This window comes from Mus musculus, chromosome 3 (assembly GCF_000001635.26).
Source record: "Mus musculus strain C57BL/6J chromosome 3, GRCm38.p6 C57BL/6J".
NCBI classification, from domain to species: Eukaryota; Metazoa; Chordata; class Mammalia; order Rodentia; family Muridae; genus Mus; species Mus musculus.
The window spans coordinates 31,165,782-31,454,139 of NC_000069.6; the positions used below are offsets into that span (position 1 = coordinate 31,165,782).

General features: G+C 43.7%; 1 protein-coding gene and 2 long non-coding RNA genes across 8 annotated transcripts; 2 read left to right on the forward strand and 1 right to left on the reverse strand.

Moving 5' to 3' along the window:
• Positions 1-37,072: 37,072 nt before the first annotated feature.
• Slc7a14 (solute carrier family 7 (cationic amino acid transporter, y+ system), member 14) lies at positions 37,073-144,786 on the reverse strand. Of its 3 annotated transcripts, none has more exons than NM_172861.3 (8): positions 144,390-144,538; positions 91,785-92,243; positions 72,813-73,049; positions 71,588-71,805; positions 64,499-64,645; positions 61,264-61,472; positions 57,681-58,558; positions 37,073-43,617 (listed from the first exon to the last, which is right to left on the reverse strand). In NM_172861.3, exons 2-8 carry the CDS (start codon positions 92,086-92,088, stop codon positions 43,295-43,297), a joined length of 2,316 nt encoding a protein of 771 aa, NP_766449.1. In that variant the 5' UTR covers positions 92,089-92,243; positions 144,390-144,538; the 3' UTR covers positions 37,073-43,294. The 3 variants fall into 3 exon arrangements, with proteins under 3 accessions (NP_766449.1, XP_006535535.1, XP_030108473.1); XM_006535472.4 differs by lacking the exon at positions 144,390-144,538 and adding an exon at positions 144,719-144,786 and having other exon boundaries at positions 37,113-43,617; XM_030252613.1 differs by having other exon boundaries at positions 37,113-43,617; positions 144,207-144,390.
• On the forward strand, positions 67,163-71,614 carry Gm33834. 2 transcript variants are annotated; one of them, XR_880743.2, is made up of 3 exons: positions 67,163-67,400; positions 69,269-69,428; positions 70,320-71,614. It is a non-coding gene; the product is annotated as a predicted gene, 33834 (long non-coding RNA). The 2 variants fall into 2 exon arrangements; XR_003954457.1 differs by having other exon boundaries at positions 70,390-71,614.
• On the forward strand, positions 135,744-151,119 carry Gm15496. Of its 3 annotated transcripts, none has more exons than XR_001783801.2 (4): positions 135,744-143,517; positions 145,193-145,258; positions 147,960-148,254; positions 149,019-151,119. It is a non-coding gene; the product is annotated as a predicted gene 15496 (long non-coding RNA). The 3 variants fall into 3 exon arrangements; XR_003954456.1 differs by lacking the exon at positions 135,744-143,517 and adding an exon at positions 144,697-144,940; XR_880740.3 differs by having other exon boundaries at positions 147,960-151,119.
• The last annotated feature ends 137,239 nt before the right edge of the window (positions 151,120-288,358 follow it).

Here is a 288,358-nt window from a genome sequence, read left to right on the forward strand (position 1 = left end):
TGTCAGACACTTCCCATCTTTAATCCTCTCCACAGTCCCTGGTTTTGGGATGAGAAAATGAATGGAGTGTATGTGACTTGTGAGGGTCAGGTGGTCACTGTACAGAACTGGAAGGGATTTAAGCCTATTGAAGCTAAAGCCTTCACTCCACACCTATAGAGCTCACCGTGACTCTAGGTGGTCAGGCACTCACCTTCCTGTCCCCTCACTCAGTAGATCTGTGTCGGAGCCAAGTGTGTGGATGCTGTGTGTACTGCAGCCTGTCTGCTGGGGTGGCCTCCAATAACACAGTTGGAGAGACAGTGAATTGAAAACAGTTCTCTCATGTTTTTCTGGAGTGCAGAAATCCTGCCCTTTGTTTCTTCTTTGATACTCATCGGAGGTTGGATGGTTTTGAGAGTGAGCCCATCAGTTCTCTCTCCTCGCTGTTCTGAATAGAGCGTGGAGGGACCTTCGCATTGAAAACAGACCGGTTCCGTTCACGCTTTCCAAGAACTCGATAGGAACCAAATCAAAGCAGAGAATGTTTCCAGGGAAGTGCTGGATTTGGAGATGCTGGGGACAAGACTGGAACAAAAGGAGAAGGGTGTGAGCTTGGAGAGTGCACGTTACACACTTGTGCTGCCTCGGTGGCTTGGGGTAACAATAGAACAAGGTCCGGCTCTGTCCTGGCCTGCCTCTTTTCTTGTTTTAATTAGAACTGATCTGCCCAGCAGTGTTTCTCTATACAATGTACACAATGAGCTGTCGCATCTTAAATGTTTGGCAGGACATTCATGCTCATGACATCACATGCTAGGAGGACAGGGAGGCCACTGTGGGACCGGCCCTGGGGAGAGGCAGCATCAGGACAGCCTTTGAGATGGCCCCACAAAAGAGTGTGTGACAGCCAGATGTGCAGCTTCATGGGGACTGAAGCGGGATTGTGGAAGGAATGTTGGCACATGCTGCTCGTGGCTTGAATAGCAGCTCTTGAGGAATCTCGGTTTCTTTAGCTCGTGTATACCCGGAGCTCAGGCACCGTGGCCGTGTCTGGAAGGGTGAGTGGAGACAGGGGGACTAGTCACTGCTTCATGCCCCTCTGTAGAAATGAAAAAATGTGGGAAGTCGAAGCCATTCCTGGAGGGCCGTGGAGGACACAAATCATGCCTGGGGTAGCTTCAGAGGAGTGGTGACACCCAATCGTCATGGCCAGGGATTTTCTTAATAAAAATGGTTTTGCCTCTCTCTTAAGCTGAGTTATTTGTAGTTCTGCTGTGAGTCTTGATAAAGTGAAGATTCTGATCAATCCACGTGGTCAGGCCTGAGTTATTCATTAATTAAAAAAAATTGGATGGAAATTCTTGTTTTTCATTGATTTACATGTGTGTGGTCACACGCATGCCATACTGTGCACATAAGTACAGTCCAGCCTTATGCGTGCACAGACCGAGTGTGCCTCTTTTGCACAAGTTTCTGGGAATCATTCTGTGTCTTTCTGAATAATTCTGCAGCTTCATTGGCAGTAATTGTGGTGTAGAATCACTCATTTGACTTCAGGCCCTTTGTTCCTCATCAAAACACTAAGGAGCCTGTAGGGCAACTCATGAAAGCTGGCTGTTTTAATTCTAGGAATTTTGTGTGCCTGTTGGTGTTACACAAGTAGCTTGGTAACAGCTGTGGTAACATATTTATACCAAACAGTACAAATGAAGTGTTTCTTCCCGGTGGCCCCCACTTTCTGGGTAGTCATCAGACATTGGCCCACTACAGCCCATCTCTGGGAGAACCATAGATTAAGCCAGTGGCGTGTACCACACCTTCATTGTGAGAAATGCAGTCCTCATTTTCGTTAGTATAAAGGAAGGTAGAGAGAACAAGGACAGTGTGGGGAAACTGAGGAAAAGGAGAGGAGCTGGTTGCCAAATCACAGTTGTGTCCTGGTCCCATGTCCAGTGAAGGCCTCAGCACTTCCTCACCTTTTAACACAAGCCTGCACGTTAGGTTTGGATACAGGTGGAAAAATTCCAACGCCAGGGCTACCAGGCGGGTGCCTGGAGCCACGCTGATGGTCTTTGAACACATTACGGTATTTGCTGGTCTCCTTCACTTGGTTCCCGAGGGTCTGGCTTTCTACCTGATTCTAAGAGGACTAAGTCTGTTAACATCCACTGGAAGTGTGTTCCTTGCCGGGCACAGTGAGTCTCTTACAGATCACTAACACTGTGATCTTCATAACTTACAAATCGGGTCTCAGGACTGCATCTCTCTTTACAGATGGCAGGGTTAGAACAGGGACGATGGCTTCCTGAGTGTCACAGCTACTGAGTAATGCCTGTTCATAGCAGAAAACATGAGCACTGGAAAAGGCAAAAAACCCCCAAACCCCAAAGCCCCCCAAACCCCCCAAAACAACCACCAACAAATGAACTCCAAAAGCCAAAACACCAAAAAAAAAAAAAACCCCAACCCCCCCACCCCAAAAAACAAAACAAAACAAAACAAAAAAAAAAACAAAGCTACCCATTAGAGTCATTCCTTTGCAAATTTTCTTCCCTGTGTTTTAAAATAAAAGTCCATGTTTTCTTTTTTTTTAATTTGTGCTATGTTTTTTTAAATTTTATTTATTTATTTTTATTTATTTTATTTTATTTTATTTTTTTGCAAGCTAATTTTGATATTGACTAGCTCAATCGTTGGGTGTTTCTATTTCTCCCAGCACCTAAAAAAGACCCTCCTTCAGTATCCTGAGTTAATATCTTTTAAAAATCTATATTTCATCTCTGCTACCCCAGATCCAACCAGGGAAGCGGCCTCTAGGGCCACTTTTCTGGATTATTACATGCTAAAGCCCATGTTTTCTACATGCAGCTTTGTGTGTTCCTAAAAAGAGAAAGAATACCAGTGGACGCGTCCTCCTGCCTTACGTAGTTTCCTGTGGTAGTGTTTAAATTCCGGCACTATCTCTCAGTATCTGAGTGTATCCTAGTGAACACACAGGAACAGTTTTGCCAATCTGGTTCCTTTCAGGTTTCTTTTGAGAGGAACACCTTTGCTTATCTACGTGATGAACGCCTTAGGAGTTCTTAGGAAGTAATTCGTGGCCCCAAATTCCTTTTATTTGTAGAGAGAGGATGCCTAGCTTCTCCTGGTGCTTATAGTAGAAGGGAGCATTTCAATTTAGGATGCTACTCTTTTAAAATTGATTGCAATAATTTTTTTTTCAGTTTCAGTGGCATGGGATGATAGGTAAAAATATTTTGAATAATTTAGTTGGTAGGAAAAACTTTTAGAAATGTTCACAACAAGAGGAAAGGTGTGTGAAGGAGAGGTGGGGACCCAGAGACTTCTTGAGGTCATCTCAGTGGGCTCTGCTTCTTAGAGAAGGGAGCCTTGCCTACATTCCTGAGGCTCTGCATGGGGGCACGGTGACTTTTATATCCACAGTTCCAGGTTTGGATGAGGATTCTGTTTTTTTTTTTTTTTTTTTTTTTAAGATTTAATCATTTTATGTATGTGAGTACACTGTAGCTGTCTTCAGACACACCAGAAAAGGACATAGGATCCCTTCATAAGATGGTCATGAGCCACCATGTGGTTGCTGGGAATTGAACTCAGGACCTCTGGAAGAGCAGCCAGTACTCTTAACCACTGAGCCAACTCTCCAGTCCCTGACTCTGGTTAGCTAAACTACTTCCTTATTTTATTGCTAAGCATAACCCATGAGACAATTAAACCTAGGGGAAATAAGTGGCTTGCCCATTTACCAAGCCTTCATTTATCGTGTGTGTGTGTGTGTGTGTGTGTGTGTGTGTGTGTGTGTGTGTGTATGCCATGACCCACATGTGGAGGTCAGAGTACAACTCCTGGGAGTCACTCTTCTGTTATTTTGTGGGGTCTGGGATACAGGTCATCAGGCCTATACGCAAGTATCTCTACCAGCTGAACCATTTTGCTGGCCTGTCTTTTGTGGACAGCTTATCTCTCCTCTTCAGCCTTTTTTTTTCTGAAAAGTCATGGAAAGACACATGGGCACATGGAGACATAGGTGTGCTAAGGCCCTGCCTACTAGGGATCAGACACTTGGGCCGCTGAGGGTCTTTGTGTGTTCCCTTTGCATCTGTCCTGGCCTCTGTGAGTAAAGCCAAGGCCTCCATCATATGATAAGGGACCTCATTCTTACCCCTGGTCCACAGGGCTGACCTGGCTGTGTGACTCTTCCTTTGGTTACCAGGCCAGTTCCTTAGCTCCTTCAATAGACCAGATCTTAGCTTGCTCTGGCCACACAGGTTTAAGCAAAGATCTGTAGTCATTCTCTCTACTATAGAAATTATCAAACACACAACTCACTCAGTAAAATTTGTGACTCCTACCCCATCCCTGGGTGTGTGTCAGACAAGGAATCAGTGACTGGAGGGGGAGCCTGGGAAGCTAGCCAGGCTATTGTTGTCCACCCTAAAGTCCAAGAACCATCAACGAATACAAGTTAAAGTAATTTTGCTTGGCCATGTTAGGGAGTCATTTCCAGTTACCTGGGACTTTGCAAAACAGTGGGGCTGTGGTTTAAGGAAATGCTTCATTTGAACAATCAAAGTGGGGGCTGTTCTTCTTATGTCCAACCTTTCCTCCTGGTTTTGAAGTGAGTACCATATTCAGGTTGGACCAATCATGGCATGTCATTTCCTCAGGCTGGACCAACCATGGCATGTCATTTCTTCAGGCTGGACCAATCACGGCATGTCATTTCCTCCGAGATGAGCTGGGTTGCTTCAGAGGGTTAGTTACTATTTCACCCAGTTCAGATCAGCCATATCCTATCTTTCTTTGGAGCTGTAGGGAAGAACACCTTTTGCATTGACAGCAATCAGGAAAGGTGTGAGCCTAGAGCCTCCCAGTAGCTTCCATAGTAGCTGTGTGGAAGGAAAGGAAAGCAAAACAAAACAAAACATAAAACCCATAGTGAGTGAGGTCAGGATGAAGAGGGAAGCAGAAGCAGTAGCCTAAAAACAAGCAGGTCACGTGTGTGGGAGACTGACTCACACCTCCTGAGGCCCTTTGTTTATACAAACAAGTCTTCCTACCTTCCCGTTCACCTTTCTCCTTGGGCTCTGTCAGCTGTAGCCTAAAGCATCTTGCTTTGCCTAGATGGACTGTGGTATAGTCACTCTGGAAATGCCCATGGATTTTTGCTACTTCTTGGGACATTTTTCATTTACTAGCTGTACAAACATTGACCCCATTCAGTTGTCTTTGGAGGTCCAGAAGGTGTGTGAGTGTGTGACCCAGGTCAGTCCAGTCAAGTTCTCATGAGTACGTTCTTCCTAGTTGCGAGGACTCCCAGGACTTAGGTATCCATTGGCCTGGTGTGGAGGACTGTCTGTAATGATGGAGAGGATGCAGACGTGAGACACAGAAAGCAGAGCACCAACAGTGTCAGCTCCCTAGTACCAGGTAACTGGTGAGTCAGCACATGACATGACTTTTGGCCAAAGTTAGTGTAGTAATTACTTTTCTTAATGATGTGATAAACACAGAACAAAAAGAAACTAACGGGGTGGGGGGAAGAAGGAAGAATTGACTTGTGTTCACAAGTTTGAAGGCCCAGTCAGTCTATCACCAAGGTAAGACGCCGCAGGAGAGTGGGGTACACTGTCTACAGCCAGGAGGCAGAGAGAGAAGTCAAGAGGGAGACGGAGACAGTTATGTTGGTGGTCTTCTCCCTTTCATGTTTTCATTCACCCGTAGGATGTACCACCACAGTCAGGGGAGGTCTTTCTTCCTCTCTGGTCTCGGGTGAGGGGGTGAGGTGCTGGCACTTCCTGATCTTATTTCCATCTCTTCCCGCCCCTCCTCCTCCTCACTGAGTCTCACTGTACAGCCCAGGCTAGCCCGGAACCCACCATATAAATAATTCTGCAGCAGTCAACCTGTCTCAGTCTCGCACATCTGAGACCTTTCACCAGTTACTGAGGTTCTGTGTATGAGCCACAACACTGGCTAATTACTGATATTTTTCAATTAAAAATCTTCTCTGGGGGCCTGGAGAAGTGACTTGTAGGTAAGATCACTGGCTGCTCTTGCAGAGGACCCAGGTTGGATTTCCAGAGCCCACGTAATGGCTTATGACCATCTGTAACTTCAATTCCAGGGGATCAAATTCTCTCTTTTGGCCTCTGTTGGCACCAGGCATACACATGGTACAAACACTCATATGCTTCAAATAAAAATAAATAAATCTTGAGAGAAAACCAAACCAAACCAAACCAAACCAAACCAAACCAAACCAAACCAAACCAAACCAAAAGAGAATTGGTGGTTTTTGTTTGTTTGTTTTGCTTTGTTTTTGTTTTTGTTTTTGTTTTTTTTACCAAAGAAAGGGGATGGTGATATTAAGAGTATCCAATAAAAGGTAAAACCACACTTCCCAATACCCAATGGTTTAATTCAAACTCCTAACTTCTTGTACACTGTCCCCACCCCCAGCTGTTGTAGACCCATGACCTCACCAAGAGCGAATCACACTAAACAAAGGATACTCTGTGGGACTGTATCTTGGAGAATTGTGACAAACCCTTCCTCTAGAGCCATTTGCATTTTCAGTAAATCTACAAAGCTTACATTAATTAAAATCCCCCCCCCATTCTGCCTTCTGCACAGAGAATGAATTCTGAAGAAGCAGGTGTGGTGCCAGCTACCAGTCTGAAGCCGGGTTCTGTTTCTTGACATATTACCTTTCTGAGATAGACCTTTGACATCTGCTTATTTAGTGTTTGAAAATTCATAAACCCTTAAAAGTTTGGTCATTTAGCCATTGCATACACTAGCAAGATTTTGCTGAAAGGACCCAGATATAGCTGTCTCTTGTGAGGCTATGCTAGGGCCTAGCAAACATAGAAGTGGATGCTCACAGTCAGCTATTGGATGGATCACAGGGCCCCCAATGGAGGAGCTAGAGATAGTAACCAAGGATCTAAAGGGGTCTGCAATCCTATATGTGGAACAACAATTTGAACTAACCAGTACCCCCCAGAGCTCTTGTCTCTAGCTGCATAAGTATCAGAAGATGGCCTAGTCGGCCATCAGTGGAAAGAGAGGCCCATTGGTCTTGCAAACTTTATATGCCCCAGTACAGGGGAACGCCAGGGCCAAGAAGTGGGAGTGGGGGGGGGGTTATGGGGGACTTTTGGCATAGCATTGAAAATGTAAATGAAGAAAATACCTAATAAAATTTTTTTAAAAAAGTTTGGTCATTTAAATTGGTTTTGTGAGCATCTGCTAAGATTACATTTTGTGTGTGTGTGTGTGTGTGTGTGTGTGTGTGTGTGTGTGTGTATGCTTGTGTATCTACTTCTGTGAGGAATCACACATGTTGTCCTAGATAGTTTTTCATTAACTTGACCCAAACTAGAGTTATTTGAGAGGAGGGAGCCTCAGTTGAGAAAATGCAGGCATAAGATCTGGCTGTAAGGCATTTTCTTTGTGGCTGTTGGAGAAGATCCCAGCCCACTGCGGGTGGGGCCATCCTTGGACTGAGAAAGGCATGAAGATTGGTGGTTTAGTCTCAGGGAGATCTGGGGATATTGGTTAGTTCATGTTGCTGGGACTCGTGGCTCTAGCTGCATATGTAGCAGAGGATGGCCTAGTTGGTCATCAATGGGAGGAGAGGCCCATGGTCCTATGAAGGTTCTCTGCCCCAGTATAGGGGAATGCTAGGGCCAGGGGAAGCAGGAGTGGGTGGGTTGGGGAGCAGGGGGAAGCAGAGGGTATAGGGGATTTTCAGAGGGGGAAACTAGGAAAGGGGATAACATTTGAAATGTAAATAAAGAAAATATCTAATTTAAAAAAAAAAACCAAAGGCATGAAGAACAAGCCAGTAAGCAGCATCCCTCCATGGCCTCTGTATCAGCTCTTGCCTCCTGGTTCCTGCCTGTAGCCATAAAATGTTTTTTGCAACCTACTTTTAAAAAAGGGTTCAGCCTCTCCTCTAACCCACCACCCAGCAGAGGTGGTGGAAGAGAAAAGTTATTAGGAGATGGGGAAAGCGGACCTGTTCAGCAATAGTTCTTTGGCTGTGTGTGTGTGTGTGTGTGTGTGTGTGTGTGTGTGAGGCTTGACCTTCTTCAGCAGCAGTTCAGTCCCGTAGCAAACACCAAGTATCCAGCAGCTGCAGATCGGTCCTCTTGGCAGGCAGACACCAGGCACGAACCAGCAGCTACAGTCCAGTCCTTGCAGCAAGCAGACACCAGGCAGCTGTAGTTCAACCCTGAAGAAACCAGGAGCCTCACCAACTGGCTTGAGGAGAGAGAGGTTGCAGAAGCACAGAAGCAGCAAGCGGTGGAAGAAACCTCACTAGCAGTTCTTGGGCAAGTTTCTCTCAATAGCAGCATTACCGCAAATTGACCTCAACAATGCTATGTAAGGTGAACCAATACATGTGTGTAGTTAGTGAAGACTAGCGAAGCAGAGCAAACCAAACCAACGCTCCGTGCTCGTCTCCCCTGTCTGTGGGGTCACATTTATGCTCCTTTATCAAGTGCCCTTTCATGTGTCTGCTATAGCCAATCATCCTTCACCCGTGCCTGCTTCAGGAAAACAGCCTTTCACATGTTTGCTCTAGCAAGACATCCTTTCACCTGTGTGCCTCAGCAAAACATCATTTAACAAATTGACTTTCCAAAGAACTAGAAGTTTCCAGTTCATCTGCCCTGTTTGAGTTCCTGGCCTGGCTTCTTCCGTGATGAACTATGTATAACACAGAAGTATATCCTGAATAAATCCTTTCCTTTCCAACTTGCTCTTGGTGATGATGTTTCATCAGAGCTGTAGTAACCCAAACTAAGACATATGTAGAGGTCAAAAGACAATGTGGGGTACCACTTCACAGGCATCTCCCCCCCTTTTTTTTTGAGACTGGGTCTGTCTTTGGTCTGGAACTCATAAGTAGGCTGGGCTGACTGGCCATTGGGCTTGTCTCTGTTTCCTTAGCACTGGAATTACAAGTGAGACTCTTAATTTTCTTTTTCCTTTTTCTTGACAGAGTCTCATTGTGTATGTCTTGCTGGCTTGGAACTTGTTATATAAACCAGGCTTGCTAGGATTATAGGTATGCATCTCCATAATGCCTGGCTGTGCTCCACTTAAAAATAACTTATTATTATTGTTACTATATTGTTATTATCGTATGTGTGTGTATTCATTGTGTGAGCGGGTCACATGTATGTATTCATCTGTATGAGTGGGTCACATGTGTGTATTCATCTGTGTGAGTGGGTCACATGTATGTATTCATGTGTGAGTGGGTCACATGTGTGTATTCATGTGTGAGTGGGTCACATGTGTGTATTCATGTGTGAGTGGGTCACATGTGTGCATTCGTCTGTGTGAGTGGGGGGTAAGTTTTCCCCTTCCACCTTTATGTGGGTTCCAGAGATTGAGCCCAACTTGCCGAGCTTTGGTGGCAGTGAGCACTTTCACTCACTGAACCATTTTTGTTTGCCCCAAATTTAGCTTTTTAACTTTTGTTTTCTTAATTAAATTTATTGATTTATGCATGATGCTTTGCCTGCTTGTATGTCTGTGCACTGTGTGAGCTGTCATGAGGGTGTTGAGACCATGATCCTCTGGAAGAGCAGTGGTATTCTTAACTGCTGAGCCATCCCTCCAGCCTCCATTGCTTAAAGACAATTTGATGTGTGTAAACACATATCTTGGTCATATCCCCCTCCAGCTCCCCACTCCTGCCTGCCCAGGCACACACATAGCATGCCCTGCACTCCCAGCATGCCCCACACTCCCAGCATGCCTCACACACTCAGTATGCCCCACCCTCCCTGCTTCATGTCCACTTAGCGCTGTGTTGGATGCTGACTGGCGGTGCTGGCTTAATCTTGTGCAGGTAACTGCTGGGACAGTGAGTTCAGGGATATAACGGCTGTGTCGTATCCAGAGGACAATATTTGACACAATTCTGCCCCAAGATGTGGCTCTTGCAGTTTTTCTGGCCTCTCTTTTGGGATATTCTCTGAGGTTTGGGGGAAGGGATTGATATCGCTATCTTGTTTAGGGACAGGAGGCAGGGGTTTCAGGAATTAAATTTAGATCCCTGGCAAGGCAAGCATACATCATCTGGCCTATGTCCCCAGCCCTCCTACTGTTCCTTTATCATTCTTTTGTTGACTAGCCATTTAGTGAGCACTTTTCACATGATCATGAGATATAAAACAGAAACACAAAGCATCAGCCCTCAGAATAACTCAGTCCAGGGTTAGACTTACAGTCTAGACTACAGTATAGGCCTTGTAGTGACACTTCAGTGTAGGGTTGTGGTTCCTGCATCTGCCCTGAAACATGGCAAGGCCGCTTGGGGAGGCAGAATGCTGGGAGTTCGACTGTGCCTGTCTCACATCTGAACCCTAGGGAAGCGCTGAGGCACTGCTCAGGGTGGCAAAGTGCAGTATAAGATGTGGGATAGCTAGAACTGGCTTGGGGGGCCATTTGGTAATCAGGCTTTTGGACATCCAGGCGCTGCTGGGAGCCATGGAAGAGCTGAGAGTGGAGTTGGGGCCCTGTCTTAGTCAGGGTTTCTATTCCTGCACAAACATCATGACCAAGAAGCAAGTTGGGGAGGAAAGGGTTTATTCGGCTTACATTTCCATACTGCTGTTGATCACCAAAGGATGCAGGACTGGAACTCAAGCAGGTCAGAAAGCAGGAGCTGATGCAGAGGCCATGGAGGGATGTTCTATACTGGCTTGCTTAGCCTGCTTTCTTATAGAACCCAAGACAACCAGCCCAGAGATGGTCCCACCCACAAGGGGCCTTGCCCCCTTGATCACTAATTGAGAAAATGCCTTACAGTTGGATCTCATGGAGGCATTTCCTCAACTGAAGCTCCTTTCTCTGTGATAACTCCAGCTGTGTCAAGTTGACACAAAACTAGCCAATACAACTGACCCCTTGTCAACTTGACACACAAACACATCACTAGTAAGCCTCAACCCTTACATTCTTATTCATCCCCAAGGTCTAAATAACTTTAAATGTCCCACAGTCTTTACATATTCTTAAAATTTCAATCTCTTTAAAATATCCATCTCTTTTAAAAATCCAAAGTCTTTTTAAATTAAAAGTCTCTTAACTGTGGGCATCACTAAAACAGTTTCTTCCTTCAAGAGGGAAAATATCAGGGCACAGTCACAATCAAAAGCAAAAATCAATCTCCAACCGTCCAATGTCTGGGATCCAACTCACGATCTTCTGGGCTCCTCCAAGGGCTTGGGTCACTTCTCCAGCCATGCCCTTTGTAGCACACGCGTCATCCTCTAGGCTCCAGATGCCTCTACTCCACTGCTGCTGCTGCTCTTGGTGGTCATCTCATGGTACTGGCATCTCCAAAACACTGCATGACCCCTTCAGTCCTGGGCCATCAATTGCAACTGAGGCTGCACTTTCACCAATGGCCTTCCATGGCCTCTCACAGTGCCAAGCCTCAGCTGCTCTGCTCAATTCCTTCATGCCTTCAAAACCAGTACCACCTGGGTGACCCTTACACGTTACCAAGTCCAGCCAGAGCACAAGGTACAACTTTGGCTATATCTGGAACGCAGCAACTGTGCTCTCAGAAAACACTTCCCAGAAGATGTCACCTCAATGATGCTGGTCTCTTCTTAATCACCGCTAATTTCTTAGCTCCAGCTAACCAGCATCAATAGTCCCAGTAATGCAAACTTTTTGCTTTAGTAGTTCTGGTATCTTGTTAATCACAGCTGATTCTTCAGCCCCAGCTAACCAGAACTACAGAATCTTCACAATCAAAACAGCAATGGCCCTGAAAAGAGTCTTTAATTTTCCCTCTGAAATTTCACAAACCAGAGCTCCATCTTCTGTGGTGTTCTCAACATTATCTTCCAAGCTCCTACACGACATCTGACAGAGCTCTTAACAATGGATGGATCTTCAAGCCCAAAGTTCCAAAGTCCTTCCACAGTCCTCCCCAAAACATGGTCAGATTGTCACAGGAATACCCCACTCCTGGTACCAATTTGTCTTAGTCAGGGTTTCTATTCCTGCACAAACATCATGACCAAGAAGCAAGTTGGGGAGGAAAGGGTTTATTCGGCTTACATTTCCATACTGCTGTTGATCACCAAAGGATGCAGGACTGGAACTCAAGCAGGTCAGAAAGCAGGAGCTGATGCAGAGGCCATGGAGGGATGTTCTATACTGGCTTGCTTAGCCTGCTTTCTTATAGAACCCAAGACAACCAGCCCAGAGATGGTCCCACCCACAAGGGGCCTTGCCCCCTTGATCACTAATTGAGAAAATGCCTTACAGTTGGATCTCATGGAGGCATTTCCTCAACTGAAGCTCCTTTCTCTGTGATAACTCCAGCTGTGTCAAGTTGACACAAAACTAGCCAATACAACTGACCCCTTGTCAACTTGACACACAAACACATCACTAGTAAGCCTCAACCCTTACATTCTTATTCATCCCCAAGGTCTAAATAACTTTAAATGTCCCACAGTCTTTACATATTCTTAAAATTTCAATCTCTTTAAAATATCCATCTCTTTTAAAAATCCAAAGTCTTTTTAAATTAAAAGTCTCTTAACTGTGGGCATCACTAAAACAGTTTCTTCCTTCAAGAGGGAAAATATCAGGGCACAGTCACAATCAAAAGCAAAAATCAATCTCCAACCGTCCAATGTCTGGGATCCAACTCACGATCTTCTGGGCTCCTCCAAGGGCTTGGGTCACTTCTCCAGCCATGCCCTTTGTAGCACACGCGTCATCCTCTAGGCTCCAGATGCCTCTACTCCACTGCTGCTGCTGCTCTTGGTGGTCATCTCATGGTACTGGCATCTCCAAAACACTGCATGACCCCTTCAGTCCTGGGCCATCAATTGCAACTGAGGCTGCACTTTCACCAATGGCCTTCCATGGCCTCTCACAGTGCCAAGCCTCAGCTGCTCTGCTCAATTCCTTCATGCCTTCAAAACCAGTACCACCTGGGTGACCCTTATCTGGAGGCTTGGAGATCCTTATCTGGATCTTGGTTTGAAGATCTTGAGCCACAGTGGCTATGAATTCCAGAAGATTGAATCTCCGAGTTTAAGGAACACACATTTAATCTGGGCTACGCCTTTCATCTGGGATTAAAGGTGTGGTGGAACACACCTTTAATCTGGGCTACACCTTCTGCTGGAGACAATATAAGGACATTGGAAGAAGGGAGTCTAGCTTCTTGCTCTTGCTCCTTCGCCTGCTTGCTGCGTGAGACTGAGTAACTGCTAGATCCTTGGACTTCCATTCACAGCTGCGACTGAACAATTGTTGGGAATTGGCTGCCGACTGTAAGTCATCAATAAATTCCTTTACTATCTAGAGACTATCTGTAAGTTCTGTGACTCTAGAGAACCCTGACTAATACAGGCCCACAGGCTGGATCTAGCCTGGGACTGGGGAGAGAAAGGGAAGCTCCAACTGGTACCACGGTGAGAGTTGGCTGCAGCAGGCTTGGTGGTGATCGTGGCTGTGAGCGCAGAGAGGCCTTTCTACAGGAGATTAGACAGCAACTCTGTAGGTAAAAGCCTTCTCCATGGTTCCCCACCGCGGATCCCAATGGAAAAAAAAACAAAACAAAACAGCCTGTAATTCCAATCATTTATTGTCATAGTGGAAAGTGCATGTGTAAAACTGTACCCCACTTCTCAGGGTGGGCCTAAAGGAATGAATGGGAAGGAAAGCTTATTGGTTATGCCTGCCAGGCCTCTATGTATCTCATTAGCGTGGAGATCTCTCTCTTGAGCCTATGTGACCACAGGTCACGTCTCTTTTCCTGTTGTCTTGGTCTGAGATGTTAGAAATGTCTCATCTACATGTGGAGGGGCTTGGGCCATTGCTCTTACATGACTGATGGCCATAAATCTTACATGGCTGTGGCTAGTGACAGGGTCCTGGTGTCCAGGGGCAGGCAAAGCTCCTACTGTCCCTTCAGGGTCTCAGGGGCTTCAAAGCCTTTAGCTCAACTGAGGACCGGGCTACCTCTCTTGGTCCACTGCCCCACACTTCAGTGCCTGCCACTTCCATCTTGGATCTACACTGGGAAGTTACACTGGCTAGAAAGGGAGAACGGAGCATCAGCAAAGGTCCCTCCAGGGGCAGACTACAGACAAGCTATGTGATACAATACGCGTGAACTCACGCTGACTTTAGCTCTCCAATCTCACATTTGTTACAAGTGTGGAGAATCAGGTCCTAAGTTTTCTGAAGTCTGATGGTTTAACCACGAGGAGACAGTGAGGTCTTGGCAGAGAACTGCCTTCTTAAGGCTCCTTCAGGTTTTCCTGCTGAGATCTGTCGAGGAGCATGGGGTTTCTTTTTTAGAGCTGCAAGTTAGCTGAAGGCATTAATCTTTAGTTTATCAAGATGCTTTAAAAATGTACTGTGCCGGGGTCAGCGCTTAGCATCTATTACAGCTGTGCAGTGGAAATACAACTGGCTTAACTGGCACCCTCAGGCACATACAGGGCAGCCAGGCACGGGAGGCAGCATGAAGCGGGGACTTCAAGCTGTGTGAAGCAGAGGCTTGAAGAAACAGTACTCTTGCTGGGGACTGTGGATGGTATACGGACGCTGATCCAAAGGGAGATGTGAAGAAAATTGTAGTCTTGCATAATTGCTTTAAAAGCTGCCCAATAAACAGACATTAACCGAGCTTGAGACGCTCGGTGTGAAACAGAAATGTAGAACACCCTTTACTTCCTCATTAAAGGTATGAACGCATAAAGCTTTAAAAATGGTCTCTCTCTTACTGGGTTTGTACTATTTAGTGTTATTCTCAGTAAGACAAATAAATGCTATGAGGAATTTTGCTATTTGACTTTTATAGAGTATGATACCAAGTTCTAAGAAATATTTATTATTACTTTCATTTGTGGCTATGCCTGTGTTCTGTGTACGTGTATGTAACCTGTGCAGGAACCGAGCATCGGACCCCTGGGACTGGAGTAACTGGTGGCTGTAAGATGCCAATGTGTTTTCTGGGAACCACACTCGGGCCCACTGCAAAAGCATCAAGTCCTCTTAACCACTGTGCCAATCCCCAGATACAATAAAAGTGTTAAATACAAGGAGCATTTGATGTTTGCCCCAAACAGAGAAACACGACAATGTACTTAGCAACTTGTACATGCGTCTATATTTTGCTTTTTTAGTGGAACAATGAAAATATCCCCCCAAACAACTCAAACTCCTTCTGGGAAAAGGTCCCACGTAGTCTGGGCTGGCCTCAAACAGACATTTCTAGGGCTGGAGAGATGGCTCAGTGGTTAAGAATGCTCTTAGAATTTGGTTCCTAGCACCCACATCTGGTAGCTCACAACTGCTATAAATTCCAACCTTAGAGGCTTCCCCCACCCTCATTTGGCTCCCTCAGGCCTGTGTGTGTGCGCGAGCGCACACACCCACACACCCACACACACCCCCCTGAAAAATAAAATAAAACTTAAAAACAATATTACCTCAGTGTACACAGGCTTCACTCCTGCTGAGTCAGGAAGGACTGGCCTGCAAACTGGGGTGCCCCTCTCCCTTGTTCCTTCTGTATCATCACTTTCATTATAAAGTCACTGACTAATGCAGTAAGATAGTAGAAGCAAAGCTACGCTGGGCTCTTTGGGCTTTTGCGTTTCTAAGAACTCTTGTTGTTTCCACTCTTTCTTGAAAGGAGTTCTGGTTTCAGTGGTAAGTGTGGCCCCTCACAGCCACCATACACTGTGTGTGTGTCTACTCAGTCATAGACATAACACACTTAGCATTGAACCTGCTGAGCTCTTACCCAACAGCGATCACCTGCGTTCTGTGCTCATGGGGCATTGGGAATGAGTGGTTCCTGTAAGCAGGGTGGAAAGAAGCTGTATGCACGTCAAGCATGACGTCATCTGCTCCCCAGCACAGGCCACTGGTCCACAGACTTTGATGAATGTTGGGAGCCGCGCCCACATTCGCCGTTACAAGATGGCGCTGACAGCTGTGTTCTAAGTGGTAAACAAATAATCTGCGCATGTGCCGAGGGTGGTTCTCCACTCCATGTGCTCTGCCTTCCCCGTGACGTCAACTCGGCCGATGGGCTGCAGCCAATCAGGGAGTGACACGTCCTAGGCGAAGGATAATTCTCCTTAATAGGGACGGGGTTTCGTTTTCTCTCTCTCTTGCTTCTTACACTCTTGCTCCTGAAGATGTAAGCAATAAAGTTTTGCCGCAGAAGATTCTGGTTTGCTGTGTTCTTCCTGGCCGGGCGTGAGAACACGCTAATAACAATTGGTGCCGAATTCCGGGACGAGAAAAAACTCGGGACTGGCGCAAGGAAGATCCCTCATTCCAGAACCAGAACTGCGGGTCGCGGTAATAAAGGTTCCCGTAAAGCAGACTGTTAAGAAGGATTCAACTGTATAAATTCAGAACTTTTCAGCTGGGGAACGAGAGTACCAGTGAGTACAGCTTTACGAGGTAAGCCTGGTCTTGAACTTTCTAAGGAAATTCAAGACAGTCTATCAGAAGTAAAGTGGAATATGTTTGGCCTTAAATTTTTTCTGGTGTTAGGAGCCCTTTTGTTCCTTTTCACATGTTATCAAGTGATTAAGATAGGGCTGAAAATTCTAGAGGAAATTCAGGACAAGCTATCAGAAGTAAAGTGGGGAGAGAGAGTAGGAACAAAGAGGAAATATGGTACACAAAATAAGTATACAGGCCTTTCCAAGGGTCTTGAACCCGAGGAAAAGTTAAGGTTAGGTAGGAATACCTGGAGAGAGATTAGAAGAAAAAGAGGAAAAAGGGAAAAGAAGAAAGATCAATTAGCGGAGGTCTCTAGGAAAAGGAGCCTGTGCTCATCGCTGGATGGGCTCGGGGAGCCAGCTCTTGGTAGCTCTAAATCAGATGATGAATTCTCCTCTGAAGAAACAGACTGGGAGGAAGAAGCAGCTCATTATGAGAAAAAAGGGTACCAGCCAGGTAAAGTGCTAGCTAATCAGTTAAGGAAGCCAAAAGCGGCTGGCGAAGGCCAGTTTGCTGATTGGCCTCAGGGCAGTCGGCTTCAAGGTCCGCCCTATGCGGAGTCCCCGCCCTGCGTAGTGCGTCAGCCCTGCGGCAGAGAGACAATGCGCAGAGAGGCAGTGCGCAGACTCATTCATTCCCAGAGAGGAACAAAGGAAAATACAACAGGCATTTCCAGTCTTTGAAGGAGCCGAGGGTGGGCGTGTCCACGCTCCGGTAGAATACTTACAAATTAAAGAACTCGCCGAGTCGGTCCGTAAATATGGAACCAATGCTAATTTTACCTTGGTGCAGTTAGACAGGCTTGCCGACATGGCACTAACTCCTGCCGACTGGCAAACGGTTGTAAAAGCCGCTCTCCCTAGTATGGGCAAATATATGGAATGGAGAGCTCTTTGGCATGAAACTGCACAAGTGCAGGCCCGAGCAAACGCAGCTGCTTTGACTCCAGAGCAGAGAGATTGGACTTTTGACTTGTTAACGGGTCAGGGAGCTTATTCTGCTGATCAAACAAACTACCATTGGGGAGCTTATGCCCAAGTTTCCTCCACGGCTATTAGGGCCTGGAAGGCGCTCTCCCGAGCAGGTGAAACCACTGGTCAATTAACAAAAGTTGTCCAGGGACCTCAGGAGTCCTTCTCAGATTTTGTGGCCAGAATGACAGAGGCAGCAGAGCGTATTTTTGGAGATTCAGAGCAAGCCGCGCCTCTGGTAGAACAGCTAATCTATGAGCAAGCCACAAAGGAGTGCCGAGCGGCCATAGCCCCAAGAAAGAACAAAGGCTTACAAGACTGGCTCAGGGTCTGTCGAGAGCTTGGGGGACCTCTCACCAATGCAGGCTTAGCGGCCGCCATCCTCCAATCTCAGAACCGCTCCATGGGCAGAAATAATCAGAGGACATGTTTTAACTGCGGAAAGCCTGGGCATTTTAAGAAAGATTGCAGAGCTCCAGATAAACAGGGGGGGACTCTCACTCTTTGCTCTAAGTGTGGCAAGGGTTATCATAGAGCTGACCAGTGTCGCTCTGTGAGGGATATAAAGGGCAGAATCCTTCCCCCACCTGATAGTCAATCAACTGATGTGCCAAAAAACGGGTCATCGGGCCCTCGGTCCCAGGGCCCTCAAAGATATGGGAACCGGTTTGTCAGGACCCAGGAAGCAGTCAGAGAGGCGACCCAGGAAGACCCACAAGGGTGGACCTGCGTGCCGCCTCCGACTTCCTATTAATGCCTCAAATGAGTATTCAGCCGGTGCCAGTGGAGCCTATACCATCCTTGCCCCCGGGAACCATGGGCCTTATTCTCGGCCGGGGTTCACTCACCTTACAGGGCTTAGTAGTCCACCCTGGAGTTATGGATTGTCAACATTCCCCTGAAATACAGGTCCTGTGCTCAAGCCCTAAAGGCGTTTTTTCTATTAGTAAAGGAGATAGGATAGCTCAGCTGCTGCTCCTCCCTGATAATACCAGGGAGAAATCTGCAGGACCTGAGATAAAGAAAATGGGCTCCTCAGGAAATGATTCTGCCTATTTGGTTGTATCTTTAAATGATAGACCTAAGCTCCGCCTTAAGATCAACGGAAAAGAGTTTGAAGGCATCCTTGATACCGGAGCAGATAAAAGTATAATCTCTACACATTGGTGGCCCAAAGCATGGCCCACCACAGAGTCATCTCATTCATTACAGGGCCTAGGATATCAATCATGTCCCACTATAAGCTCCGTTGCCTTGACGTGGGAATCCTCTGAAGGGCAGCAAGGGAAATTCATACCTTATGTGCTCCCACTCCCGGTTAACCTCTGGGGAAGGGATATTATGCAGCATTTGGGCCTTATTTTGTCCAATGAAAACACCCCATCAGGAGGGTATTCAGCTAAAGCAAAAAATATCATGGCAAAGATGGGTTATAAAGAAGGAAAAGGGTTAGAACATCAAGAACAGGGAAGGATAGAGCCCATCTCACCTAATGAAAACCAAGACAGACAGGGTCTGGGTTTTTCCTTAGTGGCCATTGGGGCAGCACGACCCATACCATGGAAAACAGGGGACCCAGTGTGGGTTCCTCAATGGCACCTATCCTCTGAAAAACTAAAAGCTGTGATTCAACTGGTAGAGGAACAATTAAAACTAGGCCATATTGAACCCTCTACCTCACCTTGGAATACTCCAATTTTTGTAATTAAGAAAAAGTCAGGAAAGTGGAGACTGCTCCATGACCTCAGAGCCATTAATGAGCAAATGAACTTATTTGGCCCAGTACAGAGGGGTCTCCCTGTACTTTCCGCCTTACCACGTGGCTGGAATTTAATTATTATAGATATTAAAGATTGTTTCTTTTCTATACCTTTGTGTCCAAGGGATAGGCCCAGATTTGCCTTTACCATCCCCTCTATTAATCACATGGAACCTGATAAGAGGTATCAATGGAAGGTCTTACCACAGGGAATGTCCAATAGTCCTACTATGTGTCAACTTTATGTACAAGAAGCTCTTTTGCCAGTGAGGGAACAATTCCCCTCTTTAATTTTGCTCCTTTACATGGATGACATCCTCCTGTGCCATAAAGACCTTACCATGCTACAAAAGGCATATCCTTTTCTACTTAAAACTTTAAGTCAGTGGGGTTTACAGATAGCCACAGAAAAGGTCCAAATTTCTGATACAGGACAATTCTTGGGCTCTGTGGTGTCCCCAGATAAGATTGTGCCCCAAAAGGTAGAGATAAGAAGAGATCACCTCCATACCTTAAATGATTTTCAAAAGCTGTTGGGAGATATTAATTGGCTCAGACCTTTTTTAAAGATTCCTTCCGCTGAGTTAAGGCCTTTGTTTGGTATTTTAGAAGGAGATCCTCATATCTCCTCCCCTAGGACTCTTACTCTAGCTGCTAACCAGGCCTTACAAAAAGTGGAAAAAGCCTTACAGAATGCACAATTACAACGTATTGAAGATTCGCAGCCTTTCAGTTTGTGTGTCTTTAAGACAGCACAATTGCCAACTGCAGTTTTGTGGCAGAATGGGCCATTGTTGTGGATCCATCCAAACGTATCCCCAGCTAAAATAATAGATTGGTATCCTGATGCAATTGCACAGCTTGCCCTTAAAGGTCTAAAAGCAGCAATCACCCACTTTGGGCGAAGTCCATATCTTTTAATTGTACCTTATACCGCTGCACAGGTTCAAACCTTGGCAGCCACATCTAATGATTGGGCAGTTTTAGTTACCTCCTTTTCAGGAAAAATAGATAACCATTATCCAAAGCATCCAATCTTACAGTTTGCCCAAAATCAATCTGTTGTTTTTCCACAAATAACAGTAAGAAACCCACTTAAAAATGGGATTGTGGTATATACTGATGGATCAAAAACTGGCATAGGTGCCTATGTGGCTAATGGTAAAGTGGTATCCAAACAATATAATGAAAATTCACCTCAAGTGGTAGAATGTTTAGTGGTCTTAGAAGTTTTAAAAACCTTTTTAGAACCCCTTAATATTGTGTCAGATTCCTGTTATGTGGTTAATGCAGTAAATCTTTTAGAAGTGGCTAGAGTGATTAAGCCTTCCAGTAGAGTTGCCAATATTTTTCAGCAAATACAATTAGTTTTGTTATCTAGAAGATCTCCTGTTTATATTACTCATGTTAGAGCCCATTCAGGCCTACCTGGCCCCATGGCTCTGGGAAATGATTTGGCAGATAAGGCCACTAAAGTGGTGGCTGCTGCCCTATCATCCCCGGTAGAGGCTGCAAAAAATTTTCATAACAATTTTCATGTGACGGCTGAAACATTACGCAGTCGTTTCTCCTTGACAAGAAAAGAAGCCCGTGACATTGTTACTCAATGTCAAAGCTGCTGTGAGTTCTTGCCAGTTCCTCATGTGGGAATTAACCCACGCGGTATTCGACCTCTACAGGTCTGGCAAATGGATGTTACACATGTTTCTTCCTTTGGAAAACTTCAATATCTCCATGTGTCCATTGACACATGTTCTGGCATCATGTTTGCTTCTCCGTTAACCGGAGAAAAAGCCTCACATGTGATTCAACATTGTCTTGAGGCATGGAGTGCTTGGGGGAAACCCAGACTCCTTAAGACTGATAATGGACCAGCTTATACGTCTCAAAAATTCCAGCAGTTCTGCCGTCAGATGGATGTTACCCACCTGACTGGACTTCCATACAACCCTCAAGGACAGGGTATTGTTGAGCGTGCGCATCGCACCCTCAAAGCCTATCTTATAAAACAGAAGAGGGGAACTTTTGAGGAGACTGTACCCCGAGCACCAAGAGTGTCTGTGTCTATGGCACTCTTTACACTCAATTTTTTAAATATTGATGCTCATGGCCATACTGCGGCTGAACGTCATTGTTCAGAGCCAGATAGGCCCAATGAGATGGTTAAATGGAAAAATGTCCTTGATAATAAATGGTATGGCCCGGATCCTATTTTGATAAGATCCAGGGGAGCGGTCTGTGTTTTCCCACAGAATGAAGACAACCCATTTTGGATACCAGAAAGACTCACCCGAAAAATCCAGACTGACCAAGGGAATACTAATGTCCCTCGTCTTGGTGATGTCCAGGGCGTCAATAATAAAAAGAGAGCAGCGTTGGGGGATAATGTCGACATTTCCACTCCCAATGACGGTGATGTATAATGCTCAAGTATTCTCCTGCTTTTTTACCACTAACTGGGAACTGGGTTTGGCCTTGATTCAGACAGCCTTGGCTCTGTCTGGACAGGTCCAGACGACTGACACCATTAACACTTTGTCAGCCTCAGTGACTACAGTCATAGATAAACAGGCCTCAGCTAATGTCAAGATACAGAGAGGTCTCATGCTGGTTAATCAACGCATAGATCTTGTCCAGAAACAACTAGATGTATTATGACAAATAACTCAGCTGGGATGTGAACAAAAGTTTCCGGGATTGTGTGTTATTTCCATTCAGTATGTTAAATTTACTAGGGCAGCTAATTTGTCAAAAAGTCTTTTTCAGTATATGTTACAGAATTGGATGGCTGAATTTGAACAGATCCTTCGGGAATTGAGACTTCAGGTCAACTCCACGCGCTTGGACCTGTCCCTGACCAAAGGATTACCCAATTGGATCTCCTCAGCATTTTCTTTCTTTAAAAAATGGGTGGGATTAATATTATTTGGAGATACACTTTGCTGTGGATTAGTGTTGCTTCTTTGATTGGTCTGTAAGCTTAAGGCCCAAACTAGGAGAGACAAGGTGGTTATTGCCCAGGCGCTTACAGGACTAGAACATGGAGCTTCCCCTGATATATCTATGCTTAGGCAATAGGTCGCTGGCCACTCAGCTCTTATATCCCATGAGGCTAGTCTCATTGCACGGGATAGAGTGAGTGTGCTTCAGCAGCCCGAGAGAGTTGCACGGCTAAGCACTGCAGTAGAAAGGCTCTGCGGCATATATGAGCCTATTCTAGGGAGACATGTCATCTTTCAAGAAGGTTGAGTGTCCAAGTGTCCTTCTCTCCAGGCAAAACGACACGGGAGCAGGTCAGGGTTGCTCTGGGTAAAAGCCTGTGAGCCTAAGAGCTAATCCTGTACATGGCTCCTTTACCTACACACTGGGGATTTGACCTCTATCTCCACTCTCATTAATATGGGTGGCCTATTTGCTCTTATTAAAAGGAAAGGGGGAGATGTTGGGAGCCGCGCCCACATTCGCCGTTACAAGATGGCGCTGACAGCTGTGTTCTAAGTGGTAAACAAATAATCTGCGCATGTGCCGAGGGTGGTTCTCCACTCCATGTGCTCTGCCTTCCCCGTGACGTCAACTCGGCCGATGGGCTGCAGCCAATCAGGGAGTGACACGTCCTAGGCGAAGGATAATTCTCCTTAATAGGGACGGGGTTTCGTTTTCTCTCTCTCTTGCTTCTTACACTCTTGCTCCTGAAGATGTAAGCAATAAAGTTTTGCCGCAGAAGATTCTGGTTTGCTGTGTTCTTCCTGGCCGGGCGTGAGAACACGCTAATAACAGATGAAGTTATCAGTGCTTTGCAGATGCTGAGAGCAGAGCTCAAAGCTAATGGTGGGCTCCTGTTTCTGGGTTGCTGAGATTGGTGTGACAGTTATCTATGAAGCTGGTCCTAGTCTTTTAACTAGCTGGCTGGGTGCCCAGGCATAATTTTGATTAAGTCTATAAAAAAAAGAAGAAAACAGATTTTGAGGGAAGCTTGTCCCCAAGCTACAACTTTAAACAGTTCCTGGAGGAATGTGCCCTCAGAAGAACGAGGAGGGGCTCCGGGAGCTGCAGAAGGGAGCCACTGCTGTTACAGAGCCAGTAAGACCCTGTGTGTCTATGCTTGGGCTGGTTCCCAACCTGCTGTGGTGTATTGCAATGAGACAGAATCACGGTTAGCCAAATAAAAGCAAGAACGAAAGGGAATGAAGATCTTCACCATAGGACAGAAGCAGAAACAATTCTATTTAAAATAATAGCATAGAATAAACTGCCCAGAGATTTGTTCATTTAATTATTTTTCTTAGGATCAGGGATTAAATTTAATCCTGCATGCGAGGTAAACACTCTACACTCCTCCACTGAGCTACAACCCTAGGAAATTCTTATTGCATTTTGTTGTTATAGGGTCTCGGGTATCTCAGGGTGGACTTGAACTCATTACATGGTGACGGGTGACCTGAATCTTCCTCCTTCTGCCTCCTGAGTGCTAGGATTACAGCTGTGGGCCGTTAGGCCTGATATACGTGGTGCTAGGGACGGGACCCTAGGTTTCTTGCATACTAGGCAAGTGCTTACACATTCAGTTCTCACAAGTCCCTTATGTTGGTGTTTAAGAACGTATCTGTTTTCAGACAAGTGAAATACATTTCCTGGGGGCTGGAGAGATGACTCAGTGGTGAAGAGCACTGACTACTCTTCCAGAGGTCCTGAGTTCAAATCCCAGCAACCACATGGTGGCTCACAACCATCTGTAATGGGATGCGATGCCCTCTTCTGGGGTGTCTGAAGATCGCAACAGTGTACACATATGAATAAAATAAAATGGTCTTTAAAAGATTAAAAAAAAAAAAGAAATACATTTCCTAAGGCTTCATAGTAAAGAATGCATGCCATGCAGCCCTCTGTACAGCCTGAGGTGCCAACTAGCGCTAAGTGTGCAGTGATAGTTTTCCCTAAGGTGGTCGGGTGGATCATGTTGGAAAAGCTGTTTGCTGAGAGCACAGGTTCACGTTTAGTGTTAGATCCTTTGACATAGATACAGTCCTCATTAAAAATATTAGTTTTAGTCTGGTGGTGCTGGTGTACACCTTTAATCCCAGCATTGAGAAGAAAGAGATAGGCTGATCTCTGTGAGTTTGAAGCCAGCCTGGTCTACAGAGAGAGTTCCGGGACAGCAGGGCTACACAGAGAAACCCTGCTTTAAAAAAAACAAAAACAAACAAACAAAAAATTAGTTTGAGGCGTAGGGTTGATTTCTGGGTCTCTTTGTCTTCCCAACTGGCATTCTTAGACCAGGACTCTATCTGTCATCAGCTGGAAATAAGGGAAGGCAGCTTTTCTGCAGGCTAAGGGCAGTGAGCTATTGCCCTGGAGAGAGGAAATGTACCCTCCCTACCAGTCCACACACGGGCTCTCAAGGAGTGGATGTTAGCACTCAGCTGTAGACGCCAAGGAGCTAGCTAACTAGGAGAGCATGGCGTCTCCTGTACTAGTGCCTCTGCTGACTCAGCACGTTAGGTGCTGACTCAGCACGTTAGGTGCGATGAACAGTGCTTAGGCTGTAGGCTTGGTTTGTAAGCAAAGTATTAAAGTGAGAGTCCGTTTGAGGTGTGTGTGTGTGTGTGTGTGTGTGTGTGTGTGTGTGTGTGTTGTGGTGCCTGCAGGTAAGTGTGCAGCTCTGGGCATGTGCAGACCAGAACAAGGCATCTGGTGTCTTCTATTGTTACTTTTTTACCATATTTCCTGGAGATAACGCCGCTCACGGCGTGAGACTCTCACCGGGAAGACTAAGCTGTCTCCTGATGAGCTCTCAGAACCACGGTCTCGGCCCCCTCCACAGCACTGCAGCTGTAGGCACGCATAGTCACGCTGGGCTTTTTTGTGTATGCTAGAGGCTGGAAATTAGGTCCTCCCGTTTGCATAGTCATCTGTCTTACCAGTGAACCTCCTCCCCAGCCATGCTCTTTTCTCTCTTTTTAAAAATTAATTTTTCATTTTTTAGTAAAAAAACCTATTTAGCTGGAAAACCTTGAAGATGTTAATCATTCAATAAGGTTCTATGACAACAGGGTTGTTGGTTTTTAGTCTTTGGAGTTAACGAGTTTGGGTTTAGAACTTAAGAGAAGACACTAGGTCAGGAGGCCCTTCTGAGCACTTTCCAGTCCTGCAAGACTCTTAGAAGTGCCCTAGGACCACTTTTTGCTGTTTTAAATCGGCTTTGGGGTGGAAAGAAGAACCAGGGATCTGATGTCTTAGCACTGTACTGTCCATTCTAGGCAAGGAGAGAAACCCAGGAGGTCATCAAAGAGTCCCCCTACCTGTCCCCCCGTTTCTGCTGTGAAAAGAACCAAAGAATCTCTGGCTGTGTCAGACTGAGTGACTGCTGTGCTCAGGGTGGGGCAGATGATGGGCAGAGCACCCTCCTAGAAGACCTCCCGCAACCAAATCTAACACCATCTTCCTAGCTAGCGAGAGGCTATTCTCCACTACTTTCTCCGACTCCCCCTTGAAGCCTGAAATGTTCCAGCTACTCTGTCACTTGGAGTTAACAAGGGCCATATGTTTACCACCCATGGTGAGAGCAGTTTTCCCTGTCATTCGTCCTCAAATTGCGTCATGCAGGCTGTTCGCTTTACCCCATCCATCGCTCATTTGGCTGCCTCCTCTCCTTAGGTCTTCAGTCTTTCACAGGTGAGAGTCTCGCTAAAGAAGCCCAGTTAACCGTTTTGCTGACTTCCTGGGCAGGGTGGTAAGCGAAAGTCAAACACATCTGTCTCTAACCTATTAAGTGGAAACAAAAGCATTGCAGAATCTGCCTGAAGAAAACTAAACACGTTTCAATCTCATTTTCAAAACACTAAACTGCTACAGGATGATAAATGGGAAAATGTCTCTAATTTCTTCCTGTGTTCTCTCCCCATTACCAGCTGGGCATTTTCTGGCACCACCGACTATCATTATATCCACGTGTGTTCTCAGGAAAGACACTAGATGTGCTTTTATTTGGTAAAGTGAATTTGTTTAACAATTAGGGTTTGACGCATTGGATGTGTTTTCAAGATACTTTTACACACACACACACACACACACTTCTGTGTCTTACACACACACACATACACACACACACACACACACACACACTTCCATGTCTTACACACACACTTCCGTGTCTTACACACACACTTCCATGTCTTACACAACACTTCTATGTCTTACACACATACACACACACATCTGTGTCTTACACACATACTTCCGTGTCTTACACACACACTTCTGGGTCTTACACACACACACACACACACACTTCCAAGTTTTACACACACACTTCCGTGTCTTACACACATACACATACTTCCATGTCTTACACAACACTTCCATGTCTTACACACACACACACACACACACACACACACACACACACTTCCATCTCTTACACACATATACACACTTCCATGTCTCCCCCCCCCCACTTCCATGTCTTACCCCCTCCCCCCCCCACAATAGCCCAGTGGCAAGAGCTCATAGCAGCTGGCCACATTGTGTGCTGGTATTCGCCCGACTTCCCTTTCCTCCTTTACTGAGCCTGAGACCCAGCACTCGGAAGGGATATCACCTACATCAAGTGCGGACCTTTTCCCACCCTGTTTCAGCCGGTCTAAAACCCTTTCCAGATATGGTGATTTTAAAACCAGTTGACAACAAATATTAACCATTTTCCCTTTCCCCGGTTTTGTGTCTTTCCTTATAGAACTCATGGTGTCTTAAAAATCTAAGCTAAAAACCTTATCAGACTTTCATTATGTGAACTTTTATTGACTATCTCTTCTATCTAGAGATGTATATGTATGTTTAGTTATTTTTAGATGCATAATTATATGATTATGTTATACGTGTATAAGATGATCACAAAATATTGGAATAATGGGAAAGACACTTAGATTTTGTTTCATGTTATTTATTTATTAATGACACAAACTCTTTATGTATCTTTTAATACTAGTGATGATAGTTTAGTGAGACAATGATTCTGACTGATGTGGTATCTCTGAGGACTAGGTTCCATAGTATCAGAAGATGTTCTGCATCTGTCAATGGGGAGACGTAATTAGTAGCCCTACCCAGCTGTGATGCTGTGGGCCCAGCAATGGCGATCATGGTGAGATAGCCTCAGAGGAGCAATAGTGATACTTATATCTTGGCGACAACCAAGTCTAACTGAACTTAAGGCCCACTTAACAGGGAGGAAATTACACCTACTACTTGAAGCCTAGGTAATTACTCATTGATGGCTAGACCATGGAACTTAGAAGAGAACTTACTACTGCCATTTTCACAAGTATTTTTGAACCCTGTCTATTATTTAATACTTACATTAAAAATTCAGTATCATTAGTATTAGTTTTTTCTTTTCCTATCTCTTATTCTCCTCTTTAAAAATGACTTGTTTTTAATTGTGTGTGTGTGTGTGTGTGTGTGTGTGTGAGTGCAGGAGACCAAGGAGGTCAGAGATGTCAGATTTCCAAGTCAGTTGTGAGCCATCTAATGTGGGTGCTTAGAACAGAATTCCAGTCTTCTGCAAGAACAGTATATGCTCTGAATTATTAAGTATCTCTCTCTCTCCTTCCTTCCCTCCCTCCCTCCTTTCCTATCTTTTCTTCCTTCCTTTCTTTTTTGGTGCTGGGGATTGAGGCAAGAGCTTCATATAGCAGAAGTATGCACTGGGTCACTGAGCTACACCCTTAGTCCCATAATAGCTTCTTTGGCAAAAACAAAACAAAACAAAACAAAAAACAACAAAAAAACCCCCCAAACTTCTATGCATATATAGAATCATAGTTGGAAAAATATATCAGTAGATTATTATGCTCTGTGTCAACATCTACTAATTTTATAAAGTCTTGTGCTAAAATCTGACAGTTCTCATTTTCATGGATGCTTTTTTTCATTCTTGCAAACTAATCAGAATCTATTATACTTTTATAATTCCAAGACATGTTTTGAAAGCCCAAGGACATTCTTCTTGATTTGTAAAATTATTATCCTAAATTTAAAATTCTAAAATTTCTTCAAATATAATTGTCATCTGTTTGCACAGTTGAAATACATTACTTTTAATAGTAAGATTATATACACATCCAAATATCTCTTTGCAAACTGGTCTTTACACAGTATTAATTTTCTTTGAAAATCAGTTGCTATCTCAGTTAAGGTTTTGTTGCTGTGATGAGACACCATGACCAAGGCAACTCTCATAAAGGAAAACATTGAATTGGGGCTGGCTTACAGCTTCAGAGGTGTAGTACACTATCATCAAGGCGGGAAGCATGGCAGCATGCAGGTAGACATGGTGCTGGAGAAGAAACTGAGAGTTCTAGATCTTGATCCGCAGGCAACAGGAGACTGTGTCACTGGATGTAGCTTGAGCATAGGAGACCTCAAAGCCCACCCCCTCAGTGACACACTTCCTCCAACAAGACCACACCTACTCCAACAAGGCCTTATCTCCCAGTAGTGCCATGTCCTATGGTTAAGCATTCAAGCACATGAGTCTATAGGGGCCAAACCTATTCAAACCACCACAGTTACTTTCTCCTGAATTATCACAAGATCATAGCTTAACAATGTTTATGTGTTTTAAAATTCCAACAAGGAAGCAAACTTTTGAACTTTTTGTTATAATGGTGTCTTTGTAAGAATCTTTTAAACTAAAATTTTCTGAGATTAGTCAAGCAAAAAGGATAACGTACTATTAAAAATCCACTTTAATGGGTATTTGTGATCAACAAATACCATATTTTATGGGCTACGTTATTGCGCTATATTCCATAAATCTGTGTAATTACTGTGTAAACTAAAATATTTTTTAAAATTAACATTTGGGGTTCAGGGAGATGGTTCAGTTGGCAAAATGCTGTACAAACATGAAGATCTGAATCTGGACCCCCAGAGTGTAAAGACTGGTTGTGGCCACCGATGTGTAACCCTAGTGCTGGAAGTTGAATGTGGAGACAGGTCGATTGCAAGAACTCATTGTCTACCCAGCCTAGACAAACCAATGAGACCCGGATCAGTCAGTGACTTTGACTCAAAATAAGGTGGAGAGTTGTAGAGGTTTGGTTTTTGCTGTGTATTGCAATGCTAGCTAGCTAGCTACTGGTCCCCTCAGGCCTGGTTGTCCCCAAGGTCATCCCAGTGATGAGAGAATCTGTGTGTACACAAGAGATGCTGTGTAATCTTACCCCTAAGATATCCCTGATTGGTGAATAAAGATGCCTACAGCCTATAGTTGGGCAGAAGAAAGATTGGCAGGGTTTGGGTTCTCAGGTTTGGGGTCTGAGGAGGACCTCGAGGAGGAGAGAGAAGAAGGTGCAGAGAGGACAAGACACCATGGGTAGGTGAGTCATGAAACATGGCCATGAGGGCTAGCCAATTGGAATTAAGAGCTGCCCAGATGGAAAATAGCAAGTTATAACCTGGGGTTTTTGATAGAGAATTAGGCATCATAGCACAGAGCGCAGGTTTCTGCCCAGCTCTAGTGCATATAGCTTATTATAAATGGAAAGGTTGTGTACCTTTTATCGGGTAACTGAATGATCAGAGATGGGGTAGAAACTCCCGATTGAGATGAACTATTTAGTACAACAGAGAGCAACTGAAGAAGATGCCCAGTGTCAACCTCTGAGCTCTGTGTGTACATACACAAACATTCACCGCACACCTGCACTCCCAGGAACATACAGAAACATGTACATAGAGCACACATGTACACATACAAAATCGTATGCTGTGTCCTCTCTTCACTGGTGGAGCTCTGCCTCGTTGACAATGAGGCTCACAGAAAGGCAGACTGATGTCTACATGACCCCATACGGAATCCACAGTTATCTCCACAATATAACACAATGCAATGTGATGCAATGCAAATTGCCTTTTATATCAAGTATAAGAGAACATTTTCTTTTAGATCCGGAATAATCTAGAAAAAAATGTTCTAATGTATGTATATTTCAGATCTTCCTGGATACTTTTGATATATAGGAGCAAAGAGACATATAAGCAAATAACTGCATTGACCATGTAAAATATGTTTGTATCTGATGAAGAGGGTTTCATGTATCATGGCACACGTGGTAGGAGGAGAGGGAGGGTCAGAGAGAAAACCCTAAAAATTTAAAGCCAAATGACCCATTTAAAAGAAACTTGAGGGGTGAAAGATATTTTTGAATTGACAAAGAGATTTGAGAAGCCATAGAGAAAATATGACTGTATTTATACACCAAGGAGTGTGGAGACAGATAATAGGATTCCTGGGGGCAGGTAGGTGAGACTAGAGGGTTATACGGGATGCAGATTCTAAAGGGCTTTGCTTGGTTAGCCTTAGGTGAGTACTAGAGATTAAAATGAAGGAATGACCTCAACGAGAATCATATAACATTTGTAAAGCATGGAGAACATGGGTGTTTTGAAAATAAATTTTGGTAGGTATAGATGAAATTCATTTAAGTATAATTTAATAATTACTTATCTGACATATTCTTTGTTGAACAGGATTACCAGGTCACGATAAAAGTAAATCAGAACACATTTTATATTAGATGGAAGGACTAAGCTGAATATCTGCCATGATGCTGATCTGCCAACATGTTCATTTGTCCTTTAAAATTGTGTGTTGGGTATGAGAGATGGCTCAGTGATTCAGAGCATTGGCTGCTCTTCCGGAGGACCCAGGTTTGATTCTCAGCACCCACACGGTGGCTCACAATCATTTGTAACTCTAGTTCCAGGCTATTTCATGGTCAAGAGGCTTGTATTATTCACTGTTCTGTCATGGTGATAAAACGCCATGTCAAAAGCAACTTAAGGAAGGTTTACTTGGGCTTACAGTTCTAAGGGGGTCAAGCCCAGCAAGTGAGGAGGCCCTCCTATGGGGCTGCCATTATTTGTGAGAAGGACAAAGATAACCCTTTGGTTGTCTGCTAAGGCACATGGAAAATACCCAAACCCCCCCTCCCCCCGAAACCAACCCAAACTTTCAGCAGCCCTGAGTCTAGTAGGGCCAGTGCAGTGGGGTGGCTCAGAGAGAAGGGAGGTGTGCCATGCACGCCTGACAACCTTCGTTCCATCTTGGGCCCTGTGGTGGAAGGAAGTAGGGTGCTGACTCAGGGAAGTTGTCCCTCGCCCTCTGCACAGCCCCACACAGTGGCAGGTGAAAGCTGCCAGAAGTAAATGAGACCAATTACAGTTTGTTTCAAGCTATAAAAGTGAAATTTGCCTTTGAAAGAGAACTGAGAGGAAAGAACAACACAAGGAAGAAAACAAATAACCCGCCCCAGTCGCACATCCCAGGGCTGGTATTGGTCAATTTGCTGTGTATTTCCTATAAATGTCTTTCAAAACGACGTAAGATACACATACTTTCGAATTTTGTGTAGCCACTGTGTTACAGGACGCTGTACTGCGCCTCCTCACTTGAACGGGCTTGTACCTCTCTAGAACCGTAAGCCCGAATAAGCCCGTCCGCAAGTTGCAGAAAGGTGAGTAATGCAGTCCCCTTGAGCAGGGCATCTCCTGGAACTAGAGTAACGGGGTAGTGAATGAAGAAGCCACATGCTCTCACACATGCCTTTACATGCTGTGCAGTACAGCGGGCTCTCTGTTCTCCTCTCTGTGAGTCAGTTAACCACAGTTTGAAAATGCTTGGGAAGAGATGTTTGTACTGTACTTGTAGGGACTTGCATTCCTGTTATTATCCCTAAATGTCACAATACGACAAGTGTTTATACAGCATTTTCACTGTCCTTGTTATTGTAAATAATCTAGAGATAATTTAAAGCCCATGGGAAGGCTTATGTACCTATATACACATACCACATCACTCTGTATAAGGGACTTTAGCATCTGTGCCTGTTGGTACCTTTAAGGGAAACCTAAGAATCATCCCATATGGGGATTATCAAAGGACAGATGTCTTGCATTATTTTTGTTGTTCTTTAATTAATTTGAACCCCCACCCATCATTTTGAGGCATGGTTGATTACATTTTCCTTGGTGACCATAAATATATCCTTTGGTATAAACATTTTGCCAGATCTCTATTTATTTTCCTAGGGCCAGTTTATGGATGTAAAGAGAGGACCTGGAATTTGTCAGACACACGAGCTGCTGACCTCTCATGTGGGATGATGGGAATTAGCTTCACTTTTTCAGAAACACAGCAAGGCCTTCTAGTTTGTTAGGGGAAACAGCTTCCATTTATTCATTTCCTTACCTAATACTTACTGAATGCATTCTGCAGCATGGCATCAGAAGAGAGACATGTACGACCCTCCCAGCAGTGACCTGGGAAGCTAGAAATCATGGCTCAGCTTGTTTGAGGATGAGGAGACAGGGGCCGTGCCTGGCTATAGTTTATGTGGTTAGTGATGAGTGATGCTCAGCTGAGTCCAAGACTCTCATGGTTGCACCACCAGCCACTTCTTCCCTCACGATGGTCTTTGGAGCGTCAGGTCAGGGCTGGTTTGTGGTATCTTTCATCCCTCATCGATCTATCTCTGGATAAGACTGTGAGGTAAAGAAAGCCAAGTCTGCCTTTTGATACCCTGACCTCTCGTTTAAATACCCCCTTCTCCTGGATTCCCCCAAATTCTGCCCATGCACCCAACGGACTCAAACCTGAAGGAGTTCATGATATCAGCCATTCCTATCTTGCTGTGGATGAGTTAAGACATTGTTTTCCTTCTTTGGACTGTGTTGGCGGATGGTGGGCAGGTAGGTGGGTAGGTGGGTAGGAGAAGTTAGTCAGGAGGAGTTTCGAATCAGTTTTTATTTTTTATTTTATTTTTTTACTGATGATCAACAGACATCGTTTCCAGTGGAGGAAGCCCAGTGGCTATCTCCTGATAGAGGAGAAGGACTTTTCTCTACAGGCCCTCCAGTCTCCCAGGCTGGTATGAGAAGCTTCTACGTGCTTGCCCTTTCCTCCAGGCTCAGCGCACACAATCCCAGTCTTCTCATCCAAGGTGGAAGGCGAGTGGCACGAAAATCCACCTAGAATAAATCTAACCCCAGCCCATTCAAGGGACGCCGCTGGAAACAGAGTTCCATAGACTAGGAAAACCCCACTGCCTGGAAGCCCTCCGTGCTTTCTTTGCCCCACCTCATCCCATGAGGAGCATCTCTGTTGGGAAGGAAATGTAATCATCGTCTTTTAGCCACCAGGACTGAGTTTGGACTCTGTTCCAAACCGCATTCCTGTTCAGTGTTTGATGTTAATAAGAGCCACAAATCATTCCTATTTCCCTTCTCTGCAAGAAAGCCAGCCACAGCCCGCATCTCATCCAGATAACAGACGAGCAAAGGGTGCATTCCTTTCTGAAAATATTCCAAATGACTGTAAAGGGTGCACAGCTTTGCTGTCTCTGTAATAGAAGCTTGGAGACCAGGATTTCTGGGTCACAGAACGGGGTCTTCTGGGTATTTTCTGAGACCTGGACAGTTCAGCATTTTGCTGCAGTGGGGGGTGTTTGTTGGGGGTGGTATGAGAACAGAAGACAGTACCCTGGCCAGGAAAGCCAGACCTATGGATAGAAGAGTTAGGAGATTCCGAACCAGATGGACGGTTCTCCAGCCAGTGAACTGTTGACAGCAGGAAGGAAAACACAGGAAAGCCGTCGTCTTAATGTTTGGGATGTGGATTTTCTAATGGAACATGACGTGTGTGTGTGTGTGTGTGTGTGTGTGTATGGTGTATGTAGGTGTATATAAATATATGTGTGTGTGTACAAAGGTTGATATTGTGTGTCTCCCTCAGTTATTCTCCACGTCATCGTAGTCTTCGTCGTCGTCGTCGTCGTCGTCGTCGTCTCCTCCTCCTCCTCCTCCTCCTCCTCCTCCTCCTCCTCCTCCTCCTCCTCCTCCTCCTCCTCCTCCTCCTCCTCCTCCTCCTCCTCCTCCTCCTCCTCCTCCTCCTCCTCCTCCTCCTCCTCCTCCTCCTCCTCCTCCTCCTCCTCCTCCTCCTCCTCCTCCTCCTCCTCGCTACTTGGCCAGAGAAAGAGCTTCAGACCCCTGACTGCCTTTGCCTCCACGGATCTAAGAATTGTCAGTGCTCTGCGCATGCCTGGCTTTTACGTGGGTTCCGGAGATCCGAACGCAGGACCCCATGCTTGTATTACCATCATTTTGCCCATCTCTCAGCCCCTAAAACATTTGATTTAAAAAATAGTTTTAAAGTTATAGTTTAAGGAACCGTTGCCTCTGAAGCAGCTCTGAGACTGCTTTGTGTCTGCCACCAGCACTCCCTCCTGAACTCTGCATCTTGTAAAAGTGAAAATCTGTATCCCCTAAACGTCACCACGCTGCCCTCCAGAGCGCTTGGCCGTCGGAGTGGAATCCTACAGCACTGCTGTTTTATGACTGCCTCATTTCATGGAACATAACATTTCAGAATTCACCCTGTGTCCTGTGTCAGATTTCCTGCCCCCTTGAATGTAGAATATTGTTGCTATTTTCCATTTTTGTTGATCCACTGTGGAGCACCTGGAGTTCACTCGTGGTTTAGCTGTTGTGAGTGAGAAGGTGTGCGCAGGGGTGTTCACATACCTATAAGACTCTGCTTTTAATTCTTTTGCATACATATAGTACATATCATATAAATTGCTGGATCTTGGGTGGAATACTTTGGAGATAATGTCTTATTATTTTCCATAGCAACTACAGCAGCTTCCGTGTCTTTCAATGTATCTGCATTCTAACACATGTTCAATAGCCTTCTACTTGTGAGATCCAGGCCAACAGGGTTGTATTTTAGAATATTAATCTAGTCAATTTTAATATTGGTAATTTTTGGTCCTAGGCTGTCCCTTGACTTCTTTCTGGGGTGATTTGCAGTTTCTTCGACGGGAAAAAAAATGGGTAATCATTCTACCAGTTATGGGCCTAAGAATCCCCAAGGCAAAGGACACTTAGCACTAGGGAAGTTTAGTCAGACTAAAGGATGATTGCAAACCTACCTGCTGTTCTCACTGCATGATGGAAAGGAGAAGAGAAACAGAGGGAGGAGAGGGAAGGGAAAATACTTTTCAAACCCTCCCCACAGTAGCTGCTACAGTAGGAGCGGGGATGTCTCCTAGTAGTGGACAGATTAGTGGTATACTTAGTTGGAAAGGAGGAAAGTAATGATGTACCGTTAAATGTGTGCATAATAAACTCCTCGCCAAAAACAATAGCCAGTGCCATTTTAAAACACCATTTGTCAATTTGCATGGTGTAACCACTACCACCACGGTTAATTTCAAGCCAGTGGTGAAAACTGGCCCTGCTAGAGTTGCAGAGAGAGGGAGCCATTGTCTAGTAGTCCCTTTACATAAATGAAAGGGCTATAAATAATATCAAGGTCACAGATTAGTAAAATGTAGCACAACAAAAAAATTAAAAAACAATAGAACAATTAGCTGTTAGTGTTTATTACTTTTTATCTAGCATCCTAACATTAGTAGCCTATTTGTAAGTTTCAATAATGGCTGTCTGAAAAGCTCTTCACCATCTTTAAGAGGCTCTGTGGCACACACTGCCTCAAAGCTTCCTCGAACAGAGCTCAGAAGTGGCAGTGTGTTATTGGAGGAGAGGACGGCTGCATCCCTGAGCCTGAAGTGGTGCATCTGGCCCCTCGGGTCTCAGGACCACAGGCAATGGCTTCCAAAGTGGACCAGAAAAGGCTTTGATTCTGAATGGAGAGGCACCAGCTTGCAGGAAAGTCACAACTGAGTTGTGTCAGGCTGTGGACTTGGACAACGAGCACCACCCTGAAGGCCAGATGACCAGATGGGCCAATCCTCTTTGGAGGTCAGCTGTCCAGAGAGTAGCCTAGGTAGCCAGTGTGTAGCTACGTCATTCATGAACTAGAATATGGTAGTTTTCATCTCTGTCTTCTTCCTTATGAGATCATGTAAGTTCTTGTGTGCACATGTGTGATGACGCACCTGTAGAGGTTAGAGGACAACCTAGGGTGTCTGTCTGAGACAGGTCTTGGCTTATTTTTCACTGCATGTAACAGGATAGCTGGCCCTTGGGCTTCTGGAGATTCTAGGGACCCTCCTGTTTCTGCTTCTTTGAACTTGCAATGTAGCTCGACACTACCCAAAGTCTGATGTTTCTGCTTCCATCTCACCAGTGCTGGGATTACAGGTAGTGTCACCAGGCCTGGATAGTTATCAGGTATAACTCTGGAATTGAAACAGACAATGTGAAGCCACCATTTATGCCATGGTGACTGAGTTGGGATGGTGGGCAGGCAGTGTTTTCCTACTTGTTTTCAAATGGATAGGAAAAAATGAGTTGAATGTTCCATATTAATCTTGCTGAGGGGATCATACTGAGGGGCAGAGATGCTGTGGCACTGGGGTAAGGGTGGTGCCCACATGTAGGACATAGCCAGAGAAAGTTTCTCCTGGAGAGTCCTCCAGAGCAGATACTCTGTACTGTCCTCCAAGGAGAAGAAAGGTTTTGTGGTTTTGATGTTTTGCAAGTTTACATTTGCTAGTTGATAAGCTGGGATTTTAAGAGTATTTTGATGCTGAAAATGAATGTTCCATAATAATGAGAGTAGTTTTAAATGGGAGCCCTTCTCTGCCTTTTCTACGGAGGATAATTGAAACACAGACGGCAAGCATCACTACCACATCTCCATTTGGGAATGGAGGGAAGCAGCAGGCTTCAGGCATTGTGAGGTGAACTAGCAGGGAAATCTCTCGTTTCTCCCCTCTCTCCTCTGGTACATTCCCGAGTAAACGTTTCACATGACTATGAATATTTAACAGCAAGACAGTTTTGTTTCTGACTTTCTTTTTAATAACCAAAAATTTAAATGTAAAGGCACACAATAAAGCTTTATGCATTTATTAAAATATACACATTTTGGTAAATTTATAACTTTCCCTTAGTATTTTGATAAATCAAAATATTATCAACACCACAGTCATTTGAAAATAAAACACACTTTATAGTACATGTGCATATTATCTCTTTCGTCAAGGAACATTACAATACCCCATTGTATGGTGCACCAATGGGAGTTAGGAACCACAAAACGAACACACAGTAACAATACAGCAATTTCATACAGGAAAAGGGAAGCAGCAGAGAACACACCAGAAATCACCATCTGCAAATGCAAGTTATACTCGTTAAGGACCAAACGCAACGGAACCAAGTTAGTGAAATTTACAGATCGTATTTATAACTTTGGGATAGGAATTGAATGGTTGTGTTACTTTCTCACAGTGAGAAAATCTAGCATGTCGGGTCTGGATGGTGTGACTTCGTGGATTGAGTACATTAGCCGCCCTCTTACAAGCCTGAAGCGCCTTCTCTCAGCCCAGAGAGTTGAGGTATTTAGGTGCGTTTACAACATTAACAGAGTCTCTGCTTTGGAAAGTGGGTGCTCGTGATTTCCAATGTGATGTCTCAACTTTCTGACTGTGAATATGACCAGTCATCAGCCACCACACTCAGTGGATGTCCTTGGACCAGGACGCCATCATCCCAACACCAGAATGAACACAGCCCTTCAGAGTCTGTGCTTCTCACAGAATTCATACCACCCAGTTTCCATTAGCTAGTACCACCAGTGTTAATGTCAGGAAACTGGAAACAGAAACAAGAAAGAGCACAGAGGGGGCTCTTAACAGAAACCCAGGCTGCCCGTGCTTCCTGGTTCTAACAGGACGCCATTCTTCTTCTCTACGTGATCTAACGTGCACTAAATGTTCTTAAGGAGTAAGAGGTTAGCGTCACCTGCGGTCAGGAGCTTCAACCCTGGTGTCTGTGGAAGTCTCCTTTGGGCTGTGTAATTCCATGCATGTAGAGTACTGATGAGCGGTTTTAACACTATTCTAGCTGATATGGCAAAAATACATATGTATTTCTGGTAGACTTTAACTTAAACACTTTGGGGCTTTTAATCCCTAAACATGAAACGAGAATATCCCATGTTTCTTCAAAAAAACCTTTTTATTTAAAAATATATGTGTGTATGTGACTGTGTGTATGTTCACGCGAGTTCAGTACCCGAGGAGGACAGAAGAGGGCACTGTAGCCCCTGGAGCTGGAGTGACAGGTGGGCGGAGGACATTGGTGAGCCCTGGGGATCAAACTCAGGTCCTGCGGAAGAATAGCGAGTGCTTTTCACTGCTGAGCTCGCTCTCCTGCTCCATGTTCTATATTTCTTAGAGAAGTAATTTTGGCAAAAGGCATGTGCCTGAGTGTTTCAGAATGACTCGTGAGCTGCTGAAACGAAGTGAAGTGAGTGAAGAGAGCGGGGCAGCCACGAGGAAAGCGGTCCAGAAAGGAAGTTGCTTTTAAGGATTTAAAAAAAAAAGGCAAATGAGACGGTCCCTGTTCTAACGTATTAGAGAAAGTAAAGCAGGACATAAGGCTGGCAGAGGTGTTTTACTGTCTGTCTGTCAGCAGTCAAACATACACTCCGAGACAGTTCTGGGAGGAGACAGCCTCTGGTCCTGCTGGTGTGGGGACTGTGGGTTGGGGTGCTGTTTCTAGCCTGAAATAATGTTAACTGAAACTGGGAACTTTTACAAGGTCAGGCCACTGCTGATTCACAGCTGGCCTTAGGGTCTCCAAAGGGCCTCTCTGTGGATAAACGAATGATCAGCATTAAAACCGGGGAGCAGGGCTGACAGAGGGAGACTTCCTAAAGATGTGTTGGAAACCCCTGCCTTAACAAGTCTCTTTGAACCAGGCACAAGAGTGCAGAGAAACCCCACCACCCTGCCCTGGCACCTTTTCTTAGCTCTCTTCCCTACCTCTCCATAGGAAATAGAAGCCAGCTCTGGCCCACTCCCTATGTGGAGACTAGAGTCTAAGGATGGACCAGTGCCCCCAGGACTTCCTGAGCGGATCCCGTTCTGGCTTCACCTTATCCTGTCTTTTGACCTTATATCACAGAGCATTAGACAGAAGGTAGGAAGCCTCTGTCTGGATCTCAGGAATTCCCTCAGCCCCTGGGGAAAACCCAGTGGCAGATGAGACAGTGATTTTCCCTAGTCTCTCTCGGGTGGATACTCGGACAGATGGAAATTCTCTTTATGATTCTGTATATTTAGAAGAGGGAGTCTCTGGTAATGTGCTTTCTAATACGAGTGATTTAAAGGGTGTTCAGTGTCTGAAGCCCTTTCAGCAGTGTAGACACTTCTCTTGGTCTTATTTTCCAAAACGGACTGAATTTTAGCAATGACAAGCCCAGAGGTGAGCATGTGTGCATGTGTTCCAGAGCACTCACATCAGAGAATAATGAGGTGGAGTCAGTGCTCTCCTTTCATATCCATGCAGGGTCCAAGGGTCAAAGTGAAGCTAGGTGAGGCACGCCTTTGACCCCATGTCTGTCTGGCCAGCCACAGATCTCATTCTTAGGAGTGAAGCCTTTCACATATTATGGCATCACAATACACTAGAGCACACAGTGGGTGCAGTATGAATAACTGCTGAATAGCTGATTCCTCTCTATTTCATTCATTCACTCAGTTTTCCCATGCAACCTATCACAAGATTATTTCTTTTTTTCTTCCAAGACAGAATTTCTCTGTGTATCCCTGTCTGTCTCGGAACTCCCTCTGTGGATCAGGCTAGCCTCAAACTCAGAGATCTGCCTGCCTCTGCCTTTGAGTGCTGGGGTTAAAGGTGTGTGCCACCACCACCTCGCTGTTATTTCTTGATAGCCACTACCCAGCAGGCGCATGTGGCTGTGCAACTTAGGCTTGACGCTTCTCTGTGGACTTTAGAGGTCTGTGCCCTTATGGGGGAAGGGCTTATTTTAATCATGTAGCAGTACTGGTTGTCATTACTGACAAGTCTATTATTTTCCAAGATGCCAGTAAGGCACATCCCTCCATGGCCTCTGCATCAGCTCCTGCTTCCTGACCTGCTTGAGTTCCAGTCCTGACTTCCTTGGTGATGAACAGCAATGTGGAAGTGTAAGCTGAATAAACCCTTTCCTCCCCAACTTGCTTCTTGGTCATGATGTTTGTGCAGGAATAGAAACCCTGACTAAGACACCCTTCATCGGAAAATGTAGCCAAGCCCTTGAAAGTTCTGCACCTGTGCACTATACACACTTCTGGCTTAGTGTTACCCTCTCTTCTGTTTCAGTTGTGCTCACCCCTTTTGTTTTGGAGCACATGCATTTTTTTTTTAAGATTTATTTACTTATTTATTATACGTAAGTACACTGTAGCTGTCTTCAGACACACCAGAAGAGGGCATCAGATCTCATTATGGGTGGTTGTGAGCCACCATGTGGTTGCTGGGATTTGAACTCCAGACCTTCGGAAGAGCAGTCGGGTGCTCTTACCCACTGAGCCATCTCACCAGCCCGAGCACATGCATTTTAATAGCTGCCTCCAATCTTTCTGAAATGATGCAGAGTATTGATAAATAAATAGAATTCAAAGATATTAAATTATCGGCTTCACACACACTGAAACCCACCAGAAGAGATTTCCTAAGATAAATATTTATAAAGGGACCCTTCTTTTAATGAAACCTCACAAATACAGTATTCAGATATGTTAGCTGATATTGTCATTTCTGTGGTTGATGGTATTTGAAAGTTGCCTTGTGAAACCTGGGACTCTTCCATAAGAGCTGAGAAACACAATGAACCTTGCTATGTACCTGAGAAAACTTTCCAAACAATGTTTAAAAAACCAAGATAGCTAAGAAGATGACCCCAACAATGTTAGAAAAATAAAGAGAGCAAAGACATCCAAAGCTACCAACGGAGACAAATGGCTTATGAAATGAGATCAATTCCTTGGCTCTGCACAGAATCAACACCAATAGCATTAACTAATATAACCCATGCTCACTCTCTTAGGCTACAGAAGATGCACACAGCTGCCACCAGACCATTGCTACTTTTATACCTAAACACCAGCAGTAAAAGGAAACTTTCTACTCACATGAAAATCTGTCACTTTGTATCCATATTTCTTCTAAACACACCTAAGGGAGAGAAGGTTACCCACGACTTCAGCTTAATAGATGCAATTTAACCAGGCAGATTTCTTGCTCCTAAACCAGTTTAAAACTTAGGTTTTAACATCATGAGATCAATTTGACAGTGAATTTTCCAGGGTGATTTGTCGCAGGCCAGACACTGGATCATGGTGGTTAAGTTTAAGAAAGAGGATACACAGTTTTGTCAGACTTTACATAAAAATGATACCATGAATATACTGGGTTCTATGTAATTAATATGAAGTGATCTAAAAACTGTAATTATTTGATTGCAATGGCATAGACTAGCTAGGGGCATGGTATGCAATTTATTATGCATTGTCTTAAAAAATAATTTCAACTGATATTTTTCTGGTATGCCTCTTGCATTGGTCATGGGGCTCCAAAACTGCACCTCCCTGTACTGTAAGCTCCAAGGGAGGAAGTTACAGGTCTCCTCATGCCTGCCACTTAGCCACTGGTGTATTTCAGCGAGTTAGCGCAACAGGAAGCGCACCTTTTCTCTGTAACTCTAGTGCATGCCAAGAAGACATCAGCTTCAGACTTTAAGAAAGGAGAATGTTTGTTGATTCTCAGGAGAATTTTTGGCAGATGATAAAGAGGGGGTTTGGTCTTTGCCCTACTTCCAGAAAATTCTCACAAAAATCTTAGTGTGAGGAAAATTGTCTTCATACACAAGTACACCCGCTGTTGAAGCCATGGGATCCATGGCTGCTGGGGGGATATAACTCACAGGCTTTTCCTGTCACAGATTCATCTGTCCTGTTTTGGGAAAATTCTTTTAAGCATTCCTCCGGTGGCCTACACTTAAATGTCACCAGGTAGCATTTCTCTGGGGCTCTGTGAAAGTACTTTGGGAAGGAACAGGAAAAAATACTCTAAAAGCGAGCTCTTCCGAAGCATGAGGTCCGTGTGGGAGTGTGATCTCTCTGAGCTCATTGACCTAAGTCCCTGGCCTTCTGCACCACCGTTTTCAACAGCAGCAGCCAGCCAAGTGGTTGCCTAGCTTGAAAAATTAAAAAAAAAAAAACCCTCTGCAGAGTTTATAATTTTAGAAATATGAAGTAAGATTTGTAATGTGATCTCAGTGGCAGAGTTACTTCTCCTCGAAAAGACTTTTTATCAGATTGTAAAACAAATAGCCTACTTATTCCAGGCATATCAGAGGCATGGCGTCACAGCCCACCTCTGCCCTTTCACCATCGTGGCAGGAGCTCAAGGTCTGGTATAAGGGAATGCATGACAGACAGTTCATGTCTGCCAATGCTTTTCTGACCTCTGTAAGAGATTGCTATCTAAGCTTTTACCTTTTTTTTTTTCCTCAAGCTCTGATGGTGGGTCTAACTATACTACTGTGTCTGCATGGGTGCTTTGTGGGGGATGCGTTCTCCGAGTCCTTTCTGGATCCTAAAATTATAGTCTGGAAACTGTAAGAACTTTGGTGAGTGAGGAACCGTGGGTCTGCTCCACGGTTAGTGGGAAGTTTAGTGAGAAGGTGAGGTGAGATGTAAGGACACAGTGTTGCTGACAGAGAAAGTCCTGAAACAGCCTGACCTACTGACCTGGGGGAGGAGCTCACAGCGCTGCTCTGGATGGGCTGACAGCTGCCTCACACTGCACTGCCGCCACCTTTGTGGCTCCTTCCCCCGGGGCTGTGTTCTCAGGTGGGATGGAGGAAGCTTCCTCCATCTCTGTAAGAAGCACAAAGATCCATCCTGCAAAGCAAACATTTGCTGCCATCGGCTGGGCATCTCACTAACAGAATTTCATGTAGTCTTTTGAGTTTGATTTTTGTTTGTTTGTTTGTTTAACAAGAGGGCTAGTTAAGGGCCCTGGGTAAAACCCTTCAACAGAATTCCCCTGAAGAGCAAAAGTAGCAAATGACAGGTTATGCCTGGGGATGGACCTTGGGGAAAGGCTGGGTTTGTGAAATGAGAGTTGGAAGAAGTTTCCACCTTCTAGCACATAGGCTGATGTACTAAGAAACCACCCTCTCTAGGCTCCTGCGCGGTTAGTCTTACTCCGGAGAGCAATCTAACTCGTCATTTGCAATCAGGGCCTCCGAGTTCTGTTTGTGTTTGCTTTTGCTTTTCGCTTTGCTACTCGTCCGGCTGTTTGCCTTCGCATCTGACATCTGTTGGTAATAGAAGCCTTTGTCCTCGGCGGGCCCACCCCAGTCCTCCTGGCTCTCGCCCTCGGTGGCGTAGGAGAACCCCTCCTCCACAGAAAAGGGATCATCCACATCGTAGCGCTGGTACGTGCTCTGATGCAGGGCTTGCTCTCGGGCGCTGATTTCCAAGGTGCTGTTCCAGATGCCATACCCAAAATAAATGAGCATACCTGTTGGGAGGGGGAAAGCACAATGAATAAGCAGCTATCTTGGGGCCCGGGGGCCACTGGGGAGATCACACCTGACTAGGGCTGGGGTGATGTACATTCTTAGATCTAGCACATTTTGGAAAGACTTGAATAATGCCCTTTCCAGCCCCAGAGAACACATAAAAAGCCCCTTCTGGTGGTCCTAGCTAAAATAAATGCCCTAGAGAGGTAGGATCAGGCAGATCCCTGGGGCCCATTGGCCAGCCACACCTGCTAAGCTGGTGAGTCTCAAATCTAAGGTGCTCAACTCCTGAGGAAAGGCACCTGAGGTTGGCCTCTGGCTGCCACATACACAGGGTACAAACCCAGGCCTCCCACCAGCAGGCACAGACTCCATGTCCATGCTCAGCCACAAAAAAAAAAAAAAAAAAAACAAAAAAAAAAAAACGGGCAGATCTCCCAAAGTGGTGGGGCACATCTGTAATCCTAGCACTTAGGACCTGAGTTCGAGGCCAGAGTGGTAAGATCCTGTCTCAGAAAAGGAAAACAAGTCAACAAAAGAGCCAGAGTTACGTCGAGGAGAAGATGTGTACAGCAGTCCACATTTACAGTTTCTGCTAAGCATTCCAAGGCAGAATGCTCGTACTCTTGGCGGGGTGGGGGATGGAAGTGGTGGTCAGGTTTTAGCTGAAGGTGAGAGATGGCTGCCCCTTTAGACAGGATCTTTTCAGTCACCTTAGCCCTCATCTTGCTTCCATCATTATCTCTCCAACCCCACCCCCATCATTACTCTCACAGAGCTATAGACCAGGAATCTGCACCTTTTGCTCTGGTTTGTACTTAGAGATCAGTGATACAGCCCTATGGGGGTTAGAACAGCAATGGCCCCCATAGGCTAATACATTTGAATGCTCAGTCACCAGGGAATGGCACTATCTGGAAATATTAGGAGGTGTGGCCTTATTGGTGGAAATGTGTCACTGGGGGTAGGTTTTGAGGTTTTGAAAGCTCAAGTCAGGCCCAGTGACACACTCTTCATGCTGCCTTTGCATCTGGATGTGTAACTGTTCACTGATTCATAGGCTGTAGCTGATGGATTGGCTGGTCAGAGATTCGGAAAGGGCATGATGGGAAAATTGGTGAGAAAGACAATGTGGGGAAGAAGGGTCTGGTTAGAGCTCTACAGACAGGTGAAGGGCATAAAGACCCTTCTGTCCCTTGTAAATGCTCATCAGAACGTGACTTCAGCTGAGGAGGAGTTCAATAATCAAGTAGATAGGATGACTCGCTCTGTGGATGGTCAGCCTCTTTCCCCAGCCATCCCTGTCATTGCTCAATGGGTCCATGAACAAAGTGGCCATGGTGGCAGAGATGGGGGTTATGCACGGGCTCAACAACATGGACTTCGACTTATCAGTGCTGACCTGACCATGGCTGCTGCTGAATGCCAGATCTGCCAACAGCAGAGACCAACACTGAGTACCAGATATGGCACCAATCCCCGGGGTGACCAGCCTGCAGCCTGGTGGCAGGCTAACTACTTTGGACCACCTTTTCTTTGGAAAAGACAACACTGTTCTTATTAGAGTAGATACTTATTTTGATTATGGGTTTGCCTTTCCTGCATGTAATGTTTCTGCCCAAACTACCATAAAGTCCTGGCCTCCAAGTAAGGCCCTGGCACCTGTCCGCCTCTTAATGATAGACACATAGTATTCTGATTTATCTTAGTGTTTTACACTCACCAATGGAATCGCTTGTTTCTGACCCCTAAGCTGCTTCTTTTTTCAATGTGGACTTCCAGACTGCTTAGTGGCACAAGCCACTGTTACGGCACGTACAACATCTGTCCTGTGATTATCTGTGTTGGGTGCTTCTAGTGTACAATCTTGGCCAAAAGCTGGTCCGTAATGTCTGTTAAATGAATGAACCAGAATTCCTGATGAACACAGCCTGGCTCACCGTCTCTGTGTTGACGTCACTCTAGCCAGAGGAAACAGCATCCTTCTGTCAAAGCACACCACTCACATGGCTAATGTCTCTTCTCCATGTTTTTGAAAAGCATGTTAGCCTCCTTTTTCAATTTGAAAATCCCTTGAAATTCAGAGTTTGTAAAGGCAAGGTTTAGGGAACCTATTATAAGAATGTGGGATCTGGGTTTAAATCCAGTCTGTCATTCCAACAGACACATCCTTGGACCTATGGTTTACCCTGTCAGCTTTCTATTCTGGAAACTGTGAGAAGCAGGGCTTGCTTAGTAGGCAAGAGTACCTGCTACACAAGCATGAAGACCCAAGTTTGCATCTCAGCTCTCTCTCTCTCTGCCTCTCTCTCTGTCTCTCTCTCTGTCTCTGTCTCTCTGTCTCTGTCTCTCTGTCTCTGTCTCTGTCTCTCTGTCTCTCTGTCTGTCTCTCTGTCTCTGTCTCTCTGTCTCTGTCTCTGTCTCTCTGTCTCTGTCTCTGTCTCTCTGTCTCTGTCTCTCTCTCTGTCTCTGTCTCTCTGTCTCTCTCTGTCTCTGTCTCTCTGTCTCTCTGTCTCTGCCTCTCTCTCTGTCTCTCTCTGTCTCTCTGTCTCTGTCTCTCTCTGTCTCTCTGTCTCTGTCTCTCTGTCTCTGTCTCTCTGTCTGTCTCTGTCTGTCTCTGTCTCTCTCTGTCTCTCTCTCTGTCTCTGTCTCTGTCTCTCTGTCTCTCTCTCTGTCTCTCTGTCTCTGTCTGTCTGTCTCTGTCTCTGTCTCTCTCTCTCTCTCTCACACACACACACAGCTGGAGTGGGCATGCATGTGCCTGTAATGATGAACATAGTGACGGGCACAGGAACGGGAGGATTGCTGGAGTTTCCTGCTTATGATTCAGAGACCCTGTCTCATGTGAATAAGGTAGAGGGTGATGGAGCAGGACACTAGATGTACTCTGCTGGTCCCTCAATGTTCTTTAAGAGGCTTGAGCACGTGAACACATGTGTTCATGTATCACACACACATTGCACATACTTAACACATGCACAGAATACGCACAAAAGAAACTCAAACAAAACCCACCCTTGTCCCTTAGAGTCACAGTGACTAGTGGATAACCTGGGGTAAAACGAGGCCATGGTGTGGACACTGAGGTCCAGCATCCCTTGTCGGCAGCATCAGCATCTTTATCTCTGCTGACCCTGGCCATGTGCTCAGCTGTTTGCGCAGAAGACAAACCTAGCCAGCTTGCCTTGCTCTGGCCCTTGAGAACTCGTGCTCCATCTTGATTCTGAAGCTTGTCTCTTTAAGTTTGGACTTCTCCCCTCTTGTCTCAAATGACTTTCCTTCCAGCCCCCCACCAGTCAGTGGAATCAACTTTGCAGGAGCCAAAGAAAGCAGAGATTTATGGTCCTAATTGGTAATAAAGCCTGGAGTTAATCATTTGCAGATGTAGATATTTGGGCTCAAATAGCAGCCTGGTCTTTTTGGGTGGGGGTTGGGTGGGGGGAGTCTTTATTGTCTGGGGGCGGGGTGGAGGTAGCTATGCCAGACCGTTATTACTGTGTGGAATCAGACCCCCATTCAAACTTCCCCTAAAAGGGCCAGTGTGTGCATGCTTAGAGAAAGCCTGTTTGGAGCATGCCTGGGAACTGAGGATTGCACGTGACCATGTGGGACCAGCAGCACCTCTTTCTGGCTGAGTTTTTCATCATTGCTCATTTCTCCTGAGCATCTAGGCAGGTGCCCAGCCTTGCCCCTTACTCCTGCTACATTAATCCTCCCCTTACCCTCCCCTCTCTTTCTCTCCCTCTCTCCTTTCTCTGATGCAGCTTATAGGCAGTTCTTTCTCCCACTGAACTGACCACTTTCCTGTTTCCCTTGCTTCCATGTCCCTGCCCCTACACAGGTCAATGTGACTCAGTTACTGGGTGACATTGGTTCTGGCACACTTTCCTTTCTCCCAGAGCAGATATGTGAGTATCAGGGAGACTCCTGTTATGGGTCCTGATGTAACGGCTCTAACATCACAGATAATTGAGCCAGAGATGACTCTACAGGTGAACAACATATCCAATGACTTCATTTTACAGGAAAAGCAGAGGCTGGGGGACATTAGCAGAACCAAAGCCAGCCTTCTCTTGGGTAAGGTCTTTTGCACACCCAATCCTTCACACTTCCCTCCCTAAGCTGACTGATGATATACTTATTGCAATAAATATTCAGTGAGAGTTAGGTCTATGTGTTCTTTGGGAGTGCCAGGCCCAGATGTAGCATGTATATGCATACCTGCCACAGATATGCTAATGGGTCTTCTCTTGTTTGCTGTGACATTCCCCCATAGTTTCAAATGCTTCTTATTCCTTGCCAATATACATTTCAAATACGCACATTGTGATGGGCAGTGAATTCAGGCAGCCTGGGTAGACAGAACCATCTTTTAGCATCTTAAATTCTGACTGCTTTTTTTTCTGGCCCCTGAGTCAATTCAGGAAGAGTGGTATGAAGTCAAGAGAGAAGGTGGGAGAAGAGAAAAAGTGGAGAGGACAGAGCACCAGAGGGAACAAGTGCAGAGGGCAAGGGAGGGAGAGAGAAGCGAGCAGGAACTGCCATCTGTCACATAAACAAGGGCTTTGTGTGGAGGAGTAAACAGCGGGCTGAAGGCCTGCTGTGTGGAAGCAGGGCTTTGTGCTTCAGCTTCTCTTCTCAGCTGGCTTAGGGAAAGATGCATAAGGTAGCTCTGCAACCTCAGGAATTCTGGGAATCCCAAGCCACCTAAACCATCGGTCACATGGCACTGGCACTGTGTGCCCAGGTCCTCTGGTCACAGTCAAAGTGCATGTCTCTCCAGGCACTCAAAAAGCTATATAGGTGCTGAGGGGTGTGTGTGTGTGTGTGTGTGTGTGTGAGAGAGAGAGAGAGAGAGAGACAGAGAGACAGAGAGACAGAGACAGAGAGACAGACAGAGAGAGACAGAGACAGAGAGACAGATAGAGACAGACAGAGAGAAAGAGACAGACAGAGACAGAGAAAGAGGGACTCTGCATCTCATGGGCAGAGAACTGGGATACAGAAAAAACAAGGCACTAGGAACTGGAGAGATGATGCACAAACAGGAAGACCCAATTTGGATCCTTTGAATCCATGTAAGAAGCCAGTGCAGTGGCACATGCCAGAGCTAGAGAGGTGGAGACAGGTAAATCCCTGGGTTTGCTGCCAGCCTGGTTGCCCAAACTGGTGAACTCTAGGTTCACCAGTCTAACAAGATAGTCTTTATCAAATAAAAATAAATAAATAAATAAATAAATAAATAAAGTTAATAAAGAATAATCAAGGAAGACACTGCAGTCAACCTTGGTTCTTCACATATACGCCTCACATGTATACACACAGAGAGAAACACAGATATACAGACATACACATACAAAGGCACATACACAGACATACACATACACACAGACGCAGTCATACACAAACACAGACACACACAAACACACACATACACACAGACAGACACACATAGACACACACACACACACAGACACACACACACAGACACACATAGACACACACACACACAGACACACACACACAGACACACATAGAGTAACCCTTCCACATATCTCCTTGCCTGGCCTCTGCAGGTTTTGACTTCTCCTATTGCTTCCATTTTTCAGGAGAGATTCTAGAGAACACAGATGAAGTCGATACCCATGGGAGGCAGTTTTGTGTTCTTGAACATCATTTTTTTTTGTAGTACTGGGGGGTTGAACTTAGAATTTTGAACTTGCTAGGAATGAGCTCTACCACTGAGCCACATGCCCAGAGATGTTGAGCCTTCTGTTCTGAAGCTCATAAGAATAGTCAGAAGTGCAAAGAGTAACACGATGTTCATTCAGCTGCTGCCTCCACCTCCTGCCTCCCTCCCAGACCACACTGGAACAAATTCCTCCCTGCTCCAGGTGGTGTGAAAATATTTCAATATTCATTGTAGGATAATACTATTTTAACATATTAACTAATATACAGCAGTGTTAAATACTCTTCATTATGCTATGTGCATTCCACAAATGTTCCCCACCGTGTGAGATCATTCTCTTACTCTAATGGTGACACCCTTGTTTTAAGTAGTTTGGAAACATTTTTACTTAGGACTGTCACCAGGCTTGTATCATATCCTTTTGTAAAAATTTGTAGATGGCAAAACTTTTTCCATTGAGGGTGGGTTTGGCTATTAGCATAAGCCAGAGGTAGAACCAAGCTTAAAACCAAAATGGCTGTACAAAATGGAGATGTTTGCTGACTATACATTAGATGGGATTAGTATTGGATACATAAAGAATTACAGAAATATACACTCAAACCACCAAGTAAATCAGTCAATAAATGTACCAATGAACTGATAGACAGTTTTCAAAAGAAGAAACACAAATAGCTAAAAACTACTTGAGAAAGTGTCCAATATCCTTATCCAGCTTGGAAACACAAATTAAAACTGCTTTGAGGTTTTCATTTCATCCCAGTCAGAGTGACCATCAGTAAGAAAATTGATGACAGGGGTTGGGGGAGGGCTGGAGAGATGGCTAAGAGGACCTGGGTTTAAGTCCCAGCACCTACATAGCAGCTCAGAGCGGTCTTTAACTCGAGTTCCAGGGGATCTGGCAGCTCACATACACATACATGCAAGCAAAATGCTAATGCACAGAAAATAAGAACAAATAAAGAAAATAGATGACTATAACTACAGGCAGGGGAAGGAGAGTCCTTCCTAACTGCTAGTGGAAATGTAAATGTGGAAGTCAGTGTGGAGGTTCCTCAAAAACTGAGAACAGAATTACCATATGACCCAGCTACACCAGTCTAAGTACGCAGCTGAAGGATTCCACGTAAATACGCCATAGAGATACACAAGAACCCATGATTGTAGCTGTACTGAATGCAATAGCCAGGGCATGGTCCATCAAGAGAAGTCCACCCAGAAATGAACAGATAAAGAAAATGTAGTACACATACTTTTTTTAAAAAATAATATGAATTCATGACATTTGTAAGAAACTGGATACAACTGGAAATTATTGTAATAAATGAATAAGCCAGCCTAGAAAGACAAAGGTAATGTGTTTTCTGTCGTATGCAGAACCCAGAGTTAAAGTTTTATATGTATGTATATGGAATAAGGTTGCTAGTTAATGAACGTGATATTTTATTTTACTTGACTATTTGATTCTGCTGCTTCTTATGCACTTTATTTATTTTTTTAAAGATTTATTTATTTATTATATGTAAGTACACTGTAGTTGTCTTCAGATACACCAGAAGAGGGCATCAGATCTCATTACGGGTGGTTGTGAGCCACCATATGGTTGCTGGGATTTGAACTTCGGACCTTCGGAAGAGCAGTCGGGTGCTCTTACCCACTGAGCCATCTCACCAGCCCTCTTATGCACTTTAAATTACTGATTTCCTATTGCATGTGTTATATTTATCATCAACTACCTAATGGCAGGTGCGATAGATGCTCAGAAAGAAGAAGGTGCTCATGTTTAACAGGGTCCTGGAGACTCTGCTGCCAAGCTGGAGATGTCTCGGATAATGGGTGTTGGTGGGGAGTCTGGTGTGGCTAGGACAGACAGAGGTCAGTAGTAAGCACTGGAGCCTATTGGCAGTTCAACAATAGGTGCAAGGTGAACATGGCCCCTAGCAAGGTAATGGCCATGCATCCTTTGACAGGACCAGTGGAGAAAAATATTAAAAGGGAAGCTTTGGCTTCTTTTCCAGATGAAATTCCATGGTGGAGAACGTACCTGGGGGAGGTTCAGGCTAGACAAGATGAGGACTCATGCCTCCTGCAAATGAAGGGACTTTCTTTCCACAATAGATACTTTGTGATCTCGAAGCTCTTCACAAATATGTATTGTATCGGATACCAGCCTAGAGAAGTTAACTACACATCAAATGCGCCATCAGAACAGCCCTGGAGCTCACTGCTCTTGCTAGAAGATGAGGGCTGATCCTGTCCCACCTAGGAGTCTCCTGGGAAAAGACTGTTGAATTTGCCTTCAAGATGCCAGGGTGCCCGAGCACCAGCTGACTAAACACTTCTCAGTTTAGGTGGCTCCACCCTGGGCAAGCTAAGCAAATGACTCCAAAGCTTCAAGGGAAAGGAGGCCTGGGTTGGGTATAGGGGAGGTACCCTATGTCCTGCGGAGGCAAAACATGCAAGAAAACTCACCCCTGAAAAGAGTCGGGGTGGGGTGGGGGAAAAAACAGTAAGAGCAGACTGCCAACTCTGCAGGCACAAACTCGCCTCCAACTTTGGGCCTCTGATCTCTAGTGTCCCAAGGGAGCTCCTGGTCCTCTGCCTGTAGCTCTGTGCCTGGACTGAAAGGAGGTGGGTCACCTGACCCCAGGCTGGGTGGAGCAACCTCTTCCTGGGGTGCGCTTTCCAGCAGGAAGCCCTGCCCGCAGCAGATAGCTGAGACACTCTGTTATGCCCAAAGGGCCTTTTATTTTCGCTGCTCTGGGATCAGCTTTCCAAAACAGACATTTGCCAGGGCGGGAGCGGAGACCTGCGGGCAGTGAGGTGTGCGCCCCACCCACTAAATCCCCACTAACTCCTACCCTTCCTGATTATTATTATTATTATTTTTTACATACCACCACGAACCCTGTCGATTGTACTAACAGTGAGGTTTGTTTAATGTGGTGTGACCAGGGAGAGCAGGCTGGATGGGAGGGGCTCTATCCGGCCCTGGACTTGATCTAATGTTAAGTCAGTGTCTCATCTGTAAGGTGCAGTTGGGACCCTGTCTTCATCTGAGCCGTATGATGGCTGATGATTGAAGGAACATCCAATGTTATCTCACAGAGCACAGAGACTCAAGAAAAATGTGTCCGTTGCCCACTGAAGACCTGTAAAAGAATATTCCACGCAGCCTGATTTATCGGGCTCAAATGGCAACAACTTATAAAGGGACCAGAATGGAGCCTGCATTGCGGTGCATCGCCACGATCTCACCAATAGTGTTGGAGAGCACAAGCCAAAGGCTTGGAGTTCGATGCGTACCACACACACTGGCTCCAGGGCCTCCACCTCTTCCACAGTTCCCTTTCCTTACATTCTTTTGCCTGAGTCTGGTGGCAGAGCCCCTTGAATCCCTTGTTCCTTCTTGTCTATGCTTGCCTGTGTCCAGAGCACTGCCCTTGCTCTGTAGGCAGAGGGCCATATAGACCAGCTTCACCTCCATAGTCTCTCCTAAGCATCCGCCATCCCTGTTGCCTTCCTGTGAGGCCTACGTGACTTGCTCTTCACTCTCTTGAGCATGACTGACACTGAAAAGCTGATTGTTTCCTCCTCTTCCACCAGGAAGCATGTCAGTCTGATTGATTGATGATTGATTGATGGACATACATCAAGAATTGGGCTATCCCAGCACTCTTCCTTCCAACTTTCTTCCTCACAATGGTGGCTTCCTATTTCCAATAGTATTTTAAATGGCAGCTCACACAAAGACCAGCAAGGGGGGGTGTTTACATTTTGGGGACTGAGGCCGAGGTTCATTTTGGGTGAATGCATGCCTACCAAGCACAAAACCCCAGGATTGATCACTAGTACTGCATGACCCAACCACGGTGGTACACCATGCTTGTAATCCTAGAACTAAAGAGGTCGGGAGAGGAGGGTCCGGAGTTCAAGGTTATTCTGGTGCCACATAAAGAATTTGAGGCCCGTCTTGGATATTAAAGACACTGCCTCAACGAATGAATGAACAAACAGTAGGAAGAAAAGAATTTTTATATCCTGGCATAAAACACATTGTCCAAATTTCTAGTCCTGTCTTCTAAGTGTAAAGACAGAACTTCATCTTCCTCAGAGGGACTGGATAAATTAGAAATGAAAACATGGCTGCTCTCATGGTAAAGGTACCAGTGAGTTAGGCTACCTGAGAATGAATTCTTTATACTTGCCCTGGGGAAGGAGTTAGGCCTGAAAGAGACCTTGGAGCATCCCACTTTGCCATGTTCCCATCCTAATACATCACAGCTCCTGAGATGGTGTGTGACCCCTGGAGATGCTCTACCAGCCCACATCCACTCAGAGGAGAGTCACTGAACACAGCTTTGGGCTCACTTTGTTGGGATTAATGAACACTTATTGTTTGTATCGTTTCCCTTGTCTAATGGCAAGGATGTGCCGGGAAGTCTTGATGGGGCTCCGTGAGTTATGCTCTTTTGAAGGTCAAAGCTCAGAAAACACTGTTACAGAAATCCTGTGATTAAGATTCACTTAGAGAAGGCAGGATAACAGAGCGTGTCTCAGAACATCACCCCATTATGACTCAGCTTTTAACCACGGAAATTTTGTCAAGAAGCAGTTGATTTCATAAGAAGCTTCATTTAAAAATAATCTCTACCGTTCTTCCTAGGAAAGTTACAGTGTGCATAAAACTGAAGGAACAGCCGGTGTCTGGGAACCTCATGAATTCAGAGGAGGGATATTTATTGTAATTGTGTAAGATCATTAAGTATTTTTATAACCCAATTTGGGGCTATGGGATGGCTATACGTACATAGGAAAAATTTTGTTATTGCAAAACAGATTTTGTAATTAAATTACCTTCCCTGCTTGATAATGTCTTCTCTACATAGCAACAGCTCTCAAATTCGAGTGTGACTTTGACTCACCTAGAAGGCTTGTTAAGTCTTAAATTGCATCCTAGCTAGCCCACCATGATATTAGCACCGCTGGCTTGAGATGACATTTTGGGAAGTATTGATTTAGAAGACTATAGATTTTTGAAAATCTGGCTGCACATTAAAAATTTCTTGGCCAAGCTCTAAAATAAATAATACTCCATGCTTGACCGCGCTCAGGGAGTTTTCCTCTGCCTGATAACAAACAGGGCCCCTGGAGTTGGGGATGGTTCACATTGTGTTCTGCTGTGTGATAGCCAGCCTGCCCAAGTCAGTGGACAATGAGTCACTTCAGAGCTTTTTAAAGAAAAACAGGAGATAAGTATTTCTTATTACTTTCTCCATCATTTTCTCACGGATGAATAAACCAAAGCTCCATGAAGTTATGAGAAATTTCTAAATTTATAAGTCAAGGCTGGAACAGGACTTCAGTTTGAACCTGGTACTGTTCACTGCCATAGGGGCTCCTTTGATACCACGGGAACCAGAGATGTGATACAGAACCTGTTAGAAATTTGTGAGTCTCTGTGCAAAAAGAAAGCATGGGATTCTTGCTCAGAAATTACTCAGAACTTGAAACAGAAATAGCAGCAGACTGTTAACTGAGGCCCAGGACCCTGAACATAAGTGATACGCCCAAAAATTCAGGGCCAATGTCAGGTTTTAGTCCCACCAAACATTCAGAGCAAATAAGAAAGTTTGTGCAGAGGTACATGATGGGGTGATAGGAACCTCAGAACTAAAGTGAGGTATCCTGGACTCAAGAACCCCCTCTTCCACTCACTTTGGTTATCTGACGTTTTGGAGTGTTAGTTTACTCCTCTGTAAACTTGATTGGGACAGAGGTGGTGACAGGCCATAGTGGGCCATAGTTTAACATAGTGGCCATGGTGGGGCGGGGTGTCTAATATAAGAAGCTCACAGTGTGTTTGTGGTGCCAGGGGTCAAATCCAGATTTTTGTTCTTACCAGGCAAGCACTCTACCACCAATCCCTGTCCTGGCCCTGATAAGGGGCCCTGAAGCCCCTCCTCCACCAGAGTGCTAACCTTAGCTCTGTAGAGTTGGGCTGTGTGCCCTTAAACAGAAGCTACTGTTTCTTTATCCGCACAATGGAGATTGCCATGAGATTTTAAACAGTGAGGCCAGTCCCTCACAATAACTTGTAAACAGCGCTGTATTTTTAATTATTCCTATGAGACAAAGGGTTTGTGTATACCAATCAACGATCTTTTCTTTACTGTTTCACTTTTTAAATTAAAGAAAAAAAAATCATCTATAGCAGTGTTTCTCAATCTTCCTAACACTGAGACCCTTTAATAGAGCTCCTCATGTTGTGGAGACCCCCAACCATAAAGTTATTTCATTGTGACTTCATAACTGAAATTTTGCCATGGTATGGATTGTGATGTAAATATCTGATCTGCAGGATATTTGACATATGACACCCCCCCCCCCCCAAGAGTCGTGACTCACAGACTGAGAGCCAGTGACCTCTAGTGTCTTCCCAAGCAGGAGCACTTGTGAAATCACACGGTTCCCGTGTAGGAAGGGTTTTTGTTCTTTTTTTTTTTTTTTTAATGTGAAAGAGTAGAATTATTAAATGTTCTAGAAAGCTCTAAGCTCTAACACTAGCTGCAGTATGGCTCGTGGGATGGGCAGCTGGTTGTGGGCAACCCTGTTCTTGATGCTGAAGCTCCGCCAGCTTTGTCTGTTCAATGAGCCTGTGAACACGCATTGATACCTGTTTTCGTTCACTCGACATAACTAAAATCTTCCTATCCACCTCAGTCACTTCTGTCTAGAGCAGCCCTCCCATTGGCTAGCTACAGTACAGACGTGTGTGTGAAGAGAGATGAGAACGTGTTCATAAAGCATACAAACGGAGAAAATATCAATGAGCCAATGGGGCGTCCTCTAGCGAATTCCCCCTAACCTTAACCCAGAATTAAACTAGAGAAGGAAAGGTTGGGACAAAATGCTCTGGGAAGACACAGTGTGGCCTGGAGAACTGGACTCTCTTGGAGAAACTTGCTGGTTTTTTTTCCGGTTGTTTTTCCTCCTTCCATCTCATTAAATCTTTCCTTCAAGCCCCACCCACATCTTCCCTTCAGGCCCCACCCACATCTTCCCTTCAGGCCCCACCCACATCTTCCCTTCAGGCCCCACCCACATCTTCCCTTCAGGCCCCACCCACATCTTCCCTTCAGGTCCCACCCACACCTTCCCTTCAAGCACCACCCACATCCTATTTTTTTCCAAGTGCTTTCTGGCAATTCTCACTTTTCTCTCCTCTGAGAAGTACTTCGGTATCACTATCATTTAAGAAGTATTTCTTGAGCACGTTCCACAGGTGCTTTGTTCTAGGCTCACACTGGCCTCAGGTAGTGGACAGGCTGCTGATCAATGTGAATGCCTGTCACTTTAACCTGACCAATACATCCATGGCTATTTCTCTTGCTTTATTAGGCCGGGAATGCTTAGTGTGCAACTCTCCTGTTCTGCAAAGCTCCTTGGCTAAGTATTTGGGGACCCTCAGGACTACCAAGGACAAGAACGGTGAAAAATCAACTTTAAAATCTGCTTAGATGCCCCTCTCAAGTTATCACCGATTTACCTCCAGCCACCTCATCAGTGGTCAGACTGAACCAACACGGGACGAAAGTGTAGTACAAATGGACCACAAAGTCAAAATTAGATTTCTTGGGGAAGCATGGGCTCTTGAAGTCAGTGAAGTGAGTTTTGAGAATAGCATGCATTTGCATCAGAAGATGGCAGAGGCTCTACAGAGTCAGGCCACTCATTAACAGCAGACGAAGGTCGGCAAGCATGGAGCATGACAGACACCTTTCATTGGCATTTGACAGGGTGACATAAGGACCTTGGGGGCTATTTACAAAAGCCAGTGTGAACTGACAGATGTAAAATGGTGGCATGATAAGAGCTGTGTCAGAAAAATAATGCCCCAATCCACACTTGGCTCACACTTTCCTTAAAAAGTTACACTGTGATTGACCTTTCAGTTTAATTGGGTCAAATTAAGATCAGTGAACTCTTATAATTTACCAGAAGTTTTAGATTCTAAGAGAAATCTAACCAACCATCCCCCACATCCTATTATATCTCCCTTTAGTAACGTTATGTCTTTAAAAAGTGGGTATTCATTTTGAGAACACCTTTTCTGACACTAATTATTCTCACACAAGAAGAGCTTTCAGTAATTGGATATTTAGTGAAGTAATGGATTGATAGGCATCGTTCTTCCAAGAGCATATCAGGCAGAACAGGGGTAACTGGCTGTATTGACCAATGAGGAAAGCATGGGTCCATAGATCCAGCCCGATGGAGGTATCTTATCCAGTTAGGGCATAATGTTGGGATAAGCCTGTTCAAGACCTTAAAAGGGGAATGCCCAAGGCTCCAGAAGACATTGCTTACCCACAAAGCACCAGACCGCAAACCGGATCCATGTGATGGTGGAGAGCTTTAGCATGAGATAGATATTCACCAACATGGCAAAGGCAGGTACAAAGGGGAGGCAGGGGGCCATGTACGGCAGCTTCTTGGGGTTCTCTGGCTGCTGCAGGATTACAAACACCAGCACACTGATCAGCAGCATCATCAGAACGACCAGAAGGATGGCCCACCAGCTCTGGCCTGAGATGTACTCAGAGCCAAAGATGATGAAGGAGCAGAAGATGAACATGAGGATGAACAGCAGGAGCACGCAGATGGTCACCGTGTGCCCGGTCGCCGCCGTGGGCCGGTCCATTTTGCCTGGAAGGCCCAGCCGGATTCTCATGGTGTAGTAACGGGGTCCGATCAGCTTCTTCAACTTGATGAGATAGATGTTTTCTGATTCATCGGCTTCTATGCCCGTGGTCATATCCACAGTGCCGTAGTTGGGGTGGTTGACGTTGTAGGCGGACTTATCTGATTTCCCTATGAGCATCTCATTGTCTCCCAAGGACGGCAGGTTTTTGGCCCCACAGGTGTTGGTGGCTGGGCTGGAAAATTCCTCCCCTTCACTCACAGGAGAACAAGTTTCCTTCTCACAGTCAGCCAGGATGCCTTCCTTCTTCTTGGTGTGCTCCTCAGACAGGAACTTGACAAAACCATCGATGTCGCTCTCAGGTTGATACCGAAGAAGCAAGACACAGACAGAGACCAGGGTGTAGGCGAGGAGCGTGCCGATGGACATCATCTCTATGAGGTCCCTCAGGCTCACCAGCAGAGAGAGGAGAGCAGCCAGGAAGCCTGACACTATGCAAGCTACCACTGGTGTCTCTGTGTAGGAGCTCACGTGAGCCAGGAACCTGGAGGGAAGGTGCAGGCACAGGGTTAAGGGTTGTAGTACCCATGGTGACCAATTCTAACTTACCAGTGTGTTAGAACTGCAACGACAACAGGGAGCTGTGGTTAACTCCGCCCTTCTGACTAATTTCTGTTTTACCTCTGTCTGCTACACCATTCCCAAAGTCTGGATCTTGGGATATCATTAAAGAATTCACTTTATAGGATTAGGCGCATCCATTCCCACTGAGGCCAGAGAAGGCAGTCCTTTGCTACATATGTGCCGGGGGCCTCGGACCAGCCTGTGTATGCTCTTTGGTTGGGATGTAAATAAATAAAATAATTAATTAATAAAAGAGAATTCAGTTTAATTTCTTGGTTTGAAGCCATTTTTTTTTTGTTTTTTTTTCTTTTTAAAGTGAGAGGTCCTATTCACTATGTGACAGGAAGAGCTGATCGGATCTAGGAGGTATGTCAGAAATCTACATGGACGCCCACAGAAGCTGGGAAGATGGACGCCCACAGAAGCTGGGAAGATGGAAGCCCACAGAAGCTGGGAAGATGGACGCCCACAGAAGCTGGGAAGATGGACGCCCACAGAAGCTGGGAAGATGGAAGCCCACAGAAGCTGGGAAGATGGACGCCCACAGAAGCTGGGAAGATGGACGCCCACAGAAGCTGGGAAGATGGACGCCCACAGAAGCTGGGAAGATGGACGCCCACAGAAGCTGGGAAGATGGACGCCCACAGAAGCTGGGAAGATGGACGCCCACAGAAGCTGGGAAGATGGACGCCCACAGAAGCTGGGAAGATGGACGCCCACAGAAGCTGGGAAGATGGACGCCCACAGAAGCTGGGAAGATGGACGCCCACAGAAGCTTGGAAGATGTTCAGTCTGAAGCATTCTCGATGCTTGTTGGGAGTGAGCATTCTCACAAGCCCTATGACATCACAATCTTTGGAGGTGGTGTTCAGCCAACTGTACTTTTTTAAGACACCCGAGTTTTCAAACCTGAGACATGGCTTTGCAAACGGAGGTGCAGGGATGGAGTTGGTAAAATAGCATGCCAGTTTAGAAGCTCAGAGACACAGGTTCAAGTCCAGCGGAAGATGAGAAGGCCAGCCAGAGTGACTGAAATATGGGTCCTCCTGCAGCAGGCCCCGAGAGCCCTGAGGAAGCTCTCCTGCCCTCCTCTCTCTCTTCCCGGCCCTGCCCCTTCCACCCCCTCTTTTCTTTTCTTTTCTTTTCTTTTCTTTTCTTTTCTTTTCTTTTCTTTTCTTTTCTTTTCTTTTCTTTTCTTTTCTTTTCGCTTTGCTTTCTTTTCTTTTTTTATGGTTTTAGAGCTTTATTGTAGAAAGGCAGAGAGAGCGAGAGCAAGAGAGAGAGAGCAAGAGAGAGAGAGAGAGAGAGAGAGAGAGGGAGAGAAAGAGAAAAGGTAGAGAAGAAGAGGCTGGCCATGCCCACATGGAGAGAGAGGAGAATGGAGGGGAAGAAGGAGAGCGAGAGGTAAGAGACAAGCAGAGCTGAAGAGCCCCCCTCATTTCTCTTATGAATCTCACAGCACCGTGTGCTAGGCCCACATCATCTTTTTTCTTAGGCTTTTTGTTTGTTTTTTTAATGGCAGGAAAATCTTACGGCTGTGTGACCTTGTCTCGCCATCACCACTATCATGATCTACCCCTTTCTTGATCTACCCAGCACCCTAAATGCAACTGCTCTAAGCTGGTGTAGACTCTGGGTGAATGGGGGAAAAGGATCAGGAGGTGACAGCTAGTGGCAGCAATCCAGCCTGGAGCCTGCTCCTTTGACACTGCTAGGAGCTACTTGGCCTCCCGTAGTAAACACTGGGAATCAAGAGTAGGAGCATGTCCTGTCTTCTCAGTGGAAAACGGACCAGTTCATGACTACCAAAAGGGCTGGAACTTCAAAAGTGTTACTGCCGTCAAAAGTCTGAGGATCAGAGCTGGAGGGATAGCTCAGTGGTTGAGAGCAAGGGCTACCCAAACGGCAGCTCACAGCTGTCCTTAACTCCAGTTCCAGGGGATCTAACATCTTCTTCTGGCCTTCAGAAGCACCAGATACATGTGTGGTGTATAGAGACATGCTGTCCAAACACTCACATGATTAAAAGTCTGAGTTTCAGAGCCAGACAGTTCTTGTTTAGGATCCTTGCCCAGTACTCTTCAGCTGTGAGATTTGGGCTTTTCTGCCTCTTTAATTTCTGGTAGACTCATCTGCAAAGCAGAGTGGCTGCGGGAAACAGATGGGTCACGGCAAACAGAGCACCCAGCGACACCAGTGCTCATAACTGCTCCTCAGGTGACAGTTATCACCACAGCTACCATCTTCTCACCAGAGGATCTCCTCATCTACGATGGTTGAGTGTTTTTCAGGAAAGCTTTGCAGAGAGAAGCCAGGTCTCAATATGAGGCAGGCCTAAGATTTCCCTGATACGGGCTCTTCCTTCTGAAAGTTCCCTTATCTTCCATGTAGCATTTTGGACCTATTGCCCACCCAAGGGAAATGCCCCCACAAGAGGAGGGAGAAGGGCACAGATCAGTTGGTTCTGGACTGAGGGACCTAGTGAGAAGTGAGAAGCTATTTTGGTCTGAGCTTTTTAAATCCAGACTTTGGCAAGATTCTGAATCTTTAGGAAAGGCAGTCACCAAGATGGCTATCAGTGGGCGACGGTTCCCCTAGATAGGAACAGCGGAGTAGATCCCTTACCTGAAAAGCAGCCCATCGCCAGCCATGGCGTAAATGACCCTGGGCATGGGGAACAGGGAGCCCAGCAAGCTGACGGTCAGTCCTGCCACCGAGCCAATGGCCACTACAAACTTCGCAGCATAGAAGCCATGGGCCACAAACATCTCCATGAGCGGGGACTCTGTGTCAATGGCGTAATATGGTACCATCAGGGTTAAGATCATGCTCACCTGTGAAAACAGAAGAGACAGACTGGAAGCAGACGAGACTAGTCGCATGGACGGGGACCCTGGCCTGGAAACAGGCTTGCATGGTAGTCTGGATCTACCACTAACTGGCCATGTGGCTTTATTATAAACCATATGGTCTCCATGTTTTCTCCCTTATATGTCTGTCTGTCTGTCTATCTATCTATCTATCTATCTATCTATCTATCTATCTATCTATCTATCTATCATCTGTTTTTTAATGTGTGTGTGTGTATGTGTGTGTTTGTGTGTGTACATGCTTGCACATCGTGGTGCCTGAGTGGAGACTCAAGGACATCTTGGGTAGCTCAACTGTCTTCTTTGGTGTGGATTGTGGAGATTTGTCCCAGACTGTCTGCTTGGCAGCCAGCACCTTTATCTACTGGGCTATCTCACCAGCACGAGGACAAGACTTTTCCTTTTATCTTTTCAGGATCCTCCTGGTCCTTATCTGTGGGCTCCCTCATTCCCAACCTTTGAGCTCAAAACCCTGAAAGTGTTTGAGACTTCCACAGACTGACAGGGCCATATTAGGGACTGACATTTTCGTTTCTTCTCTCTGGCTTAGTGCTGAGGGTCATGCAGGCCAACAGAGAACTGTGGCATCAGGAGGGACTCCAAGCGTACTCTATCTGTGAAGCCACTGTGTCTGTACTTCATCAGGATATACTCATCTGGGGACTCCTGTAGGGGTTCTGCTTTCCATTCTATGTCAAAGATCTGTTATAAAATTGGTTTCTTTGGCATTGGCCCTAAACAATGGACCCAGTAGTCACATGTGGCTCTCCCTGACATATAAAAAACAACCCTGACACCAAGAAAGGGAATTGGAAGCCTGAAATGGGAAGGGCAGGTCACATGTACACCACTTCTTTGCCTGTTTGTCAGAACCCAAGGTGCCCTAGGGAAACCATGGGCCACCAGGGAAGACAGCAGACTATGCCATGACAGCCCAGCAACTTGGTAGCAGGATAGCTGTTTACTGACCAGGACAAGACCAACTGGTCCCTGAGGCCTGGCTGAGGCCTGTGTAGTCGGCAAGACAGTAGTCCTTAGGGCTGGGCCACTTGTCACATTGTCTTTGAGGATGCAGTAGAGTGGTTGGAAGAGTGTGGTGGATCCTTATGGCAACACTCAAGAGTCTCTGGCCACACAGACCAGGATGGGCTAAGCTGCCAGCTTGGTAGATGCAGAAGTACCCTGTAATCTCTGAAGTGCTATTTAACAGAGGGACCATAAGAGCAGGAGTCACTGTGGGTGCGTGCTGCCAAGGTCTACCTCTGTGGGAAAAGGAAGAGGGAGGGGTGGGATGGTGAAAATGTGGAGGGAGACAGCAGGGTAGAGGAGATCTATCGCTCCTGCCCTGACAGCTCTCCCATTATGCAGGGACAATCAGGGTCTGAATAATACACACTTGACTGTGTGTGCATAGAGGGGCATAATAATTAGCCTATTCATAGAATGTCTGGGTGGGCAACTGAATTGCTATCAACAGACATTCCTGAATGTATCTTGCCTCATCATCTGGTCTGGATTTCTTAGGTAATGGGTTAAAGATTTACATATATATGTATACACACACATATATACATACATATATATACACATACATATATATACATGTGTATATTTTTTATCTTTATTTTTGCAGGGCACAGGTAATGAGGGATGACAGGTTTGATAGGCTGTACCCATGTCCTGACTCCTTCTAATTGTAATGACTTTTAGCTTATTAGACATATACGTTTCTAGTATACGTTTTTAGTATACTAGAATCTTTGGGGTGATGTCCAGCATACTATACCTTAAAGCCAACCTATGGTTGCTTCATTTTCCCCATTGTGGTGACCTCAGGACCTGGGAGTGTTTGTATCAGAGTTGGTCAGATGGTTATAGGAACTAAGAAGATGTTAGATGAGACTATCAATTTCTGTGATAGAAGCTCTGCCACAGGGACTGAGAAGCGAAACCTCAGAAGTATGTGTGGGCATGTACTTGTGGCTCCTGAGGAGACCAGGCTAGAGGCTTCTTTCTGAGGGAAATCCCAAGGGTGAGTTTAAGCTGGTGTCAGAAGACTGAGCTGAAAAGAACTGCACTCCTCTCCAGATTTCAGGGCAGGAGTGTTTCCCAAGGACAGTGTGTTCTCTCGCCCCAGTCTGCGGGAGCCTTGCCTCTTCACTGCCGGGAAGCTCCCAGAAGACAGAAGAGCATTGAGGCCTGTGCACAGAGGCCACAGTGCTTCTGCTTGCACACCACCCGTTACTGCCAGCCTATGACCTGAGCCGCTTGGACAAAAGCCCAACCCTTGCAAACTGTCCCTAGGCAAAGGGAAGGGTGAGGATGGAGACTTGAGAGGCACAGGCTGAGGTGAGGGCTTGGGGCTTTTCTTCCCCTCCATTTTGAGGTATTGAGGTTTTTTTTTTTCCCTTGTTGCCAGTAGGTAGAACTAGAGGGGGACAGAAGGAAACACCATGGAAGCACCAACCCACAAGGAGTGAGAAGTCTATGTACTGAGACTGAAGGTGTCAAAACCCTATGACAACACTTGCTACTGTTGTGTGAGTGTGTACGCCTGTCTGTGCAGGTGTGTGTATAGCATTGTGTCGGGTTCGGAAGATAACCTTACATATTTCTCAGGCGCTGTCCACCTTTCTTCTCCTCCTTCCTCCTCCTCCTCCTCCTCCTCCTCCTCCTCCTCCTCCTCCTCCTCCTCCTCCTCCTCCTCCGTCTCCGTCTCCGTCTCTGTCTCCCTCTTACACCAATCCTCTGAGACAAGGTCTCTCAGTGGTGTGGAACTTGCTAAGAAGAGGAAGCTGGCTGGCCCCAGGGAATCTGTCTGTCGGCCTCCCCAGCCCATACAACCATGCCCGACTTTGCTTTTCCTGTGTGTTCTCACAATTGACCTCACATCCTTGTGTTTGCATGAAGATCTCCTGAGCCCCAGAGCCACGTTTTACAATAGAACATAAGGGGTCATGAAGAAGGTCCTACTGGCGTCTGGTACTTACAGACACATACGCTGTCAGGCAGATGACCAGGGATGCCGTGATGGCGTAAGGGATGGATGTGTTGGGGTTCTTGGCTTCCTCACCCGTGGTGGCAATGATGTCAAAGCCAATGAAAGCATAGAAGCACGTGGCTGCTCCTTGCAGCACCTGTAAGGATGATACCGTCTGTTAGGCTCAGAAGATGAGGCCAGAACCATGGCTTAAACGTGGTGCCTACAGCTGCCTGGTGCTCTGCAGACACTCCTGAATAGCACGGGGCGTGGTTAACGGGGCGTGGTTAATGTTCAGCACCCATGCTCGGTTCTACTCTACTTTGCTCTATGACTCTGGGCAGTTTGCTCATGTGTTATACACAGATGAGAATTATATGGCCAAATAAAAATTGGATTAGTCAACATTTTCAATTTATTTGTTGAAAAAAAAAATCTATGTTTTTTGGGGGGTCATTGAACACAGGGCCTCATGCATGCTAGGAGGTTCTCAACCACTGAGCCGCCTCCTGCCGCTGTGATACCCATGCATTTTGTACTTTATGTTTTATTTTCACCTAGCAGTACTCAACCATGGTGTAAATCCTTGTAAGGGATGCTTGGGAATGTGCAATGGTACTTTTGACCACTGTGGATCCGCCATGCAAACACTGGAAGTGAGCTGTGGGCCTTCTGTGTGTGGGCTGCATATACTTCTGCACAAAGTATTATTCTGCCCCATTCAGAGAGATATCACCTCTGTGGTAACGTCTAGATGGTAAGGTTTTGATTTCTAGTGCCTGTGAGGGGAGACTGTTTGGCTTTCTGTTCCTTTTGGGGTGTGAATGACCTCGTCGGGAATGAGGTATGTGGCTGGGTAAAGGTGGGCAGATGCCAATTTCCCAGCAACTTTTGCTGATGTCTGTCTGCAGGATTAAGGTGATCCCCAAGAGTGACTGGACCTTCAACCACAATGTCACTAAAGTCCTTCCATCGGGGACCATTTGACTCCCTTCATTGGGGACCACGTGACACTATTTTGGATGTTATTTCCTAACCTTGATAGTCTCCCTTTCAACTGAAAGTGAAAAAGTGCCTCTTCCAATAGTTGAGATGCCTTTGTAGGGGAGGATAAACTGGTGTGCTCTGGATGAAGACACAAACTCTGATCTCTGACGGGTGCAGGAGGATGGAGTGTGTGTAGAGAGGATTGCTTTCCTCCCTCCCCACACATGGTTTGTTCACCTTTAACCTTCCCCACTGACTTCTTCATAAGCACAGACCAAAATAATAGAGACTGGAGCTAGTAAAATGTGTCACGAAGATGACAGTCTTCTCATGCTGTCTAGAGTAACCGTTGCCCAGCTGTAAGATGGGGCTGTTTCCTACGGAGAATGCCACCTGGGACTGTATGCTACAGGCTCCTAACCTTAGGATTTCTGTTTTTGTTTTTTTCTGGAAAAGAATCACATTTTTATTATCACTAGTCTTTAATTAAATTCTGAGATTTCTTTTGTTTGTAGATGCACTATAATTTTTGTCATCAATAGAACAGATATTTTCACATCATGAGACTTTTGCAGATATAGTGAAAACTTGTTGGGGGAGGGGAGGGGAAACAGAGGAGCAGAATCAGGTATGGGAGGAGATGGAGGAGATGTAAAGAGGGTCAGGAAACTGAACAGAGGTGTGTAGCAATGGGGGATGGGGAACTGGGGTAGCAACCAGAAAGTCCCAGATGCAGGAAAGCAAGAGTCTCCCAGGAACCCACAGGGATGACATTAGCTGAAATACCCCATAAAGGGGAGGGAGAACCTGTCGAGACCATATCCAGAGGTCAGGCATGGCCCCCAGTTGGGGGATGGGGCCACCCACCCATCTCCAAAGTTTAACTCAGAATTTCTCCTGTCTAAAGGAAATACAGGGACAAAGAGTGGAGCAGAGACTGAAGGAAGGACTATCCAGAGACTGCCCCACCTGGGGGTCCATCCCACATGCAGACACCAAACCCAGACACTATTGCTGATGCCAAGAAGTGCTTGCTGACGGGAACCTGATATAGCTGTCTCCTGAGAGGCTCTGCCAGAGCCTGACCAATACAGATGCAGATGCTCATGGCCAACCATCGGTCTGAGCAAAGCTACCCCAATGGAGGAGTTAGGGGAAGGACTGAAGGAGCTGAATGGGCTTTATCTGGCATCAATGGGAGGGGAGGTCCTTGTTCCTGTGAAGGCTCGATGCCCAATGTAGAGGAATGGTAGGGTGGTGAGGGAGTGGGTGGGTGGGTGGGTGGGTGGGGGAGCACCCTCACAGAAGCAGGGTAAGGGGGCATGGGATAAGGGGTTTGCAGAAGGGGAACTGGGAAAGGGGATAACATTTGAAATGTAAATAAAGAAAATATCCAATTAAAAAAAGAGAAAAATTGTTTGTGCTGATCTAAATTATGGTAGTTTTTGATATAGATACTAATAAAGAAGTATACTATTATTATGACACACTTTAAGAGTATGAATTAGTTCATTTCAATAGAATTGCTTTAAAATTTCTGCATAATTAGGTTCTTCATTTGAAATTTCATTCTACTGTGGGAGTCCATTTGATGCACTTCACCATATTTAAAGGGAACTAGAGCCCAGAGAAGTGAAGAACTGCTTACTCAGGCAGCTCATGTGGGCATGCGTTATTCCCTGGGAGAGAAGAGACCTATGTTTCCTCCAGCAAAGCCTTTGTATCAGGATATGGGAAGTGCTGTCAGCTGCCAGATGAAGAAAGGAAACATGTTTCACTGTATCATACAAGCAGGCCCACAGAAATGGACACGTGCTTATTTTTACTTCTCTAGAGAATAGTGCTGATTTCCAAGAATGAACAAATGCTGGGATTGCAGGTTCACGAGGCTGTTTCAATCATAGTGAAGCCATGCCTCCCTTAAGGTAAGTCTTAGTCTCTTCTCCTTCTCCTTTTCCTTTTCCTTCTCCTTCTCCTTCTCCTTCTCCTTCTCCTTCTCCTTCTCCTTCTCCTTCTCCTTCTCCTCCTCCTTCTCCTCCTCCTCCTCCTCCTCCTTCCCCCCCTCCTCCTCCTTCTTCCTCTTCTTCTTCTTCACACACACACACACACACACACACACACACACACACACACACACACCCCTCTTATAAATTTACAGTGACCTGGCACAATAAGATAGAGTGAGGCAAATCTATCTGAGGAGGTGAGAGGGGTGGGAGCCATGCTACACAAGGAGTAACATGAAACCTGAGAGCAGAAGATTTGGTGGGATGGATGGCGGGCTTCCCATGTTGTCTTGAGAAGCTTCAGATGCTAGAAAATAATTAGGCACCTTTGTCTAATTTTCTGCCAAGGTGACAAGACCAAACAACGATGTTAATAGCATTTTCAAGCACTCTCATGCCCCAGATCTATTAGCAGCCTGTCCACAGTGACAGTGGAATGTGCTAATAAGCTCCAACAAATGGATTCAGACAAGGAGACCATGAAAAATAATAGCTTTCCCTTGGAGGCCTTCAGAATTCCTCACAAATTCTTACTATGGACTATTTTCCTGGGAGCTATTTGTGCTGGTAAAATATCTTATTTGGTTTAAGAGAAACCATAAGATAGCATCAAGAACAAATAACATGAAGGGCACACACATCCAACAGTGTTCAGGGGCTGAGAAACTGCAGATGGGAGCAGGGGTTCAACTGAGGGCCAGAGTCACTTGATATAGGGGAAAATGTTTGTTGTTCTTAAGCTCTTCAAGACCAAAGAAGCATTTGACCCAGAACCTTTAAGTGAGTAAACCATTCTTTAAGCTATTTTCTTTGGAAGGAGGTGGCTGGAAGAGGATTGTGGGGGTCCCATTGCCAGAGGACTGGTTGTTCATTAACCCTTTCATGGCATTTGTGAGTTGTGCCTAACCCACTGTAGTGGTGTCCTCAGGCTCCTACCTCGTTTCTTCGCCCCCTTGTCCCTAAAGCACAGTGCACCCCAACATGTCTGGAACTCTTTACTAGTCCCCTAGTTAGCAGTAGGATTCAGTTTCTCTGAACAGCACAGACATTCATCCAGCTGCCAAGTAAGAAAACACAGTTCTACTGATGTTTGTTAGGTGAGAGCGGGAAATGCCTTTACCACAGTGGCAGATAACTGAGTCCTGAGAAGGTGTCGGGCTTTTACAACATGTGACTTAAATTCATAGCGGCCCTGCTGGACAAGAAAAATGATCTGCTAGCAAAGCCGAGGAAGAGCAAGGCTGGGTCACTTCACTAGGGAGGACATGGACAAAGCAGAGATCCAAGGCCAGGCAGGGAACAGGGGGATGAGCCAATATCTTACACGTGTCCGCTGGACTCAGATAAAACCTTTTCATCTTGTCACAGCACGGGGCATACATTTTTTTTCCTCTAGGGAGGATAGATATGCCATAAGAAAAAAATCCAAGTTCTCAGCCCAGCTTTTTGGTGGCCAATGACAAGGTGAGGTCAGTGGCCAGAGGTTTAAACAATATGGTCTCATGGGGTGTGAACCAGAGGGAGGTGTGCGGACCAGCTGGACTTTGGACCACTCAGCACTAGAACGAAATCCCAACTCTCTTGCTTATGAGAACTGTCATCCTGGATAATTTGAACGTCAGTTATTTTATGTAAACGTGGAGATCATTGTTGTTCTCAGGGCTCTCGTGAAGAATAAACAGTCACGTATTAGAGTTTGTCACAAAGAAAATGCCAAATGGTGGAAAAGTCATCTTTCTTTTTCTTCTTTATGCCTAAATTTAGACCTTTTTTTTTTTTAAATCTAGAAAAGCAAGTGAGAATACAGAGTGCATAAATCAGGACCTCTAAAGATGGATCTGATGAGTCCTTGGAGCTGTGACCTCTTGATTAGACAAGGAATAGAATCCCTGAAGCAGGAAGGAGACACCCCGAAGAGAATGAAGGTCCCAGAACACTGCAGCAGAGGTAAGAAAAGGTTAAACGACGCATCTAGGCTCTGCACAGCTGGAAAGAGGGATCATACAGAGCCCCTCAGTCCTTCTGGTCCTCACCATGGGCTGAGCTACCGTGTCTAAAGCCTGTGTGAAGATAGAACCTGTTATCTCTTACTGTTTCTTTCAGTTCCAACATTCCATTTCAGGGCTGGAGAGATGGCGCTGCAGTTAAGAGCAGCTATTGCCCTTCCATAGGATGGGGGTGTGTGGGGTTCATTCCCAGCCCCCACATAGTGGCTAGCAATCATCTGCAAATCAAGTCCCAGGGGCTTTGCTCTCTCTTCTGGCCTCTGCAGGTACTGCGTGCACATGGGTGCACAGACATACACGCAGGCAAAATAACCGTGCACATAGCAAAACTTCCAATACTCTAATTCTTCCTGAAGCTTAAAGGAAGTATGGAAGGTTAGTTGCCAGCCCTGGGCAGGGACTTCAGCCCCTGCCCTGACTAAGTGAAGTAGGTTCATGATACGGGTAGCTCTGAGCCTTGTGTTCTCCAAGTGCACGGTGGAGACAAACATCACCTGTGTAATGTCTGGTTGTAAGACCAGGGTAACATGGATACAGCAGGCATCTAGGACGGCAGCCAGTACTCTCACAATACCACACAAAAGCAGCCAACAGGGTGTCCTTTTCTGCAAGCATTAGGTACAAGTTTGTCTCCTCCCTTGATAATGAGAAGAGCTAAGAGCACAGCCGTGAACTGGTGCCCAGTGTCTTCCAGTAATTCCTCCAGCCAGTCATCTCTTACAGCCTTGAGAAATGTGTGAGACCGCTTTTAGGAGTTACATGTGAATGCAGTTGGGGCCCGGGGAGACACTCCTTTCCTCTCTTATAATTTGCTGTTTCTCTTGTGTGATAGGAAAAGAACAATTTGTATGATAAGAAAATGTAGACTTGGGATCCAACAGTGTGCCTTTGTCTTCCTTTAGAGGAGAGATGTGCATCGTGGTTCTCTGGAAGTCTACAGAAAAGCAGCAGACTCAGTTTTGGCTTAAATGACTTGCTTATTTCTCTGCACCGAGTAGCATGACATGGCTCGGAATAAACAGAAGTTATTTTGAGTATTCTCCAAGAGTGATTTCTGATCCCTGGACATCTTGGAAGAAAACCAGCCTAAGCAAAGCTACAAAAGCAAACTGAGTAGAGCCCTGCCCTTTACCCCAGCACCAGGCCTAGCCACCTCCCTGGGCCTCTGGGTAGTCATTCATGTGTGAAATCAAGGGACAGGACCTGGGGACTTCTAAGATCCCTCCATCTGGAAAATTTCTGATTTATGTTCCACTGTCAAACAAAGTCTGATGATTTTTTTTTTTTTACCAATACATGCACAAAGTAAATATTTTTCAGTTCCACTGTAGGAAGAAGTCAGGAGAGACTTAGAACCACTTTTAGTATAAAGAACTTGCCTCCCGGACTTACGGATTTTACCACCACCAGGTCCTGGGGAGAGAGCCAAGATGTTCTTCTACCCAGTTCACCCTCTTACCTTACCCTGACTACTCTAGCTAGACTATGTGCCTCTCAAGACTCAGAGCTGTGACTGCTGAACTGACCCTGCTGTTCCCAGACCCCAGTGGGACCCTCTTTCCAGGCTTGGATGTTGGAGTCTGACTATAAATAATTTCCCCCAAGAAAAAGGCAGCCCTTTCCTATCTACTCAGTCTTCTCACTTTCTTTGCCGATTTCTTTCTTTTTGTGCATGGCTGCTATCTTAGCAGAAGTGAGCTGTTCCTACACAGTCTTTGGATCCAATACTCCTGGCTTTGGGTTCTGATTCTGCCACATGCTGTTCCTAACAGGGAGTCACCGGATCTCTCTGGGTGTGGATGTTTTCATCCTTAGGCCCCCTTGTGAGTATTTCCCTCCCAAGATTATTGCGATGAGAAAATGCATGCAGCTCTTAGCATGTAGGTAGGCAGCTTGAGAGAGAGAGAGAGAGAGAGAACACCACATCAATGCTGTCATTGCTACCTGTGTGGACTGGGATCTCAGCGAAACAGCCACAAATGAGTTCAGCATCGAAACACGTCTTCAGAACATGCCAATTAGAAGAACATGTTTTCTTGAAAATGTGTCTTAAACTATTCCCGGCATGGAAGACACTCAGGATTCTGAGAATAAACTCACCCCTGACCATCCGTGGGGCAAGAACTGGCCTTCAGCCCAGTATTTGCCATTGATGAAGAAGAGGCCTGCGATCATGATGAACACCCACACTGCCAGGTTCAGCACATTGAGGACGTTGTTGAAGCCCACAGAGTTTTTCACTCCCAGAGCCACAATGATGGTCACGATGACGGCAATCACCAGAGCCAGAAGGTCTGGGTACGACTCTTCCCCTTTCCCTAGGGGAGGAAGATGTGATTAATATTGTCTAAAGAAGGTGGACCCATCCTCCCCCTTCGCACCTGGGCTGTTATGACCCTTAGAGTGGTAGTCAGTCTGTCTTTCTCTGTACACACAACATGTTACTGCTATGGTCCATAAGCAGATATGTGTTTATCTACAAATGAAGAAGTTAGCGACACAGATAAGGTGACCTCATGCCATAGATTGAAATTCAGGACATGTCACAGTGTACCTGTGGTGGCACAGCAAACATGTGTACAGTCAGGAGCATCTTGGGACATTTGGAGCACATAGATAGGTCTAACCTATTCTTTGAAAATTCCTTCATCTTCATTATTGTTAGCTTTGTAATTGGCATGATTTTCCATTCCCACAATCTTTTCTTTATTAGTACGTTTCAAAATGTGCATATTTGAAAGCCATTTTGGTGACTTTTCATTTGCAGTGTGGGGTTGCAGAGAGAAGATGCCTGGGGTATAGTCCTGCTGATGAACAGGTCCTGGTGCCTCGGACCATCCATGGCCCAGTGGACTTCTGCCCTCTACAGAGCAGAGGAGGCATTGCCTCAGCAGCCGGGGAGCCTGGACTCCAGCTGCACTTTTGCAGGCAGCCTCATCTGCAAAGTGAGTGAGATGGATGACTGAGTTTTGGGTCATTTCAGAATTAAAATGGTGTGAAATATGAATGCAGCCATGATTATACTTGTTACTGTGGCACTGGGGTAAGCAGTGATTGAAAGAAAAGATTTATTTTTGTTAATTGTAATTCTGTTTCTGTCGGTCGGTCTGTCTCTCTCTCTCTCTCTCTCTCTCTCTCTCTGTGTGTGTGTGTGTGTGTGTGTGTGTGTGTGTTCTGGGGATATCAAACTTGGGTCTCATGCTTGCCCAGAAAATATTTTACCCATTGAGCAATCCCGCCAGCCTCCAAACTGCATTCTTAAAGGGGAATCTACTCATCTAGCTCATGAATTTGCATGTTAGGGGGAAGGACCGTGTGGTCTCACCCAGGCCGTTGAGGGTTCCCACGGTGTCCACCATCCAGCGGCTGATGCTGTGGTTTGCCAGGGAGTCAAACATACTGCTCAGAGCACTGGCACCAGCTGCCGTGCCAATCAGGTACTCCAGAATCAAGTTCCAGCCGATGAAAAATGCCACGAACTCCCCAACGGTGACATAGCTGTAGGTGTAGGCAGATCCTGTGGTCTTGGGGACTCGGACTCCAAACTCTGCATAGCACACACCTGCAATGGACAAAGAAAACAGGCGGTGGGCTTCTGGAGACAAGCTAACATCTTGGTGCCTGACACTTGTAAGAAGATAGTAGGAATCTCTGCTCTATTAGCACCAATACTTAGAAATTTATGTATAGGCACATATCACTGAGTGATGGGGACATGGTCTGTGAAATGTGTTATTAGGTAACTTCCTTGCAGTGAGAGTGCTATGGTGTGCTTGTACAAACCTAGTTGGAATAGCTTGCTACATACCTAGGCTATAAACCTATATACGCCATGCAGATACACACACCTGAATAAACATGCATCACTCAGGTCACTACTCTGAGGGCCATGATGAATGAATGAAATGCAGGAGAAAACTCTAGCAGGAAGAGACACAATGAATCTTAGCTATATGCACTGCTGGTGCAGTGTGGTATGTTGCTTTACTGTGAACTTTTCCTTTTACAAGTACGAGTAAAGCTTAACATACTGATAAAAAGAATGCATCATGATCCAAAAGCCAGTATCGGAGGCATTACTTATCAAGTATTACGTCCTGTACACAGCTGTATGCGTTATGCATTTATACTGCTGGCAGAGCAGTGGGTCTGTATCTATATCACCACAGGCATGCTGAATGGTAGACATTGCAGGGTTGCAGCAGCTTCATGGTCCAGTCAGTGGCAACTTTTCAGCTCCGTGAAGGTCTTATGGGACTAAAATCATGTAGGTGACTAAAATGCTGTTATGTGGACAGTGCGTATGTGACACCATTCCAAGCCACTCTAACCACTTCCAGTCTCGCCTCCTAAGAAACATAGCTTGGTTGTTTATTTCTTTGGACTCTGTGAGTTTCTGTTGCTGTGATGAAACACTCTGACCAGAAGCAATGTGAGAAGGGAATGCTTGCCTTTCCAGTGCACAGTCTATTTTGAAGAGAAGTCAGGAAAGGACTCCAGGCAGGAACCATGGAGAACACTGCTCACTGGCTTGCTGTCTCTGGCTGATGCTTAGTCAGCTTTCTTGTACACTTGCCCACTTGCCCAGTTAGCACTGCCTGGGGTGAGCTGACCTCTTTTTAAGAACCAAGAAATCCCCGCCGAACACTCTGGACTGGACAATCTCTCAACTTCTTCCCAGATGACTCTCAGTTGGATAGAATGGACAATAAAAACTAACCAGTCTAGTAGCCCTGGCTGGCCTTTGTCTCACTATGTAGCTCCGGCTATCCTCTATTTGATGATAATCCTACTGCCTCTTCCTCCCAAGTGCTGAGATTATAGGTACGCATTACCCTGTCTGGCTTTCAAAACCTTTTTGACCATTGTACTTGGGAAGGCAAGGAGAACAAATTCTCCTGAACTATTGAGAAGTGAACTTTGTTTAGAAAAATCCTCTTTTGTTGCATGTTTCTATTATATTCTTCAGGTGGGAGAAGTCCTGAGTGGCGGCCTAACTCGGGCTGACCCCACCGATGACGGTGGGTTAGACAGCACAGTGACATCTTCCTTTTCGTTTCACACATTACAGAAGATGCTCTTCGGTTGAGAGTGATACTATAAGCTAGCTGTGGAGAGGTTGCACTGTACCTAAGGGGAAGACAAAGGCGCATAAAGACACAGTTATTAATAAAGAAAATTAGCATATAGCCCCAAATTGGACAAGGCTCAGAAAATATCGTGGAAGAGTGTAAGAGACAGAATAAGGAAAAAGTTCCTTCCAGTCAGGACAGGCCACTATATACATGAGCTCAGCAGCTGCTGCTGCTGCTTGTACAAGCTCCTCACAAGATCAAGCCAGTTACCATTCCACCACCAGGGTGGTTATGAGGCCCCAGCCCTAAGTGAGAACTACTAGCAGTTGATGGCTGCCGGAAGAGAGAGGGAGGAGCCATTTTTATGGGTGTGACCTCTAGTAGGTTGCAGATGCTTCAGTAGACAGTCATACACCCATGCACATATGGTCAGTATTAGTTGGACTCAGTGGGCTATAAAGAGTGCTATGAAACAATCTTCTGGATTTCACATGACCTTTGCAGTCCCAAACACACAGCAGCTGTAGTTTCCTGAAAGAGATGGGCGTGTCTACACCATCACTGACAGAGGAGGGACTAATGAGGCCTGGGCATGTCTACACTATCACGCATAGGCAAGGGGCTAGTGAGGCCTCACTCTTCCCTGGGCACTACTGAGAGCTACTGGATTCTGGAGACGCAGAATGCTTTTCTTCAGCGGTGTTGCCACCGATAGGTTATCCATGCTCCACTGAACAGTCCCCTCTCCTCGATCATATGACAACCCTAATTAAACTCAGGGAGTCTCACATGCCCGAACGCACACATGCATGCATCTGAGAGGACCAGGAAGCAGAGAGCTTAGCTGGCAGCACACTCTGCTACACCTTCCCAAGGCCTATTTGTCTCCAGTGGCCCACCAGCTCTGCCCACCAGCCATGCCTTCCTTCTTTCTCAGTGGTTCTACATCCTTTCAAACAGCACCACCAGACCCAGGGTTTAAACACGGAGACCTATAAGAACGTTCAAACTGTAACACTTGTCCATTGCTCATCAGGGTCGTTGAGTTCTAGATGATATAACTGAGTTCCAGAAATGAAGTTACATGTTCACATCATGATAAAGCTGGGGCTGCAACCACATTTTAATAATCAGTCTGGACAGCTTTCCAATTCACTCATTTCATTTACCCAAGTCACTTGGAAAGTAAACTCTCCGCCTCTCCATGCTAGAGTTGAGATAAAAGGTGAACAAGAGAAATGCAACCCCCCCCCCCTTTTTGGTGGACCTTTATAATCTTTTTGCTCAGCTCCTTAAACTGTACCATAGCCCTATATGGGGTTGTATTCTAGTTTCCTTTCTGTTTCTGTGATAAAACATTGTGGCTAAAGCAGCTTAGGAGAGGAATAGGTTTATTTCAGCTTACAGGTTACAGTCCACCATTGAGGGAAATCAGAACAGGAACTTGAAGAAGAAACCATGGAGGAATGCTGCTCTCTGGTTTACTCATGATTAGCTAGCTTTCTTATACAGCCAATGACTATTTGCCTAGGGAATGGTGCTCCCCACAGTGGGCTGGGCCTTCCTACATCAATTGACTGTCAAGACAGCCCCCTATTGACATGCCCATAGACCAATTTGATCTGGGCAATTTCTCAATTGAGATGTCCTTCTCCACTGACTCTAGACTATGCCAGCTTGGCAGTAAAAGCTGACTAGGACAGGTTGCATAATGGAATGAAAAAGTTGACAACTGTGAACATTTTCTTCATGTGCAATGATTGCAAGTTAAGGCAAGATCAAAGGTGCATTGAAACCTAAGTTTTTCTGGCCATGTTCACTTGTGTTACATGACCTGACTTCATTTCAGCCTTGGTTCTGAACACATAACATGTACATTGTACATATAAACATATGCAAGTGACACACATGATCTAAAACACCTGGGCTTACATTAGAGGCCATCATGCTATTGTGTTGGCTAGTTTTATGTTAACTTGACACAACTACAGTCATTTGGAAAGAAGGGACCTCAATTGAGAAAGTGACCCCACCAGATTGGCCTGTAGGCAAGACGATGACTCGTTTTTCCTGACTGATAATGAATGAGGGAGGGCTCAGCCCATAGTGGATGATGTCATCCCTTGGCAGGTGGTCTTGAGTGATATAAGAAATCAGGCTGAGCGAGCCTTGGGAGGAAGTCAGTAAGCGCTCTTCCATGGCCTCTCCACCCAACCTGCCTCCACAGTCCCTGCTCTGCTTTACTTCCTGCCCTGACTTCCTGCAATGATGGATGGATATGAAACCATAAGCTGGAATAAACCCTTTCCTTTCCAAGTTGCTTATGGTCATGGTGTTTTATCACAGCCATAGAAACCTAAGACGGTTATGAATTACAACATGTTTAAATAAAATCTTCTTCTTTTATAGAAACAATGGCTTAATTACAGAGAAAAAAATTTAAAAAATTTCCCTGTTGTCATTACTCAGCATCTAAATATCAAATTAGTATAACTTTGAATTATGATGTGTTAAAATGAATGGTTTAAAAATTGTTTCTGAGTTGATGACCAGTTTATAAACAATTGACAAATGAAATTTCATTTGAAATTAGAATAGAACTTTCAAAATTTCCTTAAACATACTCCTTCTATTTTTGAACTACATATCAGTATAAGACAATGTTCTTAGCATTGACACTTATAAAACCAAAATACATGCTGGGTGGTGGTGGTGGCTCTTGCCTTTAATCGCAGCACTCAGGAGGTAGAGGCAGGCAGATCTCTGAGTTTGAGGCCAGCCTGGTCAACAGAGTGAGTTCAGGACAGACAGGGACAGTCAGGACTACACAGAGAATCCTTGTCTGGAAAAGCCAAAACAAATTTAATATACTAACTCTGAAATTGTTGAAGATGATTTGTATTCTAGAACAACAAAATATTCAAACAAGAATATCCAATTCATACAATGATAGAATATTTAATTTTGCAAGTTGCTTCTGAGTTGGTGACCAGCTTATGTTTTTTTAAAAATGAATTTTTGCTTGAAATTAGGATAGAATTTTGAAATGGCCTTAAATATTTGTGTGTGTGGTGTGTGGTGTGTGTGGTGTGTGTGTGTGTGTGTGTGTGTGTGTGTTGGCTTTCAGAAGTCAGGTCAGTTCTCTTCTTCCTCTATTTGGTTCTGGGGGATTGAACTCAGTTTGTCAGGCTTGGCAGTAAAGGCCTTTACTAAAGAGCCATCTTGCTGGCCCATGAATGGAAATGTTTAATGAAATTTTCTAGCTCTTCAGTCTGAGGTGCTGTTGGGCTGCCCTTGGGTGGTGGAGTGGGCTGACTGACGTATGAGTGAGTGGTTCCTCATCTCTCCATCCAGTTCTGGCTTATTGTTAATTATCTACCAACCCTCAGCCACAGGAGGGACCACACTAATGTGATGTGTCACTGAGCCCCAGGCATGGCTTTGACAGTGTCTTCTGCAAAGAAGGCATTTTGCTGAGACTGATGTAACCTGCTTTCTTACTTTCATAAAACATCTGTCTTCCTTCATAAATCTCCAGTGGGATAAGCTATCGTGCATATATTACCACGTGGCTTGTCCTTTTGAAATGTAATTAGGACTGGGATATGATGAGAAATTACAGGACCTCAGAGAGAAATAGTGTGGCTCCTGTTGGAAACATCTGTTTTCTCTGAGACATTGAATTCCAGACGCCCAAGTGTCCCCATCCCACCTGTTTCCCCTGAGGAGCAGGTTTCTGGACTGAGAAATACTTTTCTAGCCTCAGGTTGCGTGCAGACAATCCAGGTAAACTTTCCCAGATGCCCTCTTCCTGATGCTCTTGGCTAGCCTGGACAATTTCAAGTTTTCTTTTTAGGATGTGATGCATCAGGCTGCATCTCCCTCCCACCTCGACTCTACCGGCTCTAACCTGAGCAACCTTGCTCACCCGTTGCCTGTCACAGAAACCCAGGCAATTTTTACAAATGTGTCTGGAAGAGAAGCAATTTGTCTGGGAGCACTTCTCTTTCTTTGTGTCAAAGAAGAGACTTATGATTTCTCTGCCAAACCAGGGCCCAGATGGACAGCAACTGCCTGTGTTCAGGGACAGCCAGCACCATTGATCAGGGAGAGCCTGACACCATCAGTTATTGAACCTCTCAGGACTCTAATTAAAGCTGGGTAGGGAACGAAGAGCCCCTAAATGCCCAAACCATGCCTCAATACACTGACCTTTAAATGAGAAGGAAATAGCTATCCTAATAGAGAATTGACCCCCAAATCAGGTCAAGTGGAATAATTTGTTCACTAAATGCATTAATAGCCTACATGCTTACTCTTTTTCCTTGAAATTCCTATCTATGAGAATATTTCGGAGGTATAGTTTCTATCTTATGATGAGTTCAAGCTTTTCTCGTGGTTTGCTTGTGCTATGGTTGGTAATCATGGCTGATTGGGACTCAGCTGGTCATGTGTAATGAACTGTGTGGTGTCTAAGAGTGGAATGGCTGTGTCTAACGTGTCAAGGGTTAGCTTTTCCCTGAGCTAGTCATTTGACCCAAGCTGGTCCTTTCTGGGCCTTAGCTCCCCTCCTGGTAATGATACCAATTGTATAAGTTGCTTAGGGTCTTGGATGGACATATATATGGTCCCTGGTATAAGCTAGGGAACCCTTCATGGCTCTATTTACAGAGGGAATGTCTTGGCCAGCAACACCTCTTGGAGTGTTGAGGCAGGAGCATTTGCATCAGAGGAGGGTTGAGAGACATAATCAAGTGTTGCTGGCTGCTGGTTTCAGGGACTCAGCACCGTCAGGACTATTGGGAATCATTCTAGTGTCTAGCCCAGGCTGTCTCTGCTCAATGCACTTCTGAAACAGAACCTGGACACTTTTATTCCTGGGTTTTATATCTTTAATAGAAACCATCTGTTCTGCCCCATGCCTTACATGAGAAATAGTGAGAGAAATCTCCTACTTCTTGCTAATCTCTTATGAGAACTGCCTGTCTTTCTCAAGGTGACCCTGGGAACTGGGCTGCAAAGACCTTTGGCAGAAAGGACAGAGAAAGGGAGTTGAGGTGGTGACAGCTTGCTATTCTCTCTCCAAGTACTTTCAACACTACCTCGTGAGGAGCAGAAGAGGATCCCCCTCCACCCCTCCCTCTCCCCCCACCTCTCTCTCTTCTTTTTAAGACAGGGTCTCACTACAGAGCTCTGGCTGTCCTGGAACTATGTAGACCAGGCTGATCTTGAACTCAGAGGGATCTGCCTACCCTTGCCTCTGGAGAGTTGGTGACATTTAAATGAGATGGAAATGTACTTCAGCGCATCTGAGGAGCAGGTGTGATTGCCGCACAGGGAGAGGAACCTTCTCAACACATGTCTAAGGAGAATAGTGTACAGCCACGTTTCAACTTGGATCTTCCCAAAGTCCTTTGAGTTTTCAACTTCCTTCAAATTGGGACAGCATGCAGGGAGGGGCTGCATGGGTCAGAGACTCTCAGTTTAGGGGTCTTGTGAGAGAATTATGTGGACGTGGGGGCTTCTTACAGACCTTACTTCCACCCACCGTGGCTACTTCCCTTACCCAGTGTTTTCTGCCCCCCCCCCCGTCTATAAAAAGACTCATTTATGTGTACTTTATATGTATGTGTGTGCCTGAATGAGCTGATGTGCACACGTACAGGCACTCATGGAGGCCAGAAGGCCTCAGATTCCCTGGAGCTGGAGATACAGCTTATGAGCCGTCTGATGTAGGTGCTGGGAACCAACCCTAGATCTTCTGCAAGAGCAGTTGCTAAGCAACGTCAGCTGCTGAGCCATCTCCCTAGGCTCCCTTCCTTTCTAGCCTCCTCTGAGCTCTAGGAAGTATAAGTACAAATTTTGTGTTTGCCACATGCTCATCTGTGATATTCCGGGGAGGGAGTCCTTGTGGACAGTGGCCACAGGGTTTTCTGGCACAAGTGACAGACACGGGTCAGGATCTTACCTATAGGAATCTGATAGATTGTTTCTGACTAGACATCCCCTGCTCAGTCCGACAGCAGTGGCACCTTTTTAGCTGAGTTTTGAATGAGGGAATGACAGAGAGTGAAAGAGTCCCTTGAGCATACTGGTGGCTTTTTGAAAAAGGCACTCATTTTAAGTGAGACACTGAGAGCGTTCTTGTCTAGATTTATAGTATTCAGCTGTATTAATGCTGTGTTTAAGACAACTTAGCAATGTTTTCAAAGGAGCAGGTATTTGTGTCCATGTATAAGAGAAGTTTGTTATGCTGTTATTTTTCTTAAGTCTAAGGGCCAGGCTGTGGAGACCCACTCTGTTAGTATAGTACTTGCCCTGCAGGCCTGAGGTCCCAAGTTCAATTTCCATACCCCTCTACCAACATACACAAATGCTGGACATGGTTGTAGTGATAATTTTGATTTCTTAAAAAACCCAGTTATGTTCTATGAATATGCTTTTATTTTAACCCCAGGTGTGTGGTAAGAGGCAGCTTCCCAGCAGGTGATTATGATTTACTTTGTGCACTAGCAGGGGTGTGATTTTTTTGCCAGCTGCAGATAGTTTAATTTGGGGGACTCTGAAGAGGGTGTAAATGAGAGAGTCCCAAGAGGGCCTGTGGCAGCTGCCGCCCCTGCTACCAACCCCCCCCCCCCGCTGCTGGCTCATCAGATGGATTTGCTGCTGCTGGTTTGCTGGGTTGTTGGATGTTCTGACAACAAAGATCGGACTAAGGAACCCAAAGTCCTCAATTGGCAGTAAGTAGCTTATAGAGGTCTATGTCCCCTTTCCCTTTTAACCTTCTTTCTCTCCAACCTAGTGTTGGGGGGCTGGAAGGAAGTAGTATGGAATAAGGGTTAGAAGGGAGGTAGAGGTATAAAGAACCTAGTAAAATAGCTTAAAAAATATGCTAACACAAGGTTCCTTGTACTTGTAATCCCAGTAGTGGGGGATGGGGGACAGGATTCCTGGGACTCACAGTAAGTTCCAGTCCAGGTGGAGACCCTGTCTTTACACACACACACACACACACACACACACACACATATGCTTGAGGAATGCTACTGGAGGTTGTCCTTTGATCTCTATGTGTATACACAGATGTGCACTTGAAACCACACAAATACCTGTACACACATTCACAATATACAGATAAAATATGAAATTATAAGCTGGGTCATTTAAAATCAATATCTTAAGATATACGAATACAGTCAATATTTTCCAGTGAATGTACTCTAAAATAGAAAGAGTAAATAGGACCTAAGGACAGATTTTGCGTATGTGTACACATAAATGTAACATGCCCCTGGACCATCAGTCTTGGAGCCCAGCAGTGGGCAGCAATGCCTGCCAAACAGGAACAAAGACAGATCAAGTCAATAGTCCCAGGATGCAGCTGGGAAAGTCCTTAAATGTACTAACCTTGCTTTTTATGTTGTGTACTTCTGCTTCTTGCTAACTGAAGTGTGCCAACCTAGGATATGTTTTTTTGGGTTAAAAAGCCAAGAACCATTAGCCTCGGGGCTGTGTGATTTAGGTGAATTCTGTATGCAGCCGCTGGTCTCTGTAAAGGCTTTCTATTTCACTTTAATAGTCCGTGTGTCCTCTGAATGAGTACACACACACACACACACACACACACACACACATTTAAGTTATAAATTCATGTTTAGTTACTTTGCAGGGAACTTTTGGGTCAGATCTGTGGAAATGTGTGGCATATAGAGTAATACCAGCAATACAGGGTAGCGATTGCATTCTCCACACAGCACAGCCACACAGCATCAGTGATACATTGTAGACAGTCACATTCTCCATACAGCACAGTCAGCACTAGGTTATAGCATCAGTGATACATTGTAAACAGTCACATTCTCCATACAGCACAGTCAAGCCTATGACCAAGAGGAAGGCAGATGGAGGGCCAGTTGAGTTTCTTGCCGTTTTCTCTTTTCCATGGTAATGCCACCGTTAACTGTGGTATTTACTTTCATTAGTCACCAGAGACTGCTATCTCCATGCTGAAGGTGGCCTTTCATCACTCTCTGTGGCTTCCACGTGCCCATGTCCTGCTTGCTAGTGTGAATCCTGTCCTTCCTTCCCACCCACTGTCCTGCATCCATCCCTTCTTCTATGTTGCTTCCTTAATTCATCTCCACCCATGTGTAGCCATTTAAGAAAGCTCTGCCTGCTGCTCTTTTTTCTTTTCTTTTGATGTTCTCATTTCCTGCATCATGCAAATGGAATTTGCTGGAAGCTCTCTGATTCCCTTGGGTGGCTGTGACCCCTTAGCTCCCATCCCTGGGTAAAAGTGGTGGGCCAAGGTTTGAAGCTGATAGACTGGCCCCATCAAAGCCATTGAGTTGCTGTGGGCACCCAGTTAGACACAAGGTACAAAGTTCAGGCCACCTCGGTGAGGGCTGGGGCTTGCCATTCACTCTTAATCACTAGCTTTTCTGTCTCAGATGTTATCCCACAGTCATTTGGTAGTTCCATGCCTTGCTGATCTATGTGCTTGCCTAACAAGGTCTTGTACAAGGTCTACCTACAGACACATGCACAGGAAACCTGCCTCTTTAATTTATTCACTAGGGGTAGACTTGTGGCTTCAGATACGGAATCCTAGCTAGCTTGTTTGCATTAAGAAGGGTCCTCACTTCATCAGGTTTGAGTGATCATAACAAGAAATGTGAATATTATTGGCCATAGTTCTGTGTATGGGTTCCATTAAGCACTTTGCATGTATTGTATGTAGTCATTATCTTCAAAATGGCCATGTTAACGAAACCATTATTATAGTCACTTAAACATGATGAATCCAAGATTTAGATGGGTTCCTAGGAATTACTCTAGTCTATAAATTACTTTAGTTTGTAAGTTATTTGTGTGGATTAGGAAAGGAAGGAAAAGAATAAGAAAAAAAAAAGAATAAAGCAGTTTATAAATAGAGGTGATTAATCCAGGGTTCCTGCCATACCCAGCCTCCCCAAGGCTGAGGGATTAATGCCCTGGCACAGCTGTTAACTTCCCACCTGTTTGGGATGCTCTAGGTTAAGTACATTTGAAATCACATAAGGAGTAAGGCACAGAGCAGGGCTTGCAGAGATGTCTCAGGTGCGCAGACTAATTGTACTTGGCCTCCAGATGTCTCAGAATAGATGGGGCTGAGAGTCTGCATGTGGGGAAACAAGGGACTCTGTTCTTTAAGGCGTCATCCTTCTTCGGTTCTATTTCATTCTCACTCCCACTACAGGCAATCTAATGCAAGCTCTTCATTTTATAGAGGAAGGAACAGACTTCGAGGTGTGATAGGCTGTGCAGGGACCCTGAGGTGCCGAGGGGCACAACTGAGTGAGGTCTTGGGTGTCCTGACTTCCAGCCCAGGCTTGGTTGGATTTAGCAGTGTTCAGAGTTGCTTCACAGACGATCTCTTGCTTTTCTGCATAGATGGTAAACCCTTGCTCTGTCTCAGAGTTCTTTCCTAGCTATGTTCAGTGGCAGTTCTCATCATGCTGAGTGCAGAGTGAGGGGTCTGTCTGTCTTTCCCATTGCCACTGGACTGTCCACTCTACCGTGGTCTGTGGAAGGTGTAAAAGGAGCCCAAGTTTTCCTGAAGGAAACTGGTTTTCACCATCAGCGATTTGAGAAATGTACAAATTTCTACTGAGATACACATAGCTCCTCTGAACCAGTAACTGACAACCTTCCTTCAAGGCTGTCAATCAAACCTCTACAGGAGAGTGCCGTGAACTTCAAGTCCAACCAAGCCTTTCTTTTTGCTGCTGACAGGTGATAGAAGACACTGAGCTTAGAAGTTATTTTCATGACCCAGCGTAACAGAAGTTTTGACCCACAAAAGTGATCTTCTAATCAGTAGCTCAGGGAGAGCTGTGGGCTGCGTTCAGAGCTCAAGAACAGGGAGGCAGTCCTATAGAAGTCACCTATCATATCTGAGCCTCAACATTGTTATCTGTAAAATGAATATTATAACGTAAATTATTATTTGGTGGAGTTCTTGAAAATTATCTTCCACGTGTGCTCACATGTGTGTGGAGGTCAGAGGTCAATTTGTGGGAACTGACTCTGAACTCTCAGCGGGGATGGGACTCATGTCCTCAGGCTTGAGAGCAAGTGCCTTCACAAATAATCCATCTCAGCAGTGTGAAGTTTTGTTGTTGTTGGCAATGTTTTGTTTGTTTGTTTGTTTGTTTTTTATTGTGTTATCATCACACAGATGATGCCAGGCATATCATATTAAAAATCTGCAAGAGCTTAGTTACTATAATAACCATAAACTGAAGCCACTAATGCACCCAGTGGGAGGTTGCATTGCATCCGCTGCACAACATTTGTCCAATAGACATAACAGCAATAATAAAGGCTGACATTCAGCAAGGGTCTTACCTTGCTTTAGCCTTCAGAGACCCACACATGCTGGGCTGGCTGCTGTCCTTATTAAGATTCCAGCTATGTATTTGGAGAATACATAATTTGGAGAACTAGCCAGCCCTTGCTCTGAGGGTAAGGATGCATCTGCTCTTCCATTTCCTTACCGCTCTCTTAAAAGTATACTTTCCCCATCCGAGTGCGGTAAAGAGAAACAGAGAAGGGGGTCACCGAGCACCAGTCCTCCTGGTTCACCCCCAGTCCGTTTTTCCCTGGAGGGGCAAAATGGTTTGTTGTAGCAAAAAATGAAATTAGAACTCATTTAGAATTTGTATATGTTTATGAAGCCATGTGGCCTGTGGTTACTAGGAGACATGTCAGAACTCTGGGAAAGAATGGCTTCTGGAGCAGGGCAGCAAGGTTGGAAAGACAGACATTCAATTAGGGCTCACTATGCTCCCTCGTGTCCCCTCCCCCCACCACTACAGGTGCACCTGAGGACAGGTCGGAAGAGCTGAAACTCTTCAGGCTGAGAGGAGGCATACACTACACACCGTTATGTAGGTATGTCCAACCTTTGACATTGTATCACAATGCTGTCATGTACGAAGTTTATGCTTAAGAACTGTATCATTGAGTTACAAAAGAATTGCAAAACCAGCTCATGTTTATTGTCTTGTGCTGGAACACATTCATTATTACACTCAGCCACACATGGCTTGTGTGCTACAGGTCAGACATGGATGCCCGGGTCTATTGCTAAGCCATATGCTAACATGCTAAAAAGAATATACTCGGTACCCGTCTGTCTCTCTGTCTGTCTGTCTCTCTTGGCACATGAGTGTGCCATGGTGCTGTACGGATATCAGAGGACAACTCGTTGGAGTTGGTTCTCTCATTCTGCCATGTGGGTCCCAAGAATGAATCTCAGGTCATCAAGCTTAGTGGTGGCAGGTGTCTACCTACTGAGCCATCTTGATGGCCTGAGATTGGTTTTTAATTATCTTTTTTTTTAATGATCAGAGAACTGGCATGAAATAATCAATCCATTTCCAGTGAGAAGGTTTCTGGCTTCCATGGTCCAAAGGTGGCCTCCTGAAAAGACAGAACTTTGGGTCTTACAGTTTCCAGTCTCAGTTCTGGTTCTTACTAAAGAGCCTTGCCACTTGTAGGAGGAAGTTCTTTCTGACTGCGGCTCTGATCGGAGCCAGCCTCCCACAGTGGGTAGGTGAGAATGGAAGGATGCCGTGTCCACATGTGAGCATCCTGTGTATCCACATGGCTCTCACATGGGCTATGTGTGGTCCTCCATGCTGGATTTCTATCTGGATCCTCACTTTCTGCTATCAGAACTATGTTGCCAAATCCATAATTCTCATGCTATTTCAGAACACTCATCCATTACCTGCCTTCTCATGGGCAGATGGAGTGTGTCCTCCTCTTGCTCATGGTCCTTGACCCATCCAAACCCTCTCTATTCTAAGCTTCATTTTGGCTTTCACTGTCAGAGCTCAGAGCGCTGAGCTCCATAGTCTCTCATGTCTCACCTGGCACATCTGGTTTTTTTACCTTCATCGTGTCTCCACTGTGGGACTGAAATATGTATCTGCTTGTGTCATTGAACTTCTCCAGGCCAACAGAGTGACATCTAACCTCAACTTGGCATGTGTTAGGGATTGATCGCCTGAGCTGTCTCCCCAGTCCCACGAGTTCAGTTTTAATTATACTAAAAAGAAACTATACATAAACCCGGGGAAAACCGTGCCACAATGGATGCTTTTCCCCTCCTCGGGCTCATGTGTGTCTCTTGGGACTTTGAATGGCCAGAAGTTGTGGGCACAATCATTTGGCTTTGATTCATCTGCAGCCAAGTAAATTAGAGCAGCTACACAAGCCATCCTGCCTCCACCCACTCTCCACAGAGCTGTAGGTAAAAAACCAGGATGAAAAAAATGATGCTCTTTATCAAAACATACTATTAAAGGGGCTTTGCAGGCCTGGCAGGACACAGGGCCTGTGGAGTTATCAAAGAGCAGATAGGGCCATTGGACAAAAGTGAGAGGTTAGGCACAAGCTGTTTCCTCCGATAAATAGTCCACCACCTGGAACAGGCCAGAGGGCAGTGACCACGTCAGAGTGGAGCTGGGTAAAGGATCTGGGGAAGTCAGTGGACCTGTGGGTCATGTTCAGTTGGAGAGAAAGTAGCTTCAGAGTCCCGTTTTTGTTTCATGTTTCATGAAGGATTATGTAGAATGGGGAACAGAGCTACATGACCAAAAAAATTTCCCTAGAAGAGAGTCTGCCTGCTATATGAGAGACTCCTGTTAGCAAGCTTCCTCTCCATGTGGGTCCTAGCTGTGGCAGATAGCGCCTCCTTCTACATGGAAGTTTCCAAGTCTAGCTGTGTGTTAGATGCTCTTAGGGGATCCCAGGGCTCCCCACCCAGCCCCAGCTGAGTTGGAATTGCAGGACATATACTTTGGACATCAGTACTTTAAAATATAAATAGACAGAAATTAAAGAAGGAGCCACAAACTAGGAGAAAACATTTACAAAGCTACACATGTAAAGTCAGGTGTGAGGACTGCTTGCACTTTGAATCACAACACTTTGGGATGCAAAGGCAGGTAGCTCTATGAGTTCAAGGCCAGCCTAGTCTGCATCATGAGTTCCAGAACTGTCAAGGCTATATAGTAAGACTCTGTCTAAACAAAACCACACATGTAATGAAACATTTCTATCTAGAATATATAGAAAAAAATTGAGACAAGGTTTCATGTAGCCTGTGTTGTGTCCTTGAACCACCCAACCCCAAACTGTAAAATAACCATTTCCTTTTCTTTATACATTAGCTAGATTCTGGCATTTAGTTAAAAAATGAAAATAGAATAATAGAAATACTATATATTACAGCAGGTGCCTACAATAGAGCTTGACACAAAACAATTTATTTAGTGCTGTGTGCTGGGCATTGTATCGGTACTTGGTAGATATCTCTTTTAGATCTCACAGCAACAAAGAAGATATTTTTACTTCCACAATGGGGAAACTAAGACTCAGAGAAGTTACAGTGTTTGCCTTAAGTCTCCCAGCTAGTTAGCAGTTTAACCAGGTTCCACGTCCAAACTCAGTCTTACTGGTTACATACCACTTCAGATTTCACACATAGTGCCTCTTTGACGTCACCTCCTGCCTTTAACTGCACTTTGTTACTATTTTTAATCCAGTATTTCCCCGATTTCATTGAAATCTGCAGTGTCCACTGATCTTACCACTTTTCCGTTTTCACTTATCGTTACTAATTTTTGTTAGCATGCAAAACAGTGGGCGTGGCTGTGACATTTCTCCTAGACAGGTCATCTCGGTTCTCCTGCGCAAGCGCCCTTCATCTCATTGTTCTTTTCTCTCTGCTTGGGACAAGGTGAATTCGGTTGTGCCAACATCCTCTGTACTCCATACTTATCACCCAGCAGTACCTATTGCTGGAGATAAACATACAAGGTAGAGACTGGGCTTCCTGGTGCTGAGTAGGCTTTTAATTATAGCCAAGAGAGGAGGAGAGACAAATGTTAACAAGGGTGGGAATGGAAAGGAACTGGTCTATTGTGGTGTGGAGAAGGGAAAGGTTGGTTAAACTCTAAGTGACATGGGGATGGGGGGGGGGGGATGACCATCAGGGAGGGGACATTTGTGACCAAAGAGAAAGAGCAGATCCATGCCAACTTGGCTGGAGAGACCACTGTAAATATGATAATATCGGCACAAGCTATTTTGGTTTGGGCTCTGGCTGAGGCTCTGAAGGATCGTGGCTGGACCCAGCAGGGGGATGAGTCAGTCACTGAGCGAGGAGAGGTGCTATGGCTGGGACCATCTGGAGAGAGGGGGAGAGGCAGGCGTTTGTCTTCTGGAGCCTGGTGCAGTGGTGAGGACAAGCTGCTGGGTGGCAGTTATAGTGGAGCCGAGCCAGGAGTAGGCTGGGAATGCTTAACAACCAACTCCAAGGCAAACAACAACAGTGGAAACACAAGTCCCGCCTCAGGTCTACAATTTGGTGTCACTGTAAAGTTGGAAAGAGGTGTGGCCTCCCAGTGCGGCAAACACTGGTGCAAACTGCCTCCAACATAATACTGGCTGGGCGAACTCTGAGCTCTTTGAGTCAGCAATGGAGAAGTAGATGTTCTATAGTGTTGTGAGCACCGAGGCCGGGCTCAGTGCTCCCAGGATGCAATGGCTTCCAGTGAAGGATTATTTTGCATACAGCAATCACCTCAGCCTGGGGACTGTAGCCAACTAGAATGGGGTCTGGGAAAACTGTACAGTACTCATTAACTGGGAGGCACCTTAGGTGTCTGTCTGATGCCCCCATATCACCTGGGAAGAGTCTTAATGAGAGATTGTCTACATTGGGTTGGTTTGTGCGCGTGTCCATGGGAGATTGACTTTATTAAATTATTTGATGTGAAAAGACCCAGCCCACAGTGGCTGTACAGCATCTCCTTGAGAGAGGGTCCTGAATTATTGAAGACTAGAGAAGACCAACCCAGCTGAACACTACCAAGCAGGCAAGTGGTCATCAGTGCCTCAGCCTTTCCCTGTTCCTGCCTGTCTGTGGTCAGCTGTTTCACGCTTCTGTCACTGTGACTTAACCCACAGTGCTGGACTGTGAACTGAGATAAACTCACTTCTATCTTGAGTCACTTCTGGTTAAGGTATTCTACTACAGCATCATAAACTAGGATACCCCCCTAGCAAGATGCTGTCTCTTTGACCATCTCTAGTCAGGTCTATAATGATAACCCTTTTAGAACTATAAGTCTGTGATGAGTAATTTCTGTTAATAAAACTTGGGAAGAATTGCAATCACCTTTCTAGTTTCAATTAGTCAGATAATTTGTTCATGTGAAAAATTTATTTCAATTTAAAGGGACAGAAGTCCTTTAGTCTGCATAAACCAGTTTATTAGAGTTTTCATGCAGAAGAAAGGGTGATTCCAGGTCAGGGGAATATGAAGAGCTGATGGCAAGGATGGGTCCCAGTAGATCTTTTCTTACTAAATGAAAACAGTCAGATAAGAGCCAGTATACTTGTGAGTTTGTAGTTTACCTTGTTCCTTCATGGATGAAGAATAAATATTAATATTTAATAGGGAAGAATGGTACTTAGGGCTTTTCTTGTGATGCTGAGCACAAGTCACTAAACGCCTGTCCTATATTAGAACAATCCCTCTCTCTTCCCTCCCTTCCCCTCCTCTCTCTCTTTTCTTTTTTCTTCCCTCCCTCCCTCCCTCCCTCTCTCCCTCCCTCCCCCCTCCCTCCTTCCCTTCTTGTTTTCTGTTGACCTAACTCTGGCACTCTGGGAAGATACTGTGGCCCACAGCTCTAGAGAAAAAGAAGGAAAGGAAGGAAGGAAGGCAATGCCACAAATCATCAACATGTAGGTCTCGGCATCCTGCTTTTGAAAGGGTTGTTTGACCCTGGGTCTGGAGAGCAGTGGCTGCTGAGCTCCCTGTAGGTGATGGGTTCCCTGAGGCTGCTGAGGCAGGCAAGCTTTTATCTCTACAACATCACTCAATCTCTGTGCTTGGCTTCCTTTCCTTGTTTCCCATTGCCATCTTGAGGCTCATCAAATCCCAGTGATGTCAGAGCAGTTGACTTGCTGAACAGCCTTTACTACTATTCTACACTAGTTGTGTGTTCTGTTTCTCCCCATCTTCCAGGGAAAGGGAGAGTTCAAACTGAAACATAGTAACATAGGGGAATTTCCCCTAGTTATTTGATTGGCTGATAAAGACGACAGGAAGCTAATCACTGGGATATGGAGGTGGGATCTTCCAGGCAGAATAGGAAGAGACGGGTCAGACGAGACAGAGGCAGAGAGAGAGAAGATGGAAGGAGAAGGAGATGGAGATGAACCAGAACCACGTGGCTCGAAAGAGCCACAAGTAGCTAGGGATTTCACAGATGGGTGATAGAGCAGTGTAGGGTACGTTTGCCCAATCTAGGTGTGAGGCTTGTATTTATATCAATTGAGTTTTGTGTTCTTTGCACAGGCATTTTGGGGTAGGAGATTTATCCTTCTAAATCTGGCTGGTATATTGTAAGTCTTTAATGTTATCATTTCACGGGGCTAAGGGGATCTGATCTAGCAGTAGCTGGCTTTCTGCAGTCCAGCCACAGGGGTGGATAGCCTGGGAAGTGCTAGCGGTGGCTCCAGGCATTTCAACTGTTTGGTCAGCTTAGCAAGCAGAGATGAGAGAGCTAGCTTGGGAGCAGGGGTTTTTGACTGGAAAGGCTTGGCAGCAGGCTGGCAGAGGGAACCAGGGCAAGACAGCCGCTTGGGACTGGCTACGGGGGTGGGAGAGACCAGCAATGCTGGTGACTAGCCAGATTTAGCATTTTGTTTTTGTTTTTGTTTTTTTTAAACTACATGTTACAGAGTAACTAGAGCACAACAGAGAGTAAGAAGCTGAGAGATCAGAAGGGTGGGTAACTAGGTCAAAACCTAGTCTCCTATCTACCTAGTGCTGGAGATGAAAAAAGCAGACAAGCTATTTCACTTACCTCAGGTACAGCTCAATACTTACTATTCTAAAAAGGGCTGGGGAGATGGTGTAGAGGGAAGGGTGTCTGTCAATCATACTGTCAACATGGGTTCCCTAGAACCATGGTGACAGGACAGAATTGAATTGCACAAATTGTCCTCAGGTACAATAAATAAAAATATAAATAAATATAGATAAATAAATAACATAAAAATATAAATAAAATAGCAATAAATACTCTACAAGAGTGGGGCGAGCACTTAGGGCAGTGAATAACCTTGCTGTGAGACCCCCTTCCCTGGACACATACCTGATAATATAGATGCAACAGCAGCAATGATGAAGGACACGATGACCCCAGGCCCTGCCATCTCCTTGGCCACCAGGCCAGACACCACATACATGCCAGTGCCCACACAGCTGCCGACTCCAAGAGAGATGAGGTCTACAGTGGTGAGAACCTGGGCTAGCTTGGTACCATGCGCCGAGGTGGTCCCAGTTCCCTCCAGCATGGACTCCACTGGTTTGGTGCGCAGGATCCGAGAGTGCATTGCATACCAGGCGGCTCCCCACTGTACCCGCCTCGGGTCCAGTGAGGCCAGAAAGCCACTCATCTTTAACAGTAGGGTTGCAGTGAAGGTTTGCTGATAGATAGAAAGGCCTATGGGAGCCTTAGTGGATGATCCTGGAACTCATGGAGCAATTAGTGCTTGTCCTTTCATGAAAGGCCCAGTGGAAGACACAGCAGCCTGGTCTTGGGCACAAACGTCTGCAAGAGAAACACAAGAAAGAAGATAAGAACTGTGGGAACAAACCGTGACTTGGAGACACATTTGGCATGCCACCACGAACAGGAAAGAGACTGTCCTTTGTGTCTACAACATGTGTTCTCCCTTCCCAGTTCCCTTCCAGTCCTATATGACCGCCGGAAGCTTGCCCTGTGTCTTACAGTCATCTCAGAGCCGGGCTTATTCTAGCACTGAGTGTAAGCTGTCTGCTCTCTCCATGCTCTATTCAGTCTTAAAGTTCAAGAGCAGGTAAAAAGGCCTTCTATGGAAGAGAGGGTTTTCTTTGGCTTTTGGTTCCAGAGGGGAGAATCCATCATGGTGGGGAGGTTTGGCATCGGGCAAAGAAAGCATGGCAGCAGGAAACTGGTTGATTATGCTTTCAGCCACAGACAGGAAGCTGATGGAATCACCTGACAGGAAGCAGGGCGAGGTTATAACATCTCAGAGCCTATTGATGTACTCCCTCCAACAAGGCTCCGCCTCCTACAAGTTCCATGATCTTCCCACATAGCACCACTAGCTGGGAATCAAATGCTCAAATACATGAGCCTCTCTATGAGGGACATTTCTCATTCAATCCACCAGACCTATGGAGGACAGGTGGATGAATCTACTTCATTAGGGCTGCCAGGAGCTAGGCTCTGCCTCTACAAGTCCAGTAGCAAAGTCATCTGCTTAATGTAGGTCAGAGCAGGCATATAAGGAGCTGAGGACAATAACTGGGTCAAAGGAAGCAGTCAGCTGCCTCAACTCCTACCCACTTCTTGCTTGGGGCGGGCAAGATTTGATCTGTGATGCCAGGCTTTTAAAAAACAATAGAATGTAAAATTAGATCTAAGCTTCTTAAGAGGGGCCATGAGCATGCCACACATGGGGCTGCTTTAAATTTGGCTTTCAAATAAAACAGAAAATGTTTTGTGTGCTTTGGAGGGTTATATGGTAAAGACTTCTACTGACATTTGGGGCGGGGGAATGGCTAACAGTGGAAATACCCAGGATGGTGTCACACATCTCTGGAAGAGGTTCCCACACATGTTGCTCATGGCTTCACCACGCTCCCATGCAGCCCCTTTCTAGGAGCTGGCAGTTGAGAATGAGCATAACTTCATCGAGTGTTCACTCAATATGTTAGCTGTTTTGGCCATCTTGACACAAATTGGGCCATCTGGAAAGAGGCCACTTTAATTGAGAAAATGCCCCCATTAGAGTAGCTTGTGGCTGGAGAGATGACTCAGCAGTTAAGAGCACTGACTGCTCTTCCAGAGGTCCCGAGTTCAATTCCCAGCAACCACATGGTGGCTCACAGCCATCTGTAATGGGATCTGATGCCCTCTTCTGGTGTGTCTGAGGACAGTGATAATGTACTCATATAAATAAAATAAATAAATAATATTAAAATAAAAATTGTAAATACAATTTATACTTAAAAGATTAGCTTATAATAGGCGGGTCTGTGGGCATTTTCTTCATTGATGTTTGATATAGATATGTAGGAGAGCCCCGCCCACTGTGCATTTCTTGAGGCCACTTTCTTGAATTCAGAACTTTATAAGATTCTGGAAAGAAACTTTGAAGTCTGTGAAACATTGATTCAGAGCACTGCACTGGTGAGCCTAGTCTATTTACACAAAGTTCCTGCTGACGTAACCCACAAGTGTTACTCGTTTTCAATCAGGGTGTTGCTAGGTAGTGTGGCTGGTGTTGAGGTTGGCAGTTCCCCTGCAACCTTGTCCTGAGTGCTGTGACCGCAGCTGTGTCATGACACCCAGCCTGCTAACATTATTAATTAATACTACTTAGCACTTAATGTTGTGCTTATCTCTTCCTGAAGGCTTTGCAGGCATCGGCTAATTAGGAGTCAGGTGAAATGTGCTAGCTTAGTTCACAGGACTGGGGTGACATCCCTTCCGGTTTAATTTACTCCTGGAGTCTGGTGTCTGTATTGTGCTCCTTCTCTGTCAGGTCCAAGTTCTGGACACAAGCCAGCATTCCTCAGGAACTTGTGAAGCCAGTTCACCTCAACCAAAGAAGCCATTTCCTGCTGACTGGCAGGAGGGACCAATGCCTGTCTGTGGTGCCTACTAGTGTTATCAAAGCTCATGCTGGCCTCCAGGATTCCCTCAGTCACACGAGCACACGTTATACATCTCAGAGCCCATGCTGGCATCTGTGGTCTTCTCATCCTGCTCCCTACTCTGACCATCTTAGGCTCATGGGCTCTACCCTGCCCCCAGCTACTCATTTCTCCTTATAACTCCCCTATTTCAGCTGTGTTCTCTTCTCTGTTCACTATTCCTGCTCTTCTTTTTTGACTTTCTCTTTCTCTGCTCTCCTCCTACCCCCATAGCCATGTCTAGTCTGCTGACCATGCTCGGTTTACAACTTTCTCTCTGTGTTCTGGACCCTCCCAGATGCCTCTTGTTGGACTCTCCATCATACAACAAAAACCTTCCTCTTAATGAAACTTTTGAGTATTCATGTGGTCAGTTTATACACTACTTCCATATCCTCTTGCAGGGCCAGGGCCTGGTACCTGACATAACCTGATGAAAATGCACGGGAACCAGTCTGGTGAAAGACCTGCAGTATGGGATTGTCTGTAAAGGCAGTGTGGGGCCACTGGATGACCTCATTCAGTGAGCACCGTGAGATCGTGGCTTCTCTACCCGTCCACTGCAGCAGCTATGAAAAGTTTAGCAAGGAGGGAAGGCCATTAATAAGAGACCCAGAGGTGGAACAAGTCCCTCTTTGTTTCACAGGCATAGCCGAGGCAGTGACTTATCCTGCTGTAACCTAACACCACAGAGCAGCAGCCCGGGGTCAGGTGACTGAGAGGTGACCTCATGCTTTGAGCAGGCCTGAACTTTAACTAGCCAGGATTACCCTCATTTGCACAACTCTGATTTATATGGCCCTTACTTGCATGGCAGAGATTGCACAGTGGAAATGACATGTGTGGTGGCTGTCACTATGCTTCCAGAACTGTAGTCCCCCAATTCAGACTGTTTTCCTTCCAATAGTGTGAAGTACACGCCAAGCAATTGCAAACAAGGAAACTTTCCCTAATTACAAAAGTACTCCTCCCACGCCCCCTTTCCCCAGGCTGTAGGGAGTACTATAATACTGCTCTGCTTGCTTCTGCCTTGAAGTGAATAAACTCTTCTTTCTCAACCTTCCTACTGCTGTGACCCTTTAATACAGTTCCTCATGTTGTGGTGACCCCCCCCCCCCATCATAAAATTATTTTTGCTGCTGCTTCATAACTGGAATTTTTGCTACGGTTATGAGCAGTAATAGAAAGAGCTGTGTTTTCTGATGGCCTTCAATGACATCTGTGAAAGGGTTGACCCTGAAAAGGTCGAGACCCATAGGTTGAGAAACTCTGTCGATGCTGCTCTAGAAAGGGACTTTCTAAGCCGTGCCAATGCTGTCACCGTTACCTTGGTGGCTGTCCAGTCAGCATACTACATTTCATTGGAGAATTATCAGTCCTTTTGTTAGTAGTGGGCTGGACAGAAGTGTAAAGGCTATGGTGTATAAAGTGTGTGAAGGACTTTACACAGTGTAGAGTGAGTGGGATACAGCTGCTACAGCGAGATACTGGTAGGCAAAGTACAATCGTCTTGTCAGCCCTGTATCAGACACCATCAAAAGAACATTAGACAAACAGACCTGGCTCATCAGGGAGGCAACAGCCTCTATTTGCATGCCATACTCTTGGTTACAAGAAATTGTAACGAAAATGTGGATAATTAACTAGAACAAAGGTGGCAAGAATTTCTTCCTGGCTTAATTCCCTTCAGGCAATTGCTCTGAGCTCATGCTTGCTTGTTACAAACAGGGGTTTAGGGATATTTCCTTTCTTGGTAGGAGAGAACAAAATGTACAAAAGGAAGCGAGCTTTTAGGTGACTATTGAATATCCATATTCATTAAGCACAGATTATGCTAATCAGAGAGAGTTGTTGTTGTTGTTTTTTTTTTGAAGCTTCCCTGCTGTGGTCCTTCCAAGATGAGCAATAAAGGCATGTTGTGCTTTCTCTAGCGCTTGAATTACTGTTCTCAAAATACTTCACAGCTATAACTAAGGCGTGCCGCGCCTGGGGAGGAGTCATTCTGGTTTTCCTCCTGTGTTTGCCTGTTTGTGGCTCCAAGTTAGATGATGGGAAAAGCAGGTTTGTTTCAGGACAAAAACGATTATGGATTCGAAGTTTACTTGATAAAGAGGTTATAGGTAAGTTTAGTGGCTAAGAGAAAGAAGATGTAAACTAACAAAACAGTCAACAGCCAAAACCCAATTCTCCCAAATGGGAGGGTTTATGTAAATCCTTTCATGACAGTCGTTGGGGGCACATCTGGGTAACAGGGAATCACTGGTGACAGAGGCTACCCCTTCAAGTGGCTTGCCTAGTATAGCTATTACAGACAGAGAACTTCCAGTAATTTCCTCAAGCCACATGGTATTACAGTTGGGATGGAAAGCTGCCTGGTTTGGTAAGCACTGCTTAGTGCCTACAGATCTAAAGACCCCTTCTGAGGCCCCTTGCACCTCTGTATCTCGGGGTCTAGGGCTAACCTTCCAGCCTCACTCTCCAAGGGGCTGAGGTTCTGGCTCCTGACAAATGGTGCAGCCTAAGGCTTCACATTTCAGCTTTGCCCTCCAGCTCTGACATCTCTAGAACAGGACAATGTTGGTACCTAGTTCTCAGCTGGGATGAGGAGCAGAAGAAAGGCACGATGCCTTTGGTGATGATGCATATTGTCAACTGTCAACTGCCGTGGCTCCTGATGCTCCCTTTGTCGCCTCTCAGACCTCACTCCCGTGCCCTCCCCAGGGTGCTCTCTGAGAGCCCTTGGCCTGCCTTCCAGGCCTCACTCAGTATGTTTTCTGTAGAAGCTTCCCAGGATGCACACCATGCTATTTACTCAAGGGACTCAAGTAGCCTTGTGCAGTCACGCCTGCAGAAACCAGCTTTCTCACCCCTTAACGTTTGTTTCTTCATCATGGCAAGAGATTAAGGTGGAGAGTGAGGTCACAGGATGGCCACAAAATGGCTGTCACATCTGAAGACTCCACTTCCCCAGGACTCACCCGATAGTAGGAAAAAACTGACCCCCATAAGTTCTGACCTCCACACATGTGCCGTGACACATGCACCCCACCCCCACACTACATGTGATTTAAAATTACCATATGGAAGAAGTCATTGGCAGATAGGAAGACTGGAGAGTCTTCCCCATCAAGATCCACATACAATAGGTAAAGTCCAGGTAAACAGCGACCTATGAGGGCCCAACCCACAGGACCGGGTGCTATGGGGTGTCTAGCTTATTGGTTCTGTTCCACTTCCTCTCTTGGAAGGAAATTCTTTCATAATAATCAATCAGTCTTTGTTTTTGGTGTAACTCACACATCTCTGCCCGATCTTTTGTTTCAGTACATAAAAACCCCAGAAGTCCCAGTAGGTACCCACCTGGCTCTGATGCCCACTAAAAATGGAGAAACATCTCCATTTGTCTTCCCATGGCCTTGGCTCTTACCACCCAACATGCAAACACTTCGGTGGGTGCTTAGGACATGGCAGATCCCCCTGCATTATCATGCTGACCCTGAAATCATGGTCCCTTCTAGCCTTGGTACCTGCGGCACATGGCTCCGTCAGCCACCTTGGTAGTAGGTTCTATTCTGAGAGCTTTGCTTTGTTTGCTTATCTTTCCCTGACACTCCCACCATCTGTGGTTCTTGGATTTTATCCCAGCTGTAGAGAGACTTGCCTCTTGGTTGCTATGATTGCATTGGGTGGCCAGATAAAGAGTTGCTGTATCAGACTCTTATGGTCTGCTTAGTCCCACCAAGGCTGCCCTAGTACAGCAGGCTTAAGTTCTACTGTCTTCTATTGTTGACAGTATTTCATTCTGTAGCTGTAAAGACAAGGGCTAATCTGTTTCTTGAAAATACCTTCAAATTTTAGAAGGCAAATGACATCTTTTGGACCTTTCCCTTGACTACACATCCTTAACATATTCTGTGACCAAAAGTACATCCTCATATATCATAACTTTTGTTTTACAGAGTCGTATCTCTTTTTAAATTTTATCTCTGCCTTCCTTCTTTCCTCCCTCCCTCCCTCCTTCTCTTCCTTCCTTCCTATAATGTATGAGTGCTCTGCTGCATGTACACCTGCACGCCAGAAGAGGGCATTCCCCTCTTCATCAAATCCCCTTGTAAGTGGTCATGAGTCAATATGTGGGTGCTGGGATTTGAACTCAGGAGCTCTGGAAAAGCACCCAGTGTTCTTACTGTTGAGCCATCTCAGCAGCCCCATAAGTTACAACTTTAAGACAGTTATGTTCATATTGGGCACACCAAAGCTTATTATGGTGGATGTTTTTTTTTTTTTTTTTTGGTCTACAAGAGAATGGTAAGGAGAATTTTGTTGTTGTTATCTGTTTTGTTTTTTTTTGAGACAGGGTCTCACTATGTAGCCTTTGGCTGGCTTGGAACTCACGTAGACTAGGCTGGCCTCAAGCTAACAGAGATCTCCCTGACTCCTCTGCTTCCCACGCACTGGTATTGAAGTTGTATGCCAGCATTGCTAGACTATAGGAGAGATAGTTTTGATTACTCTGGCTGTGTGTGTGTGTGTTTGTGTGTGTTTGCCTATGGATGCATGCACATGTGCACTCATAAGTATGAATATGAACAAGTCCCTCCTAAATTATGCTATGTTGGTGCCTGACAGGGTCATCTGAATGTACAATTGGCTTCAGTGCTGGGGTTCCTGATTTTCTATCAATATTCCTAATATACCTTTGCTAGGTGCTTAATTCATCAAACTTACATGAAAAGTTTTTCTGATCATCTACCATATTATTTAACAATGTACACATCATATTGTTCACAGAATCTCAGAAACAACTGACTTTGTTTTTCTTGGAATCCCTTTAAAGGGAATTGAATGTATAATAAGAGTTCTTGCTGTGGCAGCTCTGTGGCAGAGCTGGTACCATTTCAGCCTCCTGTTCAGTCCTTTTAGTTTCTTTCTCAGTTTCTAAAAGTTACCGATTGATTAATCAAAGTCTGCAGTGATGACAAGCAGCTCCAGATTTGAATAGATTGCACACTGCCTCTCGTCTCCTGCTGGGAATCTATTCAGAACTGTGAGTTTTGAACAAATCTAGACTCTAAGTCTGCGCCCTAAAGTCATGTTATACCAAGAGTCAGACTGAAGGAAATATCTGCACCTGACATGTCCTGTTTCGTGGAAATGAGATATGCCTCTTCTGGCCTCCTCTGGCATTTTCAATGACACTCTAGCTAAAAATGTCATGTGACCAAGCTCTAAGTTGGTGGGTGAGATGGATTCTCTGAGAGAGTCACAGTGTTCTTCTGAAGGAGGATGTGACAGATGTAGCTTTGACTATACACGGGGCACAGTAATGGATTTTTCTTTGTTTTATTTATTAACTTACTTTTACAATTAGGTCTCAGGTAGCACAGGTTGGCTTCAAAGTCACCATATAAACTGAGGATAGCCTACTGTCTTCACTCCCAAGCCCTGGCATTATAGGTGCAGTGTATGTCACCACATCTGTATTTTTCTTTCAAATTCCTGCCCTTCTACCCCCACAAACTACATCCCAGGAGTTAACAGAAACCTGTCTGTAGAGGACCTCCAAGCTCAAAGAGAGCGGGCTGTGCTCACTCCTGAGCATCAACAAGGAATTCCATAAATATGTAAACACTGACTTCCTTCAATGGCTAGCTTTAACTAAAAGCCTATAGACACCCAGCAGAACAAAACAAAACTCAGCTAACCTACCTCTGCTCGAAGTAACTAATTCTCAAAGGGTGAGGGTGGGGCTGGGCGTTGGGTACTTCTGAGGACAGCTAATCTTTGTGTCGTGGGACAATATTTCTACTTATGGGTTTCCCATTCTGCCCTGTTCATCAGTACTCTAGGGAGGAAGATGTTATCTTAATGTTTCAGGAGAAACCCTGGCATCTTTTAGGAGAAGCGAGAAGCTTGGTTAGAGATCTGGCCTTTTGGCAGTGAGGGGCTGCAGTCTCCTTAGAAGCCTGACAGTCTGATACCACTCTCCCTCTCCACCCCTGCCTTCCCTCCTGCCCCAGGGTTCAGACCTCTGCTGGGTCACACATCCCTGCCACAGCCTGAGCCTGATGTCACCTTCCCCTCCCAGTGATACCAGCTCCAGGGGCTTAGAGCGCTTACACATCATGTGTTTAGTCACTGTACAGATGGTAGCTGGAATCCAGAAATGAGCAATTTCTCCCATTTCCCTGGAAGACCCTTTTTAGAAAAGACAAACCACACAGGAAGTCACTTGATCTTACATTCTAGTGTAATGAATTTAGGAATTTATATTAGAATAGTGTTGCAGAAGTGTTTAGCGGAGTCCTATTATGTACTTAAAAATGGTTATGATGCACATCAATTACCATAAGATGTAGAGTACCAGAGATTTACACAAAGGGCTCCAGGGCCACAGGCTCTGTTTGTCCTCTGGACCCTCTCATTGGCCTGACAGCTGGAAAGCAGGTTAGGACTGAACCTATCAAAAACTTCCTTGTTGTCTGGCTGGATTGATCAATATGAGGGAGAGCCAGCAGGAGATCAGGAGAGTGGGTAAGAAGGTAAGTGTTTGATCCCAGCAGCCCCACTGCTGTGTGTGTGGCTGGATCTACTCCTTACACCCAGCTTCTTGCTAGGTGGCTTCACCATATGGCTCCTCTTTGTCCCCAAATTCCCTCTCCTTCTACCTTTTCCTTGCCTCACCTGGCCTCACCTTGCCCCACTCCTCCCCTCCCCTCCCTTTCCCTCCTTCAGACCTCTTCTTCCCTCCCTCCCTCCCTCCCTCCCTCCCTCCCTCCCTCCCTCCCTCCCTCTCTCCCTCCATCCCTCCCTTCCCCTTTTCTTTCTCTTTGTGACAGAATCACCAGCTATCTGACCACAGCTTCTTTGGCCCTTCAACATGGACGCAATACCACTGACCCTCCATGTTTGTGTTAGAGAGCTGTTCACCCCACGTGTCACTTCAATCTGACCGAGCTCCAGAAGCCAGTTTATACTACTTGGGCTGCATGCCCATCTCAGCACGTCCTCACACCAAGTCAGAAACACCAACTGGACTCCTAAGACACCAAGGAAGAGTAGACTTTACAGAAAGCTATGAGACAAAACTGAGAAATGTTATCACAAACCCAACGGAACCCAGTCTGTGAGCTCCCTCTTAACGCTCAGTCGTAGTCCATGATTTAAAACAGTCCAAGGCTGCCGGTTGACCGTTCTGAGTCTTCAGGAGTCTACAGGCAGTCTGTCTCCTTCGAGTTTCCAGCTTGGAGCACTTAGCGGTCACCTGTGCTTCTTGTGGTCCTTCCACTGTCAAAGCCAACAGCACAGCAACTCCTCTCCAGTCTTTCTGCTCCTCTCTTCTTCTCTTCCCCTCCCCTTCTTCCTCACTCAGTGTCTGATTCAGGGCACCGAGCACACCTAGGAAATGTCATTCTATTAAACTGGATCTCCAGCTCCCAGGAGTAGCCCAGGCTAGCCTGTACCGCTCTGAATCCTCCAGTTTCATTCTCATAGGCACAGTGATGACTATCAGGGTCCATCACAGCCAGCTCCGCCCCTTTCTTATAAGGACCTTGTGCGTATATCATGGCCACTCAATCAGCCCACCTCAAGCTCTCTCTCTGACTTATCAGCTCTGCAAACTCCCCTTATTATATAAAGTAGCAGTTACAAATTCCTTTGATAGGACATGGAGTTCTATGGGGACATGGGAGAGCTTTGTATTCGACATGCAAAAGGACCACTCTTTTCCTAGGCTTCTCTTACTTCCATGAATCTCCTCTCTCCTCCCGCTGCATAAAACAGAACCAGTTCAGCCTTTCTCTATTTTCTCCAAAACTTTGCCCTTAACTAAACAAAATCCTCTCTAAAAAGTACCTGTCAGGCATGTTGACAAAGCTGTTCCAAGGGTTTGGAGGTGAGGTGACTCATTGAGACTACACAGCAGATAGTGGCAGGTCCCCTGCCTATGCAGACTGTTTTATTCCCTCCTGCTCCTTGCTCAGGAAGGTGCATGGCACAGTATTTCCTTTCCCTTTGTGACACTACTCTTGTGTCAGGCCTAAGGAAGTGGGGCATCCATTCACCCAGTTGGCCATGTGCTGACTCCCTTTCTCATTTTATTACCTAGTTCAGTTTCATGTTTAGTTAGCTTCCTGCAAATGTGCTTGGTTCTTCAACGTTGTCACGATAGCCTTCTGCTCTTTGATAAGAGAGGAATGCTGGAATTTGCCATGATTTTTTTTACCTTCACACAATGTCATGGGGACTTCGGGTATGGAAACGTGGACCCCTTGAAGTTTGCCTTGGCACACACTGTAAGCAGATTTTGATGTTTTCCTATCTGTCTTAGTTGTAAAGCAGGACCATTCTATGAACATAGGTTTGGGCAAATCTAGTTTTGTTATAGGCTGGGTTAGTTTATGGCAACATCTCAAATTCTGGATCATTCTGAGTGTACCAAACACTGTTTCTGGAAGGAAAAGAATAAAGGGCTACTAGTTCAAAGGTTAAGTGAGCCTGTGCAGAACAGAGGTCACCCTGGAAGTGACACATGCCATAGGCTAGAGGACAGTGTCAGCTGCCACTCCTCAAATGCTAGCCATGTCGTGTTTTTATTTTGTTTTGTTTTAAACAAGGTCTCTTATTGGACTGAAACTTGGAACTTGCAAGTAGGCTAGCTGGCTGGACACTAAACCTCTGGGACCCACCTGTCTACTTTCCCAGTGCTAGGCTTATGTGTCACCACGCCAAGCATTTTTTGTTATTGTCATTGTGTGGGTGCTATGGAATCAAGTTCAGATCCTTTAGCTGAGCTGTTTTCCCAGCTCCCAGTGGTGCTTAAACAAAGCAAAACCCACTTCAAATCCCCAATATTTCCCAGCCCGCACTGTTTGCTTTCCTGAGCTCAGCGGGTTTCTGCTTCCTTATAGGAGCCAAAGGAAGGGAGGCGAAGGAGCCAACAGTGTTCCTTAAACCTCTTCCCAGTGGTGTGGTCTTGAGAATTCTTTTCTGAGTCAAGAGGACACAGCTCAGGCAGGGTTCTTGTAAATGTATTTGTTCAAGGTATTAGCCAGATGACTTCCCCATGGATGCTGGAGAAAACCCCTAAGTAGATACATCCCTGTGGCTGCACAGCCTGAGGACTCTAAATACAAGCTCCTTCCCCAGCCAACAACTGCAATGTGGATGGCTGACTTTGTGCCTCTGGGTTTGGAGTTCACACTGGAAACGACTTTTTTGGATGTTGCAGTTTCTGAGGCTAATCACCTGTCTTTTTTGAGAGTCCTTCTACTACTTTCAAAAAAATCAAATAAGATTTTAAAAACCTAGCATTCTAGAGCCAGTGCTTGAATGAAGTCTGATAATTTCAATGAGACAGGTCCAGTTTCTGTGTGTGTGTTTTGTGTGTGTGTGTGATCCAACAATAAACAGATAAGTGAACCTTAAATTATTTATGCTCCCTGTGAACTTTCAATTCTCAACAAAGCCTGGCTCTTCCCCGCCCAACCCCTCTGCCCCTGGCTTCTACTGGTCTCCATACACACTGTTTACTTTACTGGGCTCAGTGGGTTTCTATAAATATTCATGAAGCACCTGGCATTGTGTGCCCAAGGTGCAAAGATAAAGACATGAGAACACAGTGGCCCTTGTGTGAGGTGACCATCCAGTGTGACCCTAGCAGGTCTCAGGTCTCCCTTTGGTGACCATCCAGTGTGATGCTAGCAGGTCTCCCTTTGGGGCTCCAGTGCTCTCTCCTGCTTCGTTGTCCTTTTGTGTTTTCTTTTCCCACTGTTGAATCCAGCCTCACATTTCTCTGATTTCCTATGGAACTTCCTGCTTAATATACATTCTTTGTCTTGTGTAGATTGTCAAGTACCCAAGGGCTAAGATCTCTTCTTAAGTGTCTCCACTGATTTCATATCGCAAGCACAACAAAAACAAAAGTTCTCATGATGGCCTCTAGGGCACTACATAGTTTGGTGTCTGCTTCATTTCTGAGTTCCTCTTTTGGTTTAACCACAGCGAATTCCTGTTTCTAACATGTACTGAACCTTCTTTCTTTTTAAAAGATTTTTTTATTAAGATTTATTTATTTTATGTATATTTGTGCTCTATCTCCACATTCACCTGCATGCCAGAAGAGGGCATCAGATCCCATTATTGATGGTTGTGAGCCACCATGTGGTTGCTGGGAATTAAAGTCAGGACCTTTGGAAGAACAGTCAGTTCTTTTAACCACTGAGCCATATCTTCAGCCCCCTGAGTCTTATTTCTTGTCTCTGGAATAACTTGCTCTGGGTGTTTGCATGGTTCTCAATATTTCAACTTCTGCTGTTTTATTTTATTTTATTTTATTTTATTTTTTGTAGTGATTTAAACTCTACCAAAGCTAAAAGTAGTCTGGTATTCTGTACTCTATTATCTATCATTCTATTTATCTATATATTTATGTATGTACATACATATGTACATATGTATGTATGTATCAACCATCCATCATCTATCATTAACCATCTATCTAGTATTCTATCTTTCATCTATTATCTATCTATCTATCTATCTATCTACCTACCTACCTATCTATATATTTATCATTTAGTTATTTAATCTATCATCTATCATTTTGTCTTGTATTTATCCATCCATCTACCCATTCATTTATCCATCCTTTCTTCTATTTACCTACTTCTTCATTTTAAGTAAATTATCCTGTTTTGACACTAATTTATTTTTACACTTATTTATTTATTTTGACACTTATCTGTTTTTATTATCTGCCTCCTTCCTATAGACTGTGAATTGAAGGCACATCCCTTGTTAAATTTCCAGTGATTAGAGCAGGAACTCATGCAAAGGAGGTAAATGGAAAACCTTTGTTTTTCCACATGACTGTTTTTTCCTATGGTACACAATGGAGTATCGAGCACAAATTTTTCCTCATAAAAGACATACTCTCCTATAGAAGTTTATGACAATCTCTGTTATTTTGAAACGTATTTTGCAATGTAAGACTGGTGTTTTTTCTAACTACTCTCTGCATCAAGTCAGAGAGCACAGAACAGTAGAAGTCATCTGGTTCAAGTCCCAAATTTTACAAGTGAAAAAAAAAATCTCTTTTCTTTGGTTTCCACAAATCCTTTTGAGAAATACAATTATCTGGAAACAATTATGCCTAATTATAAATGAATTATCTCTATATGACTTTTATTCCTTTATATTCATTAAGTCAAAAGAAGCCTGAATAAATCTACACAGGATTACAATATAAAAACATTTAATATTACAATATTATAATTTAGCTAAAATTAGAATTACAGTTTTGAGTAGAAGTCTCACACAGAGCCTTGGAAACTTTGGGCTTTTACCCAAACTTGTGGTAAAAACCTGATAAATCATTTGATTTATTCAGTGTGTAGGAGAAGGCATCTTACAAACCTGTAGCTTGCTTCATTCTTTTTCATCTGGGAGAAAATAGCAGGAAGCTTTGACAGTTTGTGGATTTAATATATTTTTGAAGAACTAAAATGTACATTGCATTTCAGGGAAGCTATTTATTTCTAGTTCTTAGAGTCTTTGAGAGATGGGAGATAGAGACAGGAGAACCCCCCAGAAATCCATGGGCTAGCTTGTCTGACATATATACTAGTGAGTAACAAGAGACATTCTCAGTAAGGCAGAAAATGAGGAATAACACCCTAGGTTGTCCTTTGATCTTCACACAAATGTTTTAATCACATGTGAATATACTGCTCTGTGGTGGTTTGAAAGAAAATGGCCCCCATAGACTCATAGGGAGCAGCACTATTAGAAGGTGTGTTCCTGTTGGAGTAGGTGTGGCCTTGTTGGATAAAGTATGTCTCACTGGATGTAGGCTTTGAGATCTCAGGTGCTCAACCAGGTCTACTGTGACACTCGCATCTTACCGCTTGCCCAACTGGATGTAGAATTCTTAGCTACCTCTTTAGTACCATATCTGCCATGCTTCCTGCCATGATGACAATGGTCTAAACATTTGGACTGAAAGCCAGCCCCAAGTAAATGTTTTCCTTTCTGCAAGTTGCTGTGGTCGTGGTGTTTCTTCACAAGCAGTAGAAACCCCAACTAGCACCCCCAAATATTATTCTAAGTAACATTTTGTAAAAAAAAAAATCCCTCAAGATATATGATATGGAAACAACTACAACCAAGGGCATGGGACTTGGCCATAAAGTATGAGCCAGCTCCACTCCTTTCTTCAAAAGGCACCGCAGTGTTAAAAGTGGGGAGCTATGGTGGTGGGATCAGGAGGGGTTCATGTACTTGCATCTTCTGTGGTTGGTATAAATTCCTACAAAATGAAAAAGAATGTAACCTCTAGTTTATGGTGGTTTCTGGCTGTAAGATGATACAAAGGTGACAGTCATGACCCTGAATTTTGACATTCTCCTGGGTTTATCACATTCAGTGATAAACACATGATCAATTGCACATAAATAGCCTGGTACTCTGGTATCCTGTCTTTCAAAGTTACATTATTTAGTTCAGTAGGTTTGATGCGTTTAGTGCATTTTTGACTATTTCCAGCTTATGAAAGGCTCACTGAGATGTATCTCTTCAGTAAGCAGAAAGACATCTGTATTTAATTTAAAAACAAATCACAGATGGCTCCAAGAGCAACACACATGTTCCTGCTCCTGGCTGTGACCCCAGAGGATATTTGAATTTCCTGATTATGGAGCAATGCTTCCATGCATCTCCGTCTTGGCAGGCTGGCTTAGGGTCTGGGCTCTCCATTGCTGTATGAAGTTCAGGTCCACAATGCCACCAGGAGGAGAGAATTTACCCCAGTCCCATGGCTTTAGTGTCTTAAAGCTTGATTTTCTTTCTCTTCATGTTGATGTCTCCAAAGATAACTAATTTGTGTAAATTCATTGAGTGGTCTAAGAATTCTAGCTCTCCTCCATAGGATATAGGACAAACAAGTGACCATGGTCCAGACACCACGGCCTTCAGGCATTGCCACACTTTCAGTTCTGGTCTTCACACCTTCACCCCCATGGCTCCCTTCACTCTGCCATGACTTCCCTTTTTTGAAGGCATCAGTTGCTTCTATTTGGTTCTCATCTCCCTCATCTCAACTCTCTTCTCTGACACTCTCATTTGTATCCTAAGATTCAGATTTCATTTCAGAGATGTGAAGGCCATGGTTGTGTGTGCAAGTCCCTGTGCAAGGTGATTGTGACCTCATGTCATTTTTTAAAAACCAAATGTAGGAAGAATTCCTTCTCCAGAAGTGCCTCACTGTTGGCTTGCTTCCAGTTCTCACTATGGTGTCTGCAGTATATGGAATCATGTGAGTATGCAGAGGGTGTCTTAGTCAGGGTTTCTATTTCTGCACAAAACATCATGATCAAGAAGCAAGTTGGGGAGGAAAGGATTTATTCAGCTTACACTTTCCACATTGCTGTTTATCACCAAAGGAAGTCAGGACTGGAACTCAAGCAGGTCAGGAAGCAGGAGCTGATGCAGAGGCCATGGAGGGATATTACTTACTGGCTTGCTCAGCTTGCTTTTTTATAGAACCCAAGACTACCAGCCCAGGGATGGCACCACCCACAGTGGGCTCTACCCTCCTTGATCACTAATTGAGAAAATGCCTTACAGCTGGATCTTATGGAGGCATTTCCTCAAGGGAGGCTCCTTTCTCTGTGATAACTCCAGCTTGTGTCAAGTTGTCACACAAAACCAGCCAGTTCAGAGGGTATACCCGCATCTAATTATTTTCCATGATGCTTGGACCACAACCTAAAGCTCCAACCCATCCCCCTGACTATGCAAGGAGTGAAGCTGAGGCTGCAGGTGGAAGTGTCCTTGCCAAACCAAACAGCCAGGTTCCTGCTCTATTGTGCCTCTTCTATACAACAAGACTATGCAGACTCCTGTGGACAGCCAGCTCACATGAGCTCACATTACTGTGCTCTGCAATCAAAGGCACACATGAGCTCCTGACCCTCTCTTTGCCAGAAGCAGTTTTTCTAGGTCCAAAGGAGTGGGAAGGGGGACATGGAAAACTGTATCTTGTATTTTGACAACTAAAACATTCCAACAAAGAAGCCTCCTCATTTGGAGCCTGGTCTTGGAAATGCTAAATGCATTTTGCTGGCACACGAAAGACCTGTGAATTCAGTTCTCCCTGCCTGGGTTTTAGGTCCACGTCTCTTCCATTCATTTAGTTAGAAATCTCCAAACCGAAACAGGTCAGAAAGCTCTTAAGACACATTATAGGACTAAAACATCTCTGTATTGCTCTAGAACCTGGGTTTCATATTCTGTTGCAAGATGAAGGGTTGAGATGGACCAGAAGAGACTGTTTTTTGGTGAGGCTAAACTCAGAGCAGTTAGTGGTGACACATCTAAAGTGCAAACCTCAGTACTTAAAAGAGTCCCCAACTCTTCATCTTTTATATGTAATCATCTAAGGTAGACATATTTGTTGACTTCTATGTGCCAGATGCTGCCTGTGTCTTAGGTAGTGTTCAGCTAGAGAATAGCTTCAGTTTGGGTGGGACACACACACACACACACACACGAGCACACACACATGCACATATGCACACTCTTGTGGGCTCTCTCTCTGTCTCTCTCTCTTTTCCAGCAACCCAAGAAAAGAGTTTTTTTTTTTACTCTCAAATTGGAGATGAAGAAATCAAGATACAGAGCAGTTCAGGTACAGGCTGGAAAAACTGCAGCTCCCAAGGACAGGGGTGAGATATGAGTCCAGGCAGCACAGTGGTGTGGGCTCCAGAACAACAATTCTAGGATGACGAAAAATTTTACATGCTGTCCAACATGGCTGCAGCTAAGTTTATGGGGCTATTAAGTGCTTGACAATGTGGCTAATGCTGCTGAAAAATGGGATTTAAATTTTTACTTAATTTTAATTATAGATAAGCCCCAGATACTGTGGGTTTGGTTCAAAGCCACAGGAATGCAAGTGAATGCTGCAATAAAGATATTGCAATAAAATTAGTCACAAACTATTTGTATACATAAAAGTCGTGTTTATACTGTTTTAAAGGATAAGAATGCAATAGTCTTGTGCCTAAAAATGCATGGTCAATTAAATTACTGAAGAAAACAGTGCCAGTGGCCATACTAGAGGCAGAATAGCAAGAATTCTTCAGTGGAGAGAAGCTGGAGACATGGCTCACCTTATAGTAAAGTGCTTGCAGCACGAGTGTGAGGACCAGACAGAGTTCAGCCCCCAGGACCCAAGTTAAGACTGAGCAGTGGTATGCCCAGTGATGATCTCAGTGCTGGGAAACCAGACCCTGTGCCCTGGAGTAAATAAGGTGGAGAGAGACTGAGGAGGACACCCAATGACCTCTGGCATCCAACTCCCCATGTGTGCACACATGCGCGAGCGCGCACACACACACTCACACAGCCACACACTCATACACATGCACACTCACACACACATACACATACACATTCATGAACACAGGCACATCCACACACTTGTACACATGCACACACACACACACACACACACACACACACATGCACACACACACTCATACATATAGGCACATGCACACCTAGATACACATGCACAACATGCACACATATGTACACAGACACACACATACATACACACATGTACATACATGAGCACACACATATGAACACATGCACACTCACTCATACACATATGCACACACTCACATGTAAGCATATACACGCACACATGCACATACACACAAGCACACATGCACACCCACAAATGAACATGTATACTCACGTATATCATACATACATGAACATGCATGCACAAGTGCACACACACACATACATACACACAACCATGCATGCATACATATACCACATACATACAATGCAGTATTTATGAAATACACTACCACAAAGCCCAGTGTGATAAATATGAATGCCTATAATTTGTATAGCCACATGTGGCCAGTGGTTCTTCCACTGGTTAACACAACTATACACTTAATAACTGCAGAGATAACATCCTTTAAAAGAGGACCCTGTAGGTCCAGGACTGATTCAAGGTTCCAGAGTTAAAACACAGAAGAACCAGGACACAGCTTCTAGAGCCGCATGCTGTGTCCACTAGTGGTGTCTTCCCTACCCACTGCAATCCTCTCTCTTGGTTCTTTGTCTCTTTCCAAATGGAACTGAAATCATATCTTTCCTCTTTCGCCCTTATCCAGCAGTCTCTTTCCTTCCTCTATTATTAATTAGTAACAGTAGAAGAGCGTGCTTCGGCAGGTGTGTGTGCGACCATGAGGAGGCCCCGTTAGCTGGCCAAACTGATATGAAATCATGCCCTTGCCATAATATCCTAAGGGTTTATCTCAGGCTCTCCTTTTGTTTCTTTCTCCTTCATTATTCTTCCTCTCACCTGCTCCAATCTACCTCCACTAGAAACAGCTATACACCACATTTAACAAAATAGGTTTTGGCTAAAATTGCTAAATTTATATCCTCCTCAAAGTTGGCTATTTAAGTTTCTTCCTGCTTGCCACGAGAGACATCTTTCAGTTAGATAATGTTATTCTAGAAAAAGAACACGCACTGGTTTACGACTTGGGGGACGAGCACCATTTCCCAAGTGCCTTTTAAACAGACTAACTTTATATTGATCTGCACTGAGTCTGGTAAGTGGCCTGTACCCGGTCACCTCCCTCTTCCTCTTAGTGATTCAGAAGTTACCTGAGTAGAAAACCTTGCTTTAATCATGAGCATAAACAGAGTAAACAAACACAAATACAGGTCCATCCAGGATAAAGTACCCAGGCTATCCCTTTTGGCATTAGATGATAAGGAATTCTCTTACTCAGTAGCCTGCCCATTTAATCACAACGGGTGATCACTGTTGATGCAGGGGCAGACTCACCTGACTCCCAGATACTCACTGGGAAGAATCTAAAGTTACTCTGCGGCAAGGTGCATGGCAGTATTTCCAGTGACCTGGAAAGCAGAGCCTGTTGGCAAGTGGCTGTGGAGGGCTGACTATTAGGTCAGTGAAAATACGTGGAGAAAGGGCACTTGTGTGTTCAATGTCCCAGATGCCATCAGCACCCCCTGTACCCCCTTCCACCCAGAATGAAGAGACCTGACTATGGGGTGCCCATCCCAACCGATGCATCTAAACACACCCTACATCTAAGGGTCAGGGAACACTGTGGAAGCGAGTGTGTGTGGGAATCACAAGAGCCAGAGAACCAGCATGTCTCCTGTGAAATTGTGTCGCCTGTAAGTGACAGGGACATTACTTCCATATTGCTCAACAATATGATTGCTTAAACCAAGCTCCTGAAAAGAAATGACATCACCAGCTGACACGCCAACTCAGATGGCAGAGATCACAAGGTCCTTTCCCCCGGCCCACCTAGATGAAGAGCTGTATGTAACTAATGACTGCTCTGAGAGGGAGAATCACCTTTTCCCAGGGAGATCCTCCTAATTGGCTCTCTAATGTCAAGCGGTCAGCCTTAAAACATAAATATGAGCAACACTAAATGAACTCAGCAGGTGTTATTTATATATTTATGTGTGTGTGTGATTATAATAATTAAAAAGCAAGCGTCCGCCAATCTGAGGTGGAGTGACCCAGGAGTTGCTGATGGGAGGAGAGGGAGAGGTTAATGATATAAAACCAGTTAACATATATAAAATGTTCAATAAAGTAAAAAAACAATTAAAAGAGAATCAGCTGGCTGTTAGGGAGGCATGAGCTGAGCAGGAGAAAAAGATATGAAGACATCTGTGATTTCTCAAGGCCGGGGATATAGCTCATTGTAGCGTATTTGCCTTGTGTGTACCAAGCCCTTTGTTTAACACTTAGAACTGAAAAAGGAGAGATATGAAATGTAGCATTACACTTAAAAATGATCATTATTATGTGTGTGTGTGAGTGTGCACAAGCATGGTGCATGTGTATGGAGGTCAAAGGTTACTGCATCAGTCTTAGCAGCTCCCATAACCTAACAATCCACCTGACTCAAGATGTATTCACCAGTGGTCAAATATGTGCTGGGTACTAAGGACACAGGCATGTGAGCTAGGGTTCTTTTTGAAGGCACTTTTCAACCTCTTACCCAGAGCTGCTGAGTGTGTTGGTATGAATTAAAAAAAATCACCTGTGCATTTTGAAAAAGGTGGTTTCTGCACCTAAAGGTTTAGAATGGAGCGTGAAGTTGTACATTCCTAAGAGGTTTCCTATACAGTTGGGCCATCATAGAAGCGATTTAATTTGCTTATCTTGCTTCCCACCCCCTTTTGTGCCTAGTTAAGTAGTTCCCATACGTGGTGATGCCTGAGATCACCTCAGAAACGCAACAAAAATATGAGCAGAAACACAACTCCCCAGTCTCCTGAGCTCCTGCATCCACATGTCCGTGTCTGGGGTCTACGAATCAGTGTTAAGATTAATCCATCAAGTCTAAGAGTCTTAACAAAAATCACTTGATAAGATTGTTGTAGTTGCTTGTTAGAGAACCTCCTAGCACCCTGAGTTGCACTTTGAACATCTCTTCTGAACATCAGTGAGTTTTAGTGTTGTAGTGGCTGTCTGAGACCCTTGTACCTCATGAGGCTTCCTGACACAGTTGCCCCAGTGTTGGGCTGAAGCGCTGGGGGATTCTCAAGAGCTCCTGGTTTCCAGTCCACACGAAAAGCCCAGAGGAACTGTGCGCTGATGTAAGCGAAGGAAGGTGGCAGCAGTGGTGGGAGCACTGAAGATAGGGTGGATGAACTTGCCAGCAAGATGTGAAGGCAATGAGGTAAAAAGCTTTCTCCCTCAAGCCTCCTTTTATCTGTCTGCCATGGCAAGAGCTTCCAACATAGGGGTGAGTAACCAGGGCAACTAACCTAATCAAGAAAGTCCCTCACATGTTCTTTTAGTCCATTCCCAATTTTTTCCTCTTTTTCTTTTTTCTTTTTCTGAGACAGGGTTTCTCTGTATAGCCCTGGCTGTCCTGGAACTCACTCTGTAGACCAGGCTGGCCTTGAACTCAGAAATCCACCTGCCTCTGCCTCCCGAGTGCTGGGACTAAAGGTGTGTGCCACCACAGCACGGCTCCTTTTAGTACATTCCCAAGCCAGTTGAGTTGGCAGCCATTATTAACCATTATATATAGAGAAAGTGTCCCAATTAGTGTTGACACAGTCTGAGTCCAGCCTTGAAGTCAGCCTTCTGAGTGACAGGCGGCTTTTCTCTGTAACCCTCTTGGGTATTCACTACAGCTTTATATAGAGTCCAGTCGGGGGACATTTATTTAAATGTCCCAATGTGATTACTTGTTATGATTGCAGAAATTAAGAATGCTAACAGCTCGCCCCACCTGGCATCCTGGGGAGAGGCACTTACCCTGAGTAGTAGTTCATCTTGTAAGAATTCAGTGGTTTCCCCTAGTGGCCTCCATGTTTTGCATTTTTAACTTGAGCAGAAGAGAAATTGTTCCTAGCTGAAATCAGCCTTCCCTCAAGCCTGCTGAAGTACAGGAGGCTGGATGATAGCAAGAATGGAACGGTAACTAAGCTCCCCATGAGGACACTTTGTAATTCTTGAGGCGGACACTGTACAAGTGGAAGCTTTAGTCTCAAAAGATGATAAAAGCTGGGCTGCTGTGACTTCACCTGATGGCGATATAATGTGCAGAGAACAGACAGAGAGCTTGGGAAGTAACAAGAGGATGGTTGGGGATGGTTGTGTGTATAATGAAGGGGTTCTCTGAAAATACTGCAGTGGCCTTCAGTTCTATTGGCCTCAACAGAAATCTTGTGTGACTAAGCATGGCACTGGACGTGTCATGGGCACCTTTAACCTGAAGGAAAAAAAATGCAGATAATATAGCAAACCCATAGTCCTTAATCAAGAAAACCCAGTATGGTTCTTTATTACAGAGTGGCAGGCAACTCTCCAAGCTGTAAATGCTCAATATAATGTAAGCATGCATCCATGCATGGGACAGGGTGAGGGCTGTTATTGGCTCAAATGCTATTGCAATGGCTTGTGAGTAAAGTACTTTTCTAAAGTATTAAGCAGTTGCAAATTTCTAAACTAAGCCCCAGTGTGGTTATTATTATTATTATTATTTTTTGGATTTGCATGTTAGTTGCCAAGTTCATGCAGCAAACACAAAATTTTAAATTGAAGTATATTCTACAAAACTCTCTCTCTCTCTCTCTCTCTCTCTCTCTCTCTCTCTCTCTCTCTCCACCCCTTGTGTGTGTGTGTATGAGCGCTTGCATGCACACATGACAGAGGTGAGCTACTGTGCTTGTTTTGTGTGTGTTCTAGGGATGCAAACTTAAGCCTTTATTCGTGTGTGACAGGTGCTTGCTCCCCCCCCACCCCCGACCCATCTCACAGCCCCAAATTTACATTTTTGAAATGCATCATTCATCTCACCTAAGCGTATTCAAAGGGTTGTGACCATTGTTGTATCTTATTTCAGAATATCTTTATCACCTGTAAAGGAAACCCACACTCTCAAGCAGTAAGATGATCATTACAGCTTCCCCAGCCGCCTAACCACTGCCTACGTCTGCTGGCATGGATTGCCTATTTTGAACATTTCATGTAAATACAATAATGAACCATGTGGCCTTTGGATCCAGGTTCTTTCACTCATCATCGTGACCAAGCTCATCCATATTTAGTTATGTGCAGAAACTGATTTCTTTCTATGGATCAGGTCCATGATATGGATATACTGCATTTTGTTAATCTATTCATTAGTTCATTAGTTGGTATCATTTGCATTGCTTCTCTTATTATTTATAATAAGATATGAGCTATTATTCATAATGCTATACTTTTTCATGTTTTTTTTTCTTTTTTCTTTTGGTGTGGGCCTTCATGTTTTAAAGATTTGCTTGATTATTTATGTGTCTCTGTGTCTACCTGTGCTTGCTGTGCCTTCTGAGGCTGGGAGAGGGTGTCAGGTCCCCTAGAGCTGGAGCTGTGAGTGGCTGATGGGGAAAATAAAACCCCAGTCTTCTGGAAGAACAGCAAGTGAGACCTCACTCCAGGCCCTTCATTTCTATTTTAAAATTTTTTGGCTATTAACCAGGAGTGGAATTGCTGGGTCAAATGCAGTTCTGTGTTTAACAGATTGAGGAGCCATCAGACTAAGCTTCAAGGCAACAGCACAATTTTACATTTTCCCAGTTCTCCCTTAATACTTGTTATTATTTAATCTTTCTAATTACAACCACCCTGGTGGGTGTGAGTGCTTTCTCATGGCGGCTGTGATTTTCCTCTCCCTAATGACTAACACTCTTGAATCGTTTCCCATGAGTGTTTATTTGCCACTTAACACATAGTTTTGGAGAAATGTCTATTCAAATTCTTTGTCCATTTCAAAACTGGGTTGTTTGTCATTGTATTGTTGAGTAATGACAATCCATTGTATATTCGAGATACAGCATTCTTTTAAGATGTATAATTTGCAAATATTTTCTTTCATAATGAGGTTTGTCTTTTTACCTTTTTCATCTTTCATTTGCAATTCAGTTTTTAAAAATTCTGTGCTTGTTCAGTTTACCTATTATTTTCTTTGTTTAATGGCCTTGCTTGCCCAATCCAAAATGATGCAGGTTTATGCACATGTTTCTTTCTAAGCATCTTTTCGTTTTAAGCCTTATGTTTAGGCATTTGACTCATTTGAGTTCATTTTTATGTGTGTACATGAATAATTCCTAAGCCTCTCTTTGAGAGAATAGGCAGCCTGTGAACATAATTTCAAGAAGGAAACCTCAGGCTCAAACATCAACACCATTCCATTTATAATCCCTCCATAGTCACTATTACCATCATCATCACCACTGTCATCATCACTCTCAATATCACCCCAATCATCACCATCACCATCAATACCATTCTGATCATCACCATCATTGTCACCACCATCATTGCAGCTACAACACAAAATGCTCCAAAGAGCAGAAATTCTCCAGAGGCAAATTTTTTGAGTTTCATAAGGGGAGAGATAGCTTAAAATTCAAATCGGCTCTGTGAGATACCCAAGGACAGCGGTGATGTCTCCTGGAAGATGAGCAGAGGCTATGGGGACCTTAGAGCAGCCACAGGGCACTGGCTTCTGCAATGAGGACCTGTGAGAGAGCAGGCTTGCCCAGTGGCAGCTGCTTCATTTACATAATGCATTAGTCAGGCTTCTCTGGAGGAAGAGAGATGATACAATCAATCAATCAATCAATCAATCAATTATCTATCATCTATCCCTAACTATTTATCTATTATCTATCTATCTATCCATCTACCTACCCATCTATAGAGAAAGGGGATTTATTAGAATGGCTTTACAGGCTGTGGTTCAACTACTCTACAATGACTGTCTACCAACAGAAGGTTCAAGAGTCCAGTTGTTAGTTGTTCAGTTCTTGAGGCTGGATGTCTCAGCTCATCTTCAGTATACACCAGAATCCCAAAGAAGAAGGCTCTAGTGCCAGTGAAGAAATGAGCTTGCCAGTGGGAGCAAGAAGAGAAAACAGGTAAAGAGAGCTAGCTTCCTTCCACATCCTTTATACAGGCTGCCAGCAGAAGTTATGGCCCAGATTAAAGGCATAACTTCCCACTTCAAAAGATCTGGAATAAAAGTGGATCTTCGCACTTCGAACTGTTTAATTAAGAAAACTATGTTTCGGGTGTGCCCAGCTGCTTGGGTTTTACTTAATTTTACATGTGATCCAGTTGACAGCCAAGAATAGCTGTGACACATAATGTCCTTGTGAAACACTGTGCTTGAGTCCACCGTGGTCATCAGCTCTCCTAATACAGCCCCAGTGCCCACACCACTGTTAAAATGTACGACTATGGATTGATATTTAAGAAGTAAATACTCTGTGTTTTCTCTTTCATAACATCTCACATATGTTGACCAGAAGGGTCCTAAGGTCTGTGATAGAAAGGGAACAATGCTCATCACTGCCCACAGGTTGACACAGTGACTATTACTTTTATGCTTGTTTCTAGTAACTCTGATTCTCTCTGATATTTTGAATCTGGGGATTCAACTCTGATCTTCAGTTGTTAGAGAAAATTGCAAACTTCAGAGCTGAAAGAGGAAACAAAAGACAAGGTGGCACAGAGAAATGCCCAGAAGCTTGCCAGTCTTTCTTTGTCCAGGGATGGTTTTAGGGTATGGCGAGGAGTGATTAGCACCACAATTGTGTTACGTCTTCGTCTGTCATGGCATCACTAATGCAATTCAGAGTGGACAACATCAGTAATGCAATTCAGAGCAGCCAGGATGAAATAAAGCAGGAGTCAGATGGCAGCTCCCGGCTCATTAGGCTAAGGACCATGGCTTTCCAGGGAGTTTATTAATTGAGTGCTCTCCTCTCTGCCTGTATTTCATTTTGACACAAAGCCTCTGTGCTCAGTCTCTATTCCATGGTAGGTATGCCTTATAAAGCCCAACCTGGTTAGTCTTGCTCAGGAGCCTTGCACAGTGCCCCGATACACAAGTAATGGATTTCAGTCCTCAACACTATCTATCTCTTCAGCCTTACTTGAAGATGTTCCAGTGGAAAGTCATCTCTGAACAGGTTGCTAAGCACTTTGGAAAATCATTGCTGGTTAGCTAATTATGGCATACAGTTCTGCCACAGTAGACGTTATAAATACTGGTTGAATTAACACAATTTACTTATCTGAGTCTCAGTTTTTTTCCATGTCAGATGAAGGTATTGAATTATTTTCATCTTAGATATGAAATTCTTTCTCCGTATTTCTCTCTTGTGTGTGGAGACATGTGTGCATGCATGCATGTGTGCATGTGAGTGTGCCCTCATGTGTGCGTGTGTATTTGTGTTTATGTGTTTTTGTGTGCCTTCAGACCTTAGCTAAGACATATCTATCTGAGTCATGATATTATGTTACAGCTCAATATGTGAGAATGAGTTCTCAAAGGGCTTGGGATGTACTGAGGATAACCAGCCCAGAGACAGCACAGCACCGTGGGAAGTCGTGGGCTGTGTGTCCCTTTAGCCCAGCTTCAACTTTCTCCACATGCTATACCTCCACAACTGTTATAGTGATGTTGACTTTAGTGAATCAGTTAGGCACTATATGACCTGGGTGATCACAAAAAAAGTTGGACTGATGTGTTAATTTGGAATATATATATACATTATATATATATATTCACTATTATCTAGCTGAGGCTGGCATCATGGCACTAACTTGCCTTCCTTCCTTCTCAGCCTCTCAAGTTCTGGAACCACAGGTGTACTGTTACAACAAACTTGATTAACGACGCTTTTTCATGCCTATGGGTTGAGATGTGTGTGGGTGCCCATGCATGTGGACATAAAAGACTGGTACGGGTGTCTTCCTTGCTCATTCTTTATTATATATTGAGGCAGAGTCTCTCACTTGAACCCAGAGCTAGCCAACTGGGGCTAGTCTTGCTAGCCAGCTTGTTTTGGGAGTCTTGTCTCCATCTCTTGTGTGCTGGGATTAAAGACAGGCTACCGTGCTTATATAGTCTTTGCATAGGTTGGGTTCTGAGAATCCAAATTTTGATCTTTACCTGCTGAGGCATCTCCTCAGTGCCATGGTTTCCCTTACAGACATCAATGTCCAGTTGATGATTGTAATAGCCAATAAGTGCACCCAAGAAAACATAGAAATATTGTCATACTCAAACATATCAACTATTTCAAGAGTTATATGATCCCATTAAAATATATCCCGCTACGCCTCCTCTACCCCACCACAATCTTTGCAACAAAAGTAAAAATAAATGAAGTGGCATCTCATTTTAAAATAGTTTTCTTTTAAAATTATGTATTTATTAATATTGCATGTGTATACGACGTGTTGTGGGATAGCACGTGTGCCAATGAGTGGGCGTGTTTAAAGGTCAGAGGGTGACTTTATGTAGTGGATTCTCTTCTACCTTTATGTGGGTCATAGGAATCAAATGCGGGTATTTAGGCTTGTAGTGAGTGCTTTTATACCATGAGCCATCTTGCCAGTCTAAGAACAATTTTCAAAGAGGCCGTTGTGCTCATGTTGAAAACCCCACTCTTATATCTTTCTGAATTTTGCTTAGTCAGACCCGGAGGGTGAAGGTCTCCAGACTTTTTACTGCTTCTCCTTCCTAGTGATTTCCACGTAGGCTGTGCTGCATCATTCTCACAGATGTATTTCTGTGGCAACTCTGCCTTTTGAGGAGGAGGAGAAAAAGGTAGAGGAAGAGGAGGAGGAAGAGGAAGAAGAGAGGAAGGAGGAGGAGGAAGAGGAGGTGGAGGAAGAGGAGGAAATAATGATGAATTGGCTGATTTCTTTGCTGGGTGCAGGCCATATGGACATTCTAATGTGGTACGTGATGGGACCCACCTGTAAGGCAACACTCCATAGTGTGTAGCTCATTTCCCTAGAAAACAAGTAGTTCCGCAGACCAGCTGAGCATTTGGTGCAGGCTGAAGAGGGATTGCAGAGTCCGGCAGAGGAGGCAAGTATGGCTGAGAAGGATTAGGTCAGTTATAAGTAGGGAGTCCTTGCTCTCAGGCATGCTCTAGGCCTTTATTGGTTGCATCCAAGAAAAGGTAGACTACTCCTTGCACTCCTTTAGTTATTGTTCTGTTTTTTTTGTTTGTTTGCTTTTGTTTTGTTTTATTTCTGGGTCTTTAAGATTATTCTGAGCATCTGGGGTGGGGTGAGGTATTTTCAATGTGAATCTTTTTACTAACAAACTGATGAAGTGGTTTGGGGAAAAAACAGTCTGGCTGGATTACCTTAAGTTTTATACTAATATTGATAATGTGCTACCTTTGGGACAAGACATTCCTAAGAAACTCAGTAGCTTCAGGGCACATCTCTCCATGTCCCAATCTCTTTTTTTCTCATGTGTGCATTAAAGGGCTTAATAGCAATTCCCTACAGACAGGGTTATGAGCAAATACACGCTAACTCTGAAAGCCTTAAAAAGAAAACAAAACAAAAATTCAGACCTAAATAATGCCCAGATCAAACTTTGCTTTAAAATTTTATTACATCTCAAGATTGATTAATCCTCTGTGTATGCGTGTGTGTGTGTGTGTATGTATTTGTGTGGGTGCATGTGTCACTGTGGGTATGTGGGATCAGAAGGTGATTTGCAAGAAGTTGTTCTCTCCTTCCATCATGTGGGTCCTGGGGGTGAGAATCAGGTCAGCAGGCTTATAGCAGGCACCTCTACTCAGTGACTCATCTCACTGGCCCTACCTGTTTGTCCTTGAGACATGGTTTACTGTGTGTTCCTGGCTGGCCTCGAGCACACTCTGCAGCCCAGGATGACCTAACCTTGCAGCAGTCCTTCTACCTTGGTTTCCTGAGTGCTGGGATTGCAGGTGTGTGGCATCATGCCCAGTTCTAACCAACACTTTGCATATATAAGACTGTTTCAGATCAGGAAGCACTCAGGCAGCATTCATGGACGCTAAGATGTATGGTCCTACATCAGATCCCAGAAAGAGTACAAGTAGAATCAGCCAATGCTGTAATTTAGAGATGCTCAACTCTGTTAATTGAACTCTTCAAGGATGCTGACCTTTGCAAGCAGAGGGCATAAGGCAATGGATGTAGCAACAGGAGACAGCACCGGCCCCTGTAGAACTTACGTTCTGCTGTTTGTAGCCCATGTAGTAAAAATGTCTTTCAGCTGGGGGCTTTGGAATGGAAGAAGTCACAGTAGTGGGCAAGAGTGGGTATCTGGTGTCTAACTTCCTCCAATCAAATCAGAGCCCTGTCACCCTCCAGCTGTGTGGCTATGCTACCTAAATGAGCACATTTCTGTTTACTGTTTTTCCTTCTGTAAATCGGGATGATAACAGTTTCTTCCTAGAAGACATTGTCTTAAGGATTAAATAAGATGATCACTGGAAAAAGCATAAAGAATGAGGGTCTACAACAAGGACTAATAAATACAGTTGGCAGTTACTGTAGAGAGTCAAGGACATTGGATTCTAGTTCTTTGGCCCCCGTTGAGTGCCTTTATGGTCTAGAGACAGACTCATGCCTCTGGATCCAAAAGCAAGAAGTGGTTGCTGTGTTGCTAACATGACCGCCTGTCACAGGAACATAGTAGGCTTACATTACACACTGGAGTCTGGGATGTCTGGAATTCCAAAGTTTCTCGGAGTATGTCAGCTGTCCTGTGTCCCATTGAAATCCGTGGAAAGTTACATGAGCACAGGTCAAGAGAACACCTTGAGCCTTAGGATTCTCAAGGCAGAACATTAAAAACCACAGGGAACTGACTTGGTGAAGATACCTGTAACCTAGTACTAGTAAGTACTAGTAACCTAGTACTAGTAACCTAGTACTAGTGAGGCAGGGGATTGCTGCAAGTTGGAGGCCAGGCTGGCTTACATAGTGCAGTTTGGGGTGGGTAGGCTGCATAGTGGGACTCCAACTCCAGCAGCAGCAGCAGCAGCAGCAGCAGCAGCAGCAGCAGCAGCAGCAACCACAACACCCCAAACACTTGTACCCAAAGAGCAAGCAAAAGGGGCTGTTCACACCAACACTTTTCCTTTTGGCTTTCTGGACCCTTTTCACAGAGGGGTCTGGGCAAATAGCCAGTTTTATTTTCATATCACCATGGTAGCTTTGAGTAGCTCCGTATCCAGACAGTGTGCCTGAAATTCAAATAGGGAACACAGCCACTTCATATAAGAAATGTCAGCTGACAGAGTTAAACCCGATGCTTTTCCTATGATGACATTTTGTATGGCGAATTACAAAATTGGACTTCAATAATGGGCCTTTTGCAGGTGGGCAGGCTCTAAATATAGGGTTATAATATGAGATCGGCTTGTTTAAGCTTTTCTTACACCTAAACAGAAGGGGTAGTATTTCTTTCTTCTTATAATAGTGCTTATCCCTGGTGTACATAGTTCTCTCTCTGCGTGGCCTTGCTCAGATGAAGGATATGAGCTGCTGATTTCCATGCTAGGAACTTCTGGGTCTTGTGACTTATCTTGGAAGTTTTACATAGGAGTTCTACTATTCAGAAAACCTACTTATGACATCTACAACCAGGGGTTATGGCCCTAGACCAGGAAGTTCCTAGGTAGGCACAGGGAATTGACTTTGGATTCCTAAAGCCCATGTAAAAAGCTAGGCAAGTGGTGTGTGTGTGTGTGTGTGTGTGTGTGTGTGTGTGTGTGTGTGTGTGTGTGTGAACTGGGAAGCAGACACAGGTGGATTTCTAAAACCCAGTGGCAAGTCAGTCTGGCTGAATGAAAGAGCTCCAGGTTCAGTGAGAGACCCTGTCTCAAAAATTACAGCACAGTGGGATTGCACGAATCAGTATCAACTGATGACCTGCACATATGCACACATATATGAGTATGCACACCTACACACACAGATACATACATCTGCATGAGTATGTACTTACATTGTATCGACACTGCCTCCTGAACTGTAACCTTCAGAAACAAAACCCTGCAATGTGTTTCTATGGATTGTCAGTATTGATGTGCAGGAGACCCACTTATACTTTAGTGAAATTAGTGATTTCAAATGGTGTGTTCATCCTTCAAATAACTTAATCTTTTTCTTCTTTCTTTCTTTCTTTCTTTCTTTCTTTCTTTCTTTCTTTCTTTCTTTCTTTCTTTCTTTCTTTCCTGTGCATGAAAATAATTCCCACTAGTACGTTCATAGGAGATGAATGACTTAAAGGCTTTATCTCAACTAAGTTTCCCTTGCAGCCAAACTTTACATTAGCTATCAAGTGATCATAGGAGCTGAAATTCTGTTTTCTTCCAAAAAGAGGATTGTTAATTAGAACTGATTACCTAATGATCATTGAATTGCCTACTGGGTACCAGAAAAGATGTGTCTCTCTCAATCGCTAGGACTGACTTCAGAAACACAATGCTCCCTATCAAAGATTTCTGGTACTGTGTAAGTGATAACTGCTATTGTTGAGAATGTAGTAAACTAGAAAAGAACAATAATGTTCCACTGTGATGCGCCTGCTATTACATCTTCTCATTTATTTTTATGTAAGTAATATTGTACACACATAGTAATCTTTTGTTCATTAATTTTTTTCCCCTGGCAAGTTTATGTTCAACCTAAATACTGACTAGTCTTCATTATTCAAGAAAGGGATACTAATCCATCCATGTTCTAATGAAGGCCAATTAAAAAAATACTAATTACAGAAAGTGGATTTAACAACAAGCAAATATGGGCCGACAATGTGGCTCAAAAGTGCCTTCAGTGAAATTCCAGATCCCATGATGCAACGAAAACCAATTTCTGAAAGGTGTCCTTTGGACCCCACTGGAGTTGTCTTATTAAGAAGATCCTAGCCTCACACAATGTGTGATTATAACCAAAGGAACCAAACACTTGCAGAGATAGGAAGACAAGCTAACCCTGTGACAGCCCTGTTCTCTATACCTGCTCTTCACTGATGGGACTGGGTTATTACCTACACAGACAGATTCAGGGAAAACATTATCTTGCACTTTCAAACTTTGGTGCAAGGAATGTTTCTAGACTGGAGATGCAGCTCAGTGGCAAAGAGGGCCTTGATACAGGAGGCCCATGATTTGATTCTCAGCTACCCCTCAAAAAGTAGGGGAACGAGATAGGAAACACCTTTTTCACTTGTTACACTAGCTTCATTAGTTAACATGTTGACCAAAGACCCCTGTTGATATTTTTCAACCTAGTTTTATTTGATTCATAAAACAAATTATACCTATTCATGGGAATACTGAGGTTTTTATTCACTTATTTATTTATTATGTGTGCATGCTATGGTTTATGTGTCAAAGGACAACTTAAGGGAGCCAGTTCTCTTCTTCCATCCAGTGGGCTCCAGGAATTGAACTTAGGTCATAAGGATTGGTGGCAATCACCTCTACCCACTTAGCTACTTCACTGGCCCCTTCCCCAGCTTTCTGACTAGGCAGTGTGTTGTTGTCTACAACCACCCTACTATTTGACAACACAGCACAAAGTGTTATCCTTTTTTATTAATCAATCATTTAATTAATTATTTACTTTACATCTTGATCACAGTTTCCCCTCCCCTTTCTCCTCCTCTCCTCTCCTCTCCTCTCCTCTCCTCTCCTCTCCTCTCCTCTCCTCTCCTCTCCTCTCCTCTCCTCTCCTCTCCTCCCCTCCCCTCCCCTCCCCCTACTTCTCCCTCCCTTTCTTCTCAGGGGAGGTCTCCCATGGATATCAATCTGCATTGGCATATCAAGTGGCAGTAGGACTTGGTGCATCTTTTCTTACTGAGGCTAGACAAGGCAGCCCAGTTAGGGGAAAGGGTTCAAAGGCAGACCTCAGAGTCAGAGATAGCCTTTGCTCCTGCTGTTAGGGGTCCCACATGAAGACCAAGCTGCACACCTGTTGCATGCGTGCAGAAGGCCTAAGTCAGTCCCAAGCATGCTCTTTGGTTGATGGTTCAGACTCTGTGAGCCTCTATGGGCCCAGGTTAGTTGACTCTGTAGGTTTTCTCATGGTGTCCTTGACCTCTCTGTCTCCTTCAATCCGTCCTCCCCTTCCACATGATTCCTTGAGATTGTCCTAAATCAGAGGAGTGGCATCTCTGGGATGAACTAGAAACTCACGACAAGGTAAACTCTTAGGAATCTATGAGGGTGACCCCCAGTTAAGACTGCCAGTAACAGGGGATATGGAACCAGAAATGGCCACCTCCTGTAACCAGGTGAGATTTCCAATGTAGGGATGGGGACAGCAACCTTTCAGATCCACCCCACAAGAGGGAGCTAAGCCCTGACACTATTAATGATACTCTGTTGTGACTGAAGCCTACCATAATTGTTCTCTGAGAGGCTCCACCCAGCAGGTGGTGGAAACAGATGCAGAGACCCACAAATTCTTACTTTTAACTGTAACATCACACTCCCGGCTCAACATCTGCTGTGTCTCCTCTGTAGTCCCGCACCCCAGCTTCTGGTAACTCCCCTCTAACGTTCAACTTCTTAGATTATTTTCCTGAGATCAATGTTTTAAGAGTCTCCATATGAGTGTGAGCATATATGACTCATGCTTCTATATCTGCTGTCCTCCATCTCACACAGTGACCTCCAGTGCAAGCCGTGTTGCTGCAAGCTGCAGATTCTCACTCCACTTATGAGCAGAGGATTCTCAGCTGTGTCTGGACCATATTTTCTGTGCCATTCCTCTATTGGTAGAATTATTTGCATCAACTTAGGTCATTTCTGTTTCTTGGTTGTGGGCAATGCTATGGTGAACCTGAGAGACATGTCACACCATGCTGATACTCAGGGTGGCTTAGAGGAAACTTATGTTTTGATTGTTTAATGCAAAGGGTTCTATCAGATGCTCTTCTCTCTTCTCTTAACACTGTTCCATTTTAAAAGACATCATGGCACATTGATGCTTCTGTAAGCCGGATGCTCACTTTTACATCTTGTTTCTCTGCTCTCTCTTGCCACTGTGCTTTGAATAGATTTATATTGGGGGCCCCTTTGCTGCATAAAAGATGTGCTTGCATTAGTTCAGCAAACACCATTTCTGAGTCTGTGTATAATGCAAGCTTTTGCAAATAGATTGTCGTATTTTCACATTAAATAACACCTGCTGTCCCTGGTTTTCAGCTGCATTTATCAGGGCCATTTCCAGTGCATTAGCTCTGATAGCCATCTCCATAACAAGACAGTGAGCACATGATGAGTGGGAATCCAGGTGATCCCTTTATTAAGTGAAGAATCCCTGACTGTTGATGATTTCAGGACAGTCTATCATCTTTATGGCCTTATAACAGGTTCTTGTGTAAAAGGCTTATGTGAGTTCATGATGTTTTCACACATGAGTGACAGTATTTAGCACACCCCTCCCCCCTCAAACGTCACCAGAGTGCCTTTGAGTGGCAGGGGCATAAACAGCCGTGAGTGCTTTCTAAGCCAGCCTGAGCGATGTGTAATCACAGCCATAGGAACGACAGGTTCTCTTTGGAGAGCAGAATTATTTCTGAGTCATTTCCAACAGTGTGCGGTGCCCTTTCCTATTAGAAATCTGCTGTGTTGAGGATAGGTGCTGGCCCCGTGGAGGAGGCACACAGCAAATGGACCATGCACTCTCAGGTTCCGCAACTGAAAGGAATGATTAAATTTCATAATCTCATTTCATACACAGACAACAGAAACACAGAAGATGTGCTTGGGGTCAGGCCTGGTGATGTCATTTCACAGGCAAGGCAGGAAGCAGAACCCCAACACGTCGCACTGCTAGTTACAGGCCACTGTCCTAGAGTTCCAGGGGCGGGAGCTTTTTCCCCCACTTACTGGTTTAGCTCTTGTTTTGTGATGTTTGTGCTTCAGTCTATGCAGTCTCTGAAATCAGTTTTCCTGCCTACTTGTTTACATGTCTTTTTTGTTGTTTTTGTTTTGTTTTGTTTTTTAAAGTCATAGTTTTCTTGTCTTATAATTGAGGGCCCTTGTCAAAATTCCTGTTAATGATACGAAATGTCTGGTACATTCTAGATTAAGACACTGGATTGGTCAATTTAATTGTTTACTTGATACAACCTAAAGTCTCTGGGAGGAGAATTTAAATGAGTGAGTATCTAGATCAGGTTGGTTGTGTCTGTGGGATATTGTCTTGATTGTTACTTGATATACAAGATGTCTTGATGTCCAAGAGTGGGCAGTACTATCCCTTCGTTTGGGGCCCTAGACCATGTAAGCGAAGATAAAGCTAGCTGAGTACCAATCGTGCATGAATTCACTCTCTCTGCTCTTAATTGTGGAAGTGACATGGCCAGATGTCAGAAAGAAGGCAAGGAACTTGTGTGTGCATGTGAGTGTGTGTATGGTGGCTATTTCCAAGCTCAGTTAAAATAAGACTTGTATAACTCATCACCCTCTTTTCCTAGGAAAAGAAAGCAACAAGAGTTATCTTTGTAGGATTCTAGGCAGTGAAGAGAATTTTACAGATTATCTGAGAGCCGGAAGCTTGCTAAAGGGAAAAAGTATTTTAAAAATTAAGTCAGTAGGGAGGAAAGAATACTTTTGCTTGCTAGAACAAGGTTGGGGCCACCTGCTGAATGGTGTGGGGAAGAGCTTTTTGGCTTGTATAACACGACTCTTTGTCCTGTGGATAACACAGTCCGCAGCTTTTTGACTTGACGAAGCAGCCTCCTCCCTGCTCTTGCTAGAAAATGAAGAACCCATCCAAAGGAGGAAAATATCACAGTGGGAAAGTAATGGAAAAAAACAAGATGTAGAAGGTAGAAACAGAAAGCCGGCCCCTTAGAGGCTCAAGGCCATGTTGGAACAGAGCTGAATGGAACAGAATCAAGGAAGTGCATCTTTAAGTTAATAATAGACTGCTTCCAAGCAGGAAGCAACTAAAACATGAGGATGCCCTTCTGTCAAAAAGACAGGAGTCACAGGACCAGAAGGACAATGGGTGCTATAGGCTGTGAGATCAGGCTCTCATCACTGGAGAGCTAGGATGGAACCACTACCCAGTTCCACCTTTTTGGCATTTTCTTGGTTCTAGGTATGCCAAGCTCACCTGGTTTTTCTCCCTCTCTGCAGCTCTGTTTGTCTCATCCACTTCCTTTGTAAGTAGAATGGCAGAGAAAGATGCCAGAGAAAGGGGGCCTCCTCATTAAGTTGAGGAGAGAAGGGACATGCTCTCTTTAGCGTTCTGACAGCCTTGGGGCTTATCCCAAACATGTGAGTAAATGGTCCACTACTATCCAACAAGACACAGAGCCCTCTAATCCTACAATGTTCTTTCTCTTACACAATTTCCAGTTGACTTGACCATTTATGGGCTCTTTCCTCTCAAAGATGTAGCTCATTCGGTCTTGTCAGAGTCTTCTGTCACCTTTCAATTACAGTCCTTCTCTGATGACCACACTGCTGGTGTTTCTAACTTTCTACCACTGGCAAAGCTTTGACTCAGGGAGTAACAAGCAGATGATCCCAGCCTTGTCTTCCCAATACAAAAAAGAAGATAGTTCTTCTCCTGTTCTAGTTGATTCTTCTGACTTACCAACCCAGTCAGAACTCAGTGACCAGGAGATGTGAGTTTTATTAGTCTTACAGCCATTGAGCTTGTCATGAAACAATTATCTAAATAAATTAACTGCAAGCGGCTGACCCCAAAACAAAGCAAGCATTGCACTGTGGTTTATTTAAAAATATAGCAGAGGACTGGAGAGATGGCCCAGTATTTAAGACGTACTGCTCTCACAGAAGCCCTGAGTTCTGTTCCAAGCACCTGTGTAGGCTGGCTCACCGCTGCCTGTAACTCCAGCTCCAAAGGTTCTGGTGCTCCCTCCTGACCTTCACACACACACACACACACACACACACAGTCACACATACACAGTTACACATCATACACAGTTACATATACACAGTCACACACACACAGTCACACACACACAGTCACACATACACAGTCACACACACACAGTCACACACACACAGTCACACATACACAGTCACACATACACAGTCACACACACACAGTCACACACACACACAGTCACACATACACAGTCACACATACACAGTCACACATACACAGTCACACATCATACACAGTCACACATACACAGTTACACATACACAGTCACACATACATAGTCACACATCATACACAGTCACACATACACAGTCACACATACACAGTCACACATACACAGTCACACATACACAGTTACACACATACACAGTCACACATACACAGTCACACATACACAGTTACACACATACACAGTCACACATACATAGTCACACATCATACACAGTCACACATCATACACAGTCACACATCATACACAGTCACACATAAACAGTCACACATACACAGTCACACATACACAGTCACACATACATAGTCACACACATACACAGTCACACATACACAGTCACACATACACAGTCACACATACACAGTCACACATACATAGTCACACATCATACAGTCACACATCATACACAGTCACACATACACAGTCACACATCATACACAGTCACACATACACAGTCACACATACACAGTCACACATACACAGTCACACATACACAGTCACACATACACAGTCACACATACACAGTCACACATACACACACCATTCAAACTAAGTCTTTTAAAAGGGAAACGAAATATCTCGAGTTTTGCTCTAGCATTTAAAGTAAGTCAATCAGATGACCTATCTTAAACAGCCCGTGAGGATGTATTTTATCTGACTCCTTGACAAGACCTGGCCCTAGGTGAGCACTGAGCTGTGTGAGTTTAGGCTGGAAATTATCTTACTTTGTGTTGACAGTGGTTTCCTTTTGATTTTGGTTTGGCTTTGGTCTTATGGGAGGAAAAGCTTTGATGAGCCTTGCCTGAAGAGAAAATTACCTTGCAAGTCCAAATGTGGCTCTTGTGTGCAAATTAGGCCTCCAGGCATGGTTAGGGAAAATCTATTAGTTAATGGCTTCATGACTCATCCCCTCAACCTATTACTGGAAATTGGCGACAAATGGAATGATTTGCTACTGAGAAGGGCTGGCCCTTTACCCGTTTATTCCTATGCTCTGGTCTAAGACACTGGCAAAACTCGGGAAGAATCAAGCAGATGATCTTGCCTTGTCTTCCCTATAAAGAAAGGCTCTGCCAAAAAGAAGGTCATTCCTCTCCTGGTCTAGTTGATTCTTTTTTTAAATTTATTTTGTGCTCTTTTGCATTGATGCTTAGTGCTGATTGTCAGCTCGACAAAACCTGGGATCCCTTGGGAGACGGGCCTCTAGGCATGCTTGTGGGGGTTTCATTGATGTGGTAGACCCATCTTTATTGGTGGAAACCATTTAGTCCCTGATAGAGGAATCCTGGACTGCCCACAGTGGAGAGGGTGAACCAGCAGGCATTACTACCTCTCTGCATCTTGACTACAGAGTCAACGTGAGCAGTTCCCTCAGGCTCCAAACTCTATGTCCTACCCGCCATGGTGGGCTGTAAACTGAACCCTGAACCACCAGAGCAGGTTCTCCTTTAAGCTGCTTTTGTTCAAGTATTTTATCATGGAAACAGGAAATGAGACTCACTCACTCAATGGCAGCAAATGTAACCTCACAGTTCTCATAAATGAAACAAAATGGCCTTTCAAATTCCACATTCTCATTTTTCTTCAGCGCCCTGTCTGCCTCCAATCTCCCACCAGCTCTCGTTGTTCTCTGTGCTGTGGTCTTGCCTCGACTGTAAGAAACGAGTCCCTGGCATATAGGAATATATCTTGAGAATATTGAATTGAGTCTAAAGACACTGTGTATTAGATAGCTTAGAGAAAAATCTATTTTCCACAAATCCTACTGGTGAGAATCTTGAGCTCCAAGTCTTTGCTTTTGCTAAGTTCTGACTTGTTTCCTTGGCAGTTACACAAGAAGAATTCGAAACAACTCCCTAATTAAGACACGATCCCCAAAGCACTAATTGTGGATGTCCTCCTCTGCAGATCCCAGAGGGCTGGGATTTCATGTTATTTTTTATTTCAGCAAAAATGTCATGGCTTATGGCTCTCCTTTTATCAACAGTTTGTTCTCACCGGTAGTTCCATTTTTAAAGCATATTTGTTGGATGAATAAACAAATAAATGAACAAAAAGACCATTTCCCTCCCTGATGAAGTGACTTGAGTCTTAGAAACCAGGCAACTTATCTAAAGTTCCAAACCAAATCTTTGGAAACCTGGGTCCAGCTCTCTGCTGCTAAGGTAGTGGTAAGCTTGTTAGCTATTCTTACTGCAGGTATCCACAGGGAGTGATCTGCTTCAGAGAGATTTCAAAACCGAGGATGGGAGGGGTAGAGGTGGGGTTGTGGCAGGTGATAGCATGGCAAGCGTGCATTTGGCTCTAACTCACTGCCTGGGAGGCTCTAGTCATTTAAATTCTCAAAAATATTAACTAATATTAGGGAAACAACAATACCTAATTCAGAGATGAAGCAAGTACATGTAAATGGAATTGTTAAGATGATCAGAAGTACTCTGACACAGCTCCCTGACTGCCCTTGACTCTAAGAACACTCAGTTTCTTGCCACGGTGGAGTTGTGTGCATGAAGAGATGACATCATCATGTCCCCCTGGCCAATGGGATTTTGACTTACTTATTTTCAGGGGTAAGGTTTTCTAGGCAGCACAGGCTGACTTCTAATTCATAATCCTCCTGCTGTAGCCTTCCAAGTGCCAGACTCACAGGCACCATGCTGGCATAATAGTATCCATTTCTAACTGATGGGTGGACCACGCTTCGGATAGAAGAACAGAGTACACAAGCACTAAGATTACACTGAAGCAAAAATGCCTTGCTTCTATTTTGATGGTTGATCTCTATAGTGGCATATTTTAGTTGTCTATATTAGGAATTTATTTCTGGCACGGCAGTTTATACTCATTCAGATATTTTCCTTCTCTGCCTTCTGATGCTGGGAAGTGTGTCAAAAAGCTTGGAGACTAGGACAGAATCTAAAATCAATCCCAGACTGTCTGCACAGTTTATTCCTGTTTGGGGTCAGGATAGCTGGCCAGCACAGGATAGCAAAGTCAAAATAGTCAAAAAATGGTTATTTGGGCTGTTTTAGAAATTATTGGAGTTATCTGATTTAAAAATATAAAAACCAAAACCAAAAAACCAAACCCACATGAGAGCCAGTTCCATTTGCACTTTGAAGGGGAGTCATTATCAGCTGAGGGCTGTTTTCCATATTAAATTTCAAATGTCAGGGTCTGGAGTGGAGGTGTCTGGCTAGGACAAGTTAGCCGCTGCTTTGCTCAGAGCAAGGCCAGATTATACTATCTTCTGAAGTGAAAGACACAGACTCAGCACAAAGTGCAAGCGATCTCTCTCTCTTAGGAAGCACCCAGCCTCTTCATGATTATCTATGGAGCTCTGTGAGTTCTGAGCTTGTGCATTTCCACCTAACTGGTTTCTCCAGCAGGGTTAGGCTGCATCCATGACATCACCCCATACATGGAGAGACAGATCAACATTCAGTAGCATGCAAGTCAGCCTCTGGGGGCTTGGTGAGCATCCCTTGGTTCTGTTCTGGGAGATCAGTCTTGGCAAAGCTGATTAAGACAAGTTTTTGTACACAGTAGGTTTCTGAGAGAGTTCTTACTTTACAAAGCCCTGTCTCACAACCTATTTTTTCTTACTTCTCTCCCTGACTTTTCTCCACTTCTGTTTTCTTTTTTAACCTTTATTGATTCTTTTGAGTTTCACATCATACACCCCAGTCCCACTCATCTCCCCATCTCCTCATACCCACTCTCTGCCCTTGCAACCTCCCTCCCTAAACAAAACAAACCAGCAAACAACCAAAAATAAAACAAAACAAAGCATAGAAAACACCTGTCATGGAAGTTGTAGTGTGTCACAGCGTGTCCCACAGTGTACCCCTCTCTTCACACATCTTCAATAGCAAATGTTCATGACAATGATCTGACTTCTTTTCAGTGCAATCTTTACTGAAACACCATCTAAGTTTTACATTTAAATGGTTCCCCAGAAATAATTTATACATAAATATTAGTGCCACAGGTCAGAAAATGTTTATCAACATAAATTTGTACATATATATCAAAAGATGGCCTAGTTGGCCATCACTGCAAAGAGAGGCCCATTGGACTTGCAAACTGTATATGCCCCAGTACAGGGGAACCCCAGGGCCAAAATGGGGGAGTGGGTGCGTAGTGGATTGGGGGGGTGGGTATGGCGGACTTTTGGGATAGCATTGAAAATGTAAACGAGGAAAATACCTAATAAAAATAAAATAAAATTTAAAAAATTTGTACATATAATATGAAATGCATTATCCTGGTCAACTCAGGTAAAATACCTTGTTTCCAAGGAAGAGAAGACTATGGAGTTGTATTGCTTCTCTTTCTTGGTCACTGCATGCTACTCTTATTACCTAGCTTTTGATCTCTAAAAACCTTACCTTGAACAGTGGGTGAACTTTGCAGGATTCACAGGGATCCTGGCCTCTGTCTCTTTGTGTTTATTGTTCTGCTGTGGTATTCATTGTTAGAATAATGACCTTAGTCCTATGCATTTCCTGCACCAGAAAGCTTTCTAAGCTTTTTCCTAGGTGGCTTCTTTATGGAATGTATGGACTGGTATTTAATGGTGGAGAGGAAGCCGTAGAAACTTCTGAGAAGGTTTTGATATGGACCAGTGGACACCTTGTAGACAGGTATCTACATTCACTTTGGGAGGGCTGGGTAAGGAGAGGGAAGGAGCTTTGGGACTCTCCCTGGGCAAAAGCAGTTAGTTATGGAGGGAAGTGTGCTTATCCTAGCAGAGTAGGATTCTAACTGTAATCCTGCTTTACCTATGCAGACATGGACAGGTGGCTTTCCTTCTCTGGGCCTTGGTTCTTATTCTTATAAAGTGAGTTCCTTAGCTTAGATAATTTGTGCCAGATGTGTGCTGTCTTAAAGGTGAAAGAAAAATAGCAAGAAAAGAAAGGAGGAGTAAGAAACAGATGACCTTGGAATCCCAAATAGTCACAGATTGATTTGGCTGTGATGAAAAATCTTAGCCTATAAACTTGGATAAATTATTAGAATTATGTTGATGGGTGAGGAGCTGAGCTGTGCCACAGATCTCACCAGAGCTCTGGCATCTGCAGTTCTGCATCGGATGTGTTCGGGCACAGGCTGCTTCATCTTTCTGAAGGCTCACTCATCTAGAAAATGGGTTGTGGTCATCGATATGCAAGCACAGATAGGCAAACACAGACAGAATCACTGGAGATTAAGATGCCTTCTACTCAGGCTATGCCTCTATAATCCCTGTCAGTCTGAAGTGAGGAGGCAAGGGAAGACGCGTGAGGTAGGGGCAGAGAAGCATGCTACAATGCTGGTGTACCTTTTCTTAGCACTTCTGAAGAGGATGCTCTCATATGGGCACAGCCAGAGACTTGATCCGTGCCAGACTGTAGGGAAAGAATTTTTTCCTAATAGTAAGCAACAGAAAACACAGAGTCTCTTTGGTGTTTAAAATCACTCTCTGTGTCACTGGACTGTGCTCAGGTGATGAGTGTGGTTTCTGAACACTGGAGCAAACTTGAGGCTGACCTTGGACAACTCAGTATCGCTGAGGTTTAATAATTTATAGCTGTAAATCTGGAAAGGAGATGGCTGAGATGATTTCTGAAATACCTTCTAGTTCTAAGGTTAGCTTCTGACTCTGGTGTCTGCCACAGACTACAGACTAGACTTGGCTCCAGTGGTGTGCCTAAAACACTTATAGAAAACTCTGTTCAAAGAATAATCTGCAGGCTATAGGAACAGCCCCCTCCCTAACTGCAGTCAAGTCTCTCTAGACTCCTATCATTCCCAGGGCTGCACCTCAGCCCTCTATGTGCCATTGCTGTTTGCATGGTTAGCATTTCTATAGCTTGCATTTCCTCAGTAGCCCTCTTCCTTCCTCACTTATCCACCTGAGAATCTCTGATCTCTTCAGACAGCATGTTATAGCATGTGGGGTGCTGTATGTACCCCTGCCAAGGTTCACGCTCCTCCCATTGTCAGACTGCTACTGGTATTTGCCCAGAAGGGGTCTAAGGTTTGGGTTTTTAGCTAACTCCATGTATCATAAAGAAAAGCCATAAACCAATAAACAGTAAGGAAGACATTGTTCAGAAACATGACCTACTGTTTTGGGTCCTAAATCCAAATCTTTAATTTAGGCTTCCCATCATGTTAACTTATTAGTATTCTGACCCAACTGAGATTATAGAAGCTTTTAGAAATTGTTTGTTATTTTTTTTAAATAAAATGTCTGTTACATTTATTAGTGTGTGTGTGTTTGTGTGCATGCGTGCACACGCTCATACAAGTTAGAGAGAGAGAGAGAGAGAGAGAGAGAGAGAGAGAGAGAGAGAGAGAGAGATCAACATATGCACTCAGGTATGTTCAAGTTCACACACATAATGCCGTGTGTGTGGACTCCAGAGGACAACTTTTAGAAGTCAGTTCTCCCCTTTCATAATGTGGGTCCCTTAACTCAAGGTGTCATGATTGGCGGTCTTAAGGATGATTTTAAAACACTGATTTCTGACTCAGTTTTTTAAGGCTTCTTAATAAAGTCCTTAGGAACCCGGTAAAGCTCCTGAGTTGTTTTATATCTCAAACAAGGTATATTTCATCTCAGGGAGGAGACCAAGAGTAAATTCTCTCTAACTGATGATTAGGGATCAAGAGCACTACACAGCTTAGAACAGTGTTTGTCAGCAGAAGAGAGCGTGTCTAGCATTTGCATGAAACAAGTCTTACTTTGAAGGCTTGTTTTGTGCAGTGTACCCTACTTGGTATATTCTCTCTCCCCAGTGTCTGTGGTGGTTTAGATAAGAACAACCCTCATAGGCTCATATATTTGAATATTTAGTCACTGGGGAGTGGCATTATTTGAAAAAGATTAGGAGGTGTGTCCTTGTTGGAGGAAGTTTGTTGTTGGGGGTGGGCTTTGAGGTTTCAAAAACTCATGCCAGTCTGTCTGTCTGCCTGCCTGCCTGCCTGCCTGCCTGCCTGTCTCTGTGTCTTTCAGTCTGTCTGTCTATCTTTCTCTTTCTCTCTGTCTCTGTCTGTCTCTCTATCTGTCTATCTGTGTCTCTGTCTCTCTCTCTCCCTCTGCCTCTCTATCTGTTTCTCTGTCTCTCTGTCTCTCTCTGTCTCTCTGTCTCTCTGTCTCTCTCTCTCTGTCTCTCTGTCTCTCTCTCTCTCTCTCTCTCTCTCTCTCTCTCTCTCTCTCTCTCTCCCTCTGCCTCTCTGGATGTAGCTCTCCACTACTTCTCCAACACCATGCCTGCCTGCATGTCACCATGATGATAATGGACTAGACCTCTGAAATTGTAAGCCATCTGCCAATGAAATGCTTTCTCTCAATAGGAGTCCCCATGGTCATGATGTCTTTTCACAGCAATATAATAGTGACTAAGACAGTATCCATGAAAATGAAAAATGCCTGCTAGTAAGGAGACATTGCCCAGGCGGAAAACTGTTGGCTTTAGAAAAAATCAGAAAGCCTCCCACATAAGCACAACTTTCTGGACTAGCAAATTCCACCTAAGATGTTCTCAACTCTAATGTCATTGATTTAATTGATGATCCTAGTTCAGGGATCATTGGAAAAATAGAAAACACATCTTATTCTTTATAAAGATTTTGTAGACTATAAGGAGCTGTAACAGCTGTTCTCATTGTCCTTTTTTGTAAGATGAGAGGGCAGATTCTATGATCTGTGTGTGTTTGTGTGTGTGTATGTGTGAGTATGTGTGTGTGGGTATGTGTTTGTGTTTGTGTGTGTGGGTATGTGTGAGTATGTGTGTGTGAGTGTGTGGGTTTGTGTGTGTGTGTGTATGTGTGAGTATGTGTGTGTGGGTGTGTGGGTTTGTGTGTGGGGATGGATGTTTGTGTTTGTGTGTGTAGGTCAAAGATCAAACCCAAGGTGTTTTCCTCAGTCCCTCTTGACCCTATTTTCTCAGATCATCTCTGGTTTTCATCTGACTTGATGATTTGGCTGGGCTGGCTGGTTAGTGAGCTCCAGGGCTCGGTCTTCGTGTCTCTGCCTCCCCAGCACCGGGGTTACCAGTGCCTGTCACTACCCTCTACTTACTCAAGGCTTCACGCTTGCCCGGCAAACACCTTCATGACTGAACCATTTCCCCAGGAGATAAAGAAGCAAAGCTCTTGTAGAAGTTAAGTGATACCTGTTCAGATTCTGTAGCCAGTACACTTGAAGTTGAGAAGGAAACCAGATCTTCAGACTCACAGAACATTTCACATCCCAAATTAACAAAGAGAAAGAGAGTAGAATCCAGCCCTTCCACTTTGTACTTTGGTAAAAGTTTAGTAGAAGGACCTAAAGCTGCTGCCTAAACGAGTTGTCATGAGGAATGGAAAGATGCGTGATGTTTAGTGGGTGGAGAGAGAGGAGCCTGGGCCTTACTTCTGCCTTTGCCATTAATTTGAATGACTAAGCTTAGCTTAGATCTCTGTGGGCATAAGACAGCTAGATTATATGGTAGTTACAAAATAGCAGTATAACAGTAATTTGTTAGAGACTAAATCTCTAATAAACAATCAGTGCAGACAAATTAGGAAGACCATTTTATCTGAAGAACGTCCAGTTGGTTTTTTTTTTTTTAACTTACTGATAAAACAGAATAAACAAAGGGGAAATTTTTTCAAACAATGCAAGGGTGTGGAGATCAGCCTGCTCATTTGTTAGTTGGTTTACTGGGTAGGAATATTTTGCCTTTGCCAAACAAGAATCAATTAATTCTAAGCATTTGTTTATTGATGAGCTGGACTAGAATGATTACCCCCCCCCTTTCTCTCCCTCCATTTATCCCCAGTAAACACCCTTAAATGCAGACCTGGTTATTCCGGGGAAAGGATACCCATCTGCAAGCCATCAGACCCTAGGGCTCTCCGGTAATTAATGTATTTGCCTTCATGCTACATTGTGCTTCTTCTGAATTCATAAAAATAGCAATTCCTGTCACTACCATGAAAGCTGACCAAATGCTGTCAAGGAAATGACAAGTTAAAGTGGAAAATGACAGAAAAGTAGAAAAAGACACACAACTCAATCTAAGCTTAGCGCTCATGGAGCTGCCTCCCCACAATAAAATCCAAGACCCAGCGTGGCTGACATATCACCTGTCCTTTGATGGTGTCAGCATGACATAACTCTTAGGAGCAGACTTTGTTGGCTAGTATTACCTTCTGTGACTCACTGAGGCACTGAGAATATCAGAGTAAAATGTGGTGTTCTATGTGTGCGTCCCGTTTTATTTGTTAAAAGCTTGTATCATGAAGACATCCATTTTTGTTATCCTCTCTCTCTCTCTCTGTTGATGAATGCATGTGCACGTGTGCATGAGGGTGCACACATGGGTAGAGGCCAGGTTGATGTGGGGAATCTTTCTCTCTTGCTCTCTACTGAACTTGGAATTCACTGATCAGTCAGATTCCCTGGATCTCTAACCCTCTCTCTCAGCTCTGGGGTGGCAGGCAAATGCCACCATGCTTGGCTTCCATATGGGTTCTCAGGATCCAGATTTTGTCTTTCGTGCTTGCCTAGACTTTACTTATTCACTGAGCCTTCTCTTTGGCCTCGAAAATATTCATTTCTTCTTTTAAAGTAATTTTATTTTATGCATATGAATGTTTTCCCTACCTGTATGTCTGTGTACCATGTGTATTCCTGCAGAGGTCAAAAAAGGCAGTTGCATTCCTTGGAACTAGAGTTAAGGATGGTTTTGAGCCACCGATTTGTGCTGTGAATAAGGCTTAGGTCCTCGTCAAGAGCAAGTGCCCTTAACCACAGAGCCATCTCTGTAGCCCCAAATACTCATTTCTTGAGAAAGGGTTGGCTAGCTGAGTGTATGGCCAGTAAGCACATAAATATCCCTGAATTCAGCAAATTCTCTTTGAGTGCCCCTGTGCCAGGCTATAAGATTTCAAGCACCCTTGCCATCATGTTTTTGTGCCAGGATGAGACCACTTTCAATTACACTATTGACTAATTGGATGATTGGAAGCTCTATAGGCCAGTGCCAGAACTAAATTATTAATTCTCTGTTCCTTCAATATAAAGTCAGAGGATTCCATTAATTAACAAACACGGAAGACTCTTTTCAGCTCGGGGTAACAGCGTTTCTGCTTTTTTGAAAATCTAGGCCCATCCACAGAACAAACAATTTGTACTATGCAAATAATTGACTTTCAACTGAAGATGCTGATTACTTAAACTAAGATGATTTACTAGGCCAGGGTCATCCGCCTTTCAGAATATAACCTCTCCTTTATTAATGCAGTTTCATGTAAGGAAGGCCTGAGAATGACACGCTTGCCTGCCACCCAAGAGTGTCTGATCCTCCCTGGCAGTGCGTCTTGCAAGTCACCACCCATCTCCCTGTCATGCTGAAATGGCTGAGAAAGAAAATGCCTTGCCAGAGAGTCTGATTCCTTTTAGGCCATCTCATTTTGATTTCTTAGGGGCTCTGCTGATAGAGCAGCATAAGGACTTCCCCAAGTCTTCAACAGCTGCAACAAATACAACCAAGAGTTAGACTCGGGAGGAGTAGGGTGTTGGGTAAATCTCTGAGAAGCGTTGAGGAGACGAGTGTGGGGAGGGAGGTAAATATGATCAAGTACGTGCTGTGGCATTCATATGCGAAATTCTCAAAGAATTAGTGTCCTATGTTTTTAAAGAAAGAACTCATCTGCTGGTAGAATTTCATTTGCAGGGTTATCTTGTCCAGTATCTGAGCCCTGTGTTGGCCCAGTGTTAAAAGAGGAGAATGGCTAAGAAACAAATGTGCAACAAGCCATGGCTGCATATGAAAGCACTCCTACTTGAGGCATGAATAGCATCAAACAAGGTACTAGGCTTAGGAGTCCACACTACAAATGCTCCTATTTAAGGCCAGAATACTTAATGCAGAGCAGCCTCAAGAATTCAGCTGAAGTAATAGACTTGTACCCTTCTTTTGGCTTAATCAATGCATGAGATAGGGTTATTTTTGTTCACACTCACTTATGAGATGGGTTGGCACGCATTTCATTAGTAATAAGACATTATTTTTAAAAATTAATCCCTCTCATTGTCTGCACTGAGGAAAACCCATAATACACTTTTAAAATTTCTGAATCTCTAATATCACAGCAGTTCTCTTTCGAGACACTAAGAACCTTTAGTTAATGACTTTTTTTTTTTTTCGGAGAGGGAAATATGCAGGCTCAAATAAACTAAACTATAAACGGTGCACAGTTTCTATTAATAGACCCGAACCAATGAGAAATTTTAACAATCAAAAATTTAAATTCAACATGAAAATGAAAATACAGGCAAAATGTATTCTTATCAAAGATTTAAAATACGTGCAGAAGCCATTCCACCTGGACTACCTTGTTTGGGCATAGGCTATATTATATCTGGAAGTAATGATCAACAATTGTGTTCAATCACACTCTTTAAAAGTACTCTCATCTAGCTGTCCTTCAGTCTTCCCACACTGTCTGGGGCAGCTGTGGAAATCCCATGTATGTTTTACAGATGAGAAGGGAGTCTAGGTGTATAATGGCACCAACTGGCACACGCACTCCTGGTTCAAGCCATCTATTTCTCCCCTGCTTATCACAGTGTATTTACTAAGATAAGAGAGACACTCATTACTATGTGTATTTGAACTCTGGACAAGAGTAAGGTTACCTCTAGATTGGAAGCTAGGAAACCAAACCAAACCGAACTGAACTGAACCGAACCGAACCGAACCAAACCAAACCAAACCAAACCAAACCGAACCACCACCCCATTTATAGAGTTTATAGGAAGCAGATTCTTGAGGTTATCAGCTCCTCAAAGCTGATACAGAGCTCCTTGCTGTCTGGACTACCCTGTCCATCTGTGGGGCTAGAGATAGAGTAGGCACAAGTATTCTTTTCTCCTTTCTGGGAAGAAGCTTCAAAAGAGTCTTGAATCCTTAATTTGTCTCAATGCCTAGTTCTTTGTTGCCGTGAGAATTTTTTTTTTTTTTTTTTTTTTTTAGCACTTTCTAAAGTGGCATTGTCTAACAAAGCTTCTGACAAGATAATCACTTGTCACCTATGGTTATTGAGCACTTGAAATATGAGATACTGACTGACTTCTAAACATTTTAGTTACAGTTTGACTTTAAATAGGTCTATGTAGCTCTTGATTACTGTACTGGACAGAGAGGTTCTATATGGTTTAAGATTATGGCTCATAGGGCCCAGAACACCCCATCAGTAGCATCTTTAGGCTTGTGGGGTTATTTAATATGAACTTAATATGAATTATGCCTTAACTGGGCATAAAGGAGGGAGGGGCTGAAGCAAATTGTTGGCAATAACAACAAGAAGACATCTGGGGATCTCTGAGGAAGGACTAACAAATGGAAGATGGAAGATCCATTTGCATTTCAGTGCCATTTGGATTGAATTTGAATTTCTAAACTAAGATTTGGAGCAAGACAGCACCATCAATTCAGTGTAAAAATGTCTACTCACCAGGGCTACAGGAATCCAAAGAATGAAGATGAGATTTTACTACAGGCTGTTAAAAGAAGCACGGAGAAGTGAATGAGCTGTCAGAGTCTGCTAGGATGGCTGGCCATCTCAGGACAGTCTCTGATGAAGCTCTGTACTTGAGAGAATTGGGGAGACCCCAAGAAACGATAGATGAAAGGACTTGGCATCATGACTAACCTGTGGAGAGCATTTTATAAACGCTGGCACTATTTAGTGATTTGTATATCTTCCTAGATTATTTTAGAGCCTTCTTCCAAGTCCATCTGAAGCATGGAGAACTGCTTAGCATCATCAGTTTGGGGAAAATTGTGCCATTGGACTGAGTCAGAGAAAGTATAGGTAACAAGGGCATGGTGGAGACAGCCACAGCATCATCCCTGTTTGCTTTATGGGAAACATCACTGAAGATTGGTTATGTGTTTCAGGGACACTGAGGTAGACGGCACTGGAGTGGAACCAGAAGAGGAAAAAGATGGGAGAAATAGCTAAGGGGAATGACTATCTGCATGTTAGACATTTGTGCCTTATCGTGATTATCTGTGAAAGGTGACCAAGAAGGCATTGCGGGTAAATAGTTCAGGCCCTGTGGGTGAGTGAGAAGGGTGCTGGCTCTGGAAAGTATTTGCAGGATTAAGATACTAACTTCAATTAAGTGACTGGGAAGAATGGGAGCCCTGAGTTCCCACAGTCTGCTTTCTGTAAAACAACGTTGCCAAACACATGTTTACCACCATTACAACAGAACGAATCTAAAATGAAGGCATATCTGGGTTTCCAGGCTTGCTCACTGTTTCACTCTTCCCGTTCTTGTCCTTCCAGGAAAGCCTGCTGGTTTAGCTTCCAACCTGTTTCTGTAAAACTGGCGCTCAAGTTGTGTGAACAGTTGTGGCAAGCACAAGACAGTTGGCAGGGTGGGGGCGAGTGACAGTGGGTGGGTGAGCAGATTAAAGAAGAAATGACTAGAGAGATAACGGAGTGTGTGAAGGAGAATGCAGCCCTCCTTTTGTCAATTACTATATCCCTGCTTCTCATCACAGCTGTTGAAAGTTACATTCATGAGCAAGATCATATAAGTGACTTGGACATGGGAGCTGAGCAGTATACAGTGTGAACGCAACCTCTAACTGTAGATTTTCAAGATCCCTAACTGTAGATTTTCCATCTGTGTTATATACGGTTAAGCACTGGTGTGAAGTTTAAACTAGATGGCATTGTCTAGCAGAGTATAGATGCTCAGTAAATAGTCTCTCCCCGCCCCCATTCCCATTGCCTCACCCCATTCTTCATCCCACCCATGGAACACTAAAGAAATAAACCTACAGTGTATTAAAATTTGTGTTTGGAGGATGAGAAAATACGCGGTGGTGACAGAAGCATACAGAGGAGAGTCATAACCCAAAGCAAGCCTGAATCCATCTCCCTTTTAATTAATCCACTTATTTTTCTGTAGACTTACAGTTCTCTGGTTCCTAAAAGCTACAGAAATGTTTATCAGGACAGCATCCCTAACTGCTTTTTCAACACTATGAACCGGAAGACTTGGAACAGGAAGAACGAGGGCATCATCCAGAGTTATCAAGCCACATCCTGGAATGACAGGGCCCCCTTGTTTTTCTACCCAGACATGCTGGGAACCTCCAACGAAAGTCTGGGAAAGCAGAGAACTGGGAAAGCAAAGGATACTCGCTTGTTTTCTTGGTAAACACGAGACAATGCCCTTTAGGTGTTAGATCTCAACTGCAGGGAAAGCTGACCAGCCAGCACGGATCCCACCAGTCCCCAGGTATTTACCGCGCAGCAGACAACTTTCAGCACCCCGGACAGCGGCACACCATCCCAACTCTAGCCAGCTCTTCAACCTGTCCCCAGCTCTCAGAGGCAGATTATCCCTGCAACCCTTAGTTACTCTGGCCAGTTACTGCCTCTGCCACGCAGGCGAACATCCTTTGAGTCTCTCAACTCAAGCTCTCAATGAACCGAGTTTCGCACACGTAGCGGAATCACTATCAAGAAGAGACGACAGCCTGTGCTGCTTCCACCTTCCCTCATCTTTCTTCTGTAAGTCATTTGACAGCTTCTACCTTACAGTTTGATCATGATGTAAAATGCACACTTGGCGGGGGAGGAGGGTGACTCAGTGGAGACAGAAGGCTTGGGGCCACGCCACCCTACTCTGGCCCTCAGAATTTGTGGGAAACTGAGATGTGTTTTGGGGCTGGGAAAAAGGCCCCAAAGAGGCGAAGCAGTGCGTGCGAGAGTCCTCTCGAGAGCCGCGGGCTCCGGGCAGGAACCTACCCAGATAGCTCTCCCGTCACATCCTCCTCACTGCACGGTCTCCCGCTTGGCCGGGGACAGATGGTCCTCGTGGCGCACCAGCCTAGTCGGGGCGCAGGGCTCCATTGGAGTCCCTTTGAAGAGTTTTGCTCTGGTTAAAGGACAGATTCATGTCCCCGCCTTCCTCTGGGACTGCGGCCCGGAAAACACCTCTCCTTTTTCCAAGGGCTCAATCCCAGGCCAAGAGCCCAGTTGCCCCCGTCAGGTGCGTGGATAGGCTTGGAGGACAGGACGGGCCCCGCGACTGCGGAGACCTGGGAGGCCCACACTGTCATCCCCAGCATCTTAGCCTCTCGCTCCCGCCGCAGCGGAGGCTGCGCCAGCCCGCGCTCCGCCTGCCGGCTCCCGCGAGTCCCCTCATCGAGGATGCTACCGGGGGACCCATTCCCAGTGGAAGCCCGCGCGACCCTGACCTCGCTCCTTGGTCTTTCCAGAGATCCCCTTCCCGTAGGTCGCCCTCAACCTCCGCGCCATGTTCCCGCTTCCACCCTGCAGGTGTCTGGGGCTCCCTGGTTCATCTTAGTCTCCGGGGTCCAGCTGGGAAGCCCGGGGCCGCGCTGGGGGCACAGACTGTGGTGAAGAGGGCATCCACTCACCAGAGGGGCTGGAGGTGATGGCCTGAACTGGATGCTAATGTCCGGCGGTCTGCACTTAGAGCTGAGATGAGGGCGGTGGTAGTGATAAAGGAAGGCAGGAGACAGCGGACGTTGCTGAATCGCTCTTCAATTATTCAGATTGAAACCCCTCCGCACCCCTCCCGCGCCTGCCAGTTTGCTCTCCAGCTTGCCTATCTCCGCCTCCTTGTAATCACGTGGCTAACCCAGCCCTTTCCATTACCGAGTCCTAGCACCACTCCCGCCGCCCCTTCCCGCACCCCCCCGCCCCCCCACCCCGCCCCCCGGGTCTGTCACTCACTACACCTCACCCGCCTTCCAGGTGCGGCCTCCAGCCTCTGCTACCTTTCTGGTGCTTGGAGCAGAGGAGCCCGGGCAGTTCTATGCTCTGGGAAGGCAGGGTGGGGTAGGACTCTGCAGTGTCGCTGTACTGTTTGGGCTGGCTTCTGCCAACAGCTCCACCTCTCCTGGATTCAGCTACCCAGCCAGGCCTGCTTCCTGCTCGCTGGAAGCTACCCCACTACCTCCTTGAGGTGGTCTTGGTACTCTTAACTTTTCCCCCTCCACCTCACTGTCACTGTAAACAAGGGATGGGGAGGTTAGTCTCTCTCTCAGCTCTCAAAGAAGACAAGACCAAAAGCTCAAATAGATCCAGCTTAGTTTAGAGTCCACAACATTTCATGGATTTGAGGTTTCTGAAGATCTACAAGGATTTTCAATCTATGACTTGTAGCATTTAACGTCTTGCTTTTTCTTCCCTTGTCTGTGAAATGAACATCTCCTAGGACTGTAGAGAGAGTTGACATGCTCTTGAAGTTGCCTAACTCAGTGCTAGACACACGCAGAGATCGGTAAGTGAGAGTCTTTCTCTTGCCTCTATTAAAATAATAATACATTTCAGAAAACAAGAAGCATGTTATTTATGTATGTGTTAGTGGAATGGAGCTGATGCCATGTAAACCTCTTCTATGAGAAATAAAAGTTACTAAGTTTGTTGTGTTCAGGGAGATTACTGGCTGGCTGCTGTCTTTTCACGTAGGGCAAGTTCACATCTAAGTACGTCCAATCATGGCCCGGACAGTCCTGGTACATTCACCATTCATGCTCAACACTCCCTTGAGCCTACAGGAGCCTTGGTGAGCCATCACTATGACTTAAGCCTTTAACTAGTTGTTCATAGTATTTCTGACTTCTTTGGATGCCCACAAAGCTGTGAGATGTTGCAGAAAAAGGGTAAGGTTAAAGAGTCAGAATTTGGGATGTTGAAGCAGGCTGTTCAGGGGACACATGTAATCCTTGACTGATCGCCTGAGGCCTCGGAGTTTTATCTTAAAAATGGGCAGAGAATGTCTACTCTCTGAGACAGTTTTGTTGTTCAGATGAACTAATCGTTAGCCTATGAGAAGCTATAGTGGTAAAGCATAAACAAATACATAATAAACCTGTGGCCAGCAGGAGGTGTTGCCCGTGTTAGTCCAGGTATATTACGGGTTTAGGAGAGGGAAGCTGGGGTTTGTTAGGGGACAGCTACTGAGAAATCCCCAAGTTTACAAGTGTACCTGAAACTCAAGGGCTATGCAGGTCTCAGAGATTAGTGCCACACTCCTCTGAGATGGATCTTTTAAAATTAATCTCTCCTCATCCAGGACCATCTTTTGGATGCCAGGCAGAATCTCAGCAGTGGATATTTACGAATTGGTGTAATTTTGTGCCGTATTTCAGCATAACAGGGTTTAGGTTGGTAATCTAAAAAAACAGATGGGGGAGGGCTGGAGAGGTGGTTCAGAGATTAAGAGCACTGACTGCTCTTCTGAAGGTCCTGAGTTCAAATCTCAGCAACCACATGGTGGCTCACAACCATCTGTAATGAGATCTGATCTCCCTCTTCTGGGGTGTCTGAAGACAGCTACAGTGTACTTACATATAATAAATTAATTAATTAAAAAAGAAAGATCAGTCAGTTCCAAACCCCAAACATTCCTAGTCCAAGAGCAGGAATAGACCTTCGCTGATATTGGAAAAGTGATAACTGTTTTCTAATCCACTGCTAACAAACCCAGCACAACCCTGACACAAACCAGAGAATCTGCTACCCTTAAGCAAATTCCAACCCCAAGTCCTGGCACACTTCCTTAATAAGCTTTAGATATCTATCTAGGCCTTCCATATTTTTTAGGGAAACCATTGATCCAGGAGCCATCAATGTTCCTGCACATGCTACTTTAAAATTTGTCTAGGTGAAGTGCTGCCTCTGACACCCTACCTGTACTGGTTGGTTGTATGTGTCAACTTGACACAGCTGGAGTTATCACAGAGAAAGAAGCTTCAGATGAGGAAATGCCTCCATGAGATCCAGCTGCAAGGCATTTTCTCAATTAGTGATCAAGGGGGAAAGGCCCCTTGTGGGTGGGACCATCTCTGGGCTGGTAGTCTTGGTTCTATAAGAGAGCAGGCTGTGCAAGCCAGGGGAAGCAAGCCAGTAAGGAACATCCCTCCATGGCCTCTGCATCAGCTCCTGCTTTCTGACCTGCTTGAGTTCCAGTAATGACTTCCTTGGTGATGAACAGCAGTATGGAAGTGTAAGCTGAATAAACCCTTTCCTCTCCAACCTGCTTCTTGGTCCTGATGTTTGTGCAGGAATAGAAACCCGGACTAAGACACTACCCATCCCTGCAATGCTATCAGGAAACACATAGAAGAATAAGCATGGGGTCACTTAATTTGACCTTAAACATTAATGCCTTTATGAGCAATTAGATGGGTAAGTATGCATTTTAGAAGATTTGAGATGCCTTTACAGTAATCATGTAGGACTCTGATTAGGGCCAAATCAGTTCTGAATGCCCAAGATAGCTTTACCCAGCAAAGGGCAGGAGAGGGAAACTAAGGGCCAGATCTTGCACAGATTGCAACTCAAAGTCACACTTTAACATGATTTCTTGATAAGGTCCCTCTCACCTCCTTCTTTAATGAAAAGTTCCTGGTGAATACCAACCTTATCAGAAGCCCCTGACATTATTGGAAAGGAAATAGTGCCAAATATTTAGAGCCATGCATGACAGTAAGGATCAGTATACTTCACACTATCAAACTAATAAACGGTGATATTTTTAATTAAATCTGGACAGGTCACATATTATTATTTATTAGTTTCCTTGTCCCAGCAAATGGACTATGTAGAAATATTGATTAACTTGTTGAATACATATTTGAGATACTCAGGATGTTGCCATCAATAATGCAGAGCAGATTGCTGATCTCTGGTGTTGAAGCTGTGGAGATCAGTACCCTGATGAGAATAGGGTCCTGGGGGCCCTCTTCAGCTTAATGATGGAGAATGGATACACACAAATATGAGCAAAGAACATCTTACCCTTTTGCTAGGACTGTTTATCTGCAGGGCCATCAATGACATCCCTCTGATTGAACTACTTTAATGAATGATAGCTCGACTAGGGAGGGATTGGCCGGAGGCTTTAAGACAATGATTTGATATTGTCTCCTGGTTCATGAAGGTGAATGTCTTAAGCTTTTGTTTTTGTTTTCCCCTAGAAGATTTCCAAGCTCGATGGTGGTCTTATCTCTTGCCTCTGACAGATTCAAAGACTAAGAAGTCCAAGGCACTATATCGCCCTGGCCAGACAGAGGCTGATGTGGAGCCCTTTGGCGGGTAGCAGTGCTTCTGGGTTGAGGAAGATAAAAAGGAAGGCACGGTTGAAACTCAACATATGTCAGGTCACCTTGAAGGTGTGCTAAAAAAATAACCCTGGCCTGAAGAGAAAGCTCAGCTCCTCACGTGCCTGCTACATGGCTATAAAGACCTGTGTATAGATTTTCAGCACCCACGGTAATGACACGTGTGTACCTGTATCTGCAGTACTGGAAGAGGGCAGTGCAGACAGACCAGATTCAGTGAGGAATACTATTTAAAAAATAGCTATCTAGGAAAGACACCTGGCGTTGATTTCTGGTGTTTCCACTTGTACACTTGCCTGTACACACATCCATGCTAAATAGACATGTACAATAGATGTGTACAATACAACTCTTCCTGTACATACAGTTTTAAACAAAGGAAATCAATAATCCTGATATCATTTGGACTGGATATTTACCAATCTTCAAATTCTATACTAGATATTTAAATTCCAAAAGTAAGTTCTGAACATGCCCACCTCATCCCCAAATGTATAATAAATAGAGTACTGTCCTGACCCTCAGCCCTTTCAGAGTATATAAAATTGTTTAATGAGTGATGCTGGGTAAAGAGGTCAGAGGTCAGAAATGCCAAAGTAATGATTCCTTAGCCTGGAAGGAAAGTTCAAGGCCACTACATGTCACTACGTGTTCTCTGTAAGTACAGTTCTTCCTATTGATCTGTTGGAACATTTTCCCTTCACTACCTTATCTAGAAAACTGGTATTGGTTGTCATGAACAAAAGATAACCATTGAAGTTAAAATATAACAATACTGTTATAATCAGCCTGTTCACCTCTGACTCTCCCAGAATCTGAGGCTAGCTAAGTCCATTTTCTTGTTAAAATGGGTACTAGCAATTGTAGGTGAGATGATAAAGATGCACTGGCCTCAAATCGATATTTTCTTCATAGGATAATCAGATGGATTGACAAATAAGTACAAAAAGAACAACTTGGAACTCTGCAGTCATTAATGTCAAGTCCAACTCCCATGGAATCAGTGTCCTCCAGCTTTGATGTGCACAAGAAATATCTGGGTGTCATAAGAAGAACTTTGTCTACTTCTCCTGAGACAGGGTTTCTCATTGGTCTGGAACTCACCAATTAAGCTAGATTGGTTGAAAGTGATCCGTTGGGATCCTCCTATCTCTAGTGCCCCAGTGCTGGGATTACACAGGTGTACCACTACGCCTGGCTTTTGTCAGTGTTTTAGGAATTGAACTTTAGTCCTCATGTATGTAAAGTTCAAGGTTCAAGGTTCACATTTCATACCCCAGTTCTTTCCCCTCAAAAGATCCATTAAATTGCAATTTAATGATTTTGGGGGAGTGCTTAAAACAAACAAACCAACCAACAAACAAATAAGCTAAAGTCCTTAAAAACTATCAACAAAAACTTTGCAGGGGCCACAATGTGAAAGCCAAGGTTTAGACTACAGGAGATTTTTGATGCTGGAACACTCAAAGTGCTAGTAGTTTACAATAGCAGACGTATCTCCATGTTCCTGGGCCCCAGTGGATCTGCTCCTGGTGCTCACTCCTGATTTCTGATGCCCTACTTTAACACCATACTTCAGGCTTCACTGTGATGAGCAAGGCTAGGTCTGGACCCTGCAGCAGAAACTCAAAGTTTAGCACCACCTCAACTCTATCGCCCACCACTCATTGGTCAGGCTGTTCACCCAGCTCTCCTCCATTGCAAACACAGGAAAGTGGACAAGGATACTGCTTCCACTTCCTGGAGGGAGAGCAGAGTCAGCCACAGGGAACAGTGTCTACCACACACATGGGTTTTCTGTAGATAACAAACTTTCACTATTGTATCTCATTTTTATCTCAGTTCTTATAACCTCTAGCCAATAAAACCACTGTTAGTCCACGTTCCTCCTGGATCCCTTTTAGCGTAGTCCAGGTAAAGTCAGCATGATTGCACAGAGAATAGAAGGTGATAGGAAGATCTGAGGAGAGCAGGGAAAGCACAAGAGGTAAGTGAGCCAGGACAAAGGAGTTGGGTGACTGAGAATGAGAGAAAGACAGGGAGGAAGAAAAGGGGGCAGGGGAAAAGAAGTTGTCTTTCCTCCATGTTTACTAAGCACTGGACATTGAGCATTAACTGGTCTTCTAATTAATTAATTTATTTTTTCAGAGCTGAGACCAAACCCAGGGCCTTGTGCTTGCTAGGCAAGCATTCTACCACTGAGCTAAATCCCCAACCAACACTGGCCTTTGAATAAGAACATTTACATGGGTTTGTCCTCATAATAATCTTGCCAGGTTGTCTTTATTGTGTAGATGTAAAACAGAGGCTCAAAAGACATAAAACTCACTGCAGTCAAGACTGTAAGTTGAGTATCTCTCAGGAAGTCTAAGAAAGGCACTCGCAAAGAAGAAGGCTAATGGCTTTGAATGAACCAATTGTCATACTTCCTGGAATTCCTGAGAATTAGTTTTCATGCACTATGTCTATACTGACAAACATGTTTGGTAAAAATAAGCATCGAGATTCCATAGTGGCTCCTACACGGAATGGCCACAGTCTTCATGAGAAACCAAGGTTCTTTTCAAGTCCATCATCCACAGGCTAATCCTCTCCTCTCCCCGCCCCCCGCCCCATTCTCTTGAGCACATGTATTGTGGAGGGTTTTCCCAAGTGAAACACTCCCTACTGGATGGAGGAACACACAAGACTTAGGAAATGAGCAAAACTTTCAAGTCTCAGAAGGCTTAAAATTTACAGAATTCACAAGTTCCCTACCCAAGTTTATCCACAGTAACAGTTGTGTGTGTGTGTGTGTGTGTGTGTGTGTGTGTGTTTGTGGGGTGTTGCATTCTAAGGGGAAAATGTATCAAGTTGCCTGTAAGTCATACATGGAGTGCCAAAGTGGAAGCTTTCAGGAATGGTCACTAATACTGATGTGGACTCTTTGATATTGCTGTTACCTGTGTTATCCAAGTTCTTGTCAATCCCTCATACATCCCCTTGTAACTAAACCCAATAAATTTGCTAAAATAGATTTCTATGGACATTTTTCTTTGGTCTGTTATCAGTGCCTTATCTGGGACAAATAAACATTAGTTTATGTCTAAATAAAATAATAAAATGAAAACACATTTGTCTACAGGACACTGTGCCCTGCCCAAAAATATATGATTGAAAAAGCAGTCTAATGATATGATAAAACATGATTTCTAAGTTCATAATGAAATGCTTCTATCAACAATAGGAAGAACTTTGGAAAATATTGAGAAAAGATCTCACAGTATGGAAGGCAGCAGGTGCTTGGGAGTTTCTTCCATATCTAGTGGTGGAGGCTATGCTAGGGAAGGCGAGTGTGGATGTTGGGAGAATCTTTCTCTGGAGCCCGAGAGTGGTGGAGTTTCTGTGTACTTCTAAGGTCAAGGTGTAGAGTATGAATTACAAGTCAAAGAGCTAGCTAGATCTGTACCCCAGTGCATCTCTGTGTCAGTAATGCGCTCCTTGGAAAACTGTTCACATTTTCTGAGACTCAGCACTTCATCCTGTGAAAGAAGGTATCTAAGTTACTTTTCTATTGCTATGACAAAGAACCATGACCAAGGAAACTGTCATAGTTAGGGTTTTATTGCTGTGAAGAGACCGCCATTCTTACAAAGAAAAGCATTTAATTGGGTCTGGCTTACAGTTTCAGACGTTCAGTCTATTATTATCATGGTGGGAAGCGTGACATCGTGCAGACAGGAGTGGTGCTGGAGGAGCCAAGAGTTCTACATAATGATCCGCAGGGAGCAGAAGGAGAGACTGGGAGGCTAGGCATAGCTTGAGCATATATAACCTCAAAGACCAGCTCCACAGTAACACATTTTCTCCAACTATGCCACACCTACTCTAAGAAAGTCACACCTCCTAATAGTGCCACTTAATAGTGCCATTCACTATGGGCCAAGCATCCAAACACACAAGTCTATGGGGGGGGGGCGGCTATATCTTTTCAAATTCGAAGTTCATGGTTCCAGAGGATTAGAACTTGTGACCATTTTGACAGAGAACATGGCAGCATATAGGCAGGCATGGTGCTGAGAGCTTCCATCTCTCCATAACCTGAAGGGGCAGGGGGTGGGGTGATATTTATGTGTGTGTGTGTGTGTGTGTGTATGGAGAGAGAGGGGGGGGGGAGATAACACACGTCTTCAACAAGCCACACCTCTTAATCCTTCTTGAATAGTTCTAACAACTGGGTACCAAGTACTCAGATATATGAGCCTATGGGGGACATTCTCATTCAAACCCCCACAGAAGTGACAATGCCCAATTAGGGAGTTTTAAAATTTTGGAGCAATAGACACAAGTACTGGGAGAATGCCGCTGTTCTATACGGATGGCTTTGTTTGGTGGGATTTGTAAGAAGATGGATATGAAGAGGACTGAAGAGTTTTAGCCTTTGTCTGCTGTGTGAGCTCAGTGATGGCACTTCCTGTTCTGAGCCTTCATTTATTTTTCATAAAAAGTAGGAAGTGGGAACAAGTATCTTCTAAGGGCTGTTCTATAGACAAAAGTCTACAAGCCAGGTTGTGTGGTTTTCCTAGGGCAGGCTAGAGGATACCTCAGTGAGAGGGCTAAGAGGCCCACCGGAAAAGCTACTGAACTCCAGATAGTATTGGGCTTCATTTTACAACCATTTGTAAGAGTTCATGGCCTTCCCCAGTCCTAGGCAAGAAGGAATGACCATGGAGTGGACAGCCGTCTTTCAGTCACCTTCGCATGTAAGGTCATAGTCATACTGTCACAGAAGCAGCCATGACCTTTCCCTTCCCAATGGCAATAAGCACTGAAAGGGATTGGAAGGGGAAATGGCATTTGGATGGAATTCCCAGCATGCTCTAGGTTCATCAGCACTTGCTACTGCCACTGTGTAGATAATGGATTATAGAGGTAGTGGATCAATTATGTCCACAGCAGATTCCCTTTGTGAGACAGGCAGGCAAATCACCCCTTCTGTGCAGACATCTATCACATGAAAGTGATTGTTTTATTGTCAGCCTTTTAGATAGGCATTCACCTGCTGTGTAGAAGCTGTCTCCCGTTTAATTCAATGACTTTTAGAAAATGAGAATATTTTATTCTATTTACTCATTCCTTAAAGCTCTTAAGAAGGCCGAAGGCTGTGTAAAGCATCCCAGGACATTAGATGGAAGTAGAGAGACAATTTATAAATAGAGATGAAATTCCTGTCTTGATCTCTTCCAGGCCCCAGCTGGGAGGGGTCCAAGCCATCCCACAAGATGGCTTTATAATTCCCAGGGAGTGAGAGCATAATGTTTGCTTGCCTTGTGGCCCTCTGTCTGAAAAAAGTGTGGTATTATTTAAGTTCTCTTGTGATAAAGTCTTATCATTTCGGGTGGTAAAAATTCCACTAAGATGACTGAAGGCAAGAGCTAACTTGCCAGGCTGGAGAATTCAATAATCAGTATGTCTCTAAGCTGGCCTAATACTCCATGCCCTTAGCTGTGTGTTCATTGTGATCTGGGACATCTTCCCCATGTAACTTAATATAGGTTTTAGCAAAATTCAAGACTTGATGTGGCCTCTTGGATCAGCCCCCATGACGGCTTGTTGCTTTCTAGGTTTGATCCCACAATTGCACTTGGAATCATTCACACAGAAAAACACAGACTAGTGACTGTTTTTTATGTCTTCATCTACATTTCTGTACCAGTGGCCAAAGGAAGCTTCATTACTACCTCTTCAAGAAGTGATCAAGTAGAGGACATGCGTTTCCCTTCTCTTCTTCTGAGAAGCCATCACCTCCCGTACAACATCTGTGAAGTCTGTTTGGTCTTGTGTCTCTGTACATGTTCTTAGGGCTCTCAAGCTCTAGATGTGACCACATGATTACAAAGACGATGGTGACAGTGTCTATGACTCGCCCATTTCCTGAATCAGCTGCTGCTTGTTTCTTTATGATCTGCGTTGTAAACATTGTGCCAATTAATATATTATCAGAAGACACACTTTAAGGTATAATAAGAAACAAGGCAAACTTTATCCCATATCACCACAATAGCTTGAAGACAAGGCTTGTTTTATCCAGAACAGATGCTGACAATGGCTGACTTAACAAGCAGGTGCCTGTCTTCTTCTCACACTGGATGAGGCCTCAACATTCCCAATTCTTTGCTAAATGAACACTGCATCAAACCCAGGCCACCTCACCCAGGATTACAACTGGCTTAGGAATACTCAAGATTTAAAAGGGGCGGGGATAGTCAGTGTGAGTGAGACTAAGAAGAGAGTGTGTGGCCCTCTTAGGAAGTGATGTGACCTCTCTAGCTTGGAGAGAGCAATGTGTCTAGTCAAGGGACTAACCCTGAATATTTGGAGAATTAGTTCTTTGCCCTCATATCTGGTTAGTGAATTCAAGGTAAAGAAACCCTGATTTGTACATATTGTGTATGTGAGGATTGACAACCAACTAGCCCGTGAAATGGGCTATGGAGTACTGTGTGGCCTGGCAGACTCTCTGGTATAGTGGGGCTGACTCAGGACCTTTCTTTAAATAAATTAAAAAAACCATTTTACATGCAATTTCAACCTGATAAAGAAATCTGGAAGACTTTTAAAAATAGTTTGGAGCAAATATGCAGAACCAAGTTTACTATTTTAAACGTCTTCACAGTTATAGTTTCAGTACATTCACACGTGATTTTTTTCTTACATACTACTGCTAGGTGTGCAGCGGACACTTACAGTCTCCAGAGCTCTGCCCTAAGTGAAGCTCCATACTCAATAGACGACAGAGCTTCACATTTTCACCTTGCCTCTGTGTTTCTACCTCTCTAGGATACTACAAATGGATCACACTTATTTTTCATGCCTGGCTTATTTAAATTTACTAATGACAGCTTAACCCTGGGACTATGTGAGCAAAGGCTATGAGAAAAGCAATAGGTGTGTAACTGGTTTCCTGTCCACTGTGGGCTGTAATTGAGTGGGGAGTAGGGCAGTGTGCCTGTGATGTTTCTTAAGTCTTCCCCATGATTACTTTTTTAAAAGTGAAATGTATATACAGTTGAAAATCCATGAACGTCAGGCACAGCTGGGTCTAGGATTCTAAAAGCATTTTGAAATGCTTTTCTCTATCCCTCAGCTTGGATTATTTTTTCTCAGATAGGTTCACCTCAACCAAGATGCCCTTGAAGGTGGTAAAGAGTAATCAATGACTCTGAAATCACAACACACATGTGCACACCACACACACACACACACACACACACACACAAGCGTGCATGCATACGCACACACATACACTGAGAGAGAGACAGACTGGCTGACAGAGACAAGCTAGCAAATCCAATAGAAGTAAACATGTTTTTTTTTTTTTTCAGCAGTTCCCGTGTGAATTCCCGTGATGACACGTGAATGCCCATGATGACATGTGAAGGCCCACAATGACACACACTGACTAGTGCTGTTGTCTCATTTTTCAATCTATCCCTAAATCAGGGAGATGGAATGTGATGACGGCTGTGAGTCCTAGGCTTGCCACAGTTCTTATGGATAAGGTTAGTAGCATGTACTTCCCGCAGACTCAGAGCAGGGGTTAGAATACTGTCTCTACAGAAAAGAGAAATAGATTCTAGGCAGGTGAGATACAGAGAACTTACAAAATGTTGCCAAACATAGAATGCTTTTTCTTGAGATTACTAGACAAGAGAATAGTCCTAAGTGATCCAGTCCCCAAGTCACTTTAGGTAATATCCATAGTCTTATGCGGATATTCTTAATGGATGCTAATGAAGTTATTTGCAAAAAATGACAACAGACATATCATGTCATTGACCTGCCCTTAGAACTTTCATGTGCACAGCAATAGCAAATAAAGGCACCATTCTCTGCAGGGCTTAGTGATGTACACCTGTAATTTCAGCACTCTGGAGGCAGGAGGTTCAACTGTTTAAGTATTTAGTGTCTTCCTTGACAATATACTTAGTTTAAGGCCAGCTTGCTCGGGCTATATGAGACCCAGTTTAAAAAACAAACAAACAAACAAACAAACAAACAAATCAACGAAATAGAGATTAGAAAGTGGCTTGGCTTGGTGGTTAAGAATATTTGCTCTTACAGAGGACCAGAGTATGGTTCCCAATACTCAGGATAGGCAGCTCATATTTCATGTAACTCCAGGTGCAGGGGACACAGTGGCTTCCTCTCACCTCTATGAGCATATACATGTGTGTGTGCACACATACACACACAAAGAAAAATACAACATCCTGTGCCCTTACACACACATGTGCACATGAGCGCGCGCGCACACACACACACACACACACACACAGAGAGAGAGAGAGAGAGAGAGAGAGAGAGAGAGAGAGAGAGAGAGAGAGCATCCTGTGCCTTTTTAGTGCTTTGTGCTATAACAGGCTTCTCTAACACACAGCATGTCATTAACTCTTACATACCACTAATAGGGTAACTCCACAATGACCTCAGCTACCATCCATCACTCTTCCTGTCATTAGTTGTCAAAATATCATACTTGATTCCCAGTCCCCCTTGGCTTTACCTGTCAGTCACCTTGCTGAGCTGAAACTCACAGTGAAAATGCTAAGCGTGCTAATCGAGTGTGGCGGCGTGACATGTTTTTCATTGGCGTCACAGACATTTGTAGAAGAAAGGACAGCTCAGAGGAGGGACATGATCAAGTTATTCCAATCAGTTATCATGAAAAATGGCAGAAGGGAATGGCTTAGCCCACAATGTGTATCCAAAAGCAGTGACATTGTGATGGTCCAGTCAGAGCCTCCACTAAGCACTGGGTAATCAAGTCTGATCCCCGTTATACAAACAGAAGCTTGTCTATACCAGGGACTTTGCATTTGCTTTCAAGTAAAGGAAAATTCATCAAACTGGTTTAAAAATAGAAGATATTGAATGACTTTTATAACACATCTTCTTTAGGTTCTGTTAAAAGTCAGGAACAAACAGGGCTAGGAAGAATGGTTCAGTGGGCAAAACAAGTGTGAGGTCCTAAGTTAGAATACCAAGAGTCCAAGCAAGAGTTATGTGTGGTGCTGTGTACACATTTGTAATCCGTTGTTCCTCTAGGGAGATGGGCGGTAGAGACAAGAGAACTTCTTAAAGCTGATCGGCCCGCTATCCTGGTGTATGTAGAAGAGAACAACAAAGAGGCTTTGGCTTAAGCAAGGTAGAAGGTGAGAGCAGACACCTGAGGCTGTCCCTTGGTCACCAGATGTGTACTGCCAATAGGCAGAGAGACAGATGTGTATGTTTATCCATACACACATTGTTCACATGTAGGGTGAAGTTTGGGATTTGACTTAGTAGCTTGATGCACAATCAGAAAGCCACTTTTCCTGGTGTCAGAATGGCTGCAATGGACTCGGGGCCTAGCAGGATCATCTGCTGTCCGAGAGAGATAGCATGCTTTCCTTTCCTGTGAGTCCAGCAGTATTTTCTGTCTCCTTAGCCTGATTTGCTCATATCCATTGTCCTGATCAAAAGATCTTAGCAGATGTTTGCCTTATGTTAATTCATAATCTACCCTTGCGACTGTATTTAAAGGTAGCTTTCCTCCAGGTAGATTAAAAGGGACTGAGTGATAGGGTGGCTACCAAGGGATGAGAGTGGACTATGAGGAAGGCAGGCTGGAACAAAGCCACCAGGGTAGGCTTGTGCTGTGTATTCTCTCTCTTCTCTATCTCTGTTTCTTTCCCTCCTTCTCCAGGAAATTCTGTCCATCATCATCCTACAGAAAATTACAGGTAGATGGGGCTGTCGTCAGGGGGAGGCTGGGAATGACAGAAAGAAAGTTGAATTTAGAGTACATCTTATTTTATTATTATTGTGATGAGTTTGGGGATGTGCCTGTGCAGTGACTTATGGGTAAAGGCCAGGGGACAATCGTGTGGAGTCACTTCTCTCCTTCCACCTTTACATGGCTCATGAGATTGAACTCAGGTTGTCAAGCTTTGTGGCAAACACTTTTACCCACCCACTGATCCATCCAGCCATCCCTGGGATTTGGTGTTTTAATCATGGCTCGGTTGTGTCCCAACTCAGTCTCTGCCACTGAATGGGAAAGGGAAGTAGATTGTTTCTTCTCTACCTGCTACACAGAGTTATTATGGTCAAAGAGAGGATCAAAAATAAGTAGGACTTTCATGTTGTCAATGCAAATTTAAGAGATTACCGTGTTTTCATCCTTTGTGTCATTTAATAAAAAAAAAATAGAAATTTCAGAATAATTATCCAGAACAGCAGCTTTGCTTTGGAGCATTCTATTCTCAAAATCTAGTTGCAGCGGAAAAAAAAATGTAGCACAGGGGCTTTTAGATCTATGGTGCTGAGCACAGAGAACAATGACTTTGGAATAGCTGGAGGATGTCCAGATGGATGCCTCTGCCATCAGAGGAGTTATTTTTAGAAAAAAAATCTGAATCCCTGGACACCATTGTATGAGGAGAATCTGTGTTCTGCAGCAGAAAGCTCTGCACTGGTTATCCTTACATATGCAGAGGCGAGAAGCAGGGATGTGTGCCTGGAGCCTCATGGATTTGCCATGTAACCTTGAGGCAATCGTTAACCTCTTTGATCTTCAGGGTTCTCATGTGACACAAGAGATGGCAATGCTGAGCTCACAAGGTAGGGGGATGGTTATGTAAGTTGGGCTTCTCACACGGCAGAGTCCAGTCATGCCAGACACATTCTCACTCCCCAGCTGCCTGCAGTAACTACTCAGTTTATAATTCAAGCCAACAGCAATGTGAGAGGATCATTGCTCAAACTTTCTAAGCCTCAGAAATCTATAAACAGTTTTTGGTCTATGTGAACACATGCTTGTGTGTGTGTGTTTGTGCTAGATGTGGGTTCATGTATATGTGTGAGTGTATGCATGGAGTGTGTTTCAGTGTATGTGCATGAAAGTATTGTGAGTGTAAGAGTGTGTGAAGATGTGTATGTGTGTGCCCTAAAAGTCAACTTTGGGTGTCTCTGCTCAGATATTACCCATATTGCTTTTTGACCTAGGCCAGGGCCTGGAATTCACCTGTTCATCTAGGCTGGCTGGTCACGGGGCTCCAGGGATTCTTCTGTCCAGCCTCCTTGGCACTGCATGAGCCACCAGGCCTTGTGTGTGTGTGTGTGTGTGTGTGTGTGTGTGTGCGTGTGTTTGTGTGTGTGTGTTTGTGTGTGTGAGAGAGAGTTTTAGAGATTGAACTGGGGTCCTCGGGTTTGCAAGGCAAACATTTTACCAATTGAGTTATCATCCTGGCCTGTGTATTGATTAACATTTAATCCCACGGAAGATGATGTACAGATAGTATTATCCATGTGGTAATTTCTCAACCTCTTTAAGTACCTTTGCATGTTCAATTATATGTTGTCAAACTGATTTCTCTATTACAATGACGATTTACCTATAAAATACAATCAAGTAGTCATTTGTTTAATTATCAAGTGTGATGGTTTGTATATGCTCAGCCCAGAGAGTGGCACTATTAGAAAGTGTGGTCTTGTTGGAGTAGGTGTGTGTGTGGGCTTTAAGGCCCTCATCCTAGCTGCCAGGAAGCCAGTATTCTAGCAGCCTTCAGATGAAGATGTAGAACTCCCTTCTTTGCCTGCTTGCACTTACTTGCCAGCACATCTGTTGGAACCTACTTCTACACAAGACCAGCTGAAACAACTAGCCTTGTGGAACTGAGCAACTACTAGATTCTTGCACTTCCCATTCACAGCTGACCATTGTTGGGTTAGTTGGACTACAAACTGTTAAGTTATCACAATAAATTTCCTCAATATAGAGAAACATTCAATAAATTCTGTGACTTTAGAGAACCCTGACTATAAATGAAGAAAATACCTAATAAAAAATTGGAAAAAAAGATAGCCCTGACTAATACACCAATCTATCATTTATATAAAAATTACTGGGTTTTAAAAAGTGTAACTAGCCTTCATTTTGAAAAGTGAATAGAATTTAATGATGCTCAGAAATGCAGAGAATCAATTTTGGTCTTTAAATGCTTTGTTTTACTAGCTTGTATACTCATGAGCAAATAGGCCATTGTTGCTCTCTGTAACAATGACCCTGACTATATATAGCCAGCACCTCTGAGTCATCAGACATACACTAAGTAGCTACTCAATGGTAAGTGATCTTGTTCAGTTTGAGTTTTATGGCAAAACTATTTTATCATGAGGCATTTAGATATTTTCACTCCTCCTCCTCCTCCTCTTCCTCCTCCCCCTCCCCCCTCTTCCTCCTCATTATTATTATTGCATATGCTTGTGGACTATATGTGTGTGTATGTGTTGGTTAGTTTTAGGCTAACTTGAAACAAGCTATTTGAGACAATAGACTCTCAATTGATTACCTCTAGGCAAGTCTGTAGGACATTTTCCTGATTGATGATTTGTGTGAGAAATTTCTGGTGATGCCATTCCTGAGCCCTTGGTCTGAGATGGAACAAGCAAGCAACAGTAGGCCATGAAGGATAAGCCACTAAGCAGTACTTCTCCACAGCTTCTGTGACAGCTCCTGCCTCAGGGTTCCTGGCTTGCTTGGGTTCCTGCCTGACAACTCTCAGTGATGGAGCATAAGGGAAATAAACCCTTTTCTCCCTAGGTTGCTTTTATTCATGGTGTTTATCACAGCTATAAAAATCTAACTAAAATGGTGTGTGTGTGTGTGTGTGTGTGTGTGTGTGTGTGTGTGTGTGTGTGTGAGAGAGAGAGAGAGAGAGAGAGAGAGAGAGAGAGAGAGAGAGAGCATGCATGTGTGGAGGTCAGGAGGCAGCTTTTAAAGTCTTGTTTTTCTCCTTTCACTGTGGGTTTGGAGATTGGTCTCTGCTCCCTAGGGTTTGGTGGCAAGTGTTTTCATCTTGCCAGCCCCATTAGTAGGCATTTCTATAGGTTGAACTTGAGAATTTCATTTCTTTACATGAAAATTATATGAAAATCTCAACCCAATTAGGTGCTCCATGTAGACTCTGGAGCCAATAGAAATCATAGTTATGCAAAAGAATTGAAATCCACAGATGTCTACAAACATTTATAAACAGTGGAAATTACCTCGCTGTGGTGTCATTAGTCCAAATACATTACATTATACTATATAGACAATTATGAATGCAAACAGGCCTGCTTTAAGTAAATTTACTGGTATTCCTCTCCTATAATGAATTATTAAACAAAGCAGGCTTGCCTGTGGACTAGATATACAGATCTAGTCTTCTGTCAAGACACAGATTCTGTGGAGAGTGAATGAACACCTGAAGAAGTTGAAACTCTGCTAGGACAGAAAAGAAAACAGAATAGCTGCCTAAGACATGTCTGGGACCTGTCCTTACTGGCTGTGTAAGGCAGGCATGCTAACCTTTAATTTCCTTATAAAATAGAGAAATTCTTTATGAGTTATAGACTTTGGTATCCATTTTTTCTTTCCTCAATAGCAACATCTCTTAATTTTCTTTACTCTTGGTTGGAAAGCACTATTAAAAAAATCCACATTCCTTAGTCTGTGTTGCCTTTGGGACTTTGGGTAGAAATTTCCTCCATGGGTGAATTTAGAGATTTGTGAGTTGTTTTCTTTTTCAAGTTTATTTCCTACTTTGAATTTAGATTACTCACTGGAGTTGTCATCCATTTCTGAGGAGATGATGTCATCACAGGTGGGGCCATGATTCAATGCTGGTAGACCAGAAAGACGGACAGAACCTGGACCTTTATGATTGAGAGACTGTCAGTTCAGCCCTGGACTTTCTAAGCGGAGCCTTGTTTTATGTGAGAAAATAGGTAAGCTTAATTCTTATTTTAGGTAAGCTTTAGTGACAGCAGGATACAGTCGTCCCTAGTCATCAGCATATAACGAATGGTTAGTAAAATTGACGTGTCCATGGCAAGCCATGACCACTTAGCGCATGGATGCAACAAGCTTCCATCTAACCATGCAACAAGTTACTCTCTTATGACAAATTTTAACAAAATGTCATCCGTGAAACTGCGATGCGTTTTGTTCACAGATGAACAGTTGAAAAGTCAGAGCACACAGGCCAGATTGTGAGTTTACAAAGAGAAAAGGAAACTGGAGTCATTTCTCCTCCATATTGCTTAACTCTGCCACCATGTGTTCTGAGTCATTTCCTAGTTCAGCACAAAAATTGCAAGAAAAAGTACATCATTATGGAATGGAACATTGAGTTGCAATTATAAAACGGAACAGTTCTTTTAATGTACACTCATATTAAATTTTATGTGTGTGTGTGTGTGTGTGTGCATATGAGGGTGTTTATGTTTTTTTATTTCACAAATTGACCTGGAAATATTTCAGGGGTTGTCCAATTAGGCACAAATAATGAAGCAGTATTACAGACAACCCTGGCATTTCCTTTACACTGAGTATATATTTTAGAACAATGCTCCACCTACACACACATAAAGGGGTCTCCATTTTCAATGCTGAAATATGTTTAGGGGACATGCAGAGGAGTAGCTCTTATAATCAATACCAGATTCTAACACTGGGTGGGGTGTGATGGCATTCATCTGGAGAGTGGGCCGGAAAGGGAGTAGGAAGCCTGTATTTTGACTAATAGAGATTGAAGTGCTGGTGAGCTGTCAGCACAAAGAGACAGTGCTCCAGTCCTTCGTGGCCACTTTCCTTGTGATTGATGGGCTCCAGGGAAGGTTCGGCCTTGGTGTGGGAGCAGCAACAGGGGTACAGATGCTCTCTGCCCCCGTGTCCTGATGGAGCAGATGCCATGGGTAAGCGTAGGCACGTGGGGGTGGGTGCCTGGAAACCCATGGTGCAGCAGATGCTCCTGGTCCCACATTCCAGCAGCTACTGTCAGAGTTATGGCCAAGATCATCTCCGTGCACACAGCAATTCTGGGGACACACTTTATAAATAATGTTTAAGCCTGAGCTGCTTTCCCTTTCCTAGTTGCATGGAGTCAAGACTTTTTCTGTTCCACGTAGCTTCTGTTTGTTCTGTCTCCTCCCCTAAGACAGTGTAACAGGGACACAGTATAGTGAAAATTAGGCGAATCTGGAACTCAGTTTCAGAGTCTGAACAATTCAGTTCTTTAGAAAATAAATCTGTATTTTGATTGTCGGGAAATCAGTACATACTCTCAGCATCAGCACACTCATCTATAAGATGAAATAACAAGCTTACCTGGGGAGTTGTAATTATACATTTATAATGAGTAGTGAAATAGATAGATAGATAGATAGATAGATAGATAGACCAACCAACCAACCAACCAAACAACCAACCTTGCCAACTCTGTCTAGTTCCCTTCCCCAGGCAGCCGTTCCCCTTCTGCTTCTGGCCTTGTACGTTCCCTTCCCTTGCACCCTTGTCAGTGATAGCTATAAGCTTAAAAATTCAGTTTAAATATGACCCCCTTCCACGATCCCCTTAAGAGTGGATGTGTGGACACAGAAGCAGAAAACACAGGTAGGAGCCATAGTTCATGTCTTTTTGTTTGTTTGTTTGTTTTTTAATTCTTGGAGGGAAATAAAATGGCTGACTGGTATGTGGTGGAGCTTCCATCCAGAGCCAATAGCCTTCCGGGCCTTTGTGCTTACTCCTGATCCAGGTTGGTCTAGAAATGGGGTTCACCCGTCTCGATTCTCTTCTCTTTCCTGCACTCTGAGGTTGAGGTTTCTAACTGGATTAGTCAAGCTTGCTCCCCATCACCCTTGCTCCAGGGCCCACACCTTTGCTTATAATCTATGATTGATTTCTCTCTTCTGCGGCTCCTTCACTCGGAGGCAGCCGGTTTCACATTGTGTGCAGTGTTTCACATCGCTATTCACATACACCCCGTAAGTATGTTGTGATGGCCAGTCTTGACTATCAACACGTTAGGGGTTAGAGCCTCCATGAGAACACATCTATTGGTGTGTTTATATGGATGTTTTTAAAGAAAGTCTTGCCGGGCGGTGGTGGCACATGCCTTTAATCCCAGCACTTGGGAGGCAGAGGCAGGTGGATTTCTGAGTTCGAGGCCAGCCTGGTCTACAGAGTGAGTTCCAGGACAGCAAGGGCTAACCCTGTCTCTAAAAAACAAACAAACAAAAATAAAGTCTTGCCTTATGGGGGAAGACCCACCTTCAGTGAAGGTGAGCGGCACCATCCCATAAACGTACTTACCAGACTGAGTAACAGGAAGACAGGGAGCTCTGGGGGGCATTCACGTCTCTCTGCTTCCCGACTGCATCCATAAGTGACCGACGGCACTATGTCTCTGTCATGACCCTTTCCTCATCATGAAGGACTGACCTTTTAAACTGTAAGCCAAAATAAGCCCTTTTTGGTGTAAGCTGTGTTTGTTATGTGTTTGATCACAGCAAAGAGAAAAGCTGCTAAGAGACCCTGGTGGTTTGAATGAGAAATGTCTCCCATAGGCTCACATGTTTGGTTGAACACTTGGTCTCTGGTTGCTAGAGATGTTTTGGGATGTTAGAGACCCTTTAGAAGGTGGAACCTTGCTAGAGGAAGTCTGTTATGGGGTACAGGCTTTGAGGACTTCTAACCTCTCCTTCCTTCCTGGTCTCTCTCCCTGTCTCTCTCTTTCTCTCTCTTCCCCTCCCTCACCCCCTCTCGTCTTTTGTATCTATCTGTCTATCTATCTATCTATCTATCTATCTATCTATCTATCTATCTATCTATCTATCTATCTATCTATGGGATGTAATACCATCAGCTAGCCTTTCACTCCTGCTACCGTGCTGTGTCTCCCATGACATGATGGGTTCTGTCCTTCTGAAACTAAAAGCTAAAATAGACTCTCTTCCTTAAGCTGGTTTTGGTTATGGTATTTTATCACAACAACAGAAAAGATAAATACAAATCTGTACAATGAGAATACATAATATTATTGAGTGTGTGCCTTATATGCAAAGAAAGAGCATTTGGTCAGAAATTTGACTGTTTCTTATTCTGAAGCTGAGAATTATTTGAGCCTAATTTTCAATGCAGCGTGCAGCTCTAGACAGCTATATGTATTCTTCTTTGTGTGTATACTTCATTTTGCTTATGAAGTGTCCTGGTAGTGAATTCTTCAGTGTTTCAAGGCACAGTGTAGCTCTGCTCATTTACATCTCTCCTTGAGTTACTGTAGATTTATATCCAGAGTGAAATGTAGAGTCCTTGGGCATCACTGACACCAGTGGAGTGATTGCTTTTCTAGAATAGTCACGTTGCTTTTCATTTCCACTGGCAGACAAGCTTCCTATCTTGGGTTTTTTCCCGTCTCTTTTGCTACCCAAATCTGCATGAGTGTGGGGCCATCCACTGGAGCATGCGAAACCTACGAGTGGGTGCAACTTCAAAGAGACATGATTCTTCCTCTCTCTGTGGCTGCCAACTGCCAATAACTTTTTAATAAAGGTAGGGCCAGAGGAGTTCTGGCTAGACTTTCTGGCTAGTTGTCATATAGATCTTGGGCAGGTAGCCACAGTTGTTGTGAGGGCCACAGCCCTGTCATGTTCGTAAGAGAGCATTTCACACCGTGCCTCCATATTCTTCCATTCCTCTATGCTGTGTGCCTCTCCTTGCTCTCTGAGCTCTGGCAGGGGCAGAGAGGGAGGGATTGGTAACTATGTCCTCTTTAGAGCAGAACTCTCTTCCACTCGGTGCATTGGTCGTATGTGCCTTTGCATTGGCTGCTGCCTGCTGAATTTTTATTGTTTTACTTGCATTTCTTTTACTCTTGGTGAGGTTGGAATATTTTTATGTGATTATTGACTCCTTTTGTTTCCTTCCTGGTGAATTGGTATCAACATCTAACCATTCTCTTGTTTTTCTGCTCACATTTCTATGCATTGTGAGATTCTTTGTATATTCTAGATATTCATCTATTATCAGTAATGAACACTATAAACATCTCTCACACATTTGCCAGGTTGTTGGGTTTTGTCTTTGGTATCTTAATGAAAAATGTATCTTATATAACATAGTTGAGTTTAGCAAAATTGTCAATTTGCAGTTTTGTTGAAACATAAGATATAAATATTTAAATAAATTTAAACTAATAAATTTAAACTAAATAAATAATATAGCAGATATAAGAAATTTTACAAGTTATAACCATACAGCCTGACTTAGTAGAAAGTGAACAAACAATCTTGTGTTCACTTTTCTGTGCCTTTAAATGAGATTTTACTGTAGTTTTACTTGCTTACTCTGTGTGACTGTTTATGAGGCGTGGTATGTGCACTAGACACGTGTGGAATCCTTGCTAATCACTTCGAATTTATGCCAAGTAAAAGACTATGTCCACTCAGATCCCTGATATGTCCCGAGAGGCTGTACTCTAATTTAGCTATTAACCTTACAAAGCAGGTGGAGAATAAAATGTGTTTATTCTGGGCATTGCATGAGATTGATAAATGTTTCTAACTGGTGTGTGTGTGTGTGTGTGTGTGTGTGTGTGTGTGTGCGTGCGTGCATGAGAATACATCACTTATTTATTTATTTATTTATTAGATATTTTCTTTATATACATTTCAAATGCTATCCCAAAAGTTCCCTATACCCTCCCTCCACCCTGCTCCCCTACCCACCCACTCCTGCTTCTTGGCCCTGGCATTCCCCTGTACTGGGGCATATAAAGTTTGCAAGACCAAGGGGCCTCTCTTCCCAGTGATGGCCGACTAGGCCATCTTCTGCTACATATGCATCTAGATATATGAGCTCTGAGGGTACTGGTTAGTTCATATTGTTGTTCCACCTATAGAGTTGAAGATCCCTTCAGCTCCTTGGGTGCTTTCTCTAGCTTCTCCATTGGGGGCCCTGTGTTTCATCTTTTTTTTTTTGGTTTTTGTTTTCTTTTTAAAAAAATTATTAGGTATTTTTCTCATTTACATTTCCAATGCTATCCCAAAAGTCCCCCCACTCCCCTACCCACCCACTCCCACTTCCTGTGTTCCATCTTATAGATGACTGTGAGCATCCATTTCTGTATTGCCAGGCACTGGCATAGCCTTATACGAGACAGCTATAACAGGGTCCCTTCAGCAAAATCTTGCTGGCATATGCAATAGTGTCTGGGTTTGGTGGTTGATTATGGGATGGATCCCCGGGTGGGACAGTCTCTGGATAGTCCAGCCTTTCATCTTAGCTCCAAACTTTGTCTCTGTAACTCCTTTCCTGGGTATTTTGTTCCCTATTCTAAGGAGGAATGAAGTATCCACACATTGGTCTTCCCTCTTCTTGATTTTCTTGTGTTTTGCAAATTGTATCTTGGGACATCACTAATTTTTTGATGTTCATTTATTACTTATTCTATATTCATTTGTTCATTTTGTTTCTAGAGAAGAGGAGGGGCATGTGTGGAGGTTAGAGGTCAATTTGCAGCAGTCAGTTCTCTCCTTCCACTGATGTGGGTTCTGAGGATTCATCTCAGCTGTCAGGCTCGGTGGCAGGTGCTTTCCCCCACTTGCCCAGCTCTCTCTGGTCCTGAGTACATCATTCTTGTCACTGGTTGTCCTGATAAGAAAAGGTGGCAGTTTAATGTTAAGTCTAAGACAATGACAAGTGACCCTTGGACATTGTCATATGAAACTGCTCACATGACATCTATCCCAATGGAAAAGAAGAAAGGAATAAACACCTGTGCATTTGGGCTGCTCCCAAAGGAAGTGAAGTGCTCATCCTTTTCTGAAAGCTCATAAAAACAATCATAGCAGGCAAAGCACCCACATACATGAAGCTAAATAAGTCTAAAATCATAAATCATTAGACTTTATTTGACATGCTATTTCTGCATATATTTTTTTTCCTTTTCCATTTCTTATTAGGTATTTAGCTCATTTACATTTCCAATGCTATACCAAAAGTCCCCCATACCCACCCACCCCCCTTCCCCTACCCACCCACTCCCCCTTTTTGGCCCTGGCGTTCCCCTGTACTGGGGCATATAAAGTTTGCGTGTCCAATGGGCCTCTCTTTCCAGTGATGGCCGACTAGGCCATCTTTTGATACATATGCAGCTAGAGTCAAGAGCTCCGGGGTACTGGTTAGTTCATAATGTTGATCCACCTATAGGGTTGCAGATCCCTTTAGCTCCTTGGGTACTTTCTCTAGCTCCTCCATTGGGAGCCCTGTGATCCATCCATTAGCTGACTGTGAGCATCCACTTCTGTGTTTGCTAGGCCCCGGCATAGTCTCACAAGAGACAGCTACATCTGGGTCCTTTCGATAAAATCTTGCTAGTGTATGCAATGATAGATGTGTGGGTTTCTACCTATAGAGCTAGGATGTCATACATCGCCTAGGTAACATTTTTAATGTTTATGTAGGACTGAATTAGACCCTACTTATGTATGATGCTATTATATACAACGTGCTGCTACTAAAGCTGTGTGTGTTGCTCATGCACATGAACTTGGTGTGTGAATTTATGTGCTTGCCAAGCCAATTGCAAGTGTCTATGAGTATTGGCTTCAGACTTCTTCATGGCCCCTGGAGCCTCTCCTGCTTCTGTACATATCAAACTGGAAGTTCCAGAGACTTAGCACTGCTCTTTCCCAGGATCAGCGCTCCCTCAACCAATGCTGACACAATTGAGAGAAGTAATAAGACAATTTCATACTTCTCAGGAGACATAACACCAAGGCATGGGCTGTACGTTGGCTTCTGGCCTAAGCCAATAGATGGAACTAAGTGGTGCTTGTTTGCAAATGCACAGTTAGCTTGACTTTTGTTTCTTCACTTCTCTGCTCACTGGTATTTTCTCCTAAGTAAATTATCACCCGTGAACTCCAAATTACATTACCAGTCAAAGCCTTTCTCCTAAATATTAGACTTGCATGTCAGCTGCCAGCCTCTTCGTGGTACCCTGACTTGACCCTAGTGATGCACTCTTCTATCTGCTTCTCTCTGGGCTCCCTTGTTTTCACAGATGGCAGCTCCACTTCCAGTTGTTTGGACTAGAAATCATATAGTTACTTATGATTTTTGTCCCCTAGTCTACTAGAGTGTCATGGAGGCTCTACATTTAAAGTTTAGCAATGATTGGGCTGGGAAGATGGAGCAGTTGAAGTGCTTGTTGCTTAAGTATGGGGACCTGAATCCCATGCCTCATGATGCCCTTGTTATTTTTTAAAAGGCCACCCATTGCACTGCAGCCTGTAATCCTAATGCTGGATGAACAAGGACAAGCAGATATGTCTGGCTTGTTGGCTGGTTATTCTAAGCAAATAAATGGGCTTCCAGCTCTGTGGAGACACTGTATCAAGAAAATAAAATGATTGATGATTGAGGTACATAGCATCTTACTCTGGCCTGCACACACAGGTACTTGTATGCACCTCCTTCCCCAACATGTGTACACACACACACACACACACACACACCAATGCAAAGTTCATGAGCACGGTGGAACATCCCTGTAGTTCCAGTTTCTCAGAGGCTAAGATAGGATTGCTTCAGTATAGAAACTCAAGACCATTGTGGACAACATAATGAAAATAATCTTAGGGGTTTTAAAAATACAACAACAACCACAACAGCAACAACAACAACAACCCTGTTGATTTCTCATTCAACTGCTGTGTTCATAACCTCTTAATAGAATTGTAAAAATTGTAAGAACATAGGATGCTAGCGATTTTCTCACAGCTATAGATGCCTTAGATCAACTCTGTCTTAAATTCCCCCTAAGGAATCCTAAAGGAAACTCAGATCACTCATTCCTCTGCTCAAAGCCAGGGACATCCCTTAATTCTCCTCAGAATCCATGTTAGAGTTCTTAAGAGGATCTTCTGCCCGAGCTCTCTCACCACATCTCCTGTGTAGTGTTCCTCCACAAAAAGTCTACCTTACTGTGCCCCAGAAACAAACCTCAGAGCCTCTGCCCTGCATCTTCTTTCTCAGGAAACAACACAGCTTGTGCACACACTTCCCTGAAAGCAGAGAGATTTTACTTTCGTTGTTTATTGTCCCTCCTTACAACAACACAAGCTGTCGTGTTTTGATTTGTTCACTAATGCATCCTAACTGTGAAACGGAATGCCTGGCGTGCTGCACTGCTAGGTATCTGCAGAGTGTGGTGGTCAATTAATGAAGAAGTGGCCTCACTCCTCTTTCTGGGACTCCGGGTTGTCCCTAGTATCCCCAGAGCAGCCTAGTGTTCACACTGTGGGGAATGCACCTTGTTAGAGCCGCTCCTGTGCTACCCTGGGACTTGGCAGCCATGTTAGGAAATCAGGGCCAGTTGGAGCCACTGTGTATCCTTTTTTCATCTCTGAGTGTGCAAGCCTGCTCAGAGACCCATCACTTTACAGTACTTCTTGGGCACAATGACATTGCATGACAGAATTAAAACTTGGTTAGGTTTTACCTATGCTTACCGGACTGATGTTTAAAGGCAAAAAGCGTCCTTAACTCCACCCCTGAAATTAGAAAGTTAGTCTCAATCAGGAAAATACCAAAAGATAATGATTCAGAAATAGGCTTAACAATGTACTGAGGAGATTCAAGTTAGTGGAGTACAACCATCTTATTCTTTCCAATTACTGATTTGAGCTATGCTCTGATAAGTTCCCCATTTCCTGTCTCCTAACAATGTATTCAACTGGCTCTATAACTTTCATGTCACTTTTGCTAATTAAGGCTGCATTAAATTTCAAAGGCTATTAAAAGCTCATCTCCTTGTCTCCCTGCAGCACAGGTCAGAGCTGCAGCTCTTGGATGCTGCTGAGGAGGAGGGGGGGGTACACACAGCTTAAATGTTCTTCTTCCCCATAGTCCCTATTCTGGACTGATGAGCAGTAAGAAGGAAAGATGGAGGCAATGTTGTCTCCCAGAAATGCCTGCATCTGTGTGTTGGGGGTGATGTCCCTGGCCACACTCTTTTGAGCTGAATTTTCTGGATATTAATGGCCTTAATTGTTGAGTAATTTTCTACATATAACATTCAAAGTTTCATTACGGGTGTGTTTCTTGAGTCTAACTCCAATGCTCGATACCTGAGTTCTCAGGATCCCTCAGAAAGAGATTACTGGACTTCTTACTTCAGCCTGCCTGGTAGTCCCCCTCACACCGTCCTCTCACCTCACCTGGCTCCTCGATCCGTTAGAAACCTTACAAAGGAGCTTTCTTGCTCTTTGATATGATGCTAGAAAGAACACTGAGGTGTGGTCCACCCCTGCTGACAGGCAGAGGGCCACAGCTCCCCATCCATTTCTTTTTCCCACCACAGATCATGGTTTAAGCCCCTTCTCACTCTGTTAGCCCTTCTTCACTAACATGTAGACAAGGAGCACATGCAGGTCTCCAGAGCATCATTTTACCCACTCACGGCCCTGTGTCAATTTCCCTCAAGGAGTTTGCTTCTTTGTGGAAAGTACTACCAAAGCAAGACAGATAACGTATTCCAATATTGGGGCGTCTATGGGTGACAGTGTCCACTGTAAGTACCTCTAATCTCTGTCAGTGACTCTGTTTCAGTCCTATTACTTGGCACTAAGTGATGTACCAATTTCAGGTGGACATTGATCAACAAACCCTTTGAATGAGAACCAGCTTCAAGGTACTTTGAAGCCAAAGAAAGGTAGGCAGACATATCCAAGAGTGCATAAAATGTGATTTACTGGAGGATTTGCTGATAGAATTGTAGCCCCAGGCAGCAATAAGACTGAGTGGATCCTGGCAATGTGTGTCATAAGAAGGGACATATATATTGGCCTAGACAAAATTGATTCCATCCAAGTTTTAATATATCTGGTTTACTTTAAGCTAATATCAGAGTTGGGCACACATTCTAATGGGTTAGGCTATTTATAGTTTTCTGGGAAAGTTCGTAGCAAAACCGGAGTAGGGTTATTCAGTTATGACTTAGGGTGGTCTGGTCCATAGAGTAGATAGTGACAAACTTGTGTTCCTTCTCCCCATCAACAAAGAAAGAAACTTCTGGAAAAGCACTCCCCAATCAAATACTGTAAATCCTAGCTCCCATTGTATTGTACTTTGTCTATGCTTCAGTAGATTGTGAGCATAAGTGACCTGGGACACTTGAAGGCTGAAGCACTTAAGAAGGTCCAAGCATGTGTGTCTTATGTAGACACTTCTTCCACAGGTGCATAGATGACTACAGCCAGGGAAATGATAGCAAAAACACAGGATGCAAAACAAAATGAAACGAAACAAAACAAAACAAGACAAGACAAAAAAGTCAGGCTCCCTGGGTCACTTAAAGGGGATGCTCTGGGCTGAACAAAGGTACGTGTTTTGAACTGTTATATGAGAAATAAGCTGCTGTGTTTGTTGCAGGCTTTGGGGTTTGTTGTTACAGGGTTCATTGTTACAGTGAGTATTGTTTGCATGTGAGAACAAAGTACTTATCCTACCTTCTGGTTATGTAAAGCCCTTTAAGGAGAGCTCTGTTTGCTTCATAGGATAGCATACTCTTCTTTCCAACCTTTATATCTTTTAGGGCAATTTAATAATTAATTAATTTCTTGTCTTTGTGCAGGGGTATATGCGTGTGTGTGTGTGTGTGTGTGTGTGTGTGTGTGTGTGTGGTGTGTTGGTTAGAGTAGTTAGTTCTCACCTTCTGTCTTGTTGAGGCAGGGCCCCTTGTTTCTTCTGCAGAGCCTAGTTCAGGCTAGCTGGCTCAGGACTTTTAGTTCTCCTGTCTCTACATCTATCCACGCCTGACTTTTTAATATGGGTTCCAGGATAAAGTTCAGGCTGTCTGGCTCACATCACAAGGGATTTACCTTTGAGCCTTCTCTCTGGCCCTCAACTCTTAGATCCATTTGAACTAGAGGTAAGACCTGGGTACAGGTTGGGAGTGGTAAGGGGTTGCTCTCTTGGCTCCTACTTTGTTCTGGGGATAATGCATAGCCCAAATATAGGTGTAATAAAAAGTAAAGATATCAGTTATCAATTCCAGAACAATGTAAATTTCCATTCAGCATTTTCTGATAGAAATGTTTGAGACCAACCGTGGTCATAGGTTCATTATTATTATCACAGGCCCTTGACTGATAACCATAGCCATGGACACTTGTCCCTGCTTATTTTTGCCTCTTTCCTGTCATTGCCCAGAGAAATCCAGACTTCCCAAGGACATCTCTGCTAACCTTAATTGAAGACAAAGTCTTATGGCTGAAAGACAAGAAAAACTTCTCATTTGCTGTCGGCCAGTTCTGGCTTTGGTTCCTGTGACAAATCTACAAAATGTCTTCTCTTCTTCTGTTGGCAGCTGAACTGGATTGTGATTGATGCCTAGATCACTGGAATTGGTTATCTGAGGCCATGACGTCATTAGGGCCAAAGATGCAATTAGTGGAACACAAGTGGTAATGCAGCCAGGTGGACAAGGGCTATTAGAAAGGTCCTGTGGGAGGCAAAAAGCTAAATACCTTGACAGTAGGAGGCTTGTGGCCTTTTAAATTTGCACAAAAGACTGAATAAAACAATACAGTCTGGGGAGGGACAGAGAAATTCTGGTTTCTTGAAGGCTAGGAAGAACATAGCAACAAAACTGGCCTTAGAGATCATACTTGGTGAAAACCAAGCCTGCGGTTACAGGAAACACAGGAAAAGGTCAAACAATGGTTCTCGGAGTTCCCTGGTAGTGAGTCATAAAGTGTCTGGTCTGGGCTCACCAGTCCTCTCCGTGCTCAGGGCTGAAGCCACAGGCAAAGGTTACAAGGTCCAAAGTAGAAAGCTTCAGGGGTCATTGATGCTGGCAAGTAATTATTCATATACTCTCTGGCATATGAAATTTCCACTGCTAGAGTTAAAACTTTTGATTAATACAACATGTAAGTACAATATTAAAATATGAGTATTTCCCAAGAGAAGTAATTAACATATATGTCTGCATATTGGAGTATCAAAATACATTTGAAGGGGTGGATGAGACTTTATTTGACTAATAAGTCTGACTAAAAGTATGGGACAGAAGTGAATTTTCATGTTTTATTTGATCACTCTATTGTCATCTCCACACCCATACCACCATCTTCACAGCATAACTTGCTGAGGGACATGGAATATGGAAGTAACTACAGAAATCTGTCCCTTCTCAGAGTGGATTAAATATCCATGCTCTGAAGTTTAGCCATGTGACTTTAATACTCAGTGCTGTGGAACACAATCCTCTCAGCATAGAAGTTATATCCATGTGTATCATGACAGTTGTGACCCTCAGGATCAGATCTGTTGGCATTCCCTCATAGACCCCACAGGAGATTTCGGCCACCTCTTTACCTTCCTCTGAGCTCTGTGCAATCCTCCCTCGGATGCTCATGGTCTTGGAAGGTGGGACATGCAAGCCATGCAAGATTAACTGAAGGGAGGACTCCATTGCACAGCTATGGGAAGCAGTCATCTATGCTAGGAGCAGTCGTCTTAGGGCTAGCTATGCTTCTGTAACTCTTCACCAGTGAACCCATTGGCTTATTGTGCTAGACTTTGGGGTAATCCCTACTTTAGTCTGTCATTGGTACCCCATCTGGGGCCAGCAGACATCTGTTCATGCTACTCACGGGAAAGTTCATGCAGTAGTCTGTAAAATATGAATGGGATGCTGTGAACAGAAACTTCAGTTGCTCAGATAGTGGTTGCTGATCACCATGGGTCTTGAGATGGAGGCCACATGGAAAAGAACTCCAGGTGGGCTTCTTTGTTACTGTAGCATACCTTAGTCTAGGCTGACTACACAGTGCAGAGACAGGATTCTGATCCTGAAGACTTGCTTCCTGTTTACACGCTACCTTTTAAATAAAACCCTGAGAAATTTTCAGGAGAACTTGGCTAGCCCGAGGGCCCCTGCCTGGGGATGGCTGTAATGTAAAGTGCAGAGAAAAAGCTGACTTCCTTGGGCGGTGCTGAGTCAGGGCTAGAAGAAGCAAGTGATGACAGAGATGAGTCTCTTCATTTCCAGATGTTCCCTCTGGCTTGGTGTACTGGCTAATTTTGTGTCAACTTGACACAGCTGGAGTTATCACAGAGAAAGGAGCTTCTGTTGAGGAAATGCCTCCATGAGATCCAACTGTAAGGCATTTTCTCAATTAGTGATCAAGGGGGAAAGGCCCCTTGTGGGTGAGACCATCCCTGGCTGGTAGTCTTGGGTTTTATAAGAGAGCAGGCTGAGCAAGCCAGGGGAGGCAAGCCAGTAAAGAACATCCCTCCATGGCCTCTGCATCAGCTCCTGCTTCCTGACCTGCTTGAGTTCCAGTCCTGGCTTCCTTGGTGATGAACAGCAGTATGGAAATGTAAGCCGAATAAACCCTTTCCTCCCCAACTTGCTTCTTGGTCATGATGTTTGTGCAGGAATACAAACCCTGACTAAGACAAATTGGTACCAGCAGAGTGGGGTATTCCTGTGACAATCTGACCATGTTTTGGGGAGGACTGTGGAAGGACTTTGGAACTTTGGGCTTGAAGATCCATCCGTTGTTAAGAGCTCTGTCGGATGTCATGTAGGAGCTTGGAAGATAATGTTGAGAACACTGCAGAAGATGGAGCTCTGGTTTGTGAAATTTCAGAGGGAAAATTAAAGACTCTTTTCAGGGCCATTGCTGTTTTGTTTGTGAAGATTCTGTAGTTCTGGTTAGCTGGGGCTGAAGAATCAGCTGTGATTAACAAGATACCAGAACTACCAAGCAAAAACTTTGCATTACTGGGACTATTGATGCTGGTTAGCTGGAGCTAAGAAATTAGCGGTGATTAAGAAGAGACCAGCATCATTGAGGTGACATCTTCTGGGAAGTGTTTTCTGAAAGCACAAAGAGGCAGTGTTCCAGAGATGGCCAAGGATGTACTCCTGCTGCAGTGGGACTTGGTAATATGTAAGGGTCACCCAGGTGGTACTGGTTTTGAAGGCATGAAGGGGTCACGCAAAGCAGCTGAGGTTCGGTACTGTGAGAGGCCATGGAAGGCCATTGGTGAAGGTGCAGCCTCAGTTGCAATTGAAGGCCCAGGACTGAAGGGGTCATGCAGTGTTTTGGAGATGCCAGTACCATGAGATGACCACCAAGAGCAGCAGCAGCAGTGGGGTACAGGCATCTGGAGCCTAGAGGACGATGCGTGTGCTACAAAGGGCCTGGCTGGAGAAGTTACCCAAGCCCTTGGAGGAGCCCAGAAGATCGTGAGTTGGATCCCAGACATTGGACGGTTGGAGATTGACTTTTGCTTTTGATTGTGACTGTGCCCTGATATTTTCCCTCTTGAAGGAAGAAACTGTTTTAGTGGAGCCCACAGTTAAGAGACTTTTAATTGTAAAAAGACTTTGGATTTTAAAAGAGATGGATATTTTAAAGAGATTGAAATTTTAAGAATATGTAAAGGCTGTGGGACTTTTAAAGTTATTTAGATCTTGGGGATGAATAAGATTGTAAGGGTTGAGGCTTACTAGTGATGTTTTTGTGTGTCAAGTTGACAAGGGGTCAATTGTACTGGCTAATTTTGTGTCAACTTGACACAGCTGGAGTTATCACAGAGAAAGGAGCTTCTGTTGAGGAAATGCCTCCATGAGATCCAACTGTAAGGCATTTTCTCAATTAGTGATCAAGGGGGAAAGGCCCCTTGTGGGTGAGACCATCCCTGGCTGGTAGTCTTGGGTTTTATAAGAGAGCAGGCTGAGCAAGCCAGGGGAGGCAAGCCAGTAAAGAACATCCCTCCATGGCCTCTGCATCAGCTCCTGCTTCCTGACCTGCTTGAGTTCCAGTCCTGGCTTCCTTGGTGATGAACAGCAGTATGGAAATGTAAGCCGAATAAACCCTTTCCTCCCCAACTTGCTTCTTGGTCATGATGTTTGTGCAGGAATACAAACCCTGACTAAGACACTTGGCTTAGCAGCAGCCAGTAAAACCGGAATCGAACCAGGATGTGGGTATTGTGTCAGCTTTACCTCTCAGCTTCCTACCCACTGGGAAGTAGTTGTAGAATGCTTCCCTTTATGAAGGGGAACTTCCCAGAGTCTCTTGTGAAGACAACAATAACAACAAAACCTGTTGTTTTGATGAAAACCAGGCCAGGCCTTCAGGTCAAACATAATGTTGCTACTTAGGTTGATTTATTAGGCTGGGAAAACAAGCAAGCAAACAAGCCAAAGAATGCCTAGGGCAGTTTTCCCTTTTGGACTTAAGAAAATGGAATCAGCAACCTCTTCTTTGTTTGGATTTACCCCAGGACTCCATGCCACTCGGGAACACTCAGCTTGGGCCAAAGGCCTAGGGAATTGTCCCTGAAGGGTTTCAGCTGTCGTTTTTTTACTGAGGTCCATTCAGTCAGGTGGTGGCTGAGGTGGGCAGTGGGTTCTGCTGTGGTAGATAAGCCAGGCTGATGTGTTCTGACATGAGCCGCTATTTTGACACATCAGCATGAACTGTAGCTTCTAAGAAAAAGCAAGCAAGCAAAGAAAAAACAGGCCCGTGTGTTAAAATAGCAGGCAAAGGCTGCGCCCCGAGGTGTGCATGTGGTGATTGCCTTGGTTAATCTATCTTAAGTCCCCATTGACCCCGGCACACAAGGGGGCTCTCTGCTCAGCACTTACTGCATTAACTGTGTAAAAGAGACAATTTGTATGTCTATCCCATAACAGGAATTTTTCATTTCATAAAACCTCCCCTATTTTTGTCATTAAGCAATTGGTATCAGATAAAACATTCTCAGCCATCCAGCTTTCTTTTCATCCAGACAGTTTTGAATAGCACAGGGAGAATATGTTCCCACCAAGTTGCTTAAACTACTGGACTGACTTGGAATCATGTTTCCAGTGCTATGATTTGGTGAAATAATTTTATCCCAGTGAGGATGACAGCATCTATATCAGTTACTATATCTGCTGCGCTGATAAAACACCAAGACCAAAAGCAACTGAAGGAAGAAAGAATAATTCATCTTACAGTTCCTGGCAGGGAGGCAAGGCAGCAAGGGTCAAGAGCAGGGAACTGAGAGATCACACCTTCAACTGAAAACAGCAGAGAATGAACTAGAAGTGGGGCAGGGCTGTTAATTCTCAAAGCAATCTCTAGTGAGATACTTCCTTTATCAAGGTCTCATAACATACTCCAAGCAGTGCCATCAACTGAGGAGGACTAGGTATTCAAATATCTGAGCCCATGGGAAACATTTCTTGTTCAAACAACCACAGGGCCTAATGTGTAGTTTTGTTCATATGCATTGCTGATTTTCACTTAAACAAAAGGTGGGCTTACTTATTTAATATGTATGACTGCATAATGTGCATATTTATATTCCAGGAGGTCAGAGGAGGGGAACTGGAGTTATAGATGGCTTTGAGCTGACATGTGGGTGCTGGGAACAGAACCTGGGTTCTCTGGAAGAGCAGCAAATGCTCCTGAATGCTCAGCCATCTCTCTAGGTGCTCATTTTTACTTAAAAAAAAAAAAAAAAAAAACTAGATTGTCCCTGGGAAGATGCCACTGCTCTAACAAGCCTTAGCTGATTCACTATTATTATTATTTTTGGTACATATTTATTTTTTTTCACAAACCTCAGGAGCTTATGGTTACCTTCACTAAGTATTTCTCAAGAATGATGCCATGGAATGAACAAGGTTCCTGTGTAGTTTGTGTGTGGAAACCCTAACTGTTACCACTTGAATGCGATGAATTTGAATATAGAGCTTTCAAAGGTAATTATGTTAAACTAGGGAATTAAGGTGGGCTCTCATTCACTCTCATGGTATCTTTACTAACAGGTAAATTTGAACTCTAGGAGTGGCTCAGGGTATGAATGTACAGAGCCAAGACCATGGGAAGACACAAAGAGAGGGTGACTAAGTGGAAGAAGTCCTTGGGAGAGTCCAGTCTGTAGCACACTGATCTTTGTCACCTATTCTTCAGTATGATAAGGTAAATTTCTACTGCTTAACCTACCCAGTCTGCAGTGTTTTTGTTATAACAGCCACAGCTAACTGATACAGATAATAGCATCTTATACTTGTTTAAATGCATCTTTGCCCTCTTGTGCCTCATGAAATGTTCAGGGTGCAATTTATGCAGCATTTAACACCTATTATATCTATCTTGTCTGAACTTGTATTACCTTTTCAACTTGCTCATTAAACACATTTCATGCAATTTACTTCATGATACACTTCTATTGAGTTTTTGGAACTTGCTGTCCATCTCTAGTGAGCATGACTTAACCATTTGTTTGAACAGGTGATGTATGCTTGTGGTAAATATTTTAGACAGTATGAAAGATGATATGGCAAAACATGTGGCTAACTCACCCCTTAGTTCCCTGTGCCCTAAGTTTTCTCCCCTAGAGGCAACTCTTACTATCAGTGTACTCTTCGAATTTCTAGGGATCTATATCCTTGTTGAAAACACATGTATGTACAATATATACAAACAAGATAGACATGTAGTATATAGTTATGCAAATCTATGTTTTATGAAAAATTTTATGTGGACATAAACATGAAAAGGGTATGTATCACACTCTCTGGTTTCTGTGTTTAACTTTGTTTCTGAAATGTAGTGGTGTGAGTGCAGGTGTGGCTGCTGGTTGTCTGCCTATGATTATACAAACAGTACTAATGACACTCAGTGGGTTATCTAAAGCAGAAGAAGGGGACAGGTGATAATGGGAGAAGTACATATGGGGGGATGTTGGAGGAATAGAAAGGGGGAGATGGAGACAGATATGACCAAGATACCACACACACACACACACACACACACACACACACACATGAGACTCTGTGTGTGCATAAAATTGTTAAAAATTCAGTTTTAAAACACCAGAAATTGTAGTCTAATACACGCACATTTTCTCTTTAAAGAGATAACTGAACAGAATACTGTTGGAAATGTTCCGTACACAACATACAAAACCAACTTAATCCCTGCATCTTGCTGCACTTACTGTAAATGTGCTGCCCATGCTGTGACTCCGTTCTAACTAACACACAGTCGCTCAACCAGACACTCACACAGTGGACAGACAGGAAACATAAATTTTAAAGAGGTTCCTTCTGGCAGCCTTTTCCTGATTGAAATTTTGAGTGATGAATTTAATCAGCTGATAAAGCGAGAGGCATTACTCAAAGGGTGTAGCTTCTAGACAGCCCAAGCAAACAGTGATGTTACAGTGGGCCTGTCCCAGACCCCAGGTGTTTGGCCCATCTCCCCATGTAGGCACACACGGGTATCCTCTTTTACAATCCCATCTTCCCTTTGAGCTTAATATTCATCAACATTTTTCCAAGAGAGGTAAAAGAACTTTAAAACAATCTGACATAAATTTAAAATTCTAGAAAGTCAACCTGTGTTTTTCTTGTTTCTGGTAAGTAATTGTTCCAAATTAGTATACATACTTTAATAGTTTTAATTACACACCAGAGTAATTTTGTATCCTGCTGTGTCTAAAATGAATCATAAACATTGATGCTACTATATTTATACAAGAATAGCCTCCTATGATGGCACAAAAGTCTATGTGGTTGATACATTGTTTTCTGACGTATTAATATATCTACAACTGTAATGTTTGAGTTGTAATTTGTAGCAATGACACATGTTTAATGACATTCATAAATGTTACTGAGCTCCAAGGTAATTGGCTATAAAATGGAGAACAGCTACCATAAATGAATATAATTAGTATTTTCTGTGCTCAGCAACCAAACCTTCTAGAGGAATTACTATAAAGCAATCACTTCAGTCCCTCACCTAAGATTGGGACAGGCATTTCTACTTCTTTAGCAGTGGCAAACTTTACTTACAACAAACTGGAGTGAGCAAAATAATATGGCTGATTCAATCGGGTTAATCAGATTGGTTCCCTGACAGTGTAATAGGAATAACTCACTGTCTCTTTAACTGGTTAATTTAATCAGCAGACATTTATTAAGCACCTGCTATGTGCCATGCCAGATGAGAAATCCCGAGGGAATGATCAGGATCCCTGTCCCATTAGAGTTTATAATCTAGATGAGATGACGAATAGTAATTAAATAAGCAAGACAGAAAATAATTGAAAGACACAAGTGATCAGGACCACCGTCACAGATAGAAACCATGGTGCATACTTCAGACAAGTGACCAGAGACAGCTCACGTTGACATTGTAGCTTGAAGTGGGGGTGGGAAGAGTTCCACAAAGAGCATGGGGATTAACCAATAGATAAGGGTCCTTCACACAAGGATTGTGGCAATGAGGGAACTGCAGGAGGAAAGGCTGTGAGGCATCATGAAAACTATCCTGTGAGATGATTAGAGCCATGAGGAGAGAGGGAGTGTGGCACTTTGTGAAGAGGTAGAAGGGTCCCACAGTACACAGCTAGAACACCAGAGCAGGGGGCTGGATTCCATTCTGCAGTGATATGGAGTCAGGGAAAACTTTCAAGCAGACGGTCAACACAATTCCAGGTGTGTTCAGAAAAAGCTTTTGACAGATGTGTGGGAAACAGATTGGAGGAGGGTGGGAGTAAAACTCAGGGAAGCAGCTATGGTATAGGCTGGTGACAGGGTGTGATGGCTAGCCTCTGAGTGATGGCCATGGAGGTGACACTGTTGGATGGCAAGGAAGCCAGGGCTGTCGTTTGAAATGACTGTGACAGATGAGGGAAAGGAAGATGTCAGCTGAAACTTCAGTTTCAGGAAACACCAAATTCAGAATCAGGAAGCAAGAAATCCAGAGGTTTCTTTTGGTACCTGACCTGGGGAGATGACTACTCTTGCCTCTGACTGGGAATAGAAGTGTGGCCATGAGCCACATCAGTGTGCTGATGAGACTCTCAAAGGCATTGTTGGCTGGGAAAAAGATGGGCTCTACCCATGAACTCATTAACATCCCAGAGATGCTCAGTCATGAGAAGAAATAAGTTCTTTTTTCTCTTCCTTTTCTTGAAATCACTCTGTAGAACAGGCTGGCCTTGAACTCAGAAATCTGCCCACCTCTGCCTCCCAAGTGCTGGGATTAAAGGCATGCGCCACCAGTGCCCAGTTGTCTCTTTCTTCTTGTAGAGGGTATCTGTTCTCCTGAACCTTCTAAGGGAGGAGAGTCATGCTTGGTAGCAGAGCTGGCACTCACTGTAAACAGCCCTGCACTGGAGTGCTATTCTGCCACCGGTACCCATTCCCATGGGTGGCAGTGGCTTCAGTGAGTCTCCCTGAGAGCTGCAATACTGTAAACCATTCTTTGTATCTTCCAGCAGCCCAGGAAGCAGAGCTGAGCCAGTAACTGTAGATTCTCTCCAGTGAAAGAATAAAGAGCTGGTAGGATCTTTGAAAGACTAATGGGGATCCATCCCATAACTGGGGACCCATCCCATAATCAGCCTCCAAACGATGACACCATTGTATACACTAGCAAGATTTTGCTGAAAGGACCCTGATATAGCTGTCTCTTGTGAGACTATGCCGGGGCCTAGCAAACACAGAAGTGGATGCTCAGTCAGCTATTGGATGGATCACAGGGCCCCCAGTGGAGGAGCTGGAGGAAGTACCCAGGGAGCTGGGGGGATCTGCAACCCTATAGGTGGAACAACAATATGAACTAACCAGTACCCCCCGGAGCTCGTGTCTCTAGCTGCATATGTATCAGAAGATGGCCTAGTCGGCCATCAGTGGAAAGAGAGGCCCATTGGTAGTGCAGACTTTATATGCCTCAGTACAGGTGAACGCCAGGGCTAAGAGGTGGGAGTGGGTGGGTGGGGGAGTGGGTGTGGGAGGGTGTGGGGGGACTTTTGGGATAGCATTGGAAATGTAAATAAAATATATACCCAATAATTTAAAAAAGAAAAGAAAATACCTAATTAATATAAAATAAAATAAAATAAATGAGAAATGGCAAAAAAAAAAAAAAACCAAACAGTTTTATAACTGAAGAAATGGATTTATGAGTGAAGGCCACTAATGATAGAAAAGGTACTTCAGTCACACGTTGTTGATTCTAGTTAACTTCTGCCATCCAGGGAAGTCCCTCAGACCCCATCCAAGCCAACACTTGACATGCTGGTTGTGAGTTCTCATCTCTCTTTTGGTTCCTCTGACCACACCCAACCTTTCTCACCTGAGCACTTTGCTTCCTTGATCAATTGCTGCATCCCCAGAGTGGCTTTGCAGGAGAATGTATTGAGCATGTTCCAACATGCATTCGTCAAGAAGTGCTATAGAGACGCTATGCTTTGTTCTAGTTCTCAGTCGGCGATTTTGTCCAGAGCCACCTTTAGTTTGAAATACTGCATCTGTGGATGCTGTGTTGTGAATCACTCTGTGTAAGGCAGGAGGGGCTGAAGTTGGTTGATGGTGGTGGTTACAGTGTGTGTGTAGGAGAGACAAGTGAGTGTGGGCAGGTGTGTGTATGTGTGTGTGTGTGTGTGGGGGGGGTTCTATGATTTGTAGAGGCCAGAGGATGACTTTCAGGAGTTGGTTCTCTCTGTGGGATTTAAGGACTGAACTCAGGTTGTCAGGTTTGTATAGCATCCACTTTAACTTACTAAGTCATTACTCCAGCCCAAGCCACAGGTCTTGTGACGGTATAGGAAATCGAAACCCCACATATAAGGCATTGCTTCCTGTGACAAGCTGACACAGATGGTAAATAGTCTAGAAAACTTGTGCCTTTACAAAGACTGATGAAACCCAAGATTCTGATAATGCAACGAATTCCAAAACCACCACCGCCTCTGCCCTGATGCGCCAGCTCATCTTCCCTGCAATGGGCCAGATTGTCTTCCTTGCTACAGGCCAGCTCATCTGAGACAAATGCATTATTTTCCAAGTACATCTTTTCCTGTCTGATGTTTTGCACTTGATTCATGTAAAGTATTTCTCTGACTGCATCTGAAATCAGTGACACGAGGCACACACTCTTCATCAAGATTCAGAGATTTAGGGACCAGAACGAGCATGAGGATGTATCCAGGGCCTCTGTTTTACTTTTCAAAAATGCAACTAGACAGTCAAGGGTTTGGGCCAACATTACCCTGGGGCTGCAGAGATTTGCCAGCCTTCCAGGTCTGTAGGTTGATAGGACTTCTTTTGAAAATGTTTGAGTTCAAGCCAATGGAAAACTACAACCACTAACAAGGGGACCTGGATAGGATTTTATTTTCTTCAACTTTTCATTTTATGTAATTTTAATTCTTCTTTCAAAAAAAGTGTAATAATATAAAGCATGTTTTATGTGAGATACAGAGAATGTATTATGTGTGTGATCAAGGCTATAATATTAATATATTTCTGTCTAGGTCTTTCTATGCATACTTAAAATAATTAATGTTTAGCATATGCAATTTTTTTTCAGTGAGAGTTTCCTTAGTATATAATATATTATTTTTCCCCCTTGAAGTAGTGTTTTATGTAGCCCAGGCTAGTCTTGTACTAGCTTTGTAAATAAGGATGACTTTGAGTAGCTAATCTTCCTGCTTCTACCTTCTACGTATTAGATTTCAGTCTCAGATGTAACACCACCATGACTATATGATACTAGAGGTTAAACTCAGGGCTTCATGTATGCTAGGCAAACCTACAAACAGAGCCACAAGTCCAGATGCTGACATAGGCCTTTCTGATAACTATAGAAGAGTCAGACAAATAGATACACTATAAGTCACTGAGTTTTTCAGTGAGTGCTCAGCACTAAGGAGTATGTTTTGTTATTAAATGTAACATATAAACATACATAATGAAAATATCAAAACATCTTATGACATGCAGCCTTTCTAATGAACAATACATTTAATATTGAACTGTGTTGAACTAGATAGCCTTGGTTATTACTGTTAAACAAAACAATGATAGAAATTATGATCAGGCGCCGGCGGGAGCCTTCTTGGCTCCGGGACTCCGCGGAGGACAGGCTGCACGGGTGACCGTGTGGAATACAGAGTGCCAGCCGTTTCTGGGACGGGCGAGAGTCGCAGAGCTTCTGGGCGGCGCCATCTTCAGCTCCAGATAGCCGGCCACCTTCCTGGTGAGAGCACGGGGGTCTGCCAGGCCTGAGAGGTTTGTGGCACAGGCGCCGGCGGGAGCCTTCTTGGCTCCGGGACTCCGCGGAGGGCAGGCTGCACGGGTGACCGTGTGGAATACAGAGTGCCAGCCGTTTCTGGGATGGGCGAGAGTCGCAGAGCTTCTGGGCGGCGCCATCTTCAGCTCCAGACAACCAGCCACCTTCCCGGCAAGAGCCACAGAGCTTCTGAGGCAGCGCCATCCTCAGCTCCAGACGGCCGGCCTCCTTCCGGACAAGAGCCACAGAGCTTCTCAGGCGGCGACATCTTCGACTCCAGACAACTGGCCACATTCCTGGCCAAAGCAACACAGTTTCTGGGAAAGATCCTGTTTTGGGCCTTCACCTTCAGCCAGGAGGAGGTCCAAACACCAGATAACTGTACACCTTCCCTGGAAGAGGAGAGCTTGCCTACAGAGACTGCTCTGACCACTGAAACTCAGAGAAGAGAGCTTGTCTCCCACACCTGCTGATAGAGGGTAACAAAATCAACAGAGGAACAATCTCTTAACAAAGACAACTATAACAACTAACTCCAGAGATTGCCAGATGGCGAAAGGTAAACGTAAGAATCCTACTAACAGAAGCCAGGACCACTCACCATCATCAGAACCCAGAACGCCCGCTTTGCCCAATCCAGGACACCCTAACACACCTGAAAAGGTAGACCTGGATTTAAAAGCATATCTCATGATGATGGTAGAGGACATAAAGAAGGAATTCAATAACTCACTTAAAGAAATACAGGAGAACACTGCTAAAGAGTTACAAGTCCTTAAAGAAAAACAGGAAAACACTGCTAAAGAGTTACAAGTACTTAAAGAAAAACAGGAAAACACAACCAAACAGGTAGAAGTCCTTATAGAAAAACAGGAAAACACATCCAAACAGGTGATGGAAATGAACAAAACCATACTAGACCTAAAAAGGGAAGTAGACACAATAAAGAAAACCCAAAGTGAGGCGACGCTGGAGATAGAAACCCTAGGAAAGAAATCTGGAACCATAGATGCCAGCATCAGCAACAGAATACAAGAGATGGAAGAGAGAATCTCAGGTGCAGAAGACTCCATAGAGAACATCGGCACAACAATCAAAGAAAATGGAAAATGCAAAAAGATCCTAACTCAAAACATCCAGGAAATCCAGGACACAATGAGAAGACCAAACCTACGGATAATAGGAGTGGATGAGAATGAAGATTTTCAACTCAAAGGACCAGCAAACATCTTCAACAAAATTATTGAAGAAAACTTCCCAAATCTAAAGAAAGAGATGCCCATGAACATACAAGAAGCCTACAGAACTCCAAATAGACTGGACCAGAAAAGAAATTCCTCCCGACACATAATAATCAGAACAACACATGCACTAAATAAAGATAGAATACTAAAAGCAGTAAGGGAAAAAGGTCAAGTAACATATAAAGGCAAGCCTATCAGAATTACACCAGATTTTTCACCAGAGACTATGAAAGCCAGAAGAGCCTGGACAGATGTTATACAGACACTAAGAGAACACAAATGCCAGCCCAGGCTACTATACCCAGCCAAACTCTCAATTACCATAGATGGAGAAACCAAAGTATTCCACGACAAAACTAAATTCACCCATTATCTCTCCACGAATCCAGCCCTTCAAAGGATAATAACAGAAAAAAACCAATACAAGGACGGGAACCACGCCCTAGAAAAAACAAGAAGATAATCCCTCAACAAACCTAAAAGAAGACAGCCACAAGAACAGAATGCCAACTTTAACAACAAAAATAACATGAAGCAACAATTACCTTTCCTTAATATCTCTTAATATCAGTGGACTCAATTCCCCAATAAAAAGACATAGACTAACAGACTGGCTACACAAACAGGACCCAACATTCTGCTGCTTACAGGAAACCCATCTCAGGGAAAAAGACAGACACTACCTCAGAGTGAAAGGCTGGAAAACAATTTTCCAAGCAAATGGTCTGAAGAAACAGGCTGGAGTAGCCATTCTAATATCGGATAAAATCGACTTCCAACCCAAAGTTATCAAAAAAGACAAGGAGGGACACTTCATACTCATCAAAGGTAAAATCCTCCAAGAGGAACTCTCAATTCTGAATATCTACGCTCCAAATGCAAGGGCAGCCACATTCATTAAAGACACTTTAGTAAAGCTCAAAGCACACATTGCACCTCACACAATAATAGTGGGAGACCTCAACACACCACTTTCATCAATGGACAGATCGTGGAAACAGAAACTAAACAGGGACACAGTGAAACTAACAGAAGTTATGAAACAAATGGACCTGACAGATATCTACAGAATATTTAATCCTAAAACAAAAGGATATACCTTCTTCTCAGCACCTCACGGGACCTTCTCCAAAATTGACCATATAATTGGTCACAAAATAGGCCTCAACAGATACAAAAATATTGAAATTGTCCCATGTATCCTATCAGACCACCATGGCCTAAGACTGATCTTCAATAACAACATTAAGAATGGAAAGCCAACATTCACGTGGAAACTGAACAACACTCTTCTCAATGATACCTTGGTCAAGGAAGGAATAAAGAAAGAAATTAAAGACTTTTTAGAGTTTAATGAAAATGAAGCCACAACGTACCCAAACCTTTGGGACACAATGAAAGCATTTCTAAGAGGGAAACTCATAGCTCTGAGTACCTCCAAGAAGAAACGGGAGAGAGCACATACTAGCAGCTTGACAACACATCTAAAAGCTCTAGAAAAAAAGGAAGCAAATTCACCCAAGAGGAGTAGACGGCAGGAAATAATCAAACTCAGGGGTGAAATTAACCAAGTGGAAACAAGAAGAACTATTCAAAGAATTAACCAAACGAGGAGTTGGTTCTTTGAGAAAATCAACAAGATAGATAAGCCCTTAGCTAGACTCACTAGAGGGCAAAGGGACAAAATCCTAATCAACAAAATCAGAAATGAAAAGGGAGACATAACAACAGATCCTGAAGAAATCCAAAACACCATCAGATCCTTCTACAAAAGCTTATACTCAACAAAACTGGAAAACCTGGACGAAATGGACAAATTTCTGGACAGATACCAGGTACCAAAGTTGAATCAGGATCAAGTTGACCTTCTAAACAGTCCCATATCCCCTAAAGAAATAGAAGCAGTTATTAATAGTCTCCCAGCCAAAAAAAGCCCAGGACCAGATGGGTTTAGTGCAGAGTTCTATCAGACCTTCAAAGAAGATCTAATTCCAGTTCTGCACAAACTATTTCACAAGATAGAAGTAGAAGGTACTCTACCCAACTCATTTTATGAAGCCACTATTACTCTGATACCTAAACCACAGAAAGATCCAACAAAGATAGAGAACTTCAGACCAATTTCTCTTATGAATATCGATGCAAAAATCCTTAATAAAATTCTCGCTAACCGAATCCAAGAACACATTAAAGAAATCATCCATCCTGACCAAGTAGGTTTTATTCCAGGGATGCAGGGATGGTTTAATATACGAAAATCCATCAATGTAATCCATTATATAAACAAACTCAAAGACAAAAACCACATGATCATCTCGTTAGATGCAGAAAAAGCATTTGACAAGATCCAAGACCCATTCATGATAAAAGTTTTGGAAAGATCAGGAATTCAAGGCCCATACCTAAACATAATAAAAGCAATCTACAGCAAACCAGTAGCCAACATCAAAGTAAATGGAGAGAAGCTGGAAGCAATCCCACTAAAATCAGGGACTAGACAAGGTTGCCCACTTTCTCCCTACCTTTTCAACATAGTACTTGAAGTATTAGCCAGAGCAATTCGACAACAAAAGGAGATCAAGGGGATACAAATTGGAAAAGAGGAAGTCAAAATATCACTTTTTGCAGATGATATGATAGTATATATAAGTGACCCTAAAAATTCCACCAGAGAACTCCTAAACCTGATAAACAGCTTTGGTGAAGTAGCTGGATATAAAATTAACTCAAACAAGTCAATGGCCTTTCTCTACACAAAGAATAAACAGGCTGAGAAAGAAATTAGGGAAACAACACCCTTCTCAATAGTCACAAATAATATAAAATATCTCGGCGTGACTCTAACTAAGGAAGTAAAAGATCTGTATGATAAAAACTTCAAGTCTCTGAAGAAAGAAATTAAAGAAGATCTCAGAAGATGGAAAGATCTCCCATGCTCATGGATTGGCAGGATCAACATCGTAAAAATGGCTATCTTGCCAAAAGCAATCTACAGATTCAATGCAATCCCCATCAAAATTCCAACTCAATTCTTCAACGAATTAGAAGGAGCAATTTGCAAATTCATCTGGAATAACAAAAAACCTAGGATAGCAAAAACTCTTCTCAAGGATAAAAGAACCTCTGGTGGAATCACCATGCCTGACCTAAAGCTTTACTACAGGGCAATTGTGATAAAAACTGCATGGTACTGGTATAGAGACAGACAAGTAGACCAATGGAATAGAATTGAAGACCCAGAAATGAACCCACACACCTATGGTCACTTGATCTTCGACAAGGGAGTTAAAACCATCCAGTGGAAGAAAGACAGCATTTTCAACAATTGGTGCTGGCACAACTGGTTGTTATCATGTAGAAGAATGCGAATCGATCCATACTTATCTTCTTGTACTAAGGTCAAATCTAAGTGGATCAAGGAACTTCACATAAAACCAGAGACACTGAAACTTATAGAGGAGAAAGTGGGGAAAAGCCTTGAAGATATGGGTACAGGGGAAAAATTCCTGAACAGAACAGCAATGGCTTGCTCTGTAAGATCGAGAATTGACAAATGGGACCTAATGAAACTCCAAAGTTTCTGCAAGGCAAAAGACACCGTCAATAAGACAAAAAGACCACCAACAGATTGGGAAAGGATCTTTACCTATCCTAAATCAGATAGGGGACTAATATCCAACATATATAAAGAACTCAAGAAGGTGGACTTCAGAAAATCAAATAACCCCATTAAAAAATGGGGCTCAGAATTGAACAAAGAATTCTCACCTGAGGAATACTGAATGGCAGAGAAGCACCTGAAAAAATGCTCAACATCCTTAATCATCAGGGAAATGCAAATCAAAACAACCCTGAGATTCCACCTCACACCAGTCAGAATGGCTAAGATCAAAAATTCAGGTGACAGCAGATGCTGGCGTGGATGTGGAGAAAGAGGAACACTCCTCCATTGTTGGTGGGATTGCAGGCTTGTACAACCACTATGGAAATCAGTCTGGCGGTTCCTCAGAAAACTGGATATAGTACTACCGGAGGATCCAGCAATACCTCTCCTCGGCATATATCCAGAAAATGCCCCAACTGGTAAGAAGGACACATGCTCCACTATGTTCATAGCAGCCTTATTTATAATAGCCAGAAGCTGGAAGGAACCCAGATGCCCCTCAACAGAGGAATGGATACAGAAAATGTGGTACATCTACACAATGGAGTACTACTCAGCTATTAAAAAGAATGAATTTATGAAATTCCTAGCCAAATGGATCGACCTGGAGGGCATCATCCTGAGTGAGGTAACACATTCACAAAGGAACTCACACAATATGTACTCATTGATAAGTGGATATTAGCCCAAAACCTAAGATACCCAAGATATAAGATACCTTTTCCTAAACACATGAAACTCAAGAAAAATGAAGACTGAAGTGTGAACACTATGCCCCTCCTTAGAAGAGGGAACAAAACACCCTTGGAAGGAGTTACAGAGACAAAGTTTGGAGCTGAGATAAAAGGATGGACCATGTAGACACCAGCATATCCGGGGATCCATCCCATAATCAGCTTCCAAATGCTGACACCATTGCATACACTAGCAAAATTATGCTGAAAGGACCCTGATATAGCTGTCTCTTGTCAGAGTATGCCTGGGCCTAGCAAACATAGAAGTGAATGCTCACAGTCGGCTATTGGATGGATCACATGGCCCCCAATGAAGGAGCTAGAGAAAGTACCAAAGAAGCTAAAGGGATCTGCAACCCTATAGGTGGAACAACATTATGAACTAACCAGTACCCCGGAGCTCTTGACTCTAGCTGCATATGCATCAAAAGATGGCCTAGTCGGCCATCACTGGAAAGAGAGGCCCATTGGACACGCAAACTTTATATGCCCCAGTACAGGGGAACGCCAGGGCCATAAAAGGGGAGTGGGTGGGTAGGGGAGAGGGGGTGGGTGGCTATGGGGGACTTTTGGTATAGCATTGCAAATGTAAATGAGCGAAATACCTAATAAAAATGGAAAAAAAAAAAGAAAGATCAATCTGCAAATTCATCTGGAATAACAAAAAACCTAGGATAGCAAAAACTCTTCTTAAAAAAAAAAAAAAAAAAAAAAAGAAATTATGATCATCTCAGTCATTCTGAGTAAAAGAACACTGACATATAGTCCTCTTCAGGAAGTGAGGTTTCCTGGCAGAAAGAGCTTTGATGCCATGAGTGGGGCCTCAATGTGGGAGGAAGAACATCAGGCAGAAACTGTAATATAGAAGATCTAAGCACAGGGGTCTTAAGGGAAGGTGGCACTTCTTTTTAAAGGCTGGAGAGGAACTTCATTCAGAGTGAGACTTACAGGGAGTGGGAAGGGGGAGGCAGAGATCACCACCATGAGAGGGATAGGAAGAGGGAGGCCAAAGGCGCCTTTCCAGAGAAAATCTCCATAGCAATTTCCCAAGAACAAAGGAGACCCCAGCTCCACAATAAAGAGAGCGGAACTGTGAAACCACAGCACAAAATGATTAGCTTTCTCTCCCAGAGAGAGCTGCTGAGGGGCAGGGGTGGGGTGTGGCCCATCTTTTCAGGTGGTGGACTCTAACCTTTGAAGAGTGATGACTTCCTTGAGACCCATCCCACACACAATCTCCAATCCCTGACATTATTACGGATACTCGGTTATCCCTGCAGACAGGAGCCTAGCATTATGTCTTCTGAGAGGCTCCATCCAGCAGCTGACTAAAACAGATGCACAGACCCACAGCCAAACATTGGAGAGACTCGTGGAATAGTCTGGGGGAGGATTGAGGGACTCGGAGGGAATAGAAACTCCACAGGAAGACCAACAGAGTCAACTAACTGGACCCTGAGAGGCTCCCAAAGACTGAACCACTAAGCAAAAAGCACACATGGGCTGAACCTTTCCTGGCCCCCATCACTTATGTGCAGTTTGGTCTCCAAGTTGGCTCCCAATAACTGGAGTGGGGCAGGCTGTCCCTAAATCTGTTGCCTGCCTGTGGATCCTTTTCTCGTCTGGCCTCCGTGGGAGAAGATGCACCTAGTCCTGCAGTGACTTGATTTCTCAGGGTCAGATGTTCCAGGGTGGGGGTCTCCCCCTTCTTAGAGGAAAAGGGAAAGGGTAGTGTGGGAAGGGTCTCATGAGGGGGCACTGGGGGCTGTTATCGGGATGTAAAGTGAATAAATAAATTAATGAATGAAAAGAAAAGATTTAGGATTGCCTTACAGGGCAGGCTGCTGTTCTAAAACTGGCAGCTACTGAACTGGTACAGGGTCAGGCCACCTGAGTATTTCATTACAGCATTGAATAGCATCTTTAAAATATTGACTACATTCCTTATTGAAAATAACACTTGCCTGAACCCTTATCTTTCTTTTGGACACTTCATTCCTGTGACACCTTTAGCAGTTAAGTATTTTTATTTTTTTATTGATTTTTGTTCACTGAACACGGCATCCACGAGTGTTCACTGAACATGACATCCACGAATGTTCACGGCATCCACAAAATTTGTTTTTAAGCATCTCTTGGTAAAGTGGGAGCCCAAGGATGAGGGGTGTGTTTTGATCATCTGTGTATCCCCAGGATCTTGTTTGGTCTCTGCCATACTAGGGATGGGAACTAACCACTTATCAAATGAAAGACTGGGACAAGTCCCTTCCGGTCGGCACCAGTACTGGGGCACCTTGGGTGCGGAGTCTGCAGACACCCCCAAGGTCCCCACAGGACTCTCCATGGGATCTCAGGACCTCTGGTGAGTGGAACACAACTTCTGCCAGGAGGCAGATTCGAACACCAGATATCTGGGCACCTTCCCTGCAAGAGGAGAGCTTGCCTGCAGAGAGTACTCTGACCACTGAAACTAAGGAGAGAGTGAGTCTCCCAGGTCTGCTGATAGAGGCTAACATAATCACCTGAGGAATAGGCTCTAACCAGAGACAACTATAACAACTAACTCCAGAGATTGCCAGATGGCGAAGGCAAACGTAAGAATCTTACTAACAGAAACCAAGACCACTCACCATCATCAGAACGCAGCACTCCCACCCCACCCAGTCCTGGGCACCCCCAACACAACCGAAAAGCTAGACCCAGATTTAAAAGCATATCTCATGATGATGGTAGAGGACATCAAAAAGGACTTTAATAACTCACTTAAAGACATACAGGAGAACACTGCTAAACAGGTAGAAGACCTTAAAGAGGAAGCACAAAAATCTTTTAAGAATTGCAGGAAAACATGACCAAACAGGTGATGGAATTGAATAAAACCATCCAAGACCTAAAACGGGAAGTAGAGACAATAAAGAAAACCCAAGGCGAGGCAATGCTGGAGATAGAAAACCTAGGAAAGAAATCTGGAACCATAGATGTGAGCATCAGCAACAGAATACAAGAGATGGAAGAGAGAATCTCAGGTGCAGAAGATTCCATAAAGAACATCGGCACAACAATCAAAGAAAATACAAAAATGCATAAAGATCCTAACTCAAAACATCCAGGAAATCCAGGACACAATGAGAAGACCAAACCGACGGTTAATAGGAATGGATGAGAATGAAGATTTTCAACCTAAAGGGCCAGCTAATATCTTCAACAAAATAATAGAAGAAAACTTCCCAAACCTAAAGAAAGAGATGCCCATGAAAATACAAGAAGCCTACAGAACTCCAAATAGACTGGACCAGAAAAGAAATTCCTCCCGACCCATAATAATCAGAACAACAAATGCACTAAATAAAGATAGAATACTAAAAGCAGTAAGGGAAAAAGGTCAAGTAACATATAAAGGCAGGCCTATCAGAATTACACCAGACTTTTCACTAGAGACTATGAAAGCCAGAAGATCCTGGACAGATGTTATACAGACACTAAGAGAACACAAATGCCAGCCCAGGCTACTATATCCAGCCAAACTCTCAATTACCATTGGTGGAGAAACCAAAGTATTCCACGACAAAACAAAATTCACACATTATCTTTCCACGAATCCAGCCCTTCAAAGGATAATAAAAGAAAAAAACCAATACAAGGATGGAAACCACGCCCTAGAAAAAGCAAGAACGTAATCCTTCAACAAAACAAAAAGAAGACAGCCACAAGAACAGAATGCCAACTCTAACAACAAAAATAATAGGAAGCAACAATTACTTTTCCTTAATATCTCTTAATATCAATGGACTCAATTCTCCAATAAAAAGACATAGACTAACAGACTGGCTACACAAACAGGACCCAACATTTTGCTACTTACAGGAAACCCATCTCAGGGAAAAAAACAGACACTACCTCAGAGTGAAAGGCTGGAAACCATTTTCCAAGCAAATAGTCTGAAGAAACAAGCTGGAGTAGCCATTCTAATATCTAACAAAATCGACTTCCAACCCAAAGTTATCAAAAAAGACAAGGAGAGACACTTCATACTCATCAAAGGTAAAATCCTCCAAGAGGAACTCTCAATTCTGAATATCTATGCTCCAAATGCAAGGGCAGCCACATTAATTAAAGACACTTTAGTAAAGCTCAAAGCACACATTGCACCTCACACAATAATACTGGGAGACTTCAACACACCACTTTCATCAAAGGACAGATCATGGAAACAGAAACTAAACAGGGACACAGTGAAACTAACAGAAGTTATGAAACAAATGGACTTAACAGATATCTACAGAACATTTTATCCTAAAACAAAAGGATATACCTTCTTCTCAGCACCTCACAGGACCCTCTCCAAAATTGACCATATAATTGGTGACAAAACAGGCCTCAACAGATACAAAAATATTGAAATTGTCCCATGCATCCTATCAGACCACCATGGCCTAAGGCTGATCTTCAATAACAACATAAATTATGGAAAGCCAACATTCATGTGGAAAATGACACTCTTCTCAATGATAACTTGGTCAAGGAAGAAATAAAGAAAGAAATTAAAGACTTTTTAGAGTTTAATGAAAATGAAGCCACAACATACCCACATTTATGGGACACAATGAAAGCATTTCTAAGAGGGAAACTCATAGCTCTGAGTGCCTCCAAAAAGAAACTAGAGAGAGCACACACTAACAGCTTGATAACACATCTAAAAGCTCTAGAACAAAAGAAAGCAAAATTATCCAAGAGGAGTAGATGGCAGGAAATAAACAAACTCTGGGGCGAAGTCAATCAAGTGGAAACAAGAAGAACTATTCAAAGAATCAACCAACCGAGGAGCTGGTTCTTTGAGAAAATCAACAAAATAGATAAACCCTTAGCCAGACTCACTAGAGGGCACAGGGACAACATTCTAATTAAGAAAATCAGAAATGAAAAGGGAGACATAACAACAGATCCTGAAGAAATCCAAAACACCATCAGATCCTTCTACAAAAGGCTATACTCAACAAAACTGGAAAACCTGGATGAAATGGACAAATTTCTAGACAGATACCAGGTACTAAAGTTAAATCAGGATCAAGTTAAGGATCTAAGCAGTCCCATATTCCCTACAGAAATACAAGCAGTTATTAATAGTCTCCCAGCCAAAAAAAGCCCAGGACCAGATGGGTTTAGTGCAGAGTTCTATCAGACCTTCAAAGAAGATCTAATTCCAGTTCTGCACAAACTATTCCACAAAATAGAAGTAGAAGGTACTCTACCCAACTCATTCTATGAAGCCACAATTACTCTGTTACCTAAACCACAGAAAGATCCAACAAAGATAGAGAACTTCAGACCAATTTCCCTTATGAATACCGATGCAAAAATACTCAATAAAATTCTCGCTAACCGAATCTAAGAACACATTAAAACAATTATTCATCCTGACCATGTAGGTTTTATTCCAGGGATGCAGGGATGGTTTAATATATGGAAATCCATCAACGTAATCCATTATATAAACAAACTCAAAGACAAAAACCACATGATCATCTCCTTAGACGAGGAAAAAGCATCTGACAAAATCCAACACCCATTCATGATAAAAGTCTTGGAAAGATCAGGAATTCAAGTCCCATACCTAAACATGATAAAAAGCAATCTACAGCAAACCAGTAGCCAACATCAAAGTAAATGGTGAGAAGCTGGAAGCAGTCCCACTAAAATCAGGGACTAGACAAGGCTGTCCACTCTCTCCCTACCTATTCAACATTATACTTGAAGTCCTAGCCAGAGCAATTCGACAACAAAAGGAGATCACGGGGATACAAATTGGACAGGAAGGAGTCAAAATATCACTTTTTCAGATGATAGGATAGTATATATAAGTGACTCTAAAAATTCCACCAGAGAACTCCTAAACCTGATAAACAGCTTCGGTGAAGTAGCTGGATATAAAATAAACTCAAACAAGTCAATGGCCTTTCTCTACACAAAGAATAAACAGGCTGAGAAAGAAATTAGGGAAACAACACCCTTCTCAATAGTCACAAATAACATAAAATACCTTGGCATGACTCTAACTAAGGAAGTGAAAGATCTGTATGATAAGAACTTCAAGTCTCTGAAGAAAGAAATTTAAAAAATCTCAGAAGATGGAAAGATCTCCCATGCTCATGGATTGGCAGGATCAACATTGTAAAAATGGCTATCTTTCCAAAAGCATTCTACAGGTTCAATGCAATACCCATCAAAAACCCAACTCAATTCTTCCACGAATTTGAAAGAGCAATCTGCAAATTCATCTGGAATAACAAAAAACCTAGGATAGCAAAAACTCTTCTCAAGGATAAAAGAACCTCTGGTGGAATCACCATGCCTGACCTAAAGCTGTACTACAGAGCAATTGTGATAAAAACTGCATGGTACTGGTATAGCGACAGACAAATAGACCAATGGAATAAGAATTGAAGACCCAGAGATGAACCCACACACCTATGGTCACTTGATCTTTGACAAGGGAGCTAAAACCATCCAGTGGAAAAAAGACAGCATTTTCAACAAATGGTGCTGGCACAACTGGTGGTTATCATGTAGAAGAATGCGAATTGATCCATTCCTATCTCCTTGTACTAAGGTCAAATCTAAGTGGATCAAGGAACTCCACATAAAACCAGAGACACTGAAACTTATAGAGGAGAAAGTGGGGAAAAGTCTCGAAGATATGGGCACAGGGGAAAAATTCCTGAATAGAACAGCAATGGCTTGTGCTGTAAGACTGAGAATTGACAAATGGGACCTCATAAAACTGCAAAGCTTCTGTGAGGCAAAAGACACCGTCAATAAGGCAAAAAAGCCACCAAAGAACTCAAGAAGGTGGACTCCAGAATATCAAATAACCCCATTAAAAATGGGGCTCAGAGCTAAACAAACAATTTTCACCTGAGGAATACTGAATTGCTGAGAAGCACCTGAAAAAATGTTTAGCATATTTCATTATCAGAGAAATGCAAATCAAAACAACCCTGAGATTCCATCTCACACCAGTCAGAATGACTAAGATCAAAAATTCAGGTGACAGCAGATGCTGGCGAGGATGTGGAGAAAGAGGAACACTCCTCCATTGCTGGTGGGATTGCAAGCTTGTACAACCACTCTGGAAATCAGTCTGGCGGTTCCTCAGAAAATTGGACATAGTATTACCGGAGGATCCCGCAATACCTCTCCTGGGCATATATCCAGAAGATGTCCCAACTGGAAAGAAGGACACATGCTCCACTATGTTCATAGCAGCCTTATTTATAATAGCCAGAAGCTGGAAAGAACCCAGATGTCCCTCAACAGAGGAATCGATACAAAAAATATGGTACATATACACAACGGAGTACTTCTCAGCTATTAAAAAGAATGAATTTATGAAATTCCTAGGAAAATGGTTGGACCTGGAGGGCATCATCCTGAGTGAGGTAACCCAATCACAAAAGAACTCACACAATATGTACTCACTGATAAGTGGATATTAGCCCAGAAACTTAGAGTATCCAAGATATAAGATACAATGTGCAAAACACATGAAACTCAAGAAGAACGAAGACCAAAGTGTGGACACTTTGCCTCTTCTTAGAATTGGGAACAAAATACCCATGGAAGGAGTTACAGAGACAAAGTTTGGAACTGAGATGAAAGGATGGACCATCTAGAGCCTGCCATATATGGGGATCCATCCCATAATCAGCTTCCAAATACTGACACCATTGCATACACTAGCAAGATTTTGCTGAAGGGACCCAGATATAGCTCTCTCTTGTGAGACTATGCCGGGGCCTAGCAAACACAGAAGTGGATGTTCACAGTCAGCTATTGGATAGGTCACACGGCCCCCAATGGAGGAGCTAGAGAAAGTACCCAAGGAGCTAAAGGGATCTGCAACCCTATAGGTGGAACAACAATATGAACTAACCAGTACCCAGAGCTTGTGTCTCTAGCTGCATATGTATCAAAAGATGGCCTAGTCGGACATCAGTGGAAAGAGCAACCCATTGGTCATGCAAACTTTATATGCCTCAGTACAGGGGAATGCCAGGGCCAAAAAGTGGGAACGGGTGGGTAGGGGGATGGGGGGGGGAGGGTATGGGGGACCTTTGGGATAGAATTGGAAATGTAAATGAGGAAAATACCTAATAAAAATATTTTTAAAAAGATAGAATGAAAGAAAGACTGGGAAGATAAAGCTGGTATTCCCTTCATGTTAGTTCAGCAAATGTGATTTTTTTAATGCATTGTCTGGTTTTTGTCATTTACAAATTGATGTCAGAGTTTTATTGTTTTTTTTTGTTTTGTTTTGTTTTTTGTTTTTTATTTTCTTACTTTTTTGCTATGAAAAGGCATTTACACTTACCTGTTATGTTTGGGCTAACAAATTCCTCCAGCCAGTGCATTTGACATTAAAGGGGGAAATAGTCGGTCAATACATGTAAAATTGGCTGCCTTTTTCTTTATCTAAAAGATGTCTAGAAGGTTGTATACATATGTGTATATGCATGTAAGTGCAGGTATGTACATGTGTTAAGTGTGCATATGTTTGTGTCTATGCATATATGTACATGTGTGTGCATATGTAAGTGTATATGTGTCTATGCATGTATGTATCTGTATGTATATGTGTGTATATGTGTAAATGTGAATATGTTTTTATGTATGTGTGTGTATGTGTAAGTGTGTATGCATGTATGTGTATGTAAGTGTGTATATGTGTATTCATATATGTATGTGTGTGCTGTGTAAGTGTGAATATGTTTGTGTGTATGCATGTAAGTCCATATGTACATGTGAATATATTTGTGTGTATGCATGTATGTATGCATGTTTGTACATGTATGTGCATGTAAGTGTGTAGGTGTTTATGTGTATGCATGTAAGTGTATGTATGCATGTGTGTGTGCAAATATGTTTGTGTGAGTATGAATGTAAGTGCATGTGTGTGCATGTGTGTGAATATGTTTGTGTGTATGCATGTAAGTGCATGTGTACATCTGTATGTGTGAATATGTTTGTGTGTATGCATGTATGTACATGTGTGTGCATGTGTAAGTGTGTATGTAAGTTCTGTGGCATCTTGCTGATTCTATTTAAATAGGCTATAGGGTTACTCATGAAAACAAGGTGTGTTGAGCACATTTCCAACCCTCTGGAGTTGACATGGTCAGCCAGCTTCTCCCAGCAGTGAAATCATTCAGTCCATCCAGAGAGAGGTGAATTTCAATTAAAAACCACACTGAGAGCCTGAGCAGTTTCCTAATGTATTCCATTTATAAATGAGAAGTGAGAAGATTCATTACTGATTCGTGAATCCTTGGTGAATCAACACTGACTACAGAAATGAAAGCCACGCCACCCGGATTTCATAGATGAGAGAAAGATGCACCCTGCTTTTATACTGTGGTTTTCAGACATGGAGGCTTTTCCCCCTAAACATAACAAATGGTCTTATTATACACTGTCGTTATGAGACTGTCACTGCGTTTGAAACCTTTATTAATTTAGTATTTTATAAAGAAGACACCGGAGAGATGCAAGCTGCCAGGAACCTTTGGGATCATGTTGGCCTTCTCTGGTCTCCTAGTGCAGAAGGAGAAGCCACACAGATAAAAAGTAAAAAGTCCCATTCCCCGGGACTGCCTGCCTCTTTGTTTTTTGTTTTTGTTTTTGTTTTTGTTTTTTGGTTTTTCAAGACAGCGTTTTTCTGTATCGCCCTGGCTGTCCTGGAACTCACTTTGTAGACCAGGCTGGCCTCCAACTCAGAAATCTGCCTGCCTCTGCCTCCCAAGTGCTGGGATTAAAGGCGTGCGCCACCACGCCCGGCTTGCCTCTGTCTAGATAGATCTCTGCATCATAAGCAAAGCAATATCTCTTCAAACAACTATTCCAGCTCTCCAGCAGCCATCTCCATCCCTGAGGTTAGCAGCCCATATTGGCTGTGTCACTATGTCCCCACAATCCAGTGCAGCACTGAAATGGTGACTTTTACAACTTTGTAAGATGGATCCATGACAGCAGCCACCCTGCCCTGGACAGTAAATTGGCCATTTCTCTTGTATCTCAGAGGCAGGCTCTACTTACTACCTGCCACTCCCATCCTTGAGTCAGCTAACCTGATACACTGTCTCACTAGGATCTCTTCACTCTTGGACTCCTGAGTGGCTGTAGTCCGTGAGTAGTCAGCTCCAGAAGGAACAGGATGTGTGTGTGTGTGTGTGTGTGTGTGTGTGTGTGTGTGTGTGTGTGTGTGTGGTGGAGCAGAGTAAGATTGGAATTTCTTGCTCTGCTTCCTGTGGGATTGCATTTAACTGGTTCTTTCTGAGGTATCACAGCCAGTGCCAAGTTGACCCTTCCTGTGTAGCCCTTTCTTCGCAAGGGCTAGTGTCCGTCTAATGATCAGCCTTTCAGGTTAGGGGTTCTATGCTACCCAAAACCTGTGCACACTAACCTTGTCTGAATTATCCTAAGTAGAATATGTCTTTGGTTTTTTTCTTGAACTTAAATGATAGAGAAGAGAATGTTGGCGTAGCGTTCTAAAGTTCTTTGCCTGCTATCTGTTCCTAATCCGGTGTACTGGGGCTCAGGGGCTTTTCCCTAAGGGTCTCAAGGAGGGTAAGGAAAGTATTGCCTTGGGCTGAGTGTATGTATACACATGAACAGCAACTTATATATCATATATATTCATTTCCCTTCCCTCTCTTTTCTTCCATGTGTTGCTGTCCAACCCAATACCGGAGGGACTCATCTCTACAAACAGGCGCAGCATAGAAGAAGAAGCGACGAAGGGGCTCTCAGTGTTGTGTAAGGGTTCACCTTGGCTATTCCTGTAGAAGCAGAGAAACTAGAAATCAAAGACCATGGTTCTTTTCATCATTTTGGAGTTTTGTGTGTCAGATGGTCTTGGGTGTGTGTGGACTTTTCACTGGAGACACTGCATGATGCAGAACCAGTGGCCTTTGGGAAATTCTGTCTTCACTTCTATGCTGGGATGATAGATGTGGCTCTGAAGGACAGAAGTCACACTGGAATAGTGAACTCATCAGCTCTGTCCCACACTCCCACCCTTCAGGACTATGAGCCCTAGTCCTGAGCATGCGTTTACCTCCAGTCATGTCTGATGGCTTTCACTGATGTCATGACTTAGCAATAGGGGCTCTTAAGGAAGGCACCATGAATCCTGTGCATAAATTCAGTGTGCCACTCTGTTCCATTTAAGTGTCTATGGTGACTGAGAGTGTGCTGGGTCTTGTGAGTGAAGGAGACATTCATTCTTTTGTCTACACAAAGGAATAGACTGTTACCTGGGTTACTAGACCAAGCAGAGGCTTCTTAAATTGGATTGGACCACTCAGTTCAGTTCTTGCCTTCAATTTCTCTCATCTCTGTGCACTTGGAAGCTCAGATAACACTCTGATTGCTAGGTTCCTTGTGCAGACCCTCAAATGTTAAACTCAAACATATTTAAAACAGGAATCCAACAGATCCTACAGTGGCCTGACAGGGATGAAGATGAGGTTTCTGGCTGTAGCCTGTCCTTGCTGCTCAGACAGGCTATATTTGAGCAGCAATAATTCATTCTACAGGAATTTTCCATCTCCCGGCCTTTGCCTCTCACTAATTATTTTCAAGATAAATTAAATTTGCTCTGCAGTATTTTCCAGCCCCAACCTGCACTAAGCAATTAAACAGGAGATTCCAGACTTGTGATTGCTGTATCCAGCCATGGGTTCTGAATCCTTCCAGAGTCCAGAGCAATGGTGTCTTTAGCTCGTGTTTTCTGCCTGTGCATTGTCACTTTCTTTATTGTTATCTGCAGCAAGCCACAGGGTTACTTAGTAGTGTAGTGGGAGCTTCATCCAGCTCCTTACAGAAAATTACAGAATATCATTTGCCAACATACAAGCTGTGGGTGATGGTAACATTAAAAATGAGGGTATAGGTCACTTGAGAAAAACATCCCTATGAAATCCATCAACGTGGGTGATGGGTAGAATATTAAACCAGAAAGCCAGCCAAACCAAACAAAAGCTGCTGTGCTTCATTTTGAATGACCAAGTGAAATGAGGCACCTGAGCCCTTAAGGGTGCCCTGGCGTGAGTATCATCAGAACTGCCAATCCAGTCAATTGGCAACCCCTCAGCCCCCACCAACCCCTACCCATTTCTTTCCTTTCTTAGCTCTCATTCATGTTCTTTGGTAATAGTCAGGACTGTTAGTATTTTACTTCAAAAGCCTTCCCTGTCACTCCAGAGCTGTACACCAGTCCAGTATCAGCATAATGCTGTGCTTTAATACCCCTACAGCTTTCAGGCAGCCGGTGATGGTCAGGGTCCTTAGACTGATGGCCGATTTCTTTTGGGGGGTAGGGGTAGGGCTAAGTTAGGGCATTCTTCTTTGAAAGGTGACAAGTGCTGTAGAAACTGATGTCATGGGTGATCCTTGTTCCCATATATGAGAGACCCTGGGGTAGTGTGGAAGGGAGCCACCTAAGGATCAGCATATAATCTGATTGAGGGCTCACAGTTCAGCAGGAAAGACAAGGACCATGCAAAGGGGGCAGTTTTCAACCCATACCTGACCAGAGCCTTTAGCCAGGCTCTTCCACAATGTAAAAAGAGTTTCCCATGGAAGTTGAAGAACCCACTTAGAACTCTGAAAATTAACTTAAAAAGACCCCACAGTCCAGTGCTAGCAAGGGAGAGGGGGAACATTGACCAAGCATTTAAGTCCCTCTCTCAACAACCCCTGCCTGTCTCCCTATATATAAATGAAACCATCATTTAGAGTCTACCTAAGTTCTCTCCTCAGCTTCCTACCCCACTCTTGTCCATCCCCACAGTTTCTAACCTGGCATTCTCCAACCTGACACTGTTGACATTTGGTACGAGTCAATGTGGCCACATGGAATAGAAGGGCATTCTGTGTAATATAGGATGTACAGCAACGTCTCTGCTTTCTATCAGTTGCTTCCTTGAGCCTGCAATTCCTTATCTGCTGGATTGGACAAGTTATCTCTATCTCTTGTTCTAGATTCTATACCAGGCATTGGATATGCCGAGTTAGGAATACAAGGCTGTGTTGGGGAAAGAAACAACAAACACATAAGCAGATGCAAACTCGATATATTATTAGGTAGAGAAAAGGGCTCTGACCAACTACAGAGCAAGGTAAGGTATGGATAGTAGCCCTGGGAGGACACTCTGAAAAGGTGACATCTTAGCACTCAGAGTGAAACAAGCCATGAGCTGATCTCCTTTGGTCACTGTCCCCCTCTGACCATGTTATACTGAATTGTTCATACTCAGTTACCACACCATGCACGTTCTGATTTATTCCCATCTTCAGACTCTTGTTGGGGAGAGAGGAATTGTTTACTATTTTCTTCTTGATATCTAGTCCCTCAAATTTTCCCTCCCAAGCAGGATTCCCAGCCTTTATGGGGGTTTCCTTCCCATCTGTAAGCCTTTAGTTCTCAAGTTCTGTTTGCAAGTAGCAGGAAATAAAAGATCTATTTTGGACATAATGGTTAATAGTTAATAGATTGCTGGTGATAAAAAGGGCTCTGTGGACCCACCCAACACACACACACACATACACACACACACACACACACACACACACACACACACACACACCACAAATACTAGGAACATTTATTGTCAACTAGTTAGTTCCCTTTTTCATTCCTCTGCCAGACAAGCTTTCCATAATTGATGAGTCTGACTCTTAGCAGCCAATGTTAATTTGCCATGTAAGAGGAAACCCTGGCTCAGAGATTCCACGTGTTCCCTTAAACAGAAGCTTGTAACAGGCACACGCTTGAAAAAAAAAAAAAACCCACTCATTGGCAGTCAGAGGCCAGCCCTCAGCTCAACACTATTTAAAAGATGCCACTTTGTCTCCTTCCACTCACAGTTTCAACTAAGTAAATTGCTAAGGAATTGGGATGTGGTTTGGTAGTGAAAACAGAAGTCTCCATTAATCTTAGCAGGTAAGGCATATATGAGCGCGCTACCTTAGTGAGGCCGTCTTGGGAGTCTGAAGTAACTATGGCTTGTCTGGTCACCAAGAGCTCCCCAGTGTTTAAATGGCATCATTCTTGGTACCAGGAATTATTGATTTTCTGAGATACATAGCCTGTCACTTAGTTGTACGGACGCAAAATTTTAAAGCTCTTTACCTGAGAGCTGGCTGTTCCTTCCCACTTGCTCTGGGAGAATGAGTTCAAGGTCAGAAGCACTTTTATAAAGCCCAAATTACCCAAGTCAACAGTGACAAGGAATGTCTAGGCTATTTCCCAGGTTTGTCTCATAGTTCCTACTTTAGGCTTTTTCTCTAAGGAAATGTTCAGAATGTGGCCAAACATCTGTATGCAAATTGTGTTTGTGTATGGGAATAACAACGCATTCAATTCAATATATATCAAGTATTTGATGCAAAAGGGAATATTGTTTTACTACAGATTAATTAAAGATTCTGAAATCCAACAGGAAGTACATTAATTAGAGCCAATTCACAAAGAAGACAGACTAAATGAAAAGGCCTGCATCTGTGGTAGTTTGAATAAGAATGGCCCTGAAGGATCATTTATTTAAATGTATATTTTATCAGAGAGTAGAACTGTTTGGGAAGGATTAGGAGGTATGGCCTCTTTGGAAGAAGTGTGTCACTAAGAGTGAGCTTTGAGATTTCAAAAACCCACACCAGGTCCAATGTCTCACTCTCTCATCTGCAGCCTGTGGAATATAATGTAATGTTCTCAGCTACTTTCCAATGCTGTTCTTATCTGCTTCTAGCCTTAATGATCATGGACTTACTCTCTAAAACTATAAGCAAGTCCACAATTAAATACCTTCTTTTGTAAGAGTTGCTTTGGTCATGGTGTCTCTTCACAGTGATTAAGACAGTATCCAATATCATGGGAGTGATGTCCTTGCTATTACTAAGGCACACTCACTGTTGGCAAACCTAGAAGTCTGCAGGGAGAAATAAGGGACCAAGAGATGCTATATTGACAAGCTGGTGTCTTATCACTCTGCCCAATTAGACCTGGGATTTCTCCTTATAATGGTGTTGGTCTTGATTTGACTTCAGAGAAGACAGTCTTGGTTTGACAAGCTGGCTGACCTTAGTTTGGTGAATATAGTTTCTTTCTGTTTGCACAAGAAAGTCTTCGGAATAAGACATGAGAAAACTCTGTCAATTATACACAGGCAGAATGGAAATGATGTTAGCTGGGACAAGGAAGGCCTGATTCATTATGGGTATGAACTGAAAGAATTTTAGTTTTTTTTTTTTTAGGAGGTGGAAGTTTAGCCTAAGTTATCAAGTTGAGTAGTTATCAAGGAGGCAGAGAAACTGATATTTACAAAATTTTCTCAGAATTGGTTGGGATTGCAATGTTGGGCCACAGAACAAAGAACCAAAAAATAGAACTCCAGACCCAGCACCAGATCAGGTCTTGATCACAGAAGACTCATATGGGTAAGAACGAAGTTGGTTGTACCCAGAATGTAGGATGTTTTGGGTAACAGTTATGATAGCTCACCAAATGGTGTTCAGAGGGACGCTGTGTTTGTGCATCACAGATAGAGAAATGGAAGTGTGACATGGAGCCTCTGCTGTGTTGGGTCCTGTGTGACCCAGATGGCAGAGAACTATGGCTGGATTTCTCCTTATGAGTCAGCAAAAGCTGCATGGGATCTGAGCTCCCCCATGCCTTTGCTTTTCTGTCCTTTAAAGATTCAGAGTTGGCCAGGGAAAGTATTTACAAGTATGTTCTGGCCAAGGTGTGCCCTCAGTCACTGGAGACACCTTGAGAAATGAAGACCAGTCTGCAGCTGACTCATTCTCAAGCCCTGCATGGGGTCATGTTGGCACCAACCATGGCTGAGCCCATCAATACCTCAGGCTGCTATCAGACCTCTCTGATTAAGAAGCAAGGTGCCCCAGCATACACTCTCGTGATTGTACAGTGCTTTGGGGTAAGGCTATGCTTTTGTTGGAATTAACATGCCATTAAGGGATACGGCCACTTTGAGAAGGTGTACTCTGTGGGGTTAGAGCTAATATGGGCACATGTACTCTGAAGCTAGGGCTAACTGGGTCAGCCACACTAGCTGGCCAGCAAGCCTCGGGGTTCTCTCTCCATTCTGAGAGCTGCCTTCTTAGAGGTGCTTATGAAGCTCAGGAAGCCATGGACCCTAGTCCTCTATAGACAGACAGTAACTCTGTTCCTGATAGCTGCTATCTGCTGTGCTGGGTAACCTTGATGACGTCATCATGCACATGCAAGGGGCGCCCTGAAATGAAGCTCACAGAATGGAATTTTCAGGTCAGACTGAATCGGGAGACAGTATAAGCCTTAGAGAAAGTATTTGCCTTTTTTGGACCCTGTTTTATTATTTGTAAATTAGAGGGTCTGCCTTGGGTGCCCTGTAAGCTTTTTTCATCTTGGGGGTCCCTGAGAATCAGAACCTTCTGTTTTCAAGGACTTTCGTAAAAATGGTGACCCGGACCTTGTGATTTGCCCATATTCACAATGTCCCTGAGCCTAGGCCATCACAGCCAGCTAGGAGCCAAAACTAGTTCTGTGCAGAACCAATAGAGCAAAACTCGAAGAGACAAGGCCAAGGGCCAGGCATGATCTCATTTGTCCTCAAGTGGCATCTTTGTTGTTTTGGCCTCTTTAAAGGTAGCTGCTTTGCAGGTTCCATGGTAGGGGAATGTGACTGTGTTTTTCCTTTATTTACAGAACTGAGGAAAGTGGAGGGATGCATGCTCTTAAGGTAGACACGGGGAGGAATTAGAACCCTGGGGGATGAGGATATTAATGGGACGTTCAGCAGATTGACAAGCACCCACTGCATGTTTTATTGGTACGATGAATAAAACCAAGGTGATTTGAAGATTTTTGCCTTTTTCAAATGTAGAAATTATGTGGCAATTAGGGTTAATCTGAGAATAACTCCAACCATGGGTCAAGACTTGGTCATGTAAGACCTGATATTCTCTGCTATTGTTGATCATATTTGGGGGTCATATTTTACCTGTGACAGACCATGGAGATAATTAAAATCTCACTTGTTCCAAGATGAGGAAATGAAAAACAGAAATGGAGAGAAAGGGATCTGGAAAAAATCTCTGCAGAATTTTTATCCAGCATGCACAGTGCCTGGATTTGATATCCAGCAACATATAAAACTGGGCATGGTAGTGCACACCTATAATCCTAGCATTCGGGAGGTGGAAGCTGGGAAATTCAAAGTTCAAAGTTATTCTTGGCTATATAATGAATTTGAGGCCAACCTGGGGTACATGAGACTGTGTCTTGATCTTTTAAATTAATGATAAAAAAATGGAAGAATGATACATTCATCTAGACCTAGGTACTGGATGTGGTCTTGAAGTGATTGGAGCAGTAGACTGGGCATTAGAGCAGGTGGAAGGAAACATCCGAGTCTTCAGTTCCCAGTAGCACTCTCGGGGGTCCAGCAGCACAAAGATGGAGGGGTTAGTCAGGATCACTGGCAGGCAAATGTCCAGGCAGACAGATTCAGGAACCTCTGATGAAGTGAAAAAAATTGGTGAGGGATCTAATCTTAGAAGACCTGAGTGTCCCTAGGCAGGTTGCTGAGACAGACTTAGGCATAAGTAAGGACAGAGGCACTCAGTAGGGACAAGGCAGTCATGCAGCTGTCAGAACTGAGTCAGAGCAGAGGTGATTTGATTTCAAGCAGCACATCCCTTATCATCATTTTTGGCTCTAGGGACTTGGCTCTTAAACTTGTTGGCCAGAACCTACTCCAGAGCAGGGAGAAGGGAAGTGGAACTCCTACATGAATTAGATTATTACCTCCTACATAAATTCCTCTCAGGCCCTTCCCTACTCCCCCTGAAGCCCCATCAGCATCCTTGTTCAGGACCCCATGTGTTCTAGGACTCAGTCAAAAGTCTTAAATCATCCCTGTCCGACCATTCTTCACTGGCAGCCTTATGGACCATATCCCAAGCTCATTGAATTTTCTGGCTACAGTGGTCTGGGTCTTCCTACATCAATTAGTGTAATCAAGACAAATGGTTGGACCTGGAGGGCATCATCCTGAGTGAGGTAACACAATCACAAAAGAACTCAAATTATATGTACTCACTGATAAGTGGATATTAGCCCAGAAACAGTATACCCAAGATATAAAAGACAATTTGTAAAACACATGAAACTGAAGAAGAATGAAGACTAAAGTGTGGACACTTTGCCCCTTCTTAGAATTGGAAACAATCACCCATGGAAGGAGTTACAGAGACAAAGTTTGGAGCTGAGATGAAAGGATGGACCATCTAGAGACTGCCATATCCAGGGATCCATCCCATAATTAGCCTCCAAACGATGACACCTTTGCATACACTAGCAAGCGTTTGCTGAAAGGACACTGATATAGCTGTCTCTTGTGAGACTAGGCAGGGGCCTAGCAAACACATAAGTGGATGCTCACAGTCAGCTATTGGATGGATCACAGGGCTCCCAATAGAGGAGCTAGAGAAAGTATCCAAGGAGCTAAAGAGATCTGCAACCCTGTAGGTGCAACAACATTATGAACTAACCAGTACCCCGGAGCTCTTGACTCTAGCTGCATATGTATCAAAAGATGGCCTAGTCGGCCATCACTGGAAAGAGAGGCCCATTGGACATGCAAACTTTATATTCCCTAGTACAGGGGAACACCAGGGCCAAAAAGTGGGAATGGGTGGGTAGGGGAGTGGGGGGGGGAGGGCATGGGGGGACTTTGGGGATAGCATTGGAAATGTAATTGAGAAAAATACGTAATAAAAAAATATTAAAAAAAAAGACAATTTCCATGGTGGCCAAGTATACTCTGATATGTTTAATAGGCACCTCAGTCATTTGTTGCCCTGGGTTTGAGATCTAACAAGTCTGAGTTACCACATTCAGTTAATTAGTCTTTTCCTTGTCAATTTAACTCAAGTAGAGCTTTCAGGAAATTGTGACACAGCATCTCAGCATACACAAGTGTGCTTGTCACTTCTATACACACGCCCACCTCAGTGCCTGATTCACCTGCCCAGCCACAAATCACCCTCTGATACCAGATTTCCTCATCATCTATTTCTATGGCAAACAGGCGAACTGTCATCCTGAGTCTCCTATACAAGCAGGAACATCCACTCCTCTGCCTTCCTGGGACTAGAGAGCGGGATGGAAGCTGAGGGCAATTTGGAACCTGATTGAGATCTGACAGCAACCTGTCACTGCTGATGGCATACAAGCTAGCAGGCCCTAGGTGCCCTCCCTACCATGGCCCTCAAGTGGCAGTACTACATGCTCCCAGCAATCTTAAGAGGTTAGCATCCTGAGTGAGGATAATGAATTCACACCAGGCTTCCTGTGAGTCAGCCACTGTCCCAAATACCTCACTCAGCTGCTGTCATCCTTGAAGCAGCCATGTGAGGTTGTTAGTCTTACTGTTTCCATTTAGCAAACGAAGAAACTGAGGCAGAGAAACCCGTGCCTCCTGTGAGGTCATACTGAGTGAGTCACCACCACAAGCTCTTCAGACTTCACTTGACTCCCAATGTTTTAATTTCAACCGGAGATGGTGGCTCTATTCTTCTGTTCCCTACTCTGACCTCATCCAGAAGCCTGCCTAATGTCCACTAGAGGCAAAACAGTTGCCTGCTGACTCTTCTCTGTCATTGTAGCCCATTCAACCTTGAGTAGGCTAGAGTGCACACATCCTTGCCCCTTCACATGAGGTGATGTTGACATTGTGCTCTGCTGCCTACGTAACTATTAGGTAGACAGAGGTCAGAAGTTTGGGGCAATGTGGGCTCAAGACAGATGAGTTCATGGCTGTAAGTCCAAAGAACTTCATTTTCCTGTATTCTGCCGGACACAGACTGGGCCAGATAACCAATGTTATTAAAGGAGAAGCAAGGTACCCAGACCATGAGTCTGACAAACTGAAATTGGTGAGTACAAAAGCTAGGAGATGGGGTGCATATATGCCTATGGTGCCAGGATTTATGTGTAAAAAATGTGTTGTGCTTTAGTCTCTGTAGTAGGTAAACAGGGAAGAGAACCTGAGGCCATTTCCTATCATTTATCTTCCTTCTCTTTTTTTTTCCCTGGTCTACACTATCACTTCCTCTCTGTCCTCCAACATTGCATCTTCTGTTAATATGTCTGGAAACTCTTTGCTCTTGTACATTGGAATACTGAGGCCAGAAACACCAAGGCATTCTTGAATGGTAGAAAGTATCAAAAAGTATAGCCTCAAATGGTCTGTGGAAGCATAAGTCCTTTGCTGTTAGGAACTCACAGCTCTCTTGTCTTGATTCTTTCGTCTGCTGATTCAGAACCAAGCCCCTAAAATGAAAAGTTTTTTTTTTAACTCAGTTTTTAACTGAGTCTAGTTAGGCTCTTTTATTCTGTATCCCAGTTCTGATAAGGAGAAAAAAAATCCAAGTAGAGGAGGCCTGGAATGTCATGAAGAGGAATTGGAGATCTGGGTGTGTTGTAGTGGCTCATGACCTGCTAAATCCATGTCATGTGTAGATTTTCCCTATGTCTAACACCTTTGATTCTCCTTTAAGGATGATTCCATGATACTGCAGGGAAATGTGTGACAGAGTCTCTTATAGACTCACATGTGCTTTCATGGCTATGCATAAACACATATGTTCTCTCTCTCACACACATACACTACATACATATGCACTATATACATATACACACTCACAAACATGCTACATTCTACACACTTATACTCACACACTTTCACATACACCACACACAATACATACAAACATACTACACACACCCTACACATTATGCACATACACTACACACTATACCTACATCATACTCATATACACACACACAACAAACTACACACATACACACTAAATACTACACACATACACACTACACACACTAGATACCACACACTCATCACATACACTACATACACACTACACATACAGCACATACACTACACAGCACACGTACTACATATCCACTCCACAAACATACATACTACACATACACACTATGCACTATACATCACACCCATACTACACACCCTACACTACATACCAGACACTACACACATATATCATATGCACACCAGACACACACACCACTTACTACACACCACACACATACTATACACCACACACTATACATGAGATACTACACACACACCACATATACACCACACATGCACTACACACCATATACATATACACTCCAAACACCCACACACCACACATTACATAACACACACACACACACCACATCCTCCACATCATACACACTATATACTGCACACATATATACTACACACACATACACACACACTCATACATATTACCAAGCCCTGGATCTGATGTCCTCAAAAGTGGCATGAAGTCAGCCCCTAGAGAGGATTTGATGTCATGCTCAGCTATGAATAAACAAGGCCACCTGGGCACTCTCTCTTCAAAGGGCATTATTCTTTAATTCTCTCCACAGCAAGAGCCTCTGAGTATAGAATGACATTTAGCCAATGGAGTAACATCATTCAGGAGGTACCAAATGCTTAACGGAAAAACTGTCTTAAAACCCAAGCACAGTTTGACCTTTGGAACCTCCCAAGGCTTTAAGCCGTTAGCTTCCCTCCAACCCCTCCAGCACCATCCTGGTCAGTCAGAAGACAGGTTTCACACTTGCCACAGACTTATAACTCTTTTTTTTTTTCACCCAGCAGATTTGACTGAAGGAAAAATTATAAATATTTCAGTTAAGAAAGATACAATGCAAGTTCCTCCAAACTGTCATGGAAGAGGTAGGCAAGAGGGACTTGAAGGCAGAATAAAATGCCAAAGACTCTGAGATGGATATCTAAGGCCATCTTAAGGGAGATTTGGGCTGGGTTCTGAGGGAAGGTCAAGCCAAAATGTGTAGTAAGAATTAGCCAGGTCATCCTGGCACAGCAGCCAGGAGAGGGAATGGGTGTGGCCAACACTGTTGAAGCATCAAATAGAATGTTCTTTTCAGAAGGTGGCCATTGTACAGAGCCCATGTGCTATGGAAGGACTTAAAACCTCATCCTGCACGCCACAGAACAGCAACAGTGTCACTAAAGCAATAACATGTACAAAGACTAGGAAGAGCCAACATCTATTGGACATATACTTTGGTGTCTTGTATGCATGTGTTGGCTCATTTAGTCCTTTACAGCATCCACAGTGTGATATGCTAATGTTATTTCCAGTCAATAGCTGAGGAGATGAAGACTGACTCCACCACAGTCACCCAGCTCTATATCGTGGAACTGGGTTCTCAACATAGGAAGTTCAGCATTTGAGATCCTTCTCTTGGGTATTCTGCTACTGTTTATAGTTTTATAGCCATCTCTTTTCAAGGGGGGATTTTAGGTGATTTATAATAAAATCACAAATATTCATATTACACTTAAAATGAAAGAGAACAGGAACACATAAAAAAAATGATGCTTTTGTAGCACAAATGTGGGCCAGGCATCATTTGACTTGACTAATCCTGGCCTGATCTGTCTGAGAAATGTAGTGTTGTTGGGCTGCAGAGTACCTCCTCCTTCTCCTCCCCTACTCCCTCCCCCTTCTCCTCCCCCAGCCCCACCCCCCCCCCCCCCCCGCCTCCTCCCAGATACAGGAAGAAGTTCAAACACAGTCTTCTGGAGAGAGCCTGGATTTTCTTTCATTCAGCTTATTGTGTAGTTTCTGGCATTGTGGTGTAACAGGAATAATGCATTAGTCTAGAGCTGTTGTAACAAATGACCCCACATTTCATGGTTTAAAATAATAGGACTTTACTTTGTCACTGTCCTAGAAATCCAATGTCCACAATCAAGATGGCAGGGGTGTCTGTTGGAGACCCTGTTCTAGGATTCTCTCCCACTTCTGGTAGCTGTTGATAAGCTCTGGGGTTTCTTACATTGCTGGTATATTTCTCCAGTCTTGGCCTCTCTGTTTCTTTTATCAAAAAATTCTTCTCTCTCTCACAAGAATACCAGGCATTGGGCTAAAGGCCCACACCAAACCCAACACAGTCTTACCTAAAACTCTTCACTTATATTTAAATAAGTTTTCCAAATAAGTTCTCATTCTCAGGTATCCAAGATTAGAACATGGACATATTATTTGAGTGTTTTATTCTACTATATATGCTATAAGGCAGTCAATAGCAATTCTGCAAAAATAATTAGAATTTTTAGATAACCATTTAACATAATGATAAAAACCATTTCTTACAATAATAAAGCTAAGGATAGACTTTTGATTGCAATTTAGCCCACTTGAGGTAGAAAGCTGCATCTAATTGGACCACCAAGGGTTTATTTGTCCTCTGGAAAGAGCCTCCAAATAGAACACCATGTGACTTGTATCATTTTGGTGGTGAGAAGTGTACCATAGATGAACTCAGGTGGTATGCTGGAATATTGGTATGAAGAAGAGTTTGCTATTCTCTACTATATTTTCTGTTGTTACAATAAACCCCATGACCAAAACAACTTGGGTAGGAAAGGGTTTATTTCAGCTTATAGGTTACTATCCATCACCAAGCGAATCTCAGGCAGGAACATGGAGGTAGGACTTAAATAAAGCAGAGGCCCTGAGAAATGCTGCTTACAGGTACACGTCCAGGCTCCCACTCAGCTTTTGTTATATAGCTGATAAACACATCCTGGGGTAACACTGCCTACAGTGTACTAGGCCCATCTCTAGTTTGTGTCTAGTCGACAAAAACTAGTCATCACGGGGCCAAGGTCTACGAGCAGAAGGCTGCTTGATCTAGCAAAGAAGGTCACAGCTAGGGCATACATAAAACAGTGAGCACTTTCAAAATACAAATGACCCAGTTGTATCCAAGGCAAATAACACTGACATTCTGTTGTTCCTAAAAAAATTATTTTATATTTTTATTTGTGTGTGCATGTAGTGTGTGTGTAGTATGTGTGTGTGTGTGTGCACATACCTGCATATGTGTGTATTTAATATGAAATGTACCCAAAGAGGAAAGAATAGGGCATCAGTCCCCTGGTTGTTAGGTACCCAGCGTGGTTGGTGGGAGCTGAACTCTTTCTTCAGAAGAGCAGTAAGTCAGTTGTTCTTACCCACTCTCTAGCCCCTACTGTCTCTACTCTTAAACTAGGTTTATAATGGGAGTCTAGAGAAAAGGTGGTTAGGACCACCCATCCCAGGTGTCTTCTAGTTTTCTCTTGGTCTGGTGGTAGAAGGAAGTACAAGTAGGTGTGGCTTTGATATTCTACTTAGGTTTGTTTCACTGTCTCTTTACCAAAAAGAAGAAATATTTAAGTAGGGCAGAGGTGGCATATGCCTTTAATGCCAGCAGTGGGGAGGCAGAGGCAGAGGCAGAGGCAGAGGCAGAGGCAGAGGCAGAGGCAGAGGCAGAGGCAGAGGCAGAGGCAGAGGCAGAGGCAGAGGCAGAGGCAGAGGCAGAGGCAGAGGCAGAGGCAGAGGCAGAGGGGCAGAGGGGCAGAGGGACAGTGCCTTTAATGCCAGCAGTGGGGAGGCAGAGGCAGAGGCAGAGGCAGAGGCAGAGGCAGAGGCAGAGGCAGAGGCAGAGGCAGAGGCAGAGGCAGAGGCAGAGGCAGAGGCAGAGGCAGAGGCAGAGGCAGAGGCAGAGGCAGAGGCACTGGCATGTGGCTCTCTGAGTTCAGGACCAATCTGGTCTACAGAGCGAGTTCCAGGGCTGCACAGAGAAACCCTGTTTCAAAAAAACAAAAGAAAAAAGATGGACATATTTGACTTTTTAACTTTAATGTCTTTGTAGGTAAGATGGTAAAGAGATTTTAACTCACTGGCTTGTTAAAAGATTAGGTGAAACCTCATTTGTAAAACACTTAACACAGCTCAGAGATATAAAAAGAACTGTAGTAAAGGTGTCACAATGTGGCCTGGAAAGCATGGAGTCCTAGGGACTTCCTGTGAACTCTCTGACTGTTTCTTTAATAAAAGAAACAGAGAGGCAAATGAACAACCATTCCCACCCCACCACTAGCTCATGAACAATGCCCTGACCATCTGAACTTCTGTCCCCACGACAAATTATTGATTTTGCAGTGTCCTCCAGTGATCATCATTCTCTAGGAGCAAAAGCCATTTCAGAAGTCTCCCATGTTCTGCTGGAACAATAACTGTTGGGAAGGGGGTCTTGGGAGGTTCTGGTTCAAGGCCAGGTGCTCCTGACTGAACTAGATTGTCTTCCCTCCATTGACTCATCTCAGATCCTAGAGTGAATCACCTGATCCCTTTGTATCCTAGAACTAGACCTCAGCTTTTCTAGGTGGAAGGCAGCAGCTCATTTTCAAATAAGAATGTTTCATAAGTAATAAACCTAGCTTTAAACTGGGCTCTTGTTACATGGGATTCATTAAAACAAACAAACAATCAAACAAACAAACAAAACAACTCCAGTGCTGTGTGTGTGTGTGTGTTGGCTTAGAGTTTTCAAAACTGAGTTTATTTTGGGTTCTTAAACACTTTAACCTCCTTTGTAGACCACCGACCAGAGGTAGAGGAGAAAGGTTAATAGGAAAAGAAAGTTGTAGACTTATATAGAAGTAGTTCCTTATGGTAATTCTACTCTTCATTGAGAGTAGAACCAGCTGTCCAGTTCCAGTTCAATAACAAATACCAAACACGAATCAGTAGTGGCAGCATAATCCAGCAGAAACAGCAAGGCTCCTGTGAATGTGCATGAGTCAGAATCAAACAAAATACCACAGGTAGTTCTTTGGTGAGTTTCTATGATGTGAAGTGTTGCAGGGCATAGCTATGCAAGAACATCACCTCATTGTTTGTGGGGTTCAATTTATATTTTTTTCTAAGCATGACATGCCCTCTCAAGAGTCTGTTTTCAGCATAATATCACATGCCCTCTCAGAAAATAGCTTCAAAACAAATATCTTGTGACATAACTGAGTTGTTGAAAAAAACAGAAATTTTCACGTGTGTGTGTGTGTGTGTGTGTGTGTGTGTTTGTGTTTTACCTTTGTGTCAAACTCAGGAACCTGGTGAACAATATTGTGCTACACCCCTGAACCTCTTCTAATATACGATTTAGCCAAAACCTGGCATGTAGACTTCCAGAATCTGGTTCCCACTTACCTTCCAAACTTCAGAAGATGGAAAGATCTCCCTTGCTCATGGATTGGTAGGATAAACATAGTAAAGCTGGCCATCCTATCAAAATCTATCTACAGATTCAAAGCAATTCCCACCAAAATTCCAACATAATTCTGGACAGACCTTGAAAAAATGATTCTCAACTTCATATAGAAAACCAACCAACCAACCCTTCACAATAGTCACAAATAATATAAAATATCTTGGTGTGACTCTAAGCAAGTGAAAGATCTGTATGATAAGAACTTCAAGGCTCTGAAGAAAGAAAACAAAGAAGAACTCAGAAGATGGAACGATCTGCCATGCTCATGGACTGGCAGGATTAATATGGTAAAAATGGCTATCTTGCCTAAAACAATCTACAGATTCAATGCAATCCCTATAAAATTTCCAACTCAATTCTTCATAGAGTTAGAGAGAACAATTTGAAATTCATTTAGAATAACAAAAACTCAGGAGAGCAAAAACTATTCTCAACAATAAAGAACTCCTGGTGGAATCACCATGCCTGACCTCAAGCTGTACTACAGAGCAATTGTGATAAAAACTGCATGGTATTGGTATAGTGACAGGCAGGTAGACCAATGGAATAGAATTGAAAATGCAGAAATGAACCCACACACCTATGGTCACTTGATTTTTGACAAAGGAGCTAAAACCATCCAGTGGGAAAAAGACAGCATTTTCAACAAATGATTTTGGCTCAACTGGTGGTTAGCATGTAGAAGAATGCAAATCCATCCATTCTTATCTCCTTGTACAAAGTTCAAGTCCAAGTGAATCAAGGACCTCTACATAAAACCAGATACACTGAAACTAATAGAAAAGAAAGTGGGGAAGATCCTCGAACACATTGGCGCAGGGGAAAATTTCCTGAACAGAACACCAATAGCTTGTGCTCTAAGATCAAGAGTTGACAAATGGGATCTCATAAAATTGTAAAGTTTCTGTAAGACAAAGGACTCTGTCAATAGGACAAAACAGTAACCAACAGATTGGAGTACCAATCCTACGTCCGATAGAAAGCTAATATCCAATATATACAAAGCACTCAAGAAGTTAGACTCCAGAGAACCAAATAACCCTATTAAAAATGGGGTACCGAGCTAAACAAAGAGTTCTCAACTGTGGAATTCTGAATGGCTGAGAAGCACCTAAAGAAATGTTCAACATCCTAGTCATCAAGGAAATGCAAATCAAAACAACCCTGAGATTCCACCTCACACCAGTCAGAATGGCTAAGATCAAAAACTCAGGTGACAGCAGATGCTGGCGAGGATGTGGAGAAAGTGGAACACTCCTTCGTTGTTGGTGGGATTGCAAGATGGTACAATGTGGGGAGCCGCCCTCATATTTGCCATTATAAGATGGCGCTGACAGCTGTGTTCTAAGTGGTAAAAATAATCTGCACACGTGCAGGGGCAGTTTTCCCGCCACGTGTTCTGCCTTTCCCGTGATGACAACTCAGCCGATGGGCTGCAGCCAATCAGGGAGTGACATGTCCTAGGCGGAGGATAATTCTCCTTAAAAGGGACGGGGTTTCGCCATTCTCTCTCTTGCTCCTGAAGATGTAAGCAATAAAGCTTTTGCCGCAGAAGATTCCGGTTTGTTGCGTCTTTCCTGGCTGGTCGCGAACGCGTGTAAGAGTACAACCACTCTGGAAATCAGTTTGGCGGTTCCTCAGAAAATTGGACATAGTACTACCTGAGGACTAAGCAATACCACTCCTGGGCATATACTCAGAAGATGCTCCAACATGTAATAAGGACACATGCTCCACTATGTTCATAGCAGCCTTATTTATAATAGCCAGAAACTGGAAAGAAAATGGATACAGAAAATGTGAAACATTTATACAATGGAGTACTACTTAGCTATTACAAACAGTGAATTTATAAACTTCTTTGGCAAATAGATGTATCTGGAGGATATCGTCCTGAGTGAGGTAACCCAGTCACAAAAGAACCCACATGATACGCACTCACTGATAAGTGGATACTAGCCCAGAAGCTCGGAATACCAAGATACAATTCACAAACCACATGAAACTCAAGAAGAAGGAAGACCAAAGAGTGGACACTTCAATCCTCCTTAGAAGGGGGAAAAATACCATGGAAGGAGTTACAGAGACAAAGTATGGAGCAGAGACTGAAGGAATGATCATCCAGAAACTGCCCCACCTGGGGATCCATCCCATATACAATCACCGAACCCAGACACTATTGTGAATGCCAACAAGTGCTTGCTGACCAGAGCCTGATATAGCTATCTTCTGAGAGGCTCTGCCAGTGCCTGGCAAATACAGAAGTGGATGCTCACAGCCATCCATTGGACTGAGCACAGGGTTCTCAATGAAGGAGCTAGAGAAAGAATTCAAGGAGCTGAAGGCATTTGCAGTCCCATAGGAGGAACAACAATATGAACTAACTAGTGGCCCCAGAGCTCCCAGGGACTAAACCACCAACCAAAGAGTACACATGGTGGGATTCATGGCTTCAGTTGCACATGTAGCAGAGGATGGCCTACTTGGTCATCAGTGGGAGGATAGGCCCTTGGTCCTGTGAAGGCTCTACGCCCAGTATAGGGGAATGGCAGGGTCAGGAAGCAGGATTGTGTTGGTTGGTGAGCAGGGTGAGGGGGGAGAGGATAGGGGGTTTTCAGAGGGAAAACCAGGAAAGGGGATAACATTTGAAATGTAAATAAAGAAAATATTTAATAAAAAAATGAAAATCAACCAACCAACCAACAAACAGCAGGGTAGCTAAACCTGTACAATGAACTTCTGGTGGTATCACCATCCCTGATAACAAGTTGTACTACAAAACTAAAATAATGACCCCCATATGATATTGTCATAAAAACAGACAGGTTGATAAGTAGAATTGAGTTGAAGATGCAGACATAAATCCAGATACCCACTGACACCTGCTTTTTGATTGACAACAAATGGGAAGTCATGAAACTGAAAATTTTCTGTGAGGCAAAAGACCCCATCAATAGAACAAAATGACTGCCTACAGAATGGAAAAAGATTTTCACCAATTTCAAATCTGACAGAGGACAAATATTTAAAATACATAAAGAACTCAAGAAGTCAACAAATCAAATAATCCAATTTAAAGATGTGGTGCATAGCTAAACAGAATTTTTGGGAGGAGAATCTTAAATGACTGAGAAGCACTTATAGAAATGCTCAACATTCTTAGCCCTCAGAGAAATGAAAGTCAAGTGGCTTTGAGACTCCATCTTACACCTGTAGAATAGTTAATATCAAAAACACAAGTGACAGCTCATGTTGGTGAGGATGTGGAACAAGGGGAACACTCCTTCATTGCTAGTGGGAGTGCAAACTTGTACATCCACTTTGGAAATTAATATGGCAGCTTCCCAGAAATGTGGGAATTGATCTACCTTAAGACACAGCTATTGCACTCCTGTGCATATACCCAAAGGTAGCATTCCATCCTACCACAAGGACACTTGCTCCACTGTGTTCATAGCAGCTTTATTCATAATAGTCAGAAAGTGGAAACAACTAGATGCCTCTCTTATTGTTTTATTGCTGTGAAAAGACTGTATGACTACAGCAACTCTTATAACAGAAAACATTTAATTGGGGCTGGCTTACAGTTTTAGAACTTTAGTCCATTATCATCATGGCAGGAACCATTGCAGCATGCAGACAGACATGGTGCTAGAGAAGGAGCTGAGAATTCTACATTTTGATTGGTAGGCATCAGAGACAGCTATACTAGGCCTATTTTGAGCATATGAGATTGCAAACCTTGACCCTAGTGCTTCCAGTCATCTCTCCTAGAACTCTCTCCCTCTACCCCACACCCAGTCTTTTCTGTTCCCTTTCCCACCCTCTCCAATTCCACCCCCTGTGAAATCTATTCTATTCTCCCTTCCCAGGGATATCCATGTATCCCCCATGAATCTATCTTGTTACTTCTTCCAACAATGCCATACCCACTCAAACAAGACCATACCTCCTAGTAGTCCCACTTTGTATAGGCTAAACTTTCTGAGTCTAAGGAAGCCATGTCTATTCAAACCATCACAAAATCCTTCAACCAAAGAACAAATAAAGTAAATGTGATAATTCACAAAATGGAGTATTTCTCAGTTTTTAAAAAACATTAGATCATGAAATTTGCAAGCAAATTGATGAAACTAGAAACATTCTTCTTGAATGAGGTAACCTAGACCCAGAAAGATAAAGATGGAACATACCCACTTATATGTGGATATTAGCTCTAAAATGAAGAATAATTATGCTATAATTATAGAGACAGAGAGGCCAAATAACAAGGAGGACTCAAGTGGGGCCACACTGAATCTCCCTGGGAAGGGGGGAATAGAATAGATTTCACAGGGTTTGGAATTGGGTAAGGTGGGAATGGGAAAGATCAGGTGGGGGATAGAGAGAGAATGTTGAGAGAGATGACTGGAGTCTGGGGCATTTGTGGTGGGGTAGAAAACTCGTGAAATGAAAACTCCCAAGAATCTGTGAGGGTGACCCTATTCAAGACTCCTAGCAATGCTGGATATGGAGCCTGAATCAGCCACCTCCTGTAACCAGGCAAAATTTTCAGTGGAGAAATTGGGAGACCAACCCAGCCACAAAACCTGCAAGATACAATGACTGGTCCAACTTGGGATCCATGCAATAAGATAGATACTGCTGGAGTGCCAGAAACTAGGGTCTGGATAGCTCAGAGACCTATGGTAGAACTAAACACAGACTGGCCAAAAAAAAAAAAAAAAGAAAAAGTAGATGAAATGATTCCTCATGATATTCTGCTATGCTCAAAGACTGGAGCCTAGCCCAATTGTCGTCAGAGATGGTTCATCCAACAATTGATGGGAGGAGTGCAGAGACCAACAGGCAAATATTAGGCAGAGCTTGGGGAACCCAAAAGAAGAGGGGAGGGAGGATTGCAGGAGACAGAGGGGTCAAGGACACCACAAAAACATGGCTTTAAGGAATTTTTTTATTATTATTTCTATACAAACAATTCAGGATTATAACCTGGCTGTTCTCAAAGAAATATTACAAAAAGGGGACATGAGATAAAATAAATGACTACTGCCCTGGCCATTTCCAGGATCCTTCCAGCCTGTACAGGGCCTCTGTCACTTTTGCTACTGCTAATTACTGTTTTGGCTCTGGCATCAAGTAAATGATAATTTTTATCTGGGTACCATTAAGCTGATGGTTATTAGATCTCAGTATAAACAAGTACCCATCACAGAATCAAGGATTTGAACCAGGACACAACTCAAAGAGGAAATGTAAAAGCCAAAGCCAACCTGTAAATCCACCTGCCCAAGAACAAAATTACTTTGTGGAATGCTGGGAGCTATAGTTCTTTGGGGGCATAACAAAGCTACATGGGAAAATTCAGTGGCCATATGGTTTTGTCCTTAAAAGCTCCTACGTGTTTCTGGTTGCCACTCTCTGGGAAACCAGGGGTGGTCCTGACCAGAGTTCATCCTGGTCAGTATTTAATTAAAGCCTGCTTCAAATTTGACTCAAAATTGTGGAGCTGGTTTTTCTCTTTTGAATCTCAGAACTAACAGAACCTTCAGGAGAAGAGATAATCTGGAAGAGAAAGGGTACTGGAAGGTGTGGGGTTATTTCCCAGTAGTTCCTGAATCCTCCACCTTTCTTGGTCTCCAGATGTAACCAGCCACCTCATACTACCATTGCTATGAGTTACTCCTGCTACCATTCCCTGCCTACCACAACAGAACTTGGCCGTAATCATCAGTCCAATATTAATGTTTCCTTCCTAAGGTATTTCTTCTACACCTTTTCTCCACAACAATGATAAATGACTGCAGATGGTTTACAGAGCTGCTGCTTGTCCTGGATTCTCTCTTTGGTCTTCCTGCTCAGGATTCTATAAGAAATTGCCCTTCTTGATCCTACATGACTCTTCCATATCAGAAGGTGCATCTTCTGCCGCAAGTTCTCTTTGGGGCAAATGAACCCTGGGTTTCTGTGACCATTGTCACCTTTGTCAGATGTGTTTTTCCTCAGCTATCAGTGTCCCCAAGGGTGTGTAGAGAACCTGCACAGACTCCTTGTTTCTTCTTAGGTTCCCTTCTCTGTGCAAGAGAGGCCACAGAGGGAGAGCTAATCCTGGCTTTGTTCTGTGAACCTCTGCATCCCCACCAGTGGTGACTGCAAGGAACAATAGGCAAAATGACCAGGTTTGGGAACAGGAGATTAGAGCTGTATATTTTCTAGAATCATTCCAATTTAATGTGGTGCAATTATTTTAATAAATTAAAAACTAAATATGATTTAACATACATTCCCCTTGTAGAACTTTTTAAATGTAAATAAACTCATGAGTCAAAATAATAAGACCAAGAACAAAACACCTTTCTCATGATCTAGAATGATAATACTAATTTGGGCTTGTGAAATTCATTCACCCTACTTGTGGAGCACCCTAACTGGAAAGGCACTAAAGAGGGAGATGACTGGAATGGGTGAAAGAGTTGGTGAGGGCTGGGATCGCACAATTACCCTCACTGAAAGAGGGTGACTATATGTGAATATATATTTGTGTACTGTGCAGAGAATCTCTAAATGTACTGTGGATATTACTGACTATACTTTGTGCCATTTTCTGTGGTATAATCAGTATATATATATGAACTAGTTCAAACATATGAAGCAGCATGTCTTGAAAAGATGTCTGTTCTAACATGTACAAGGGTGTTTAAGCAAGCAGTTTTGGCCTCAATTGATTGTATAGTCTTACGCATGTCACAGGCTGGGGTAAAGAAGAAAATATGCACAGAGACATTATGGAGAAAGTAGAGCAGTTGATTGGCTGACCTGATAGGGATACAAATCAACATACTCCTTCAGTGGTTTGTAAACTTAGCCACTGTTTAAATGAGAAATGTCCCTCATAGGCTCACATATTTGAACACTTGGTTCTCAGTTGGTGGTACTGTGTAGGGAAGTTTGTGGAACATTCAGGAGGTAGAATCTTTTTTTTTTTTTCACATTTTGTACTTAATTTTATTTTGCCATTATTGGTAGAGGTGTGATTGTGTGTGATTGTGTGTATGTGTGTGTGTGTGTGTGTGTTATACATATGTGCATCCATAAGTACAAATGTAGAGGCCAGAGGTCAGTAGTGAGTATCTTCCTCCCCCCACTATCCCCAACTCTTTAAGGCAGCAATTCTCACTGACCCCAGGACTCACTGTTTGTCGAGACTGGCTGGCCAGCAAGACCTCGAGGATGTAATTGCCTTTGCCTCCCCAGTGCTTAGGTAATGGATGAGCACCACAAATGGCTTTTTGCCTGGGTGCTCGAGCCTTGGACTCTGGTCCTCATTTTTGCACAGCAAATAGGAGGTAGAATCTTGCTGGAGGAAGTATGGCACTAAGAGTCTATAGCTTCATTGCACTTCCTTTGTTCTCAGTGCTTCCTGTTTACAGTTGACGATGCAATTGCTCAACTTCTTGCTCCAGCTGTCATGCTTGCCTGCTACTCTGCCTACCCCCAACCATTACAGAACCCATCTCTGGAACTGTAAGCCAAAGTACACTCTTCCATAAGTCAGTCTTACAGAAAAGTAACAAATACAGCTGTGCATTTGTCTTTGGGGAGGAGTTGTGGGTCCCATTCTCAGAGATTCTGATATCCTAGAGCCTGGGCACTGGAGCAGCCACAACTGAGAAGCATTGTGTTAGGTCTTGGAGACAGGTAAGTTGCTAAAGTGCTTTCCTTGCAAGCATGAGGACTAGCATTTGATCCTCCAGAAATCTTGTAAAAAACTGGGTATAGAGCTTGGAATGCCAGAACTAGGCAGAAACAGGTTGATCCCTGCCTTGAGACTTCTTGCCCACCTATTCTTGCCATACAAGGTAAGCTTCAGGCCAACAAGAGAACTTGTCTCATAAAACAAGATGGATGATGACTGAGGAATAACAACCAAGGTTGTCCTCTGACCTTCATAAATATGCCCACACTCATGCACTTACACATCTGGGGGTGGGGGGATGAGATGAGTGGAGGAAGGGAGGGAGGGAGAAAGGGGCACAAAAAAGAAAGAAATAGAAATGACTTCATTATTTAGTGGAGAGACGGATAGATGCCAGGCAGATAGGTGGGTAGATGCATGTGAGGTGAGCATAAAATGAGTACATGAGTGGAGAAGGGATTGGTCAGATAAGCTGGGTTTTGATGTGCTTCTCATGATCTGTATGAAGTCAGATAAATTCCCTCATTTCCCCTCAATTCTTTGGGCTCCATTCTGTGGCCACACTTAAGCACTAGCCTGTTCTCAGAGAGACATGCAACTCTGAGTTTTTTATTCCCATCTTCTCTGACCAGAATGTTTCCTTTCCCATTTGTACAATGAGCTCCAGCTCAAAACCTAGGGGTCAGTTTAAGGACCTTTCTAGAAGACTTTCTAGATCCCAATTCAGAGCTTGCCCTCCATGTTTTTATGGCCTCTTGTCTTTCCTTCTCAGAGAGCTGATCAAGTGAAATTGCAAACTGGGCTCAGATAAAGAGCAAAGGGAAACCTCAGTGGTTTATCTCTCCTGGACAAACACTGTGACCAAGACTCTGCAATGACCTTTGATGGTTTGGTAAGGAATATGATGTTTTCAGAATACGCCGCTTCCGCTGGCCTGCCCTGCAGGCACTGTTTAAATCTGTCATGTGTCAGTCTATAGACTTCTCCCCAAGTGTCAGTTTCTGCAGAGACATCTGTGCCTTATGAAAACAAACAGAATCTGTCTTCTCAGATCAGCTGTGAAGGATCTCAGTCACAGCCAGAGGGTACAGCTAAAGAATCCTCAATGGGCTGTGCACTTTAAAGATGAGAAAGGTGATGGTTAACTGACAGGCCTCACCTCCTGGGACACATATTGAATTAGCAACAGGCCCACAATGCAAAACCATTTCCCTGCTCCAAGTCCAGCTGCCCATACAGTCACATTTTCTTTGGAAAGATTCCCCAATTCTAGAGCTTGAGACCTTTCTTTGTGTTCTCAGTGCTAATGCAACCCTATGTGACTGAAGCCCTGTTCTGTAGGTTGAATGTGAGAGTCCTCTGTACATTCATGTATTAGAACATTTGGTTTCTAGTTGATGGTGCTGTTATGGAAGGTTGTGGAACTTTTAGGCTGTTGAGCCTTGGAGGATGAAGTGAGTCATTGTGGATGGCCTTGAAATTTGATGGCTCAGCCTCCCTTTCTATTGTTGTTGCCTTCTGACTGTAGATGCAGTATGACCAGCTACCTCATCCTCTTGTTGCCATGCCGACTACATACTCCATAAACCAAAGCCCTTTCTCCCTTAAGTTCATTTTTGCAAGATATTAGGTCATGACAATGATAAAAGTAGCTGACAACTTTGAAGTCAACAGTGAAGATGGATTTGGGAGAGTTACAGAGAGCTGGTGTGTCACAGAGAGTCAGCATGTCATACATTAACTATCACTTTCTTTTAGGGCATCCATACCATAGAACTGTGAAAACCATTTGAGAAAGTTTGTTCTGGAGAATCAGTATTGAAGATCTGTAAGAGCTCAACAACATGGCTACCCAACTAAGACTTTTGTAATGATAACACCAGTTGACATGCCAGCATGGATGGGGGAAATTTTCAAGGTCCCACTGCAAGATAAAGACTATAGGCAATGATCAATGAAGACAGAGAGAGAGAGAGAGAGAGAGAGAGAGAGAGAGAGAGAGAGAGAGAGAAATCAGTTTTCTCCAGGGCCAAGCTCCCAGATAAGCTTAATGCATAGCTTATGCAATCTCAAGTGGTCAGCTCTAAACACATATACTGAGCCTCAACAGTAAGTGAATCCAGTAGGGTTTCATGTACTTTTATATAAGTATCTTATTTATCTATATTTGTATTATATAAACATATAACAATTTATATTATATATAATATATCCATGAATTTGAGTGGGAATAGGTGTGGGGATGCAAGAGAAGTTGGAGGGAAAAGGAAGGGTGGAAATCATAGTACTGATGTATAAAATCCTCAAAAACTAAAAAAAAAAAAATTCTGATTTAAATTTTTTTTAAAAAGAAAAGAGGGCTGGAGAGATGGCTCAGTGGTAAAGAATACTGACTGCTCTCTCAGAGGTCCTGAGTTTAATTCCCAGCAACCACAGGGTGCCTCATAACTATCTGTAATGGGATCCGATGCCCTCTTCTGGTATGTCTGAAGATAGTTACAGCATACTCATATACATTAAATCAATCAATCAATTAATCAATCTAAAAATTAAAAAGAAAAAAGAAAAGAAAAAGAGATGTATTTCAGGTGAGATTAAGCATAGTCCTCTGAAGATAAGTAGGCCCTCTTAGATGGTGGGATCTCCATTTAGCCCCGACATTTTACTAGTTAGGATGATAGAGAGAACAAGATAAAGAAAGAGCCGTGGTGGTCTGCAAAGCAGGCTGTGAATTGGGCAGACCGGAGCCCTGGTTTCACCTCTTTTGTCCTTGTATGACTGTGGGTGTAAGCCTTACCTCGTTATGTCTCAATGGAGGACTACAGATGTCAGATACAGAAATGGTGCTGGATGAGGGAGAGAGCTGATTCCATGAATGGGCCCTGGGGTCAATTCCTTACACACTTGGCCCATCACCTAGGGACTCTGCTCCTGAACTGAACCTAAGGGGGAGCTGTGGAGGCCCAGTCTTGGGAATGGTGGGGTGCTCTTATTTTTATAATTTTCCCAGTGGGGTGGGCTCTCCAGGATGATGTATGGCTTCTCTGTGGGGAGTACGTGACAGAGACATCTGGGTACAGAGTCAGTTGGGCAGCCTGAGCATAAGTCAACATCAGAGACTGCAGAGATGGGGAGGAAGGGAAATCAAGGGAGGTGTGTTAGAGTGGAGGCTGGCAACTCATGGCTACTGAGGAGCTTCACACTAAACCTGTAGACAACACTTTGGGAACAACTTCAAGAGTTATTTAGTGGGTACTCACCACTTTGAATCCCTCTTCTCCTTAGGAAGTTTCTGGAAGAATCTTCTTTGGTGTCTGCACTATTGTAAGTAATGGAGGAAGCATAGCTTCCCAGCTGAGGTTCTTGAGAACCTTGTCCTGCGCTAAGTGAGAGAAGTCCTTCTAAAGCCCAAAGGCAAGTGTGAAACACCAAGGGAAGATTTCATCTGGGTAACTGAATGGAAGTGACCATTCTTTGTAAGACACTGAATCGTCACCAGGGAAGAACAGTGGCTTCATAAGTTGAGAAGTGGTCAGGAAGGGGATACAGTGTTTCACTGACTCCAGGTCTTTTCTGCATATTAGGCCTTTCTACCCTTATTGTACTCTAGGTCAGTTGACTTAGCTCTCATGTGAATGCAGAGACCTTGTTCTTTTTCTACGTGTTTGACTGGGTCACGCTGGGTCACACTGGGTCATTCTGGGTCATGCTGGGTCACACTGGGTTATGCTGGGTCACTTTGAATGTCTTTCAGAGAAGAGTGAGTAAGTGCTGGGTGAGGACATGCCCCAGCTGGCATTTGTAATGCCTGGCTTATAGATTCAGGGCTGTGGGTGTGGCCTCCTTTGGCCTGAGGTCAGGGATGGGAATTCCAGGAAGCCCCTCCAAGCTCAGGGCTCCTAACACTTTTTCTGCAGGAGATGAACTGCTTCCCTTAGATTCATACACAGATGTCTGAAAATGAAAGGACTAATTATTACCTAGAATAAGGAGTATAATTTTGCAATTTAATTTTCTAGTTTTGATACAAATTGACACCTGGGGTTGTGTGCTTTTAAATAGTGAAATGCTTTAGGTCTTTAAGTTACAGCCCTCACAGTAAGCTATTTTTATATTGATTTTTTATCTGTACCAAAATAGCAAGAGAGGAAAGAGGGAATATTATGGGCTGTTGACAGTGCATCAAGTCCAAGTTCGCTGTGGCGGTGCCTACAGTGGCAGCACCGATTTACTGGAAGCTTCTGGAACAACAGCCAAGGATGTCTTTGTCCTGAGTAAATTCCTAGGGCTGGCCAGTTTGGGAAGGTTCCCACTGACTGGAACAGCGGCTTCTGAGTGGTCTGAGTAAGTGCTTGGCTATGTGAAGGCAGTGACCTCAGTTTGGGAATCTCCAGAGGGGTTTAAACCCAGATGCCAGATCACACTCCAGCCTCACACAACCAAGTTGGATGCCTAGTGGTAGGTGAGATGAGATTATGGAGAAAGGTCACCAAGTCTTCCTGGCTCCACCTGCCCTACCTCTGGGATCAGTGGGAAGGAGTTTGAGAGAAGCCAAAAGGAGAACTGGACATTTTAAATTACCTCAATGTCTTAGTTAGGCTTCCTGTTGTTATGATAAAATGTCAGGACCAAAAGTAACTTGGGGAGGAAAGAGTTTATTTCAGCTCACAACTGCCAGGTCACTCCATCACTGAGGGAAGTGAGGGCAGGAACCTGGAGGCAGGAACTGAAGAAGAGGCCACGGAGGAATACTGCTCAGTGGCTTGCTTCTCAGGGGTCACAGCTGAGGACTCCTGCCCAGGTGGGGCACATCATTCCTCAATCAAATAAATCCCCATAGATTTGCCTACAGGGCACTGTTACAGAGGTATTTTTTCAATTAAGGGTTCATCTTTCTAAATTATTCTAACTTGGGTCAAGTTGATAGAAACCAATGCCACATTTGGAGAAGATATACATTACTAGGAACAAAGGATCCCCACTTCCCATGGGGGCTGTGGGTGAAGAGCTAGAAATGATCATCTGTCTTTTCCAGCTTAAAAACAAAACAAAACAAAACAAAACAAAACAAAACAAAACAAAACAAAACAAAACATATATGCATGTCTGGGTGTGGTGATGCATGCTTTAGTTCCAACACTCAGGAGGCAAAAGCAGTCTTATGAGTTTGGGCCAGCCTGGTCTACAGAGCAGGACAACCAAGGTTACACTGTGAGACCCTGATTCAAAAGACCTTTATAAAAATATACATATATTTGCATATATATGTACCTATTTGTTAAAAATATTTTTATAAGTATAAATCTTTGTTTCACATACAAAGGTAATACATTAAAATGTGTTGTCGCTCAAGAGCTCTAATTTATTATAGTATAGAGTGGATAGGTAAAGAAGAGGTCAGAGGCCTCAGATGCTTTCTCTGGGAGAATCTGATGTCCTGGTCTGAAAACTTGGGGCTTAGTGACCACATGCGAGGTGGCTCTCACCTCTGCATTGAGTAGTGAGTGTACCTGTGCCTCCTTAACACACATGCCCCATAGTCCAGCAGAGCAGCACATGCATGCTTCTTCTAGTAATTTTAGATTTGGTCATAATCTTTGTTTCAATACAGACTTCAGCTCTGGGCCTCTCATGTTTCTCTTTTTTGTTTTAAAAACCACCTCATAAGTGGAGTCAGGGTAGTACATACCTTTAATCCCAGCACTTGGGAGGCAGAGGTGGAGGCAGAGGCAGAGGCAGAGGCAGAGGCAGAGGCAGAGGCAGAGGCAGAGGCAGAGGCAGAGGCAGAGGCAGGCAGAACCCTGTAAATTTGAGGCCAACCTGGTCTACAGAGCAAGTTCCAAGACAGGCAGGGATCCACAGAGAAACACTATCTTGAAAAAAAAAAGTCATCTCACATATTCAGACCATCTGAGAATATATAGAGCAGGGGGTTATAGTCTCTGTCTGAGGCAGTTGTGCTCAGCTCATTTTTGATAGGGGGTACTGGAAGCTTTTACCTAGAGATGTGTACTACATGGTGGGCTGGAGGGCTCTGGCTCTGAACTACTTTGGGGATGTGGTTTCACTGACCTGTGCACCTCTCTCTCTCTCTCTCTCTCTCTCTCTCTCTCTCTCTCTGTGTGTGTGTGTGTGTGTGTGCTCAACTACTTGGTAAATTTAAGAGAAGTGTTTATTTCTGGTTACAGTTTTGGGGGATACAGTCTACCATGGTAGTCGAAAGCATGGTGGCAGGAGTGTGAGGTGACAGGTCTCATTGTATCCATAGTAAGATAGTGGAGGCTTCAGTCATGGTGAGACTTGAGTTATTGATTTCTAAAGAGAATTTTCAGAGGTAAGGTGCCTTGTCTGCCCATTTTGGCTGCTATGCTGTCATCTCATGTGGACAGCTTTTGTGTAGAGGGCCCAGTGCCTTCAGAGGCCAAGTACATAATGAAGGTGAGGTCACGGAGAAACAAGAATATCCAAGCAGATGCCAACAGAGGGTCTGATATACCTGAGGCACCTGCTAACCTAAAGGTATGAGAATTTGTTTTGCTTCCTCTACAGTCTGCTCTGGTCAGATTGAATCTTCTCTAAGTGGACTCAGCCCATGCTGCTTCACACTGGGAGATCCCAGCCAAATTCCTAAGCATAACTGTAAATTCCCATAGAGAAGAAGACTGCTGATGTCATCTGTTTTCCACCTCAATCTGCACTGCTGGACATGTTTCCTTGGCAAGATCTGAAGGAAGAAGATTATGCTTTGAAAGCCAAGTATTCTGGATCCTAGCAGGTTTCTTATTAGTCAGAACAATAGAGTTGACCTCACCTTAGGCCTACATGCAGAACCCATATTCTCAGTGACCTTGAGAGCCATGCTGAGTATTACATGGTCCATCTCCTTACATTCTGAAAATAAAATAATTTTACTCATGCACTGACATGAGTATTGTGAATCATGATAGATGAGGTTATAGTGCAGTAAGAAAACAAGCCCAACTCTCAGTGGTTGCTAAGATAACCACACTTTTGAATTGTATTGGTTGTCCTTTTAATTTACAAAGTTGTCCAGTATAGAATCCTGGTTTGAAGTCACCTTCCATGTCCAAAGTAGGTCAGAAGATAACTTGGTCAGAGACTAAAGCTAGTAGAGACATCCCTTTGACACATATTATTACCATTGTTTCAGTTGTCAGAGGGAATTTGTTAACTTCATAACAACTAGATGATTACATCTAAAATACAAGGGGAAGATTAATAAGATACCTAGGAAATAACATCAGAAATAATTGTGATTATCATTCCTGACTGCTCTATCAACGATCAAATAATTTATTGAAAACCAGGATAGTGTTTAGAAATCATCAATGAAGTTGATATGTATATCTGCTTCATCAGATTTGTCAGTCTGATGATTAGTGCTATAGATTAGCTTGACTGGAATAAGAGATTCTTGTGTAGTAAAAACACTTATCTCTCAGAGGATCCGTGGGGGCTTCCAGAAGGTGATGTTCTCTTAACTCTTGGGCTGAGCAAAGAAGACACATTCTTACCAAGTACATAGGCACCTGAGTACAAAACAAAATAGAAAGGGTGATTTTTATTGTGTCTGGCAGTGCCACCAGTAATCTGCTGTTACATACCCCAGCTCCTGGTTCACAGATCTTTATACCTAGACTCAACTGCTTTCTTAGTGTGAGGAAAAATCATATTTTGAAAATCATGTACCAATTTCTGTAAGTGTTTCATCAGTCTATCTGTTTATCTATCATCTAATCTACCATCTATGTATTACTTGGATATTTAATGCTTGTCAATTATCTACCCAATCATCTTTCATCTATTCATTGGTTATTTTTCTATTGCTGTGATAAAATACCTGCACTAAACAACGTACAGACAGAAGGATGTGTTTGGGCTTATGGTTCCAAAGGACAATGGTCCATCACCATCATGATGGGAAGCATGGCAGCCAGCAGTCATGGCAGCTGGAGCATCAGTCTAAGAGCTCAATCTTAAAATCAAGAGTAGGAAGCAGAGAGAACAAACTGGGCTTTGAAACCTAAAATCCTGTCCACAGTAACAAACCTCCTCCAGCAAGTCCATCCCCTGTAAGCCTTCCTAAACAATATCAGCAACAGGGAACCAAGTCTTCAAATGCTAGAACCTAAGGGGGCATTCTCATTCAAGCTATCACATTCTGTTTTCTGGCACTTATGGGCTCCTGACAATAGCATAATGCAAAGTTCATTCAGTCCAAATTCAAAAGTCCCCATAGTCTCTCTGTCTCAACACTGTCTAAAAGTCCTAAGTCTCTCCTAAAACTCAAGAAAATCTCTTAATATTAATCCCTTGTAAATTCAAAAGGTAAATTACATACTTCCAACACACAATGGCACAAAATTTACACTGCCATTCCAGAAGGGTAGAATGGGAGATAGTGAGGAAAGGAGGCACAAAAGCAAGACCAAAATCCAGTACCACAAAACACAAATCTAGCAGCTCCATTGTCAGTGTTAAAAGGCTCAGCTGTCTCTGCTCCTTTAGCTTTGTTACCTGGAATGTACTTCTCCCTCTTGGGCTGTTTCCACTGTCTGTGTGCAGCTATCCTCAGCAGGCATCTCATAGCTTTGTCATCTCTAATATCTTGGGGTCTTTAGTGCAAGCCATGTTTTGCTTTCACAGGTTCATGTAATGGTTTCTCAGGACCTACATGTAGGGACTCCCCTGACACACATTTCCTGACCTGGTCTCAGCAGCTCTCTGAAACCATGGGGAAAGATTCCATGACCCCTTTAGTCATGTATCTTTCATGAGTGTAAGGCCAGTACTACAGGATGACACTGTTCATGGTTGACAACTTGCGATGGATCCTGGGCACTTTGAATCACATTTACATTACAATTTCTTTGCTGTTCTTTTCTAGCAGCAGACAATTTATGGTCTTTTATTTCACAAGCTGGACGCTTAGCTGGGTGGGGTGTTGCCCTAAGCAAATCCTTCCCTTTAGTACAATGCAGACTCCAGTCTCCTTAATTTCCATGTCTTTCAGGACTGTAACATTGTGTTTTGGTTCTCTTTTCCTCTTCAATCTGTTCATTTTGTTTTTCTGCTCCATTCTTTTTTATTCTTGGTCCACATAAGAGTGCTTACCGACCAACTATGCCACAGGTTAGCATTAAGCTGTCTTGAAATTTCCTCTGCCAAATAAACTAGTTCATTATTTTAAATTTAGCTTCAGGCATTGTCTTGCAAGAAGGGCAAAAGCAACCACATTATTATTTTTTTAACTTTTATTTTTAGCCTGTTTGTTAGTACTGCTCCCCCCCTCCCCCCCAAACTTCTTGACAGTCCTCATAGGTCTCAGCACTGTCTTCCAAGCTCCTACTAAGATGGCGGTAAGAGCCTCTTGCAATGTTCAACCATTTTTCTAGTTCAAACGTCCAAAGCCTTTCACATTCCTTCAAAAAAGAACATGGTCATGTCTGTCACAGCAATCTCCCATTCCCTAGTACCAACTTTTGTTTTTTAATGTTGGTCTTATTTTTTGTTGTTGTTGTTGTTGTTTTTTTTTTTTTTTTTGAGATTGAAGTTCTCTGTTTAGCTCTGGCTGTTCTAGACCTTGCTCTGAAGACCAGGATGGCATCAAACTCAAGTGCTAAGATGTAGGGGAGGTTATGTTGCTAAGGTCTTGTTCCTCAATTGGTTCTGAAGAAAAATGAGATTTTCTATCTTGTGATTCATATAAAAGAGTTGTCTAGGAGCCCGTGGCCCTGGCCTGGGGCCGAGAACAAAGCAGAACAGGCCCAGGCATGCCAGGGCAGGGCTATTGTTAAGGCATTCCTAAGAACAGCTTGACTGTAAAGATGGAATGGTATGCAAGGACAAGCAGGGCTATATTGTCTGAGTCAACACCATCTGGCCGGAACCTCCCCTCTGTCTATTACCCCTTGGTGCCGGGTAAAGTCACACATCAACTGGTTGTTATGTGAACAAAGATAAGCCCCAAGCCCATCGGAACAAAGTCCTGATGCCCTTTTTGTTGGCATGTAATTTTTCTGTTAATGTTTGAATGAGCCAATCCTGTACCTTTGTCGAAATTCCTTGCACCCCTAACCCTTTGCTTCTTTAGAAACCCCTAACTTCCGAGCCTCAAGGTCGACTCCCCTGCCTCCTATATGAGGCACGTGTTGGCCCAGAGCTCTGCCAATAAAGCCTCGTGCATCTTGTATCAAGAAGGATTCTTGTGTTAGTGGGTGCATCCTGTCCCTGGACTAGAGTAGGGGTCCCATTATCTGGGGTCCTACAGTTCTTGACTTGTCAATAAAGAAGGCCAGGCTGGGGTTGGGGGACAGACAGAATGTGCAGGTAGGACTTCTAGGTCTCAAGAGGAAAAGGGGATGCAGGGAAAGAGAGAGGAGCTTTTCTGCCATGCTTTGGAATGAGAGGCACACAGCATTCATGTAAGATCTCAGGGAAGTTAGGGCCTGGAGCCTCCTCTATGGGCAGGTGGCCAGAGATGTTTGGCAGGGGCTAACTGGAATAAGCCACTAAGTTTAGGGTGGAAGGAGAGATGGAGATATAAATTGGTAAGGCATGCTTTTCCAGTTAGGAGGTATCTGCACCCAACAATTGTGCTATGAAAGGCAAGCTGTAAAGTGACAAGCTGAGTGTGTGTCCTTCATCCTCAGATTCAAGGGTCTCAGGTCGGGCTGATTGTAATAGATCCTGGAGCTAAGCAGGGTAGGACAAAGGAAGCCGGAGGGGGCCAGAGCATGATGGCAGCTCTCAGGCAAAGGCAGTAGCATGCATTTAAAACTACACACAACACTAAGATCAAAGGTGTAAAGGCATGAGCCATCACCACCCAGGTAGTTTTCTATTGCTGTGATAAAGCACCACGACAAAGGCAACTTATAGAAAAAAATGTTTATTAGTGCTGACACCCCGACCAAAACCAGTTTGGGGAGGAGAGAGTTTATTTCAGCTTACAGATTTCAGGTTACTGTCCATCACTGAGGGTAGTCAGGGCAGGAACTCAAGGTAGGAACCTGGAGGCAGGAAGGGAAGTAGAATTCATGGAGGAGTGTTGCTTACTGCCTTGCTTCCTATGGCTTGCTCACCTTGCTTTCTTATATACCCAGAACCACCTGCTCAGGTGTGCTGTGACCCTCAATAGTTTTGGCCCTCTCACATCAATCAGTAATTAAGACCACGTCTCACAGACTTGCTCATGGGCCAATCCTATGGAGTCATTCCTCAATGTGGCTTCAGATAAATTGGTCAGGTCTGTCAAAGCAATATCCCACTCCCTCATACCAAGTTTTGTTTCTTATTGTTAGTGTTATTTTTGTTTGCTTGTTTTTTTTTTGTTTGTTTGTTTCTTTGTTTTTGATTTTTAGTTTAGTTTTTTTTTTTTTCAAGATTGTATTTCTCTGTGTAGCTCTGGCCGTCCTAGAGCTTGCTCTGTAGACCAGGCTGGCATCAAACTCAAAGATTTGCCTGCCTCTTCCTCCCGAGTGCTAACACACTAACAAAAAAACAACCAAGACAAGCTTCCTAGAGGATAAGAACCCCTCTTAGCAGCAAAGTATGACAGCAAGCCACATGCTGGAGTGAGATGCTGAGGACTTCCATGTTGAACTGCAAGCAAGACCAGAGGAAGTGGACAGGGACTTATGTGTGGCTTTGAACCTCAGATCCTGTTCCAATGACACACTTCCTCCATCCAGGCCACATTTTCTAAGCTTTCCAGAATACCCTTCCCAGCTAAGGACCAAGTATTCAAACAGTCAAACATCTGAGCCTTTGTGGGGCATTCTCATTCTAGCCATCAAAACTACCTATCTGTATATTGATTACCTATTGTCTGTCTGTCTGTCTATAAACCCATCCATCCATTATCTACCATCTATCTACCTATCTATCTATCTATCTATCTATCTATCTATCTATCTATCTATCTTCTGTCATCTATCTATATTGAGATCCGCTCTTGGTCCAGAGACTATAGTAGGAACATCTAATTAAATAGATCTCATCCACAGATTCACTGGAAACTGCAGAAATGGGATGCTCTGTGATGTTCCATCTACTTGTGGCCTTGAGTTTGAGTCTCCTCTTGTCTGCTCATACTTTGTGATGCCACCCTGCATTCAACTCCATATTATAGGGTTTGTTAGTTTTCAGCCCAGTTTTCCTTTCCCCAACCCTTAAAAGGAAAGAGCTAGTTTACTCACACCATTTCCTACTCAGGTGGAAACACTTTTTTTGTTGTTTTGTTTTTTTAAAGATTTTCCAATTCCAGAAACTCTTGTCACCATGCTCTACACAGTTTAAATGAGCAATGTTGTAGAGTGTTTTTTAGTAAATAGATAGGTTACTTGCATAGCAACTGCTCTCAAACTCACAAATACATTATTCAGAACACAGAAAGGCTAGATCCCACTGCTGCCTTCTCTTGCAATCAGACTGTATTTGGGACCCTCTGATCATGTGGAGCCTCAGGTTTAAAGGGCATCTTTGGGTGTATTAGAGGACAGTGTCCAAGATAAAGAAGAGTGTAGTACATGTGGTTTAACTAAGAGTAAAACTGTGGAGACTGGTAGATGTATGAAGGTGCGTAGAATGAAGCACAGCACCAGATAACATGACCTATCCTTGAGTTCTAGTGTGCATAATTGAGTGTGGTCCTGGTACAAGCTTTTCAAGATGATGGCACCATTATTATGGTTGTTTCTGTAAGTGTCATTTCTTGGAATGAGTTTCCTGATTTTAATTTGGTTGAAGGATTATGCAAGGTCTGAAAAGGAAGGGTTCCTTAATGGGAACTAGAAATGTTTGCTTTGTTGCTAGTTTCAGGGGACAGTAGTAGGTGGCTTTTGCAGAAAATTCATCTGAGCTGTTTATTAAAAACGTCCTAAGGAGCATGTGCCTTGCCTGAGAGAGATGTGACCTATGGGTGTGATTTTGGAAACCTTGACGAAGACTTTATGTGGCTAATGAAACAGGAACTCCTTACCTCAATTGTTTATGTGCTGCAACAGCTATGCTAATTTATGGTTATAGCTTTTCAGTGTTAATGGGTAAGGCCAGAGTAGACACACTCAGAATCATGGAAATTGTCCAAAGCATTAGATAATTAATTCCATTACAAAAACCGACACACTTTTCTCAGTAGGGTTGTTTATTTCCTGCTATCGTTAAAATGCTAAGTGTATAAATAAGAAGCCATTAGAATGATGTAAAATTATTATTCTATAAGGGTAAGACATTTTTAGGTAAAGATAATCAATCTTACATATCTTGCTATCTGAAACTTTTTTTTTCTTCAAATCCTGTGCAACTGGGGAGTAGTGTAGAATGTTAATATAGAAGAAATGAATGAAAACCCACACATAGGAAAATAAGAATCTTTGCTTTGCACTTCAATCATTTTGATATCTTTTAAGAGCCAAATATTAAGAAAAAAGATGAAGCCAGGTTTGATGTCAAAGTACCTGTAATTTCAGAGCTGGAGAGGTAGAGCCAGGAGGATCCAGGACTCAAGGGTAACCTCAACCATATAACAAGGTCATCCTAGACTTCATGAGATCATGTCTCAAAAGTAGATGGAGGAGAAAGTAGAAACTTCTCTTCACTTAAGTGTTTTCTCAGTCTGTCCACCAAAGTAATATTATCAAGAAGTAAATTTGCAAAGAGAAGTCATGTATGACTCTTTGTCTAACTTTTAAGTATCTCACTGTTGGATAACAAAGAGATGACTACATAGTCATTGGATACACGCTGTAACTTCATCATCTACACACGGATCCCCAATACCTGAGAACTTTGCATGGAAAGACATGGAACCCACAGCCAATGTAGATGGCACCAAAACTGACAATTCAAGAGGTAATAATGTCTTAAAGAAAAGTTAGTTCTGCCAGGATACATTGTGTACATTATCATTTGAAAGAGTTGATCAGAAAGGAACTTGTAATATGAGATTCTATGGAAGGGGGAAGGAACAAACAGAAAACCCCAAATATTGAATTCTAGTTTTAAACACACATCAGTCAAGTGTCTAAAACCAAACTGCGTTGTTAAAACTAACTGGTGAGTATGTAATTCTTTCAACATTAAAAAAAATTTAGAAACTTAATAGAAAAAAACTATAAAATAAAGACAAGATTTGTTTAATGAAAGTCAAAGTTCAATTCTCCTTATGCAATATGCAAAAATTTATGTGCAAGATGTAAATTATGTTATTTGGGGTCAGGTTTCCTGACATTTTACCTTTTCTTCTTAAACACTGCACCAATATATGTTTAAAAGATTTTAAAAAATGTGTGTGTGTGTGTGTGTGTGTGTGTGTGTGTGTGTGTGTGTTTATGTATGTATGTACATGAGTGTGTACATGAGTGCATGTTTCTTTGGGGGCCAGAGATGGATAATGGTTCCCTTAGAGCTAGAGTCCCAGTTGTGGTGAGCCTAAGAATTGAACTTCAGTCCTCTGCAAGAGCAGTATATACTCTTAACTAAGTTTTGGTGAGTGGGTCACATGCCTTTATTTGTTTATTCAAAGGATGACATGCTTCTCAGTATACAAGTGTCTAGATTGTCTTTATGCTTCCTTCAACCTAACACATCCTGGCAGGCACAGAGAAAGTACTAAGAATGTATGGTGGTTTGAATAGGTGTGGCCCCCATAGACTCATGTGTTTTAATGCTTGGCCCCCAGGGAATGGCTCTTGTTGTGCCACTGTTGTGCTATTGTAGCCTTGTTGGAGTAGGTGTGGCCTTGTTGGAGTAAGTGTGTTACTGTGTGTTTGCTGGGCTTTGAGGTCTTTATTCTCAAGCTCAGCCCAGTGTCGAAAGAAAGCCTCCTTTTAACCTACCTGCGAAAGACAGTCTCCTCATTGCTGCCTTTGGATCAAAATGTAGAACTCTCAGCACCTTCTCCAGCACCATGTCTGCCTGTACTCTGCCAAGCTTCCTGCCATGGTGATAATGAACTAAACCTCTGAAACCATAAGCTAGCTCCAGTTAAATGTTTGCCCTTATTAGAGTTGCCATGGTCATGGTGTCTTCACAGCAATGAAACCCTAGACAGAAAGTCTGCAGTTTGAAGACTTCCTGTATATTCATTGCCTGCTATTTATTCAGTGTGCCTACTCTGTGATCCCTTATGTGTGCCTTGTCAACTGATACAGACTTAGGGTTGATCTTGGCCCCACCATCCACAGCTTTCATTTTTCCATTTGCTTTCCCCTCCTCACCACTCCTTAGCTAGGCTGCACTGAAGGAGGCTCTCTCACTCTTCTCACTCTTCTCTGAAAGCTCTGTGCTTCTCTCCAGTGGAATATTGCAGTAGGAAAATAATGTTTGACTCAGAAAGAAAGCCTAGCATGGCCTCTCAGCGTGTAACTTTTGAAACGACAGAAAGTGTGAGGCAGATAGAAAAGTCCGAAAGAAGCAGGTGGCAAGGCTTCAGAAATCCTCAGAAACACTCACATACATCAAAGCCTTCTGTCAGCCTCCAGCCCTCGCCCTTGTTGGTTCAAGGGTTCATCATGGATACTCTTCTCTCACACCCTCTCCACCCCTCTCTCACTCCAGGGGTTTGTTTTGGAAATGCTGTCACTTGTTAGCATAGCTTTTATCTCAGTGGGATACCTTTCCTGTCTGCTGTTTTCCTTTCAAGGAGGCAGGACCATCACCTCACTCTGGGAGTTTTATTCAACACACCCCTGTTGTTTGATGAAGCTGAAGAAACTTTGATTAACAAGTGTTCAGGAGGGGCACTCTAATCATAGCCTAAGGCTCATGCCTAGCATCCCTTGGAGGCTGGAGTTGGAACTCCTGTTTGGAATGATGGCCTTGTAAGTACTACCACCCACCTCTGTCCCCTGAGATGGGAACCAGAGGGTGAGTTTTGAGAAACTGTAGCTAATGGAAGGTGCTCCAAATGTTGACAGTAGTAGTGTGATTTGAGCTGTCAGGTTGCTTCTATGTAAAGTCAGTCCCTTTGACAATGCTGAGTTTCCCATTGGGAATTCTGGAATTTGGAGAGATGGCAGGGAAACAAAGAGAGGTTAGGAACTCAGAAGAAAGACAGAAAGACACACTCATGGGTGGGAAAAGCTTGGGGCTGACCTTCTTTGCCCTTGAATTTGAATACTTATTTGTCTTAATTTCTTTTCCTGGTGCTGTTATATTATACCCTAAGAAACACAACTTAAGGGAGAAAGGCTGTGGGACTCAAAGTTCCAGGTTCAGAGTAGCAGGAGTTTGAGAAAGCTGGTTATACCCTATCCATAATCAGGAAGAGAGAGCAAAGGTAAGTGCATGCATGCCAGTACTCAGCTTGCTCCCTCTACTTTATATAGTCCAGGATCCCCTACCCAAGGAATGGTCCCACCACACAAATAATGAAATCAAGACAATCCCTTGCAGGCACGCCCAGTGGCTCATCTCCCAGGACACACACACACACACACACACAGCGATGATCTGATCTGTTAGATCCAATAGGCGGCTTATACTGTCAGCCTAGGCTCATTACAGATAGATGGAAGAGACTCTACTGGGTAAATATGAAACCTCAGACCATTATCTGCGCATGAAAGAAACAGGAAACTCATTTTAGTATCACGATGGGAAAAGACAAGTTGGTTAGACTTACTCCATGCAGGAGAATTCTTTCAGACTTGCCACTATCAAATCTTCAAACATTTTTGCTTTCCCTACCTTGGAGGGGAAACTGGGAAGGAGGATAACCTTTGAAAAGTAAATAAATAAAACAACCAATGAAAAATTAAAAGAAAAAAAGGATTCTGGGACTTTCTGCCTGGTGGGTCTTGATTGTGAGTGGAAGAAAGAACCCACTAGAACCAGGATGTGAGCCTGGGTGGAACTTCATTGTTGGGTGAACTGGGCCAGAGAAGTACATCTAAATCCGAGGGACAGTATGTTAGTTCCTATTGCCACTGTAACAGATAGCATAGTTAGTGCTTACCATGGTATAACTGTCAGTATCATCCTCAGAAACCCTAAACAGGCATCACTGGAATAACATTATCTTGCCTCCTGGGTTTTGTTGCTTCCTGAAGGTTTTTGAAGATTGTCTTGTAATGGTGTTTCCCAGCTTCTACAGATGTTTTCTTGGCTCTGGATGACCTGACTTTCATTGTCAAGGTGACAGTGATATCTTTCTCACACCATTGGGCTCGCATTCTACCTCATTCTCATACATTTGAAGACTTTTGTAATTGCATTGGGGCCGCTTGGATAACTCAACACAATCTCTCTATTTTAAGTCAACTTATAAATGACTTTAATTCTTCTTTGCTCCGATAATTTATTCTAGGGATTATGCTCTAGAAGGCTGAGACTTCCACCCTAGGACACATTAGACACCCTTGGGAGGATTTTATTTTGCCTAAAGAAAGCGTGTGTTCACTCTTATGTGTGTACACCAGAAACAGAATGAAAGGCTCAATGTAAAAGCCTCAAGTTTCTTTGCAGTGGGAATAGGGATGGTTTATCCTGAAACTAAATCTTGAGTGACCATGGCTTAGGAGCAGAGGCAGGTTCCCTGAAATGCCATGTTCCAGAATGGTGACAAATCCTCGACGTCTTTACTGTAGCAGAAGAGAGAGTCATAAATCCAAGCACCTTTAAAGCACGTCATTGAGGCGGCGGCAGATTGCAGGGAGGCACCTGGATCTAGATGTCACACGCCTTGGACAATGACATTCTTAGCCTTTGGGTAGGAGCTGTTGGTCTGTCAGGTAAACCCTTGCACTTACTGGTCACAGAGCCATCTGTTCAAATACACAGGTAGGCAATGAATGGCTACATAGGAAGGCTAAAGATGGCTCAGAGTAGCTTGTCTCTGAGCTTGCAACGTGGTGGTTCCCCACAGTCATAGAAGTTCTGCTTAATCTGCTGCAGAACCTTTTATGTAACTGTGACCTTTTGGCCTGGCACTTCAGTTCACCAAGGTCATGTGCCTATCTAGCGAGGTAAAGACCCAAGAGCATTTATTTTGGAGAGGAAAAATGAAATGAAAGAAAATTAGGACGTTTAATTTTTTTTCTTTAATTTAAAGGTACATTTATTTGTTTGTATGGGGCAGGGCTTCAGGACACATGTTGAGGCTAGAGACAGCTTGAGGGAGTTGGTTCTCTCCACCATGTAGGTCCTGGGAAATAAACCTGGGTCATGAGACTCTGCAGCAGGTACCTTCCCCTGCAGAGCCACCTAAAGGCCTAGTACTGTATGGGTGTTTTGCACCTGAAGTTAGTCACATTTTTGAGGAATACACCAGAACGAAAAGAGTTTTAGATATATTGGTTTAAAAAGCCATTAAAGTGAAATTCAAACCTATATTTGTCATTTGGCACATTGAATGCAGTCTGGGTCTTTTGAAAACTCCAATACTTACTGGATTTTATGGCAGGATCATTTAGAGATTGGTTCATGACCCTAAAAGAGAATAGGAATTGAAAGTGTACATAGTTCTAGCCCTGAAAGCCCACCACATTCGCTTGCTTGTGGTGACTAGGAGACTGAAAAGCTGAGAGCTGTCAGATGGAACAGGCAGGTCAGTCACGTGATGATGCCTCTGTGGTTTTAGAGAGATGACATGGGCCGATCACATCCTCCTGCCATGACTCTAGATCTCCAGTTCTTCCTCCAGCTGCATTGTCTCTGCTAGCCTTTCACATTTCGCCCTTGCTCATCTCTGGTTTGCTTCCTCCTCAGCTCTCAGAGACCAACAGGTTCACTTTGCCTCAGTTCATCTAACTTTTGATTAAGCACATATTTGTTCTTGTTTTCTTTTGTTAAAAAGATTTATTTTATTTTTATTTATATGTATATAATATGTATATTTATATGTATATATACATAAACATATGTTTGCACATATCTACAAGTCTACAAGTGCCCTCAGGGGAAAGCAGAGGGCATCCAGATCCCCTGGAGCTGGAGTTACAGGCAGTTACAAACCACATGACATAGGTACTGAGGGCCAAACTCAGGTCTTCTGCAAGAGCAGCAATCAGTCTTAACTGCTGAGCCCTTGTCTCCTCAACCTCTTTTCTGTCTTTTTTTTTTTTCAGATATTTTTATGCTCCTTAACATCATTTTAACTTTTGATTAAGAAAACACTTTAGTACACACAAAAATATTTGCATTGCAGATGCATACAATTACCAAAAGTGCTTTTCTAACCTCCTTCAAAAACAAGCAACAAAAGAAATTTTAAGCTTACTTCAAAAGGAAAAAAACAACACTCAAATTTTGTAAGGACTATTAACTCCTCTGTCATCAAGGTAAACACTTGTAGATTAGTAAGTGTTTTCACTTGATCACTGAGTGCCTGCTAAGTCTTTAGCTGGAGGGATCCACATGGAAAGGCTGTATCTGATGTGACTAAACACACACACACACACACACACACACACACACACACACACACACACACACACACACACACTTGCCTGTCTCAGTAGTCTTGGTTGAAGACTGTAGAGATGCTTTCTGTGAATATGGCAGATACTTAGCCGTTATTATCATTATATGGTACACTAGCCCACCCATGATGGAGCAGGACTGCTCAACTCTATGTTTTGCCTATTTTACTAGGGCACATGACTGCCAATCTGCTTCCCTAGTGCAGGATAAGGATAGTGTGTGGCTACTCCACATGTCAGAGGCGTCTCATCTGGGAAGGCTTAACCGTCTGCTGCCAGAATCATCCAGAAGTGTCTCCACACAATGTGTCTGGCACTTGCTGCTGCTGGCAGTACTCTTGGCTGGGTTGGGTTGTCCAGATCCCTATGTGGGCTTGCTCCATAGTCTCTTTGCCTAGCCTGCCTTGGGCTTCCTCAGGGAAATGTACAGGATCTTAAGCACAAGAGTAAGAGAGAGTTGTACAGATTTCTTGCTGAGAAATCTGTTTTAAGATGTGGGGAAATGTAAAAGATGAATCCAGCTTTTGTTTCTGAATTCCCTGCCCATATACCCCTTCCACTGGGAAAGGAAAATCATAATATCACCCTGTTTGCCTAGGGCCTCTGTGTCCTTGGGTGGTACCTTGGCTTTGCTTTAAGCTCTGATGACTCATCACACAGATCACCCCATCATTCACTTCCAGGATAATTCCTACAGGTAGCTTTGTTCATGTCTCTTGCCCTCAGAGCTCAGCACAGGTGGACTCTGTGCAATGTTTTAAGTTTAATTTTTGAGTTGTTTTGGTCACTTGTGTCATTCAGATAGGCATGTGCTGAGTTCCTTCAGTCATTTTATATTTAGATTTTAAAATTCTCCATTGCAGAATGTTCCTATGATCTGTGTATTATGATCAGATGTCACTGGAGGCTTCTCAGTGTTGGGCAGATAATCTGTCCTGCAGGCAAGTGAACTGAGAAGGAAACCCTGTTTCTCTGCACAGCAGTAAAATAAAATACAGTATTTAAAGACTAGATACAGGAGACTGGATATGTAGTTAGCTTTCTAGAGTGCAAACCTAGTATGTGTGAAGCCCTGGCTTCCATCTTTAGCACCATATAAACCTGGCATGGTGGTGAACTCTTGTAATCTCAGCACTTGAGGCACTTGAGATGGAGATAAGAAGGTCACGGTCATCCTGGCTAAAAAGTGAGTTCATGAGTTCAAGGTCAACTTGGAAAGAAAGGGTAGACCATCGAAGAGCACTAGATATCAATACACTATTTCATTTTTATGCAATTTACATTTTATTGAAAATAGATTTTTTTCATAAAATGTATTCTGATTCCAGTTTCTCCTCAACTCATCCATTCAATCCACACATTGTCTTTTTCTCTCTTATTAGAAAACAAACAGTAACTTAAAAAAATTAAGACAAATCAAACAAACAAATGTGGAAAAAGAGAACCAAAGAAAATGCAAAGGAAAGATACAGTTGTGGAGACAAACATGCTCGAACACACAGAAATCACATAAACACCCAAAATCAGAAACCGTAATACATAAGCTTAAGACTTGTAAGGTTAAAAGAAAAGAAAACAGAAAGGAAGGAAGGAAGGAAGAAAAAAAAAAGCCAGACAGAGTACTGTTCTTAAACAGCAAGAATTACAGGAGAAAATACCTGCTGAGGGAAATATTGAAAAGAACGTCAAGCTACACTCTCTACCCCCCTCGCCCCGCACCCCCACCCCCACCCCGTAATATTGCCATTTCTTATCTCATGGAGAATCTCTGACTCAGAGCTCCAAAATCTCTCCATCCAGTTCACTAAATTCGCCATTCCCATGCTTCAAAATCCCCACGGCCTTTGTGATGCACATCTGGCAAACCAACTTTATGGCTCGTACCTTTCTCTCTTAAACGGAATCGAACTGCTGCATGAAGAAAAACACCACACAAACTTAGTTCAGAAACAATGGTAACTCAATTGCTGGGTGAAACAACTAGAATCCTAATCTTGTAAGCCATATAATCTAAATCCTCTGATGTCAAATCCTGGCAGATTCCTCATATAAGCCAGGAGACACTAGCGGCTACATCTTTGCCCTCTTGCTATCCTTGTCCAAAAAGTCCCTAATTCTCTCCTGCTTCCTCTCTTCCTCTATCCAATCCAGAAGTCCCATTACTCACCCAGTGATTGGCCCCTTTATTCATTTGAGGGGAAGGTTCACATGAAGTCACCTGAGTATGTGACTCTTTCCTCATTCCAGACCACCCCTCCTGGGAAAGCAGAACTAACATCAAAATACAGGCATCACCAGGACCATCCACAATAAATACCTACGTGTATTTTTTTTCCATATCCTTCTGTGGACAAAGCTCCATTCTCTTTGAGTTTCTGACTTTTCTGATGTGCATAAAGTCTTTAGTCTATCTGGTCCTTACTTCTGCAATGAGGTAATAAAGTTGGCCTTGTAGAAATGACATTCCCTTGAGTGGCATACCACTGGTTTTGTGTCCCCTAGCCTGCTTGGTTCGATGAATGGAGTCACCCCTTAAATCAGAATTGTTCTCAGTAAGTCTTCCAAAGTAAAGACTGGTTAGGCTTGGAAGATTCTACAAAAGTCTTCATAAATGTAGGAAGACAGTTTGAAATTAGTGGCACTCCATAGCAAAGACAGCTACCCACTTAAAGTCTGGATGTGAGTAACAGATGGGCCCCTTTTCTTTCCTTTTTGATCAAACTATTTACTTCATGAGCATGGAACAGGTTTGTGTTTGGGCCAGATCCTGCATAGATGCTAGTTAACACAGTGCTAGCTCACAAAGTGTTCATGGTTTAAGGAAACAGAAAATTGGTTTTGTAGACATTGAGTGGGGTGCAATGAGCCTGCTGGGGGACACAGATAAGGGGATTTGAAAATAACTGGGGAGGACTGCTTTAACCAGAATGGTAAACATGATCTCTCAGTGTGCTTCTGACCAAGTTCATTCTCTCTGTTGCAAGATGCTCTCTGCTCAATGTGCAGTGGTCCCAGCACAGAAAAATAGCCATTTTTTTACTTGGCTCCTCCAGAGAGGTGAAAAAGGAGAGTTTGAAGGTTTACGTTCCTCTTGCAGAATTGGTATAGGTGCTTGAGATCCAGGTCTCCATCTGTCTTCTGCACTCTATTTCCGGTGTTCCTAAGGACTTCTCGGGAAATGGTAGGGGCGTTGTTTCAGTAGGATCTAGCTCTAACTTTAGAATTGTTCTATGCTGCATGGAGCCCCTCACACTTTTAGGTTTGGTCCTGAGGTACCTTGTATTGGTTGTTATGCACCACCACCACCTCCTGCCTGTCATCACCTTCACCCAGGATCAGGTCAAACAAGGCCTTCATTCATTTTTTTCTGTCTTATGAAATTTCACCCACCATCCCTGTTTCTTCTCACACTGCACAGATTGATTTGCCGGTGAGCTGAGCAAATTCCCCAGTTCCACTCAGAAAAATCAGAGATGAGGCCTGTCACCGTTTCCAGATTACCACTACCCTCTGCAACATAGAAAACCGACTTTATGGTTCTTGGGATAGAAATGGGGTTGAAATAAAAATCCACAATAGGGTAAACTGAGCAGAAGTAAAAGTTAGGAAGAAATCTTATTAAGTACAATTCAGAGATTGGGGAAATTCTTACTGGGTAAGAGTGCTTGCTACTCAAACATGAAAACATGAGTTCAGATCCCATAAAAAAGCCAGTGAAGCCACCATAAGTGCCTGTAACCCCATTGCTGTCAGGGGCAGAGACAGGGAGTTCTACTGGGGCTTGCAGCCTGCCAACCTGGCTCCAGGTTCAGTCAAGAGACCCTGTCTCATGGGAATAAGATGGAGAATGACAGAGTAGGTCACTCAATGTCCTTCCCTGGCCTCTACAGCTACCCACAGATGTGAGCATTGGCAAGCACATAATCCCCCATACAAAAAAAAAAGTGCAAAACTAGGCAGAATTCAGCACAAAATGACACAATTGAAAGTATTAAGAAAATACTATAAATTATGAAACAATGTGGAAGGAGATCTCTTACAATATTTTATACTCTCACACTGACAGTTGTAACATTGTAACTTTTTTGGGGGGGCAGGGAGGATTAATAATGGGCACTCCTTACAAATTGTGGGCACTCCTTACAAATCCCCTAGGGTCCTGAGAAGCAGTTATTTTTGGATAGAGGGTATAACTCAGAAGGCTTCCCTATTGAAACACTTTTTTCACGCGACTGTGTGAGTGAGATGTGGCCCAGTTTCACTTTTCCTTGGTTTGCATCGTGACTGAAGACAGGGGTTCCCCACCACCACCACCCAGGGACAGGGAGAGAAGTCATGCTATTTTTCTGAGTCTATTCATAGTTCTTAGGAAGTTTAATGGATGGTTGCAAGGCTAAAATAACAAAATTATAAACTTAAATATGGAGAAGACATGTGAGCACGAGGCTGAGTCTACCCAGGTTTGTTCCGCCTTTCTCCCTCTCTGCACTGGGTTTCTTAGGGAAAAAGATTCAGTCTGTACGGCATTGCTAGCTCCTGGTACAGTTGAAGCAGAACTATTGTGGTTTGAATGAGAATAGCTCACATGGGCTAAAATACTTGTATGCCTGGTCTCCAGTTGGTGAACTGTTTGAGAAGTGTTAGGAGGTATGTTCTCACTGGAATAGGTGTGGCCTTGTTGGAGGGGGTCACTAGGGATGAGCTTTGAAGTTTCAAAAGCCAAAGCTTGGTCCGGTCTCTCCCTCTCTCTGTCTCTGTCTCTCTCTGTCTCTCTGCTTCCTGCCCAAGGATCATAATGTAAAACTCTCAGCTACTTCTCCAGCCCCATGCCTGCCTACATGCCTGCATGTTCCTCACATGATAATGGATTAAGCCTCTGAAACTGTGAGCAAGCACCCAAATAAATATTGCCCTTCATTTGGGTCATGGTGTCTCTTCACAGCATTAGAACATAAAGACAGAAGTTGGTACCAAGAGTGAGGTATTGATGTGATAGGTTGACCATCCTGTTGTTGGAAGAGTATGGAAGGTTTTGGGACTTTGGACAAGAAAAGTGGTCAAATGCTTTAAGTGGCGCTTAGTGGCCATCCTAGTAGGAGCACGGAAGACAGTGGTGCTGAGGGTGATGTGAGCTGTAGTGTCACGACTCAGTAGGTTTCAGACACAGCAAAATGTCACCAGCTAAGCTTCCAGTCTTTTTGAAAAAGAATTAAGGGAAAGTTGAAGTAGCAAAGAAAATCATCAACAACTAAAAGTTTACAAAGTGTAATGCAAGGAGGTGCCCAGGTTCTAGCCTCAGCAACCAGAAGAACTTGATAGCTTCCACCAGATTGTTCTAGCTTAAAAGTCAAGGATACAAGAAAGGCATTATGGAATCTTCCTCCAGGCCACCAAGGACAGGCATTTGGCAGAACAGTCCCTGCATAGAGCCTAGAAAGGTCATTTTGTGAAGCCATGAAGGTGATGCCTAAATTGTTTTGGAGATTCCAAGATGTTGGAGATGCCAGAGCAGTGGAATATCTGCCAAGGAGAGTTGCTATCAGGGAGTGGAACCAGCCCAAGAGAGAGAAGTGTGTTGCACTCAACGCAGCTGAGAAGAGTTGAGATCTGAAAAAAACTTTGACTTTAGACATGGAAATGTAGAGTTTGCAGCTTGCACAGCTGGTTTTGAGTCTTGCTTTGGTCCAGTGTTTCCTCATGATGCTGCCTTTCCTCCCTTTTGGAATGCTAATGTATGTTCTGTGCCATTGTTTGTTGAAAGTATGTGATCTTCTTTTCTATTTTGATTTCATAGGAGATTACATTTAAGAGATTGCTATGCGTCTCAGAAGAGACTTTGTACTATTGAACAGTGTTGAGATTGTTACAGACAATGGGGATTTTTAAAGTTGTATTCAATGCATTTTGTATTATGATATGGCTTCAAACCTATGGGGACTAGGAGTGGAAAGTGGTGGTTTGCTGAGAATGTTCCCACAGGTTCAAATTTTTGCATGCTTAGTCTCTAGTTGGTGAACTGTTTGAGAAGGGTTAGGAGGTATGGAGTAGGTATGGCCTTGCTGGAGAAAGTGTGCTACTGGGAGTAGAATTTGAGGTTTCAAAAGCCCATGCTAGACTTAGTCTCTATTTCTGTCTCTGTCTCTCTGTCTGTCTCTCTGCTTCTGTCTTTCCCTCCTGTCTGTCTCTATCTGTCTCTGTTCTAATCTGTCTTTGTGTCTATCTCTATTTCTGTCTCTGTGTCTATCTCTATCTCTGCCTGCTGCCTAAGGATCTGGATATGAAGTTCCCAGCTACTTCTTCAGCACTATATCTGCCTGAGAGCCACCATGCTCTCCACCATCATGATATGAACAAAGCCTCCCCAGTTACTTTTCTTTATAAGAGTTGCCTCTTTTACAGCATCTCTTCACAACAGTAGAACAGTAACTAAGACACCTCTTTGAAGATATTTCATGAATCGAGGGAGGCTAGACATGGGAGGGGGATGGGGGATGAAGAAAAGTTGAAGACTTTTTCTGGATGACCTTGGCAGTGGAGTGTGTAAAGGAGAAGGATAACTTTTATTGAATACTAACTGTGAGCCTTGCATTGTGTAATGGCTTTGTATATTACAGTGGTAAATTATTTCTAAAATGTCTAAGATCTGTCCCCAATTAACAATACCTCTGAAGTGTGGGTACCTTCAAAGAAAGAAAAATAATTTGCTAGATTGTCATTGTGGTAAAAATGAACAACTTTTGAAACAGTTATAAGTTAAAACAATTTAATATAAATATGTTCTGTATAGACACCTTGAATTTTATACAAATACATCTTGCAAATTAGTTGAAGAATGCAATTTGTTCCTATCATTATTTTCCATAGATTAAAACATCTGCACGTGCCCCAAAAAGAAACAGCATGCTCTGTAAAACCCCAAAACCTTAGGCACATAAGCATGCATACAAAAATACATTGTTTAGTTTTTCACATGATGAAAGTCAGGACTTGCAGTGCTCACTCACCGTGTTAGAGCTGCCAAGAAATATGTAATTTCAATTCTTTGGAAGTGCTTGACAGAGAGTCTGTCATCCTTGAAGCTGATATCAATGCATCTGCAGAACCTAAAGAGCAGGTGATGCAGTTACTCTGCTGAGAAAATGACTCTACACCAACTGTTTTTCTCCAAACTCCCCCTGCCTCCTGTATGTCTGCAATGTTCCCATGATAGCTAAGGTCTTTACAGTGTCTCCTGGATGACGTCATTTGGGTCACCCATCAGTTTCATTTCCTTCTGTCTGCGAGCCATAACGACATCACCACGGAGCGTCTTAGCATCGCTGCATCCTGTACTGGCTGATTTTATATAACATGACATAAGCTAGAGTCATCAGAGAGGAAGGAGCCTTAATTGAGAAAATGTCTCCTTAAAATTCTACTGTACTACTTGCCCACTTCCCCACCAGCCAGACCAGTGGCCTGGCAGATACCTGCCCAAACACTGCAGCCTGTGTGCTTCCTAGATGGTCCACAGTGATCAAAATCTCCACATTCCTTCTGGCCCACTTTCCTACCTGGGCCAGACCAGTGGCCCCATACCTGCCTAAACACAGGTTAAGAGCCTCCCAGGAGGTCCACAGTAATCAAAGGCACAGGAGGCCTGCCCTAACCAGAGACTGCCTGCCTCCAGGGAAGCCAGCTCTAGCTCAGGTCACAGAGCTCTGCCTACCTCCAAGAAGATGGGTTTCAATCAGAGACACCCAGGCCAGTTAACACCAGAGAGAACCAAATGGCCAGAGGCAAGCACAATAACATAAATGACAGAACCCATTGCAATTTGGCACCATGAAAACCTTCTCCCACCACAGCAAGTCTTGGCAACCCTACTTAGAAGGGAGAAGGAAATAATTATGGGAGGCAGATGGAGGGAGGGACCTGAGAGGTAGAGGGGAGTGATAGGGGAAAAGGGGAACAGGATCAGATATGCAGGGGGGGGTCTGAATTGGGGGGGAGGGAGGGTGGGACAGAAGAGAAGTCCAGAGGGCCAAGAGAATGAATGGAAATAAGCAGCCTTGGGGAGTGGGAGGTTGGGGAGCACTCTAGAAGGTACCAGAGACCTGGGAGGTGAGACAATACTGTCAGGACTCATTGGGAGTGACCTTAGCCAAAATGCCCAATACTGGGTGAGGAGTCCACATCCAGGAGATAGAGAGGGCCTCAAACTGAGGGATAGGGTTACTAACCCACAGTCAAAATTCCTGACCCAGAATTGTTCCTGTCTAAAAGAACTGCAGGGGCAAAAATGGAGAAGAGACTGCAGGAAAGTCGGTCCAAAGAACAGCCCAACTTGGGATCCATCTCTTGGGGGTTGGGGAGAACACCAAGGCATGACACTATTACTGATGCTATGATGTGCTTACAGATGGGAGCCTGACATGGCTGTCCCTGAAAGGTCCTACCAACAGCTTACTGAGACAAGCAAATACTTACACCCAACCATTGGAATGAAGTCGGGGATCCCTGTGGTTGAGTTAGGGAAGGATTAAAGAAGCCGAAATGTAGAGTGACTCCATAGGAAGACCAGCAGTCTCAACTAACCCAGACCCCAGGGAGCTCCCAAAGACTGAGCCACCAACCACCAACTATGGCACATACATGGGCTGTTTCGAGGCTCCTGGCACATATATAGCAAAGGTCTACCTGTCTGGCCTCAGTAGGAGAAGATGCAGTTAGTCCTTGAGAACCTTGAGAGGTAGAGAGCACCCTTTGAGAGGCAACTTGGAGTAGGAATGGGATGAGGGAGGGGGATACTGAAGGGAGCAATGACTGGAATGTAAATAAAGAAAATAATTTAAATTTAAAAAAAGTAAAACAAGTAACAATTTATGCTGGAAAAACTCTAGGTAAGGACAACATTTATTTATTGCTGGTTGAAATACAAAGAAATATGAAATGTTCGAATGTTAAATAAGCACATATGAAAATCAATGTGGCAGTTATTCATGAAGCTGAGATTGTGTCTACCTCATGATCCAACTATACTGCTCTTGAGTTCATACTCAAGGGATTCTTACTACAGGGACATTAGGTCATCATGTTTATTGGTGCTCTATTCTTAATATCCAGACACTAAGAACAGCCTTTATGTCCATCAACTGATGAGTGGATAATGCAAATATGGCACATTAACACAATAAAATATTATTTAGCTTACTAAAAAGAATAAAATTCTTAAGTTTGTTGACAAATGAATTGAGCTAGAAGCTGTTATTTACAGTGAGGTACCCAAGATCCAAAAGACAAATACTGTACTTTTTTTAAATATGTGGATGCTAGATTTTAAGCCTTAAATATGCATGGTACAATTCATATTACCTCAAAGGTTGATATCTAGTAAGGGTCATGGTAGGAGAAGAGGCTCTCCTAAGGAAGAGGAAATAAAATGCATAGTCCTTGCAATGAGGGGTAGGTTGTAATGGGAGAATTAAGTGGGTAGGGGATGGAAGAAAATGTTAAGGGAAGCAGTAAGGAATAAGGCAACTAAAACTAAGGTGTATTAAAGGACTTACATGGAAACCTACTACTGAAGAAACTTTTAATTTTCAAATTTTAGAAAAAAAATATAAGCGTATATTAGAAATGCATATGAAATCACAAAAATGCCCCAACTAGATATCTCATGCCATCAAATGAAATGTCTAGTGCCAGAAGTGAGCTTTATCTTGTTGAGTCATTAGCCAAAGGGAACCCCTAAATGCACCCTATAGCTCAGGCTACTGTTGAGGCTATGGGCTGCTGTTCACAAACACAAGGCAATGTTCTCGTACCACAGGCAACACTTGCATATCTCTATTTCATCAAACATGGGGAAATCAAAGTAGTGCCTAAGTAGAGATTTCACCCCTGATGAATAGAACTTAATGTAGTAGAGGGAACTCTGCATGATAGAGAAGAGAAAAATTCTTAAACATACAAGAGCGATATCAGTGCAAGATATACTGGTCTAAGAGTGATACGACATTGTAGGAGTAAGTAATTATGCTCTGGTGGGCTTAAGGCTAATACCATCAGTTGTATATCTACACTCCTAGCTGGTCAAGATCCTGAGACTGGGTAGACTATGATTCTAGGGGAAAGTTAAACTGTATTGCTCTGCTAAAGCAACATAGCAATAAACAATTTTTTATGGTGTTCTTCTATACCCACAAGCCAGTACTCTGCTTAGCCAGCATCTGAGAAGCTCCATCTTCCAATCAGTTGGAATGAACACAGAGAACCACAACTGGACAATGTGCAGAAAGTGAGAGGTTTTGGAACACTCAATTTTAAATAGCATGTTTTTATCGAACCTTTCTCTCTATACTCAGGGACCTGTGCAGAAAAGAAGGCAGAAAGATTGTAAGAGGGTAGATGACATTAAGGAAACTATGTTCCCACACACATCACGAGGAATGCTCACATAAACTCTTCGAGAATGTGATTGTATAAATGGGGTCTGTACAGATTCAAGCTAGATGGGGTCACAGCACTGGGAGGGGGAAGTGGAGACAGGATCACACCTCTAACCAATAAGGTATGTGTAATTGGAAGTATTTTCTTCTCCAATGGAACCTCACTAGGTGTATTATTTACACTGCAGGGCAGGCCTCATATCCATGGACAACCCAAAGACATCTCAAAATTAATTGTTTTAGACCTTTCTCCAATATTGGGCATTTTCCCTTGGTATTTTGTCTGTATTTTTTCAGAGTTTTATGTTTCTGTCTGTCTGTTTGTCTGTCTGTCTGTCTGTCTGTCTGTCTGTCTGTCTCTCACTCTGTATATGTTTGTATGTAATATAGACTTGGCAGATGCCATGAAAAATGAGGTGCAGTGGGTAAGTGAACTTCCTGCAGACAGCCCACCAGTCTGCACAGATTTGATGGGTGCACCTGGGAGAGGCACAGCCCCATGGGCTTTGTCCCCAGATTTCTTCTTGCTTCTGATGTGTCTTCTCACGTTTGTCATTGTTCTCATATATCTGGCAGAATGTGATTGGGAGTATAGAGACCCTCATTGGCTATAGCCTGGTGTGATTACTTCCTGGGTGATAGACCACTCTATTGGGCAATTTTCCTGTAGATCATCATGAAGATGAGTTTTCATGAGATAATAGTTTCGATGAGTTTTACAGAATTCCTGATTTGATTTAAATAATCTAGGAAATTAGAGAAGTTGATAGAAAGTCTAAGGAGATGGTTTAAGTTGTTTTACCAAAAATATATAATAAAGTTAGAAGTAAGATCAGAGTGTGCCCCCTCCTTATAAAATACGGAGTAAAATCTTCATAGGTTAATAAAGGAGTAAGTGAGTTTTCATGCATTACAAACACACAATTGTACTTGGAAGAGAAAGCAAGCATGGGACAAGGTAATGATCAAGTAAAACATTCCATTCTAGGTTGGGTCTGAGTTCCTGAATCTCCTGACTTATGGGTAGGGCCACAGGTTTCAGTGTGCCCTATGAAAAGACACGGTTATGAATAAAGAATGGGGATTCCTATTATAAGTATCCACTCAACCCTGGGTGGGCATTCCTCTATTCTACTCTTCAGGGGGTGGTCAAGGGGCAGCCCTGCCTGGGGACCCCCCATCTACTTTGCTAAAGGCACCAGGGTTGTGGGAGAGAGGGAAGAGGGAAGAAGTTCCCAACACTGACCAGGGTGCACAGCGGATCTTGAAGGAGCAGAGCAGACACTCTATAGTTTTAGAGCTTTATTATAGAAATGCAGGGGAAAGAGAGAAGGTAGAAAGGAGGGAGGGAGGGAGAGAGAGAGAGAGAGAGAGAGAGAGAGAGAGAGAGAGAGAGAGAGAGAGAGAGAGAGAGAAGAGAGGAAAGAGGACAAAGAGAAAGGGAAGAAGAGAGAGAAGTGAGAGGAGAGGTGAGAGGACAAAGAAGTAAGAGAGCGAGGTGTGGGCTGAGCACCTTTTTATGGTCTTCACTGTTGCTAGGTAACTTGGGAGGAGTTTAGCCTGAAGGAGTTTAGCCTGAAGAAGGTTGGGCCATTGCTTACGTGACTACTGACTATGCTTCTCTTGTGGGGGCTGTGGGAGGTGGTATCTTAGGCAGGGGCTGGAGTTTCAGAAACATGAGGGAATGCCTACTGTGTCATGTAGGTGAATTATGATCGTCAGGGTTCAGACCTCACTTAGCTCAACTGGATACCAGCCTGCAATCCCCCACATTTTTGTGGTGATTGTATTTAGAGAATATGTAACTTATGGCTATGAGGTCATCTTTTTCCTTCTTCTTAGATGGTATAAAAAGGCTGGGAAGAGCATGAACAATGTGCTCAGCTCAGTTTTCTCCATGTTGTTCAGTCCTGCATCCCAGCCCAGGGACCTACCCAGAATGGACACGTCCCACCTCAGTTAAACTAATCAAGAGATTTCCCTTTAGTTAATAACCAGAGGCCTAATCTGAAGTGATGCCAGATCTTATCAAGTTGATGACTGAGAGGAAATGATGCGGTGTGGGTAAGCTTAACATACATTTAATATACATTTAAGCAGAAGCTTACATAGTAAAGAAGTGTTTAAAAAGCCATTGGCAAATAATTTTCTATAAGTTTCTATATGGTCCTAAATAAGGTGTATTTATTTAAAATTTTAGGGCGTGTTCAAATTAACTCATTAATTTCTGCATGTACTAGCTGGGTTTATATCAGCTTGACATGTGGTAGAATCATCTCGGAAGAAGGAATCCTACTTGAGAAATGTCTCCTAGCCTTAGCCTGTAGGTAAACTTGTGGGGCACTGTCTTAATTGATGATTGATGTGGGAAGGCCCAGCCCATTGTGGGTGGGGTCACCCAAGGGATGACTGCCCTAGGTTCAGTAAGAAAGCCGACTGAACAAGCCTGAGGATCAAGTCAGAAAGCAGCATTCTTCCATGGCCTTTGGGTCAGCTCCTGTCTCCAGGATCTGGCCTTGAGTTTCTGCCTGACTTCCCTGGATACTAGAGTATAAGAGGTAAACAGAAATAAGCCCTTTCCTCCCAACTGCTTTTTTATCATAAAATGGTGTCCCACCTACCCACGTTCAGCCATGCATTGTCAGTGAGTGCCCGGGGTTTCCAACTTTCAACATGTATATCCCACTGCCTAAGGGTTTTTCTCTGGCCGGTGATGCCAGTTCGCTTACCTGTGTTAGAGGAGCTGGCAGGTAAGGTGTCAGTGTCCTTCAGCATAGCTTTCTATCAGTGACTAATAAGCTGGGTCCTTTGCATGGCTCCAGGAACTTGGCCTGACTGAGGACAGTGAGGAATGAAGAAATGACAGACAGACAGATAGACAGACAGGGAGAAATAGCTGGGGTCAGGTGGACTAGACTCTTGGTGGAGCAGTCTTCGCTCCCTGGAAGCTCAGCATGTTTATTATATAGAGCTGCACAGGGAGTGAGGGCTATTGCATATAGCTGAACAAGGAGACAGGCTTATTATATACAGATAAATAAAGAGGTGGGATTATTAATACAGATAAACAAGAGGGCGGGGCTTAGGGTATACTGCCCGGTCAAGGGCACAGGTTTAGGAGCAGTCTGTGTAAGGAGGCAGTCTTCAGTTCATAAATATCCAGGAGGAGAAAGGCATGGTGGATATTTTCTGCTCACACTGTCAACATGCCACACCTCCTAGGTCTGATGCTGCGGCCCTTGACAGCTGTGCCCACATCAGCTATACACATTCTCTCAGCATTTCACTCACTCAGGGCTTCCTACAGGTGAGTACACACCCTGGCTTCCCTATCGGTGAGATGGGATAGCGCCGAGGCATGCGCTCACACTGGCTGTAAGTGGTTTCACCAGGAGATTCAGTCTCAGTTACCCACAGTGACAGCTGGCTTAGCATCGCCTTAACCACACGCCGTTTCGTCCATATCTCATTCCTGACAAGCCTTTTCCATACCGCACGCCATATCTCCTTCACATGAGCCACGTGTACTGAATCCTTGTCTCGGGTTCTCAGGGAGCATAACTTCCGAAACACATTAGGAAGCTCCTGAAATGCTGTACTGCTTTGCCCTGCAGTGGTTTAGGAACTTAGCTCTGGAAACAGTAAGGTAAGTGTTGAGGGAAGAGAGACGGTGTATAAAAGCCCACCATGGACTGACAATGCAGACACAAGCCCACTGTTCTGTGATTGGGCCTGGAATGTCTTCCGAGTACTTGGTGTCAAGTCTAAGTTTCTTCCCTCTACACACAAAACTGAGGCTGCATTTTCTAGAACACATGCGATAGGTGCCTTTTGAAAGTTAAACATGCTGAACAGTAGAAAGATTTTGTTGTTGTTGGCTTGTTTGTTTTTTGTTTTTCGAGACAGGGTTTCTCTGTATAGCCCTGGCTGTCCTATAACTCACTCTTTAGACCAGGATGGCCTCAAACTCAGAAATCCTCCTGCCTCTGCCTCTGAAGTGCTGGGATTAAAGGCATGTGCCACCACTGCCCGATGGAAAGATTTTTAAAAGATATTTATTTTTATTTATCTGTATGTGTTTGTGTGAATGTATGTGCATATGCCTGTAAGAGGCTGGGAGATGGCATCAGATTCTGTGGGGATGGAGTAATGGATGGTTGTGATTAGTCAGATATGGTTCTGGGAACCACAGCTGAGCCATCTCTCCAGTCCCCATCAAAGCAACAACTCCCGTATCTAGATATTCATGAAACACTTAGAAGGTTTTTTTTTTTTCACATAATAAAAACAATTCAAGGTCTTGTTAAGTAAATTATGACAAGTGTATATACTAAATGGAATATTATCTATGTGCTTTAAAATGCAAATTTCATGAGCATTCTATGAATATGTGAATAATGCAGGTAATGCAGGTATATCAAAGATTTCAAAAAATCAACCTATGAGGGCAAGTGTCTGCCTGTACCCTGGGCTGTCTACAGTCCCCACATTCCTTCAAGAGGGATGGTATCTAAAAGAAGAGCCCAGAGGAGGTAGGATTGTAGGGTGGGGTGGGAACATCCCTAAATGAACATCCCTAAATAAGCCAATGTGCACATCTTTGTCTGAGGCAGCAGAAAAGAATGAAAACCTTTCTGCACCGTACCACATGATGTATCTGCAACCTGCCTGTAATGGAGCAGAATCAGGATGTCCACCAACGTGTGACCTGCACTAAAGGCCACACACTCTCTGGGAAGGAGCTCAGGATCCCTCCCCCACCCCCGCAAATACAGAATGCCATAAATACATCAGTACCTGTGATCCTTCTGGTATTGGGTAGAATTACAACCTTACTCATAAACTCAGGGCTGTGGCAGAAAATTGCCCTGCTTTGTATGGTGGAGAAGTGACTACAAACTCTGAGACATTACCAGGGGAGTCCACGATTGCAGGAAGGTAGGAAGAAAGCTTTTGTAGTCCACGGTGTGCCAGCTCCTGGTGCGGCCACCCACGAGGAGCCCCTGTTCTTATCTTGTTTAATTATGTATTGACATAAAGGTAGACTTGCTACTGAATATGGAACAAAGCTTGGCTTTTCCTTACAGTCAAGTCAGTTCTCAGCTAGAACAACACACAAACACCAAACAGGAATTCCAGCCGAGAGAAGCACCTTGCTGTGCATGAGCAGCTCTGCACTGGGTGAACGGCCTCTTTTCCATATTAGGCTCTTAGCTGTTTCCATTACAGGAGAGTTACTCAAGAACTGGGTGTTCCTTTAGAACAGTGGTTCTCAGCCTTCCTAATGCTGCAACCCTTAAATATAGTTCCTCATACTGTGGTGAACCCCAACCATAAAGTTATTTTTGTAGATAGTCCATAACTGTACTCTTGCTACTGTTATGAATCATAATGTAAATATGTGATATGCAGGATAGCTGATATGTGACCTCGGTGAAAGGGCTGTTTGGCCTCCAAAGGAGTTGCAACCCACAAGTTGAGAACTAAACCTTAGAACAATGGAAGTGGGGTATGTTCTCATAGACTAGTCTAGTGTGTGGGGGTGTAAAAAGAAAAGCACCCTAAATGTTATTCTTCATGTACTCATATCTCATATCTCCTAGAACATTATTATGCAGAATAGTTACTATTTGACAAAAATATCATCAATGATAACTTGAGACATAAAATCAGCATTGAATTGCATAGAATCTCTCTGGTCTAAGTTGGGGCATGTTCTCACCTCTTCTAACGGGCCTTAAGAGTCTCTTTCTATCACAAATTGAGTTGTAGTCTCCTCTGAACTATGATTCCAAAGCTTTAAGATTCAATTAAAATAAAACTGAAAGTAGAGCTTGGGCTCCATGGCTAGAGTCATCTAAGAGTACTGAGAGCATTAATAATTCTAGATGCCATGTACTATAGGGTGTGATCTCAGAGTTCCAGCAACCAATGGGAAAATGAGGGGATAAAAACAGAACAGAGAATTGGACACATACACAGAAACCCGGATCAGGCGATTTGTGAACCTACTGTGCCATCCTCTGAGCCTTGGGGAAGGCTTTGCCACTTCCAAGGGTCTGAGGTACTGAGGTTGTTGACATGGCTGTGCCTGTGACAAACCCTGCACATGCATTCAGGACCATCTGGTCTTCCCACTTCCACTCAAGGTCTCCTCAGATCCCTATATCTAAAAGGGATGTTTTAAAGTTTTCATTGATTGATCTAGGAGCTCATATACTGAATGCTGGCTTTGAGATTCTAATCCTGTTGTCTTTGCCACCCAAGTGCTAGAATTTCAGGCATGTATTATCCATCACACACACACACACACACACACACACACACACACACACACACACACATGATGATTGCCCAATTTATATTTCTATTCACTAGACTGTTAATTCCCAACTGTGCTCCCCAAATACTTGATGTTTGAATGTCGTTACTTCTGCTCCAGCAGTCTGTTCTGGGTTTGTTTTTTGTTGTTGTTTGTTTGTTTGTTTGTTTGTTTTTCTTTTTCTCACTTAGGCATGTACTCCTGGTCCATCATGTCTAATGGAGACCTTCTAATGTCTCTGCTTTCTTCTTCACTCTCCTTCACTCTTCTTCCTCCTCGTGGTCTATGCCTGTGACCCCCAGATTGGTAGTTGAAAATCTGCCTTCTCTCTTCTCCCCAGTTACTGGCTGTAGCCACTTTATTTAGATGAATAGCTTTAAATTGGGGAGCAAGGTTTGCATAGCATCACTTAGTATGTGTGAGGATTTGTTCATTGGGAGCAACCAGATCTCGGGGGCTGTCATTTAGCATTTGGATACACAGTGGCACCAGACCAACCCCTCTGACTACAAGTGTTCTACTCCAGCCATATCTTCAGTCTCTAGAAGAATTTCTTGCTTTAATTTCTTGAGCATAGCTTAGACTTTCTATTGAAATTCATTAGTTGCTGGTTCATCAGTTCAACTATTTACTGCCTATCATGTGCCTGGCACTGTGGTGAGCACCTAGTATTAAAATACGTTCCAAGTGCTGAGTGAGGAGGAAATCGTGTTGGCTTATCAGAACATTTAATGAGCATTCTAACAGTGGACGACTGGAAGAAGCAGAGGTGCATAGAGGAGACATGAAAGACTGCCTGGGAGAGTCATGCCCATATGAAAATGAACGAGGATGGGAAACTTAAAAACTTAAGTGGCAGGGACAGCCTCGCCATTTTTCGCCTGAATCCAGCGGAGCCTGCCAAGAATCCCAGAAGACTCTCCACGCCACAGGACCTCGGGATCACCTCGGGATCATGGGTGAATGGAATGCAACATCACCTCCAAAGAATCGAAGAGGGTCTTATGCCAGCAGGAACAGGGACAAAGGAACCCTGCCTGACCAGAGGCTGGGATTCTTTCCAGTCCGGGACAGCCCCACCATCTTCGGCATGAATCTGGCTGGGGCTTCTAGGGCCCCAGAGGACTCTCCTGTCCGAAGGACCCCTAGCACACCCAGGACCTCATGATCACTGGAGAGCACGTGGGAAACAGAAGCAACAGAGCTTCTTGGACAGTGTCCCTTTGGGCCTTCATCCTCAGCCAGGAGGTGGAACTGAGGCCCAGACCTCTGTGTTACCTCCTTCCAGCCTAGCAAGGTTGGCTGTGACCATCCCCTGCTTAAGCGGAGCCATCTGCTGTGCTGCTCCTTTGATGTGCCACTACCTGCCTGAGGCCCAACCTGCCTGAGGCCAAACCGGTTCTCTTCCAAGAATTTTCTGGAGTTAGCACCGAACTGCGATCTTCGAGAGTTCCCACTAGAAAGCTGACCTATCTACTTCAAAGAAACTTTGCATGGCTAGGGATGGGCCTCCCCTCTTCTTTATAAAGCATGTTTGCTGACATTAAAATTGAACCTTGATCAGAATGACTGTCTTGGTTTCATCTTTCTCTCGTCTGCCTAGCTCCCTCTTCTCTTCCAGATTCCAAGATGCATTTCCAGACTAGGACCCAGACATGTGAGCCGCTCTCCAGACACAACAACTCTGGGCACCTTCCTTGACAGAGGATAGTTGGCCAACAGGGTGGGCTCTGATCCCAGGACTCAGGAGGTTGATCAGAGCTCCAGACTTCTGGACAGCTGCCCTGCAAGAGGAGAGCTTGCCCTCAGAGAGTGCTCTGACCACTGGGAATCAGGTGAGAGTTGGACTTCCAGGGGTGCTGACAGAGGCTAACAGAATCATAGGAAGATCAAGCTCTAGCCAGAACATTAACACCAGAGATTACCAGATGTGAAAGGCAAACTTAAGAATCTGACTAACAGAAACCAAGAACACTGAGCATCATCAGAACCCAGTATGCCCACTACAACGAGCCCTGGATACTCCAACACTCCCGAAAAGCAAGACTCAGATTTAAAATCATATCTCATGATGGTACTAGAAGGTTTTTAATAAGGGCATTAATAAATCACTTAAAGAAATACAGGAGAACACTGTTAAACAGGTAGAAGACATTAAAGAGGACACACAAAAATCCCTTAAAGAACTACAGGAAAATACAATCAAACAGGTAATGGAACTGAACAAAACCATCCAAGATCTAAAAATGGAAGTAGAAACAATGAAAAAAAAAAACCCAATAGGAGACAACTCTGGAGATAGAAACCCTAGGGAAGAAATCAGGAACCATAGATGCAACAGAATACAAAAGATGGAAGAGAGAATCTCAGGTGCGGAAGATTCCATGGAGAACATGGACACAACAATCAAAGAAAATGCAAACTGCCAGAAGATCCTAACTCAAAACATCCAGGAATTCTAGGACACAATGAGAAGACCAAACCTATGGATAATAGGAGTAGATGAGATGAAGATTTTCAATTTAAAGGGCAAGCAAATATCTTCAACAAAATTATAGAAGAAAGCTTCCCTAACCTAAAGAAAGAGATGCCCATGAACATACAAGAAGCCTACAGAACTCCAAATAGACTGGACCAGAAAAGAAATTCCTCCTGACATATAATAATCAGAACAACAAATACATTAAATAAAGACAGAATAGTAAAAGCAGTAAGAGAAAAAGGTCAAGTAACATATGAAGGCAGGCCTATCAGAATTACACCAGACTTCTCACCAGAGACTATGAAAGCCAGAAGATCCTTGACAGATGTTATACAGACACTAAGAGAACACAAATGCTAGCCTAGGCTACTATACCCAGCAAAACTCTCAATTACCATAGAGGGAGAAACCAAAGTATTCCATGACAAAAGAAAATTCACACAATATCTTTCCATGAATCCAGCCCTTCAAAGGATAATAAAGGGAAAACACCAACACAAAGATGGAAACTACACCCTAGAAAAAGCAAGAAAGTAATCCGTCAACAAACCTAAAAGAGGACAGCCCCAAGAAGAGAATCCCAACTTTAACAACAAGAATAAAAGGAAGCAACAATTACTTTTCCTTAATTTCTCTTAGCATCAGTGGACACAATTCCCCAATAAAAAGACAAGACTAATTGACTGGCTACACAAACAGGCCCCAACATTTTGCTGGTGCAGGAAACCCATCTCAGGGACAAAGACAGACACTACCTCAGACTGAAAGGCTGGAAAACAATTTTCCAAGCAAACGGTCTGAAGAAACAAGCTGGAGTAGCCATTCTAATATCGAATAAAATCGACTTCCAACCCAAAGTTATCAAAAAAGACAAGGAGGGGCACTTCATACTCATCAAACATAAAATCTACCAAGATGAACTCTCAATTCTAAGTATCTATTCTCCAAATGCAAGAGCAGCCACATTCATTAAAGAAACTTTAGGAAAGCTCAAAGCACACATTGCACCTCACACAATAATAGTGGGAGACTTCAATGCCCCACTTTCCTCATTGGACATATCCTGGAAACAGAAACTAAACAGAGACACATGGACACTAACAGAAGTTATGAAACAAATGGATTTAACAGATATCTACAGAACATTTTATCCTAAAAAAAAAAAAGATATACCTTCTTCTCAGCACCTCATGGTACCTTCTCCAAAACTGACCATATAACTGGTCACAAAACAGGCCTCAACAGATACAAAAATATTGAAATTATCCCATGCATCCTATCAGATCACCATGGACTAAGGCTGATCTTCAATAACAGCATAAATAATAGAAAGCCAACATTCATGTGGAGACTGAACAACACTCTACTCAATGATACCTTGGTCAAGGAAGAAATAAAGAAATTAAAGACTTTTTAGAGTTTAATGAAAATGAAGCCACAACATAACCAAAATTATGGGACACAATGAAAGCAGTCCTAAGAGGAAAACTCATAGACCTGAGTACCTCCAAAAAGAAACTAGAGAGAGCATACACTAGCCGCCTGACAGCACACCTAGAAGCTCTAGAACAAAAGGAAGCAAATTCACCCAAGAGGAGTAGATAGCAGGAAATAATCAAACTTAGGGCTGAAATCAACCAAGTGGAAACAAAAAGAATCATTCAACCAACCAGGAGCTTCATCTTTGAGAAAATCAACAAGATAGATAAACCCTTAGCCAGAGTAACTAGAGGGCACAGGGACAGTATCCCTATTAACAAAATCAGAAATGCAAAAGGAGACATAATAACAGAACCTGAGGAAATTCAAAACATCATCAGATCCTACTACAAAAAGCTATACTCAACAAAACTGGAAAACCTGGATGAAATGGACAACTTCCTAGACAGATACCAGGTACCAAAGTTAAATCAGGATCAGATTAACGATCTTAACAGTCCCATTTCTGCTAAAGAAATAGAAGCAGTCACCAATAGTCTCCCAACCAAAAAAAGCCCAGGACCAGATGGGTTTAGTGCAGAGTTCTATCAGACCTTCAAAGAAGAACTAATTCCAACTCTCCTCAAACTATTCCACAAAATAGAAACAAAAGGTACTCTACCCAATTCATTCTATGAAGCCACAATTACTCTGATACCTAAATCACACAAAGATCCAACAAAGAAAGAGAACTTCAGACCAATTTCCCTTTTCAATATCAATGCAAAAAATACTCAATAAAATTCTCACTAACCGAATCCAAGAACACATCAAAACAATCATCCATCATGATCAAGTAGGCTTCATCCCAGGGATGCAGGGATGGTTTAATATATGAAAATCCATTAACGTAATCCACTACATAAACAAACTCAAAAACAAAAATCACAGGATCATCTCATTAGATGCTGAGAAAGCATTTGACAAAATCCAACACCCCTTCATGATAAAAGTCTTGGAAAATCAGGAATTCAAGGCCCATACTTAAACATAATAAAAGCAATATACAGCAAACTAGTAGCCAACATTAAACTAAATGGAGAGAAACTCGAAGCAATCCCACTAAAATCAGGGACTAGACAAGGCTGCCCACTTTCTCTCTCCCTATTCAATATAGTACTCGAAGTCCTAACCTGAGCAATTCGACAACAAAAGGAGATCAAGGGGTTACAAATTTGAAAGGAAGAAGTCAAAATATCACTTTTTGCAGATGATATGATAGTATATATAAGTGACTCTAAAAATTCCACCAGAGAACTCCTAAACCTGATAAACAGCTTCAGTGCAGTAGCTGGATATAAAATTAACTCAAACAAATAAGTGACCTTTCTCTACACAAAGGATAAACAGGACGAGAAAGAAATTAGGGAAACAACACCCTTCACAATAGTCACAAATAATATAAAATACCTTGGTCTGACTCTAATTAAGGAAGTGAAAGATCTACATGACAACAACTTCAATTCTCTGAAGAAAGAAATTGACTAAGATCTCAGAAGATGGAACGATGCCCCATGCTCATGGATTGGCAGGATTAATACAGTAAATATGGCTATTCTGCAGAACGCAATCTATAGATTCAGGGTCATAGCAGCTTTATTCATAATATCCAGAAGGTGGAAAGAAGCCAGCTCTCCCTCAACAGAGAAATGGATACAGAAAATGTGGTACATTTACACAATGGATTACTACTCAGCTATTAAAAACAATGAATTTATGAAATTCTTGGGCAAATGGATGTATCTGGAGGGTATCATCCTGAGTGAGCTAACCCATTCACAGAAGAGGTCACTTCATATGTTCTCACTGATAAGTGGATATTAGCCCAGAAACTTAGAATACCCAAGATACAATTTGCAAAACACAAGAAAATCAAGAAGAAGGAAGACCAATGTGTGGATATTTCATTCCTCCTTAGAATATGGAACAAAATACCCATGGAAGAAGTTACAGAGACAAAGTTTGGAGCTAAGACGAAAGGATGGACCATCCAGAGACTACCCCACCCAGGGATCCATCCTATAATCAGCCACCAAATGCTGACACTATTGCATATACCAACAAGATTTTGCTGAAAGGACCCTGATATAGCTGTCTCGTGTGAGGCTATGCCAGTGCCTGGCAAATACAGAAGTGGATGATCACAGTCATCTATTGGATGGAACACAGGGCCCCCAATGGAGGAGCTAGAGAAAGTACCCAAGGAGCTGAAGGGGTCTGCAACCTTATAGGTGGAACAAAAGTATGAACTAACCAGTAGCCCCAGAGCTCGTGTCTCTAGCTGCATAGGTAGCAGAAGATGGCCTAGTTGGCTATCATTGGGAAGAGAGGCCCCTTGATCTTGCAAATTTTACATGCCCCAGTACAGGGGAACACCAGGGCCAAGAAGTGGGAGTGGGTGGGTAGGGGAGCAGGGTGGTGGGAGGGTATAGGGGACTTTTAGGATAGCATTTGAAATGTAAATGATGAAAATATCTAATAAAACATTGAAAAATATTTTAAGTGGCATTTATACAAGAAAAGCAAGGGAGCAGAAGTGTGGCTAAGGAAACATCGGAGTCCACCCAAATGCTGCACACTGATAGTCCCACCTCTTCTGAGGCATGGTGACAGTGAGGTCATCAGTCCACTTTAATTCCATGTTGCAGCCAATTCTTTGAGAATTTTGTATATACGTGCAGTGTATTTTGATCATATCCATTTCCCAAACCTCCCCCTAATGCCTGTCACATTCTTCCTACCGTCTCCCAGACTGGCAATCTCTTCTCTCTTTTTATAACCCACTCAGTCCATTTTCTCTCACCCATATGTCCGTGGGTGCAGCGCCCCCTACTGGAGCATAACTGATCTACAGTGATCACACCCTTAAAGAAAACTGACTTTCCAATCTCCAGCAGCCATCAACTGTGAACATCTCCTCATGTAACCCTTTGGAGTCTCAGCTATAAAAATGGTTACCTAACCTAACCTTCTTACACGTGTTCGCAACCGGCCAGGAAAGATGCAACAAACCGGAATCTTCTGCGGCAAAGCTTTATTGCTTACATCTTCAGGAGCCAGAGAGCAAGAGCAAGAGCAAGAGCAAGAGCAAGAGCAAGAGCAAGAGAGAGAATGGCGAAACCCCGTCCCTTTTAAGGAGAATTATCCTCCGCCTAGGACGTGTCACTCCCTGATTGGCTGCAGCCCATCAGCCGAGTTGTCGTCATGGGGAAGGCAGAGCACATGGAGTGGAGAACTACCCTTGGCACATGCGCAGATTATTTGTTTACCACTTAGAACACAGGATGTCAGCGCCATCTTGCAACGGAGAATGTGAGGGCGGCTCCCCACATAACCTGTTCGTGGTTACCTAGCAGGTATATGAACTGAGGCTCAATTCTGCTGAAGCAAGGACATCATCAAAGTTGCCCCTAACGTTTATGTTTAGAAGATGGTGTCAGATACCAAGGAACTGGATTTACAGAAGGTTGGTTGAACCTTTGGGAGTGTATCCGTGCTCTTAATCACTGAGCCATCTCTCCAGCCCAGCGTTTGTATTTATATCCCAACTCACAAACTTTTTTGATTTCGTCCTCAGCAGGTATCTGCCAAAGTATCTATTTTAAATCTAGATATTGTTATCTACAAGGTCAGCAAAGAGAGCTGGTATAAAGAATGTAGCTATTTTCTATCATCATCACTCCTTTATCTACATTAGGAGTACATGCCCACCCTTGTTCTTCCAGACACAGTGATCTGTGTGTAGAAGAGTTCTAGCTTAACTTTGAGACCCAGTAAATAAATAGCTAATCAAACTACAGCCCCTTCCAAATCTGGCTACATCCTTAAAGTACTTTATGGGGTTTTTCCTGAAGAGGGAGTTTTGAGGAAGCTGCTCATTTGGAACTTGAATGTGTTCATTATAAAGGATGCCTTTGGCAGATTGGAACGAGGGCTCAGGGGTTAAGAGCTCTTACTGCTTGTAGAAGGTCAGAGTTAGGTTCCCTGTATCTAGCTCCTGGATAGCTCACACTGTGTTCTGACTTCTATGGACACACTCCATAGTGGAGGTACACACATACATGAGTATATCTTTTTTTTACAAAAAAGGATATTTTAATCATCCTAACTTCTGCAGGCTCTCTTCATTCTCCCAGTACCACAGTTCACTGGGGAGAGCCAGCCTGGTAGTGTGGAAACCTCGATGTAATCCATGAGCCCCAGTTGGGTCACTGAAGACAATGGGAGATGTTGAGCAAGAATCTATCTCTTGTGAATGATTGGTCTGTGCAGACTCTGCAGTTGGACTTTCAGAACTTAAATCCTGCCTTTGCTGTTTTGAAAGTATGCTCTCATCGGTGGGATGCTTCATCCCTGAGCCTTGGTTTCCACTGCTGTGCATCAGGGAGTGTAGTCCTGCCTCCCTCTTGGAGAATAACTGAAATGATTCCTGGGAGGACTTTAGAATAGAGTGCTGGCTTTTTCAGTTCGCCATTGTCTTTTAGTTCTAGGCCTTTCTATCTCATTGAATGCCTAATGATGCTCTCTGGAGAAAACCATTCTCACTCCCTCCAGATCTTTTTTGTATTTGAGGAAGACTGGTGCTGTTTAGCAGTTTGTTCTGAGTTAGAACATTCCTTCTCAGAGGCAATGGGGACTCAAGAGTCCCAGGAGGCAAACAAAGTTTCTATGTCAGAGGCAGTTGAGCCTGAGAGGACTCCCCAGAGTCCCTCCCCAAGGCTTTGAAGTAGGAAATGACTGCTGAGGGAGAAGACTGATCAGGGAAGTTGTAGAGAGGAGATTCTCCCACCTGCAGGGCAGTTGTTAAGAGTGCCAAGGCCAGCTTTTGTGAGTCATACCTCATGTTCTGTAAGCTTCTGGTGATGTCACTGCCATTGAGTTGCTCAAAGTCCTGCAAGTAATCCCTTCATCCAGAGTCCTGTAAGTGACCTGATAAACTCATTGGTCCATCAGGTTGACCTTGATACTGCTACTTACTTTGGTCTGTTTGTTTCCTGTCTGAGGTGAGTACACATTACCTCTTCACAACAATACTGTCACACAGCACTGGCATTCTCCTCTCGACAGTATAATATGCTGGCTAGTGATCATTATACAGACCTACAAAAGGCAGGCCTCCAGTCTTGCGTAGCACAGCCCATGTGGTAGGTGGTGTCCTTGGTGATGAGGTTCCTCTGGATCAACAGGGCCTGTTTTATCTCTGACTTCCCTGATGGCTGTACTTCCTGTTTGGTCTGTGCTGGGGGTTGCTGTTACTCTGCCATAATCAAATCTTATGACCTGTGAAAAAGAGATATCGATGAGGCCTTTTTTAAAACTTGTTTCTCTTAATGAGGAAAGACATCTGTTTTCAATTTGAACAATTTTCCTGGAAATTATTCACATTGCTATGGAAACCACATCCCATCATGGCTACAGTGTTGCTGTTGTATGTGTTTTTTTGGATGTATGTGTGAAAAGAAAAGCATTGTGTTTAAGCCAGCATTTGACTTTACTTTCTGCTTCCATCGTGTTAAGAGTAGAGGCTGCCTGCATCTCTGTTCAGTCTTTTAAACCTTGCTATCTTTGAAATTTTTGTATTCTGGTTAATTGGTCTCTCTCTCTCTCTCTCTCTCTCTCTCTCTCTCTCTCTCTCTCTCTCTCATCTATCTCTCTTCATTTTTCTTTCCATGCAGAAGGGATCTCAGGTTATTACAGCATATATGATCTAAACTCAAGTGTCCCAGAGGTAAGGCACATTTATCATCTAATTGACAGAGCTTCCAGGCATCCCTCAAACCTCAGTCAAGCACTGATCCAGCAGTGGCCTGTTCTCACTCTACAGACACTGATCCTGCTACATGTTTTCACTGTATGAACACTGATCCTGCTGCCTGTTCTCACTGTGCACACACTGATCCTGCTGCCTGTTCTCACTGTATGAACACTGATCCTGCTGCCTGTTCTCACTGTATGGACACTGATCCTGCTGCCTGTTCTCACTGTATGAACATTGATCCTGCTGCCTGTTCTCACTGTACAGACACTGACCCTGCTGCCTGTTCTCACTGTACAGACACTGACCTTGCTGCCTGTTCTCACTGTACAGACACTGATCCTGCTGCCTGTTCTCACTGTGCACACAATGATCCTGCTGCCTGTTCTCACTGTACAGACACTGATCCTGCTGCCTGTTCTCACTGTGCAGACACTGATCCTATTGCCTGTTCTCACTGTATGAACACTGATCCTGCTGCCTGTTCTCACTGTACAGACACTGATCCTGCAGCCTATTCTCACTGTATAAACACTGACCCTGCTGCCTGTTCTCACTGTATGGACACTGATCCTGCTGGGTGTTCTCACTGTGCAGACACTGATCCTGCTGCCTGTTCTCACTGTATGGACACTGATCCTGCTGCCTGTTCTCACTGTGCAGACACTGATCCTGCTGCCTGTTCTCCCTGTACAGACACTGATCCTGCACCCTGTTCTCACTGTATAAACACTGACCCTGCTGCCTGTTCTCACTGTATGAACATTGATCCTGCTGCCTGTTCTCACTGTACAGACACTGACCTTGCTGCCTGTTCTCACTGTATGAACACTGATCCTGCTGCCTGTTCTCACTGTGCAGACACTGATCCTGCTGCCTGTTCTCACTGTACAGACACTGATCCTGCTGCCTGTTCTCACTGTGCACACACTGATCCTGCTGCCTGTTCTCACTGTATGGACACTGATCCTGCTGCCTGTTCTCACTGTACAGACACTGATCCTGCAGCCTATTCTCACTGTATAAACACTGACCCTGCTGCCTGTTCTCACTGTATGGACACTGATCCTGCTGCCTGTTCTCACTGTATGGACACTGATCCTGCTGCCTGTTCTCACTGTGCAGACACTGATCCTGCTGCCTGTTCTCCCTGTACAGACACTGATCCTGCTGCCTGTTCTCACTGTATGGACACTGATCCTGCTGCCTGTTCTCACTGTATGGACACTGATCCTGCTGCCTATTCTCATTGTATGAACACTGATCCTGCTGCCTGTTCTCACTGTATGGACACTGATCCTGCTGCCTGTTCTCACTGTATGGACACTGATCCTGCTGCCTATTCTCAATGTATGGACACTGCCCCTGCTGCCTGCTCTCACTGTATGGACACTGATCCTGCTGCCTGTTCTCCCTGTTTGGACACTGCTGTTATGTCACTTGGCCTTCAAACCTCAGGATCCTCATTTAGAACTTGGAAAACCAAACAGTTCACTGCTCAGTCATAGGGACTAAATACAGTGATGTGTGGAAATCCTCTCTCTTGGCTCTGCCTCCTCACAGTTGCTGAAACCCATCACAGCTGCAGAGAAACTCCCTTTCCTGGGCAGGGAAAGGAGGCACGGCCATTGTGCAGAGCCTCACCTCCATACACCTCTCATTCTGAGGGCATAGTATAGAGCTGGGCCTGTCTACTGGGCCTTAAGGGAAGTGGTAGATGTCTCTGTTTCCTATAGCTACACCTTGGGAACATCTGGTGTGAAGAGCTGATAAATTAGCCTCATCTAACACCATCGCATGCAAAGCTCTGAGACAGTCTTGGCTTCTTGCCGTCTGGCTTTGCATTGTAGACTCATCCCCTGGCTGCTGGCCAAGAGTTCACGGCACTCAGAGATGCAGTGTAATCTATGATGATGACTTCTTCTGTCCTTCTGGTCCTGCCTGTCCACAGTGGAAATCTTGGGCACCACACTGGGTGAAACAGAAAAGGAAGGAAGGAAGGAAGGAAGGAAGGAAGGAAGGAAGGAGAAGGGAGGGAGGGACGGAGGGATGGAGGGAGGAAGAAAGGAAAGAAAAGAATACAGAGAAAAGGAAAAAGAAAGGAAGAAAAGAAAAGATAATCAAGCCTAGACTTGGTAAGTAGGCTGTGGTTAGATCTGCGGTAGAGTAGAAAAAATGCTAACAAAGACAGTGCAGAAGGATGTACTTCTCTGTGTGGTGAGAACTGATCATAATCTCTTCCTAGCCTGGAATAAAAGGCTCATCTGGATTCTCGATCCATTGGTCACCAGACCTCAGACTATACCTAGTCACGTACCCTATGTCAGTCTGTTAAAGAATGCTTTCTCTGTCTTAGGTACCGTTCTTGCCTATTTTGATGGATTAGTTTGTCTCAGAACAAGACACCAGGTACTGACTCTGCTTTTGATGATCTATTATGACAGTCAAATTAGTCTTCAAACCTTAGCTCTTCCATCTGTCAAGAAACACATTTCAAAGGGTTGTTCTTGAGCTGGAGAGATGGTCTGGTCCTGGCTAAGTGTTTGCTACAAAAGCATGAGGATCTTAATTTGGACCCCTAGCAATCATGTACAAAGTATCAGGCAAAGCAGAACATACCTACCATTCTGCATGAGGAGGGAGAGAAGGAAGGAAGGAAGGAAGGAAGGAAGGAAGGAAGGAAGGAAGGAAGGAAGGATCCTTGTAGCTCTCTTGGCTAGTCTACTCAAGTTGTTGAGCTCCAGGTTCAGTGAGATACTCTGTCTCGAGACCTAAGTGGAGAGTAATTGAAGAAGACACTGTGTTATGATGGCTAGTTTTATGTCAGCTTGACACAAGCTAGAGTCATTTTGGAAGGGGGGACCTCAATTGAGAAAACGCCCCCAGTTGATTATCCTGTGGGCAAATCTGGGTTGAATTTTCTTAATTGTTGATTAATGTGGGTGTGTCCATCCCACAAAGGTAGGTAGTACACCTGGGCCTGTAGTCCTGGATGGCATTAGAAAGGAGAATGAGCAGGCCATGATGAGAAAGCCAGTAGTCAGCACTTCTCTGCGGCTTTATATCAGCTTCCAGGTTCCTGCCTTGAGTTCTTTCCTTGTCATCCCTGGATGATGAACGCTATGAGCTGAAATAAACCCTTTAATCCCCAAGTTGTTTTTATTCACAGTGTTTTGTTACAGCAATAGAAAAGTAAAAGCAAAAGAAAGCACAACACCGAACCCAAACCTCTGAGCTGTACCCCCACATGCACAGAAGTACCCATACACTGTCCCCATCCCCACAACATACAGTGTCTCAGACACTGAAGTAAGTCCATGCTCATTAAATTAATTCTGTTCCCACTTCTCTCCCAGAGCATCCAGTGAGGTGACCTGAGCCTTGTCTGTAGACACAGGTAGGGTCTGCTTTGAAGACTGGCTTTGGCCATTTTAACATTTGGCAGTTGGTAGTATCTTACAGTCTCCACTCAATGCTCAGACATATGCAAATGTATTGTTATTCTAGAAGGACCAACTGGACTGTAGTCTTCCTGACCATTTAAGAATATTTTAAGGAGGGGATGGGATTCTAGTTAGTGAGTAGATTTTTTTCTATAATTTTTGAAAAGATAAAAACTATATCCTAGTATCAAAACATTAATAAAAGATCAGAGACAACTATGGAGTCTTTCTGAGACCACAGAAGACCCAGCAGTGACCTTGAAGGCCCTGTGATAGCAAACAAAAAGTCTCGGGCATCTTTGGACAACACAGTAGAAAAGTCATTGTCACAAGCCAGACTCTAAAATTAAAGAATGTGCAGAATTCTTAGTGAATTAATTTCCTTTCAACCTACATACAAAAATAATATAAGCCTATGTATTTTAAGAGGTTCCTTCGTTATGTACAGGGCAAAAGGTCAACTGATAAGGACACTCTGACAAAATTAAATTGGAAACATTCTTTCATTCTTGGTGTGACATAAAGTAGTGATTCAGTTGTAATTAATGCCATTGTAGAGTCAATGAACCATGGCAAAATACTTCTTGGTTTGTTACAAGAAATAAATAAAAATGTGTGTCTGTGAAAACAGATGATGCAGTAATTATAAAATACATGCTAGTTGAATCTCGTTTTAATTCAGTGCTCATGGACTCATACTCAAAGGTGACTCATCTGCCATCACATGGGGTGACTGCATTCTTCTGGTAGTTATACCGGCAACAACTTTGCTCCCAGGGTATATGCTGAGGGACTTCTAAGACATATGTACCATGTGACACAAGGCAAAACAGAGCCTAGAGAAACTCAGTCAGTCATAGTGATGGTATTGGTGACCTGACTCTAGGGTTCAGACCAACACACATCACTGCTGTATGCTGACCAAGCCTGGATCAGATGCCCAGCTTTGGAACACCCAAGACATGCAATAGAAGGTAATAGATGAATGGAGGAGGGAGGGGAGGAAGGAGGAAGGGCAGAGGGAGAGGGAGAGGGAGGGGATGGACATAGAGCAGGGAGGGAGAATAGTAGAATTTCGAAGAAGAGTCTAAGAAGCAAAGAATAATAAAATCTGGAAGAAAAAGAAGCAGAGATGAGAGAAACCTGAGAACTCTGAGTTCCAAATGACAGTTGGGCTTTAGTGAGAGAAGGTCTTCATTTTCCCACTCTGTAAGGTTTGTACAAGGAAATAAAGATACAATTGGCTGGCTATTTAGTCTTTTCATCAACTGACTCTATGATTTTTCTTCTTAAAACAAATTTCCAAAGTCTCCAGAGATACACACTTATATATAACTACAATGCCTAGAAGAATTAACTCAAAACTTACCATATATCTGCAATTCATAGCAACTACAGAGATGTCATATGAATCATGTTTAATTTTCCATCAAATAGTTGTAAGCAGGAATTCTTTTTTTGTTTAGTTTTGTTTTTTGTTTTTGTTTTTTTTTTTTTTTGTTGTTGTTTTTTTCGAGACAGGGTTTCTCTGTGTAGTCCTGGCTGTCCTGGCACTCACTTTGTAGACCAGGCTGGCCTCGAACTCAGAAATCTGCCTGCCTCTGCCTCCCGAGTGCTGGGATTAAAGGCGTGCGCCACCACGCCCGGCTGTAAGCAGGAATTCTTTTTCTTGTGAATTGAAAATGGCAATTTTCCTTAATGCATGGCAAATTTATTATAATTTAAAATATATGTATTTTGTTTTTAAAGTAAAATGCATGTTATGTTGCTGGTACATTTAACACATACACTATGATTATAATTAAGCCTCTATGTGTAAATCTTTATAATTAATAAGCTGCATATGAGGTACATGCACCTGAAGATAAGGAGGCTGCCACCCTCCTGAATAACATGAAGCCCTGGAGGTGTGTCCTCTGTAGTATTACAAAGGTTTAGACAGTAAGCTCACCTCTTACAGGACCTGCAATGGGTTCTTGATTTCTAGGAAGTCATCTTTATCAGTGCCCATAGATAAGATTTCTAAGTCACACCCTGAAAGTTGATATCCCTTGTAGTGATCCTAAAGAGCCAGAAAGTAAACAAACCAGGAGAGACAGACCCCTGATGTTATAATTAGTTCTTCAGGTCTGAGCAAGAATGAACAGGACTAAACCACTTGTATGAAGAAAGTGCCATATACCGCTGTGCTGCGGACTGGACTCAGTTGGCCCATCAACATACAGGAGAATCAGGGTCCCAGTATTCAGGTGGGCAGGGAGTCAGCAGGGTGAAGAGAAGAGGGGGGCTAGGCAGCGGGCGCACGTGAGAGATGAAACCAAGACAGTCAGTTTGATCAAGGTTCAATTTTACTATTTCCACTCAGTTATGAAGCAGGGGAGTAAGGTTGCAGGTGACCACGTGATAGCTACAGGACAGCTAGGTGGCAGGCAGCGGCAGTAGGAGTGGCAGGACGATAGGGCGGCAAGCTCTGCCCCAATGCTCTCTGACACTGAAACCTGAGCAAACAGGTTTCAGGCTGGGAAGGGGAGGTTACATATAGCTAAGTAAGATTAGCCTCCACCAGCGTTCCAATATCCTAGGAAATCATTGAGCCAACCTTGAGCTTTGATTTTAGTAAGACGAAAAGCCTCCAGTGTTGACAGAGAGATAGTGAAAGAAATCAGGCATTACAATTTACTGGAAAAGAGCTAGAAATCTCAGGGCTAGTTTACAAAGTAAACTTAGAATAACAGCCGAGTCACTCCCATGTACATGAATTTACAATGGCCTAGGAAGAAGGAAGGTTATGGTCTAAGAAGGAACTAGAGTAAATACTTAGAACAACAGCTGAGTCACTCCTATACACAGGAATTTACAATGGCCTAGGGGGAAGGTGGATTATACAATAGACTAGAATTGGAACTATGGCAAGGGCATAAAGCCCTTGCCTCTGGTTTCTAAGAATAAACTGACCTTAGGTGGGGCTGCTTTTGATCCCAGGGGTAAACACTGAATTTTATTCCAGTTGTAAATACTGCCTGGTTCCTGTTATCTTTTGTGTATGCATTTCTCTGTTTTGTGTAAAGAGTCATTTTGCATCAGGTAACCTCAGTGTACCTTGGATGACCTTGATGTATTACCTAACTTCCCCTGCTTCATAACTGAGTGTCGGAAATAGTAAAATTGAACCTTGATCAAACTGACTGTCTTGGTTTCATCTCTCTAGCCCCCCTCTTCTCTTCCAGGTTTCCAAGATGCCTTTCCAGACTAGAACCCAGGCATGTGAGCCGCTGGCCGAATGCAACAACTATATGTCAAAAATCATTCCTTAGAGGCACTTATAATAAAAAAATATTGAAGAAAAGCACACAGATCCATTCACCAAATGACATAGGGACAAGTTTGGAGCATTCATGCTATAGGATTCCAAGACTCCAGGAGACTAAGTTTCTTTGAAACTTTTTGCCTTGGGACTGCGTCCAAGCTTTTGGGGATGCCATGCAATTTTTACTGGAGTGGGTGTGGCACTGCTGTCAACTGTGATGTTCACATGGTAGAAGGAGAAAACCAACTGCTACTGTGACAAATTGTGTTATGGAACATACTGCCCCAACTTCACCATAATTGGACATTTCCAAGTATGTTTAAGGTTTTTAGATTTGCTTTTTAAAAATTTAGGTATTTTAATATATATATATATATATAATCATTATTATCATTATTATGTGTGTGTGCATACAAGTGCATGTGCATATTCCCGTGAGCCACTATGTGCTCGTGGAGATCAGAAGACATCTTTTGGGAGCTCATTCTCTCCTCCCACCTTCATGTGGTTTCTGGGTTGTGTGCTTTCATGGCAAGCTCTTTTAGCCACTGAAGCATCCTGCTGGCCCTTGGACATTCCTTACACATCAACATAATAACTTTGTGAATGTTTCTATTGAGAATTCACACTTTCAGATTGAGTCATTAACACTGCATAGGGTGGTAGCATGCTCAGTCAGGAAAAGAGACTTACAGAAGGGGGAGAATGGCAGTTACCCTCTTCTCCCTGGAGAATGCTGGGCAGGGAAAGGGGAGAGGAAATGGGCTCTTGCCAGAGGATTGACTTATGCCATTGTTTTCCCTCCTTGCCAGAGCTTCTCTTTGGGATCAGCTTTGATTGACCACCATAAGCTTCAGCCTCTGGGGTAAGGCAGTGCATGACATTTGCTGTGGCTTGTATTAATTAATTAATTAATTAATTAATTAATCTTGGTCTATTTTTGTCCTCTCAGTCCATGATCTGCAAAGTGTTTTCTTTCTGTCCTTTGGCTGAGTTTGCCATTAAAGCTGGTTTGGACTGATAACAGCTTCCCCCAGTAGTTGGTAGTTCACAGCCTAAGTATTTAGCAACCTGCTGGAGTTTAGGTTAAATCTGAATCCCACTTACGTAAAACAGACGTAAAAATAGGATCTTTTTACATCTTTGAAGTGTCAGTGCAAAGGTCTCTGTGAATCCCCCGACGGAAGCACAGCTTTCATTTTTAGGCGGTTTTTATACAATAGCCCAACTTTCTTCCTTGTGGAGAGCAGCTACTGCTCTGACATGACTGTAACGCAACATGGCCATTGTGAGATGTCAGTGCTGAAACACTGGCTGCTGGCCTACTCGTCAGATGGGCTGCGAAACGTAACACCTCAACTTTCACCTCAAGAAACCACTGTCCAGTGCCATGGCATCCCCCCACCCCCCACCCCGTGTGTTCTCCTTATCTATTGAGCCAGGGTTGTTTGCTGAATCTAGAGATTCTAAACACAGCTAAGAGAGTCCCTGGTATGCTCTTGTCTCTGCATCCCTGGGTTAGGATGACAAACATGCACACCACATCCATGTTTTTACATGGATGCTGAGGGTCTGAACTCAGGTCCTCATGGTTCTGCCGCAGATTCCTGGATGAGCTATTTCTCCGGCCCCACCAGTGGTAGAATTCTGTGCTTGGTCCTCCAGAGTGAAAAGCACGACTTGACTCTCTAAGCCTGGGGTTCCATTAATTTGAACTCAGTGTCTTGGAAGGAAGGAAGTTCTTTGAAAAGGGTACAGAAACTAGCAATTTATAGCTCAAGGTCTGAGTCCCAGCCCCTGATTAAATGGCTTTTCCTCATTGGTTGCTTTTTATATTTATTTATTTATTTATTTATTTATTTATTTATTTATTTATTTTTATTCATATTTATTTATTTATTTATTTATTTTTGGTTTTTCGAGACAGGGTTTCTCTGTATAGCCCTGGCTGTCCTGGAACCAGACACTCCCCCTCACCAGACACCCCCCCTCACCAGAAACTCCTCCCTCACCAGACACCCCTCCCTCACCAGATATCCCTCCCTCACCAGGCTCCCCTCCCCCTTCCCTTGTTCTGTCTTTCCTCCTGCTGTGTCCATTATTTTATCTGGTGCCTGGTGTCCAAGGTCAGTCCTCATCCCTGCTGTGCTGTGACCTCAGTGACAAACAGTACCTATCTAAGAGGACCCAACATTTAGTGCCTGGGCAGTAAGACCTGTTGAGTTCAGGCATGGATGTACAAATGAATGAAGTTGAAAAATGAACATGCATGTCTTTTCCAACTGTTTCAGGGTCAGAAGATCACCCTGGTAGCAGAAAGACTCTGGTTAAGTCCAGGTAGCAGGGGGTAACAAGATTTTGACAGGGTTAGGTAAGAATGTTAAAGAGAGGTTAAGAGTTAGAAATTGAAGACTATGAATACTAACATTTAACATTTATTGAGTGACTACTACATGCCAATTGTCATTTATATCATCTATTATTATCCTTACATGTGTGATAATAGAGAGGCATTAATATGACCACAGATGAGGAAGTGTTCTCTCAGAGCTTTTAAGACATGGCTATCCCCTTACCTCTATGTAGTGAGTCACAGTCTGTTCTTGTAACAGTGTGTTCACTGGCTTTGGAGCTGTTCTTTCTCTTTTTACTTTTTCATTGTCACCGCCAGTAGTACTATGAACTGTCCTCAAAGCCTGTGTGTTGAAGGCTTGGTCCACACCTCTGAGAGGTCTGGGATTCTTTGTATACAGGCAAATAGCAGAACATCACTGGAAGTTTGTTCTTGAAAGGAATTCTGGGAGCTCAGCCTCCTCCTCCTCCTCCTCCTCCCCCTCCTCCCCCTCCTCTTTGTGTTTCTGCTGTGAAGTGCTGGGCTACCTCAGTCTCAAGGGCAGAGTCTGAATTCTCAAAACGGTGAGCCCAAGTTGGTTATCTCAAGTGTTTTATCACAGCTACAGAAAGCTGACTAACACAACGATTAGTCTAGGCTTTCTCCAGCTATCACTGGTTCTCCTCCAGTACATGACAATCCATAACTCTTGTTGATTGTTTCTAAGAGAGACATAAGAGATAAAAGTAAGAAAATGCACTTTCCAATTTTGCTCCTTCAGTTTAGGAAGGTTAAATCTCTTTGTACTTACACAGAGGGCAGCACGGACTCTCAGCCTAGATGAGTGTTATTCTATTCTCCCAGATTGCTTCTGGTATGAAACATGAAGAGTCAGAAACTAAAATGAGGTTTTGTTCACCACTGAAACTTCTTGGGTCCCAGAACAGAGAGAAGATACTTTTTATTTTTTAAATATACAAAATTCATTGTCTTCAGAATAAAGGCAGAAACATTAATTAGTTACCTTTCCACAGGAAAGAATAACACTAAGTGTCAATTACTTGTAACAATAAAGGTGTCTGTCTCACTGGTAGGTTGTGGGTCACTGAGGGTCACTGTGGGTGTGTCCCACAGGATGTGTCTGGGTCAGCAGATGGGGAAGTTTCTCTGAGAAAAAGCCAGAGAAGTGTTGCAAGCATCATGGTCTCTTTCTGCTGTTATACATAGGCATTGTCCTCTTGTTCAACCTGCCGGACAACCTCCCCATTCCCACTGGCTCCTGTCTCCTCCCAAGCAGCCCACTTCTGCTCTCCTTATCTTCTGGGTAGTTGACAGTTAGATGGGCACATGGATAGATACAGATTGTGTTTTTAAATGCAGATTTCACACAAGAGAAAACACAGTATTTGTCTTTCTCTCCCCACCCTTCTCTTCCCCAAACCTTCTACTTTCATGACTCTGAACCTAGAATCTGCATTTGAATGAAAGGCGGTAATGCTTATCAGCCTGAATCTGCCTTACTTGCTTAATATGGCTTCTTTTTTCCGCCCAGTTTTGTGCAGCACCATAATTTTGTTCCTGCTCATGCCTGAATAAAGCTCCCTCATGACACAACCGATGACAACACCACACACACTCACTCCTCCTGCAGGAGGCACTGAAGGCCCATGGCAAAGACTAAAATCTGGGCTGGAGGAAGGTGAAAACCATCGCACACTCCTTACAAGCCATTTTACTGTGTGGTTCCTTCACTGTTCTCATTTATTAAAAGAAAATAAAAAAGATGTTAGAAGATCTTGTAGGGTGAGTGAAAGAAAATAAAACTTGAGACCTGTGATTCATGTGATTTATGTCAAATAGCCCAAAGAGTTGTTTGTGAGCTTTGAAACCTGGGGCTGAGAACATAGCAGAACAGGCCAGGACATGCCTGGGCAGGCCTGTCATTAAGACATTCCTGAGGCTGCTTAGCCATAAAGATAAAGAGAATGACATGCTGGACTGGCCTGGTGCCTCCCTATCTCCTGCCCTTCGACCTAAGTTAAAAGTTAACAGGCTGCTGATGTTTAAATGAACAAATCATGTGAAACTGTGCCAATTCCTCCCCAGCCCCACTCCTTTTTTACAAAAACCTCTAGCTTCCAAGCCTCGTGGTCGAAACCACTGTCTCCTGTGTGAGATACGTTTCGACCCAGAGCTCTGCCATTAAAACTACCTCCTGTTTTTACATCAAGGTGGTCTGTTTGTTCGTGATTCTTGGGTGCACACTGAATTGGGAGTTGAGTGGGGGTTTCCCCACTAGGTTCTTTTATTTGGAGGCCTCAGCAAGATCTGTGTGACATGCAGGAGCCCCGAAAGACCCCTTGGAGGTACATTTGTTTGTGTGCGTCTTACATGTTGTCTGTTGTTTAAGTGTGGCACCACTGGATTTGTGTCTTGGTATGTGAATTTGTGTCTGGGTTTGTGAATTTGTGTCTTGGTTTCAGGGTTACAAGATCGTGGGTTCGAGTTCCACCTCATGCCTTGGTTTTAGGGTTACAAGATCGTGGGCTCGAGTCCCACCTCATGCCTTGGTTTTAGGGTTACAAGATCGTGGGCTTGAGTCCCACCTTGTGCCTTGGTTTTACATCTGGCAGAGTGAGGAACGAGTGTGCTTAGATACTGGTGTCTTTTATTCTCTGTTGCTGTCTTGCTTTTGTGTTGCTGTCTTGTTTTTGTTTGTGGTTTTCGTTGGGACAGACTGTGTGTGTGGTGCCGACTGTGGACTTGGACTGATGTTAGGACAGAATTTGTCAGTGATAGTTAAGAAAAACAACTCAGCACGTCCCTGGCCGAGTGCAGCAGCAGGATCGGACTGAGAACTTCCGGCTTCAGCGGCAGCAGTGCATGCTGGCCGAGGCGAGGCGCCACGTGGGAAACTGTGGCCCAGGGGGGAACACCGATGCAGAGGTTTCCCCAGGATGCCTGCCCCACTACCACCACACATTTCACCGCCCATGGGATGGGAAAGAAAAGAAAGAGGGGTGAGGCCCACAGGGCCCTGTACTGGCCCTGCCTGGCTTCCTAGAGCAGCTGCAATGCCTGCTGGGGAGGGGCCAACTAGAGTTGCTGCCTCCACCACCTTTCCCCCCTCACCGAGTTGGCCCAGTGCAGCCAGCTGTGAGAGCTGCCTTCCTTTCCCTGCCCCACGTGTTTTCTCTTCTAGGGTGACCCCACCCTAAGCTGCTAACCAGCAAAGGAGACACCCACCCACTTAAAACTTCTTTCCCAGGTAAGGAGCACCTACGAGTCTAATCATCAGGCTCTGACAAATGGGTATAGAGGTCTAGAAAAAGGTGAGCTTAGACTGTAAGGAAGAGCAAAGCTTCAGCAGACTCAGGAGAGATAGATGACAGTGAAAGTAGAGATGAAGGAGATTAGAGAGGTCTGAGATGAGAGAGATACCCCGAATGAGAAATATTTAGAGTAGAACCAGTAAGTAAGAGGCAGAGAAGGCGTATTACGAGAGAGAGAGAGAGAGAAAGAGAGAGAGAGAAAGAGAGGCAAGAGGCAGAAGAAAGAGAAAACAGGAGGGATCGTAGACAAGAAAGAAATTTGACTAGAAACTTGGCCACAGTGGTAGGAGAGAAAGAAAAGACAGGATCTAGACAGGAAACCTGAGCAAGAGAAGACTGAGCCTCAGCTAAAAAGGCTCAGCTGTGTCAGACTCAAGTTACTTATTTGGGATACACCCTTCGAGACGGGAAGTCTCTAAAGTCTCTAAAGAAAGCCAGAAAAAAGACTGTAACTCAGATCCCCACCGCAACTACACCAAGGCAAGTAAGAAAATTCTTGGGCTGGTTTCTGCAGGCTCTGGATACCTGGGTTGGCGACTTTAGCTGCCCATTGTACCCCCTAACCAAGGAAGGGGATGTATTTGTGTGGACACCAGATTACAGGAAAGCCTTTAGAAAAATGAAAAAGGCTCTAGTGATGGCCAGCCTTTGCCTGATCTAATCAAGCCTTTCACTCTTTATGTGGAAGAGAGATCAGGGGTCGCCAGAGGAGTCCTTACTCAGACTTTAGGACTTTGAAAAAGACTAGTGGCTTACCTATCCAAGAAGTTAGACCCTGTTGCCAGCGGGTGGTTTTCTTGCCTGAAAGCTATTGCTGCCATAGCTCTGCTTGTCAAGGATGCTGATAAGCTCACTTTGGGACAGCAAATAACTGTAGTGGCACCCCACACTCTTGAAAGCATTATCTGAAAGCCCCCTTACTGATGGATGACGACCAACACTCCTGTGACACATTATCAGAGCTTTTTTGTTGACTGAACGAGTGACCTTCGCTTCACCTGCTGTCCTCAATCTCGCTACCCGACTGCCCTACTCATCACTGAGCTGACGTTCTGGCAGAAGAAACTGGTACTTGAAATTATCTGAAGGATCAGATCAGCCTTGGCCTGTGAGTTCAAGCTGGTACAAGGATGGCAGTAGCCTCGAGGTTGAAGACACCTTTTCAAGGTGGGCAGAAGCTTTACCAAGAAGGACTGAGACGGCCAATGTGCTAGCCAAGAAGATCCTAGAACAAATCTTCCCGAGGTAATGGACCTGCCTTTGTTGCCCAGGTAAATCAGGGACTGGCCAAGTTATTAGAGATTGATTAGAAGTTACATTGTGCATACAGGCTCCAAAGCTCAGGACAGGTAGAAAAGATGAATAGAATTCTAAAAAAACTGGTGCAGACTTGGTGCTCCTTCCCCATGCCCATAACTGTCTTAAATGATGTGTTTAAACCTAGATGTTGTTGTAATAATAATCTGTATGCTAAGTTAAAAGGCTTGCAGGTGGTGCAGAAAGAAGGTTGGTCACAATTGGCTACAGTGCACGAGCCAGGTACCACAAAAGACATCTCACCAGTTCCAGCCAGAGATCTGATCCACGTACACCTACATCATGCCCAGACCCTCAAGCCTCACTAGAAGGGTCACTGCCTAGTTCTGTTTACTATCCCTTCTTATTTTGTTTTTGTTCTTAACCTTTGGACCATGTTAAAGATAAAGTAAATACAGTACAGCTGGGGGCTCATCTCCAGCGTCAATACTAACCTACAGTTAAGATAGAAGAGTATGATTTCTATTCTGTGAGCGCCTGACTCACCAGCAAAGCAGGTGCCACAACAGGATCCTTCTGCACACGTTTATTGGGAGAGCTTGATTGCAGAGGTGAAAAGACCCCGAGCCCAGAACTGGTGCTGCTTATATAGGCCCAGGAGAGGCATGTCTCACACCCGATTGGTTATGCTTTCAGCACCTCATTTGCATGTCTCACATCTGATTGGTTATACTTTCAGAACCTCTCAGAACCTAATTAACATACCTCATTTACATATCTACACCGGATTGGTTATTCTCTCAGTACCTCACAGAACCTCATTAACATGCCTGGGCCAGGCAGTGACTCTGCAAAAAACTTTACTGCATATGTACACATTGGTTGTTTACCCAAACTTATGCATGGTGGCCAGTGGTAGCCAGCGTCACTTTGTAATGGCATATGTGGCTTCCCACACTATTCTCCACATACTTCTGAAATTCTAAGATTAGAATTACTTAGTAGAAGAAGAGGGGAATGAAAGAAAATAAAACTTGAGACCTGTGATTCATGCAATTTATGTCAAATAGCCCAAAGAGTTGTTTGTGAGCTTTGAAACCTGGGGCTGAGAACATAGCAGAACAGGCCAGTACATGCCCGGGCAGGTCTGTCATTAAGACATTCCTGAGGCTGCTTAGCCATAAAGATAAAGAGAATAACATGCTGGACTGGCCCGGTGCCTCCCTATCTCCCGCCCTTCTGACCTAAGTTAAAAGTTAACAGGCTGCTGATGTTTAAATGAACAAATCATGTGAAACTGCACCAATTCCTCCCCCAGCCCCACCCCTTTTCTATAAAAACCCCTAGCTTCCAAGCCTCGTGGTCGAAACCACTGTCTCCTGTGTAAGATACCTTTCGACCCGGAGCTCTGCCATTAAAATTACCTCCTGTTTTTACATCAAGGCGGTCTGTTTGTTTGTGATTCTTGGGTGCACGCTGAATGGGGAGTTGAGTGGGAGTTTCCCCACTAGGTTCTTTCATGAGTAAGAAATGTTTCCCCCTAGGCTTATTCATTTGAAAACTTGACCCCTACTTCGTGGTAAACTTTGAAGAGTTTATAGAACATTCAGGAGGTGGAGCCTTGCCAGAGGAAATATTATCACTGGGGTGACTCTACCTCTCTGTCTCTGTCTCTTTCTCCTTCCCTCTCTCTCTGTCTGTCTCTGTCTATCTGTCTCTGTATCTCTTTGTTCCTCTGTGTCTCTCTACTTCTCTCTCTCCCTCTCTCTCTTTTTCTCCCTCCCCCTATTTGTCCCCGTCTGTCTCTCTGTCTCTGTTTCTTTGTTTCTGTTTCTCTCTGTTTTTCTCTTTATCTCTTTGTTTCTCTCTGTGTGCCTCTCTGTCTCTGTTTCTCTGTCTGTCTCTGTCTCTGTCTGTCTCTGCCTCTCCCCATCTCTGTCTCTGTCTCTTTGCTTCTTATATGGGGATGAATTGATGACTCTGCTTTCTGACTGCTAGGTTGACCTCATGCTTCTCCTGCCTGGCCCTTCCATGTCATGATGGACTGTGTCCCCCTCTGAAACTAAAAGCCAAAAGAAAGCCTTTTTTCTCTTGTCAGGCTATCTATCAGAGCAATAGAAATGTAACAACAAACAACAACATGATGTTATCAAGAACTATGAACAGAGCTAGACACTTTTAAGGACCTCAGTGTCATTGTGGTGCTCTCTATGCCTAAAAAAACAAAAAACTGGAGCATTGCTTGCTTCCAACAGTCATTGGTGTATGTGGTGTAATGACACAAATAGTCTGGATGCTGCCTGTTTTGTCAAGAATGGTCTCACCCAGTCCCCAACCAGCCTTTTCATCCTCATCCTATCTGGGCTTTAATAAACCCCCAAGTCAGATGTGTGCTTTCACCTCTAAGGACTCCCTTTCTGCCTCACACAGATGCACGACCTGGAAAACCCAGACTCAATTAAGTTAGGAGACGGAAGTAGGAGTCCATGCTCCTGGGTCACTTATCAGTGTTACCAGAGTGTTAAAACCAGGAAAGGCCCTTTATCATGCCATCCGCCTTTGTGTTTAAGCCTCATTTTTGTTCTGCTCCTAATCAATAATTGTGGTGAACGTTGCTGCCTGTATTGGAGGGTGGTAAGTAGTGACCACATACAAAGCTGCTCTGTACAGAAGCTGGGCAGGAAGTCACAGGCTTTATCAGACATCAAAGGCATCTGGAGAGTCTAGCTGCAACAACTATGTCTACTTTCCTCAGAGTAATTTTTCTAGGGCTCTGCAGGGAAGCAGAATGACCAGGAGAGAGGGATCTTAGAAATGGGTGCACAGTATAGGGAAGTCATAACGATCTGAGAATCTGAGGATAAGGCCAGCAGACTGTACACTTGGGGTTCCTGCAAGAGCTCGCTTACATTTTTTAAAGTTACATTTATTCATTTATTTATTTATTGACTGTGGGTATGCATATGTCATAGAATGCATCTGGAGGTCAGAGGCTAACTTGTAGGGAGTCTTCTTCCTCCATGTGGGTCCCAAAGATCAAACTCATTTCCTCTGGGCTGGCAGCAAATGCCTTTACCCACTGAGTCATCCTGCTGGACCTCATGCTGTTTTTTTTTTTTTTTTAAATCAGGAGCTGTCTATGAGTCTTTATTCAGTGAAAGCTTTCAGCTGATTCGACCAGGCTGTAATCTACTTTTCTCATTTAAGTGTTAATCTTGTTCCAAAAACATCTTCATAGAAACATTCAGAATAATATTTGACTGCATATCTGGATATAGTAGTCTTGTCAGGCTTCCATGTAAGATGAGACATCACAGGAATGTAAAACAAGAGTTTTCACAGGCATTTGTAGGATCATAGGGACTGGGAACAAAAAAGGCCACTGATAGGTTATTTCTCCGCCAGTGAAGTGAGCCAATTTAAGCCAGATTAGATTATATTAAAGGCAGGTTTATTGGGAAGCTGCTCTCAGGTCAGCGAGTTCAGTGGCTCCAAGGACCAAAGCCAGGGACGTCGGCATGGGCAAAGGTATAGGGGAGGGAGAGAGAAAAGGACACACCCCAGATCACTTAAATTGTTCCATTTAAGTGATTAGTTACAATGCTGTATATTGTTTAAGGGGAGATGGCAACAGCGTCTGTACAGATGAATCCCATGTGTTTGTAAGCTACGAGTGTGGAACCTGAAAGTGCAAAGGCTGGCCGTGCGTGCTTGTGTTCTTTGGCTTCTCCATTAAGCCTGTTAGAGCATCTGTTGGCTTCCCTAAGTGAATGGGGCAGATGCAATCTTTAACACATATTCATTTCTATATCTTTAAGAACTGTGACTTGATAAGTTTTTTAAGAGTTGTTCTTATTTTCATTTTCTATTAACTAAATTTTTTATTAGGCAATTTCATACAGGAATCTTCTACTATTTGTGCCCCACCCCTAATCAACAACCCTTTCCCCTACAAATCCCTTTCCTATACTCATGTCTTTGTGTGTTGTTTTGAGACCCATTGAGTTTAACCAGAACTATTTGTGTGTCCAGAGATGTGGGACTATCCACTGGAGCCTGGTGGGCCTATCAGTGAGCACTTAATTAAAAACAACACCCCACCCCTGGCATCCCTCAATAACCAATGCGTCACCAGGGAGG

What these genes read in the sequence shown, in the direction of transcription:
- Slc7a14 (NM_172861.3), bottom strand. Translation starts at nt 92,088, where the DNA reads ATGAGTGGCTTTCTGGCCTCACTGGACCCGAGGCGGGTACAGTGGGGA. An exon ending in TGTTGCATCTATATTATCAG is followed by an intron (nt 73,050 to 91,784) that starts GTATGTGTCCAG and finishes TGTCCATTGCAG; the next exon opens with GTGTGTGCTATGCAGAGTTT. An exon ending in GCCTGACAGCGTATGTGTCT is followed by an intron (nt 61,473 to 64,498) that starts GTAAGTACCAGA and finishes CTGTTTTCACAG; the next exon opens with GTGAGCATGATCTTAACCCT.